The following is a 288,358-nucleotide window of genomic DNA, read 5'->3' on the forward strand; positions in this document are numbered from 1 at the left end:
TGAAATCTGAGCTTTTAACTTCTCTATCTATACTGCCTCTCTAGGAGCAGTGTGCTTTGGTAAGTGGGTGTGGGTCTCTGAGAAGTGCCAGTCTGGCCCTTGTTTTGGCTAAATTGGCTGACAGGCTGGTCTAAGCAATAGAGGTGTTCTCCGTCAGGGGATGCCTGAGGTCTTGATCATGTGGGACCACTGTGCATGGTAGCTGCTTCTGTGATCAGTGTAGCCATCTGCGTTCCCTCTCGGCCTCCCTCCCAGCTTCTCACCCACTCTTCTGGCAGTGCCAGGAAACTACTATGCAACAAAGGTAGGTTGTGTGGGAGATAGAAAGAATAGTCATGGACCCTGGGGCCACTTTACAGTTCCTCCTTGAAATAATTCTTCTTCCTGATTTTCAGGAGTCAGCCATGAATACTGCCCCCTGAGGAAGCCAAATCAGCACACTGTCCTGTACCACTTCCCTTTTGTCTTTAGGAGTTCTGTAGTGATTTTTCCTGATCAAATCATGCCTGCCTATTATAAGCTTATTACAAGTCCAGGAGGCCCAATTGACTCTCCCTGGTCCATCTTTCTCAGAGGGAATAAACAAATCATCAGGAATTTTGAACACACGTCTCTTAAACCCACGTTACCTTGCTACTTGCTATGCATGATGAAATTTCACATGATAAATCATGAGATCCTGGCAGGATTTTGCTTGTTTGCCAATGAATTTTGATTTGGCTTTAGAGCAGTAGGAAGTGCAAATACAATTAGGTTTGAAAATTATTCAAGAGTCATTTTAATGCTCCCAGAAGATTGTTCTGCTAACCCACATGGATTTCTTCTCCCTGTCAGAATTTAACCACTTCAGGGTAGTTTTTGATTAGAAAGAAGATGTAAAATCTTTTAGATTGAGACTATTTGTGAACTGATTAAAATTATTGAACAGTTGCTTACATTTGCTTAATGCTTTGGAAAGATATAAAAGGGTATTTGAGATTTTAAATTTCAAATAATGTGACATCTGAAAACTTATTTTGGTTTTCTTTATGAAAGACTTTTACCTCATTATAAAAATAATAATTAATAATAACTACCTTCTCTATTTTTGAGCCACCTCCTCTGTGTTAGACAGTTTATACAATTCCTGCCATTCCTCCCAGCCGTCTTTGCAAAGTATAGATTATAATTTTTTTTCGCATATGGTAGAAGTTTATGTGTACTGTCATAGAGGTTAAGTAACTTTCCCAGAGACACAGAGTGGGTTATCAGTAGAGCTGGAATTCGAATCCTAGACATTGTATCTCCAAACTCACATCATCTCAGACCTGCTGGTCCTCAGAAGGAAGGGGAAGGCACAGAACTGGAGTCCCACCCCTTCTCTGACATCACTAATTGTTAACTCTAAAATCGTAGCCTCAGCCTGTGATTGGCGAAGTGCAGCTAGGATCAGCCAATAATCTTAAAAGAGCCTCAAGCAAGAATTCCATAATAGGCTCCTTTCTGGATTAGTAAATAAGCAGGTCATTGGTCCATTTGAAAGGTGGGATAGAAGAGCATTACAGTTACAAGCTCAGATTCTAAGAGCTCAAGTTTGGAGTTACCCAGACTTGGTTCTAATCCCAGCCATACCAATCTGGTCAGGTTTCTTACCTACTTTGAATTTCAGTTCTTTAGTTGTAAATGGAGCATAATAATTGTATATAGTTTATGTGGATTAAACAAGAGATTGTAGGTAAAGCATTCAACATAAATGTCTGATGTGGTAGGCATCACACATGCAATACAATGTGTATTGTCATTTATTATTATTGTTCTATATAGCTCTGGGAGAAAAAGCTCACAGTTGTCAGAGGTCATCTCCATTGCTCACATTATAACTTTATTCACATCTTTTCCTTGTTTCTCCTATGCACCAAAGCCTCTTAAATAGTTAACACCAGAGAGCTGTGTACGTTTGAAGAAGAGAAAGGTGGGTTTTAGCTCATATTTGGTATTTTTACCAAATATTTTCAAATACATCATGCATATACCATTTCATGTAATTTGCACAATGATATTGGATGATCTATGAGCAGGTATCATGTTCCCATTTTCATAGATGTGGAAGCCTGGGATCAGTCCAAATCAGTCATTTAAGGCTACAGCATTAACTAATGAATCAAGACTTGATTCCAGGTCTTCAGACTCTTATTTCCAGGATTCTCTTTAGCAACAAAGTCAGGATTTGTGGAGACTTCTAGGTGTCTGGTGATACCACCAGTATAATGATAACAAACATTCATGTTTACTTACTGTACTAAGCACTTTACTCACATCCTCTGATTTAGTTCTCAGCACAGCCTAGGCAGTAGATACTGCTCTACAGGTGAGGAAACAGGCTTGGAGAGGTTAGGTAGGCTCCGGTTGTACATTACAAGACTGTGGAGCTGTCTATCTGTCTTCAATACTGAGGTCTTACTGTGCTATACCTTCTCTGTTATAATTCCTTCTGGAATCAATAAGCCTATAGATCTGGGTAAGGAATGACCACTGAAGTGGCCATGAGACCTCTGAGTCTGTCTCATGCAGGCTGTTGGGGGGTGTGGCTCCTTCCTTGGAGTAGGGACTAGCTCCCTGTCTCAAACAGGAGGACATGAAGCCCTGGGGGCATGGCCTGTGGTCTAGGGGCTCAGAGAATTACATCGAAATGTGGGGAAGCCTGTTCTTTTTATATTAAAACCAGTGTGGGAATAGTATTAAGATGCCAATTTACATGAATATTGAAGAATAAACAGGAGACTTCGACTAAATTTTGGGCCTTCTGGTTCAGTTTCTGAACCCTGTAGGGACACGATCTTACTGGCTACTGCTATCAGGGGCACTTTGGTAGAAAAGTTTTGGAAATCCTGACTCAGCCAGTGCAAAAAGTCCACTCCCTGCTCTGGCAAATGATGGACACACAGATCACTGAGCTATGACTGCTTCTGCAACTCATTGCAGCAGCAAGCTGTTGGCCACTGATTAGCAATGGGCACATTTTTCACCAAAGGCTTTGCCCTCCCCTTGCTCTGTTAATCCTGTTTGCAAGCATTTCCCTACAGAGATCGCTACTTCCTAATAATGAATAAGCTCGCACTTGTGAGTTCAAACTGGCAAATTGCCACCAGCCATTTATTAGCCCTGGATTAATGGATCAAGACTCAAACTTTCTAGTTAAAAGAAGAAGACAAGCCCTCAGGATTCAAGACTCTTTTAAAAAAAATCCCCATTCACTTGGCGTTACGATTTCTTGCAGTCTGGGGAGTTAGTTTTTTAATTTTTTCTTCTTCTCCTCCCTTGTAGAGTTTGATTTATAAGAAAAGCCATGAGGAGGACTTATTTTTCAACCATTTTGGAGCAGGACAGACTGTCAGCCCTGGAAAATGTTCACGTTGTAGTCCTGGGAATTTTGAATGGGGCCAGTGTTCTGGCAGAAGTTTCTGCTTATTGTGTAGGATACTGGAAGGTGTTAGGAGTCTAAGATGGCCATTATGTGGTGGTGGGTTTAAAGGCAGGTGGAGTCAAGGTGGTCAGCCTGGAGAAGAAAAGACTCTAGTAGCTGTGTGAGTTGTCTGAGGATTGCTGGCAGGCTTACCTGGGGGGGAGAAGGTCATTCTTATTCTTAGTGCTCCAGACAGCTGAGCAGTATGCACCGGATGGGAGGCTCTGGGAGACAGATTTTGATTGAGCAAGAGGGTGGATTTTCTAGACTAGTCAAAGAGGCTGAAAGTTAGAATGATGTCTTCAGGAAGCATGAGCTCCTTATTCCTAGAGGGAAAGGGGAGGGAAGAAGAGCTTACTTTAGCAACTCTTACTATGGGCTGGGACATCCCTAAATTATCTCTTTTCATCTTCTCGACACCACTGCAAACTTTATCACTCTCATTGTATAAAGAATGGAAAGACTCTCTAAGAGCTGTGGTGGCAATGACCAATGAGAGAGACAAGCAGGTTCACTGAGAGAGAGGGGGATGACTACATGGTGGGGTGAGGGGGAGACCATGTGACATTTTGGGCTTTTGAAAAGTACAGGTTAGTTAGTAGGGTTAAGTGATGATGTTTAGATTTGCCTATTGGTAGATTAAATGACACAGAATTGACGTTGGTTCAGATGGGAGTAATCAAATTGCTGTGAGCCAGGGTCACCTATGTGGATGCTGAAGCCATCAAGAAAGATGCAGAGAATTATGAGAACAGAGCTAGAATCATAAGGAAGAAGATACAGTCACCATCCTGAAGCTTCCAGGATGGAGAGAGAGAAGGGGATAGTGCTGGCTTTAGAAGAAGAGAAGTTACTGATATTTGGCAGAGAAACAATAATCTGGAAGCTGCCTCAGGAGTTCGGTAATAAGCTGTCTCCCTCCCACCAATATCCTAAACATTAATTGTCTGAATGTACAGAACTATTACACCTAGAGATAGTGGGGACAAAGAAGGAGCAAAGAGTATAGCTTCCATTTTCAAGGGTTCTACATTCTGATTGATTAGAAAAGACGTGTACTCACTCAGCAAAGGATTTAGAAGAGCCTTCTGTGCTTTTGAGTTTGGGCCTTGAGGGAGTTAGCCGAGGATGAGGCAGATGGGCCCTGAAGTTAAGGCTCCTCAAAGATTCCATCAGAGAGATGTTGCTTCAGTAATACCATCGAGGGGGTGATCGGCCAGATATGCTCAGAGGGTCAGCGAGTTTCCTGGAGCAGAGGGGACTGAGTTGGTGAGTAACACGCTCTGGAGGAGGCCCTTGAATCCTACTCAAATGAAGCTGAGAAGTTGAATTTAACCCTGATTCTATGGTAATTGTTCCCAAATGAGGGAGAAAAAGATGGAAAGATCTTAGTCAAAGGATAATTGCTCATTTGGGTGCAATTGAAAAGAAAATTCATCTTCTCTCAGTGTTTCAGCTACTACTTTCTGGCAGATGATGTTCAAATCTGCATTGTTAATGCCCACATTTCTCTCTCAGTCTTCACTAGCTATTCCAGTGATGCACACTTAGCAAGTCAAATGCCGACATTGTTGTTATTCTTCCCCATAAACACCCTTCTACTCTGTATTATCCTCATTGGCCCTATGGGAATCATCTGAGGTAATTCCCAAACTCCCTTCCTTCCTACTGTTGACATATAATGGTTGATTATTCTGTGTCAAGCACTGTGCTGGGGAAACCAAGTTGAATAAGTCTTGGTACCTTCCCTAGAGGAGCTCACGAGAAACACAGAAATAATGAGGAATGTACACGTGGTTATGGTGACAGGAGGCCTCTGGGGAGTAGCACCTGGCAGCCTAGGATGAGGGAGGAAGGAAAGGCCACCTAAAGGTGATACCCAGAGCTGAGGGTGAAGAGTTGAGTAGGGGCTAAAGGGGGAAGGGAGGGGAAACGTGCATACAAAACACATAGATGAGAATGGCGACTGTATTTTTGGAGCATCAGAGGAGGCAGGGAGTGTTCACAAATGAGGCCGGCCAGGTATTTCTCATCCAGTGATTCTAGCCTGATAATATCTATCTATTCTCCCAGATATTATCTTGACAGAGCTGGATTTTCTTATTACTGAGGCCTCCCAGAAACACACGTTTGACCAATTTATATGTCTATAGCTCATTCTAATCTTCAGTTCTTGCAACACCAAATAATGTCACTGAAAAGAGTCCCTTAAATTATGTTCCTCAGTATCCATGGGGGACTGGTTCCAGGACTCCATGCAGATACCAAAATCTGCAGATGCTCAAGTTCCTTATATAAAATGGCTTAGTACAGTCAACCCTCTATATCCAAGGGTTCATCTGACTGTACATGTAAATTCTCATTGTTTCAAGACCCTTTGCTGAAAATGCCCCCTTTCCCCACTCAGTGTGTTATCTAGCTGTTAGCATGATCCAGCTGGGGGGACCTCGATGGGGCCACCTTCTTGTGCCTGATAGTACACCAGCAGCATTCAGCACCCAGCTCTCACCCAGGGCATTGACTGTCTCTCCCTGAGGCAAACCTTGTCCATCGCTTCCTTCCAATCCCACAGAGGCTCCTGTCTTTCACCAACTGCTTCTGCCTAGAATTTAACTGGTACTGCTCTTGGATTTTATTTTATTGAGGATTGATTAAAAATCCAAAGGAAAGACTATTTCTGTGTTCTTTTTAAAGAAGATGTTGGGGGTAGGAGTTTATTAATTTATTTATTTTTGCTGTGTTGGGTCTTTGTTTCTGTGCGAGGGCTTTCTCTAGTTGTGGCAAGCGGGGGCCACTCTTCATCGCGGTGCACGGGCCTCTCACTATCGCGGCCTCTCTTGTTGCGGGGCACAGGCTCCAGACGAGCGCATGCTCAGTAGTTGTGGCTCACGGGCCTAGTTGCTCCGCAGCATGTGGGATCCTCCCAGACCAGGGCTCAAACCCGTGTTCCCTGCTAGCAGGCAGATTCTCAACCACTGCGCCACCAGGGAAGCCCCTATTTCTGTGTTTTTTAAATGACAAGAAAATACCGTATTATTCAGTGTTATGCAATATGCACATAGAAGACTCCTCCAGGAAAATGTTTGTATTTCTCGATCAAGTGGTATATTTTCTTTCATCAGATGATGAGAACTGTTTGTCCTTTTCCTTTTAGTTTCCTTCTGGAAGCTCAGAGCTAACTTTCATGTCTAACTATAGTAACTATATTAGCCAAAGATTTTGGTATAAATATTTACTCCCTCTATGCAACGTATTAAAAAAGGTAATCTCCCTATTTTATACTTTTTATAGTGAGATGCCTCATCTTGCTTCATTCATTCATTCATTCAAAAAATGTTTGTTCTTTCATATCTATGTCCAGGTCCTGCGGAACCACACTTGGTTTCTATACAACAGGAATAATATAATAATTGCTACCTTTTATGTTGCATTTATTTTGTAACAAACCTAATACTAGGTAATTTGCTTATGATATTTCATTAATTAAGCAAATAAGTGAGACTAAAGTATAGTTAGAAGACACGGAAAAGTGCTACTAGCCACTGGAAAAGCCTTCATTGCAAAGAAGTCATTTGGACTGAGGCTTACAGGATGAGTAGGTGTTTGTCATGGATGGAAACAGGGATGACATATGCAATGGTGTGGATTCACTCAAGGGTCTGGTATGGCACAAGGAGAAGTTCAGTGTTGTTGTGTAGAGGTTGTGTTGAGGTGACTGGCAAGAGATGGCACTGGAGAAGAAAGTTGGAGTTAGGTAGTCAAATAATTTGTAAGCCAAGCTAAAGAATTTACCTGTAAGTAGTCATTGGAAGTCTTTTATTTTTATTTTTAAATTTTTAAATTGAAGTATAGTTGATATACAATATTATATTAATGTCAGGTGTACAACATAGTGATTCAATATTTTTATAGATTATACTCCATTTAAAGTTATTACGGAATAATGGCTATATTTCTCTGTGCTGTACATTATATCTGTGTTGCTTATTTATTTTATACATAGTAGTTTTTAATCTCTTAATCCCCTACCGCTATCTTGCTCCTCCCCTCTTTCCTCTCCCCACTGGTAACCACTACTTTGTTCTTTGTATCCGTGAGTCTATTTCTGCTTTGTTATATATGTTCATTTATTTCATTGTTTAGATTCCACAAATAAGTGATAACACAGTGTCTCTGTCTGACTTATTTCACTAAGATTAATACTCTCTAGGTCCATCGATGTTGTTGCAAATGGCAGAATTTCATTCTTTTTTATTAGAAGTTTCTTAAAAGGAGATGATTATTACGTTTTTTTAGGATTACACTTCAGACAGCAATGAGGAGCAGAGGTTGGAGCAGGAGAGGATAGTGTCAGGGACTGGATGATATAGACCTGCAGAGAAATGATACTGTGGCATTGGACATGGCAAGAAGGGGACAAATTTAAATCACTGATTGAGATAAGGAGGGCAGAATTTGGTGTCTGATTAGATATAGAAGCTAAGGGAGAGGGAAAGGTTAAGGAGAACTTCAAGTTTCCCATATGCCTTGAAGGTGTTTGACTCATAATAGTGACTCAGTAGGTGCTTGTTGAATAAGCACATGAGATTGACTTCATTCACTGGGAAGAGATGTTTTGGACCAGCCAAGTTCAAGATGTCTTATAGATATCTAGTGGGGAGGTCTAGATGGTAGATATTTATGACAATGATTCCAAAAGTGGTTTGTTCTTATTAACATGTCCTTTAAATATTATCTGTATTTTCTCATTTTTTTTCTCTTTCCCTCAAAAGCAGTCACATTTCATGTGAATGGAGATCATGCTTAAATTTCTCTTCTCTCTCCCAGTGACAGCCAGGACAGTGGCTTCTTTGTATGCTAGCAAACATTTATTGAGGCTTTGATATGTTCCCAGCATTGTTCTAAGGGCTTTATATGTAGTAACTCATTTAGTCTTCCCAACAGATCTTTGCAGCAGGTGCTGTTATTATCTCCATTTTAACTGAAGAAATGGGGCCAGAGAAGTTAAATAGTTTGCCTGAATTCTCCCTTTCTTCCAAGCTGGAACTGGATTTGAAGCCAGGCAGTCTGGCTCCTGGAGTCCTTGTGCTTTTTCCACCAAGCCAAACTGCCTCTGCTACCCAGAACATGTGGACAAGTTGGTTGAGATGTCTGCTGGGGCCCATACTGAAATTCTCTTGACTGAACCTCACCGGCAAATTTCTGTGAATGCTGCCAGAGATATTTTTGCAGTGAGTCAGATGTGAAAAATAAAAGAGAGTGCCAAAATTTCAGAAGTGGGAGAATATGTAACTTCTTTTTGAAATTATGTATAGAGAGATTAAAAATAATTGCTGATTGAACTATTAAGCTGGCTGAGGATAAAGTTTATTTGCATATTATTTAGAATGATAAGGTTCTAGAGTTAGAAGACCCCTAATTGTTATAGACATCATTACCAAGTGGTTAAGAAAGAGAAGATGTGGAAAGAGGGTGTGTGAAGGAAAATATCTCTGTGAGGAAAGGAGCCCCAAATGAACTGCCTGTCTAAACAGTTTACTTGTGAGCAGAGAGAAAAGGTGTTAGCTCATTAAGTACAAGCATTGAGTTGGTTCCTGCTCCAGTGCAGACAGTGAGGGGCGCAGGTAACGTTAACCAGGTGTAAAATGGGTACAAAGCCTGGAACATACTAATATACAATAAACATCTTCTGAATCCCAAAGCATTTATGAACAAGGAGGACATAATAATTGTTTTTTTTAATTAATTAATTAATTATTTTTGTCTGCATTGGGTCTTCGTTGCTGCATGCGGGCTTTCTTTTTTCTAGTTGCAGCGAGCGGGGGCTACTCTTTCTTGTGGTGCGCAGGCCTCTCATTGCGGGGCGCAAGCTTCATTAGTTGTGGCACGTGGGCTCAGTAGTTGTGGCTCACGGGCTCTAGAGCGCAGGCTCAGTAGTTGCGGCGCACGGGCTTAGTTGCTCCGCTGCATGTGGGATCTTCCCGGAGCAGGGCTCGAACCTGTGTCCCCTGCATTGGCAGGCGGACTCTTAACCACTGCACCACCAGGGAAGCCCTAGGACAGAACAATTATTATGCTCAAAACCGGCAGGCAGATAACAGAGGTTTTAAAAAAAAGTTATTTGGAAACTTATGTGGAAGAGGACGTTTGTATTTTCCAGTGCTGAAAGAGCCAACTTTAGGATGAATGTTTGGACATAATGGGAAACTGGCTTTTTAGTCCAATATTGTATATAGAACTTAGTAACACGTGATGCAGTTCAGTAAAGAAGCAGACTACCTCAAGTAATGAACTTCCTGTCTCTAGAACTGTGCAAACTGGCTTGGAGAACCACATGTCAGAAATTTTTAATACCAACCTTTAAATTCGAATGCTTCCAATGGAAGGTCCAGAGAGGTTAAGTGACAGCTATAGTGGTAAGCAGTGGAGTGGAGATTTAAGCCCATGCAATATGGGTACACAGGCCTTTCTTTTAACTTCTGTGTCATGCTGCTTTTACAGGTGATTAAAGAAAAGGATCCAAAGTATTAATGAGATGAAAATAAAACTACAGAAAGTAATTGTGTACCTGGGTGTATATTTGAGTAAAAATTTAAAAATGTACTATAATTCCCACCTTCTATTCTGTGTAATTCATGCTGTGGATCAAGTACCAATCTTGTAAAATGCTTCCTAGGACCGTATTTAGAGTATCTATATCATAAGTGGAATGTTCTGCTTTTGCAGAAAAATGAGAAAGTCGGCTGGCTACTGTCTACAATAGTTATGAGTCAGATTCTAAAATTGGTTCATAAGTCAAGGCATGAGACTGCACTTCCCAAATTAATCATCCAATTAGCTCAGCAAATATTTATGGAGAACTTTCTATGTGCCAGACAGTGTTCCAGGCATTAGGAATATAGCAGTGAACAAAACCAACAAGTACCTTTGCCTGAATGGAGATTAGACCTCAGGGAGACAGGCAATAAATACTTGAGGGGGTGTGGGAGTTAGGTGGCCATGTGGACATCTGGGTAAGGAGCATGCCAGGCGGAAGGAACAGCCAGTGCAAAGGCCCTGGGCGGGGAGGCATGCCTCCTATGTTTAGGAAATAGCAAGGAGACCCGTGTGGCTATAGCGGAGTGAATGCATGGGGCTGTAGTAGGAGATGAAGTCAGAGGAATAACTGGGCCCAAGTCATTCAGGGTCTTGTAAACCATTTTAAAGACAGTTTTTACTCTGAGTGAAATAAGGAGTCATTAGAGGGTTTTGAGCAGACTAGTGACATGATCTCTTTCTGGTTGCTGTGTTGAGAATAGACTGTTGGGGACAAGAATAGAAGCAGTTAGAGGGTTATTACAGTAATTCAGGAAAGATGATAGTGTCCCCTAAGGTGAGGTGTTAGGAGTAACCATATTCTGGATATGCTGTGAAGCCAACAGAATTTTCTGACAAACTGGATGTGGGGTGTGAGAGAAGGAGAGGGGTCCAGCATGAAGCCAAGGAGTGAATGCAGTAGACACTGATTAAGGTGGAAGAGGACTTATCAATAATTGTTTTTAGACGATTTGATTTTGAAATATCTGTTAGCTCCAACAGGCACTGATCACTGAGTGTGGAATTCAGAGGAGGTCTGGCAGTTGTAGGCAAATAGTGTGTAAAGACGTGGGAGCTGATGATACAACAAGGAAGTGAGGGCGGATAAAGAGTAGAAAAGAACAGGGTCACTTTAGCATTACAATATTGGGGAGAACTAAAAAGGAGCCACCAGTGAGTAGGAGGAAAACCAAGAATGTAGTATTCTGGAAACCAACGGTATCGAGGGTCAAGCAAGGCTATTTTATTTAACCCTTAATGAATTTGCAATGTTATGCTACTTACAGCCATATTTCTTATGGAACATATGCTTAGCAATACAACGAACAGTATTTATTAACCATCCACTCTGTGTTCACTGTTCTGTGGAGCACTGCTGAGGGGGTTCAGGGGTTGTGTCTTATACCGCACCGTGCAATGGAGACCAAAGAGGAGGCATGACTTAGTTGTTGACAATGGAAAGCTACACTTCCATGTATCATGGAATGTGATCAGTTATCAGCGTGGAGAAGAAAAGAACTCAGCCTCAGCAGCTCCAGGTGTGAAGAGCAGTATACCCAGGAAGCTGTGGAAGCCTAAAGATGTGTTTCTCGTGTTCTTGTTATGTGCTTGTCCTTCCAGGTAGATGTGTTTGATCAGTGAGGGGACAAGCTTAATAAGTATGTGGCCTCATGGAGGTCTCCTTGGTTGTGTAAGTAAGTCACAACCAGTCTGATTCTTTTTTCCTGATGTGACTAAGTTCATGGCTAAGGGTGGAGCAGTGGTGGAGAGGCCAGAAGAAGCCAGGCTAGGACAGGGAAGCAGGGCAGAATTACAATGGATGCAGAGGCCCATGTAGTTTCTCAGTAGGAGAGATTCTAGGAGAAAGTCCAGGCAGGCATTTTAGGCCATGTCAGGAAACTCTGTTATCAGGCAAAAGCAAGTATTTCTGAAAAACTGAAGGGATAATAGTAGCACATTGAGCACTTATTATGTACCTGGCACTATACTAAGTATTTCAATCTTTTAATGTATTTATAATCACATCATTAATCCTGAGAAGTAGGTATTATTAATATTCCCCATTTTTAGATGAGAAAACTAAAGTTTCAAATGACTTGTCCAAGTTCACAGGAGTATTAGGGTAGAGTCACAATTCAAACCTAGGTGATTTGATTTCAGGTGATTGGCAGTCTTACCACCATACCATCTGCCTCCCAAGAGGCTGCCTGTGCTTTGGCCAAAATACCAACAAAATATTGCAACATTATTTAAATATTCTAACATATCTCTTTTTTGCAAAAGAGGAAATAAAGGTCAAATGGTCTCAGGTCACACACCAGCTAAGGAGGCAGAGTAGACATTTGAGCCAAAATCTGTCTAGTTCCAAAGCCTGTGAAGGACTTTGTATGACAGTGGGCTGCTGCAAGCAGGCAAAGAACTGATATTAGAATTTCAGGCAGGGACAGGCCTACAGATGGTCCTGTCTATAGAGATGGGGGGGGGGCCAGGTGTGACTGACAGACCCTTTAGAATCAGACTGACCTGTGCACGAGTCCCTGAGATGCTGCTCAACTGCCTTGGGCACTTTAACCTCACTGAGTTTCCAGGAACTCCTCTGGAAAATGAGAATAAAATATCCACATCATAAAGTTTTTGTACAGAGTAAATGAGTATAGTGAAAATGTGCAGAGTAAAAGTTTCCTGAATGATGGTGCATGTTCTTATTTTATAGACAAACTGTCATGGTATTACTGTAGAGGTTACTATATCATCCAAGTTCCAGACAATACTAGAGTTTCAGAATAAAACACACATAATTCTCTGGAACATACTTCTTTATAACTGAACTTGAGGTAGCAATCACTGCACTTTCTTCTGTTCAATAATTTCAAATTTTAAATGCTAAGAATGGAAATAAACACCACATTCTCTGAAATAGGAAGAGGGAAAAAAGCTTATTAGTTGTTTTGCTTTTTTAAAGGCCTGTTGTACATTTCAAAATACTATAGCAAATCATTTGCTGTGGGAGACTCCAAAGTGAAATTGAAATGATTACTGACTCAGTGAGTTAAACATCAATTGATTGTTTTCATAACAAGCCTCTAATTGATCAGAAATTACGGGTTTCAATATCAGAAGAGAATGTGGTCTCCCTAGCACTAAGCAGTGTTAATTTGGTCCATGTGAGAGACTAGGGAATTGATAATTCCATGGAGAAAGTCTGCTTCAGGAAGCCAAAATGTAGTTGCCCTGGAGTTAGTATGGACAAACAAGGGATTTAGGGAAGGAGATAATATTAGTTTTTTAAAGAGCAAAAGGGAAGACTGTGTTCTCCTATTGTCACAATATGTACTAGAAGATTCTGTTGTGTTGCTCTCAATACAAAATTTTGGATCAAAGCCATAGGATAAAGATTAGTAGTGGGAAAGTTTGCATGCAAGATAGCTTTATGAGCTTGGGAAAGTCACTTTACTTCTGAGAACTTCAGTTTCCTCATATGTGAAAGTGATTTCATAACACACTAATAGCCAATATCTAACAGTTGCTTATGCTGTGCCAGGAACTGTGCTAAACACTTTATATGTATTATTTGTTTAAGTCTTATAATAACCCAATGAGATAGATGCATTTTTCATCCTTATTTTAGTCGTTTCAATCCCAAATTTAATATTCTTCCATGTAGCATTTTTAACTTCAAGGAGATCTATGGGAAACAGAATTGCTTAATGCAGAAAGGATTCTAAGGACTACAAGAAATAATGTTCTCCCATTAAGAAGTGCTATACTTACTATACCTAAGTACAGAAGTTACTTTTCCATGTTTCTTGTCCCTTCTCCTGATCTTCCTCTTTGGACTTTCATAGAGACAAAGCCATGTGTTCATATAGGAAGGCTATGTGTTCTCTTGCTTTGAGTGAGGTTGTGTGACTGTATTCTGCCTGATGGAATATGGGTGTGTATGATGTGCACCATTCCCAGGCAGGGCCTCTAAAACTCCACCAGATCTCTCCCATTCTTTTTCTTTTGAATGTAGAGCATCCATCACGGAATCCTGAGGTCTAGACTGAAGGAGCCTGGATCTCTGACTAACTACATGAAGCACCCTTCCCTTACCCATCCAACTGAACTGCAATGGACTAGGCATGAAAGAGACATCATCTATTATTATTTTAAACCGTTGAAATTTGGGGATTATTACAGCAGCTACTATTACTTACTCTGATTAATACCCTTAATGTGGAATCTAGGAGCGTAGGAAGGCAAGTCTGTCCTATGATTTTGAATGAAGCTGTCTAGACCCCAACTGTGGCCAGGGTGGCTGGATATCAGCATTCTTAAGGTAGCAGTCAGCTTAACATGGCCCAGCAAAGAGCACCTGTCTTATTACCTCAGATTCCTAACTTAGGGAATGCGTGCAACTGAGGATTTTCCAAATGCCCTACCTATTGGTATAAAATTTTTCAGATAAAATAACAACAGCAGCAACAACAACAGCAGCAACAACAATAGCAACAACAACAAAAAATCTTATCAAAAGCTTCTCCCTTTTTCACCATTCTGTCCTGTCTTCCCAAATTAGATCTTTTTCTTTCCAAACTGTTTATGATGCTGGAAAATTCTCTGTGGCTTTCCTGGATGGCTCCAATATCTAAAGATGTCCCTCACCACTGGATTTATTACTGGGCCTCTCTTGAGTGGGGTCAGAGGGCATCCCAAGCTCTATATTCTGAACCTCCTTCTTCTCTTATGTGCTCCATAACTCTCCTTTGCCATTTATTGACATTTGAGACACTTGATCTATGACTGCCTTTCTTTCCCTCCCCCCTGTATCCATGCCTTGGTTTTCAGGGGCAGCCGGAATATATTATTTCAAGAGTGAAGACAGGGCCAACTTATCTAGGCTCTGTGAACATATTATGGGTAGAATTTTGCTTAAGTTGACGTTGCATTTAAGACTTAAGATTCAGTATAGCCTTAAACACATTATTTAGATTCTAGATCCAGCAACCTAAGACTGGAATCAGAAATGAGTTGAAGATCCCCATGGTGCTGTCCTCTACCTCTCAGCTTGCCTGGTCATTGTCTCAGTGGCCCTGTGAGGTAGGTCTCATCTCCATGTTAGGAGGGACCAAGAGTCAGAGACTGATTGATTACAATGGTGGCAGAATTGGAAATAAAGCCAGGGGTTCTGGCTTTTTCCCGTGCACCATGACAAGCTACTTCTTTTATTTTATTTCTAAAAAATTCGCATTTACAAAGAGCATAAATTAGGAAATGCTTTGAAAAGCAGATTGTATCTGAAATTTCTCAGTTTCTTAGAAAATCAATTGACCTTACTGTCAGGAGACTCTGTAGGCAGTACTGCTCAGGGTGGGGGTTAGGGGGACCTCTGTTGGATGCTGGCCCTGCTCCTCAGACATCACAACCCTGGTCAGCCACATGCTGGACAAGAAGGGGCTGCTGTGGGCTCGTGCACATGGAAAGCTTTGGTTTCTTTATTCTTATTTCAAATGAACCTTTAATTTTACAAAATGCTTTAGAATATTGACTTTAAAAATCCTCAGCTCCTAGGCTCTAGGGAGCTGTGTTGATACCTGGAACAGAATAGCCTAGCTCTGTGGTTGCTAAACTCTGACGTTTGGAGGGGTGTCAGTCTAAGATGGATCTTCCACTGATGCAGATAAAATGAGAAAAATAAGGACAAATAGGAGAAAAATAAAATTTAAAAAATGAGAAAAATAAAAATGAGAATAAATAAGGAATTTTCTTAATAAAGCTTCTTTCATTCCATTTAAAGGCTTGCCCTTTATTCCAAGACTACATTTTTTTTTCTATATTTTGATGGTAAAATGATTGTGAGGATAGATTTTTCTTTTAAATTCTTAATCGGTCAAATAAAAAGTTAGAAACCCTATATCCTTTCCTAAATATATATATATTTAGGAAACTACTCGTTTAGCAGGTATTTTTCCAGGCGTAGTAATCTCTGTCATGGGGGGAGGGGATGTCTGTTTGATATGTTATCAGTTTTGGGCAATCAGTCTGTATTTTATCTGAGCAAAGTAAAAAATTTATCTTCACCTTCATATCAATCAATTCATATGTGAAAGAGCTTTGGTCTCCTTTGGCTATAGGGACTAAGATTCTCTCTCTCTCTCTCTCTCTCTCTGTGTTTTGGGGGACCAGAGTTGACCTTTTAAGGCTAGGCCAGAAGAAGTGACTTAGGGCAGTTTAGGCTTTGACACTCAGGAATAAATTAATTTACTTACTGTCAGCTACATTGATATTGGATCAATTTTATTTTTATACTTAATGCAATATTTTTAGTAAAATAATTGAATAGATTATTATGAGACAAGAAAGCAGGGTTTAGTGTCTTTATTACATTTTGTAAAACGTTGATAGTTAATACTCCATTAATAAATACCCTTCATTAATAAATTATATGGAGTTAAATTATATTTACTTTTACATTATTTAAAAAATTATTATCTATTTAAAAAATTAGGACTACTTGTAAAGAATTGGTAATGTCCCAGCAAGGAAGTCACCGATATGTTCTCTATTGATTGTTGCAAATCTGAATATATAATAGAGTTAGGGAGCTGGATTCCACAATCACTAGCTGTTGTTCAAATAAAACATCACTAACATGCATTTCTTTAAGGCTCACCATGGTCCTTCTTTGTGACATACAGGGACAATCAGGAGCATTTTGGTCTTTATTTATTGCGGCTGCATAATCTAATTATCTCTCATTAGTCCAGAGCTGATTATTTCATTTATCTTTGTAAATGTGACAACAAAAGGCTCACTTTAATTAAGCAGATCAGCAATTAGCTCTTGTTTTATAGGAGTTTTAAACATCCTTGTACTAATAGCAGGCAGCATGATTATAATCAGAAGCCCAGGGAAGAATAGTGGCAGAGGACAGTTTGATTTAGAGCCCCATTTAAGTGAAAGCTATGTAGGCAAAATAGCTTTCCAACAACAAAGGTCCAGAAAAGGCTGGCCAAACCAGAGGACAGACTTGAGGGGCCCAGGCCAAGACCTTCTCACCTCCATTTATGATACAGGCAGTGACTTAATTCCGTTTTACAAAATATTTTATTCACTTGTAATAGTAATTGTTATTATTTATCAGTCACTTACTATGCCTCAGTCTTTGCATCTGTTACTTCCGTTATATTTATCCTTTTAAAACTTCAGAGTAGCCCTTAAGGTGCATATTATTAACCTATCACCATTTTACAGATGAGGCAACTGAGGCTTAGATTAAGTCACTTCTCCATGTTTACTCAGCTAAGGATTAGAACACTTATCTGATTTTGCTACTCTACAAGTTGGTTTCTTCTCCTCTGTCTCTCTCCTTGCTCCTTCTTTCTTTTTCTCTCCCCCATTCTTTCCTTTTCCCTCTCTTCTCTCACTCATTTCCTTGTGATATGCCAGGCCACTGTACACTGGGCTGGAGACAGTAGGTTGAGTAAGACTTGGCAGGACCTTTGAGAAGCTGACAGTGTAATGTAGACAGAGACATAAACTAACTATTACAATGCCTGAGACAATGCTAGGACAAAGCTAGACAGAAAGGGCTCAAACTATCATGACTGGAACTTCTGGGTTAACTTCTGGGTTAATAAATCAATATTTATTAGATTGAATTAGCATGGCCCCTTTCATTATTAAGGTTAAAATTTCTCTTCTTTCCTAAGGAGGAGCTGCTTCTAGCTGCTCAGAACTCTTCTGATTACCCATATTGATTACATGTTAATGTTTAATGTAAATAGAACTTACTTTAGGGCAGAAGTCTGGCATGGTCTGTTGTATGCTACCTTGCAGTCTCATTTAGCTTTTCTGGAATAGTTGGAGGAGGAATAAGGTAAATATGGATTTTTCAGAAGATGAGAGAAGAAAATGGGAAATGAAAGGATGCATGGAAGAAAAACGGGGAGCTCTGTCTGCTTGGTAAGGACAAGGGAAAGAGTGAAATAGAGTGACTGGAAGGTGGGTTTCTGCCTTCCTTGGGGATGGGCTGGTGACTAGCAGTACAGAGGAACAAACCAGTTAGGGCCAGGGCTGGGCCAGCTGGGTGGTCAGGCTGATGGGCTCTGGTCCCTTGCAAGATCCTTGCAAGGTCTGACCACATCTCTTTGGAGACCTGGACAGTGCTGCCACCTGTACCCCATACCTGTCACTGATAACCATGCTAAGATTATCAGAACTTCTGCAAATAATTTGTAAGTTTTTGAGTATCATTTTTGTACTAGGCGCTATGCAAAGCACTTTATATGAGTGATCTAATTTTATCTTTTAATTATATTGTGAACTAGGTATTGTTCTCTTCATTCTTCAGATGAGGAAACTGAGGTACATATAGGCAAATTAACTTAACTGGATTCCTATAGTTGTGGAGCCTAGACTTGAATTTATGATCTAACCACTATGTAAAAACTGCCACCCTTCTTTAGACTTTATGACCCACAAGGCACTGGGCCTTATAAATTATGAAAAAAATTTAATTTAGTTATTGTTTCTGAAAACCCTTCTTTATGTTCTTCATGAGCCACAGGTTGGGGACTCTTGCTGTTGGCAATGGGGAGCCATTGAAGGATCTAAACTGAGGTATGACATCATGAAAGCAGTGTTTTAAGATGTGTGGAGGGAGATTTGAAAAGAAACAACACAGAAGTTAGGAATATTGGCTAGGAGGATATGTTGGTTATGAGAGTATCTCTAGCAGAAGGTAATGCAAGCCTGATGGCAATTGGAATGGGGAAAAAAGGTCCAGGTGTGAGAAAAATTATAAAGAATGATTAATAGGTCCATAATCATAGGAGGAAAAGATGGAGGACAACTAAAAGCTTACTGTGTTTTTGAGTCTTCATGACTAACAAATACGGAAGTCCTGTGCAGTTGAGTACATGAACCACAGAAAAAAATGTTGAACATAGTGGTAGGTCTTTAGTGACCTAAGAATTATGGTTTCCATAAGGATAGAGCCGATTTGGAGGAGATTAAGGGGAGACTGGTTGGTGAGGAAGCTGATAGAGAGCATGCAGGATGATTTTCAGGCCAGGGAGACACATCTCTTTCAAGGTAGAGAGTGCTTGGGTCCCCCCTCAACCCATCCCTGCCCCAGGAAGGACCTCTGAGATAGCAACCATCACCTCTCCCATCCTGCTCAAGGGGCTCAGATGCAACGTAAAAGTAGGAACCTGATTTGTTTTTATCATCTCTGCATTCCCAGCACCTAAAACTGTGCCTTGTGTAGAGTAGGTGCTCAGCAAATAATTATGGACTGACTGAATAATGATTGAGTGAAAAACTAAGGCCAGAACTGCTGGCTCCATAATGACGTTTGGTGGCAGGAGCCAGAAGCAAGGGAGTCCAGATGATCACTTAGGGCAGATGGGGATGGGAAAAACCAGGAGACTGAGGTTAAGGGTCACAATGAGAGGGGTTGAATTTTATCGTTAAATCTTAAGGGTAAGAATTGCAAAGAGGAACCAGTAGGGATTAAAATTCTGTGCCATCACAACCTGGAAGAAATGGACAAATTCTTAGAAAAGCACAACATTGTGAGACAGAACTAGGAAGAAACAGAAAACATAAACAGACCAATCACAAGCACTGAAATTGAGACTGTGATTAAAAATCTTCCAACAAACTACAGCCCAGGACCAGATGGCTTCACAGGCAAATTCTATCAAACATTTAGAGAAGAGCTAACACCTGTCCTTCTCAAACTCTTCCAAAATATAGCAGAGGGAGGAACACTCCCAAACACATTCTACAAGGCCACCATCACCCTGATACCAAAACCAGACAAAGATGTCACAAAAAAAGAAAACTACAGGCCAATATCACTGATGAACATAGATGCAAAAATCCTCAACAAAATACTAGCAGACAGAATCCAAGAGCACATTAAAAGTATCATACACCATGATCAAGTGGGGCTTATCCCAGAAATGCAAGAACTCTTCAATATATGCAAATCAGTCAATGTGATACACCATATTAACAAACTGAAGGAGAAAAACCATATGATCATCTCAGTAGATGCAGAAAAAGTTTTCGACAAAATTCAGCACCAATTTATGATAAAAACCTCCAGAAAGTAGGCATAGAGGGAACTTACCTTGACATAATAAAGGCCATACATGATAAACCCACAGCCAACATCGTTCTAAGTGGTGAAAAACTGAAACTATTTCCTCTAAGATCAGGAACACGACAAGGTTGTCCACACTCACCACTATAATTCATCACAGTTTTGGAAGTTTTAGCCACAGCAATAAGAGAAGAAAAAGAAATAAAAGGAATCCAAATAGGAAAAGAAGAAGTAAAGCTGCCAATGTTTGCAGATGACATGACACTATACATAAAGAATCCTAAAGATGCTACCAGAAAACTACTAGAACTAATCAGTGAATCTGGTAAAGTAGCAGGATACAAAATTAATGCACAGAAATGTCTTGCATTCCTATACACAAATGATGAAAAATCTGTAAGAGAAATTAAGGAAACACTCCTATTTACCATTGCACAAAAAGAATAAAATACCTAAAAATAAACCTACCTAAGTGGGCAAAAGCCCTGTATGCAGAAAACTATAAGACACTGATGAAAGAAATTAAAGATGATACAAACAGATGGAGAGATATACCATGTTCTTGGATTGGAAGAATCAACATTGTGAAAATGACTATACTACCCAAAGCAATCTATAGATTCAACGCAATCCCTATCAAACTACCACTGGCATTTTTCACAGAACTAGAACAAATAATTTCACAATTTGTATGGAAACACAAAAGACCCTGAATAATCAAAGCAGTCTTGAAAAACAGAGCTGGAGGAATCAGGCTCCCTGACTTCAGACTATACTACAAAGCTACAGTAATCAAGACAGTATGGTACTGGCACACAAACAGAAATATAGATCAATGGAACAGGATAGAAAGCCCAGAGATAAACCCACGCACCTATGGTCACCTTATCTTTGATAAAGGAGGCAAGAATATACAATGGAGAAAAGACAGCCTCTTCAATAAGTGGTGCTGGGAAGACTGGACAGCTACATGTAAAACAATGAAATTAGAATACTTATTTACACCATACACAAAAATAAACTCAAAATGGATTAAAGACCTAAATGTAAGGCCAGGCACTATAAAACTCTTAGAGCAAAATATAGGCAGAACACTCTATGACATAAATCACAGCAAGATCCTTTTTGACCCACCTCCTAGAGAAATGGAAATAAAAACAAAACTAAACAAATGAGACCTAAAGAAACTTAAAAGTTTTGAAACTTAAAAACTTTCCTTTTGCACAGCAAAGGAAACCATGAACAAGACGAAAAGTCAAACCTCAGAATGGGAGAAAATATTTGCAAATGAAGCAATTGACAAAGGATTAATCTCCAAAATTTACAAGCAGCTCATGCAGCTCAATACCACTAAAACAAACAACCCAATCCAAAAATGGGCCGAAGTCCTAAACAGACATTTCTCCAAAGAAGATATAGAGATTGGCAACAAACACATGAAAGGATGCTCAACATCACTAATCATTAGAGAAATGCAAATCAAAACTACAATAAGGTATCACCTCACACCAGTCAGAATGGCCATCATCAAAAAATCTACAAACAATAAATGCTGGAGAGAAAAGGAGTGTGGAGAAAAGGGAACCCTCTTGCACTATTGGTGGGAATGTAAATTGATGCAGCCACTATGGAGAACAGTATGGAGGTTCCTTAAAAGACTTAAAATAGAACTACCATATGACCCAGAAAGCCCACTACAGGGCATATACCCTGAGAAAATCATAATTCAAAAAGAGTCATGTACCACAATGTTCATTGCAGCTCTGTTTACAATAGCCAGGACATGGAAGCAACCTAAGTGTCCATCAACAGATGAATGGATAAAGAAGATGTGGCACATATATACAATGGAATATTACTCAGCCATAAAAAAAAGAAATTGAGTTATTTGTAGTGAGGTGGATGGACCTAGAGTCTGTCATACAGAGAGAAGTAAGTCAGAAAGAGAAAAAGAAATACCATGTTCTAAAACATATATATGGAATTAAAAAAAATGGTTCTGAAGAACCTAGGGGCAGGACAGGAATAAAGTCGCAGATGTAGAGAATGGACTTGAGGACATGGGGAGGAGGAAGGGTAAGCTGGGGTGAGGAGAGTGGCATGGACATATATACACTACCAAATGTAAGATAGATAGCTAGTGGGAAGCAGCCACATAGCACAGGGAGATCAGCTCAGTGCTTTGTGACCATCTAGAGGAGTGGGTTAGGGAGGGTGGGAGGGAGATGCAAGAGGGAGGAGATATGGGGATATATGTATATGTATAGCTGATTCACTTTGTTATACAGCAGATACTAGCACACAATTGTAAAGCAATTATACTCCAATAAAGATGTTAAAAAAAAATTCTGTGCCATCAGTGGTATAGGAGTATTGTTAAGAAAAATGCTCCTATTATACCTGAGGCCGTTTTTAATCATACCAGGGATTTGGCATATGGATGGGGTGAACCAGAAGCAGATCTTTCTGTCTGTAACTGAGAGGCCTTTACAGAGACAGACTTGAAAGTTACAGTAAAAAATAAGCAAGTGTAATTGCTACCCATTGTTTCCTAAGAACCATGGAGAACAGGTGGTGATGGAGGTGAGGATGGTGGTGCTGGGGTGGTGGATCTTGGCCAGACTTAAGGAGTAATAGATTTAGTATTTCTCACCACTCTGTGTAGGATTTGGAGTAGGCCCTGGTCGAACAAATCTGACATTCTTTGAGTGCCCAAGGCACCTGGCCTATTCTTTGTCTACCTAAGGAAGTCAGATTACCAAAGCAAGAAAGTTTCATTCAAGGTGAATTTTGCTGTGGAGCCTCAAGCCTTGAGTGCCTCTTAAGAACACATTGGGTTTTGTTAATTTAAAGGCACCAGTTTGGGGACATCAGAGAGAAAGGAGTTAGTGAAGTGGAAGAGAATTAAGATACTGGCTGGAGGGGTCATAATTGATGTCACAAGTCCATGGAGTCATAGAAAGTTATATTTGGATGGGATCTCCTATCTTCTACTCAAACATTTGTAAAAAATTCAAGAAAAATAGTCCTGTGAGGGCTAGGAGTGAATGAATTCTCAGAACAGGCAGCAGCATTCATTCTGATCTAGAGAAGGAGTAGCTGTTTCTGAGAAAAAGTGGTGAGTGAGAAGATAGGGCTCTAGACAGAAGCTATTTTGAAGTTTAAAGGCAGATATTAGGGCTTTTATATGGAAAAGTAGACATTTTACCTCTTCCTCCTCAAATACTGTTTCTTTCTCCCCTCTTCTGCACAAGGACTTTGAGTGGCATGAGGGATACACAGACTTTCACTTGCTCCAATTCACCTGTAACACTATGCAACACATAAGAGGAGGCTTGCTGGCAACAGCTAAACCAAAGGTGCTTACCTTCTGAAACTGAAACTCTAAAGGAATGAAAATCCTAATTGTCAACAGTTTTCAATTTCTTTGTTTTTTTAATTTCTTTTTTTTATTATTGAAGTAGAGTTGATTTACAACGTTGTGCCCATCTCTGCTGCACAGCAAAGTGACTCAGTTCTACACAGAGGCATTCTTTTTTTTTAATATTCTTTTCCATTATGGTTTATCACAGGAGATTGAATACAGTTCTCTGTGCTATACAGTAGGACCTTGTTGTTTATCCATCGTACATATAATAGCTTACCTCTGCTAATCCCACACTCCCAGTCCTTCCCTCCCTCAAACACTTCTCAATTTCTTGAACAACAATTCTCTTAACCTGTTTTTCAAAAAAGGGAAAAGTATTAGCTTCCCACATAACAGTGTTTCTTCCTAAGTGCAACAATAAACAAAGGTTAAATATATATATTTATGGTACACACACAACACATAAACACTATATATAGTCAAGGTGATTTTGCCACAACACAAAAAAGTAAATGGTAGAAAGTTAAACAAATATGTATACTAATCCTGAGGTGGATTCAAAGTTTTTGCTTTATACCAAAGTGTAAAGACATAGATGGTATAAAGCAGCGATCCCCAACCTTTTTTGGTACCAGGGACTGGTTTCGTGGAAGACAGTTTTTCCACGGACTGGTGGCAGGGGCGGGGACGTTGGTTCAGGTGGTAATGAGAGCAATGGGGAGCAATGGGGAGCGGCAGATGAAGCTTCACTTGCTAAACCGCTGCTCACCTCCTGCTGTGTGGCCCGGTTCCTAACACGCCACGGACTGGTACCAGTCTGCAGCCCTGGGGTTGGGGAACTCTGGTACAAAGGACTGGTTGTTTGTCTCCGCGAAAACTCAGGAAACTAGACTTTAAAGGCTGTATAAAATGGATGGAAGTAGACATGCACACAGGGACGAAGGTCTCCCAGACCAGAAGACCAAGCTGGCAGGGTTTGCCTGGAGCTTAACTGAGGAGATTAATGTGTATAAAGGTTCCATGTGTCCATAGGGTGGGTGTGGGGTGCATCTTCAAGCTGGCAGTGTAAATGCCTACTCTGTGCCAGGAGGTAGACGTTTTAATTTAATTCTCCCAACCCTGGGAAGCCATTCAGAAATTTTAGATAAGGTTCAAAATGGTTAAGTAATTTGCCTGAGGTCCTATGGCTTCAAAACGGAGGAACAACATTTAGCACCTTGGGTTCCTGCTCCCAGAGTTCATGCTCTTTCCTCCCCACTGTGCTGGTGGATGCCTCTGACCAGGCGTGGGGTCTGATCTGCAGGCACCTAGGAACCGACACTTAAAAAATGCACACTAGGGGCTTCCCTGGTGGTGCAGTGGTTGAGAGTCCGCCTGCCGATGCAGGGGACACGGGTTCGTGTCCCGGTCCGGGAAAATCCCACATGCCGCGGAGCAGCTGGGTCCGTGAGCCATGGCCGCTGAGCCTGCTCGTCCGGAGCCTGTGCTCCAAAACGGGAGAGGCCACAACAGTGAGAGGCCCGCATACCGCAAAAAAAAAAAAAAAAAAAATGCACACTAGTGTTTCCCACTTTGTTCATTTGGTTACTTCTCCTCTTCAGATTAGTTCTCTGGCTTAATTTATTTTGGCATTGGGGCTTTTTATACAACTACTTATTCTCCCTACCTGGCTTAAATTGTATTCCATTTGGTATTTTCTGACCTTATACTTGGGTGGTATAATAATAGAGTATTTTACACAGGAATGAATTGTGGTGTCATAGGTGAATGTGTGGGAGCTCATAAATCAACAGTGATCCCTGGGGACCATGGAGGGCCTTTTGGCCCTGGCCAGTGCTCTTTAGACTTCTTTATGCTAATAAAACAGAGATTTCTCTCTGAAGGGCTCCACCTTTGCAAATGACACTCAAGCTTGGAACAGTGTTGCTGTGATAGGCTGTTTACCTGCTGGTAGTTGCTAATTTAGCCAGTGTAAAAGGGCTAATGGTCCATTTTCTCCATTTAGAGAATTAAGAGGTAGAATTTTGTCCAAGTAAACTGCATTTGCCTATGGAAGGCCCTGAAGAGAGCCATGGACAAGGAATGTTTCCCAAGAGTATCCTTGCTGAAAATACAGATGTATGAAGACATGTAGGATTATTCATTTCCTGATCTCTATGAGTTACTGAGCTTCCGTGAAGGAACTTTGTTGTCTATTTATTTGGGCATCTTGGTAAGTGGGAAATGGGGCAATTTATCAAAATGGCAAAGAATAGATTATCATGATTCCTTGTTCTACTAATTATGACTTGGAACAGTGAATGCTACTGGAAGACTAGCATGATTATTTAAAACTTGCTTATTTTAGTCTGTATAGAGTTAATAAGAATATATTGTTACAGGACTTCAGGGGGAAGGAAGGAAAAGAATGTATTTGTCTAAACTAAATGATCACAAACAGGGATTTTTTTAAAGTGATGACAGCATGTCAACATAATGAAGAATTGTGGAGATATTAAATTAACTAAGAAAATATTTAGAAATAAGGAAAATTTATGGTATGTGCATACTGAAAAAAAGCAGGACACTAAATTGTATGTGTTTTCTGATGAGATATATGTAAAGTAAACGTGTATAGGACAAATTCTGGGCAGCAATATGGAAACCTGAAAATACTTGGGAGAATATGCATTAGTAAATCTAAGACAAGGTACAAACGGCACAAGATAAATTTTGGTCAGTGGGACTCAGTGTATGCGCTATTTTGATTTACTACTAGTAAGAACAATCATATTTTTCCAATCAGACAATCTTGGTCTTAATTCATTCTAACAGTAGGATTCCTACGAGCCAGTATAATCACAGAACAGAATGTTCGGTGTTTTGAAAGCTCAGAGAGGGTTTTCCTTCTGCCTGGACTTTCTATAATGTTTTTATGGAAATAAAAGAATTCACACATGGTCCTGATATACACTGAGTTTTGTCAAGTGAAGATGGAGCAGAAGATATTTCAAATGCAGGAAGAGTACAGCTGAGGGCCTGGGGTAGGAAAGTGCCAAATATGAAAGTGCATGGAGGATAAAGTGCTTGGTTTGGCAGAAGTCTGGGCATGAAAGGGATTGGGGAGAGGTTCATAAAGAGTTAACTGGGGGCAGATTATGGATGGCCTTAAATGTTTCACTAAGTACTATACAGTCCCCCTGCTTTGCAGGTTCCCTCTTTAGTAAAGATCTATACCATATCTCAAAATGCAAATTACTGAATATCCTCATCACTTAACAAGCCAGATTCTTCCAGTGCATAAACTCTGCCCTGGCATTAAGCAAAGTACTCTGAAAACCTGCATTATCTCATTCTATTCACTTTTTGAGAACATTTGTTAACTGGAGCAGTGCATGCTATAGGGATGGTGCATAATCTAATGGCTAGAATAGGTATTAGAACATTCATATTTTTAGCTTGAATAACTAATATTTTGGTTGTCACTTACTCTGATGTTGATCTTGCTTTTACAAGTTGAGGACAGTACTCTTTTATTCCACTGAGGTGACCTTCCCTCAACTTTGCAGGTTAACTGTGTCCTGGGAATGCCTCTTTCTCTCCATCAGTCCAAACACCTCTTATCCTTTGAAGTCAAGTTCAAATTCCACCACATTCTCAAATCTTCTTGCTCCAGCCCATCTGTCTATTGTCTTCTTTGCATATTTGCACATTACTTTTTCTTTTCTTGCATGTACCACATAGTTCATAACTAAATTCTGTCTCACTTCGCCCTCCACCATTTCATGAGGGTAGGGTTTTTTTTTGACTCAGGCAGACTGGAAGCATCTCGAGTGAAGGAATCATCTCATAGATGTCTTACGTATTTTGGGCACATGGCAGGGTATATAACTTGTACATATTAAATATTGGTGAATTCAATGATTTCAAATAGTACATCGGTCTACAGACATTTTACTGGACTTTGTAATTTTTAATTTTCTTGTTATGACTAAAGGTCATGGAATGGAGTTGATTATATTACATAGAATTCATGGCATTTAACCCATGCAAGGCTCTCTTGTTTTTTATTTTATTTTATTTTATAATTTATTTCTCCTATTAATTATCCCCAATATTAAATCCCATACCATTCCACAACCACATAAACTATGTTTATTTACATACAGTATTATATATAGTACTGTTTTGTGTATAAATTTTAAGAAGTACGTAAGATCCTCTGTATTCTGCCTATTCATTTCTCTCCCTCCCACCCCCTGCTAATCCCAGCAATCATTGATCTTTTTATTGTCTCTGTAGTTTGCCTTTTCTAGAATGTCATGTAGTTGAAATCATATAGTATGTAGCCTTTTTGGACTGGCTTCTTTCACTTAGAAATATGCATTTAAGTTTCTTCCATGTGTTTTCATGGCTTGATAGCCCATTTCTTTTTAGCACTGCGTAATATTCCATTGTCTGGATGTACCACAGTTTATTTATCCATTCACTTACTGAAAGACATCTTGGTTGCTTGCAAGTTTTGGCAGTTATGAATAGTGCTGCTATAAACATCTGTGTGAGGCTGTTTGTGTGAACATAAGCTTTCAGCTTCTTAGGGTAAATACCAAGAGACATGATTGCTGGATCATATGGTAAGAGAATATTTAGTTTTGTGAAAAGCTACCAAAATGTCTTCTAAAGTGGCTGTGCCACTTTTGCATTGCCACCAGCAGTGAACGAGAGTTCTGTTGCTCTACATCCTTGTCAGCATTAGGTGTTGTCAGTGTTCTGGATTTTGGCCACTCTAATAGGTCTGTAGTGTATCTAGTTATTTTAATTTGCATTTCCCTCATAACTTGTGATGTCAAGCATATTTTCATATGCTTAGTTGCCATTTGTATATCTTCTTTGGCAAAGTGTCTTTTAAGGTCTTTTGCTCATTTTAAAATTGGGTTGTTTTCTTATTGTTGGGTTTTAAGTGTTCTTTGGATATTTTGGATAACAGTCTTTTATCAATTGCATTCTTTTGCAAATATTTTCCCCCAGTCTGTGGCTTCTCATTCTCATTGTCTTCTCATTCTCTTGACCCTGTCCTTCAAAGAATGGATATTTTAAATTTTAATGAAGTTCACCTTATCAATTATTATTTTTTGTAATTTATTATTTATTTTCTTTTTAAAACATCTTTATTTATTTATTTTTAACATCTTTATTGGAGTATAATTGCTTTACAATGGTGTGTTAGTTTCTGTTTTATAACAAAGTGAATTAGTTATACATATATGTATGTCCCTCTATCTCTAACTTCTTGCATCTCCCTCCTTCCCACCCTCCTTATCCCACCCCTCTAGGTGGTCACAAAGCCCTGAGCTGATCGCCCTGTGCTATACGGCTGCTTCCCACTAGCTATCTATTTTACTTTTGGTAGTGTATATATGTCCATGCCACTCTCTCACTTTGTCCCAGCTTACCCTTCCCCGTCCCCATGTCCTCAAGTCCATTCTCTAGTAGGTCTGCATCTTTATTCCCATCTTGCCCCTAGGTTCTTCTGACCATTTTCTTTTTCTTTTTTTTTAGATTCCATATATATGTGTTAGCATACGGTATTTGTTTTTCTCTTTCTGACTTACTTCACTCTGTATGACAGTCTCTATGTCCACCCACCTCACTACAAATAACTCAGTTTCATTCCTTTTTATGGCTGAGTAATATTCCATTGTATATATGTGCCACATCTTCTTTATCCATTCATCTGTTGATGGACACTTAGGTTGCTTCCATGTCCTGGCTATTGTAAATAGAGCTGCAATGAACATTTTGGTACATGACTCTTTTTGAGTTATAGTTTTCTCAGGGTATATACCCAGTAGTGAGATCACTGGGTCATATGGTAATTCTATTTTTAGTTTTTTAAGGAACCTCCATATTGTTCTCCATAGTGGCTGTATCAGTTTACATTCCCACCAACAGTGCAAGAGGGTTCCCTTTTCTCCACACCCTCTCCAGTATTTATTGTTTGTAGATTTTTTGATGATGGCCATTCAGACTGGTGTGAGATGATATCTCATTGTAGTTTTGATTTGCATTTCTCTAATGATTAATGATGTTGAGCATCCTTTCATGTGTTTGTTGGCAATCTGTATATCTTCTTTGGAGAAATGTCTGTTTAGGTCTTCTGCCCACTTTTGGATTGAGTTGTTTTTTTGATATTGAGCTGCATATATGTTTTGGAGATTAATCCTTTGTCAGTTGCTTTGTTTGCAAATATTTTCTCCCATTCTGAGGGTTGTCTTTTCGTCTTGTTTATGGTTTCCTTTGCTGTGCAAAAGCTTTTAAGTTTCATTAGGTCCCATTTGTTTATTTTTGTTTTTATTTCCATTTCTCTAGGAGGTGGGTCAACAAGGATCTTGCTGTGATTTATATCATAGAGTGTTCTGCCTATGTTTTCCTCTAAGAGTTTGATGGTATCTGGCCTTACATTTAGGTCTTTAATCCATTTTGAGTTTAGTTTTGTGTATACCTTATCAATTATTTATTTCATAGGTTGTGCCTATGAAACAGTTATTAATATGACCTAAACAGGGATTATTATACCCTAGTACATCTGGGTTTTCTCCTATGTTATCCTGTAGGAATTTTATAGTTTTGTGTTTTCCATTTAAATCTATGATCCATTTTGAGTTAATTTTGGTGAACAGTATAATATCTGTCTAGTTTTTTTTTTTTTTTTTTTGCTTGTGGACATCCAGTTTTTCCAGCACCATTTGAAGAGACTATCTTTGCTCCATTATTGTCTTTGTGCCTTTGTCAAAGGTCATTTGACTGTATTTATGGGGGTCCATTTCTGTGTTCTCTATTCTGTTTCATTGATCTATTTGTCTATTCTTTTGCCAGTACCACATAGTCAGTGATTACTATACTTTTATAGTAGATCTTGAAGTTGAATAATGTCAGTACTCCAACTTTGTTCTTCTTCTTCAATATTGTGTTGTCTAAACTTAGTCTTTTGCCTTTTCATATAAACTTTAGAACCAGTTTGTAGCTATCCATAAAATAACTCCTGGGACTTTGATTAGGATTACACTGAATCTATCGATTAGGTTTGGAAGAACTGATATCTTGACAATATTGAGTCTTCCTATTTATGAATTTGGAATATACTATCTCTCCATTTATTTAGTTATTCTTTGGTTTTGCCCATCAGAGTTTTGTAGTTTTTCTCATATAGGTCTTATACCTATTTTGTTAGATTTATACTATTTCAATTTTTGGATGCCAATGTAAATGATATTGTGTTTCTAATATCAAATTCCACTTGTTCATTGTTATTATATAGGAAAGTAAACAGTTTTTGTATATTAACCTTTTATTCTGCAACCTTGCTGTTAACTGCTTATTAGTTTCACGATATTTTTGTTGATTCTTTTGAATTTTCTATGTAGTTTACGTCATCTATGAATGGAGACAGTTTTATGTTTTTTTCCCAATCTGTGTGTATATATATATATATATATATATATATATATTTTTTTTTTTTTTTTTTGCGGTACGTGGGCCTCTCACTGTTGTGGCCTCTCCCATTGCGGAGCACAGGCTCCGGACGTGCAGGCTTAACAGCCATGGCTCACGGGCCCAGCCGCTCCGCAGCATGTGGGATCTTCCCGGACCAGGGCACGAACCCGTGTCCCCTGCATCGGCAGGCGGACTCTCAACCACTGTGCCACCAGGGAAGCCCTATATATTTTTAATTCATTTTCTAGCCTTACTGCATTAGCAAGGACTTCCAGTATGATGTTGTAAAGCAGTTGTGAGAGGAGACATCCTTTCCTTGGACCTGATCTTAGTGTGAAAGCTTCAAGTTTCTTGCCATTTAGTATGATAACTGTACGTTTTTGTAGATAGTTTTCATCAAATTGAGGAAGTTCCTAGTTTACTGAGAGTTTTTATCATGAATGGGTACTAGAGTTTTCAATTGACTTTTCTGCCACATTAATTTTTGTACTAGGTCTTTCATGTGTATTTTATACTTAGAGAATGTCTCAATTCAGACCAGTCACATTTCAAGTGCTCCACAGTCACCTGTATCTAGTGACTACTTTATTGGACAGTGAAGATATAGAACGTAGGCTTCTTGTCTGTCCAGTTTAGTGCTACCTTCCTAAATCCAAGAGGAAGGCTCTTCTCCTAATAGGCACTCAACCAAAACTTTTACTGATTAAATGGATGTCTCTCTCTGAGTTGTGTCTGCACCAGTTTTATATTCCCAGCAGAGTGTATGAGGCTTTCCATTTCCTATTTTCTAATGTTTGTCAGCCTAATGGGTTTAAAATGATATTTTTCTTTTAATTTGCATTTCTCTGATTATTGGTGATGTAGAACATCCTTCCGTACAACAAACATTTACTGTACCCATTTTTCTATACAGTTCCCTATTTTCTTTCAGGGGAGAGAGTCTTATTTGTTCTTGTTTGTTGTCTATTCCAAATTCTATTAATTTTTTTTTTTTTTTTTTTTTTTTTTTTTGCAGTATGTGGGCCTCTCACCATTGTGGCCTCTCCCTTTGCGGAGCACAGGCTCCGCACACGCAGGCCCAGCAGCCATGGCTCACGGGCCTAGCCGCTCCGCGGCATGTGGGATCTTCCTGGATCGGGGTACGAACCCGTGTTTCCCGCATCGGCAGGCGGACTCTCAACCACTGTGCCACCAGGGAAGCCCTATTCCAAATTTTAGACACTGTAAGATTTTTCTGTCAGTCATCTGTTAAATATATCAAAGTATGAACAAAAATCTTCAGTTTCCATGTAGTTAGTCCAGCAATTTCTCCCTTCATGGTTCTGTTCTTGTTTTGTTGGGTATTCTCCTATATTTTCTTCTACTTTACTATTTTGTCTTTATCATTTAGGGTTTCACTCCATATGGAGTTTATTTTTGTCTGTCCTCTAAAGCAGTGAACTAACTTTATATTTTTTTTAATAAAGTAAGCAGTTATTCCAATTGTTTTTACTAAAGAGTCCATCTGTTCCCCATTGTTTTTTGGTGCCCTTTCTAACAATTGCAAGTTTCCATATAGATATGGCTCTATTTCTGAGCTCTTCATTCTTTTAAGACAATTTTCTTTGTCTTCTTGCAGCAACACTATTCTGATATAATGCTAAAATTGTGCATTTGCTCTAATATCTGATTAGATCTGTTTCAGCCCCTTGCTCTTGTTTTTCAAAAATTTCTTGGTTATTTGTAGATATTTATTTTTCTATGCAAATTTCAGATACAGCTTTTCATTTCTATACCTTCTCTTTTTATTCTTTTGGAATATTGATTGCAATTACGTTAAAATTTTAAATCTAAATATTATAATGTGAAATTATCTCATTCATTACTATGGTATATCTCTTCTTTTATTCAGATTTTCTTTTGTGCATTCTCAGTTAGGTTAATTCCTGATTCGTCACTGGTAGCTTATTTTCTTTTGCATTTTCTAATTAGTTATTGCTGATGTAGAGGGAAGTTTTTGATGTTTATATATTCAACTTATATCCAGCGGTCTGGATGGACATTCTATTTTAGTAGTTTATTCTGTTGAGTTTTGGTAGTTTATTCTGTTGGGTTTCTATACAGATAATTATATCACCTGCAGGTGAAAATTTTATCTATTTCCTCCCAAGTCTTGCATCATTTCTTTCTTTCTCTTGCTATTGAATTGGCCAGGAACCAGCAGTACTTGGTTGAGCTGTAACTAATGGTGGGCATTGCTGTAAATTTTTTTTTTTTGGTTCATTAATGTAGTAAATTGATAGATTTTTGATGTTGAACCTAGAAGGAATAAATTATATTTAATTATGATATGTTACAAATAATACACTGATGATTTAATCAACTAATTTTTCTTTAGGTTTTGGCGTCTATTTGTACAAGTGAAATTGGTGTATACTTTTTCCTTTTTTTTTACATCTCTTTCTTGGTTATAGCATAAAAGCATTATTCATAAAATGAGCTATATAACTTCCTCTTTCTATTTTCTATTAAAAAAAACTTGTGTAAGGTAAAGATTATTTGCTTTGTTATAACACACTTGTAAAATCACCTGTCAGATCCTTTCTATACGGGAGGGGTGGTGGTAGAGGGAAGATCCTGATGGCTAATTTCAAGTTCTTTATTGGCAATTCCATGTGTTTTATGTCCTCCTGTCCTAATGTTGATATTTTATAATTTAATAGAAATTTATCCATCTCCTCCAGGTTGTCAAATTTTCTAGAGTGCATTTGCTAATAACATTCTTTGTTTCTGTTTAAAATATCTGTTCTTTTCTACTTCTTTCTGTCTTTCTCTTTTCTAGATCAATTTTGCCAGCATCTTATCCCTCTTATTAGTCTTTTCAGTGAACCATTTTGGGGGATTTGCTAATGACCTTTACAGTTTTATTGACAGTGTTCTTTATTTCACTGATTTTTAACCTTTTCTTTACTATTTCTATTTTTCTTGTTTTTCTGAGTTTATTCTGTTGCTTTTCTCTAGATTTTTATGTTAAATGGTTCTCATTTATTTTAATTCCTTCTAGCTTTTATGTAAATATAATTAAGACTGTAAATCTCTCTTACAGTATTACTCTAACTGCAAGCCATACAATTTTGCATTTAATGTTTTTATGTACCTCATAATTTCCCTGGTAATTTCCTCTTAATTCTAGGGATCATTTGACAATACGTATTTAGATTTCTAGACATAAAAAATTAATGTATTATTTTGTTATAAATGTTTTATTGCATTGTAGACAAAACCACATTGTATATGATGCCCATCTTCAGAATTTATTGAAGTTTTCTTTGTGACTTAATGCAGTAAGTCCCCAACATATGAAAGAGTTCTGTTCCAAGAGCGTGTTAAGTCCAATTTGTTTATAAGTCCAACAAAGGTAGCCTACGTACCCAACTAACACAATCAGCTATATAGTACTGTACTGTAATAGGTTTATAATACTTTACACACAAATAACACATAAAGAAACAAGCACAAAAAGTAAAGAACACATTTTTAATCTTACAGTACAGTACCTTGAAAAGTACAGTAGTACAGTACAACACCTGCATACAGGGGCTGGCATCGAGTGAACAGGAAAGAAGAGTTACTGACTGGAGGAGGGAGAGGAGGTGGGAGGTGGTGGAGCTGAAGGATAGTCAGCAATAGGAGACGGAAAGCATGCTGCAATTTCACTCATGCCTGACATTGATGGCACAGGTTCTGGTTCCTTGCTAGATTCAATTCTGTCTATCGTCTTGAAAAAACAGTCTGGTGATGTCTGGGTAGTAGCTCTTTTTTTCTCGTTGTAGATGACATGGTAGCACTGGATTGCATTCTGAATGGCTGCTGCAACCTTCATGTACCATTCTACGTTGGGGTCCTGTGCCTCAGAAACTAACCGTGCCTCCTCAAATAAAGAAAATCCCCTTGCTGTTTCCTGTGTTGTGAATCTCTTCAGTTCTTTAGTTACTTCCTCTTCCTCTTATCTCTCTTAGTCCTTTCTCTGGGCCTCCAATTCTATCATTATAGCTTGGCGCTTCTTAGCAGTTCCAGCTACATGACTGCTGCTTTTACACTTGCTCCCGGACATCCTGGGCTTGAAATAAAGATACTGTACTACTGTACTCTGTACAGTACTGTACAGTAAAGTACACAAAAGCACAACTACTTGTAAAGGATGCACGCACGTGACAATGTATGCCAGACACGTGAACTAACTTACGTGACTGGACGTGCGAACGCATGTTAGCATCTTTGAAAGTTCGAAACTTGAAGGTTCATATGTAGGGGACTTACTGTGCATGATCAATTTTTGTGAATTTTTATATATGCTCTTAGTGAAAGTTTATTCTATGCCCTTTGGCTATAAAGTTTATATATTTAGAACAAAATTATTTATCATTTTATTTAATCTTTGATCCATCAGTTCCTGAGAGGAGCAAGTTATCTTTTTCTCCCTGCAGTTCTATCAATTGTTTTGTCTATATTTTAAGCTATACTGGACTTGCCTGGTGGCACAGTGATTAAGAATCCGCCTGCTAATGCAGGGAACACGGGTTCGAGCCTTGGTCTGAGAAGATTCCACGTGCCGTGGAGCAACGAAGCCCGTGAGCCACAACTACTGAGCCTGCATGCCACAACTACTGAAGCCCACACGCCTAGAGCCCATGCTCCATAACAAGAGAAGCCACCTTAGTGAGAAGCCCGTGCACTGCAATGAAGAGTACCCCCACTCGCAGCAACCAGAGAAAGCCTGTGCACAGCAACGAAGACCCAACTCAGTCAAAAATAAATAAATAAATTTATGTTTTTAAAAAAGCTATATTATTGAGTATATATTTACTCATGATTGTTATACATTCTTGTTATATTATTCCTTTACCACTATATAATGAGCATCTTTGTTCCTGATGATATTTGTTCATACTAACTCTATTTGTCTGAAATGAAAAGTAGCTATTTGGGGGGCTTCCTTCCCTGGTGGCGCAGTGGTTGGGAGTCCGCCTGCTGATGCAGGGGATGTGGGTTCGTGCCCCGGTCCGGGAAGATCCCACATGCCATGGAGTGGCTGGGCCCGTGAGCCATGGCCGCTGAGCCTGCGCGTCTGGAGCCTGTGCTCCACAACTGGAGAGGCCACAACAGTGAGAGGCCTGCGTACTGGAAAAAAAAAAAAAAGTAGCTATTTTGGTCTTCTTTTGGTTTATATTTGTTTACTATATATATTTTGCTTTATTTCAACTTTCTTTGTCATATATGTTCTAAATTCCTTTTAAAGATAATATATATTGTTTAAATTTTGACTTTTGATTGGTGAGTCTAAATTATTTACATTTACAATAACCATTGTTTTTTTATTTTGGCAATGTGGTTTCATGTTTTCTATTTGCTATACTTTCTTTTGTTTTATTTTGCTTTTATTTTTCAACTTCCCCTCACATACCCATTTTCTATCAACTAGTGTATTGGTTAAATTTTATTTTGCTGGTTTAAGTTTTGCTGCCAACTCATATGTTGCATGCTCTCTCCTAGAAAGTATACATTTATATCAAAAGTTAAATTGGTTCTTTATCTTTTCTTGCTTCGTGTTTCTTATAGTCTTCTTAATCTCTCTGAGATTATTAATAATGTATATTTTAACTTCATATTCTGTTCCATGAATTTTCCTTCTTCTGATACAAGTTAATCCATCCATTTGTTGCCTTTCTTTCATAGTTCTCATGCTTCTCATATTCTTGTAATGATTCCATTGTTATCGTTTTTATCATTTTGGGATGTCTGCTAATTTGATTGATAATGCCCTCCTGGAAGAAGCACAAAAACCTAGGCCTTAGCCTGGGCTCCTTTGGGAGAGCTAAGGGCGTCCTAGGTGTGCTTTAAGGAAGAGAATCTCAAGTATTCCAATTTGGGTTAAGCCACTTCTTGTTTTTTTCCCCAGGTATTGCTCTTCTCTACCAGTAGACCACTGTGAAGGGATGAGATAGAAAAATGGAGGAAGGAGGCCACCCTGATGTTCTGGCTGATTCATCTATTTCATCATCAAAGTCCTTGAGAGAGTGAGCAGTGAACACTACAGTCCAGTGAGTACATTCATGTTCATGCAGGTGTGGCTTTTGTTGTTTTGTTTTGAACAGAGTATTTTTTTGCCAGTCTCTGAGTCTCTGAGCATTTCTTTTTTTAAAAAAAGAAATTTATTTATTTATTTTTGGCTGCGTTCGATCTTTGTTGTTGCGCATGGGCTTTCTCTAGTTTTGGTGAGCGGTGGCTACTCTTCCTTGCATTGCGCGGGCTTCTCATTGCTGTGGTTTCTCTTGTTGCAGAGCATGGGCTCTAGGCGCACAGGCTTCAGTAGTTGTGGCATGCGGGTTCAGTAGTTGTGGCTTGTGGGCCCTAGAGCGCAGGCTCAGTAGTTGTGGCGCATGGGCTTAGTTGCTCCGCAGCATGTGGGATCTTGCAGGACCAGGCATCGAACCCGTGTCCCCTGCATTGTCAGGCAGATTCTTAACTACTGTGCCACCAGGGACGTCCCTCTGAGCATTTCTTTTTATGCTCTGGACTTACCCAAAGCAAGATAATGGAATCGGAACACAGTACAGTAGAAAAATAATTGAACTAGGAGAGAAAAGCTGGCTTCTAGTTTTACATCTGCCATGGGCAAGCCATTTCATCTTTCTAGAGAAGCATTTCTATAGCACTTAGTCTTGGAAGATGCTAAGCAATTTTGTAGGAATGTGTGATCCTATATTTTCTTTCCTTCTCTCTACCCCAAGATTTACAATGTACATCAGCACTAATGAGCCCTGCAAGGTAGAAACTTGTTTGTTCTAAGATTTCCCAAATTTATTTGGCCTCAAAATCCTGAGGACAGCACATTAGATCCTGGGCAACTACTGTCTGAGAAAAACTTTAGAAAGTGATATTCTACAAACTCAATTTTCTCATCTATGAAAATTGGACTATATGAACTATATATTGCGCCTGTTGGTTATTCTGTGTCACTTGCCCTATGTCCATTCAGTGTTTTTCTTGCCAATTCCTTGCTCCTTCTGGTGTCCCAGTTCTTTAGGTTGTAACTGCAGATGGCTTAAGATTTTAGTCCCTCCCCCTGCCACACACCCCACTGCATTAATGGAATATTAATTGGGTGGAGTTCTGAGTATCAGAAAAATTTCAAGACCTGACTCAAAGGAGTGATTTACTAATGGTGGAATTTCAGGCTCTGTGACAAGTGCTTTGACAAAAGTTTTCTGGGTCCATGGAGCTTTCTCATTGTCCTTCTAAAGGTGTCATCTATTTAGCAATCTCTTTATAAGACTAACACTATTTTCCTCTAAGTGAAGGGGCAGGGAGTGAGCAGCCTCCAGTTACTGATCCTTTCTTTGAACCACTTAATGGATATAAAAGCTCAACTTTACAAGGGGAAGAGTTGTTATTCCCTCACCTAGATAATGATTTCTTTATCCAAAATGTCCCCTTTGTATCTTCATGACAATAAAGTAGGGAAAATGGATTTTTTTAAAAAGTAATTACACAATTGAACATGTGATAAATCCACTTAATAGGCAAGAATAATCTGCTTTGGCTGCCTTCACAGCCCACATTCACAGGGTAATTCACAACTCATTCACTGGAATTCAGCTTTATCTCCTAACATGGGGCTTGAAATTGAGACAAACTTATAACAAGCTGCATGCCTTTTCTCTTAATGATGGTCATGAGGGCTTGTCAAGTCCTGTGATTACCTAGTGTGATATACAACCTGGTGCTACAACACAAAAGTGAGATCCAGCCTCCCTGGGTATGACATCTCCAGTCCTTGGCAAGTATGTTAGGACCTGGAATTCATTGCTCTTGAGCCCTGTCATGCCAGGTAGATGGAGAGGGGATTGGTAGAAGGACCCCTTGGATCTCTTTCCTGAGTGAATTACTTAGCTCTTCCTCATCAGGCAATCAAGCTTCCATCTAAAACCAATGTCTCTTAAATATTGATTGTTTGTGTCCACCTGTTTTCCTTGGCAAAGGTAAGTTATCATTATTGTGATGAAGAAAAATTTTGTTCCTTTTGGTGAATTATCAGGAAGCAGGTGACATAGGGAAAGTAGATAGATGTTGGAGTCAGAAGGGAAACCACCTCTGAGACAGGAATATAATTTCTTGACCAAACTTATATTGTAGCTATTAGGAACACTAACTCACTGTTCTGTTCATATAACTTCATCTTCATACATTATACATGTTTACAATGACATAGTCATACTATGACATATTCTGTGAGGAATGCTAGAGCTAGTCTGGCCCTTCAGAGTTGCTGGAATTGTCTGGGTCAAGATGGTCAGACCTTTATCCTCTGTGATCAGTCAGAGGAAGCACGGTCCTAGGAAGGGATATGACCTTGAAGCAGGCAGTTCTCTGCAGCTGAGGCTGACTGCCATCAGCAGAAGGGGGATCTGGGTCATATATCACAGTGTCAACCACACCATTGTGTTTTTGTTGGGAGAATCTTCAAGCTACTAAACTCCTGGGAAACTCAGTGTGCTTGTAGTAAAATGGGGATAAAAATATCTACTAGGCTAGAATGGTTGTAAAAATGTAATTAATTCTTGTTTATTAATGAATTTAAAGTACAAATACTTAGCACAGAGTCTTTCACTTAGTAGGTACTCAAGAAATGATGATGGTGATGATGATGATGTTAAAATGTTATGCTTCTGAGTATTGGATAATAGAACTTTGTGCTTGGTTTCTCTTTTTGTCTCAGATTAATTGTTCTCTTGTCAATGTATCTATGTTTTTATATTAAGTTATCTCAAATCCTTGCTTTGGAAATGACGGGTATAAATCAGACAGTGTAAAATATTTTTAATCATAGAGGTACAGCAGAATAATACTTGATATACTGTGTTAAACTTATGTTTTCTAGTCTCAACAATTCCTGTTATTCTGTAACCCTCCTTCCACCCAAGCAGCAGCCAGAGTATTCCTGAGCTTACTGCTTCAGGGAAGGGATGATGCCGTTGACTAAATGCCAAATTCTTGTTTTTGAGTTTCAAAAGCTGAGGTCCTGGCATAAATAATAGATTTAGACTAGGTGATCAGTCAGTGTGCTTTTGTACAAACCTAGAGGAAATGAAGGGAGGAAGAGGAGAGTGGAGTTCAGGTCCTGGTGGGTCCTTGGGCAGGGCTTGTATCCTGCCATTCCCCCCATGACTTGGCTGGGGGAGGGGCAGCTAGGTAAGAGAATCCAAGAGTGGGTTTGTACAGTACCTTCCTTCTTGGGCATATCTCAGGAGGCAGTGGGATTTGCAGACTTCCCTGTGTGGCCAGCATAGTATGGTAATGGCAAAATAGAAATGGCTGTGTGCAATGTCCAGGCAGATAGTCCCAGGACAACCTCAAGAGATTCTGTACTCTCCAGTGTGTCTGGGGAGAGCAGCAGAATGTTTTCCCACGTGGCACAGTTGTGACTTACAAAACTAGTGGTCCTGAATTGGCCTTGTAGTCAGGATTGAGATGAACACAGCAGCATCTGGATGGCCTATGTATGGACACTGGACAGAACCAGTAGTATACCAGTGGATGCCACTATGGGGAGATGATACCCGAGGATCAGGCAGGTGATTGTTCGCTCTCACCCAATCAATGATCAAATGTATCCATGGGGAAAAGAAACTGGATATCCTGATTTGACCAGCTTACCCCAAGTGGACTGTAATGAACTCCACCACTAGCAGAATGGGGCTCCCATTAGACGTTAAGTTTAGTTACAGAAAAATACCGAAAGTCATATTTCCTGCACTCCAAAATTTATGGCTTTATATTTGTACACATGAATTATGTTAATCTGTGGAACAATGGCCTGTTTTCAGTTCTTTTGTCTATATTATTTGAGCATCATAACTGTCTAGAGGGCATGTACTATTATCTTTATTTTAGAAATTAAGGGTCTTAGTGATTTTCTCAAAGTCACAGAAGACAGAAAAAGTATAAACCTTATTAAATGTAAGATCTGGGATTAAAATTGTTTTTCTGCTTACAAGTGCAGATATCTGTAAAATAGTATTTACTAACATTTAATAAATATCTATTATACATTAGATACTGCTTTTTCTGCTTTAAACAGGATTAATTTACTTAATCCTCATAACAATGCTATGATACAAGGATTATATTGTCCCCATTATACAGGTGAGAAAATTGAGGCATAAAGAAGTCAAGTAACTTATTCAACATTACACAGACCATGAGAGTAGAATCAGTCTTTGAAACTCAAACAGCCTGACTCCAGTGCCTATGCTCCTAACAACTCTTCTACAGTAGCAAGCATTTCGGTTCCCCATTTCTACCTTTTCAACAGAACTTTGACTGTATTCAGGTGTCCACCCTACTGAAGCTCCATGAGTGTGGAACCTGATTATTCTAGGTCAAACACGGCACTCCCAGTCTCCTTCCTAGAGTGATTGGTTTTAGAACCCCATTCATGCATGGTATTCCCCTGGTAACTCTTATTGGCCTGAAAGTTGGCACCTGATCTAAGGTAGCCCAAGGAAAATAATGAAAAACACTTACATTCCAGGGGTGGGGGAGAGGTTGTTTCCTCTCCTTTGGATGTACACAATGAAGCAAGCTGCTGCTGGCAGCCATCTTGGAGCCATCCGTGGACAAGCCTCCATAGGCAAAAAGCCAGAGGCTATATAGAATTGCCTCTGGGAAGCAGAATTGGAGCCCACCTCTCACATGACCTTCCTGCTATAAGGGATAATACAGTTTCTCATTATAATACATTTTCTTATTATTTACACCAGTTGGAGCAAGACTTTCTGCTACTTGTAGTTATAATGACTCTGTTACAGCTCTACTGCTTTATCACATGGCTTAAGGAGGTACCTATTGTAGCAACAAGATTCACAATTTTATCCTGTAGATGGGGTAATTTAATTGCTGTTATTGGCTTTGGAAGATACCAGTATTCTGTTATTAACAATCTATTAAAGGGAGAATTCTTGTGGCAAAAATTATTCTACCACCAAGATGTAAGAAAACAAATAGACTCTTTTATGTTTCTAAGTCCATGTCTCTATACTCAGAGTTGCTCTTGTCCCTATGACTCATCATTGTAACAGCCCTAAATTTTCTGCTATGTTGGTTACATAGGCTTTTCCAGAGCGTGACCCCTGGCACGTGTTAGAGGAATGTGAGGAAACGCTTCTTTTGTCTGTGTCTCAGTTTTTGTAGTGGGCACCTGTTGAATTGCCCACTGCCCAGTACCCCTTTCTCTAGGAACTGTTCTTCTCACCTCATCGACATATTTGCAGCAGGTGGTATCCTGTCCTCACAGTATGACTCCTCCACCAGTCCTCAGTTGGTCTGCTCAGTTTGTCTCTTCTTTAGGAATTTTGGTACTGGTATTGAGGAAGAGGGAGAGGGAGACAAAGAGGGATGGAGGGATGGAGGAGAGACAAGGGGGAAGAGAGAGAGAGAGAATAAGAGAGAGGAGAAAAGAAACCAGACTTTCAGGGAGGAACACAAACAAGAAATGTAATATACTGATGCTTCCTTTAATTTTTTTCATTTTAAAGTATTTTTAGATTTATACAAGAGTTTCAAAGATGGTATATAGTGTTCACATATACCCTTCACCCAGCTTCCTCTAATATTAACATCTTATATAACTATGGTACATTTGTCTAAAACTAAGAAATTACAGTATTAACTAAACTGCAGACTTTATCCAGATTTTGCTTATCCGATAATGTTCTTTGCTGTTCTAGGATCCAATGTAGGATACTACATTGCATTTTGTCATTTCTCCTCAGTCACCTCTAATCTGTGACAGATTTTTGGTTTTCTCTTTTCTTTTGAGATTTTGATACCTTTAAGAGTATTGGCCAGATATTTTGTAAACTGCCTTATGATTTGGGTTTGTCTGAGTTTTTTCTCCTGATTTGACTGGGGTATGGTTTTAAGGAGGAATTCCACAGAGGTGAAGTGCCCATCTCATTACATCATGTCAGAGGTATTAATGTGACTATTAATACCTCTGCTATTAATGTGACTTTTCAGTGGTAAGGATGGGCTTTTTATATGCATGCACCCATCTGAAACTTGCACTAATCTGTGAAATATCAATCTTGGATATTTATGCCTACTTTGCAAATGAGGAAACTGAGGCACAAAGAAGCCAAATGACCCATCTAAGTTCTCAGAATTAGTATCTGGTAGAGCAGAGAATGGAATCTAGGTCATCTGGTGATAATCCTGTGTTTTTCTCAAAGCATCATCCTGCCTCCAGATCTTATGTACATTATTCTGTATAGCTGTGTCTGAGCCAATTACTGTCTACAAGACATACACTTTCAGACTACATGACCATCACTCTCAAAAGTGATGGGATCAAAGCCCAAGGTCTAAGGTGGTACAGAGAAAAGGAACCTTAGATTTTATCTTTATGAAATAATACCAGACATTTGCCCTAATATGTACATATTATTTCCTAAAATGCATCATGAGTATAGCCCTAGCATGAAAGGATTCCTTGAGGATCACAGGCACATTGACATATTAAAGTCTCTGAGAAAATCTGCAGCTACTCAGCTCATTTCATTATGTGTAACCCAGTTCTTCCCAAACTTCTTTTGAATAAAACCCTGTGACTATGTCCATACCGTAGGAAGTGTTGGTATAGAATAGAAATAGAAATTGTATATAAAACATCACCCAAGTTGAATTTCTCTTCCAAGCAATGTGAATTTATAACATCCTAAAAATTGTTTAGTCTAGATCTTTGAAACCACCCCCTGCCACTTTGGCAAGAGACAGGAGTGGTGAAGGATCTATTTGGGTAAATCTACTGCCCAAGTTCACTGGATAGGAGCCAGCTCTAGACTTGACTTTGGTCTAGGTAGACCTGTCTCTAACATAATAACTCCTAAATTGTAGAGTGATTTAGAGGTAGATTAGGTTTCTTTTATCCCATGACTTGTTGTTTCACCCTTGACCCAGTAAAATTGCCCTTTTTTAGGAGGAATTGATAATGAAATCAGTGGCATCACTCAATTGCATATCCTTCAAAAGGCCAAGGAAAAAAATAAATAGGAGAGCTTTTATGAGAGAAATTCCAGTGTAATATTTTTTAGCTGTAGCAAGCCAAGGAATTGGACCATTTTGTAAAAATCACCATAAAAAACAGGGACTCAGAAGAGCCTGTGAAACTTTTCTTACTCCAAATTTCAACAACAATACTACAAATAGCTTAGAGAATTCCATTTTGAGATGTAATGGGTCTTTTATAAGATTATGTCAAAGAACTAGAGAATGACTCCTGGAAACATGCCTACCAGTTCCTAGACCTTCTCTCAGCTATCACAGTTGCTCTGCATGGTTGTTCAGGGGCCAGTGCAAATGAATATGGGGTTCTTGTGCGTGTGTAACATTTCTTTGAAAAGCATTCAAAAATTTTTTCTCAGAAACTTTAAAAAAAGATTCTTAATCAATGGCTTTCAACCAGAAAGGATTTTGCTCACTAGGGGACATTTGGTAATATCTGGAAACATTTTTGATTTTCACTACTTGATGGGGAGGGAGTGTTTCTGATCTAATGGGCAGAGACCAGAGATTCTGTTAAACATCCTTTAGCACACAGGACAGCCCACAACAAAGAATTATCCAGCCCCAAATACCAATAGTTGAGAAACCCTGCTCTAAATCATACCTTGCTTAAATTAGTATCTCTTAAAACATGTACTAGGTCTGAGAACTTATCTGCTAATTAAAACAACTGTCTTTTGATTTAAAATGTATGAGAATAAGGGACTTGGAATTTTGTATCAAGCAGTTCTGGAAATGTAACCATGTGAAAATAAGCATAAATATCACACAACTGCACCCTATTAGTTCTTCAGACATGGAAATTATACTCTCAGAAGCATATAAATTAAAAGTCTAGTGTTGTCTGATGTAGTTTGTGATGTGCTCATTATGCTCATCACTACTACTGACTAAATGAAACTAAGTGATGTTCTCAATGCATGGAAATGAATAATTTTAGTCTTTGTTTCCCCCATAAAATTAATGTCTAGTAGCAGTTCCAAGGAAACCACATACAAGCAGGTGAACATGTGCTTGCACACGTGCACATATACAATCACCCATATTGACAGTGCAGTTCATGCTGTGCCTAAATTGTTTGCAAAGTATGGAAGCAATTACAGAACAAATTCCGGTTCTCAATCTGCTTCTGTAAGAGGTCTGGCTCAGAGGCGCTCTGGAGTTATTTACGGCAGGAGCAAACAGAATGGCTTAACTATGCAGATAAACTTCTCATTCTTTTATGTGAGGCAGCAAAATAAACACCTTAACAATTCATGGTTCCCAGAGTGCATTAGTTAATTGGTCCAATATCATTCTAATTCTCCTCGTAGCTCATTGAATTGGAGCCTGTGAGCAGACAAAATATGTCTTTAGCTACTATGTACTTATTCCAGTGGCCCTATGGTTGATGGATGACTTTCTGATTTTTTGAAACAATGCCAGCCGAGGGCCTCATGGCGGCTGCACAGTGCCCGAGATCTCTTGTTGTGCTTTGGGGCACAGGGAGAGAGGGAGGGGGCTCTGCAGTACGAGGTCTGGCTCAGTCATTTTCAAAATCAATACTTGCTCTCCAAGCCTTGGATAATTTAGAGAACATAATTCAGAATTCTCCCTTTCAGCATGTATCCTCCATCAAAGGGGTGTTTTCATCCAGAGTCAGCACAATGCTTCTGTGACCCAGGAATGCACAGATAAGGTTAAAAAGGAAGAAAGAAGAAGTGCATTTATTCTCTCCTTCTCTGTCTTTCCAAGCATGTTTTGGACCCAGCATACGTGTGTTTGTATGCCTCATTGTGAATATTTCTATTTAGAACAGAGAACCTAAATTATGGTGTCTCATGGTATTACTTCATATTTAAGGCTTTTGGGGGGTGTTTTCCATTATAAACCCTTAGTCTAAGGGATGTCAGCCTCAGATAATTTATTCCCAGCAGGTCAGATATAGGATACAAAAATTTCAGCCCAAAGGCTGTTAAACTCTGCTTTTCACCTCATTTTAGAAAGTGCCATCAAAGTAGTGTTTTGTTGCAGTGATAAAATTTTGTGTTCCTGTGCACAGAAACAATAGATTTCATTTGCTTAAAAACCAGCATGACACCAATTATTTAATCCTTCAGACTCTATTCACTAGGTTGCTCTAAAAAAGGAGCCTCAGTGGAAAACATCTTGGTCATTTAAGTACAAAGAGCTTGAGATTTTATAGCAATTTTCCAATACTAATTACATTTCACACTATCTATCATATGCATGGCTTGCAAAACCCTATTGATTTTAATGGATACTAGTGCATTGGGAACAGGTTATTTTATGACATGTTATGTTATAGAACCTTTGTGAAATACCTGGATCTTAAAATGTGGGCATAGATATACTCTCAATTATCCACAAGTGGATTATCCACTTGGTCTATTACCCACAACATATTTAAAATTAAAGCTGCTGTCATTAGGTGACTCAGTAGCCCAAGGCCAATTTCTATCATCAATTTTCTGTGCTTCTAGAATGCAAACTTATTTCAAAAGCCTTTGCTAACATGATTAGTAGGGATGTACTTTTGAAATTGTTGCCAAAGATGTAAAAATAAAAGACTCGTGAATTATGTCTTATTTTGAATTATCTTTGTTACAAATGCCTTCCTTTAGCAGGAAAAATCAAGAGACCAATTACAAACATAGGCTCATAGACATGTTGTAAATGTAAAGTATCCTGAGAAATAAGCATAGTCTTGTACTGTCTGTAAATGATTGTTTAAAATAGTTCAGGCTGAAATGCCACCTGCTCTGTGGAGCCTTCCTGCATTTTGCCCTTCAGAATTGTTCACCTCTCCCTCTGGGGCAGCCTTGAGTAGACAAACGAGAGCATAGGCTTTGAAATTAGAAAGAGCCTGAATTCTGATTCTATAACTTATTAGCTGAGTGATCTGGAAAGAGTACTTAACCTTACTGAATCTCTCTTTCCTTATATTTAAAAATGGCCTTAATGATCTCTACCATAATAACAAAATATATGTTAATTCCATAGCATGTTGTTTGGCAAATAGCATGAACTCAATATATGGTTGTTCCTTTCCTGTTCCATATCTATTTTTCATTAGATTCTGAGTTCCTTGGAAGCAGCGGTCATATTTAATTCATGTTTGAACCCCACAGTGTTTAGTAAATTATCTTATATGTAGGACTTAATAATATTTGCTCAATTAAAGTGTGAATTAAAATTGTCTTTTGGTTTTATATCTGAAATAAGTTACATTTTCAAATTTCCACAAATGTGTTAAAGTTATTTTGCTATTAATTTCATAGAAAGAATGAACGCTAGATCAATATTTTCATATATAAATATCAGCAATCAGGCATAAGTTTTCTCTTAAGTAAAAAATTTATCCTAAGAATATCATTAACATATGTACATGACTGTATTATATATGTGTATATAATACACACATATATGCATAATGTGTGTATTATATATGTATGAAGACCAAATACCAGCTAACATTAACAACAGGAAAGACTCCTTAGCAAATTCACAAATTGTTTTATTGCTTTTAGAGCTATTCTCAAGGCTACATGTTGAAACAAGAGTTTTTCCATAATTAAAATAGCATATATTTTAAATTTATTATGTTTTTCATTTTTCAGTTGGGAGCACAATACAACAAAGCTTCCATAGACTTATAATCTTAGTGAAAGCAAATGTCCTCAGTGTAATAAACAATTAATTAATCCTGAAAAATCAGAGATTTTTTTCATTGTGTTACTTAGCCATGAACTTCAGCTTTCTCTTTTCATATGTGTCCAACTGAAGTAAGCACCGCAGTCATTCCTTAGATGTTTATTTTGCACCTTCTCTGTCCATGGTACTGAGTGGTTCCTGTGCCGTGGATCAAATATTACAGTGAAGTCAAGCTGGGATAATTATGCTTACATCACTGAGTGCTGGGCTTGGGTGACTGGAAATGTAACAGCAACATCATTCTTTTCAATGTATTTATTTGTTTACTTTTGAACTACATGCTCATTTTATTTAAAAACTATAATTATAGAACTAATATAAACTTATAAATATTGTAGAAATATATAATCTAGAAAGTTCGTCATTTATTTCAGCAACCATACTTTTATTTAGGGTTCATTGATGCTAAAAGCAAAATGGACTGAGAGAACTCTTGGATATAGGTTATGTTTCAAATTTGTAACTATATTGTGCAAATATTTGTATGTGAATCTTTGTAAAGAAGCATTCATATTTGCATCTCTTTCCAACATCTGTGCATTTACATCAGCAACAAAACACCAGAGGAATTTGGGCTTTCCCTACTAAAATGTTTCTTAGTTACCTTGACATTTTGGGTAATTAGATTGAAGAAGATGTTCCACTTTATTTCAGTAATGAGAGATATTACCTGAAAATTGTTACTTTCTTTCTCACCAACACAGTTCTAATGAAAAGGACAAATAACTGGGACTCTCTTCATTGCCTGCATGCAACAGCTTAAATACATAAGTGCATAGCAACAATATGTGAATAACATATCAAAATAAATATATTCAAGTGCAGTTGATTGAGTGGGTTGTGTGGGGTCAGTGTCATGAATGGGGGTTAATTTCTGTTCAGTCAGGTGAGGTACAAATGGATCAACTTTGCTGGAAAATGGTTCTAATCGTGGCTGAATGGTCTAGTTTCCTGTGGGATACAAGCAGCCTATTATTTCATGTTTTTTTTTTTTTTCTTTTTGCGGTATGCGGGCCTCTCACTGCTGTGGCCTCTCCCGTTGCGGGGCACAGGCTCCAGACGCGCAGGCTCAGCGGCCATGGCTCACCGGCCTAGCCGCTCCGCAGCATGTGGGATCCTCCCGGACCGGGGCACGAACCCGTGTCCCCTGCATCGGCAGGCGGACTCTCAACCACTGCACCACCAGGGAAGCCCTATTTCATGTTTTAAAATGCTTGTTCAGGTTGGACCATTTGTATGGGAATCAATACAACAGAGGATGGGGGAAATCATCAAAGACCACACCAGGTGTACCACTGAGGCCAGGTCCATGTGCCCATAATTTCTCCAGTAATCCAGGAGACACAATCTGTTTTTGTCTGGCATCACCAGGAGCTAAATGGTCCAGTTCAATACTGTAGGCTTCACTTCATTACTGATAAGATGATTCAAGGTGGGAACAAGAGCTAGCAGCCCTTTGGCTATCTGACTCTTCGTAAGCCATGATTGAAGTGAATCAGTCAGGAGGAAACCAAGTCATTCCTCAGTGAATTTGGGCCAACCAGAATAGCTGTCTGGAAAAGGCAAGCTGCTACATGTGTCTTTGTAAGTGATCTAGATTCCCCTGCTTAAATTAGTCAGAAATGTGCAGGATCCTCTGGCTGTGTGTTGGAGTTATAAAGGAATGAGGCAGATTTACCACCGTAGGTTGTGAAAATAACTTCTTGCTCACCTATTTGCAAATTTGCTTATAATGAGTTATTTTAGTCTTAGGGGCATTTGTATAAAATTATGATACGTACAAAATAGGATTCTTTTTTCAGACACCTAAGAAAGAGCCCCAAATCACAGGTATTGAATTACTGGGATTTCACTAGGCTTATGTCTGAATCATTTGAGTCCAAAGATAGGTTTACAGTGGTCAAGTTTTCTATGAATGAAATATATAAGCCATGATATTTTTTCAAATATAGTTAAGTTTTGCAAAAGCCAAATAAAATTTAGTAACACCCTAACTGGTACAGTTTTCTCATACCCTGATTTCGCTAGGTAATGGCCTCTTTCTCCACTGTATGTGGCTTGGGATCTCACTTACATTTTCAGTACAGTAAAATCTACCAAACCTATCGGACTTCAATAAAAGTTGATTCTAATAGAAGTTCTAGGTCCCCTGGCTGGAATGGTCTTTTTTGTTCCGTGAAGTAGCATGGAGCTGCACAGCAAAGTAACCTCTTACAAATCAATCCTCCAATTTTTCTCCAGACGTGTGTACTGGAATGAGTTTTGATGCGGTTGGACTTTCTGTCCAAACAGTGAGTATTACCTTTGAGCTGCAGACCTATAGAAAGATGACCTAGGGAAAATGAGTTAATGTTCCTGATCCAGTTTTCAGTATCCATCACACACATACCTTATGGCTATTAGTAACTGCAAAAGAGAAATCCTAGCCATTTGGCTCCAAACTTATCTGAACATGAATCCAGTGTAGGGACTACATCTGAGGGCAGTGACAGGAAGGAAGGCCACAGACCATACATTCCTAACAATTCTGCTCTGCAGATTCTTAGAGGCACCTTTTTGGTGAAGTCACTCACTACTGAAGATTTATTATCAAAAATTTTCAAAAAGAAAGAATAAAAAAGCAGCCTGTTAAGCATTTGCTTGTGTTCTGAGATTATTTATGAGATAGAGAGGCAAGACATGAAAAACCTGATCTGTGTCTATGGAAGAAGTAATCAGTTTTGTGAGAAACTCTATGAAAAGTTAGGAAGTAAATAAGTGCTAAGTTAAAAAGAGATAATTTATTAAATTTTGTTGAATTGTCTAAAACATCGCTTAGATAGGACTGTATAGGACAAATTGAGTTAAGCTGGCTTTTAAAAAAATCTAGAGGTATTAATTTTTTATGTCTATTGTAATTTGATAGCATTTAAATTTCTACCTTTATCAAAATTCATCTACAATGATCGTATAAGTGTATAACAAAATTATTTTAAGGAACTGGACACATTCATTTTTTTCTCTTAGAGATTACTTTGTATTTTATACATCTCCATTATTTTTCCTTAAATGAATCTGCAATTCTTATGTTCAAGTAGGAAACTGCTTCTAAGCCTCTCCATTTTGTGCTATAAGAAAAACTGAAATACATTCTGGTGTCCACCCCACCTGCCCCACAGCCCAAGTTACTTCGTGGGCCTCATATCTCTTAAACCACCTGCTAATCATAACAATTGCTAATTTGAGCCCTTTTTAGTCACTTCTGGTGACTGACAATGCCATCGAGTTTGCAATGGCCATGTGGTCAGTCCCTCAACCATCCTAGCAGGCTGCTGCTGCTGTGCCTTTAGCTGGGGTCTCCATTGTTCTCCCAGCCTCTGCTGACCATAAGCAATTCCTTCTTCCCTAATCTCGGGGGATCTGCTTCTTTCACAATGGGGGTAGGGCCGTTTGCTTTGTGTGCAAGATAATCTTCCTTAGAATTGTTCACATATGCAAACATACACATAACAAAACCTGACTCTGGATGTAGAAGGATATATGTATTTGTATATGGGTACACACATATACACACATACATTTTAATATTAGCTACAATAATCACTTGTCAATCCTGTCTAATTATTTTTAAGTCACTCAGTAATATCTATTAATTTCAATTATTTGGGTTTCTCCTTGCCTTGATTTTAAATTGATTTTTTTTTTCTTCTTACACATGGCAATGGAGATTTTAAACATTACTAAGTTCTCCTTCATTTTAAGTTTCTTGAAGCCCCTGTATACCCTGCCTATGCCTCAGGAACATATTTTGGGAATGAATTGGAGATGGAGGTAGATGCATGTCCCTGGCTGGGATGAATGATTAGGAATTGAGGAATTGATCATTTAAACTCAGCAGGCCTGATTTCTACTAGGGAGCATCCCTTGGTTGAATAGCAGATAAAATTTACTGGATTTCCATGTCTGAACCCTTGCAATAGCACTGTGTACTCCACTTTGATGGATTTAAAGCTGGTCATTATGTTACAGGGCAAGTTGTAGCAGGAATAAAAGCAGGTCATTTAAACTAGCCATTTTAATCAGGAGACGACGTTACTCTGTTATCATTAAAGCTTGCCATATGCCATAGAAAGGGATAGAAACATACTCTTGATTTTTAGGGCAGATTAAAAAAACCCTCATTTTGTAAGGAGACAAAGTAAGTAATCCAATAATATATATATTTGAAATATTTCTCTGCCTCAGTAAGCAAGGCGGACTTTGTACACTCCCTTTGGGATTGTGTCCCTCCTTTCCTCTAAAACGCTGAAGTAAATTAAAAAGCGAAAAACCCCTGTTGTGTCATTTTGGTGGTTCTGCTGGGCGCAGTAATGCTCCCAGGCTGCCGAGCACATCGAGAGCGCCCCCTAGGCGTTGACACATGACACGGCAGGAGGAAGCGGCGGCTGATGGATAACTGGCTGCGTGTATCCGTGTCCAAATAAATGCACAAGCAACGCCGGGTCAGCAGCTCATAAAGTGACTGCTCTCTGTGCCCATTGTCTGAGGGTGGGCTTGCAAGTGTCTCCACTTTCTACAGCAGTTTCAGATCAAGGCAGCTGATCAGGGTGCCTTTCTTTGTGTCCTTAGCACAAAATTGCTGTGGAGAATGATGTTGAAATTAAAATGAAACATGTTGGCTTCCAGTGGTCCAGGTTGGCCGTACTAAGGCTTTAGGCACATGTTCTGTGGTTCATCCTGTGCCTCCTTGTGCTCTGTAATTTTACTGGCCCTGGCGTCATCTGGACGGGAGGGTCCCACTCTGGACATCTTCCTGCTGGGCAAGGTTGTCTGCCCTGCAAAAAGCATGAATGCCTCTTTAAACTTGTGGTCTAAGACCCGAGAAAGCTACCTACGAGTAAGGAGAAGGTTGCTGGACTCAGAAACCAAAGGTTCCAGTGTTACTTCTGGCTCTGTTGTTTGTGAGCTGTGTGACTCTGGGCAAATCACTTCACCTCTCTGAGCTTCAGGCTTGTTCCTCTATAAAAGAAAGGGATTTGATCAGATATTCTCTATGTTTAAATCCAGTTATAAAGTCTGTTTTTGACCTCAATACTGAAAATTTTTGTTTTAAACTTTGCCAAACAAGTCAATATAACACTTTACAGAATTCTTGAAAGATACAAATTGGTCAAAAGAACAGAGTGTATTTGTTTTGGGGGGTCAGATCTACTGTCTGCAATGAACAAAAAGTCAATTAGATCAACTACGTGGCATCTTCATAACCAACCTGAATTGCCATTTGATGTTGGTCACTCCTCAAAGGTGGACCAGTTGTCCAAATTGAGCAACTTGCCCCCATTCTGGCTGTAACTTTCTGCCCATATTTATCAGCTGCTGCGTTGATCCAAATGGTGGTGCTTTCAGCCCTTCTTTCATCCCTGTTGGCCAGTTGCCTGATCACTGATGGACAAGTGGTCCTCCATTCATGGAGTCACTTGTGGGCAGCTTCTGTAGGTTGGTAGCTCCTGGAGTCAGTTTTCTTTGCGGTCAGCTCATCAGTCGGTACTTGTTTATACAGCTGTCTGTGAAAGACTTGTTTTTGTTTGTGGAAGCTGCTCTGATGCAATCAATTGAAGGAGAGGGGCCTGTATACCTGTCTGGGTGGGGATAACAGAGAACTCACCCAGGGGTTGTTTTTGGTGGGGCTGGGGATGCAGGCCAAGGTAAGAACAGAGGTGGTGAGTGCCTAATGCCTCAACAATATGACCAGTTTGCGATTTTGGAAAAGCCACACAGCCACCTTCCTATTCAAGGGCGGTAATTTGTCTTTCTAGTGATAATAATGATAATAGTTATTAATATTTTATTAATAATAATAGAAGTCACTCTCCCTTTCTCAGTTAAAACTCCACCCTTATCTCTCAAGCCTCTGTTGTTTTGCCCAACTGGTCCTTTTCCCTGAAACATGTGAACTTGTCTTGCTGGCAAGGTCGCAGATCAAAGCTATTCTGAACAGGTATTCTGAACACTTTCAGCAGCCTCTGACATTGCAATGATATTTTTGTTATTTAATCAGGACTGATAGTAAGATGATAGACATTGGCATGGCTATACAGTTGTTAAAATATTGAACTATTTATGTTCTGGTTGGTAAACAGCTGCATCATGGGCCCTCAGATTGCCCCCCATTGCCCTGTACCACCCTTCCTCAAGCCTCCCCAGGTTTCAGCAATCAGCACTTAAGACTTGCCTATCAAGGGTGGGAATCACTGGCACCCAAAAGTCATGGCCAGCCTTTGCTAAGTGGCTGGTGCCTGAATCTTATAGGCTGTTGATTATTTGTAATATTACTTAAGTTGTATTTATTCTCATATTTGTTTCTGCCATTAGACTGTGCGTCTTATTTCCAGTGCCAAAACCATGTGGCACTTGGAACTAAAGTGGTTAATGAAGTGGGTTTTTTGAGTGTTCTTTTATGTACCACACTCTGGGCTAGGTGATTTACATACATGACAAAAAGTTGTTAATAGTATTAATTTCTATTTTATTCACATTATTCTATAAGACTCAAGGAAGGATACCACAGTCTTGTGTTGTAGATGTCAAGACTTTTCTTGCCGGTGAAGTTAAATTGTCCTAGAAGAGGATGAGCTCTGAGAAATGGAGGGAAAGAAATGGTTTAACTGGGTATGTGTGGTGGGGTGGGGGGGTGGTGAGCAGCAAGGAGTCATGCGTTACTCCCATGCAGCATCCCAAGTGGGGCAAGCTTTCCCATGTGTGCTACCTTGATGTTGGGAGGTAGGCAGAATATGGTGATTATTGAACTCTGAGAGCATGGCGTTTTGTGGTGGGTAATCTGGGTACCCTCACTGGCACAGAAGAAGCCAAGCTTACTGTTGTTAAATATCCTACATGGTCCTGGACAATGAAACCTCAGGAATGATAATCATGGGCTGGGGTTAGAAGATCTGCCCCTGTTCTCTGGTGCCACAAAAGCCCCACATTCTTCTCTAATCCCAGAGGGGAATTGAAAACAGAACACCAGTGATGACTGAGGTTGAATTTCTCTGCACTGTAGAGAGTAGGGGCTTAGAGCCCAATTTGAGATTTGATTTAGAAAAATAAAGTAATATGACATTTCTTTTATCAATATGGCAAATTCATACCAGTAACATATATTATTTCAAGAAATAAGTAATTAGGTTTGAATCTACAGCTCACTTGCTACTATTGGGCCTTTGGGATATAAGCTTCCCCCTTTTATGGCAAGGACTTTTGGTTAACTGGTCCTTTGGGGGTAAATTTTAGGTGCATGTGGTCAATACTTGTAAAGTTGTCATGTGGTTCTATATTTTTCTGTTTTTCTTTTTAAATCTTTAGGAAAATTATTGTAAATCCCTTAAATAACCTCAGTTGTTAAAAATGTCACATGGATATCAGATCCCAAACCTAATATTTGACTATGAAACTTGATTTAAAAGCTGCAATTTCTTGGCCATTTCTACAGAATTGCATGTTTAGTGAAAAATTATTTAAGCTCAATATATCATAGAATCAAAATAATTCTTTCCAGGACCCTGTGTCTGTCAAGTAGATGATCCTTTTTTTTTTTGCGGTACGCGGGCCTCTCACTGTTGTGGCCTCTCCTGTTGTGGTGCACAGGCTCTGGACGCACAGGCTCAGCGGCCATGGCTCACGGGCCCAGATGCTCCGCGGCATGTGGGATCATCCCGGACCGGGGCACAAACCTGTGTCCGCTGCATCGGCAGGCAGACTCTCAACCACTGCGCCACCAGGGAAGCCCTAGATGATCCTTTTGGTTACATGTAGCTTTTGTTTGGCTCAATTTGACTCATAATATGAGCATGGATATATCATTTGGGGAAGTGTGTGTGGCTGTATCATGTTCTTGTTATGATTTTTTTTTGAAATTGACAATATCCAGGAATTAAAGTGATCAATTTGGGACAACTATAGAAAGCAGTCTCTACTTCAAGTCACAATAATACCTTATATAAAAACTCCTTTACTGTTACTAAGAACCTTCACACTAATTCTGAGAAATAATCATGGCAGGTAATATTATACCCATTTCTCAGACAAATAAACCCAAAACTCAGGTAGGTTAAGTGATTTTGGATAATGATACAGAACTAAAGAAAGTAGTAGAGTTAGGCTGGGAGAAGACTTGGTTTTCTTATTCTTTCTCTGGTTCATGTCACTATAATGAACAGGTTATAGGGAATATCGGGGTCATATTGTCTTGGCAAGGAGGTAAGTGACATTGGGGCCCATATAAGGTCCATGCAAGTCATTGAGCACCTATTCCAGGCACAGACTTAGGAGGGCAGCAGTGTGGGAGATTGCAAGTCCTGGAACTCATTTGGAACATGGGCAGAGCAGTGCGCAGACATGGATTGGCCCAGCATGATGTAATGAAGTAAACCATACCCTTTTCCAAACAGGCTCTGTTGCTTCCAGGGAATGTCTCATTTCTGTTGTTCACGTGTTTCTCCATTTTCCCTTGGGCTTTAGCTGTTTCTTCAGTCTCTTCACAAAGGGGATTCTACAGAAGAAAGAATGGCTCATGTGCAACCTTTGTACAGTGTAGAAGACACAGAGAAGAAACATGGCACAGTTAGAGTACAGGGTCAAGGATGGAGGGCTGCTAGAAATGCATGTAGAGGTAGCTTCCTGTTTCTCCTTTGTACTCACTCTTCACAGGCTCTTTGTGTCAAAGAGGACACAAGTGCAACTTTAGGAGTCAACCTCAAATATCAGCACCAATGGCTCTGAAGGAAAACCTAGGACTCATTGTGCAGAGATAATGTGGCCAAATATGGCCACAGCTTTCCTGGTAGGTTACCTGGCACTTTGGGTTGCAGTTTTACCAACATAGAAACATAGCTTCATAATGGTAGAGTGAGAATCCTGGACATAGTGTAGTATGGTGAATGAGAGCACAGATTTTTTATTCATGTTGGCCTGGATTTAAATTCCTTCTCTGGCATATAGTAGCTCTATGGTCTTAGGAAGTTTTCTTAACCGCTTTTTTTTTTTTTTTTTTTTGGTACGTGGGTCTCTCACTGTTGTGGCCTCTCCCGTTGCGGAACACAGGCTCCAGACGTGCAGGCTCAGCGGCTATGGCTCATGGGCCTAGTCGCTCCGCGTCATGTGGGATCTTCCCGGACCGGGGCACGAACCCGTGTCCCCTGCATCGGCAGGTGGGCTCTCAACCACTGCACCACCAGGGAAGCCCTCTTAACCTCTTTCTGTCTCATTTGCCTCATCTGTAAAGTGGGGATAATAGTGACTACCTCACAGAGCTGTTGGGAGGAATAAATGAGAGGATGTACGTAATGTACTTGGCATTGTGCTTGACGTGTAAATGCCCATCATCACCGCTGTAAGAGTTCAGGTTTACCTCATTGGAACTGAGACTAGGAGAATAGGCTACATTTAAAGCACCCCTGGTTACAGTTATAGTGATTACAGGAAAAAAACGAAAGGACCAGAGGACAAAAGAGGAAAGGGGGAAAGGAATAAAGAGCCACAAGCTATTCTCTAATCCTGCATTCACTTTTCCAGTACATATACATGTCTATAATGGTGAGTTGAGCCTGTCCCCTTTACACAAGCTGATAAGCTTTAAACCTTTATGGTTCCCACTAGGAAAGATGATGTTGGGAATGATTCTGTGATTCTTTTTGACTTGGACATGAGTTAGGATTTGCTGCGAGGACACTTCTGCCTTTACCACGACATTAGTCAAGCCATATATACAAAAACATCCCTCAAAGACCATATATATGATCTTTCCAGATTTACAAATCTCCTTTAAAATTCAAAAATATCCCCAAGAAATAAGCAGAGGAAGCATCATTATCTCCATTTTATGCATGGAAAACTTATGTGTAAAGAGAATAAAGCATGGGAAGTTGCCTAGCATGTAGTAGATGCTGATTTCCTTTGCCATCAATCTACTGAGAAATGGCAGAGCCATTTTCCGAGGAGTGGCAGCTCAAGGACTAACAGGACACTTGGCTTCTGGTCTGTGCTCTCTCACAGATGTCTTAATTTTGGATTAGGAGGACACTTTTTTTTGAATGGTAGATCATTGAGACACAGATCCCTTCTGGTGGTCTGGGGTGTTCATACCCCTCTTCAGGCCCTTTTCTTATTCTAGCCCAAGTTCCTGTGGAATATGGGGTCCCTGGTCTCAGATAGAGCACTGGTGTCTTTAATATTACACAGTGTATTACAGATGCTTTTTTCTGAGTTTGAAATGGCATCAGACTTGCATGAGATTTCTCACTCAATTGCTAGGTGGTTCATGAGCTTACAGCCCAGAAACTTCTTGGAAGTACCTTTAATATGAGTGCTGTAATGTGTGGGCAGTCATATAGACTGATATGAGCTGGAAGTTAACCAAAGTGAGTAAATGAGCTGGATCACTCTGACTTGGCCGTGTATAGGACAGGACGTAGAGGTTTCTCCCAGCAGAGAAGGCTCTTATTTATTGTCATTAATTTTTCTCCTTCACCCCCATGAATACATTGGATACAGGATTAAGCATTTTCCTGCTTACACTGAGAGTTTTATCTGCAAAAGAGAAAACATCATGAAATGGCATAAACCTTAGAAATCTATATTTTGTTTGAAGAATTCTAAGTACTTCCCTGAACTTGGAGGTCTGATGCTAAAAGAAAGGGTTGCCTAAAAATAGATTTGTCTGGCAAACTGACTTGAAAGTTCTGTACTGCTTCCTTTTGCACAGGTCAGATTTCCACAGCCAGGCAATTTTCCAGACAAGGCTGACCTCATGCTCTTCCTCACCCTGTGTTTTCTGTGGCCTTGTTATCCAGATAACTGCTTCTTTTCTCCACTTCCCTCTGGCCTCAGGCTTCCACATTATCTCAGGGAGAAGCTCTCATTTGGCTGGCAAGCCTTTGAGAATAAATTGATGAAGAAGAGGAGGTGGAGGTTTCCACAGGACCTCCATGGAGTCTTGAATAGTGCTGGGGGCTGATTCTACCTTGATTCCAAAAGCCACTGCTTCCTCCTTTGGCTTTTGAAAGAGTGATGGAACTTCCATTTATTTTTCTTTCTGTAACATAAAATATTCATTTATTTAATCATTAGTCCATACGTTTTATATATATATATTTATATATATATACATATATATATTTATATATATGTATACTTTTATATATATGTTGAGCAGCTACTTTGTGCCAGGCTCTGATGACACAAAGTTTACTGAGGCTAAATTTCTGTGTTCTAGGAGCTCATTATCCAGTGTATTGTAGAACTCACTGTTCCCTTCATTGTAGGGAGTGACCTCTTTTCCTGTTCCTAGGCTTTGATCCTCTCACTACCAGCTCTCTCCCTGTCTCACATGGCCAGGTCATATACAGCCTCCAAGATTAAGCTCTTAGTTGCTCTTCTTCCAGGAAGCTTTTCATGGTCACTCCTACTCCGCACCCTCCTCTGAAGACATGTAATATGTTTCTTTGCACGGCTTTTAGTTCTACGTGTATCACATAGTTATTTATGTATATGCCAATAATCCTAAACTATAATCCGGTTTATATGTAATAGGTGCTCAATTAATGTTTGTTGAATGTTGGACAAATATTTCTGTCTTCCGTTTCTCTAAAAGCTGCCTTCAGCTGAAGTGAGGTTGAATGGCTGCCAGAAAAAGACAAATTAGGTTAGTCCAAGGTTAGTGAAATGAAAATTTTAGGAGTGACAGCATCACACCCCTTTATGGCTGTGCTGCCAATCCTATGAATAATAGTAACAGTGGTATGTTGTATCATGGCGTCTGAAAGGGGAAAGAGGTAATATGTAAAATGGCTTGCCCATATCCCCTGGAGAAATGAACCAGGTCCATATATACAATACAATTCCAGTTAACCAAGCAGAAAGATATAGTCTTCTGGTAAACTGTTAAGCAAAAAATCCCTTCTTGTTTCATTTCTTGTTGGAAATTTTGCCAAAATGTCCACTTCTGTGGCTCATGAAATACATTAGAGGGGCAATGCTGCTAACTGAGGTCTTGCATTACATTTGGCTCATCATTTTAAACTTTAGTTACGATTGTGCTATATCATGGCCATAGATATAAAAGGTATAGGAGATTGGGTTGCATTTATATTGATGCAGGCTAAATCTTTTCAGATTTTATTTCTTTAATGAAAATTTCTGGTATCTTGTTCTGTGTGAGACTTGCTAAAGGAATACTGGTATTAGAGAGAATTATGTCTGAGTCTCACTTCTTTCCTTTCTTTGGGAACTTGGATGTGTCTAAGAGTCACTTTCCTCATCTATAAATGGGAGCAATAATAGCCTCATTTTCTCTGTAGGTTATTATATGGATTAAATGAGATACTATACAAAATGCACAGCCTGGCACAGAGGGCCCAGTGAATATTACCTTTGATAATGACAGTAATAATGAGGATATAGTCTGTATGAGTTTCCTAGGGCTTCTGTAACAAGTTGCTGTGCACTAGGTAGCTTAAAATAAAAAAAAAAATCTTTCACAGTTCAGGAAGTCACAAGTCTGACTTGTGACTTCAGGTTCAAAGTGTCAGCAAGGTTGGTTCCTTTTGGAAGCTCTGAGAGAGAAACCGTCCCATGTTTCTGTCCTAGCTTGTGGTGGTTTCCAGCAATCCTTGGTGTTCCTTGGCTTGTAGATGCATCCCTTTAATCTCTGCTTCTGTTTTCACATGGCATTTTCCTCTCCATGTGTCTCTCTCTGTCTTCTCTTCTTATAAGGTCACCAGTCTCTAGATTTAGGGCCTACCCTAATCCAGTATGACCTTGTCTTAATTACATCTTCAAAGACTCTACTTCCATAAGGTCACATTTGAACACTATGGGTAGACAGGAATTTGGGGGGATACTATTCAACCCACTACATAATCATAAAAACAAAATGAGGATATAGTCATAAAAACAAAGTTTTAAAACATTTGGCTGGCAAAGGGCTCTAATTAGATGGGTCATGGCCAATATAAGTTCATTTAGAGTAGCTATTGGGACTTTCCATGGATTATATTTTATTGACAAGGTCCAGTTCTCAACTTTTCTGTTGTTAGGTAGGTCTGTACGGCCTTAGAAAAATGGATAATTCATGAGGAAAATGGTGTTTTCCTGATTTACTCAGGTTATGATTTAGCCTTCTTCCTCATTTCAGTTGGCTTGTGCTGTATCATCAGAGAAATGGAAGTTTTTGGCTAATGAGAGCCTCTAGTTAATGGGCAGTATTCAGGCATCTCACTTGTGACCAATTCAGGAAGAATTTTAAGCACAGTGAAATTCATGATACATGACACACTGATGAATGTAATATTGGTCCTGTACAGTGACTCAAAAGGGTTCCAGGGTTATGCTTTAGGATAGTAATTTTGAGCAACAGTTATAACTATAGTAGAAATATGTGGATGATGGCTAATAGAAAATTCCCAGTAACTGGTTGCCAGACTAGAAGGGAATAGCTGTTTTTATCTTCACTTATAAGTTAATAATAAGTGAATTGGCATAAATTAGGCTCACCCTTTTTGCTTTATACTTCTATATCTCTGTTTGTGCCTTGGCTTCTGGGCAGGGGTTGTGGATGCTATATCAGAAACCAGGGGAGGATTCTCCCATGACTTGAGGACAAGCACAGCCCTGAGAATTCCTTCTCTCTGTCCATGTGATCTCCAAAGATGATTCACTCATTCCAGAGGAAAAAACATTATCTTCTCTAAAAGTATAAGATTTAATGCTTTAATGCTTATGCAATGGTTGAGGTGCTTAGATGAAATGCAATATAGAAATGCAAAACAATACTCATTGGGATTTCAAATTTTAATTTCTTTACTAAATTATATTTATTGGCCAAGTCCTGCCAGGACCATTAGAATTAAGATTGTATTGTGTTTATATTTAAATCTCTATTTTCAAGTGCTTTTGACATACAGTGTATGTTTTCACTCCAGAGGGGATTTTATTTTAAACGAAATGTGAGGGAGAAAAAAAAAAAACCCAATTGCACATCTTTTACTTAAGGGAACCAAATAAAAGAAGTTAGTGTTTTCAGAGCATATTTTGTACCTATGTAACTTAAAAATGAGATTTTTTTTAAAAACAGGATTTTTTGTTGTTTTTCACATTATTACAACTTTATATTAGGATTTGGGATATGAAAGCAAGGGAGGGATTAGTTATTCAGAGGGGGAAACAAAGTCAACAGAAATGACCAGTCTGGAATAATTAATGTTGTCACAGATATATTATGCTGCAAATATCTTTGTTGATTCCTAGTATGAGTGTGGTTTAGTTCCATAGGTTCTTGCTCTATAGATTTCCTTGTGGCTCTTTCAAATCTCTTCATTTTAGCTTCTTATCATTGAGGATGCTGGCCTAAGATCAATAACTTTAGCATAAGTCCAGTGATCTGGGAAATTTTAGTTTGAATTTAACCCACCCCAAAGGAAGGGTAGAATGTTCTCTGAATATATTCTTCACACATTTAAGTTCAATGTTTTCCTTTTAAAACTACACAGAAAATAGAAAATAAGTCTGTTAGACTCCAAAGACAAGATTTCGTCTAAAAATGTCTGGATTCTCCATCCTTTGAGGGCTTTTAAATTCAGATACAAGGCTTATGTGAAAAGGAAGGTTGCAAACCCAGGCTAGTTATAATTTGTCTCTGTTTCTAACACCTTTGCCCTAAATAATCCCACAGAGCTGAACTTACATACCCTTCAAATATAGGAGAAATGAGCTCATTAAACTTTAATTGTCAACATGCTGCATCTAATTATAATGTGTCTTGTCTTAACTCATGCCTGCTGTGTAATAAACTCAATTACTTTGGTTTTCTTTTCTATTTATATAAACTTGTTTCTAGGGAAAGCAGAGTTGCAAACTCCCATAAACAAGGGAAATGAGTAACACTTAATTTCCAAATCATGACCTCACTAGAGCATATGTGTACATGTGTGTGTGCATGTGTGTGTAAAATTTGTTATTCTAAGGAGAAAGGCAACACCTGTATAATTAGACCACCCTCCCTTGGGCCCCAAGGGTGTCCCAATAAAGAAAATTTCATACATTGATGTGCTTCCCATCTCTTCATTTCTTTGTTCTATCACCCTGTTGTTAATAACACCCTGCAGCAAAAAAATGTTTGTGAAGCTAAGAGCTGTCCAGATAAGAGAAAAGGTCATGATCCCCCTCCTGCGTGTTCATCAGCAAACGAACACCAATCTGAAAGTAAGAGGATGCCTGTCAATATGGAGTGGGCAGGCGGCAGCATACCATCAAATTGAAGGTAGTGGAATGCTCACACAGTTGTACTGAGCTCCAACCTTAACCCCAAATCAATAATCACCAAAGTATTACAATATGAAGTGACTGAATCATAGCGGGCAGGGGTGAAGGGAGTAGACATATGTGTGAAGATTTATAAATGCTAAAAGTGAGGAACGTAGTATTTCTCATCATCTTCAGATTTCTAAGATGAGTGTATTACAGACAGTTAAGGGTATAAAACGGATTTGGAGAGCCTAAGGCATCCCCGTTTTATTAATGTATAGTGTGGCAGGTTTCTTAAATAAACTTCCACCTCAATATAATGGTGAAAATCTGCCTGCTTGATTTCAGGCCCGAAATTTGACTGCAATGAGTAATATTAACTCATGTATATTTTATTATTATTGCCTTTGGTAATTGTATAAAGAGTGTATGTGTCATAGGACAAATGTCTTTCTTATGATGGAGAAGAAAAATCCTTATAAACTAGATTTTTTAAAGAACTGAGTGAAGAGTCATTGCTTTTTTCCAGATTGGTTTAAACAAATTGCCTTTCCTTTCGCCCCTGGAATTCTTTGCTTTGAGGTGTTTTGTGAGAAAACCCCCCTCTTCCAGGAAGACTTCTGAGATCCAGTGGAGATAAGAGAAGGATTTTCCCATCTGCTGGCCTAAATACTGTCTGCCCTCGGGGAACAGGGATTAATCTAATAGAAGAATTGAATAATATACAATAAAAATATAAGATTTCAAAGAAAAATGATACAAAACATACATGTTTATAGACTGCTTCCTATAGGTATATTTGTCACCCCACTGTTTATTAATTCCTGAATAATAGTTCTTTTGGGAGATGGTGAAATACAGCAACAAAACTATAAAACGTATAGTTAGAGTAAATGTATTTGATAATAATGAGAGTTTTACCTTTTGCACTTTCCTTTTAAAAGTGGGAATATTTTACCCTTTCTAGTAATCCACTTGATATCATTATTTTCTGTTTTGTCTATTTGTCTTTCTATGTGTGTATTTATGTACCTATGTATGTATGTGTCTATCTATATATGAACGTATGTATCTATCCATGTATGTATGCATGTATGTATATATCTAAAGTATCTATGTATTTATGTACATATGTGTGTATGTATCGTCCATGTAAATATGTATATGTGTATGTATATATGTATCTATCCATCTCTGATTTCATATACTTGTGCTGCTAGTGGCCTAAGAATTCCAGCATCGGGGACTTTTCTGCCAGCCATCTTATAAGCAAACATCTAGGCTCTCGCTCCTCCCAACATTCAGCCTTAGATAAAAATTTAAGAACATTGGATGAAATTAAACATTCATGTTCTATAGGTTTCTGTCAGATAGCTTAGCTAGACCTTAAAAACAGAACTGAGAGAAGGCTCTTTGCCTGTCTTGATGTTTTGATGTGCCTGACCATTCATAGAGTTTAGTTAGTTGATGGAAAATCCCACCTTGAAATTCTCTCTTAATTATTACTTCTCTTACATCTCCAGATATCTTGTGCTTCCTCCAAATATCCTGGTGATACTTCCTCCCCATATAGGTACCCACAAGCACACACTCATGGACAACAAAAATACCTCCAAACACCTTTATCTAGAGCACACTTATGGATTAAATTTAAAAAATCAAGAATAAGGAGTCTACCTGCTGGAAATGACTGTTCTGATTTCTCCCCTTAATTTCCAAAAGAAATTCAGAGGAAGAACTGATGATTAATTGTAAATAATGTGATTTGCAATAAAGGAGAATGTTAAGTAGGGAAGAGAAGACTAACCAAAGTAAAACACCTACTGGCCAGGGAGCACTTGGGCACCTTTCTGGGTTGCTGGCTAGTACTCTTTGAAGTGTATATGCTGCATTAATGCTTGGGTGCCTGGAGCCAGCTAGAATGCCAAATCCTTTCTTTCTTCCTCTCTAATAACATGAGAGACCTATTGCAGAGACAGAAGCACAGGAAAAAATCATTGCAGCTCTCATACTGTGTACCAAAATGTTTATTAGAAATTTTGCTACAATTTGTAAGGAGAATTAAGAATACAGTATAGGAACACTGGATGCCATGTAATACTCAAGTTTAGGGTTAATAAATTTGAAAACACACTACGTGAGAAAATAATGAAAGCTCTATTTTTGTTGTACAATACACAGGTTTTCTTTATACTGTAGAGCATAGTTCTCATAACCTGCGCTTCAGAATCAAGAGTCTTGAGCCTGGGGACAGCCTAAGTGGTGAGTGCACCAAAAATGGTCTGCAGCATCCTGGGGACACACCTGTGTGCGCCAATGAAGTTGCAGGAGTGAAGGTGCTGGGTATGGAGTTCTCTTGTTCGATTAACAGCTGCTTAAGCAGCCATCTGGAGAAAGCTTTTACAGAAAAATTCAGGTCAACCTCTACCAGGTCAACTTCTATGCCTTGAAGAATACGAATACAGCATTCCCATTCAGCACATAATACAGTGCTCTTCACACAGAAATAAATCAATAAATGCTGTTGACTGGTGACTGACTTTACTTAATGTCTACCCTTTACGTGTCTCAAACTGCTTTGACAGTATTCATTCACTGATACTTTTTTTTCTTTTTGGCAACCACTTTAAAGTACAAAATCTCTTTCCCTCCCCCATAATGAAGCAAATAAAGCAGAGTTAGGAGACTGGGTTTTTTCCTAGGCTTCTCTCCATCACTGACATTGGCCAAGTCAGATCACTTTTATGGACCACAGTTGTTGCAGAAAATATCCCTCTGCAATGTTATTGTAGTGCCACCAGCATCATTACAAATTCAACAAATTGACTGTACTTGGCACTTTACATACACAGTTTCATTTGAATTCTCACACTAAGCGTATGAGGTAGGTGCTATTACTATCTCCATTTTATAGATGAAGAAACAGGCAGAGAGAAGCTAAGGAACTTGCCCAAGGTCACACAGCTATGAGTGGTGGGACCATCAGTTATTGCATGTTCAATTAGATTGTAAGATCTTTTAAGAGTTATTTTCTCTCTCCTTTGTATCTTCTTACAGCCCCACTTTTCTCACACCAAGACACACACACACGTGCATGTGCACACACATGGCCACACCACATCACACCACCTTGCCCATGGGAGAGCGTTGATGCATTTCAAGCACTTGTACCCATAAAACTCTAAAACTAAAATCAAACCCAACCTGCTAATTTAATGGAATGGCAAATCCAATTAACCTCAGTGTTATCTTGAAATATAACTGTAACAAAATTTTTCTTTTTTTCCCCTCAAAGTGTCCTAATTTATATAAGTGACAAGGTCCCAAATTATATAAGTGACTGGAATGATATAAATGACAAGGTTGATTTTCATGTGTGACAAGTGCAATCAGTATCATTACTTTATAGTCACACCTCACGTTTTCCTAAATTATTGAACCAGGAGAAAATGAGAACATCAAATTATTCTCTGAAGGGAATCTCATCTGAGTCGATATTTTATTTTGTTGGAGTCTCTGATAAGTATTGACTCATGGATTGATGAACTGATTTGAATCTGAGCCTATATCAGACTTGTTAGAACACACTTCTTAATTAAAGTTTTGGGGGAGCAGAGGAGATTCTTTTTTGAATTAATATTAATAATTGCTTGTCAACAAAGAAGACTCTCAGAAGCAGGACTTTTTTTTGGATTCAGACATGAATTTATGTGTTACTTTGCCCACAACACTGCTCTATTAAAAATATAAGTAAAAGGGTCCCAGTGTATTTGCTATTTATTACTAATCCCAAAGACCATATCAGTTGCCTTTTTATTCATGTTTACATCAGGGCTAAGTCTTCTGGCTTCACCTGTTCAGATCAATATTCAATGTGGCATCAGCAGTGTGGATGGAATTGACCTTCCCTGACCTCTTTTCCTTAACATAAACCTATAAAAATGAAAATCGGAAGAACACTCAATGGGCCATTCAGGCTTTCAGTAATCACGCGAGGCTAAAAGCCTCTGGCTTGCTCCTGCTTGAGGAAATTCCACTCCAAAATGATGTGGCCACACTGTCATAAACACTGATGTCTTAGGGAGAAATTTGGATAATCAACAACCTCCTGGGTGCCTGAGAGCTACAGCCTGAAGCAAAGAAGAAGTTGGAGAGAATAAGAAGCAGAGGATCCCAAGATCAATTCTCCCTCAGAAATATAACATATATGATCATGGCCAATGAGGGCAGGTCTTTTTCTACTATTTTCTCAAATAGGGGATGGGAGGTAGGTGGGCTCCAAGGAGGCATAGGAAATGGAACACATACCTTTCTGAGTCCCCATCAATTGTCAAAGCCCTATTTTTTTCCTATCCTTCTAAGTATAATACATTTTCTTATCCTGCTAAGAAGGCTTACCTGGCACAGATGACTTCTAAAAAACTACATCATCAGCAAGTCAGCAAGCTTATTACCTTGTTAATTAGGGTCACTGCTCACTAATAATTTAGCCAATAACATGATATTTTTTAACAAGGCATTTACTGCATTTATTATTTCTCTTGGCTAGCACTATAATAAGTACAGTGAAATTTATTAATTTATGAAGCTTTTATCTAATACAAACGCATTTGCCATGGTCTTAAATTTTCGCCACGTCATCATATTCATATTCTATTGCTGTTGTGTTTTTCTAGCTCTGAGATGCAAGTTTTCTCTGCCCCAGGTAGCTTCATCTGTAGCAATACTTATCTTACAAGACCTTTTAAGGATTAAAGGATATAATATATAGGAAGCTGACCTGAGTACATATAAGAATTTAGCAATGGGGAAAAATATTTAACACATGGTGCTGAAACAATTGGATAGTCATCTGGAGAAAAATTAAATCATATTTCTACCTCACTTAAACTTACATAAATTTCAGATGGTTTAAATATTTAATTATATATTAAAATATTTAATTATATATGTACAAAAATGAAACCATAAAATACTAGAAGAAAATATAGGTGCCATTTCGAGTAAGGCTGACCTTCATAAGCATAATGCAAACACCACAACAAAAAGAAGATTGATAGCTATTGACTACAGTAAGTTAAAAAGAAATATCTACCTGGAAAACAAGACACCATAAAAAAAAGTTAAAAGAAAAACTGGGGAAAATGTCTATAAGTTACATTACAAAGGGCTTATTTTCTTATTAGATGAACGTCTCCTATGAATCAGTAAGATAAAGTTAAATAATGCCCCAAATAAAGATAGGCAAATAATATGAATAGGAAAGGAATTACAAATGGCTCATAACCTGTCCAGCCTTGTTCTTAAAGAGAAAATTGCAAATTAAAACTTTATAAGAATTGCAAATATAAACTATCATTAGTTAGTAGTTTTGCAATGTTTACGATTACGTTTAATGATTGTTTCCATTGTGCTATGTCTGTTTGATAGATAGACGAGCTATATAGATATATAAATGTGATTTATATAGATTCATAGAGATATATATATGACACAGGATCCTACAAAAGATGCATTGCATTTAGTTGTCATGTCTCTTTATTCTCCTTTAATACAGAAAAATTCCTCTCTCTTTTTTTTTTTAATCTTTCTTGGCATTTTGGAAGAGTCAAGCCTCGTTTTCTTTTAGAATGTTACAACAAAAAAATCAAACCTGTATAAGAAGATACACTCGGAGAGCTGTCCTTCCCATCCCTATCCCTTTTACTATATTCCCACTTGTCCGTATAGGTACTATTTTCATTATTTTCTGATGCATTCTTCCGGTGTTTCTTTTAGCAAAAAGAAGAACAAATAGATATACATAGATGATTGATAGACATAGATATATTTCATCTTTTTCATATACAGAAGGCATTGTACTATGTATACACTCTTTTGCACTTCACTTTTTAATTTACCAGTATATCCATATAAGTTCATAGGAATATTCCTCATCCTTTTGGATAGCTGTGTAGAAGAAACATAATTTATTCAACTAGAATCTAGTGATAGACATACAGTTTAATTCTAATATTTTCCCATTCTAATAATGCTGTAATGAATAACTTTATGCTTATGTTGTTGAAAAAGTAGATCTTCAAGCAAACTATCAATTTTTGAGACATGTTAGTAATATGTTTCCATCAAGATGTCATTTGTATGTATCATCATGCTTTTTATAAGCTCCAGATACTATTGGCAACAAGCATACCTAAACGGCAGAAGCAATGATCCATCACAATGTGCCAGACAATATGCTAAGGTCTTTATATGATCCCTTAAAATATTATATGTTATTTTATTAGGCCACACAAGCACAAGTAAAGGGTATGCATTGTTGTTCTCCTTTCAGCTTTTCTGTTAGCTTGATATTTGTCAAAAAACAAAGGGACATTTAGTGGTTTTAATATGCTTAAAAACAAGTGATGGCCAGTCTTTAGAAATAATGAACAACCCAGGTCAACTCAAACATTAGTATTTTTGTTAAAGAGAAATCCAAGGACTTTGACTCAGTGCAGAAATGTAATATCAAATCATCCACTGAATATTTCCCTAAAATCTGTAGAGATGCTTTATATTTTCTGCAGTTTTACGGGAAGCCAGAATGCTAGAAACACTTTGAAGTCACCTTGCCCTCTTTAAAATCATCTTTCTTTGTTTGTAAGTGGTTGGTTCAAAAACACTAGAAGCAACAAATTCAACATGAATTCCATTGAGTTTTGAAAAATTGTGTTTGTATCAAGGGCTTGTTTTGGGAATATTGTTGGTGTTCCACATCTGTCTATTTTCTAAGGATCCAGAGAGGAACAGATGGAGTAGTGGCATGAAGCACCATTGGCCTGCCCTGCCACTAACCCTGTTTTCTATCTTGCCCTTTCTAAGACTCCAAGGGAAAGAGTAGTGTCTTGTTCACTCTTAAGGGTAGCGTCTTCTGTGGAGCAGGGGGCGATGGTTGCCAGCAAAGGACTTGGGAGGGGAGCCGTTGGAGCTCCGGCAGCAAGCTGGAAGAAAATGCTGCCATCTACATGGCAGTCTCTGGATGCTGACTCCACTCCCATCTACATGGTCACAAAAACTTCTCTAATTTGTTCTGTCCTCTGTCCTCTCCCCTCCTGCTAGTCTCGAGGAAGAACAAAAGCTTAGCTCTTATCTCATATTCTCTTAAATTTCTGAATTCTTATTGTTTCCTAAGACCTAGGCTTTTGAATTTCAAATGCCAAAAATCTGCCTTACCTTATGCTGTGGCATCCCTCCCTGGAGGCAAAGCATTCAGACTACCTGACTGATGGGCAAAAGGATAAAGGAAAATCATATCTGTTGATATTTCTGTTAATATTAAACATTTCTTCATGCCCTAGTGCCCCAACTCTCTTGTCTCACTCTCCTCACTTGCTTCCCTTCCAAATTCTATAAGAAAAACATCATCTGCCAAAAGAGATTCATAAATGATCTTACTTTCAACTTTATTATTTATTAGAGGGCTGTGGAGTAGCGGGAGCTTTATTTAAGTGTTTTCTAAGCCTCTCATGTCCATCATCCATCTCTTCTTGGTCATTCTTCATCTCAAAGGCAAAAGCTTAGTCTTTGGAGACAAAAGAGCTGCACTAAATCCTGGTTCTGCAAGGTAGGTAAGAACGCATGCTCGCTTTCAACATCTGTAAAATGGGGATATCAATACCTACTTGATAGATTTATAATTAGGATTCAATAAAATATATTTACAGTGCCTAGCATGGTGTAGGTGATCAGTACCTTCTTACTTTTGACTTCTTGCCTCTTTTCTCTTTCCAAATAGATATTTATTGCTCAAATATTATAATTAACAATAAAAAAGGAAATAAAAATAGAATCAAATATACCACGGCACAATCTCATAACCATTTTATTATTTTCGATTTCCAGGTTTCATTTCTGTCTAGCCCTGGAGGATCTCTGTAGTCTTTAGTGAAAAAGATACACTCTTTGAATGAACTTTCATATTAAAGAATTCAATACTCTTTCAGAGTGGCTGGAAGAATATTCTGTTTTCAATTTTAAGTCTGTATTTTTTAAGTCTTGAGATGTGAGCATTTGGGGTGGGGCCATTGTGGAATATGAGCAGAGAGAGAAGAAGAGGAAAAAGGATGAATTGAGGTGATGGGGATAAGGAGAAGAGAGTTATAAGGATAAAGGCATGAGGATTCTGGGTTGTCTTGTAAAATAGAACTGATGAACCATGCTCTTCAAGATAACTTTCTCCTTTTCTTACCCTCTGTGCTAAGACAAATTTTCTGTTCAGCTTATGATTATGGATTAATTTATGACTTTCCTTAATTGTCTGAGCAATGCAGTGTTAATGTCCTGGTAAGGACAAGTTCTCTTTTACTTTATGAGAACAATCACTTAACGAAAATTAGGCTATTACTTTTTATCTCCCTCTCCTTGCCAATGCCTGATACCACAGAACACTTCTGCAAATTTTCCTTCCCTTGTGTTGTGTTAAGGAATAGATCTCTATTTGGCTTTGACACTTTGAATATTTCCTGATAGTTGATAACAAGATTGAACTCCAGAAATATCATCTGATAAATCAGGTTGGAACAGTATATCTTCCCAGGGCTGTGAAGGTTCTTTGTTGAGTGGCTGTTGATTCTAGAAGCTACTACTAAGAGGGAATTTGGCACCAGAAGAGACCCAAGGGGTATGGCATCAACTTCTGTTTCCCAAAGCATTGAACTAGAGAACTAGCCGGGAGAAATATAGTATTGCCAAAAAGTACCTTATGGGGCTATAGATGGGTTTGGGGTTGTCTCTAGCCTCTCCCGAGTACTAGCTGTGTGAGTTAGAGCAAATACTTACTCTTAATTTTAGTTTTCTCATCTGTGGAATGGAGATAAATATACCTATGTTGTTGGATCCTGTCACTAGTGATTGATTAATTTTACAATCATTCACTGGATTCTACTCCCTATTGGATGCTTTACTAGTTTTCAGGAAATGTGTAGTAAGGTCGGGCTTACCAGAAGCAGACCCTGAGACAAGGATTTGCATGGACGTGATTTATAAAGGAATGCTTCCAGAAGAAACCTATACAGAGTGGTGGAAATGCCAAAGGGGAGGGTGCCAAGCAAGATGTGATTTAAGAGGGTAGTGTCTGCCTGATACTGCAGGGGAACCTGTACTCCAGTATTTGTTCCAACTTACAGCAAAAAGAGCCTGAGCAACCCATGGCATATATTAAAAAAAAAAAAAAAGAGCATACTCTAGCACCAATCAGTCAGCAGCTAAGGGCTGTCCCATGGATGAGGGGTGAATGTAAACTCCAGACCCCTCCAGGTCTTCGTCTGTGCAGGCAAAACGGCTCCCTTTGCTTAAGTCTAGTCTTCCAAAGAGGGTTGCAGATGCATGCTATTAGAAAGAGAAACATACAGAATGCAGAGAAGGGAAACCCAGAGATAGTTAAGGGGATTCCAGTGTCCTTATAAGCAGGATACAGTGGTGAACAACAAAAAGTGATATCTGACCTCATAGGTTTTATACTTCTAACAGGAGATACAGAACAATAAATAGGCAATACAGTGCAATGAGTGCTATTATAGAGGCTGGTCAAAGTGTTATAGGACCACAAAAAGGGGCACTGGGAAAGGATCAAGGAAGTCTCCCCAAAGGAAGTGATGTCTACTTGATGAGTAGGTGGGGATGGGTGGGGGTCTTCCAGGAAGCAGGTCGGCGTATGTGTGGTTCAGAACCAAGAGACTGTGGACTATTTGAGGGACTGAAGGAAATACAGTCTTGGCTGGAATGTACAGTGGATGGTGGGAAAGTGGAGGTGTTGAGAAATGATGCTGTGGCAGCAAGCAGGTACAGAGCTTGTAGGGAAGTTATGTGCTCAGTCTAGTAGATATGCTCTAAATAGTAACTAATGTGAGAAATAATAGTTCATGGTAGAAGTAGTAATTATTATAAGTATTAATACTACTTCTACTACCTGAAACTGTTATTACTCCCTTAAAACTATCACTATTAACTTGGAACCAAAATAAAGGCCTGGTGGTGTTAGACTGTTTATTTACTTATTGTCTGTCTCTTTGATCAGTCTGTAAGTTCCACGAGGGTAGAGACTGTGCTTTATCCAAAAATTTAGCATTATACATTTGTCAAGCAAATAAACAAACGTTTTTGAGCATCTACTACATGTAGACTGTTTAAAACACCATGAGGGGTCCAAAGATGAACAAAACACAGTCTCTATTCTCAGAAGCACATTCATTCATTTACTCAGTGGTTATTCACTGAACACATTCAGTAGTATGTACTAAACCTTTGCTAGGCTCTAGGAGTATAGTTATGAGGAAGTTACGGGAACATAAAATCCCTGCCCTCATGGAACTTACCATCTAGCGTCATTGTTCTCAACTCAGTAGGCACAGTTCTGTCCAGTAGGCAGCATATGAAAATTTGTGGAGATGTTTTGACTTGTCAAAATGCTGGTGGATGTTGTTGGCATTGGGTGAGAGAAGTTAGGTGTCCTACAATGTGCAGGAGAGGCCCACACAATGAAGAATTGTTCTTTACCTCATGTGACTTTCAAGCATTTTGAAGGACAACATACACGTAGGTGAAAAAAGCTCTTTTCATTGAGTCTAGAACTCAACTCTTTTACATATAAAACTAAATGTTTCTGTAGTATTTTATTATATATCTTTTTTTTTATTGTTGTAAAAATGTATAACATAAAATTAACCATCTTAATAATTTCTACGTTTATAGTCTGGTAATGTTAAGTATATTCACGTTGTGGAACAGATCTTCAGAACCTTTTCATCTTGGAAAACTGAAACTCTATGCCCATTAAACAACCACTCCCCATTTCTCCTCCCCCAGCCTCTGGCAGCTACCATTCTACTTTCTATTTCTATGAATTTGACTACTCTAGATCATTTATGTAAGTAGAATCATACAGTTTTTGTCTTTTTGTGATACCTTATTTCACTAAGCATAATGTTCTCAAGGTTCATCCATGATATAGTATGTGTCAGAATCTCCTTCCTCTTTATGGCTGAATAATATTCCATTGTATGTATATACCACATTTTGTTTATGCATTCACCTGTTGATGAACGCTTGCGTTGTTTTCACCTCTTAGCTATTGTGAAAAGTGCTGCTATGAACGTAGGTGTGCAAATATCTCTTTGAGAGCCTGTTCTCAATTATTTTGTATATATAGAAGTGGAATTGCTGGATCACATGGTAACTGTATTTTTAGTTTTATACTGATTTTTTTCTTCCAAAAATACAATTGTAAATCAAGGAAAGATTGCATTTCATTTTGCTTGCTATTTTACCAAGAGTTGTTCACAGTTTAAGAAAAATCATGTTGCCAATGGAAATGTTGCTCATGGTATCTGAGTCAGCAGTTCAACACACCTAGAATAGTTTGCATGTTGCAATTCTATGTATAACACAAACTTCAGACCTTTTGGTTGTGTTTTCTAGTACAGTCATGCCTAGGCTTTTATGTGATAATATGCATTATTTTGTTACATATTACTTTCCTTTTATGTCTCCTTTGTATTATACTATGCTTACTGCATTATATTGATTTTTGGAAATATATGTGTGGTATATATATAATCTATGAATTTGTTATCAGGATAGTGAAGTGAAGCTACAAAATATTATATTAAAAAGGAGTCATTGGTTCTGAATGGCTTAACTGTTCTAAACTTTTTAAGTGAACAAAATTCTAATGAGAAAGAACTTAAGATACAATGTTTATTATACATATCAATGACAAAAGCTTGAAAACTGCTCTGGTTTTGTAGGTCAGGCTGGCTAGAGGCTGACAGGTACTTTAATATACATCTAAAACACTGGGCATGGTGGGAATAATTAAGATATATTCTCTTAACAAACTTGATGTTTATAACACAATATTGTTGTCTATAATCACTATACAGTGCATTAGATCTCCAGGACTTATTTATCTACTAGTTGTAAATTTGTAACCTTAAAAAACATCTGTTCCTGCACCCCTCAGCCCCTGGTAACCACCATTTTACTTTCTGTTTTTATGCATTTGGCAATGGAGGTGCTAGCTAATGCTACAATGGCAATTATCTTGCAATATATGAATATATTAAATCACCATGATATACACTTTAAACTTACACTATGTTATAAGTCAAATATATTTCAATAAAAGTAATAAATTTTTAAAAGTGGGGCACGTATAGGCCTATATCAAGTAAACTCTTTTCCCATGTCTTCAGTTTCTGTAGCTCATCCAAGTGGCTGAAAATGATGGATCTGCCTTGGTTTTATGCTTTCAAGCATCTGTCAGCATTAATTTTTCTTGTTTCCTCTCTTGATTGGTTAATCACCATTGAACTTTAATAAGAAGTGATCACCATTTTGGAAACTTGCATGATGACAACTGCTCGTTGTATCTGGATCTTTAAAACAATGTCAGTATTAGTCTGCATTGGTAGCATCACATTCATGGGCAATTCTACCTACAGGTGCAAGCTCCTGACTGCTTCATCAGGTGTCCTAGTATAGTCATCTCAGAGCAGTCATATATTGAAATGTGTACTACTTTATTATAAATTACTTTCTTTTTATTTCTTTTTATATTAAAATTAGGACATTTATTGATTTTTAAAAATATGTGTTTAGGCAGGTTATATTATCTATGAATTTCATTTCAGGCTAGTAAAAGATGGTGCTAGAAAATATTTGTCATACAATGGAGATTTGGACCTGGTAGGTTTGAGAACCACAGGTTTCGCAAATAATTATACCTATAACTAAACAATTACATTGCAATATATATTATACAGGAAAATCACAGAGTGACCTGAGTTTACAGTCCAGTTTGGGATTCATGACATGCACCCTGAAATAACAATTTCAGTAAGTACTCCGATCAGCTACTTGCCACATGACTAGCACCAGATCAAAAAGAGTTTGTCACTTGTATAAAGAGTGCTGGTGAAGAAAGAGTGTGACATTGATTTGGAGGGCTAGGTAGGAATCTGGCTGTAGTATTTGAGGTGACAGGGCCTAGATGAGTATGGCACTGTGTTGTGTGCAGGACCATGAAACGTAACTCTTGGACTTGTGATCTACGTGGAGAAAGAAGACATCCTGTCCTCAGGACGACTTCATTTATTTATTCATGTAACAAATATCTATGAAGTTCCTTCTGTGCGCCCAGTGCTTCTTAACTTGTTGTTAAGGAAAGCCAGGCAGTAAACAAATAAACAAGTAAGTATATAGTATGTCAAATGGTGATAAAGGCTACAGAGAAAGATAAGCCAACATCAACGGGATAAGGAGGCTGGCCTGGGATGAGAGGGCTAGTTTATATTAGGTGGTCAGGAAAGGCATCTTAGATACAATGGCATTTGAGCAAAAGTGTAGAATACTTCGCACACAAAGCAGGAGCAAGCCAGGCCATGGGACTCTCACGTAAGTTTCCTCTCAGTCTCCTCCAACCCTCTGCCATTCTTCCTGCTACACCCTGGCTCTGACTGTAGCATCTCATCCCAGACAAGAACAACTGGCATCATCCTTTGTTTCCCTGTTTTTTCACCACTGATTCCTCCTTACACATAATTGCTGCTCATTCCTGCCAGATTGTCCTTCTGAAATCTGGTTCCAAATGTGTGCCTCCTCACAAACCTTCATGCAACCTTAGTTTTCACAGAATAAGGTGTAGACTCTTGAGTGTGGCATTCAAAGTCTTTCAGGATCAAGACCTCACTAACCTTTTCAGCTTTCTCTCTTTCAGCTTTCTCTCTTGCTGCTGCCCCTCCCTACCTTCTCGAGTGAAAGCAAACTCCTGTTTACCAAGTCTGGCTGTCTTTTTCCATCTCACCTGGTGGACCTTTCCTTTTCCTCTCCTTCTCTTTGGAACATTCTTTGCCAAGATTCTCCTTCCAAAATCCTAGCCTTTATGACTCATGTCATCCGTATCCAGGAAGACTTCCTCATCCCCTTGAGAATTTCTGCACATGTCTTTTCCATTTTATATTACAGTTTCTTCCCTACTAGATTGTAAGCATGAGCCAAACTATAGGCTATTGGAGTGAGTAGCAGGTGAGCAAGCTCAAGTGCAGTTAGGAGCCATGCAGGTAGCATAAGGGAGTGTCCTAGTGTGTGAATAGAGGGCAATAGGGAGGGATGGGGCCTGTAGAGAACTAGAAAGTTCATGTCTTCACTAGAGTCACTCACATCCTTATTTATTTATTCTTTTTGAAGAAAATATCATGCCAGCTAAACAAAGCTCATTTACTTAGTCCCTGGACCACATATCTAACTTCTGGAATAAGGGATATGGAATCATATTGCTTGATTTTTGTTTCTTCATTTGTATCTTGGTAATGATGTTACCCTCCAGGCATTAATGAGAGATATATAAAGTGCTTGGCAAATAGTAGGTGTTTAAATACTGTCTTCCTCCATGCCCTCCACGAGGACAAGCATAGGTGCTAATCACACAGTAGTTCTTGACAACTGTTTGCTGAATTAGACTGTTCTATATAAGAGTGTAGAGGGTCCAGAGTCAATGGAGAGTATGTCCCAGTCACAACTGATGAGAGCATTGAGAGGGAAAATTGAATGTGGGCTGAGGTATCAAGAGAGGCTTTGTGAAGGTGGTCAGGCTGGTACTGGGCTCTAAAACTGGGTAGGATTTAAATGAGCAACTGGGAGGGAGATGGTGGAAGAGCATGAACGAAGGCTGAGATAAGTGAGTGAGGGAGAGACCTTCCTGGTACCTTTGATGAACAGTTTATTGAAAACATTATTACTTCTGCTGTGTCGGGTTGGATTAAGCCAGTTAACAGAATCCCATCGTCTTTAGCCCGAGGGCCAGGTACTCTACCCTGGGGCATTCAGTCATGAAATCCAGTGTGGACCCAAGCTTTGCTCTGTGTGTGTGTGTGTGTGTGTGTGTGTGTGTGTGTGTGTGTGTGTGTGTGTGTGTGTGTGTGTGTGTGTGTCGTATTTATCTATCCGCATGTAGGCTGTTTCCTTAAGTAGCATTTGATGAAGTTGGTATTTTCCAGGCTTGCTGGTATAAGGACATAGTTGGGAGAATAATGAGTCATGATTATTGAATACCTGTGTAATTAATCTAAGAAAATCATGTACTGATGTACTATATCACTGAGCAGAGAGAATAGTGAGAGTCTCATGCCCTAGGGGAGCTCAGACTTCTTTCAAAACATTTTTAAAATGCAGATTTCCTTTGCTCAGTTCTGGATTGCTCATTTTTCATCTGTCTGATTCAGATGAGAACAATGTTCTTCATTTCACTCCAACAAATAAATAGACATTTAATGATGGTAGGTAAAGAGGATAATTGCATATATACACAAATGTGTTTGTGTATGTATATATATTTATATATATATTTATATAGCGCATGTTTATATATATTTGTATATATGTGTGTATATATACACATGTGTGTTTCCTATGAAAAGTGAAGTGGAAAACAAACACATATTTTTCAGACAAATCAAGTGATTTAATGCATTCATCATATTTTTATATACATACATATATCTATGTTATATATGTATATAAATGTGTACAAATTTCAAATGAATACAATACTCCAGGATGATTTCCTTATAAGTATTGCTGTTTTAAAGTGTGCCAGGCAGAATTTCAAACTTTTTGACGTACATTATCTCACTTAGTCTTCATAGCAATACTGTGAGGTTGGTACTACTCTTTAGCTTATTTTACAGGCGAAGAAACTGAAACGCAGAAAAATTAACAAAGTTGTAAGTAACTGTAGTTTGCCTCCAGATCATATACTTTTAATTCAATCCTTTAGTTTTAGGAAAAAATACTTGGCTAAATGAGACTAGAATTACACTGATTCTCAAAGAGGTATGTGTACTGTATTTGCCTACAAGAAGTGAAGCAGAGAGCTAAGGCAGCTTTGGTTGATAATTCAAGTACTTGAATATATTCATCTTAAATAATTGGAACATGAAGGCAGAAGTTAACGAATGAACCTGGATAGCTTTTGAATTAAAAAAGAATTCTTAAGCTGCTTTTCAAATGTCATTAAAAATTCATCCTGCATTTTCAAAGAGAGCAATAATCTGAGGAAGAAATAATATCTATGGACTATTACCTAAAAGCTGAAAGATATTATAAAGATAAAACAAAAACAGCGTATAAAATATTTAAAAGTGTAGAGCACCTGGCTGTTGTAGGAATGGTTTGCATAAATGGATAGAGTTTAGGATGACTCATATTTGTGGGAAGTGTAACGTCAGCAATATATTATAAAAACAGTGGGCTAGCCTATCTTAGAAGTTTCAAATGAGACTTGAAATGCTCAATTACATAAATTGGGATTTTTTTTGTTACATGACAAAACTTACTGAGTTAAAACCAGTTGGTTATCATATTAGCTTACCATTTGAAATCTTTCTGATACATAAATCTTTATACCCTTATGCTCCAAATGACATTTTATTGATACTTTATTGATATTTCCATTTATATTGAAACCTCTTTAAAATAGTTTCTGTGAAGTAATATTAGGACAGATATTGTTTTGACTGAATTTTCAAGGAGTCTCTTTTAAAACTCCTGATTGTTTCTTACGACTTCAATAGATGTAACATAGTTGTCTCATTGCTAATATTTAATTTTTAAAAATCTTTCAAAATTAGCATAAGAACTTGACACATGATTTTATAGTCCAAACATTCAATATACTTGTTGGATTCTGTGATACCATTTGTAGTGTTTTTCACTCACAGATATCAGCTATTACTCAGAAAACAATTCCATTGTGGAAAATAAGACTTGAAAAGCAGTTTTTAAAAGTTACACTTTAGTATAGAACTAAACATATTGTTCTGTGTTAAGTTGTATAATAGTACAGCTTAAAGCAGTTCATGAAAAGCATGAAAATACAAACCAAGGAAAGGTAAACACTAATTTCTAGAAGTCTTTTCCTTTGGCATTTGGAAGTAGTCATCTTAACTATTGCTAGAAAATGTTTTCTCAGCCCAGTGAAAATTTGTGATTACATTATCTCCTGCAAATTTTGTCACCCTCAGAAAGATCTGGATGTTGTGGTTCAGCTTCTTGCTTGGGTTCCAGAGCAGCCATCTCCTCGTGCAGAAATAGCTTTAAGCCAGGACTATTTTCTCTTCTGTAGTCATGAAAAGTATTTTTTGAGCCTTCAGATTTCTGTATTGTACTTTTACAGACTGAATAACAGCAGACAATGAAAATGTTCACCACTTTCTAAACAGAACATGAGCTATAATTGCCAGAAAGATTTTTCCCATTACACCTTGAGGTCTATTGAGCTCATTCAAGATGTAATTGGAAAACAAATACAGCAACACACTCATTAGGGCAGACTCAAGTGCTTGTCTTGGGAATGGGGTGTTATATAATGTTATAGACTTTATTCCCATTGACACTTCTCATTCTTATCTAGTAAAGTACAATGCTACCTTGGCAACCCTATCACCATAATTAAAGTGCACACACTGCCTTCCCACAAGATTCTAAGGAACATTTTAACAACAATTAAGTGCAAAAATGATACCAGTTCTGGGAAACAGGTCCTGCTTATTACCATAATTGTGGGCTAATCTGTTTCATTCAGGAACTAGCCTGAAGCAACAATAAAAGCAGGGCATCTGAATTCTGAGTTTTCCCCCCTATAGTAAAACAGACCTTTCACAGGAGATTCTTCCCACACTGTTCTCCTTAGTGCTCATTAAACAAAAAGAAAATTAAAACCAAAACCAAAAAACCCTCACTAATCTGTAGTGCGGCATTACTAAAAGGAGAAAATCCTTTTGGAGTTAGGGAAGTCTCATTTAGACAGGATTTTAGGACAAACCAGCCTTCTCTGTAAGCGGCAGAGTGGAATTGTTGGGCTTTGATATTGGAAAGTACTTGGCTTGAATGTCAGCTATATCTTGGCCAAGTTGCTCTCTGCACTGCATTTTCCTCTTCAGTGAAATGGGGCTCCTAAGGCCTCCTTCACAGGCTTGTTGCAAGATCAGCTGAGATATTGCATAACAAGTGCTAACCATACATCATCATCTGCACATACCTGTGTTTGAGAACTACCTGTGTAGGATGTCAGGATCCCGCACAACTGAGGGAAGCACTGGCTTTGTTCTTGCCACCAGGGCAACTTGTCTACTGACAAGCTGTATCTTTTGTGTTCCAGCATTCTTTTATTGTGCATCAGTATTGCAGCAAAGTACCACGTGAGACAGTAGAAAGATAGCCAAATGGGAGAATTCATCTTAGCAACTAAATCACAGGTGACCTGGGAGCACTCAGTGCTTTTCCAGGGTATCCAATTCCTTCCACAAGTGTGGATTAGGTGTCTACTATGCACCAGTGTACCAGATAGGAGCTAGGTGAGAGCAGGGGATGGTAGATCTGGCTAAGATATGATCTGTCTTCTCCCCAGGAAAATGGGGGAGACTGATGTGAGTAAGTAAAGACAATCTGGTGTGACAAAAAAGGTCATTAAGCTTTGTGTTACATGTTGGAGGCACAGGCTCTGTCTTGGCATTGGAGAAGACTTAATGAGGGGGTCAACATTTGATTTGGTGCTGAAAAATGAACAGAATTCAAGAAAAAGGGCATGTGCATAAGCTGGAGGTGCAAAAGAGCATTATGTGGGAACTTTTGATTGAACATAGACGACATGGTGGGGATTGAACACAGAAAATACGGTGGGGTGTCTGTGAGTCCTGATTATAAAGGGTTCCCTTTGTCCTTCATCTAGTACATAATGTGTGCAAGGCTTTGTGGCAGTGGCGCTGGTGGTGGAGGGCACAGGGCACTCCCTCAAGAGGCTTTAAGGACTAGTCAAGCAAGAGAATGAAGGCTCACAGCAAGACAGAGGCCAGTAGTATTTGCTGTAGGGAGTGAAGAAGAGAGAGAGAATTCAAGGATGAACCTGAGATTTCTAGCTTGAGCTATGAGCTGACAACCTTGCCACTCATTAACCTGGCTGACTAACTGTCTGTATCCTCAGGTTTTGAGGTTTTGCTACCTGCTTGAGTATTCCTCCTGTTTCCCAAACAACTCAGCCTAGGCTCCTTCAGTGTCATCAAAAGGAGAAAATTACAGTAGAATGACTGATCATTCTCAGGGAGGGTTCCGTGTCACCCAGGCTAGTGTTCCTCAGTGTGGTTCACTGAGCCCTGTGGGTTGCCAAGACTTTATCGGGGACCCACCAGCTGAAAGCTATTTTCATAATAGCACTAAGATGTTATTTGCTGCTTTCACTCTCATTGTCTCACAGGTATTCAGATATGTGACATCATTGCTCTGATGAATATGTGCTTGCATATTTTTGTGTTCTGTAGAATTTTAAGGTAGTAGGTTTAGGGTAAAAATATGAACATTTTTAGAAATTTACTCAGTACATTTTTAATAGTTCTACTGTACCCTTAGTAGAAGGTTACACCTATATCTGAAACCTAGTTATCATCCACTAAATCATTATTTTGAAGTTTTTCTTCTGCCTGTGTGAAAACACAATGAGAAGTATACTTTATTGTCTTGTTTTGCAATAGTTTAAAGACATATAAAAATATTTTAAATACACACAAAATATATTTTGACTTTTACATTTTATCTAAAATATTTTAGAATTTAATAATATTTTATTCTAAAATAATATATATATATATATATTATTTTATGTTTAAGGATGGATTGTTGGCCTAGAAAATGGGAGATTAGAAGAATAACTTTTTCAATCCACAGCCAAACTGTCTCCATCTAAAGATAATGAAAAAGATGAAACTGATTGTAGAGAGTTCTCTGACCTATGGAAGGGAGGAATCTGGGTGCACCTGTAAATAAGAAACAAAAGTATGATGAAAGTTATCTTTCTCTTGGCTTTGGTGATGTTAATAATTAACCTTATTGTGTCGAGTGCAATAGAACGTTTTTGAATAGCATTATGACATCATTTTGAGACCGATCTTTCAGAGTTTAAAGAAGAAGGAATTGAACATCTTAATGTATATATGATATCTTTAAAAATTAAAATGTTAGTTTTTAAAACTGGGAATCAAAAAGCCACAGAAGCATCTAATAGGTAAATTATTTTATTGCACTGGCTGGAAATGCACACACAATAGCTGAGACTAATCAAGCTATGTGTATTTGAAAATCAAATTACTGTCTCATCTGAAGATTTCTGCTTTTGCTGTACAAAACAGTGAGTCTATGTTTGTATCCATCTGACATCAGCAACAACAAAACATCAAAGAAGATTTTCTTTTATGTGAAACCTTGGCAACAAACACAAGTGGTACTGAAATATTCAAAAGTATTGAGTAACTTTTTTAAAATCTCATGGTTTATCTTGAAACAACTAACTGTGTTGACATTTACAATAATGGTGCAAAGCAATGGTGAGTAAAACTCCAGGTGTCTTTCCACACATGAAAGCAGTACCACCAAAGTGTCCTGCTAGTCATTGTAATCCCTAACATGCGTTTGCAATTTTCAAAAAGCTAGTCACTTAAAAATGTCCTTGGCAAAGTTGTAAAATTATTAATTTTATTAATCTTAGCCCTTCAATATGTATCTTCATAATATGCTGTATGATATAATTGGAAGTATGCATAAAGCCTTTCTGCTTCATTCTCAAGTATGACCATTGCCTCAAGGAAAAGCACTTGTATGGTTATTTGAGTTGGGAACTCATCTAGGCATCTTTTTATGGAGCATAATTTTTACTTGAAAAAATGACTGGGCAGACAAACTATGAGGATTCAGACTTCAGTGTTTGACAGATATTTTCTCTAAAATGAATGAAGTGGACCTGTCACATCAAGGAAGAGTATGACAAAAGGTTTCCTTCACTTGGCTTTAGCAGTGTTAATAATTTACCTTATTGTGTCATATGCAACAGAACATTTTTAATAGTATTATGATACAAAGTGTGGTGTCATTTTGAGACCCATCTTTCAGAATTTAAAGGAAAAGGAATTGAATACTTTAAATGTAGATGTGTTAAGCTGACAGTATTTGTCACCAATGAGATAAAATTCAAGTTTTCAAGCACAGATTAGAATTTTGGAAAGTTTAGGTCTATCACCATGAGCTTGAGGACTTCCTAGTCCTTATAGACTAGTGAGAAATGTGATTATTTAAAAGTCTAGCTTATTGAGGCATAATTTACATATAGCAAAATTTATTCCTTTAGGTATGTAGTTCTTTAAGTTTTGAGAAATATATAGTCATGTATTTACTACCACAAATAGGATATAGAATATTTCCAGCAATCCAAAAAGTCTCTAGGTATTCCTTTAGAGTCAATTCTCTCCTCCCACCCCCAGCCCCGATCTAATTTTTGTCCCTATAGTTTTTGCCTTTTCCAGAATATCATACAATACATAGCCTTTTGTGTCTGACTTTGTTTATTTAGCATAGTATTTTTGAGACAAATGTGATTTTTTGATTTTATATAATAAAATGTGTTAACATTTGATCTGCATAGATTGGTGAAGCAATATTTTCCAAATAACCAATCATGCGTAGGTAACACATCCGCTCCATGTGCAAGATAAACGTGGATTTTAATGTATTGAGTATAAAAAATTCATTGATAAGGTTTCAGATCCCACACTGCACGGTTACTTGTTGAGTGTGAGTATACTATCAGAAAACAGTATTCCTGATTATCTGAAAATGCTATTCAAATATTACAGTCTTCAATGACATGCATATCTGTGTGAGGCCAGATATTCTTCATATCCTTCAATCAGAATAACATAATCACCTAGATTGAATGAAGAAGCTGATATGAGAATCCAACTCTCTTCTAGTAAGCCAGACATTAATGTTTGCAATGCCACACACCTTGCTAATTTTTTTTGTTTTGGAAAATATTTATTTTTATAGACATGTCATTTACGTTGATAGGTAGTAGGGTCATCATTGTTATTTTAAATAAGTTGATAAATATTTTTATGTTTTCTTCTTCCTTTCTAATACAGTAAATATTAAAAGGTATAATCTCTATAAACAAATGATCTTTGGGTCCTTGATAATTTTCAAGAGAGTAAAAGGTCGTGAGACCAGAAAGTTTGAGAGTTGCTGACCTAGGTGGACTGACAGGTACCACTGGAGAATGAGAATAGCTGGAGAGAGTAGAAGTAAGGAAACAAATTTTACCTCTGATTCCCTGTCTCATTGTAAGATCTAAACATATGATTGTGGAATAAATGAAAGTTAGGTCATAAGCCAATGTAGTCAGACTAATCAATTCAAGAGAATGAAGTCTCTGAGATGAACGGATTATTTTATCAAGGACCTATCATCCTGTCTCAGAGGGACATCTGGGTTGGTCCTGCTGCTAACACAGCTGCTCTAGTAGAGACTGGGTGTGAGCTGATGGTTGTTGCTGACAATTAGGTTGAGAGTCTAAGCAAACCCTTCAGATACAATAAAATGTCAAATGCCAATGGAGGAGCAGAGCTCAGGGTCTGTGCCAGAAGTGGCCAGATTCAAGGGAGTCAACTGGAAAGGAAGGAAGGAGTTTGTGTGACGGAAGGACCAGAATGACTTGGCCAACTAGTTCGAGAATGAGCATATCTGGATTGGATCTGGGTCAAATCGAGGCTTCTTCTGATGCTGACATGGTCCTGGATCAGGTCCTACAGTGATAAAATCTCAGTGGGATCCCACGAGGAGCAGAGAGATGGCAAATAGAGGTTGGTGGTGGTTCTATTGAGGGAGAGAGTGGGCAGTGCTGGTAGGATTTTTCTCCTCATATTTCCTCTCTCACTATACCTTTGGTCTGACTCTAGAGACTTTGTTTTACTTAGTCTTTGATCTTTATCAGAGGCCAAGAGTCAGATTTGGTTGTGGTGGGCATTGGTGGGATGGGACTGGATAGAGTTTCTCAGCAAAAATAAGCTGATCTGTGTCCCAGCCTCCTGACTTGATCTCACACACTATACACTTATTGTTCAGTTATTATCCTAGGAGACACCTGATTTATTCTGAATCAGAGAATTTAAAAATGTATGCCCAGTGCTGCTGTCAAAATCATATAGATATCTTTTTGTCTTAAAAATGCAATAAACTTTCCTCCAGGTTTGGCAAAGTCAGAGCTTTTTAATGTGCTTTGTTAAAGGGTTAGCTTTAAAAAGATTAAGCACAGGTTAACCTAGATTCTTTATTAATATTGTATTTGTGGTGACAGTGCATTACACATAATTCTATAGGAATTCTATTCTAATTTAGTAATAATTCACATCCATGTATCCAATATGACAGCATTATTAATTATGTCTCAATGAGTATGGAAAACATATATACTGTTAATGCTAAGCGTTATTAGAAGTTATGTCAAATTTTGCATGTTACATAGAATAAGTAGTAGTAGCAACACCTCATCTTTAATAAACCCAGGGAGTATCTTAACCTGACAATTTTTTCTTACAGTGTGTGTTGATAAATATAAGACAATATTTACTATAGGAAATGCAAAGTATAGAATTTGTCCAGAAGAATTTAGCCTTCTTAGCAGGAGCATGATTATTTGGTTACCTTCTGCTCTCTGCTTCCTGCTTGCAAAGTGTGATCTTTTTCCCCCTCCTTCTTCCTAATATCCTGTGAAGGTGCCAATTACCCTGCTGCTTATCAGTTGAAAACTATGCCTGGTGCAAAGGGAGCATCAATTATTTGTGAGCAGAGAGCTAAGGCTGCTGGAATCATAATAAAGGAAGCTGGAGCTTCCAGCTAATAGAATATATCAAAAGGTGATGTGTAGACCAAAGAGAGCACGTTTTAGAAGTCTAGGCCTCAAAGATAAAATTAGGCCAGATTTGCAGACTTTAATGCTATGTAAGTTACGTAAGAATGTACTAATGTTAATGAAGAAAACTGGTAGGGTATTTTCCTTTAATCTACATGGTTTTTAACACACACTGTGGATTTATTAATACTCTTGACTTTTTCTTCCTGAATCTGGTGTGTATGTGTGTTTGCTTTGCTTCCAAATGGTAGCCAAACATCAGGGATGTTAAAGCCCAGCCTCCTCAGACCCCTGTCTGAGCCTTTAGAGGTGTGTTTGTTAACTTTCCGTGATTGTTATTGCCTTGTAGTTTCAGCTTGGACTTTTTAACTTTCCTTCTTTTCTTTTTTTTTTTTTTTTTTTTGCGGTATGCGGGCCTCTCACTGTTGTGGCCTCTCCCATTGCGGAGCACAGGCTCCGGACGCCCAGGCTCAGCGGCCATGGTTCACGGGCCCAGCCGCTCTGCGGCATGTGGGATCCTCCCGGACCGGGGCACGAACCCGTGTCCCCTGCATCGGCAGGCGGACTCTCAACCACTGTGCCACCAGGGAAGCCCTTAACTTTCATTTTTAAAGAGGCAGTTAAAGAGATTGGGTGGGTGTGGAAATGTCAACCATTAGTTAACCTGGTTTGGGGAATTTATTTCCAATTCTATGAATAGAGTTTCCAACTGCCTAGGAAAGCTCACACATCTCTCTCTCCTGATATTCATATAAAATAATTCAACTGGCCACTTTAACGTTCTGATTAACGTTATACGGATGCTCACACAAAATTACAAGGATTAGAATATTACTTTTAGAAATGAAGAAGATGCCTTTACAGGCAGAATGAAATCTCAAATTTGCCACTAACCCATTCTCACTAAGGTAGATGAGGATTACCCATTGATTTGTTTTTAAAATAAAGTTTTATTTTAGAATAGTTTGTGCAGAAAAGTTTCCAACATAGTACAGAGAGTCCCCGTACCCACTGCAGCCTGCTGCCCTGTTGTTAACATCTAACATTGCCATTAGAACGTTTGTCACAGCTGAGGAACCAATGCTGACACATTATTACCTATTGATTTTTAATTTCCTTTGAGTATTTATTATTTGTAGGACAATGCTTCGATATTAGAAATTTCTTCAGTGTTCACTTATTATATTAATTTTTTCCAAGTCAATTTTGTTTATATGTCAGCTTATTGCCTTCCAAATGGATTGCTTGTTTGCTCTTGATGGTACTTTACCTTTTAGATCCTGTGTGTAACCAAGTCTCTGTGCTTCTCTCAGCCCCTGAGACCTTCAAGGATGAAGGTCAGATGCACTGAGTGATGTTTTAACTTCAGTACAAGGAGACTGCTAATCAGCAAAGGCACTTTAAAAATCATCCCACTTAATTCAGATACTTCACAGAGGAGGAAACAGAGGCCTGTCTAGGCAAGGTGACTCACCCAAGGTCACACGCCACTGGTGGCAGGGTCTGGACTGAAGCCCAGCCTCTTAACTCCTCCACATTTATGACCTCTGATAAAATTTTCACAGTGACGCTTTTATTCTATTTATTATTTATACCCTGCCTACTTTAAAAAAGAATTGGAGCCAGCTGCCCTGTGATTTACTTTGCTTTGAATGCAGTATAGATCATTGGATCCTGCATGATTGAAGTGGATTTTTAAGAAGTGAATAATGCTTTTATCTGTTTAATAAACTATTTAATAAATAGTTCCTGTTACCTAATCGCCATGCTATTGATGCCTTGCACATAGTAGGCACTCAATAAATACAGATAAAATGAACAAATGAATAATGCTAACTTGGGACTGATGAACAAAAGTTCACAGCACAAGCAGGTGAATGCGGCATTGACTTCGTGGAAAGAAATATGATTTTTTATTCTTGGCTCTGGAAAAGGCAGGGCTGGGTAAAAGATACTGTGGCATGAATTATGATGATTTTGGCTTGTGATTCCCTTATGCAATTAGATGAGCTTCAAAGGTGAACACACATCCATGGGGGTTTGAATGGTGGAAAGTGTTCCAGGTCCCAAGTGTGATGTTGGGCAAGTTGCTTGGCTTCTCTGAGCCTTGGGTCCCTCACCTGTCAGAGTCTCTTGGGGCTGTTGTCACTGTTAAATGGGAGAGCGACGGGAAAGTGTTTTGTAGTCGCTAAAATCTGACATAAGTGTTACTTTTTTATCTGCAAGTTGCTTAAGCATAGTGAAAATGTTAGAAAAATGAATATTGGGAATTGAAAAGGGAAATAAATAGATGTCAGGACAAAATGGTTTTGTAACTCAACCATATGACAGAGGAAACTCAGTCAAAAATGTCAGGCACTGGGACTTAACACCTGCCTGATAGGAGAAGGGAGCTGACCAGGCCAGAGTACCCTGCTGGCAATTTCTGCCCTTCTCTGCCTCAGGTTTATCACTCTGTTATTAGGGAGGGAGTGGAGAAACCTTGGTACACATGGAAGTACTCTTTAGGTAAGCTGCGGTGTATATTAATAGAAACCTTTTCCAATCAAAATACTCAAAGTGACTTTGCACTTCTATGCCACGACTTCTGACTTCTGGGGGTCAGATAAAGCCAGGGCCAATTGAGACCCAACAGCAGTTGCATAAAATGGCTGCCAGAATATGATATTGCAAATTGCCCTATGAGAGATCTTCACTCTTACTAACTGGGACTTGCTTCATTCATTGCTGAGCTGCCCCAGGCAAGACTGAGAAGTAACCTTAGTTTTGCCTTCCTGCTTGTAATTTCCCTCAATATACCCCAGTTTTAAACATCTAGGGCCTCTGCTGTACTGTCTGGGCTAGCTCAACCCTCCACATAAAAGGAGCTGTGAAGTCCATCTCTTCTTCTCTGTTCTTTCATTTGTTGTTCCCATCCTATTTAAACATGGCCTGGCTGATAACTTAGGGCCATCTCCATGTTCCAAACCGTAAACACTCAACCCATATCCATACTGAAAGGAGGTAATGGACCACCATCTTGTGTAGCAGGATGTTCAGAGAATTGATGTGGGAAAAATCAGAGTTTGGTTTTAGACATGTTGGTATATGTAGGATATCCATGTGGATCTGTTCCTTAGATATAGACTGATCATCAGGAAACAGGCTAGGATAAGTGATGTAAATTTTGCCATGATTTAGTAGAAGAGTGATTAGACTGTGTGGCTTGGTGGGTAGAAGAGAGTGTTAACTTAAGGGAACAACACATAACATAAGAGTTATGAGTTTCAGTTTTATTCAGGGTCTTACTGAGGCCTAAAGCCTGGGAGGCAGCCACTCAGTTAGCTCCAAGGAAACTTCTCTGAAGAGGTAGGGGAGAGGCTGTATATATCTGGCATATATTCCCTAGCCAGATTTGTGTCTAGGGAATATGTGCGGTCAAGCATACATCTTGGTAAAAGATTACTGCTGATCACAAAGAACAGATATTCAGTTTAAGGATTTTAGTACTTTTCTGTGTATGGGAAGGTGCAATAATCTGGGGCCTGTTTATCCAAAGCACAGAGGGCCTCATCCTGTTTCTCATCCTGTTTGCCTCTCAAGTTGCACTTTTGGTGGGCAACTGCAATGGGCTATGACTTAACCCTTGTAGAATTGGGTAGTGAGCAACGCTTTTTGTTCCTCTTTGTTCACAAAAGTACTGCGGCAATCCATGAGATCTTTGGCAGGACAAGTAACGTTCCTGCTTCCCTATTGGTCCCACAGTTTGATTGATAAAATGCGTTTAATTTTTAAAAATTGCTTTTTATTCGAAGACCTAAAAGGACATACGTTATGAGTTTTAAAATCTCTCAACATTTTCTTCTAAACTGGCTGAAAGGAAATATCCTTCTTGGCTAACCACTTCTGCTTTTGCATATTCATTCACTTTTCCATTCAACCAACAAATATTTACTGTGTGTTCACTATTTGCCAGACACTGTTCTAGGAAGTGGAGATAAAACAACAAACCAGATAAAGTCACTGATTTCATGGAACTTACAGTAATCAGAGGAGAGAATCAGCGGACAGTACAATAAAAGAGTAAATGTATTTCAGAAGGTGATAAGTGCCCTGGAGAACAATAAAGTGGTATAAGAGAAATAGGTGGTCTGGGAGTGGAGGTAATAATTTACATAGGTGGTCAGGAACGAACTCTCCTAAGGTGATATTTATTAAGGTTCTGAATGAAATTAGAGTTATAACTTTATAGTCTCCTATTTTCCATTAGCCAGCCCGCTGAGGGCATCTTTATCAGGGCTTATGCCGCATGAGATCTGAGATACAAAGTCTAAGACCTGGGCTCCATCCCTTGATTGGTACCTAAACTATCCTGCTGCTCAGCATTGCTCATTGTCTCCCCACTGGAGAAAGGTGGAGACTCCATTACTTTGGAGGCAACTGGAGTCAGGATGAACCTGCTCCTTCATTTTTAGGAAGAGAATAACATTTAGTAATGCTTTATTGTTCTGCTACATTTATGGAATAAACGATTCCATAGAAGGAATATCTGTCATTGCAAAAGATTTTTCCAAATAGTTTATCTCTTTATTTCCTGGATTTAACTTAATAAAATATTTGGAATAAAATCTTCAAGACCATATTGCACATATATCAGACTGCAGAAAGTTTGTTGGGCAATTTAATTTGTTTACACTGGTACTTCTTTACCAAAGCATTTGAGTTAGCTTATGTCATATAATAAAATATCAAAATATAAATGAGAAATGTAAAATTCAGGACAAAAATAATGTAAATCTAGAATAGAAAGTCATGATCCAAGAAAAGATACTAGAATGAAAAGGTCTCTAAGGCTCTAAGGCTGAACATTTGGTTCTAAACTTCCTGGTGGTCAAAGTGACAGGGAAAAAAGGTCAGGCCCATCATTTTTATTTGCCAGAAAGGGAAAAAAATATACTACATCTCTAAGGAAAGTAAAACCTTTCCTAGTGTTTACTCTACAAGATGTTTCTCATGGAGATAAGTTGAATATAATTTAAGTCCTGTGTATTAAGTTTACTACTTTGAATGGCAGCTGCTTATTAATATTTTGAGTAACTATTAAAATGTTGTCTACTATTTTTCCTGAAATGAAAGAGACTCAGAGTGATGTATTTTTGAATTTTTATTTGTTACTTTCCTTGCCTTTTTGTCTTTTCTCTCACTTTCAACCTCTTGGCCATGGCTTTGCCCTGCTGTCAGTGCCCATGCTTCTAGGAGAACATTCTCCTACTTGACTAATTTTTGGCTTCTGATATACCACGCGTGGACAGCTTGATTATCATGCTTACAGAGTTGTATTTAGAGTAATAAATAACAATAATGATAAAACAATATCATTTACAAACACAATATATAGTGAGCAGTGTTCTAAACATTTGGCATATATGATCTTATTTAATCCTGTTTACAATCTGTGAGGGAAAAAATGACCATTTCCATTTTACAGATGGAACGTTAAGGCTCAGAAGGGTCACCCAACTTGCCTGCTGTCTCACATGTGTAGGTGGGCTGAGAACCCAGGCAGCAGACTACAGGGCTAGGCTGTTAGAAGCTCTCACAGTGGGATAACTTTATGTCACCTGTTTTTGTTCTTCAAAGCCCTTCCACTATCCGACACTTGCTTCTTGTGTTCTGGATGGTTGCAGTCCCCAACACACAGGCTCCTGATAAGTGACGTGTGTGACTGAACTGTTTAGTGCTTATGGGATAAAGGATTTCCTCTGGTAAGAGAAGATGCTGTCTGAGAGGTACTGAACTTCTAAAGCCTGGCCCTACCTCTCTGAATCACAATATCTGAATTCTAACCTCCAATCTTCTTTTTATTCACTTCTTCAAAGTAAGTATATCTATCTCTAGATCATGGTTCCTTCAGCTATAAACATTTAAGATTGTAGAGTCTTGTGCAAGTTGAAATGAGAAAGAAATATGAAAACATTTAAAGCACCTAAAGTCCCCTCTTTTTCCATTATGAATAAGGAATTACCATATGTTCTTTGCAGAGGCTTCTATAAATGGAACCTCATAGAGTTCCAATTGACTAAATAAAGCTATTTATTTTTAAATGTTATTCTTGCCATTTCATATATTTTCTGTTACATAAAACATCTTTTGTGTATTAATATTTCTCAACCATGATTCTAGTATCCTTTCTATATTGCACCCTATCTGCCCATGCAGAATTGACCAGCAATTCAAGTGCATAAAAGAATCCTCCACCTAAATTTAGAAACTGGTAAATAAAACAAAGATAGGAGCCTCCAAGTCTGCAGTAGTACAGCTGATAATCTTTTTGGCTTTTAAACAAACGTAAATACTCTAAAACTTGCTCTCAGCAAGTAACTTCATAATTAGGTTAATGTAATAGCACTTTGTCCTTTTGTATCACATTTCAGCTGAAGACCTAGAAGGGATTTTAACAAATGCAAGTGCTTTTTACCTTGGTTCCTGTAGAAAAGGAGGCTTGGATGATTATGCTCATGTGATGGTCAGTCAAATCAAGACCATTAGGGCTGGTGAGCAGGCCATGAATTACCACCACAGTCCAATCTCACCTAGACTTAGCACAACAAATCTTCTTGCACTTTCTGGTCAGTCCCAGTTTTTGTTTTTAACCTAGTGTTACATTTTACCTAAAAGTAACCTATGGAATGTGCCAGTATATGGAGGTTAATCTTCATACTTCTGAAAGGCTTCTCATCCATACAGCTGGAATTTTGCAAATGCCTGTTTTGAGGATTCAGGCATGTCCATGAATATTGGATGAGCTAGTAAAAGAAATAATTCAAGCATTCAGTCAGTAAGGTGATAGAGAGGAAAGGGGCTGTATGGTGAAGAAGGAAGAGGGAAATGAGAATGGGCATGGGGTCTGTCTTATGTTGATCTACTCTCTGGCCTTAGGTCTCTGAGCCTTGTGACAAACAAACTATGGGAATTCAAGAAGCTATTTTCAAGGCAAGATGGTCAGAGGTAGGGGCATCAAGACATATGGACACTAATATGTATAAAATAGATAACTAATGAGAACCTGCTATATAGCACAGGGAACTCTACCTCACTTGGTGGTACAGTAGAAACTAACACAACATTGTAAAACAATTATACCCCAATAAAATAAGAATGTTCTTTGATACTGGTGATAATGTGGGACTCAGAGTGGAAAGAAGGTCAGTCTCATCACTGCTACACAACATACACCTGGCACCTCAAATGTTGTTACCTCTGAAAGCATAGGAGCACCTTGGCACAGGTGGCAGTGACAGTGACGAAACCCACTCAAGGGACTTTCCACCATGGACATTGGTGATGGATCAGGGCAGAAAGAGATGCTGGTAGATGTTCTGACTAATTCTTAAACACCTGTGAGGCACCTCTGGGGTCTTTTAGACATAGTAGGGTGAGACTTTACAGGTGGCTGAAGTATCGCATGAGCAACTTCTAGAAGCAAGAGCTAGAGAAACTTGGCTTCCTACTATTATCTTCATCATATTATCTGAATTCATGGGTTGGTGAGGTCTAGAGAAACTCAGGCTGCATATAGTAAAATTAATAAATCAGAAAAAATATCTGGTTATGCTTGACTCAGGCTTTTGGTTATAAATATAGCAAAGCAAGCCTGCTGTTAAAAGAGAAGTGACTGAATGTGTCGGATTTACTAGAACAGAGGAGAACCAGATTTCTCTTTCTGTACTGGTGGCAGTCTGCCCAGTTCCTTGCAAGAAGCAGCTCAATAGGGGCTAGGTAAAGCAAAGAAGTAGATGGCAAATCCCACTCTTGCTTGTTCTACATGCAGTTACTAAATGAAGACCAGTTCTCAAGGTTCTGGATTGGCAGTAGTGAGTTGGGACATTTACTCTCTAGGAAGTAGATTATAACACACCAGAGGGTTTTATAAAAGCCTGGTCCAGTGTAATCATAGCTCCTTGTGCCTCTAGGTGACTTGCTTGTCAGATTTTCCACTGACACCCAGGCAAAGGAGAGTGAATTTGAGCCTCAGGGATCTAACAAAAGCTTCCCAGGAAAAGTCTTTCAAGTTTCTACTTTTATCTTAAAAATGCTTGTAAAATTTTTATTCTACTCCATGGTATGTTTGTTTTACTTTTGAGTAAAATAGATGTTCCAGAAAAATGTTTATTCAGTGACTTAGCAGAGCACTCAGCACATTCTCATGTACTTCTGGTGATACATTTTATATCTCTCTCTATAGGTATACATAGATATACATAATTTATTTATTTTTATTTTATATACCTATGTAAAGTATATGTACACATATGTTAAAAATATGTATGTGTCTATTTTTTTTAGTACAGATGTTTCAGCAACAGCTCATTTTTTGATTAAGGGGGGAGGTGCTGTAGGAAGCTTATGGTGGGGCTGTTGCTGAGAGCATAAGTGCTTCATTGGTGAGGAGGGGAAGATGCTTCTAGGGATCCTGGTGAAGGGCCCTGGGGATGAAGAAGGTTGATGGGAACAGTCCTAGCTTCCCCTGACAGTAGGATGTGTTGGCCCTGGCGTCTGGCCAGGCTACGGTCCACATGGGAAGATGTGAGTCAGTCACAAGTTTCTGGAAGACCAGCTACTTGGTTAACAGCTCTTCTTATGATTGACCTTCCAGTGTGGATAGAAGTGTGCACCCAGGAAGCAGGAGCAAACAAAAGAAAACAAGCAAGATAAAGAGCAGCCAAAACTTTCTCACTTGACTAAAAAGGAAGACTCTCAGTTATTCTTTGCCTGACAAAAGAGCTAGACTCTGACAACATGAATTAGATCTTAATGTCTTTGTTTTTATTTTTGGTTTTTTTGGTGATGGGGGAGGTGCTGTAGGAAGGTCTTGGGGGCCTTGGTGAGACAGTATATCAAAGATTATATTCTACATTAATATTTAAAGTATTTTATTTATTGCTCCAAGAACATTGAAATGGCAATAAAAGGAGAATCTACACCCATGTGATGCCTGTGTTCATTTTTCTGTTTTTTTTTCACATGTATATGATAGTTACTCTTTTTACTAGGAGCATAGTAACCATCTGGAATTCAGCTTTTCTCAGCTAGTTGTATGTCATCCATGTTTATCTCTTTACTGCTAATCCGAGTTTTTAAATGCAAAAGGTGGGACCATGTCTCCTGAGATTAGGCCACCTAGGAATAAATGCAGAGTGATGGAGGGTATGGTGAGGGGACTCTGGAAAAGGAGGACAAGCAGGTGAAAAGAGCAGAGGGGTGGGGAGAGTAGGAGGAAGACTGGGTCTGTATGTTGCTCTCCAGATGCTCCCTACATTTCATATTTTAATTTAAAATGAATAGTGATACTGATGCATTTCATGTGGCAATTTACAGTTTACTGGGTGCTTGCACATCTGTTTGATCTTCATGGGTCCTTGGGGACACTAAAGGCAGCCATTTCTTTGCAGGTAAATTAAAAGAGGATTGTATTATCTGACATCAATTAATGATTTATCCCATTAATGAGATTTTTAAAAATAAATTTCTGAATCCATTTATAAGATTTATCTGCTTTAGTGACTTAGGATTAATATAGTCAAGAATGTTAATAAAACTGAATTTGTTGATCTTTATTCTCATGTGATGTGAGCTGTGAACTTCTGAACTGACTGTCAATTCCTAGGTTTCCTTTTCTTTATAAATCTTTCAGTGGATTCCTACTTGAATATCAGTGTAAAAGAGGGAAGAGTGCTATTCCTACACATTTAAAAGCACAACCATGTGTGGGTCCTCTGACTCGTAAAATCAGCCCTGTTCCCATTCTCATTCAACCTGGATTAGGTTGGAAGGGAGAAATTTACCTTGTTTTTCTCTCTGCCATTTAGTTTACAAAGGGAGAAAAAATACCCTCAGAGCTAGATTCCAAAGCTGAAAAAGTGAAGTAGAGGAATCTTAAGTTATTATCATACCCTGTCACACCAAACAGACATACATGCATACACAACACATCATCCTTTGGCATAGGTGGACCAGGCAAATTTGGATAAGAGTCTCTGTTCTATCAATCGCTACTATTAACATGTAGTGATAGGTAGGAGTCTTCTGGTCCTGTTTTCTTATTTTTACAATTGGGAATAAATCATTAGGTTGTTGTATTCATGATGTCAAACGATGTGCCTACCACATTCTCAACTCTGGCTGTGCAACCCCACACATTTGCAGAACTTTAAAATAGCAAAAACAGCTGTCTGACCCTTCCCAGACTGAGTTACATAATTGCGGGTGGGCTGAGGTCTCAATATTTTGACAAAGCTCTCCAGAAAGTTCTGATGCTCAGCCAGGGTTGAGAGTCACTGACCTGTAGGACAATGCCTCAGCATTGGATTTCACCCTTTTTCCACCCTCTCTGTAGACCTTCCCCGAGTTGTGACAACCAAAATTGTCTACCGATATTGCTAAATGTTCCCAGGGAGACAAAATTTCCCTTAGTTGAGAACCAGTGGTCTAAAACATTGGCATTCAAATTTGGGTGCTTTGGGCTGAACTTTGTCCCACCAAAATTCCTGTGTTGAAGCTCTAACCCCCACAGTGTGACTGTATTTGGAGACAGTTCTTTTAGGAGGTAATTAAGGTGTATAAGGTCACAAGGGTGGGATCCTAATCCAATAGGATTGGTGGCCCTTTAAGAAGAAGAAAGAGAGTTCATTCTTTTTTGCTCTCTCTTTCTATGTGCAAGCATTGAGGAAAGGCCATGTGAGGACACAGCCAGAGGTGGCCATCTGCAAGCCAGGAAGAGAGTTCTCACCAGAAACAAAACCCTGTCAGCACCTTGATCTTAGACTTCTTGGTTTCCAAACTGGGGAAAAAACTTTCAGTTGTTTAAGCCCCCTAGTCCATGGTATTTTGTTATGACAGCTCAATCAGACTAATACACAGGGTAAGTATCAGAATCAACAGAGGAGCTAATAAGATCACAGAGTTTTAGGATCACTGAAATAGCATAGGGTCTGGGCTTTTGTATTTTTACCCAGTTCCCCAGGTGACTCTGATACTAACCAAAGCTAGAAGGCCATTGGCCCATAACAGCTCATGGAAGAATCCAAAAGAGAGATGGAGAGAGGTGGCATGAGGAGAAGGAGAGCCAGGCAACAATGCAAGAGTCTGGGGAGGCTGTGCTGAAGGTGCTGAAGGAGAGACTCTGCAGAGCAACTATCACAGATGGGTTAAGATGGGAGATGGGTTAAGAGCCTGAGCATTTTGTTCTGTTGGCAACAAGTATGTGTGCCTCTTTAAGAGACTTCACTAGGGTTTAAATTCCTTTTTGTTGTTTTGGGGTAATGTTGGATTTATGTTTCTTTTTAATAAGACAACAAACTGAGAGGAACCTTCAAGCTGTTGGAGGAGTAAGACATGGAGATCAGCTTTCTCCCCACAAATATAACAAAAATACATTTACATGTGGAACAACTCCTACAGAACACCTACTGAACGCTGGCAGAAGACCTCAGACTTCCCAAAAGACAAGAAATTCCCCACATACCTGGGTAGGGCAAAAGAAAAAACACAGACAAAAGAATAGGGACGGGGCCTGCACCTCTGGGAGGGAGCTGTGAAGGAGGAAAGGTTTCTACACACTGGGAAGCCCCTTCACTGGCGAAGATGCGGGGTGGCAGGGGGGAAGCTTTGGAGACACTGAGGAGAGCGCAGAAACAGGGGTGCAGAGGGCAAAGCAGAGAGATTCCTGCACAGAAGATGGGTGCCAACCAGCACTCACCAGCCCGAAAGGCTTGTCTGCTCGCCCGCCGGGGTGGGCGCGGCTGGGAGCTGAGGCTCGGGCTTCAGAGGTCAGATCCCAGAGAGAGGACTGGGGTTGGCTGCGTGAACACAGCCTGAAGGGGGCTAGTGTGCCATAGCTAGCCGGCAGGGAGTCCGGGACAACGTCCGGACCTGCCTAAGAGGCAAGAGACCGTTGTTTCAGGGTGCGCGAGGAGAGGGGATTCAGAGCACTGCCTAAACGAGCTCCAGAGACAGGCGCGAGCTGTGGCTATCAACTTGGACACCAGAGGTGGGCATGAAATGCTAATGCTGCTGCTGCAGCCACCAAGAAGCCTGTGTGCAAACACAGGTCACTATCCACAGCTCCCCTCCCAGGATCCTGTGCAGCCCGCCACTGCCAGGGTCCCGAGATCAAGGGACAACTATCCCCGGAGAACACACGGCAAGCCTCAGGCTCTTGCAATGTCATGCCGGCCTCTACTGCCGCAGGCTCACCCCACATTCCAGTTATAACTACCGTACCCCTCCCTCCTCCCAGCCTGAGTGAGCCAGATCACCCTAATCAGTGCTGCTTTAACCCCACCCTGTCTGGGTGGGAACAGAAGCCTGAGGGTAACCTACACACAGAGGCGGGGCCGGATCCAAAGCTGAACGCCAGGAGCTGTGCGAACAAAGAAGAGAAAGGGAAATTTCTCCATGCAGCCTCAGGAGCAGTAGATTAAATCCCCAAAATCAACTTGAGGTACCCTGCATCTGTGGAATACCTGAATAGACAATGAATCATCCCAAAATTGAGGCAGTGGACTTTGGAAGCAACTGTAGACTTGGGGTTTGCTGTCTGGGACTGACTTGTTTTTGATTTTTATATTTATATTAGTATAGTTTTTAGCACTTGTTTTCATTGGTGTCATTTGTTTATTGGTTTGGTTGCTCTCTTCTTTTTTTTAATTACTTAAAAATTTTTTTATCTTAATAATTTAAAATTTATTTTCATTTTATTATTTTATTTTATTTTTTTAAATTTTTCTTTCTTTTTTTTCTCCCTTTTATTCTGAGCCATGTGGTTGACAGGGTCTTGGTGCTCCGGCCTGGTGTCAGGCCTGAGCCTCTCAGGTGGGATGAGCTGAGTTCAGGACATTGGAACACGAGAGACCTCCTGGCACTACATAATATCAATCAGTGAGAGCTCTCCCAGAGATCTCTGTCTCAATGCTAAAACCCAGCTCCACCCAATGACCAGCAAGCTCCAGTGCTGGATGCCCCATGCCAAACAACAAGCAATACAGGAGCACAAGCCCACCCATTAGCAGAGAGGTTGCCTACAATCATAATAAGGTCACAGACACCCCAAAACACACCACCGGACGCAGCCCTGCCCACCAGAAAGACAAGATCCAGACCCACCCACCAGAACATAGGCACCAGTCCCCTGCACCAGGAAGCCTACACAAGCCACTGAACCAATTTCACCAACTGGGAGCAGACACCAAAAACAACGAGAGCTGCAAACCTGCAGCATGTGAAAAGAAGACCCCAAACACAGTGAGTTAAGCAAAATGAGAAGACAGAGAAATATGGAGCAGATGAAGGAGCAAGCTAAAAACCCACCAGACCAAACAAATGAAGAGGAAATAGGCAGTCTACCTGAAAAAGAATTCAGAGTAATGATAGTAAAGATGATCCAAAATCTTGGAAATAGAATGGAGAAAATACAAGAAACATTTAACAAGGACCTAGAAGAACTAAAGAGCAAACAAACAATGATGAACAACACAATAAATGAAATTAAAAATTCTCTAGAAGGAATCAATAGTAGAATAACTGAGGCAGAAGAACGGATAAGTGAGCTGGAAGATAAAATAGTGGAAATAACTACTGCAGAGCAGAATAAAGAAAAAAGAATGAAAAGAATTGACCACAGCCACAGCAACTTCTGGGACAACATTAAACGCACGAACATTCGAATTATAGGGGTCCCAGAAGAAAAAGAGAAAAAGAAAGTTTCTAAGAAAATATTTGAAGAGACTATAGAGGAAAACTTCCCAAATATAGTAAATGAAATAGTCAGTAATGTCCAGGAAGCACAGAGAGTCCCATACAGGATAAATCCAAGGAAAAACACGCCAAGACACATATTAATCAAACTGTCAAAAATTAAATACAAAGAAAAAAAAAATAAAAGCAGCGAGGGAAAAGCAACAAATAACATGCCAGGGAATCCGCATAAGGTTAACAGCTGATCTTTCAGCAGAAACTCTGCAAGCCAGAAGGGAGTGACAGGACACATTTAAAGTGATGAAAAGGAAAAAACTACAACCAAAATTACTTTACCAGCAAAGATCTCATTCAGATTCAATGGAGAAATTAAAACCTTTACAGAGAAGCAAAAGTTAAGAGAATTTAGCACCACCATACCAACTTTAGAACAAATGCTAAGTGTCTATTGACAGTTGAATGGATAAAGAAGATGTGGCCACATATATATAGTGGGATATTACTCTGCTATAATAAAGAAACAGAATTGAATTATTTGTAGTGAGGTGGATGGAGCTAGAGACTGTCATACAGAGTGAAGTAAGTCAGAAAGAGAAAAACAAATAGTGTATGCTAACACATATATGGAATGTAAAAAAAAATGGTTCTGATGAATTATGGGCAGGACAGGAATAAAGACGCAGATGTAAAGAATGGACTACAGGATACGGGAGAGGGAAGGGTAAGCTGGGATGAAGTGAGAGAGTAGTATTGACATACATACATTACCAAATGTAAAATAGATAGCTATTGGGAAGTAGCTGCATAGCACAGGGAGATCAGCTCAGTGCTTTGTGACCACGTAGAGGGGTGGGATAGGGAGGGTGGGAGGGAGATGCAAGAGGTAGGCAATATGGGGATATATGTATATGTAAAGCTGATTCACTTTGTTATACAGCAGAAACTAACATAACATTGTAAAGCAATTATACTCCAATAATGATGATTAAAAAAATAAACAACAAACTGAGACTGCATATGAGATGTGTTATGGACTGAATATTTGTGTCTCCCCCAAATTCACATGTTGGAGTCCTAACCCTTCATGTGGCTGTATTTGGAGATGAGGGGTCTCTAAGGAAATTATTAAAGTTAAATGAGGTCATAAGAATGGAGCCCAGATGTGATAGGATTAATGTTCTTACAAGAAGAGACACCATAGAACTTACTTTCTCTCTTCCCCTATGCACACACATGATGAATGACCCTGTAAGGACATATATAGCCATATATAGCAATTTTGTAGCCATCTACAAACCAGGAAGAGAGTCCTCACCAGAAATAGAATTCTGGCACCTTGATCATGTACTTCTAGCTTCCAGAAATGTGAGAAAATAAATGTCTGTTGTTTTAGCCACTCAATATATGGTACCTTGTTATGGCAGCTCAGTCAGATAAATACGCAGTACACAACTATTTTGGGGTTACACTAAATTTTTTCAATTTGTTCTTATTTAACCTCCTTTGTTTAGGTTTGTATCTAGCTCTCCAACGTCAGTGTTTACTGTGCAGTGGTTTTTACCTTTCACTGCCCAAAGTCTGGAAGATCATTTTAGATCCCTTTGCTTCCATCCGTACTCCAGGCTGCTTCCTCTCTCTATCTGTGCTCCTCACACGGTACATGTAGAGCCTTGTCAAAGGCAGAGGTAACTTTATTTTTAATTGGTCTAATAACAAATTCTTGGTTGTCCAACACTCTCTCATGCCAAACTGGGTAACATTTGTCTAAGTTCCTCTGGCTCTTTAAACAGCGTGCTCTTCCAGTCTCTAGTAACTGATACACTTAAGGAATTCTCTCTTGTTCTAAATTCTTTTTGCTCTCTTGCCCTCTGTCCTTTCTTGTTAGCCATCTCTGATGGAAGCCTTCATCAATCAGTTTGTAGGGTTGGCTCTGGCACCTTTAAGGGCACTTGACAAAGATAGCATGGAAAGCAACATCATGACCACAAAAAGAGATATCATATACAGACACTTTCTTTTTTGTATGTAATCGTTGGGAATGAGGTCTTATTTCAGAATTTCAGCCAGAGTAATATTTCTGTGATTCTTGGTGTCAATGCCATAAATGGGTAAAGACTGACTTTTCCAGCAGAGAACCATGTTATCATGAAGGTGAGAGAAGATTAAAAGAAAAATCAACACTACAGTCCTGCCACTCAAGTGTTTGTTGCTAGGGCCATCAAAGATTCCTGCTGCCAATTCTACTTAAGCAGTCTCCACAGCTTGGCTCCCTTCCCTCCCTGAAGCAGACCTTTTCCTTTGCCATGGCTGCCTTTGATACAGGCTTGATTCCTGTCATTTGGCTGCCAGTGGGGGGAAGCACCTTCAGCTGTCTGGAGTTGCCAAGAGTTTGCTTCCTCAGAGAGATCCCCAGCCTTCCTGCCCTGGAAGTAAGGAGGCAAGGCCTACTACTGAACGCATCTTAGAAATGGCACATGTAGGGCTTTGGATCTTCATGCCAGATTGAGGGTGGGGGGACTGTGACTTAAACTATCATTGTGGCCTGGATCACAGCATTCATTGAAGGAAGCTGGCCTCAAGTAACAGCTAGGTGAGTGACCATGCCATGCCATGGAGCAAAAGGCAGAATGTCTTGTCTGTCCTACAGAGGCTGTATTAACTTCCAAGACAGACCTGGGGCCTTAAAGACTGTAAAAGACCTTGTCTTCGCCTTCTCAGATGAGAGCTGTGTCTTCTACAAAAAGTCAATTCCCTTTAAGATCAGAGAGATCCCAACAACCCCGTGAGGTAAGCATCATCCCAAGTTTACTGAGAAAACAGATTTAGGCAGGTTTTTTTTACTTGCTCAAGTATCCAGAACTAGTAAATAGTGCGGCTAGCATTGGAAGTCAATTCTGTCAGACTCCCAAATCCATGCACTTGTCGTTAAAAAAGATGGAACAGGTATTTTCAATAGAAATCTAAAATATTAATGTGATCGCTTCCTCTTTTCTCTGGACCACATCAGCTTTGGGATGGATATTACAGCTATAACTATAACCATAGTACAAACATTACTCTAAACCTTGACTTAGGCTCCCCCTTTAGAGTCCCCCTTACCGTCTTCTACAAATTATTTCTAGGAATCCTTAGGAAGGATTGCAAACACAGTCTTCTTGATTCCCTTTAGAATCCACCATTTTCTATTCTCACGCTTGAGTGGTGATGAAAGAATTCCAGGTCTTTGATTGACAGATGGCCATTGTGAGGGTGTTACACATCTATCACTGACCTGGTGCATCAATACCACCAATACCTGCTGAAGATGCTGTCTTCTTCTTCAGTCCAAACAGGGCTAATCCCACTTGATGTTCAGGCTGTTGGGTCTTTTCAGATCTCCAGGGAGTTTGAAGAGACATTCCGTAGGGATGGTGCCTGGTATCCACCTACTGATAGTGCATGATGCAAGAAAAACTAGAAGGAGTCATGTGCTTCCAATATTTGATGTATATGCAAGTGCCTCTTTTAGATTTTTTTTTTTGTTCCCTTCTATCTCTAACCATCTCTTCCTAAAATTAAGTCGTGAGACCATGGATTCAGGGTCAAAGATCAAGGTTATATGGTACCTTTGGGCATTATAAAAAGATAACCTCTACTTCTGTTGGTTATAATATATTGTTCTAATAAACACATATTGGAGGAATGAGACATTTCACTGACATATACCAGAAGATTGTTGTAAGACTTATACAAATTTATGGTTTCTATACTGTTACCAGTGTCCTGTATTTAGCTTACATGCATGCAAAATGGATTGAGTATGTTAAAAACAAAATACAACCATGGGATCAGTGACACATAGTGTTGTAGCATGGAACTAGCCATAAAACAAATCTTTGTTCTAAGCCTAGCTTTGTTACGCACAAGCTGAGCACCGTTGGGATAGGTCATTTAATCCCTTGGGTCCGTAATTTGATCACCTGTAAAACAGCAGTAATAGTATCCACCCTACCTTTCAGAATTTTATGTGGATCAGATGAGATGAAAGATGATTTTAAAAAGTTGGACATGTGATAAGAGCATCAAACGACAGCTAAATCAACCACAAATGCTGGACTTGGGCACAGTGTGTGATCATGAATGAAAATTATCCTTGCAATTAAAAGCTTCTAGGTTTACTCAGGTTTAGGAATATGCTGGAGAGGGAGCTCTCTGTATCCACTATTTGACAGCCATGAGAATTTTCACTTCTAATTTAAGAAAGGCCAAGTTTAAATATATGTGAATGCTGGGAATGATCAGAAACCTAATATGTGAGAAGTTAAACTACGGGGAATAGATTGCAGTTTGCTTTCCCTCTAGGCCAAAACTCAGGGTTTTAACTTCTCAGAATATGGATAATATCAAGCTCTCCCTTTCCAAATAATGTGTGACTTATGTTCACCAGTGATTCCCTAACTCTCTTCGTCTTTGTTTTGGCTTGAGTTTTAGATGCATTTTCCTCCTTTTGAAATACTCCTTGGAATATATTTTTCTTTTTTTGAATTAAGGTGAACTAACAATTCTTCGCTTTTAAAAAGCATTTTGAGATGATTCCTTGAGATAATTGAAGGTGCCTCAGGGTGACACAACCCCAGGCCTTGAAATGACTGTAGTAAAACAATGTCACTGACAATCAGCAGATGCCAGGTGGTGCTTCAAATGAAGAGAGACAAAGGGAGAATCAGGAAGAACACAGCCACAAATGCTGGTTTTCCATCCTGTCCACATCTGCTTGACCACTGGCTTCCCCAGGCTGGGTCTGCTGACTTACTGTGGAACAAATAAAAGAGTTCAGCATCACAGGACCAGGATACTGCCCTTTAGTGAAAAAGTTTCAATGGCTTCTGGGTCTTGGGTGTTGGAGCAGGATATTACTGAAGTGATATTACTCTTCTCTGGCAGAAAAGGTACTCCTTACACAGGACTGTGGTTTGATGTGTTATTGTTCAGATCCAGTGTTTTGTTTTGTTAATAGCTGCTGAAGTATCCCTAAATACTTGGACACAGTTGCCTGTGCTTTAAGTGTCACACCAGGCAGTCTGGGATTCAAATCCTGGCTGAGACTCCTGAGTGACTTTAGACATATCCCAAAATTGCCATGAGTTTCATTTCCTCATCCGTTAAAAAAAAAAAAAAAAAAAAAAAAAGGGTTCATGCAAACCACCTTGCTGTTGTGAATTTTAAATGAGATGATCTATGCAAAGTGTCTTGCGTAGTGCTTGACTCAATAGCCATTTGAAGAATGGGAGTGATGATTAGGGGAAGAATAAAGATCTTAGAGACAGGAAATGTGGGATCTATGTCTGGTTCAACCTCTAATGAGTTTTGTGAGTTTAGGCAAGTCATTTAGCTGCTCTGTGCTTCAATTTACCCATCTATCAAATTGTCAACTGGTATTTGATGGTTTACCTATCATGCTTGAAAATGAAATTGCCTTGCAAATATTAGGAGCTTACCATATGTTTGTCAAAGGGTCAAGTAGATACAGAGTGTTTTGAAAATTTAAAATGACTATACAAATACACAATTAAGCACATTAAAAAAATAATAATGTGACTACATCCTCAAAAACTTCCAAATTCCAAAGGTAATTAAGAACATACATACATTTTACATAATTTTTTTTAATTTGGAAAATAGTCCATTTTGATTATGGTAGCATATTAAAATTGATAGATTTCTTGGGCAAAAAACACACGAAAACTTTATGGAGTTTGTGGACAGCCCCTAGTGCCTTCCACTAAGGACACTAAGATGAATGCCAAGGAGGATTTTTTTTTAAACCTTTCCTTCTTCCCCTTCCTCCACTCTGAAACAATCATCAATTACCCTTATCCACCAGCACCATCTCATCTAAGTTCATTTTCAAGATGAAGTTTCCTCGTTGGATGGTGGCTGTCCAATCCTCCTTCTGTCCATCACTGACTGCCTCAGCACTGTCCCCAGATTGACAGTTTGAGAGTGAATCAATAATAATTATCTGGCTGCAGCCATGGCGAGCTGTGTAATTCTGCCACGGGACAGCATTGTGCAAACAGAGCTGCATCTCTGGCTGTAGGTTTAAATATGCAGGCTGGGGCTGTCCATTTAGGTGCCCTGATCATGTGATTACCAGGAGGTTGTGCTTCTTCCCCCGCTGCATTAAAACCCTTTCAAATGATACACTCACCTTCTGGGACTGCTGAAGAGAATTGCACTATGTAAAATACTGCTTTCAGGGCCTAAATCATAAATCAGTGATTTAAAGGCACAGCCTTAGGAGAGGAGATACACTTTGCTTCAGTTCTTTACATAGACTTTAGGAAGAACCACTGATGGGGAATGTATAAGCACAAATAAAAGAATGGGATCTCAGATAAGTTTGGGTCAGTATTTATTTTACCTTGTCGAAGGCAAAGAAGATAAAGATCAGAGTTAATTCAGTATTAAAATTTTGTGGATTTGAGAGGTACAGGTTCATCATTTCCTGTGTGAACAAGAAAAGGTTGGCTTTATTGAGCTGAATATAACTAATTTTCTTTAAAGCAACTTTAGCATACCTTTGTTGAAAATGTTGCTGGTTGCTGTTGTGGTTACGCTTATGAATAGGCAGCTACATTTTATTGGTCATATTTATGAGTATTTGGATATTGAAGGCAGTGGAGTTTTGTTGGTGTTATTTTCTGGGAATCTGTTTCTGTTAAGAAATTAGGAGATGGGAAGGTCTTGGGGGGCATAATCAATTCTTTAACAGAACTCAGTGAGAACTGGGCATGCAACCAAAATGGGGCAGTCATAAATTCCTGGGGGTAGGGATATCACATTTGGAACAGAAAATGATCTGTATGTCATTAGCAAATGATGTGAAACAAATAAAAACGGTGTGTCCCATAATCATATGATCTATGCTATTTTAATTCTTTTTAATATATTCATATGCATACAAATATATATCTATAGTTGGTTTTTTTTTTGTTTGTTTGTTTGTTTTGCGGTACGCGGGCCTCTCACTGCTGTGGGCTCTCCCGTTGCAGAGCACAGGCTCCAGACACGCAGGCTCAGCGGCCATGGCTCACAGGCCTAGCCGCTCCACAGCATGTGGGATCTTCCCGGACTGGGGCATGAACCCATGTCCCCTGCATTGGCAGGCGGACTCTCTACCACTGCGCCACCAGGGAAGCCCTATCTATAGTTTTTGAAGTAAAATAACAAAATATAAAAATTTGTTTTACATCTATTTGGTGGGATCTTTCAATTATTCTCTTTTTTCTTTAATGTAAAATATATAAAAAATAAAAACGTTCAGAAAAAAATGGAATGGGGTTCATTGGTAAGTTCCTTATCATTGGATGTAATCAAACTGAAACAGTTACTACTCAGCAAAGACTTTTTTTATGTAGGTTATTTAAACATTGACTAAAAAATTACCAGGAAATAGGTACAATTTCTCCTGACTCTAAGATTGCAGGATTATTCTCTAGGTTTGTAGGTGGCTGGAGCATCTGGTGGAAGAGAAATTGTGGAAGGCATGGGTCATTGGAGGGAAAATCACAGCAAAAACTTAACATCTTAGTTGTATTGAGCTTTGTCTATTTACTGAGTTAGGCACCATTAACCATTCTTTAGCTCATCATTGCTTTATTTCTCCAGTGATTCTTGTTGGCTTCCTAGTTTCTTAGTAGTAAAAGGGTTTTAGTTTTTGGAAAAAAAAAAAAAGCAGGCATAAAATTGAGCACAGGGAGCTTAGCTACAAATATATATTAGAATTGCTGAAAGGATCAATGACCAGTAGAGAATGGAGACTCAGATAAAATAGAAAAATTCCCTTCTTTTCTTCCTTCTTTCCTCCCTCCCTCCCTCCCCTCCTTCCTTTCTTCCTTCCTTTTTTCCTTCCTTCTTGCATTTAATCAGCTAACCAATCAACCAGATAGTTTACCAAACCACCTACCTTTATTAACTACCTGCTACTTGCAGGGCACATACGTGAACCAGATCAGAATCTTGTCTTCGGAGAATATGCAGACTAGTAAGGGAGATAAGACATGGGGATACTAATTATAACCCTATAATGCAGGGGGAAATTACTGATTGCCAAACAAAAGTACAGAGAAAGTGGCAAAGGGTGTCAGAACCTGGACATAAGATTTCCAGCTGGGGCTCATATTTGTAGCTAAACCATCCTGTGATCAAAGTGTATACCTGCTATTTTGCAATGACTTAATTACCTGTTAAGACACCAGGGGACCAATTAAAAGACAGGAAAAATAAAGCAGTGATGAGTTTAAAAATACATAGAATTATAAATTTTGAGCATAGTGAGAACAATTTTAAATGATCTGGAAAAAGACTATAAAAATAGAAATCACAATAAAATCTGGGTTTTGGAAGGCAATAAAGAAAATGATGTAATTCCTTACAGATAAATAATCTTTGAGATTTGCAGGCTGTCTACTATTGACTTGAATGACAGATCTATTATTCTATTTAATTTGTGCAAATAAGACTTTTTTTTTTTTTTTTTTTTTTGCGGTACGCGGGCCTCTCACCGCTGCGGCCCCTCCCGTCGCGGAGCACAGGCTCCGGACGCACAGGCTCCAGACGCACAGGCTCAGCGGCCATCGCTCACGGGCCCAGCCGCCCCGTGGTATGTGGGATCCTCCCGGACCGGGGCTCAAACCCGCGTCCCCTGCATCGGCAGGCGGACTCCCAGCCACTGCACCACCAGGGAAGCCTGCAGATTAGACTTTTAATTCTCATCTCGTCCATGAAGACTTTCAGATTTCTTAATCTCACGGTGCAGGCTTCCTCAGAGCTCTTTTAGCCTCTACTGTTCTTATCGTTCATTTGGCTACTATCACTTGCTGCCTTACATGACACAGAAGGTCCTTTCAGGTGAGAAAGATGCATTGCTTTACATCTGGAAAAGCATGAAAACAGACATGCCTGCTAGAACCAACCTCCTCAGGAAGATTAATGTATATTTAGAATTCACCTTGGTTTATATACTTCCAAAGAAAATTGAGAAAGCCTTTAACTGAGGTGGACTGCTTTGTGGAATCCATAGCATCTTGGCCAATTATCAGGAAATTTCATGCAAAATAACTTATACTGTGGTAAAAAAGTACCAAAGTCAGTTGTGACCACTAGAGTAGTGATAGTAAGATTTAACTTGTCTGTGGCTCTTGCTGCTAGCTTCCCCTGACCCCCACTCCCACTTCTCCTGGGTGAGGGGAAGAGAGGGGCAAGGGGCCTGCAAGTGGGCACAGGAACAGCTACTGGAGTTAGCTACTGAGTGCTTGAAACTACCAGCCAAGGTGACCTATTCAATTCACTGTGAAGAGGAGAAAGGAATACGGAAAACAGTTAATTGGAGAAGTTGGGACATGGGCTCACTAGGAGGCAGAAGGAGCAGGTGCAGCCTGTAGGAACCACTGAGGTAGGCAGCTGGCCCAGGAAGTGGGGCACCTGGAGGGTGGTCAAAGTATTTGACATAGATGCAGAACCAGCATTGGTACAGAGCACAGAAATTGACCCGATACCAGCGCTAGCCTTATGTGCATGTGACCCAAGCAGTAAGGGCCCCTTGCTTGATTTAATGAGCTGCTGTCTTAGAATTCTTAGTGATTTCTAAACAAGGGCCAACAGTTTCATTTTGTATTGGACCCTGAAAATTATGTAGCCAGTCCTACTTGATATGAAAGGTAAGACTGGCAGTCTAGACCAACAGTATTTGAAACCCATGTCCTCTGGGTTTAATCTCTCTTACAGAATTAAATACTTTAAAGAGCAGAGCCAGCTCCTGAATTATTGCCGTAATTTCCACAGTATGCATCCTGATGCCTGATGCAAAGTGGAGTGAATATGTTGATTATTGATCAAAGAACCAAATGGAAATTGGTTTATTAATATTATATTGCCATTAGAATTATAGAGCATTGCTATTCTTTATCTGGTTTTGTGAATATATGATAAACTCAATGAGATTTACATGCTTTAAATATTTTGCATGAGAGAAAGGAATGAATGCAAGAAGAGCACAAGGAAAACCACATTAAAAGGTGGCAATGCAGAGAAATAATTTTTTACTGTCAACTTCCAACAGAGTTTACCCAAAATGTTCCATATCCTCTTAGCATCTTTAGATGACAGAAATCTATACACGCACATCCAAAGTGAGTTAATCTTCACATCTTGATGTTTACATATATCAGAGGATCACTCTGAGCTTTCGGGGCAAAACTTTGGGATCTTGTGTTCCTGAGAGGACAATGGAATAGACTCCTGGGGCCAATGGACAGTCTCTGTGGCCCATTTGGTGGCTAAAAGTGTTCACCTTGATGTCTGATAACCTGGTTTGAAGCCCAGCCAGGCTGTTAACACACTGTATAAACTTGAGTATATTATTAACCTCTCTATGTCATAGAGTCCTCATCTGTAGATTGGGAATAATCATTGTAACTATCTCACAGAGCTGCTGTAAAGATTAATAAGATGATGCATGTTTTTAAGCTTAGTAGAGTACCCAAGACATCAAAATTACTCAATAAATATTCATAATGTTGACAATTCTCAGGGAACATAAGGGGAACAAAGGGTTTTCTAGCTACTGAATCATTTCCCCAGGTGGATAGGCAGTTCATGTGAGGAAAGAGTGGAGATGTTTGGAATTAACCTCAAGGCACTGCTCAGGGTCAGGGGGATTCTTTCTCAAATGTCCTCTAGTTCTCGTCCCGTGTTCCTCGAAGGAGGGTCCCATAAAACTGAGAAGAGCAATTTTGCTTTTTGGAGGCCAAAAGGTGAACCTGGGCTTTGACAGCCCTGTGGCAGCATCATCAGGAGCCATGGTGATGGTGGCTGAATTAGTGGTAGCAGCAGGGAGCTGGCGGTGACTAGCTGCAGTAGGAATGGCATGCACAATGTGACTAGACATGGGACCTCGGGAAACTTAATCCAACTTTTTATGCATAACTTTTCTTATCTGTAAAATAGAAATAATAACAGTGCCTACCTAATAGAAGTGTTGGGAGGATTAACTAAGTTGGGATGATTAAATGAGATTGTATATGTCAAGCAGTGAGCACAGTGCCTTGGGTTCAGTGAACAGCAGCTGTTACTGTCCTTAGCATTTCTGTAGACAGTAGTAGGACCAGTGGTGTGGAGAGCTTGGGAGAGTAACAATGGCAGCATTAACCCCAAAACACTGGCCATCTGTTTGACCCTGCTTGGAGTCTTAGGGTCCATGACCAAGTTCTGGCCCAGAATTCTGGTTTGATAACACCTTCTACAATCTGAGCAACCATTTTATCATGAGGTTAAAAAACCCCCAAATCCTGAAGTATAGCTAAGTCTTCTGTTCACGGGAGGAGCAAGAGTCAGAATTCAGAGAAAATCTTCGATCAGTCACTGTGTCACTGTAAGCAACTTATTGAACATCTGTGAATTGTGTTTATTTTCTTCGATATATAAAATGAAGGTCAAAGGTACCTACAGTACAGGGTTGTCATGAAGATTAAAGGAGGGAATGTAAAGCAAAGGCTCTTTCTAAGTTCCAAGTAATATAAACATTTTTCTACAGTTCATGCTAATTACCATTTTGGAGATTATTGGACAGGTATTGTTTCCCATAATTTATAAACGAGGAACTGAGGCTGGAGGCATTAAGTAATTTGCTCAAAATCAATGACTAGTGAAGGACATAGTGAGGACTTGGAATCCTTTTTTCTGAGACCAAACCTCTATTCTCTTCTTATTTTTAAAGCTGTGAAACCCTTTCTCCGTATTAAATTGTCACCCAAATCCAACACATAAAACATATCAGGAAGAAGCTATTTCCCTGCCTCCCCCCAACCCTGTCATTAGCCCTCCCAGGTCTGAGGAGCACAATTTGCAAATCTTTGCCTTCTGCAGGGAGACTTCCTAGGAAGCTGAATACTCCACTCTGCTACCCTCACTCATCCCAGCCCCTGAGGTCAGATATCAACTGTGTCTGGCAGGAGGTTGAACAAGGAGACTCTAAGGGCCTCTGATTCTGGTCCCTTGCTTCTGAGATCAAGACAACACACACACATGTCACATTGGGACTATGGAAATACATGGCTGAGATCTCAGCCCACACAGGTGATGCTATCTGTGGCTCTGGAAAGCCTCTGATACTACTTTGCATTGGTACCACTTGTGCCTCTTGACTTTCTGGTGGGTTGTGATTCTTTGTTTCTAGGGCAAATGAAGAACCTGGAGAATTATTGCCTGGTAAGCAATCAGAAAAGAAACCATGTTCAGAAATAGCTTAGTGCTTCCAAGGATGGTGGAAAAAAATATCCCAGCCGGCAAATAGCTCAAGGTCAGGATGTGGGCATCTAGCATTTCTTGCTGCAGGTGGGAGGCCTGTAGAATCAGGAAGGTTTTGCATGCTCAGTGGTGGCTTTAGTGATGGCAATGGTGTGAAAGCTCAGACCTTGACTATAGGTTTATAAAACAGATAAAGCTCTGTTATATAGTCAATCTGTTTATAAAGCAGATTTCTTGGCTTCTGAAACCACATCTGCTTGTGGAAACTAATTAGGCATAGGCAAAAGCATTGCTAAGATCAGCAACCTTCTTCCAGAACACAATGCAGAGAGAGTTCTGGGCAGAGCCTGAGATATGTCCCCTAAAGTTTGCTGGTTTTCTCCTAGAGCCCAGTGCAGAGCATTGGGAAGGTGAGAGGCTCACTTGAGGAGTCCACATCAGCAAGTCAGAAAGAGACTGTTTTTTAGGGAGCTTGTTAAGAAAAAGGGGGCCACCTATGCCCCATTAGGTTCTTTGTAGCCCTTGGTGGGGACACAGAGAATGCAATCGTTCCTGAGGCTCCACATGCAGAAAGATGGAGTTGGAGGCAGGAGTCAAAGGGTTGCCCAGGTGACGGGACACCCAGCCAGGGTGTATAATTGAAACATGGGGATCCAGATGAACAGCTGCTCCTCTAGAGGTCCTCAGGAAAGACAGTGCCCCAGGGAAAGCCAGACTCTGCCTGTAGACAGTCATGTGCACCTCATAAATGGAGACCAGCATAGAGCAGAGGCCGTAGCCTCAGATGGCAACAGGCTAAGCAGGGTTGGGATTAGGGTGAGGCAAGGGAGGTGCCTAGGGTACAAGTTTAACGAGGCCCTCCATCTCAAGGTTGGGCAAGTGCAGGGTTGGTGCCTCCCTTGCCTCACCTGAGTCCAGACCCTGTGAGCCAGAGTAGACAGGAGACAGAGATTTCTGTCTCTCCTACTCTGTCCTCGTCCAATGCAGGGCTGGAGCCTCAGGGAGGGAAAATGGGCCTTGAAAACAAACGCACTTCCCTACTCCTGGAGTCGTAGTTCTAAACTATTAGGCTAAGAGGTATCAAAGAAGCCACTGTCAAATAAAGAATGTGTGATATCACACAACTGAAATGTTGACATTAAAGAAAGAAACTTTTTATAACAAGTTACTGACACTCTTCAAGAGAGTGCTTGCATAAGCCAGTGCCTCTGAAGAGGAAGGAAAGGGAAGGCAGAATGGAAAAGAGGTTGAGGAGGGAGACTCGAAATCATCCACTCTTTAAAGTTAGTGGTCCTGCGGAGGGATTGGATGACCAACAGGCCTAGGTGTGAATCTTGGCTCCATCATCTATAGCTGTGGGGTTTGGGCAAAGCACTCAAGTTTTCGTTTCATGACCTGTGAACGGGAATAAGAATACCGGTTCTTACTCCACAGTACTGTCATGGGGATAAAGTGACAGGGTACATAAAGCACCTGGAATTATGCTTAGCGCTTAGAAGGATCAATAAGTGTTAGCTGTTTCCCTTGGCCTTGCCTCTGTTTCACTGAAGGATGAAACTTTCACAGGTACACATACGAGTGTTTGTGTGTGCTGGAGAGCAAACTGACTGAGAGGTAATTCTGGAAAATGCAGGACTGGGTGAGGAGGAACTTTAAAGATATAAACAACATCGGTATGCTGCCAGTCTGTATAGAAATATAATCTAAGTTTATAAAGTCAAGAAGCATTTGAACTGAGTGCTGAAATATAAGTGTTGCTGAAACTGTGGCAGACTTGTGAAACCTTAAGAGGTTATGTTGGGCACATAAAAGGATGTGTTACTCACTTTGGTGGTAGTAAATCTGTAGATCTAAAGATGATGCATAGACAAAACTAATAAGTAGTTTAAGATGATTGGACATAACTATGGAGGTTAGAAATGGAACTAGTTCTTATGGAAATATCTGATGCACAGAGCAGGAATCATACCTTTGTAAGCTGCTCTTATGAAAATCAACCTTATTCTCCTATCAGGTTGCTGTCAGGGAGACTGTCAAGGGCAAATTCCTGGGCCTAGTGTCCTTCAGGAATGGCTCCTTATGGTATTTTCAAAATGTTCATGTGTCTAACAAGATTCTAGATTTTCTGTGTGCTTTTCCAGATTTCTGGAAGAAAATATCTCCTGCATTTAAACAATTGTGTTTGCTCTTTGTAACTAAAGGGAAAAAATGAAAAGAAACTAGCCAGAGGCATTGTAATGCTACTGAGAATGTTAGAAGGAGGAATGACCACATATACAGAGGTGAATGATATATAAAATGAAACACATTTTTACTTGACATACGTTACAAAAGACAAATTATTTTGTTTACATTAATAAATAAATTAATTTCTTTTTCTGAAGTTTAGATTTGGAATTATCCCATATTTTTCTCTCCGAACATTTTTTTTGGCGGGGGGTGCGGAAGATAGTTACTATATTCGTCTTTTTTGGAAATCTAATACTTTTCTCATTATCATAAAAATGGCATTTATGCTGTGGTCTCAGTAGCTGTTTTTTTCCAGTGGAGATTTCATTTTAAAGCTCTTTGTTCAGACATTTTAAATCCAGCCATAAATATTTCTTTGAAACGGGGCATGGGAGGTTTGAATTTTAGTCCTTTGGAAAAAAAAAAGTTTTGAAGTTCTCTACAGTCATATTGGAACACTGAAATGAGAGTTTATTAAAATGTATTTGAAGAAAAAAGTTAATATTCACATCAAGTAAGGTTTGTTGGTAATTTTTTTAAGTAAGGAAATGTAAGATAGACACATTGCTTCAGATTTAGCTGGAAAGTGGATCATGCCTGTTTTATCCAGTGTACGATTCCCCTATTTCATTGAAATTAATGATTTTATGGTTTAATCTATCTAGTATTTTCTAAATTACCAACAATTGCATTATAATGAGAGAAGCTGTGCCTATTTTATGTAGGTATAGTATATGTACAGTGAATTAACACCAAACTCAAAATCAAATGAGAGAAACAGAGGATGTAATGAATGCATGAGTGACATTGAAAGCTCTCTGTATACTATTTCTTTCCTCAAATATGATTGGCAGTGGGACATCGTGGCTTAGTACACAAACAGAAGAGATGTGGAGGAGAAGTACTGGCATTTTACACAGTTTATCTTCCATTATTGTATTTAATTTTTAAAAGGACATCAGAATCCTTTGGGAATTCTATCACAGCCTGAAGTTCTGCTACCAATTTCACATTTTTTTTCAAGTTGATATAGTGATAAAGTTTAACATGCCTTAAAATAAAATAGTATTGAAAACTTACAAGGACAGACATTCCTTGATAAACGGAAGAGATACATTCCAGAAAGAGAATGTCTATATGTTTAACTCTTTAAAAACACCATTATTTTAGTAACTAGATGTAATTTCTGTGACACATTTCCACAGACCAGGGATGGAGGGCAGCTTATAGGGTTCGTAGGCGTATGCATGGGGGAGAGGTCATGGTTGTTGGGTTGGGGGAAGGAAACTGGTATAGGTGGGGATTGAGGGGGGAGAAGAGACTCTTCTAGTAGGTGCCTCAGTCTTAATAGTTTGGAGCCATTGTGGTCTTCCACATTCCTCCTGCTCAGCAAACATCTTCCTCCAATTCATATGTTAATTCACGCCTTGTGGCTCCAATGTTGTGTACTCCTGGGAAAAAGAGTAACATGGAAAGAAACGTTTGCAAACATTTATTCATTTACATAGCTCGGTCTAGTTAAGGGGGGAGAATACCTCAGGCACCAACTGCCAATGAAAACTTAATCCCAGAGAAGACCAAAACACCGCAGTGTTTCTGACTTGGATTGCTCAGTTGTTCTTTGTTTTTTGTTTTTAATCCACTTCTTAGAAACTTTCTCCCTAAGGTCCAAATGCATTTCTTTTCCTTTTTTTAAAGTTGAGCTGAAAAGTTTCCTGCTTTCTCTTCAAACTCTAATTCCTTGTTTTTCAAATCCCGACACTATCAGTTGTCAGAAAACTGATGGGCATAAACATATAGGTTGATGCTAGTGTTTAAACAACACACTTGCAAATAAGAAGAGGCCTTTTTGTATGCCATGTCTTAAAATAGGCACTGACATCTTGACTCTGGCTTTTGTACTTCTAGATTTTGGCTTGACAAAATTTATCAAATAAATAAATTTTAAATAAATAATATTAAATAAATAATAAATTATTAAAACATCGGCTAGATCAACTAGAAAGTATATAGATGAACTATAGAAGACAACACTCAAGAATTTATGACATTTCAGTCCTATTACAACTTTCTTGTTACTTCAAGCACTTGGTTGTGAGATGCTCTGGGCTGTTATAATCAATGAATGAAGGCAGGCAGGTTAGCAGTCTTAGCTGCTTGTGGCATAATCATCAAAGATGTTGTAGAAGCTCTACTGGCCTACAGAAGGCCTATTTCCCACATCCCACATCTCTTGGTATAAATGTCTCATATTTTGCAGACTGTAGTCTTATGGCCAGAACTCATTCAATGAGTCTTTCAAGCTGAATATACTTCAGGGGAAGGACTTCTTCCTAACAGGGTAATTTAAAACTTATTCAACTACTGGGCTCCGATCTCTTTTGAGATGCTCATGGCAATGAAATCTTCAGGAACCAAATACCCTGGGTCATATGAAGGTGTGTTTTACCTATATAAGGAAAAATTTGTCTTCCACTCACTCTTAACAGAAGGCATATTAATTTGCTGGACATTTCTATCAAAACTTCATGCTAACTCTCCTTTCAATGCATTAAAATTACTATTTGTTCCTTTTTATCTTGTGGACAAGCTACACAAAATTGTCACTTTGGTAGATTTTGCATTGGGCACTAACTTCAGAATGAGCTGTGTAAACTCTAACAGATGCCTAGCTATCGATGATCATACAGATTCATGCTTTGAAACCTCTATCAGAATCAGTGCCTGCAGGAATGACCTTTTGAAAGACTATTAATAATCCGAAGTTCTGTAAAGCGTAGTTGCATTTTAGCTGCTATCCTTTTAAATCTATATTTAATGATGATTTACTTCTCACCTTAATAAACAGAATTTACAGTTCACGTTAGCATAGTACAGGCTCTTAAAAGTCCTGCAGTAAAGAAACCTATTAAATTCTAATTATCCGAGCACTTCCCAATGTTATAGACTATGGAAGACTTTCAGTTCTTTTGACTCATATTTATATTTATATTCCAGGGAGATGGTTGTCTCACAAAACGCAATGAGGAAAATACCAATGCAAAGTGATAAGTAATTTTTTAAAATTGAACATGTCTGTTTTCCATCTGAATGACATGATACCACTTTTAGCTGAAGTTGACATCTTAATGAATAGTATAGGATATTTGTACTAAAAATCCTCAAAAGAATATTCTAACTCTTTGAAATTTGCTTCCTATAAAAAAACACAGAAGAAATTATTTTTAGGTAAGACATATCTCTAAGTATTCTGGTTTATATTAGATTGGGTACTTACATCATTGTGCTATATTTATTTTATAAATGCATAGATAGTTATGAACCAAGCAAATCTAATCACTCTATAAGTATCAATTACTTAATCCTCATAACAACACTTTGAGGTAGCTATTATCCCATTTCAGAGATGAGCAATCAAAACACAGAGAGGTTAAGTAACTCACCCAAGAAAACACAGTAGTTGATAAAGCTGGGTTTTGACCACATGCAGCTAACAAATAGTCAGTGTTCCTCCCCAGTAAACGGGTGCTGGTGCTCTTGGTCTTTCCCGCAGATTAATAAAGTTTCCACACAGCTTTTTCTCTTTCCCACATCTACATTAATCTGGGTCTCTGAGATTGGGAGGAGCGAGTCATCTGTCTTCCAGCATAACAAGAAGGAAGCCAGTGAGTGGAACTCAGCACAGGCTTCACATCTCTCACCTTGATGGAGCTTTTTTATTTTCCTTTTTTTTTTTTTTTTTTGCGGTACGCGGGCCTCTCACTGTTGTGGCCTCTCCCGTTGCGGAGCACAGGCTCCAGACGCACAGCTCAGCGGCCATGGCTCACGGGCCCAGCCGCTCTGCGGCATGTGGGATCTTCCCGGACCGGGGCACGAACCCGTGTCCCCTGCATCGGCAGGCGGACTCTCGACCACTGCGCCACCAGGGAAGCCCGAGCTTTTCTTTCTTATCCTATTTTTCCCCTTGGAGCTTAAATATGGATTATGTTCAGCCTCTTGATATTCAATTAGCCAGAGAGGCAGGGAGGCTGAGTGTTTGGGAATAAGACTCACTTATTCCCAAATAAGATCTGCCACTAAGAAGTGGATGACCTAAGACAAGCCACTTTTCCTCCCTGAAGCTCAGTTCACTCATCTTTAAAATAAGAGAATTGAGCTAAGAGACTTCCAAGTCCCTGCCCAATCCTATTATTTTATGCATTGAATTTAGTTTTGAATTGCTTTTTTCATTAAAGATGGTGAGAACTAGGAGACTGGAGTCACTGAACCATGCATCTTGTCCTATGTGTTTATACTTATTTTCCTTGGAGTGGATTGAAGAAGTCCATGATTAAGGAAATGCCCTGAATGGAGACACTGTGATGAGATGACTCTGAAGGTCCTTGCTCCCTGATTTCTTACACATAAGCTTCTCCACAGCTTTGTATCTATTCAAGATTAGTACAAATCTGGAATCATTCAAGATAAATCCTAGTCTAGGGTCTCCTGCAAGTTGTGAGCCCATGAACAAAGGGCTGTTTTATTCATCAGTATATGGCCTATTAATAGTACTTTGCACAGAGTGCTGCATACAGTAGGAATATAACAATAATGGTCAAATTAAATTAAAATCAACTTGGGAGGTTTGCTTGATTAAGCATTTGTTTATTTGGGAATATTTATTGGAAATCTAACAGCATGCGTAGTGAGAGGTGATGTAAAAGAGAGGGTCCTGACTGCTAACATCGGTAGAGTTTGGTGGCCAATTTAGTGAAGAGGGTATATATGTCTGGTGCAATATCTCCTGAACATGTGGTTTGTTCTCATCCTCATAAAAAAATCCACCAAAAAAGAAATAAAAATCTTAGTAAGATTTGTTGGGCTAAAGGAAAGACTATATATCCAAATATGAGATTAGAGTGTCAGGGTGGAGTAACTAAATGTACCCATGTGATAGAGGTCTCAGGACTCTCAGTGTATGACAGAGTGACAGGATCAAGTCCCAGAATATTCCTACTTTTCAAGACAAACAACCCCAAATGGTGTACTTCCTCCACCATCATATATTAATGAGATGGACAGGAATATGACCTCTTAGTAGGCTCTCATGGTAATTGATGAAAAAAACTGGACACCATTCATGGAGGAATAAAATTTTCACATCTTGGGCATAGTTCAACAGAAAATTTATCTTAGTTAAAACCTCTGTAAATAGAAAATGAGATTAGACAATTTTGAAAATGGTGCAAGTATCTCTTTCAAATGAAAAGGAATTTACAGGATTACTGTAAATCTGTATTTTCTTGGTGAAAATTAGAGTTTATTAGTAAAATTCATCCAATTAGGAAGCAAAGTTGACTAGGGTTATTTGATTGAGACTGCATTGATTAAGGACTTGGAAAAAGCTATAAATCTAACCAAGAAAAACATCCCTCCACGTGGGAAAAGTACTGGGTTGACATTTAGAAGACAGTTCCTTTTTGTAGCAACTCTTATTTAATATCCAGAATTATGAAGATTTACTAATCTTTGACTTAGCATTACTCTTGGGAAATATATAACAAAGTATGAATAAAGGTGCTAGTAGTTTCCTAGGAAAACAGAAATAGCAAGATCTGCCTCCTTTTAGGTAAAGAACAATAATCTTGGACACTTGCTCCAGTTAGGCATTTAATCTGAACAATTCAGGCAAGAATCATCCCACTGTGATCTCAATAATGCTTTGGTTCTTCCTACTTTAAGCACCTCCCCATGTGCACAGGGCTTGGATAAGTATTTAAACTTCTTTCTTCATTTCTATGTGTGCAGATATAGGCTTTATGGATGAACAACGATGAAGCATTTGTTTTTAGAAAATACAATGCTGGCCTTTCACTCAAAACATTTTCCCCTGGAGAGCTTCTACAGATCAAACATATTCTTTTTCACAATTGAACCAATCCTTGCAAAAGCTGTGAGCACAGTTTTTGATTTATTTTGGCCTGTGATGAAAGGCAAGCGCTTTCAAAACAGTCCCACCAATGGCTCTCACTAGGGAGAGCACCCCAGGTGGAAATGCAGAAAACATTTTGAAGGATGGAAAGGTGCAAATAAGTTCTGTGTTAAAATGCACTTTTTGTTAAGATTCTACCATTTGAAAATATTTGCCAATCTCTTGCAGGATTTTAAAATATTTACAGCCATTATGTGCCTAGCCATATTATATAGTCAGTTACTTTCCAGAGCTTTGAAATCTGCTTAGAGTTATATCTTCTGATTCAGGCTGGAAATTTTTCTCACTAAGGGAGAGACTCCTGACCAACACCCATATAGCTATCATGGGCCGTCAGTAGTGCTGTCTAAATATATTCTGTATGACTACTTCTGCTTCTACCTTAGCCCAAGATAATATCATCTCAGCATGAACAACTGCAAAGGGTCTCCCTACTTTTACACTAACCTTCCTATAAAGTTTAACCTTCCCGTGGCAGCCAGCTTTTAAAATTTAAATAATTTCTCATTATCCTCCAGTGGTTTCCCATCTCACTTGGAATAAAATTTGAAGTCCTTATAAATCCTACATGATCTTGCCTCTGCCTATTCTGCTTTAGTTTAGTTCAAAGCGCATACCACTACTTGACATATAATATATTCATTTGTTTTATTGTTTATCTTCTAAACTAGGATAATAGCCCCTTGAGGGCAGGGACTTTATCTGTTTTGTTCATTACTACGTTCACTTCACATTGTAGGGTCTGAAAAAATGTTTTCAATAAATGAATTAATAAATCTAACTCTAACTTCCTCAAAGCCTGTATTAGTTTGCTAGTGCTGCCATAACAAAATATCACAAACTGGGTGGCTTAAACAAGAGAAATATATTATCTCACAGTTCTGAAAGCTAGAAGTCCAAGATCAAAGTGTCAGCAGGGTTGGTTCTGTGGGCTATGAGGATAAATCTGTTCCATGAACCTTCCCTAGCTTCTGGTGGTTTATTGGCAATCTTTAGCATTCCTTGGCTTGTAGAAGCATCACCCTGATTTCTCCCTTCATCTTCATGTTGCGTTGTCCCTGTGCACATGACCAATCTCTCCATTTTATAAGGACACCAGTCAGATTAGAGCCCACCCTCCTCCAGTAGGACCTCATCTTAACTTTACTAATTACATCTGCAGTAGCCATATTTCCAAATAAGGCCACATTTTGAGGTACCAGGGCTTAGAACTTCAGCATATGAGTTTGGGGAGGCCACAATTTAACCCCTAGCAATGCCCCTCCCTAGTACTGTGGTCTGACCTGCTAATCTAACCATCTGATAATTAACCTTTGCTTTGAAAATAAACTTTGAAGGTAAAAGTTGTGGGTGAGTTAGGGATTGTGCTTGTACTTCAGGTTCTTTAGCACTTCAGCTATCAGAGAAGAGGACTGGTTCCTCTTCTGACAACAGTTGTTTACCATCCATGGGATTTGGGCCTCTCCCAGTGGATTATGGCTATGCTCTGTATGAGGAAATGTTCTGGGTAGGATGACAGAACTTGTGCATTCTTGCAGTGTCAGCTTATCCCTTCCTGCACACTCACACCACTGAGGGTACTCTTTTTGGTTTCTTACACAGCCTCCAATCTTGTGAGTACTCAGTGGAGGAGAGAAGAGCCTTTGAACATAAATCCCCTTTTGCTCTGGGGCTCCCAAGAGTTCTACATTGTCACGTTATCCCACACTTGACCTTTAGAACTTGCTAAAATTTTAGCTGGTTTCTTCTTACTTGCTTTTATGAAGATCTTTTTCTCATGCTGAGCTAGTCTGTGTGGCCCGTCTCTTCTTGAGGAATCTATCTCATGGTTGTGTCATGACATCAGAACTCACAGTGGTTCAAAAAAACTTATGATGTTATAGTCTATCTGGCATTTCTTTGTTAGAGTTGTTAGCAACACCCCTTCTAGCTGTCTATATCCGAAGCAGAAACAGAACTCTTCTAGATTCTTAATTTTATAGAAGCATAGCACAATCATGGAGCTCAGTCAATGTTACCATTCATAAATGACAAAACAAAAACTAGAACCCACGTCTTCCTCCACGGTAAGAACTCCTGCAATTATTCCAATGTGCCTGGGGCCTTTGCCTCCCTCCCCTTTGAGATCTCTTTTTCTGATTTACATCCCGCCTTTCAAAATCAAATTTCCTCCAAGGTCATACCCTTGGCCTTCTGTTTTTCTGCCTTTTCTCCCTGGGTCAGTTTAGTCATTCTTAAGACCTCAGCTGTCATCTCTATGCTTGTTGCTTAAAACGTCCATTTTAATTTTTATTTCTAATCCAGATACCATCTTTTTATCTGCTAATTAAATTGCTCTAGGTGCATGTAACTTCATCCTCTCAAATTTATCAAGGGTTGGACCACATATTAAACCTAATTTCCTTGCCCTTTCTCCCACTCCTCCCTATTTTCTAAATCAGTGCTCTTTGCTGTCTCCCATTTTCCTGCTGGTGGTAAATTCCTTTTCCTTGTTCTCTCGTATCACAATTTAGGATTAATTTTCTATAACCATCAGTTTATCTATACCTGCCAGTCTTCACACAATCACGTTTTCCCTCTGATCTGCCTTTCTTATCCTTTCTCTCCATTTTGTGGTTTAGGTCATGTCTTAATCTGTTTGGGCTGCCATACCACCATAGACTGGGTGGTATATAAACAACAGAAATTTATTTCTCATGGTTCTGGAGGCTGAGGAATCTAAGATCAAGGTGCCAGCAGATTTGCTGTCTTATAAGGGCTTGCTTCCTGATTCACAGACGACTGTCTTCTCGCTGTGTTCTCACATGGTGGAAAGGTAAATGAGCTCTTTAAGGTTGCTTTTATAAGGGCAGTAATCCCATTCATGAGGGCACAACCCTCATCACCTAACCACGCCCCAAAGCTCCCACTCCTAATATCATCATATTGGGAATTAGGTTTCAACATATGAATTTTTGGGGGGACACAAGCATTCAGTCTATAGCAGGCCCTTTTTGCCTTATTGTGGATTATTGCTATAATTATCATCCTAAGCATGTTCTTGGCCTCCATTCTCTTTTCCATCCAACTCCTGTACCCTTATCCTTCCCTCTCTCCACCCAGTTGCCAAGCACCCACAATAGATCCAGATCTTCCTGAATTACAGTTTTGATTTCATCACTTTTCAGCTTAAGAATCTACAATAATTCAATGTCACTTTGTGGTTAAAATCCAAATAACTCTTATTCTAGAATTCAGGGCCTTCTATCAATTCAGTGTCACTTCTGTCAACCCAGTGTCACTTTTTACTATGCTGAATAGAGTCACTTTAAAGTCTACTTCTGTGAGCTCTCTTCTTCCCCCAATGCCCCATCTCAAACACACACATTATATGTGGGCACACAAGGGCTTAAAGAACATCATTAACTTAATTACTGAAAACAAACATCTTCAATTATCCAAGTTACATGTATGTGGAGACATAGGTTTAATGAAGTTTTCTATTGTTGGACTGGCACAGTGCTGACAATATGATTCTTTGTTATATAAAAAGAGTAGTTAGAATTTAAAAAAAATAGATGCCATTAAAAAAAAACTTCTTGCCTTTAAATAAGGAATAATAAGCTTGGTGATTAGATTTAGATTTTGATTCCTACATGTATTTGATGGCTGATTTAGGAAACCCTCTTTTAAACACAGCAATGTGCTGTTTAAATAAAAAATAGATGAAGGAAATGATTCCCAAATGGAAGAGTCTCTTTAAATTTTTATTTTTGGTCATTTGAATGAAGATTGTGCACCAAGAAGCTGATGTCAAAGATTATTTGGAACCTGTCAAAAAAAATTACTGGCTGTTTGAGACTTTCGTTTCCTGGATGACTTAGAGAGAGGGCATAAGACCTGGTGGTAAATCTTGGCTTGTTTGATAACTTGATTCTTTATATATTATTCCAGATGTCTACTCATCTGAATTATTTTATATGGGGGGGGGGATGGAGAGAAAAAGCAGTGATGAAACTAGATGGAATTGTTTAGATAGAAAGAATTCCATTTAAGTGTAATTCCCCTGATAACATTAATTTGGTAAAAAACCCTGTACATGACCTGCTCCTAACCTTATATTGAGCAGTCAAAGATAGCTTTTTAAAAAGAGCATTGTCAATTCTGAGTTACAATAGCTGTAGTTTGCCACTAACAATGGTACCCCGTATCCTGTGTGCAAAGTAACTAATAAGGGCCTGACTGAAGTTTTGACTTCTATTACTCCAGTCATGGTGGAGTCCCTTGAGGATGAGTAGGAAATGTCACTAGACCCTAGATGGTCTGTGCCTGATTCCTGAATTCCGAGCCATTCCACCCTTAGAGAGGCTATTGCTGCTCGGATTCTAATAATGTTTGTGTATGTCAGTGCTTGTCTTCAATAATTCTCAGGCATTACCCAGAAATGGCATGTGGAAGTTCCCATTAATCATTGCAGGACTGTGCTAGCAAATATTGGTAATTCATTTATTTTCTTCTCCTTTAATTTCCTCCCTCCCTCCCTTCCTTCCTTCCTTCCTTTTTCTTATCCTTTCACCTATTTAAAGAGGAGATATTAAAAAAAGGTACCTCCTGCCTTAAATCAGCTATTCCACCTATGATTAAAAGTAGGTTATTTTCCCTCTTTCTGTCTTTATTCTTTCCTCTTTTAAAGCTTCTTTGAAAGAGAGTATAGGATGGTCAGATGAAGAAGAAATGGGAAAACAGAGGAAGAACGAATCGAGGGAATGCAGATGGTAACACAAATGTTAATCGACAGGAATAACAGCCAAATACAAGAAGGGAAAAGTTAATTAAGGTTGTAAAGAAAGAAATAGAAATGATAAATGAGTGAAAGAGTTCATCCAGTGATTTATGGTAAGACCTCTTAATATCCTGAGATTTCAGTTTGGTTTTCTATAAAATGGGAATGCTATTCCTTCTTGGTAAAATACTCTTTGAAATCTTTGTATTATAGTTAATCGTTACCAGCAAATCATTAAGCTTTCTTTAGAAAAACAGATTTCTAGTGAATGCCAGTATCAGTTATTTTTCTCTGTTTTAAAGCTGTAGCATATATTGGAAAATATTGATTACTCAAAAATCACCTTGGGCCTTTCTGGCCAATTCTAGATAATACATTTCCCTCTTTTACCTCTTAGGATATAAATTTAATAAGTAGACAGTTCTTAACAATTGTGCCCTTTGCCGTTTAACTTTAGGATGCATGTATATGCTCCAACGGTATATAAAAAACATTTTAGAATTTATTTGACTTCTAGAAAATCATTATGATATTGTTAAAAATCAGTCATTTTATTTCCCTTTATAAGCCAACCTGAAAGACAATGTTTGGCCCATCTACCTGTAGGTCAGCCTTCTGATCTTGTAAATGGATTTCTTCATTGTGTCTTTCCAGCTGTAGCCCAATCCTGTCTCACTAAATTTGCTAAGAAGATAATTTTTAAAAGTTCTGTAAAGAACTCATTTCGTGGCCCAGCTCTAGAATTTTGCTTCTCCTTCTTATTGTCTTATATTAGGTATAGAAAGATTCTGAAAGAGGAATGAATTATTCTTGTAAAGCTGCTTCGCTGTTAATATATTCCATAGTCAACCTCTTGGCCTATACATTACTGCATTTTACATTATTTCATTACTGTACATTGTGTTATTGATTTTGATTAAATCCATTTGGAAGTCAATATTCGCAACAGTAAACACAGAGGGTATGTTCAACTATTATATACAGTACATTTATCCTCCTCTATCATACACTTGAATGTGCATTAAAGATCTGGGCGTCTCTTCTGCCTCTTTGGTAAATTTCATCATGAGGTGCTTCCAAAGCAAGAAATCATATCTAGCTCATTACTTATTGGGACATTCCAAGTATGTAGAGCTGGAAGATATTCAGTGCTTACAAAGTTCTAGCAGCCTCCCCTGCCCGTAAACCATCCCTGTCACCAGTCCTGTCACCAGCCAATCCTGTCACCACTGGCTGAGTTTCAGTTTATTATTTACCATATGCTGGAAGTGCTCTGTGTTTATGATTAAAGCCTTTTACTGGCCTTGCTGTTCGTTAGGCAGAGGGAGGCATCAGTAGTCACAGGGAAAGCAACACCTTTGCTATTAACATCGGCTTCCGGAGGGAAGAGGTACAGGGCCAAAAGATGCAGCCAGCTGAGATCAGTCAGCTGTGATAAAGACAGAGTAACTCACCAATAGTGAACATAGCCAGTCAGCTGGAAACGGGCTTCCAAAGCTTTCAAAACACCATCAGTTGCCAGCTGAGCATTGACCACTCACCATCTATTGTTGCTGAAGAGAACAAAGATCAAGTGCTTGCAAGTGTTCTTAAAAAGCTGCAAATGATAACTGTCCTCCCCCACCCCCCGCCCCGACTTCCTGTTTCTGGTGCTACCTCTGGCCATTCTATCTATAATAGATAACTGTGTGAGTAATAATTTCTCGAATGTGGAGAACAAATATCCCTTCTAAAGGTAAAATACTGTCTTTATTTAAAAATTGGGTATCTGGTTCATCTTGGAATTTTGCCCTAATTTTAATTTTATTTTTTTTATAGATCTTTATTGGAGTATAATTGCTTCACAATACTGTGTTAGTTTCTGTTGTACAACAAAGCGAATCAGCCATATGCATACATGTGTCCCCATATCCCTGCCCTCTTGAGCCTCCCTCCCACCCTCCCTATCCCACCCCTCTAGGTCATCGCAAAGCACTGAGCTGATCTCCCTGAGCTATGCTGCTGCTTCCCACCAGCCAACTATTTTACATTTGGTAGTGTATATATATCGATGCTACTCTCACTTCGCCCCAGCTTCGCCCTCCCACCCCATGTCCTCAAGTCCATTTTCTAGGTCTACCTCTTTATTCCTGCCCTGCAACTAGGTTCATCAGTACCTTTTTTTTTAGATTCCATATGTATGAGTTAGCATATGGTATTTGTTTTTCTCTTTCTGACTAACTTCACTCTGTATGACAGACTCTATGTCCATCCACCTCACTACAAATAACTCAATTTCATTTCTTTTTTTTTTTTTAACTTTTATTGAAGTATAGTTGATTTACAATGTTGTGTTAGTTTCAGGTGCACAGCAAAGGGAAACAATTATACATATATCTATTTTTTTTCAGATTCTTTTCCCATATAGGTTATTACAGAATATTGAGTAGATATCCCTGTGCTATACAGTAGGTCCTTATTATCTGTTTAAAAAATTTTTATTTTATATTGGAGCATAGTTGATTAACAATGTTGTGTTGGTTTCAGGTGTACAGCAAAATGATTCAGTTATACATGTATCTATTCTTTTTCAAATGCTTTTCTCATTTAGGTTATTACAGAATATTGAGCAGCATTCCCTGTGCTATATAGTAGGTCCTTGTTGGTTATCTATTTTATTTTATTTTATTATTATTATTTTTTAACATCTTTATTGGAGTATAATTGCTTTACAATGGTGTGTTAGTTTCTGCTGTATAACAAAGTGAATCAGCTATACGTATACATATATCCCCATATCTCCTCCCTCTTGCATCTCCCTCCCACCCTCCCTATCCCACCCCCTAGGTGGTCACAAAGCACCCAGCTGATCTCCCTCTGCTATGCAGCTGCTTCCCACTACCTATTTTACATTTGGTAGTATATATATGTCAATGCCCTCTCTCACTTCGTCCCAGCTTACCCTTCCCCCTCCCCATGTCCTCAAGTCCATTCTCTACATCTGCGTCTTTATTTCTGCTCTTTCACTAGGTTCTTCAGAACCTTTTTTTTTTTTTAGATTCCATATATATGTGTTAGCGTACAGTATTTGTTTTTCTCTTTCTGACTTACTTCACTCTGTATGACAGTCTCTAGCTCCATCCATCTCACTACAAATAATTCAATTTCGTTTCTTTTTATGGCTGAGTGATATTCCATTGTATATATGTGCCACATCTTCTTTATCCATTCATGTGTCAATGGACACTTCAGTTGCTTCCATGTCCTGGCTACTGTAAATAGTGCTGCAGTGAATATTGTGGTACATGTCTCTTTTTGAATTATGGTTTTCTCAGGGTATATGCCCAGTAGTGGGATTGCTGGGTCATATGGTATTTCTATTTTTAGTTTTTTAAGGAACTTCTGTACTGCTTTCCATAGTGGTTGTATCAATTTACATTCCCACCAATAGTGCAGGAGGGTTCCCTTTTCACTACACCCTTTCCAGCATTTATTGTTTCTAGATTTTTTTGATAATGGCCATTCTGACCGGTGTGAGGTGATACTTCATTGTAGTTTTGATTTGCATTTCTCTAATAATTAGTGTTGTTGAACATCTTTTCATGTGCCTCTTGTCCATCTGTATGTCTTCCTTCGTGAAATGTCTATTTAGGTCTTCTGCCCATTTTTTAACTGGATTGTTTGTTTTTCTGATATTGAGCTCCATGAGTTGTTTGTATATTTTGGAGATTAATCCTTTGTCTGTTGTTTCATTTGCAAATATTTTCTCCCATTCTGAGGGTTGTCTTTTTGTCTCCTTTATGGTTTCCTTTGCTGTGCAAAGCTTTTAAGTTTAATTATGTCCCATTTGTTTATTTTTGTTTTTATTTCCATTACTCTAGGAGGCGGGTCAAAAAGGATCTTGCTGTGGTTTATGTCAAAGCATGTTTTTCCTGTGTTTTCCTCTAAGAGTTTTATAGTATCTGGTCTTACATTTAGGTCTTTAATCCATTTGGAGTTTATTTTTGTGTATGGTGTCAGGAAGTGTTCTAATTTCATTCTTTTACATGTAGCTGTCCGGTTTTCCCAGCACCACTTATTGAAGAGGCTGTCTTTTCTCCATTGTATGTTCTTGCCTCCTTTGTTGTAAATTAGGTGCCCATATGTGTGTGGGTTTATCTCTGGGCATTCTATCTTGTACCATTGGTCTATATTTCTGTTTTTGTGCCAGTACTATACTGTCTTGATTACTGTAGCTTTGTGGTATAATTTGAAGTCAGGGAACCTGATTCCTCCAACTCTGTTTTTCTCTCTCAAGATTGCTTTCGCTATTCAGGGTCTTTTGTGTTTCCATATGAATTGTAAAATTTTTTGTTCTAATTCTGTGAAGAATGACATTGGTAGTTTGATACGGATTACACTGAATCTATAGATTGCTTTGGGTAGTACAGTCATTCTCACAATAGTTGATTCTTCCAATCCAAGAACATGGTATATTTCTCCATCTGTTTATGTCATCTTTGATTTCTTTTATCAGTGTTTTATAGTTTTCTGAGTACAAGTCTTTCACCTCCTTAGGCAGGTTTATTCCTAGGTATTTTATTCTTTTTGTTGCAATAGTAAATAGGAGTGTTTCCTTAATTTCTCTTTCTGAATTTTTCATTGTTGGTGTACAGGAATGCCAGAGATTTCTGTGCACTAATTTTGTATCCTGCAGCCTTACCAAATTCATTGATTAGTTCTAGTAGTTGTCTGGTGGCATCTTTAGGATTCTCTCTGTATAGTATCATGTCATTGGCAAACAGTGACAGTTTTACTTCTTCTTTTCCAATTTGTATTCCTTTTCTTTCTTTTTCTTCTCTGATTGCTGTGGCTAGGGCTTCCAAAACTATGTTGAATAAGAGTGGCAAGAGTGGACATCCTTGTTTTGTTCCTGATCTTAGTGGAAACACTTTCAGTTTTTTACCATTGAGTATGATGCTTGCTGTGGGTTTGTCATATATGGCCTTTATTATGTTGAAGTAGGTTCCCTCTATGCCCATTTTCTGGAGAGTTTTTATCATAAATGGGTGTTGAATTTTGTCAAAAACTTTTTCTGCATCTATTGAGATGATCCTATGGTTTTTATTCCTTAATTTGTTAATGTGGTGTATCACATTGATTGATTTGCATATATTAAAGAATCCTTGCATCCCTAGGCTAAATCCCACTTGACCATGGTGTATGATCCTTTTAATGTGCTGTTGAATTCTGCTTGCTAGTATTTCGTTCAGGAATTTTGCATCTATGTTCATCAGTGATATTGGTCTATAATTTTTTTGTGTGTGATATCTTTTTCTGGTTTTGGTATAAGAAATGAATTTGGCTTTGTAGAATGAATTTGGGAGTGTTTCTCCATCTGCAGTTTTTTGGAAGAGTTTGAGAAGGATCGGTATTAGCTCTTCTCTAAATGGTTGGTAGAATTCACCTGTGAAGCCATCTGGTTCTGGACTTTTGTTTGTTGGAAGATTTTTAATTACAGTTTCAATTTCATTACTTGTGATAGGTCTGTTTATATTTTCTGATTCTTCCTGGTTCAGTCTTGGAAAATTGTACCTTTCCAAGAATTTAATCATTTCTTCATCATTGTCCATTTTACTGGCATATAGTCATTTGTAGTAGTCTCTTATAATCCTTTGTATTTCTGCACTGTCACTTGTGATTTCTCCTTTTTCATTTCTAATTTTATTGATTTGCATCCTCTCCCTTTTTTTCTTGATGAGTCTGGCTAAGGGTTTGTCAATTTTGTTTATCTTCTCAAAGAACTAGCTTTTAGTTTTACTGTTCTTTGCTTTGCTTTGATTGCTTTATTGATTGTTTTCTTCATTTCTATTTCATTTATTTCTGCTCTAATCTTTATGATTTCTTTCCTTCTACTGATTTTGGGTTTTCTTTGTTCTTCTTTCTCTAGTTGCTTTAAGTGTAGGGTTAGATTGTTTATTTGAGATTTTTCTTGTTTCTTGAGGTAGGATTGTATTGCTATAAACTTCCCTCTTTGAACTGCTTTTGCTGTATCCCATAGGTTTTGGGTTGTCATGTTTTCGTTGTCATATGTTTCTATGTATTTTTTTATTTCTTCTTTGATTTCTTCAGTGATCTCTTGGTTATTTAGTAGTGTACTGTTTAGCCTCCATGCATTTGTGTTTTCCACAGTTTTTTTTCCTGCAGTTGATTTCCAATCTCATAGAGTTTTGGTCAGAAAAGATGCTTGATATGGTTTCAATTTTCTTAAATTTTCCAAGGCTTGATTTGTGATGCAAGATGTGATCTATCCTGGAGAATGTTCCATGTGCACTTGAGAAGAAAGTTTATTCTGCCAGATTTGGGTGGCATGTTCTTAAATATAAATTAGATCTATCTGGTCTATTGTGTCATTTAAAGCTTGTGTTTCCTTATTTATTTTCTGTTTGGATGATCTGTCCATTGGTGTAAGTGGGGTGTTAAAGTCCCCTACTATTATTGTGTTACTGTCAGTTTCTCCTTTCATGGTTATTAGCATTTGCCTTATGTATTGAGGTGCTCCTATGTTTGGTGCATAAACATTTACAATTGTTATATCTTCTTCTTGGATTGATCCGTTGATCATTATGTAGTGTCCTTCTTTGTCTCTTGTAATAGTCTTTATTTTAAAGTCTATTTTGTCTGATAGGAGAATTGCTACTCCAGCTTTCTTTTGATTTCCATTTGCTTGGAATATCTTTTTCCACCCCATCACTTTCAGTCTGTATGTGTCCCTAGGTCTGAAGTGGGTCTCTTGTAGACAGCATATATATAGGACTTGTTTTTGCATCCATTCAGCCAGTCTGTGTCTTTTGGTTGGGTCATTTAATCCAGCTACATTCAAGGTTATTATCAATATGTATTTTCCTATTACCATTTTCTTAATTGTTTTGGGTTTGCTTTTGTGGGTCTTCTTCTCTTCTGTTTCCTGCTTAGAGAAGTTTCTTTAGCATTTGTTGTAAAGCTGGTTTGGTGGTGCTGGATTCTCTTAGCTTTTGCTTGTCTGAAAAGCTTTTGACTTCTCCATCGAATCTGAATGAGATCCTTGCTGGTTAGAGTAATCTTGGTTGTAGTTTTTTCTCTTTCATCACTTTAAGTATATCCTGCTACTCCCTTCTGGCCTGCAGAGTTTCTGCTGAAAAATCAGCTGATAACCTTATGGGGATTCCCTTTTATGTTATTTTTTGTTTTTCCCTTGTTGCTTTTAATATTTTATCTTTGATTTTAATTTTTGTTAGTTTGATTAATATGTGTCTTGGTGTGTTTTTCTTAGGGTTTATCCTGTATGGGACTCTCTGTGCTTTCTGGGCTTGGGTGACTATTTCCATTCCCATGTTAGGGAAGTTTTCAACTATAATCTCTTCAAATATTTTCTCAGACCTTTTCTTTTTCTCTTCTGCTGGGACCTCTATAATTAGAATGTTGTTGCATTTAGTGTTGTCCCAGAGGTCTCTGAGGTTGTCTTCCATTCTTTTCATTCTTTTTTCTTTATTCTGTTCCTCGGCAGTTATTTCCACCATTTTGTCTTCCAGCTCACTCATTCATTCTTCTGCCTCAGTTATCTGTTATTGATTCCTTCTAATGTATTTTTCATTACAGTTATTATGCTGTTCATCTCTCTTTGTTTGTTCTTTAGTTCTTCTGGATCTTTGTTAAACATTTCTTGTATTTTCTCAATCTGTGCCTCCATTCTATTTCCAAGATTCTGGATCGTCTTTACTATCATTACTCTGAATTCTTTTTCAGGTAGAGTGCCTATTTCCTCTTCATTTATTTGGTCTTGTAGGTTTTTACCTTGCTCCTTCATCTGTGAGATATTTTTTTGCTGTATCATTTTTTGTTGTTGTTGTTAATGAGTGGGATTATGTTCCTTTCTTACTGGTTGTTTGGCCTGAGGCTTCCAGCACTGGGGTTTGTAGGCTATTGGGTAGAGCTGGGTCTTGGTGCTGAGATGAGAAACTCCGGGAGACCTCACTCCAATGAATATTCCTTGGGGTCTGAGGTTCTCTGTTAGTCCAGTAGTTTGGACTTGGAGCTCCCACCGCAGGAGCTTTGGCCTGATGCCGGGTTCATGAACCAACATCCCACAAGCCACCTGGGGCAGAAAAAAAAAAAGAAGAAACAATAACAAGGTAAAAAATAAAATTAGACTAGGAAACTAACAGATCTGTTAGGAAGAATATAAAAAAATATATATAGATGAATCAACAACCTGAAGGTACATCAGTACCACAATAGTAAAAAAGAGGAGGAGGGAAAAGAAAAAAAAAAAAAGCAAAAGGGGGAAAAGGCCTTGGGTATGGAGAGTGGGGCCTAAGTACAGGCGAGGTTTGGGTGGTGGGTGGAGCCAGTGCTCAGGACCCACAGGGCTAGAAAAGGCCCTGGGGGCTGTGGGGGGTGGGGATTAGGCTCAAGGAACAGAAGGGGCCCAGGTGTGCCCCCCACCCCTGGTCTCAGAGGGCAGGGGCCCTCCTGGGAGCCCAGCAGGCTTCCTGGGCTCAAGTGGGTGGGGAAAATGCCCTGTGCTCCTCTCTTGCTCCTCCAGTCTGGGAGGGCCCCTCCCACCTGCCTCTCCTGATCTCCTTGGCCTCCCTCCTATGCCCCCAAGGACCTACACAGCCTGGAAGGGGCTCTGGAGGATAGAGGACTGGCCTGGGAGCTCAGGAGGCTCCCCGGACCCGAGTGGGCAGGGCAATTGCCCTTTGCTCCTCTCCTGCTCCTCCTGGAGGGCCCCTCCCAACTGCCTCTCCTGGAAGTTGGCTAGGCTGAGTAAGTGGGAGTCAATCAACATGCATTTTGCTTGACTACACGTGGGAGGAAGAATGGTGATTGCTGTCTTCATTCAGAGCCAAGCCTGGCTTTCTCTACAGTGTACGCTGGGTTTGGAGAAAGGTTAGCCCAGTTTACAGAGGGCAGAACTGGGTGGAAGAAAGAACATCGGAGTTTCAGTTTTCAGACAAGAAGAGAGGCTTTGAGCCCTCAAAGATGAGAGATCATGAAATAGAGCAAATGAAGGAGAGGTAGAGGAGAACAAAGGTCATCACTATGGGAAGTAGCTGCATAATAATAATTATAACACTCAATAAATACCTTATACTTGCAGAACACTATTGACACTTTATCATTAAAAAATGATTTCACACTTGAGGGTCAATTTCACAGATGCTGAACCTGATTTTGATCTGATAGCTGGAATGGAAAGAGAAAGGAGATTGAGCAGGCAATTGGTGGAGGGCTTTCTTTGAGAAGACAAAAGAAGCCTGATGATTAATGATGAAAGCATGGAGTTGAGGAGGTGCCCCAAATTACTAAAATTAAACTGGGGCCATGTAATTTATTGAGTTGTTCCTTTATTTCATTAAGGAAAGACCTGGGTAGGTCAGGGGACACTAATCCTAGAGCCAAGAAATTTTAGCATCAGAAAAAACCTTTGATCATCTCTTCCAAACTCCTTTCCTAGGCCTATAGCACATTATGTCTCTTTCTACGGTTATGTTTCAGTGCATATTCATAGCAAATATAAGCATTGCATTTGCCTTTTAATTCCTTGGAGTATTTTAAAAACCTGGGTGATGCAGTCCTGCTTAAAATCGACAGTTATAGATGGTTTCATCTTTAGTCCACGTCTTACATGACCTCAATTACTGCATTAAAATATTGTTAGCAAATTAAGATTCAAATAGCATTTATTATACAAGGTCAAGTTCACTTTACAAGTAATTTACATATTGTCACAATGACTCTGTGCCAGTTGCGTACAATTTTGACATTGTTTGTGGGAGAGCGGCCAGCCCTAATGCACAGGATTGAGATGTAATTTATTATGAGACTCTCTTTCTCTGCTATGGGATATTTAGGGAAATAGTGCAACATAACAGAAGTCAGTGCACATAATCAATGGGGCTCTTTGGGTGATCCTATTTAGGATATGTCAATGCAGTAATGGTTCTACCTGTTTGAATTCTGGAGCAGAAAGAGTCCAGTACCAAGATGAACTCAGGGGCACAAGAAATAAGATAAGTGGATTTCCAGTTGGTAATCTGAACCATTCTCATAAATCATCCATCTGTCTTTTATCTCCATCCATCTTTCTTAATTTTGTCTCCCTATGCAATGCTCCTGATAGTATAGTCTTTAAGAAGAAATGTGTTGAGCAGGATTTCCTGGGTTCAATTCCTGACTGCTGCATTTTAGCTGTGTGACCTTGGGCAACTCATTTAACCATTCTGTGCCTCAATTTCCTCATATATCAAATGAGACTAGTCATACTACTTACCTCATAGATTGTTGTGAGGATTAAACAAGTTAATGGAACAGTGCCTTACTTACAGTAAGCACCACAAATGCATTGGCTATTTATCAGTAATCTTTCTGTTATGTGTTTCTATACCTTTTTCTTTCTATTATAGCACTAATGTTAGATCACTTTTTTTTCTTGACATTCCTGCCAATTTCCTTAATTTTAAGTTCCTCTAGGAAAGAAATTGCACTTGCTTCTCTTTGTTTCAAACCCAGCATATATGTTGCTTATATTGTTGCACAATATTAGGGATGAGTGCACATTCAATGCATGTAATTTCCAAAGTGGTTCATTCTTTTTCGAATAGAATAAGAACTCAGGTGGTTGGGGGTCTTGAGAATTCCTACCTTGTCACTGCTTCTCAGCCCATCTGGTAGCTGCTCAGGGTTTCTCCATTGGTAACCACTGGCAAATCTGAAATGATTTCATTCTTTCCCCATGTAGGGATGGCAAGTGAGAGTACTCCATTCCTATATATCCAAGCCCCAGGAAGCCCTAGGAGATAGCCACACTCAAGAACCCATAAATATGTCTTTTCTTCCTGCCATCATTCTCATTATAGCAGAAGCAATTACTCAAAAGCAGTGGTTTTCTAAGTGTGGCTGGGGGACCAGCAGCAGCAGCAGCATCTGGGAACTTGTTAGAAATGCACATTCTCGGCCCCACACCAGACCTAATGAATCAGATGCTCTGGTGGTGGATACCAGCGATCTGTGTTTTAACAAGCCCTCTAGGGTATTCTGTTATATGCTAAAGTTTGAGAAACACTGCAAAAAGGGGGCATGGTTCTCTAGCGGTACTGTACATCATTAATAGCAACGACCACCCAAGAAAGAGGGAAGAAAGACTTAGGCAGCCATCAAGGCCAATTGAGAGCAATCAAAATAAACCATCATGGAGTAGTTAGTGTCGGCCAGCCATGGTGGTGCTTTCAGATGTATTAGGATATTTAATTATGATAACAGTCTGTTAAAAAATGATGTTACCCTGTGTTGCCAGGTGGGAAACCGAGGCACAAATCTTTACCCAAGGTCACTGAGCAGGTAAGTTATAGAGCCAGAAATCAAACTCTGGTCTGGGTGATCTCCCAACTCATGATTCTTCCGCTATTCCACTTGGCTGCTCAAACCTTTAAAATGCACATCTTCATTCTTTGTGCTAAGTTTAAATGATTCCTGTTTCAGGGAAATATTCTTTCTCAGTTTTTCAGAATGCCATGTATTTGTGTGTATCTGTATGTGAGTACTGTATTGATAGCTAAATTCTGTACCTCTATAATGTAGGTTAGCTTTTTCATTTCAGCAAACATCTGTTGAGGAACTACTGTGTGCCAAGTATTATAAAAGTATATACAGAAGTGCTCATGCTGGCATCTGATCTCCAAATGATCACTAAAAGAATTGACTGGGATTTAAAATTATATGGAAAAAAATAGGTTAAAATATCCCAGATATTTAATATAAATAGATCTTAAATATATACGATTTATGATACTAAGATAATGACAAACTCTCAATAAGTAATCATAGCAGTCAATGTTGACATTCATCAGCATTGCTGATTACTTTTTATTTTAGCTAGCGTAAGTCTTGGTCTGGGGCAAGGAACAATCAGGAGTAAGTTTAGAACATAGAGTTTCATCCACACGTTTATAACACTATCCATTCTCTCCACAGCATTTACTGAGGGTTTGCTTTGTGTCCTGCACTTTACAAGGTGCTGCATGTGTTAAGAAAGAACTAGAAAATAGTCTCTGCTCTCAAGGAGCTAGCAAGGGACTTTGTCCTTTGACTTGCCTTGCTGTTATCAAGATCAATCCCTTGTTTTAAAATAAAATGTTCTACTCTGCTTAAGGCTATTAACATTCATCCTCATATAAAAATGATTTGATTTCTCACCAGCATCTTTGAATTTCATTTAATATCCAAGGGTCCCAGCTCAGCTAACCTTTTCTTCTTTTCAAATCGAATTTGTAGTCAAAGCATAAAGTCTTCACTAATGTAAAAATGCTTGACTTTTACTCATTCGGCAAATTGATGAGTGCTATGGGATACAAAGATGAAAAAGAAAGTCTCTGCACTCAGCAGAGTCATAGGCATGCAAACAAGTTATTACAATGAAAACAGATGCATACTACCACAGGTGTGTGCAAATAATTGATGGTCATCAAGAACAGAGGAATAAATCTTTGTGGTGAACTGCTTCATAGAGGCAGTGATAACTGAGTCATGAGTTATGATTAGACATTCTCTGGGCAGACATAAGGGAAAGGAATTCTGAGCATAAGGAACAACATTTACAAAGGTGCGAGTACATGAACCACCATGACATATTGAGGAAACCATGGTTAGAGTCTGGATATATTTAAGGAGAAGAGAATTGAATTTAGGCGAAAGAAAAGTTTTGAATGCCATGTTCAGGAACTTGGAGCTCATTTGATGAGCAATGAGGACCCACTGCAGGATGTTAAACAAGGCCAGATGATCCTTTAAGCAAGAGAATGAGAAGTTCAGCTCTTTGCATTAAGTTCTATATGGCTACAATGTGAAGAATGATTAGAATTATTATGGAGATAGAGTGGATATTGAGGAGTAGACAAAGAAAGACTTGGGAGTACAATTGACAGGACTTAAGTAACTGGATGTGTAAGGTAAAGAGTATTTAGCCCTGAATGTACAAATTTGCTCCACTTTTTTCATATTTGTTAGTCTGTGTTTGACTGTTATCTGTTAGAAAATGATAGTATTTGCACTAAAAGTGAGTGTGACCACAAAGACCAATGGGTGGCCTGTCCTTTCAAAGAAAGAACTTGGAAAGACTTTCCCTTATTTTGTGGGCCCACTTTTCCACAAGAGTTTTGAAGAGTATGATTACAACTTAGACTTTGAGGCTCAGTCTATAATATTGCCCAGAGCCACCAGTTCCACATTGATCATGAAGCAAGAAGTCAAGCACCAAATGATTAATCTAATTCTGCAGGCTTGTTGCTCATACACACTAAATGTTCAGCTATTGCTAGGGTGGAGGCAGAAACAACTGATATACACCCAGATCATACACACCCATCTAGATGTGGCCTTGGACCCAAATCATCCCTGATTCCCACCTTACCCTACCACCCATTATAAGTCTTCTCCTCCTTTAATCTCCTGAAATTCTCTGCTGCTAAATCTCTTGTCATTTCTACCACAATTTGTGTATATGCCTAGACTGTAAACTCCAGGAAGGCATGATCTTTGTCATAATCATCTTTCTGCTAACCTCATTGTTCTACATAGGATGTGGAACATACTTATGATGGCTCAAATTTTTATTACCACAGTTTTGCAGTCTTTCTTATCATAGATAAGATACTTACTGCCACCCCAACAACCTCATCCCTACCACAGTGACCAGAACATGTAACCTAGGAGCTCTGGTGATGCCCGCAAACTGACTGGTTCAGTGATGGGTCAGCTGGGGCCAGGTCAATGCAATCAGCAGAGATAAGGCTGGTTTATTCTTTTTTTCTTTTTTTTAAAGAAAAAGATTTTTATAATGTAATCATAAAACACATCATGTTTAAAAATTGGTTAGAACAAAATCCTGAATTTTCAAAAGATTTCAAAAATGTGTTTATATAATTCCCCAACCCTTGTTGTTTAATAGCTATTTCAATCTCCCATTTACTTGAGCCTTTGAAAAGGAGTCAAAGGGAATAGAAGGCTCTTGCAGCATCTTCCACGGTGACCAAGGTGTGAATAACTGTAAAAGAAGGGTGTACAATTGAAGGAAGAGAGCAGACAGTGTGGTCAAACATAAGGAGCAAATGAGAAGTACCCTTTTGGGGAACTGCTGCATTAAAAGCCCAGACTGGGGCTTCCCTGGTGGTGCAGTGGTTGAGAGTCCACATGTGATGCAGGGGACACGCGTTCGTGCCCCGGTCCAGGAAGATCCCACATGCTGCAGAGCGGCTGGGCCCGTGAGCCATGGCCACTGAGCCTGCGCGTCCGGAGCCTGTGCTCTGCAACAGGAGAGGCCACAACAGTGAGAGGCCCGCGTACCTCACAAAAACCAAAACCAAAACCAAACAAACAAACAAAAAGCCCAGACTTCTTGCCTGAGATGTTTAATCTAGACTGGGGTTGTCTTGTCCCCTCCCATCAGTTGCTTAAGCCTGTCTTTTAATTGTCCATTAGAACACTCAACCACACTTGCAGCTTGGGGCTGATATAGAGCATGGATATTGCATAGTATGCCTCATGATTGGGTCCACCAATATGTAGCTTGGGCCATGAATTCAGGCTGTTATCTGATGCAATATGCTCAGGAAATCTGAACAGGAGACCAATGTGGTCTCATAGGGCCTGGATAGTGTGGTCTGAGTCAATGGAACACTTGGAGATAGAAAGGCCAAACCTGGTGAAATTATCAACTGCAGAAAAACCATCTGGATGGGATGAGAGGCCCAATATGATCTACCTACCAAGAAAGTCCTGGTCTGTTGGGCTGGGAATCTATCCTGGGGTGGTATTTCAAGCTTTGGCCAGGCTCTGGCAGACAGGATAGCTATTCATGCTGCTTTGGCAACTTCTTTTTTTTTTTTTTTTTATGTTAGTCCATTTTCTATTTTTTTTAACATTTTTATTGGAGTATAATTGCTTTACAATGGTGTGTTAGTTTCTGCTTTATAACAAAGTGAATTAGTTATACACATACACATGTTCCCATATCTCTTCCCTCTTGCGTCTCCCTCCTTCCCACCCTCCCTATCCCACCCTCTAGGTGGTCACAAAGCACCAAGCTGATCTCCCTGTGCTTTGCGGCTGCTTCCCACTAGCTATCTATTTTACATTTGGTAGTGTATATATGTCCATGCCACTGTCTCACCTTGTCCCAGCTTACCCTTCCCCCGCCCCATATCCTCAAGTCCATTCTCTAGTAGGTCTGTGTCTTTATTCCATTCTTACCCCTAGGTTCTTCATGACATTTTTTTTTCTTAGATTCCATATATATGTGTTAGCATATGGTATTTGTCTTTCTCTTTCTGACTTACTTCACTCTGTATGACAGACTCTAGCTCTATCCACCTCACTACAAATAACTCAATTTCGTTTCTTTGTATGGCTGAGTAATATTCCATTGTATATATGTGCCACATCTTCTTTATCCATTCATCCGATTATGGACACTTAGGTTGCTTCCATCTCCTGGCTATTGTAAATAGAGCTGCAATGAGCATTTTGGTACATGACTCTTTTTGAATTATGGTTTTCTCAGGGTATATGCCCAGTAGTGGGATTGCTAGGTCATATGGTAGTTCTACTTGTAGTTTTTTTTTTTTTTTTTTTTTTTGCGGTACGCGGGCCTCTCACTGTTGTGGCCTCTCCCGTTGCGGAGCACAGGCTCCGGACGCACAGGCTCAGCAGCCATGGCTCACGGGCCCAGGTGCTCCGCAGCATGTGGGATCTTCCCGCACCGGGGCACAAACCCGTGTCCCCTGCATAGGCAGGCGGACTCTCAACCACTGCGCCACCAGGGAAGCCCTACTTGTAGTTTTTTAAGGAACCTCCATATTGTTCTCCATAGTGGCTGTACCAATTCACATTCCCACCAGCAGTGCAAGAGTGTTCCCTTTTCTCCACACCCTCTCCACCATTTATTGTTTGTAGATTTTTTGATGATGGCCATTCTGACTGGTGTGAGGTGATACCTCATTGTGGTTTTGATTTGCATTTCTCTTAATGATTAATGATGTTGAGCATTCTTTCATGTGCTGGTTTATTCTTTTTTTTTTTTTTTTCTTTTTTTTGTGGTACAAAGGCCTCTCACTGTTGTGGCCTCTCCTGTTGCGGAGCACAGGCTCCGGACGCGCAGGCTCAGCGGCATGGCTCACGAGCCTAGCTGCTCCACGGCATGTGGGATCTTCCCGGACCGGGGCACGAACCTGTGTCCCCTGCATAGGCAGGTGGACTCTCAACCACTGCGCCACCAGGGAAGCCCGGTTTATTCTTAAGATTGAAAATCTACCAGAGGTAATGAAATTTTGTGCCTCCAGAACTTGTTTTAAGTAAATGCACCATTTTTTTCCAAAATATAATTATGGTGTAGTGGAATACAAAGTAAGATATTTTAAGCACAATAAAGGGACAGTTAATACCTTCAGGAAGAGTACTGATTGGCATATCATCAGAGAGAGGTTGGGGCAAAGCTATACATGTCCTACAGAGGACTTTGACCTAACATGGTGGAATTTTCAGCTCCTTCTGAAACATATTAGAAAATAATTTTCCGTAAGCACTACAGAATATAAATTACTTATATGTTATCAAAGCAAGAGAAGTATTGAAACAGGAGTTTGGAAGCCTTTGTCACATCCCATTCCTACACTAATTAGCTGGCTCTCCTTGTGCAAACGATTTCCTTTTGCTGGGCCTCAGTTTCTTTGTTGACTGGGTTGGATCAGAAGATCCTAACACTTTCCAGCTCGTACTCAATGACTCTACGATGCTGTGAAAAATTGTCTATATATCTCCTATGGAGCACTGTCCCTGGTTAGATAGTTTTAAAAAATCTTGAAAAAAATCATTTTAATGATTTCTTAAATCATAAATTTTATAATTTTGAATGAGTGATAAGTCTATGAATTTTATTAACTAACATGACTAAACAGAAAAAAAAATGACTGAAGAAGATACCTACTAACATTTCGAGACAACATTTTTGTTCACCCCAGTTGTACCACACTGGGTTATGTTTCTCTTTAGGAAAGTGATATGAGATACATATCCCAGGACTGGTCTTGCATTTGGAAAGGAGACAGTTTTCTGAGTCAGTTTAAGGTTTGAAAGAAAGGCAGAAAAATCAGTTATTTATAGAGGGATGTGATTGGAAGGGGTGATCCTCAGCTTCTGAGAGTTCTTCCAGTTTGGGAAGCAGACATAAATCCATGCTGGTTTGATGTTCTTGCTATCAAAAAAAAGTGTTTCTTGTACATTTTTATTTTATTCTAAATGAAAAACCCATTAGAAGTTGGATGTTGGTAAATAACACGGTAAAAACATGGCTTAGGTCCTCAGATCATTCATAATCTAGATAAGATAAAATAGACTAAGAAACAACCAAGGTAGTAAACATATCCAAATTACAGATACTTCAAGGTTTAAATATATTTAAAGTCAACAGCATAAAACAATAACATACTACAAAGTAAGAAAAAGAACCACCACTGACGGTGAAATGCTTTCCTTTTCTTACTCACATGATTGGCTCTGATTTTGGATTCCATAGTTAGAACTCCGTGAATGGAAGATCAGGAAGTCCAAAAGAGATATTAGGGAAGTAGAATGGGAAAAGCCCAGGGCCAGGAAATAAGAGACCCCGGTGCTAATTCTAGTTCTACCACTAACTGAGTGGCCTTTAGAAAGTCATGTCCCTTGTTTGGATCTCAGTTTCCTCATCCCTAAGGTGAGTAAATTGGGCTTGACCAGTGTTTCTCCATCTTGAGAATTTATAGACCTCTGTGAACATTTCCATGGACCCCATTTTGAGGAATACTGCCTTAAAGTTAAACTTGATTTCTTTGCACAGTGCTTATACATACAAGCCCAAATGCTGGTGCTGAAACCCTGAGACTGCTCTCCATTATATGGTGGTTATACAGTTGACTCAAAATTTGCTTATCTTAATTATTCCACTGAATAAATAAGTACTTACTTTGTGCTGGAAGTGTTCTAGGCATTTGGAATATATCTAAGAAGATAACAGACAAGATCATTGCCCCCATGGAGCTCACATTCTAGGAGGGAGAAACAGATTATAAACAATAGAGATCATAAATAAGAAAATTAACTTTGAATAAAAAGTTAAAAACATGTTCATAGGTAATTCAAGGATCCCTGCAGGTATATCCATAGACTGTAGTTTGAGAAGCATGTGACTGGAGGAGCCCTTGGTGTCTGTGGTTCAGTGATTTGTGGTCACCCCTTTCAGATCCAGCAGCAGTCAGAGAGCTTCTCCACCAAGCAGTCTAACCAAACAGAAATGGCTTTAGTAGAAGTCTCACCAGATTCTAGAAGCAGCAAAGGATTTTCCTTGCTATTAGTCTGGTTTTTTCCCCTGTTCTGAAACATGGAGGTGTTTCTAGGCACAGGGCCAAAACTTCATTGAGGGACTCAGAGAGAGCACAACTCTCGAGAAAAATCATTAAATTAGGCAAAGATCCAATAAACTTAAATTTTTTTGTTTTTGATTACTTGCTGTGAGGAACACTATGACTTGATTTAAAATGATGACTTAATGTAGCAAGAGGAGAGGGACTCTAAAAACCAAATAGTGCAGTCATACAGTTCTAATAAAATTAGTCTATTATGTGCAGATTGATTGCTGCTGCCTCGATTTACATGATGTTTATGATATCAGAATATCTGCCAAAAATTGATGTCAATATTTATGCCTCTATAAATTACTCACACAGCACTATTATGATGGCTTCTAATTAAAATGGAACCAAACTAATTGACCTTTAAATCCAAAGGACTTTGTAAACCAGAACTCATACACACTGGGATGGCAGGCTGCACTAGCATGGGAAGAAAGAGGGCTTTTGGGGTGATACTATGTCTTGCTATGAAAAAATAATTATGTATTCTGCAAGAGCTCATTCCACTAAAAGATGGATTTTAGATTTGATTTAACCTGCATTAAACTGCTGCTGTGTAGGTTCATGACAATCTATGTCTTACACGTAGGGTGATTGAAAGATTTTTCCCTTTTTTTCTGCTGATAAATATAACTGCTGTCTTCTTTTGAGTAGGTCAAATGAGACAATTGATCCAATTAAAGATTCTTTTTGTTTTTTTTTAACATTTTATTTTGGAATCATTTTATATTTGTAGAAAAGTTAGAGAGTAAATTTTGTGCTCCTTGAGGGATTATATTTTATTCATTTTTTAAAATCCCCTTTAACACCTAACACAGGGCCTCACAAAAAGCAGGAGTGCAATAGGATTTGATTTGTTTTTAGGAAGAAGTCAAAAAGAATGAAAACAAGCAAAGCCTCTGGTATTTTATTAACATAAAATGTGCCGTCATTATTCCTGACAAAATTTGGTCTTGGCTTTCCTTCTCCTCCTTCTAATAGATAGCCAATTATGTTTTGATTAATTAATTTATTTAAAATAAATCCAAATATTATTCTTTGCATACATATTAGTAGAAACACACAAAAAATAATACAAATAATTCATTTGGGGAGTTAAGTAATCATAGGTTAAGAAACCTGGTTGTTAGTCTGGAGTCAAAATATCTGGATTCTTATTTTATTTCTAATACAAACTTGCTTTGTCTTGAGCAGCTAACTCTTGTTGAGCATCTTGCTTCCTCAACTGTAAAATGAGGAAGGTGAATTCTGTTCTTTCGGGTCCTTTGCAGCTTGAAAATTCTATTGCTTCTGATACAAGTCTGGGACTGTGTATTTCCACTGGGCTGCACTTTCTTTTACTCTCTCTGCCCTCGTTTCACAATGCAAGTGTGAAGAGGCAAAATGATGAAATGCAGTTTTTACACTACTGTGTTTTTTGACTAATGTATTTAACTAAATATTGTTGCATGTTTAAAGTTCATCAGTCATGGTTTTCACTCGTGTGTGTTGCCAGTGTTCTATTACAAATCCTTCTTGTCTTTGTGCTGAAAAGACTTCTATCTGCATTTCAGAGACAGCTTTTCAGTTTTGTTATAAAGCCTCATTACTTTTTTATTACAGACTTAGTGGAGCCTTCTCTGTTGAATTGAATCATATGATTCAGTAGTAGCTGGACATTTAATACTATATCGTCTTTATATTGTTCAGTATTCTTCTCAGTTCTTTTTTTTTCTTACATCTTTATTGGGATATAATCTTCTCAGTTCTTTTACTTGTACTTTGGAAATGTCTCAGACGAAAAAAATTGAAAGATAATATTTCTTTGAAATAATTCACCCCTGTCCTAGGAAGGCAGTATTTTAAAGATAATTATTCAAACAAAATATACTACATTTTCTGATTCTTACTAATTTAAGCTCCCTACAATAGAGAATAGGGATCCAGAAAGTAATGTATTTTTTCACAAAATAAAACTATTTTCTTCAAAAAGAAAATCCTTCAAGATCATCAGCTCATGTCACATATTTTGTGAAATTTTTCTAAATTCCCTAGGTGTTCACCTCATTGCATTATTAAGGTCTCTTCTACAGTCCCCTAAGGACAGGGCATTCTCTCAGTCAGCTATTAGGCACCCATGTTTGTTGACTGAAGTAAAAGACCCCCAGTACATTTATACAGTTATCTAACAAAACTGTTGGGAGGTAGATGTGACATGGCTAAACATTATTTTTAGGTTTAATTTGCTTTTAGAAATGTATGCCTTATCTACTTCAGAGTTTCTGTGTTTTAGTAGCTACTTCACAATTTAGATGGCCTGGTTTCCTATTGCTGGGTAATACACTACCCCTAAACTTAGTAGCTGAAAGCAACAATCATTTTATTTTGCTCATGGTTTTCTGAATAAGGAATTTGGGAAGGGCTCAACCCAATAGTTTATCATCACTGATCTAGTGACATCAGCTGGGACAGTGGCTGGAGGACCCACTTTCAAAATGGTTCTATCACTTACATGTCTGGTGCCTTGGTACTTTTTGGCTTCTCTCTCTCAATTTCTCTACAGATGGTGCCTCTTCATCCAGGATCTTTCCACGTGAGTTGGGCTTCTTACAGCATGGCAGTCTCAGGGTGATCAGACTTCTTACACAGTAGCTTTCTTCTCCCAGAGTGATCATTTCAGGAGGCTGAGAGAAATTGCAAGGCTTCTTATGACCTAGCTGCAGTAGTCCCAGAATTGCTTTCATCCCACTCTATTGGCCAAGCAAACCACTCAGGCTGGCCCAAGAGGAGGTTCAAGCAGAGGGGAGAAATAGATTCTACCTTTCAATGGGGGAATGACATGGGCAGACAAGGAGGGAAGAAATTGGTGGTGGCCAACTTAGAGACAAGCTACCACAGTAGGAAAAATATTCTATTTGAAAAAGCCATGAGACAATATAATTCAGCTCCCTTTTTCTGTGGTCAGATAATAGTCATCTAACATTTATTGTTCATTTTGACTTCTCCATTTGTCTATTGAAAACCTTTGGCTGGGGTTGAGTGTCTTTAGTGGCAATAATAAATAGGCCCATCATTCAGAATAACATGCTGCCATCTTTGCTAGAAGCCCCCACACGTTCACCAAAACTATCAGAAATATGGACTTGAAGACTTCTTACATTTGAAGGTTTCTCCCTTGTGGCAAAATCCACTAGGGCACAATCCATCCATGAGCCAAAGTTGATTCTAGAAAACATCAAGTTTCTTTACAGTGACCTTAACCATGTTAGCAGAAGAACCAAGAAATTCTCCACCTCCAAGATTCAGAAGATCTCATTCATTTCCCAAATGAAGAATATTTTCTTTTTTTTTTTTTAAACATCTCTATTGGAGTATGATTGCTTGACAGTGCTGTGTTAGTTTCTGCTGTATAACAAAGTGAATCAGCTATATGCATACGTATATCCCCATATACCCTCCCTCTTGACTCTCCCTCCAACCCTCCTTATCCCAACCCTCTAGGTGGTCACAAAGAACAGAGCTGATCTCCCTGTGCTATGCGGCTGCTTCTCACTACCTATCTGTGTTACATTTGGTAGTGTATATATGTCAATGCTACTCACTTACTTTGTCCCAGCTTACCCTTCCCCCTCCCTGTTTCCTCAAGTCCATTCTCTATGTCTGTGTCCTTATTCCTGTCCTGCCCCTAGATTTTTCAGAACCTTTTTTTTTTTTTTTAGATTCCATATATATGTGTTAGCTTACGGTATTTGTTTTTCTCTTTCTGACTTACTTCACTCTGTATGACAGTCTCTAGCTCCATCCACCTCACTGCAGATAACTCAGTTTTGTTTCTTTTTATGGCTGAGTAATATTCCATTGTATATATGTGCCGCACCTTCTTTATCCATTCATCTGTCGATGGACACTTCGGTTGCTTCCATGTCCTGGCTACTGTAAATAGTGCTGCAATGAACATTGTGGTACCTGACCCTTTTTGAATTATGGACTTCTTAGGGTATATGCCCAGTAGTGGGATTGCTGGGTCATATGGTAGTTCTACTTTTAGTTTTTTAAGGAAGCTCCATACTGTTCTCCATAATGGTTGTATCAATTTACATTCCCACCAACAGTGCAAGAGGGTTCCCTTTTCTCCACACCCTCTCCAGCATTTATTGTTTGTAGATTTTTTGATTATGGCCATTCTGAATGGTGTGAGGTGATACCTCCTTGTAGTTTTGATTTGCATTTCTCTAATGATTAATGGTGTTGAACATTCTTTCATGTGTTTGTTGGCAATCTGTATATCTTCTTTGGAGAAATGTCTATTTAGGTCTTCTGCCCATTTTTCGATTGGGTTGTTTGTTTTTTTGATATAGAGCTGCGTGAGCTGCTTGTATATTTTGGGGCTTAATCCTTTGCCAGTTGCTTCGTTTGCAAATATTTTCTCCCATTCTGAGGGTTGTCTTTCATCTTGTTTATGGTTTCCTTTGCTGTGCAAAAGCTTTTAAGTTTCATTAGGTCCCATTTGTTTATTTTTGGTTTTATTTACATTTCTCTAGGAGGTGGGTCAGAAAGGATCTTGCTGTGATTTATGTCAAAGAGTGTTCTTCCTATGTTTTCCTCTAAGAGTTTTATAGTGTCTGGTCTTACATTTAGGCGTTTAATCCATTTTGAGTTTATTTTTATGTATTGTGTTAGGAAGTGTTCTAATTTCATTCTTTTACATTTAGCTGTCCAGTTTTCCCAGCAAAACTTATTGAAGAGGCTGTCTTTTCTCCATTGTATTCTCTTGCCTCCTTTATCAAAGGTAAAGTGACCGTATGTGTGTGGGTTTATCTCTGGGCTTTCTATCCTGTTACACTGATGTATATTTCTGTTTTTGTGCCAGTACTATACTGTCTTGATTACTGTAGCTTGGTAGTATAGTCTGAAGTTCGGGTGCCTGATTCCTCCAGCTGTGTGTTTCTTTCTCAAGATTGTTTTGGCTATTCGGTGTCTTTTGTGTTTCCATACAAATTGTGCAATTTTTTGTTCTAGTTCTGTGAAAAATGCCATTGGTAGTTAAATAGGGATTGCATTGAATCTGTAGATTGCTTTGGGTAGTATAGTCATTTCCACAGTGTTGATTCTTCCAATCCAAGAACATGGTATATCTCTCCATCTGTTTGTATCATCTTTAATTTCTTTCATCAGTGTCTTACAGTTTTTTGAATACAGTTCTTTTGTCTCCTTAGGTAGATTTATTCCTAGGTATTTTATTCTTTTTGTTGCAGTGGTAAATGGGAGTGTTTCCTTAATTTTTCTTTCAGATTTTTCGTCATTAGTGTATAGGAATGCAAGAGATTTCAGTGCATTAATTTTGTATCCTGCTACTCTACCAAATTCATTGATTAGCTCTAGTGGTTTTCTGGTAGCATCTTTAGGATTCTTTATGTATAGTATCATGTCATCTGCAAACAGCGACAGTTTTACTTCTTCTTTCTTATTTGGAATCCTTTTATTTCTTTTACTTCTCTGACAGCTGTGGCTAAAACGTCCAGAACTATGTTAAATAATAGTGGTGAGAGTGGGCAAACTTGTCTTGTTCCTGATCTTAGAGGAAATGGTTTCAGTTTTTCACCATTGAGATTGATGTTGGCTGTGGGTTTTTCATATATAGCTTTTATTATGTTGAGGTAAGTTCCCTCTATACCTACTTTCTGGAGAGTTTTTATCATAATGGGTGTTCAATTTTATCAAAAGTGTTTTCTTCTTCTATTGAGATTATCATATGGTTTTATTCTTCAATTTGTTAATATGGTCTATCACATTGATGGGTTTGTGTATATTGAAGAATCCTTGCATTGCTGGGATAAACCCTACGTGATCATAGTGTATGATCCTTTTAATGTGCCATTGGATATTGTTTGCTAGTATTTTGTTGAGGATTTTTGTATCTATGTTCATCAGAGATATTGACCTGTAGTTTTCTTTTTTGTGTGACATCTTTGTGTGGTTTTGGTATCAGGGTGTTGGTGGCTTTGTAGAATGAGTTTGGGAGTGTTCCTTCCTCTGCTATATTTTGGAAGAGTTTGAGAAGGATAGGTCTTAGCTCTTCTCTAAATGTTTGATAGAATTTGCCTGTCAAGCCATCTGGTCCTGAGCTTTTGTTTGTTGGAAGATTTTTAATACAGTTTCAATTTCAGTGCTTGTGATTGGTCTGTTTATATTTTCTATTTCTTCTTGGTTCAGTCTTGGAAAATTGTACCTTTCCAATTATTTAATCATTTCTTCGTGGTTGTCCATTTTATTGGCATATAGGTGCTTGTACTAATCTCTCATGATCCTTTGTATTTTTGCAGTGTCAGCTGTTAATTTTCCTTTTTCATTTCTAACTGTGTTGATTTGAGTCTTCTCACTTTTTTTCTTGATGAGACTGGCTAATGGTTTATCAATTTTGTTTATCTTCTCAATGAACCAGCTTTTAGATTTATTGGTCATTGCTATTGTTTCTCTCATCACTTTTTCATTTATTTCTGATCTGATCGTTCTGATTTCTTTCCTTCTGCTAACTTTGGGGGTTTTTTTGTTCTTCTTTATCTAATTGCGTTAGGTGTAAGTTTAGGTTGTTTGTTTGAGATTTTTATTGTTTCTTGAGGTAGGATTATATGGCTATAAACTTCCCTCTTAGAACTGCTTTTACTGCACCCCATAGGTTTTGGGTCATCGTGTTTTCTTTGTCATTTGTTTCTTGGTATTTTTTGATTTCCTCTTTGATTTCTTCAGTGATCTTTTGGTTATTTACTAGCATATTGTTTAGCCTCCATGGGTTTGTATTTTTTACAGTTTTTTTCCTGTAATCGATATCTAGTCTCAAAGTATTGTGGTTGGAAACATACTTGATATGATTTTAATTTTCTTAAATTTACCAAGGCTTGATTTGTGACCCAAGATATGATCTATCCTGGAGAATGTTCAATGAGCAGTTTAGAAGAAAGTGTATTGTGTTGTTTTGGGATGGAATGTCCTATAAATATCAATTAAGTCCATCTTTTTAAAAGTGTCATTTAAAGCTTGTGTTTTCTTATTTATTTTCATTTTGGATTATCTGTCCATTGATGAAAGTGGGGTGTTAAAGTCCCCTACTATTTTTGTGTTACTGTTGATTTCCCCTTCTATGGCTATTAGCATTTTCCTTACATGTTGAGGTGCTCCTACTTTAGGTGTATAAATATTTACAATTGTTATATCTTCTTCTTGGATTGATCCATTGATCATTATGTAGTATCCTTCTTTGTCTCTTATAATAGTCTTTATTTTAAAGTCTGTTTTTTCTGATATGAAAATTGCTACTCCAGCTTTCTTTTTTTTTCCATTTGCATAGAATATCTTTTTACACCCCTTCACTTTCAGTCTGTATGTGTCCCTAGGTCTGATGTGGGTCTCTTGTAGACAGCATGTTTATGGGTCTTGTTTTTGTATCCATTCAGCCAGGCTATGTCTTTTGGTTGGAGCATTTAATTCATTTAGATTTAAGGCAGTTATTGATATGTATGTTCCTATTCCCATTTTCTTAATTGTTTTGGGTGTGCTTTTGTAGGTCTTTTCCTTCTTTTGTGTTTCCTACCTAGAGAAGTTCCTTTAGCATCTGTTTTAAAGCTGGTTTGGTGGTGCTGAATTCTCTTAACTTTTGCTTCTCTGTAAAGGTTTAATTTCTCTGTCAAATCTAAATGAGATCCTTGCTGGGTAGAGTAATCTTGGTTGTGGTTTTTCCCTTTCATCACTTTAAATATGTCTTCCCACTCCCTTCTGGCTTGCAGAGTTTCTGCTGAAAAATTAGCTGTTAACCTTATGGGGATTCCCCTGTATGATTTTTTTGCTTTTCCCTTGCTTTTAATATTTCTTTTTGAATTTAATTTTTGAATATTTGATTAATATGTGTCTTGGCATGTTTCTCTTTGGGTTTATCCTTTACGGTATACTCTGTGCTTCCTGAACTTGATTATTTCCTTTCCCATGTTAGGGAAGTTTTTGACTATAATCTCTTCAAATATTTTCTCAGACACTTTCTTTTTCTCTTCTTCTTCTGGGACCCCTATGATTCAAATGTTGTTGCATTTAATGTTGCCCCAGAGGTCTGTGAGACTGTCCTCAATTCTTTTCATTGTTTTTTCTTTATTCTGCTCCCTGGCAGTTATTTCCACCATTTTATCTTCCAGCTCACTTATCCGTTCTTCTGCCTTAGTTATTTTGATTCCTTCTAGAGTGTTTTTAATTTCAGTAATTGTGTTGTTCATCACTGTTTTTTTGTTCTTTAGTTCTTAGAACCTTGTTAAATATTTCTTGTATTTTCTTCATTCTGTTTCTTAGATTTTGGATCATGTTTACTGTCATTACTCTGAATTCTTTTTCAGGTAGGTTGCCTATTTCCTGTTCATTTATTTGGTCTTGTAGGTTTTTACCTTGCTCCTTCATCTGTAACAAATGTTTTTTCATTTCATTTTTTATTTTTTTGATGGGTGGTGCTGTATTCCTGTCTTACTGGTTGTTTGGTCTGAGACGTCCAGCACTGGAGTTTGGAGACAGTTGAATAGAGCTGGGACTTGGTGCTGAGATTAGGACCTCTGGGAGACCTCACTTCAAGTGATATTCCCTGGGGTCTGAAGTTCTTTGTTATTCCAGTAGTTTGGACTCACTGCTCCCACCATAGAAGCTTGGCCCTGACCTCCAACCTTGGAACCAAGATACCACAAGCTTTGTGGAACGGTTAAAAAAAAAAAGGAAAAACGGAAGAAAGAAAGAAAAAAAGGAGTAGTACAATATCAAAGAATAAAAACTAAATAAAATTAGAAAGATAAAAAATATTAGGAAAAATAAAGCTATATTCGAAACAACTGCAACAAGGTAAAATAAAACCACCACAGAAAAAAGGAAAAGTAAATAAATAAAAAACAAAAAGGTGGGGGGAACAAGCCAAAAGGAGAGATCACTAACAAAGTATAAAGAATAAAATAAAATTAGAAAATAAAAGATTTATTAGGAAAATTAAAAAGATAAAAGAATTAATAACAATGAATCAACAAGGTAAAACAGGACCCCAATCTAAAAGAGGAAAAAAGAAGAAAAAAAAAAGCCTTTGCTATGGGGGCGGAGTTTATATGGGGTGGAACTTAGGCAGGGGTGGGGTTTTGAGTGGGGCGGGGCCTAGGCAGGTGGGGGTGGTGACGTTTGAGCTTGGGGTGGGGCCTAGGCCGGGCAACATTTAAGCGTGGGGAGGGGTGTCCACCCATGACCAGGCAGAAGGGGAGAGGCAGCACGTGGAAAGGAGGGCCTCCGGAGTGTGGAGTTCCAGAGCCCGGAGGTAGGCGCCTCCAAACTCCGGAACTCCAGACTCCAGAGGCCTCCCTCCCGACCCCCACCACCACCCAGCACCACCCCTCCCCCTCTCTTCAGGCCCCAAGCAAAGGCCCCAGCTCCAATATCACCCCCTGAAGACTATTTTCTTAAGATCTTATACTTTGTATATTGCACAAACACATCCTGAGCTCTTCCCCAAACTGTAGCTACTTAGCCTAATTGTAGTTTACTTAATTTGCATGTGACTTTTCTCATTAGAATATGATTAAGATAAAAAAAAGAACTGTACCTAATGAAGCTAGGAATATGTCATTTGCCTTCAGTCTTGGCTCAAGCTTCTGTTGCGTTGAATTTCTAAGCTGTGATCTTGGTTCTCACATTACGAGAATTTAAGCAATCTGCCATCATTTCCTCTTCATTTTGTCCACTTATTCCAATATCAGGGACTTGGTTCTTACCGAACTTCATAAGACTAGAGACTTATTTTTTTATTTTTTTTTATTTTTTTGCGGTACGCGGGCCTCTCACTGTTGTGGCCTCTCCCGTTGCGGAGCACAGGCTCCGGACGCTCAGGCTTAGTGGCCATGGCTCACGGGCCCAGCCGCTCCGCGTCATGTGGGATCCTCCCGGACCGGGGCACGAACCTGTGTCCCTTGCATCGGCAGGCGGACTCTCAACCACTGCGCCACCAGGGAAGCCCTAGAGACTTATTTTTATGTATGTCCCTGCTCAAATGCCAGCTCATCAGAGAAGGTTGACCTGACCATCCCATCTAATATTACATCCCTACCATTCTCTATAATAAACTTCTGTCCTCTTTAGCAATCTCTATTTGAAATTACTTTTTGCATTTGTTTACTTGTTTATCATCTCTAATTTCCACTTTTGTGTGTCCAGGTTCAAATATTTGGTACTAAGTATCTGGGTAGCAACTATTTGTTGAATAAACTAAATAACTACATGAATAACTGAAAACATATTTGCCATTAACTGATTGGTACTGTAGTGACAGAGTCAAAGTGTTTTTTATTTGTCAAAATAACACAAATAACATTAAAGTAAAACCAACTTCTTCAGGGAAGAAAAGACTTTCTATTGTGGAACTAAAATAACCAAACTGCATGTTTATAATCTACAGTACAGTATAGAGTTGCAGGAGGACACTCACAAGTAAGAACTGAAACATTTAATAGCATTTTGAGGTGGTAATATTTCAAATTGAATAGGCCTTCTCAATCACCATTGGTGATAGTATACATTTGGGAAAGCACTTTACTAATACGTATCAAGAACATTAAAAAGAGTCCCTTTTTATACGCAATAATTCTATTTCTGAGATTCCTCATAAGGAAAATATGTAATGGAGAAAAATAGTATGCATAATGATGTTCACTGAAGTATTGGATATACACCTCTGTGTCTAACAATTGTGGAACGATTCTGTAAAATATGACATACCTATGTAATAAGAAATTAACTTCTCTATAAATTCACATTTACCAAGGGTGACTTAACATCTTATACAGTTTCCAAGTGTAAAAAGGCAGGGTACAAAATTTTATGTATAGTTTCATTTCAACTATGCCAAAAGTAACTGTAGAGAAAAAAATCTGAAATGAAATATACCAGGAAGTTTATATTAGCTATCAGTGGATTGTGAAACAGAGGTTAAGTTCTTTTTTCCTTCTTTATATTTTTTATGTATTTTTCAAATCTCTTACAATGAGCATTTATTATTTTTATAAGCAGAAAAGTAAACTATCTAAAATTTAAAAGGTTTATAATAGATCAGTGCAATATTATTAAGCAGGACTCTTTCAGTAATAGTGTGACTTGTTAGGTAATTTCATTATCTAAAAGACCTAAATTAGCTTAGACTATAAGACATAACAAATGAATGAGGGGAAATAATACTAGTGGCTGATGTTTCAGCCTATGAAGATCATTCTTTTTTTGTTTGTTCTTTTTGTGCGTGTGTGTGTGTGTGTGTGTGTGTGTTCAAGGCAGTTAGTAATCCTTTATTTCATTTAAATATGTTCTGTACAGTTGAAGAAAACAATGAATTCTTTTCATTCGTTTTTTCAATAGATAATAGGTAGAACGTATGAAATTGCCAAAATTTTGGCTTTTCTGATGTACAAAAAAATGGCATTTTTATGCATTTGACTTACTTTCTGTACCAAATATTGAGGTAATAACAATGCCTAGTGATTTTTGTAATGCCATATACTGGCACCTCTCTTTTTGCAACTAATGTTCACACAGGTCTTCAAATAAATGGCTGTTCACATCCAGACTCATTTGGCAGAATCAGTAAGTTTTCATGCCAATTCAGAGAGGGAAGAGGGGTTCAGGAAGACAAAAGGGTTGAGAGAGACATTTTATGATATATCAAATATGAGTAATGATATCTCAGCTTGTACTTTAAAAAGTACTGGTGATACTTAATCCTTCAATAACACTTTATAGTACAAAGCATGTTCTCATTCATTATTTGATTTACTCAAAACCTAAGAGGAAGATAATTTTATCCTCATTTTACTGTTTCTGAGTGACTGTGATTTACAAGGTTAGGCAGCTAGAAAGTGGAAGAGCTAAGACTTGAACCTGGATTAGCAATCTATGTGACAGAAAAAATTTGCTGGTTAATTTGTGCATGAAAAGACATCTTCATTTTGTAGAAATGAATTATAGCCAGTAATTAAAGCTTAGAAATCTATTCATTTCTAGAGATAATTGTTGTCAAAATGTTGCTTTGTATTTCTCTTAAATTATACCCATATTCTTCACAATTAGCTAAATTTGTTCAGTTTTTTTTTTTTTTTTTTTTTTGCAGTACTCGGGCCTCTCACTGCTGCTGCCTCTCCCGTTGCGGAGCACAGGCTCCGGACGCGCAGGCTCAGCGGCTATGGCTCACGGGCCTAGCCGCTCCGCGGCATGTGGGATCTTCCCGGACCGGTGCACTAACCCGTGTCCCCTGCATCGGCAGGCGGACTCCCAACCACTGCGCCACCAGGGAAGCCCTGTTCAGTTTTTAAAACTAATGTTTTAAATGTTCTGTGATTATAAGTTTCATATATATATACACACACACATATACACTTGAATTAACAGGAAAAATGAATCTATTTTTAGGACCAGTGTTTTTGGCAAAGGTAGGAATTGCTTTGAAATTGAAACACAATTGAAAATCCATATGGCAGTCTGTGAAGTATGGATTTTCAAAAAGACTGTTTTCCAAAATGTATATTAATATTTGAGTGAAGAGGTAGGGAATCTTCTATTCTTAGAATTCTTTGGAAGAGATCCACTTTGAGAATTATTTCCTTTTTTTGAATCTAGCAAATAATGTCATTTTAAATAAAATAACAACTCAAGGTAACAGAGAAGGTGTTATGTAGCTTTTGTAGGCAGATCAACCCTGGGAATCATGTTGAATAATTTGCTTCGTGGCTAGAGACAGAGGCATTTGTAAGCAGAGTATGAAGAACAGAGCCTAATTCCAATGGGGCTTTTCTGTTTGTCCTGTCAGTGAAGTCCCCCTTCGCCTGATAAATAAAGCACTGCATTCATCCTGGTTGGGGATTTAAGAAAAATCCCATTAGTCCTGCCCACTTCACATTTATGGAATGATTACTTGCCATTTTCCTATGTGTTTGGGGCCATGTGAATCACAAAATAAATAACAGCAACCCTGTCTTACAATGCAGAGAACTGCACCACAGATAAGGGGCATTAAACTTACACTTACATTGGATTTTTCTATGTACAATTTTATTAAGGATCACAAGCCCTTAAGAAAATTTAAAAAAAATCTTTCATCCTCATTTCTTGGTCTCATAAATGTGTTTACTGAAGGAAAATTTTATACTAGGAAATAATTTGCTCCTTTCTCTCTAAAGTAGCCTGCTTTAATGATCTACCTAGGTTACTCAGTGCTTCTCCTAAAACTACTGGGGAAAATACCCTTTATAAATCAGTATTTAAAGGAAATGTTTGAGAATGTTTCTGGGTCAACAGTAGATGCATACATCATCCACTTATGACTGCAATTTCGAGTGATCTGCTTAACCTTTAAATTTAGAAAACTCCTATTCGTTGTTCCATATGTTAGTTTTTAGACATATATTCATTCTCATGTGGAAGATCTCTGTCCTTGTGAATGTTCTTTTTAAAAACAGACACTTAACAGTGTCCTGGTTTCATGTGTGGCTAAAGCAAACTCTATCTGCAAGCTGGAATGCATTTGACATTGTTTTCAGTAGGTCAATAAAATGACGGATGGATTTGAGCCAAATTGTAGCAGAGGACACACATCCTCTGTTGAAATAGCTGAAAAGACAAATTAATATTGAAGTGTGGAATACTGAATTGGACTGTCTTCCAGTGCACAGAAATAGACTAAAGTAGATTACCAAAATGAGGCATGTGCACTTCAGGCAACTAAAACAGACTTACTATGCAAACACGAGGGGAGTAGAGGAAGACTTGGATGTGGTATTCTGAAGGTGGTAACAGTTTGGCCTCCATAATATGCAGTAGGGGATAATAGAAACACCTTGAATTTTAGGACCTTTCAACACTTTGAAATTTAGATAGTTCTATATTTGCAACTTTCAGCTAAGAACCATCTTTGTCATTTTTATTCTAAGGGTATGTATTTTTTGACAAGCATACATTCTAAGAGTATGCCCTTTTTAAAGGATATTTTTCAAAATATTTAGGGTAGGGGGAGAGTTTCAGTCTCACTTAACACTTTATTAATGCAGGAGAAAAAAACACAATAAAATAACACAAACTTTAAATATTGAGTCAAAACCTTCATGATATTCATTGCCCACACAAAAAGTTCAAATTTCTTTCATAATTTAACGCCTAAAGTAATTCATGATCAGGCTTATATTTCCTATAATATCTTTTATGGACCAAATTCTGTGAGAGAATTGCATCTTTGTTTTCACTAATCTTTAAGTGAAGTTTAGCATTTCCTTTGATAATGAATGTAGGAAACCAATCACAGTGGCATTAGCAGTGTTGTGACTTTGTCACTAGTAGAAATTGCAGATATTTCCATATCACATTACAGTTGTTGCAGTCTCTGCAACAATACAGTACAAACAATCCAACAAATGTATTGTTTATATCTCACTGTGACTTTAAAATTATAATTGTTATTAGCCCCACACATCTATTTTTACAACACAACGCAAATTATATTTCTGAATATTTTTATAACTGTATTTCACTATACTTGGTTTCCTTTGTAATTCTAATTTCATTTTGTGCATTAAAAACAAATTTGGAGAGGTTGTCCATTGGCATCACCAGACTGCCAAAGAGGCCTTTAGCAAAAGAAAGGTTAACAATCTTTAGAAAAACTGACTTAATGATCATTCCCAAAGTGCTGGGCATTCAATTTTAATCCTGTGCCTTTGCCTGGAAGGCTGTTACTCCTGTGCTCCATCCTCATCCTTCAAGGTGCAGCCTAGGTGTTACCACATCCATTTGATTGATCCTGATCCTTCTAGTCACAATCAATTGATCTTCCTTTATAATCCCCTCAGAATTGTTTTCTGCATTTCTATTAGAACTTATCCTGCCTTTTGTATGAATTAGTTGCTTCTTCTATGTCTGTGCTTTTAGAGTGTAAACTTCTTGGGGGCAGGAATATTGTCTTATTTAGTTACCATTCCATAATTGAATCTAACTTAGTCTAATTATGGTTGAAGAATGTGGCCTCTATATTGATACTTTGGACTTTATTGAGACTTCCTTTACTGCTTGGAACATGACCAATTTATGTAAATGTTCCGTTTACGCTTGGAAACATGGTGAGATCCGAAGCAGCTGTGTGCAGGTTTTTAATTGCAGGATTCAAATCTATACCCCCTACTGTTTCTTTTATTCCTTGCTCGATTTATCAATTATTTACAGAGGTATGTTAAAGTCTCCTGTTATGATAGTAGAGATGTTAATTTCTTATTTTAACAGTTCTGTCACTTAACTTTACATATTTTGAATCAATATTATTAAGTACATAAAATTTAGAATTGTTATATCTTCCTGATGAACTGGACCTTTAATCAATATGCAATGATTTTTATCTCTAGTAATGCTTATTTTTGCATAGTAATAAATTTTCTCTGATGTTGATAGAAGCCAGCTGTGTGTTGCGTTAGAATTTTACTATCCTTTTACATTCCTTCGCTTTCAACTTTGCTGTGCCATAATGCTTTAATTGTGTCTTTTGAAAATAACATAATGCAGGATTTTATATACTTTAAAAAATTTGTTCTGTGAATCCTTGTCTTTTGCCTGAATAGTTTCATCATTTTATAATGTTTATAATTACAGATATATTTTATTCATTTCTAACATATTTTACACTATATCTTTGCCCTGACTTTTCTAGCGTTTTATTCCCCTTTTTTTTTTTTAAGTTCTTCAAATTGAGATATTTTCTCTCTCACTACATTTTTTCTCTATTAATTTGAAAGCCTTAATTCTATCTGTATTATTATTTTAGTCATTTCCTAGAAAGTTTAATATTCATATTTAAAAGCCTAACATGTATCATGTCTTTACCTTTCTCCCAAATAATGTAAGGAATGTGAACGAGGTTAGCCCACTCTTCTCTTGCTATTAGCTGTTGTCCTTTTTAGCCTCACAAATTTCCACATATTTATCAATTTATTTACTCATCACTCCTTTTTCTCAAACTTTTATATCATCTTACTTTTGCTTTTAGAATTTCCAATACTTACATTTGGGGAGAGGTAAAAATTCTGTTTTTGTTGATCTAGGAATTTTTTTTTTTAATTTTACTCCTCCCTCATTTTAAACAGTTTTTCTGGTTATAGAATTATAAGTTGAAAGCAATTTTCTCTAAGCTCTTTGAATATATGATACTACTGAATTTGGATTTCTATATTACTAAGTCAGTTGTTAATCTGTCTTTCTTTGTAGATAATCTGCCCCTAATCCTTTTTGCCCCAAGCTGAAGCTGGTTTTTATCTTCAGTATTCTGTAGTTTCACCACACACTGTGTTTAGATATGGATTATTTTTTATTTATTCTGCTTTGGATATAATAAGATCCTTAAATTTGAGGGTTTGGTAACTTTCATCATATCTGGACAATTTTCTTTGGTAACTTTCATCATATCTGGACAATTTTCAGTCATTATCTCATTGAATATTTTATTGCCCCTTTCTCATTCTCTCTATTGTCTTATTCTGGGTCTTCAATTAGACATATATTGGACCATCTCTCTCTATCCCCTATGTCTCAACTTTTCTCTCATGTTTTTCATCTATGTTGTACTGGGCTATATAATTTCTAGGTAATTTCTTCATGTCTGTCTTCCAGGACACCAATTATTTTCTTTAGCTATGTCTGATCTGTTTAGCACATATATTAAGTTTCCAATTTCAGTTATTATACTTTTTACATTAGAAATTCTGTTTTTTTAAATCTGCCTTATATATTTTACCATTATTTTATTGTACTTTTAATTCTTTCTTTTATTTCTTCAAATGTATTAATTAATCTTATTTAATATTCTGCATCTTTCAATCTCAATATCTGCTATATTTGCAGATATAATTCTGTAGTATGTTGTTTTTGTAGATTCTTTCTCATTAGAGTTTATTTCCTTGTATGGTTAGTGGTTTTTTTAAAAATTGTGAGCTCATATTCCTTGGACTTTCCTGTTATTGCTGTAACAAATTACAATAAACTTGGTGACTTAAAACAACACACTTTTATTCTCCTATAGTTTTGGAGGTCAGAAGTCCAAAAAGGATTTCATTGGGCAGAGCCTCTAGAGGCTCTGGAAGATAAAATATTTCTTTGCTTTTTCCAGCTTCTAGAGCTACATTGCTTGCATTTCTTGATTCATGACCCCTTCCTCCATCTTCAACTTGCAGTGTAGTATCTTCAAATCTCTCTCTGCAATTTCTTAACATCATGTTCTCCTCTGTGTCAAATCTCCCTCTCTCTCCCTCTTATAAGTATGCTTGTGATTACATTTAAGGCCCACTCAGCTAATTTAGGATAATCTCCCCACAAGACTCTTAGCTTAATCACATCTGCAAAGTCTCTTTTGCTGTATTAGGTAACATTCACAAACTCCAGGGATTAGAATATGGACATTTTGAGGGGTAATTGTTCAGCGTACTACACACTTTATCTGTGGAAATTGCTTGGTATTTAAGTGTGTTCTTCCATAGAAGACTTGTACTTCTCCCAGGTTTTACTGATACTACCAACCCAGAACTAGTTTAAAGTAAAATTTTATATTTTTTGGTCCAGATGGTTGGTACACCTTTCAGCCTAGAGCAGCACAAGTGCAGCTTACAAAGGAAACTTTCTTTTTTTCCCAATCATCCAGAGTCAAGACTAAGACAATCATATATCCCAACCATATTGCTTTCTGTGGTGATTTTTTTTTTCTTCTGTTTTCCTCACTGAAGGTATTATCCCTTGAAGATCCTGGCTTCAGTTGAGGCTTCAATACAAGTTCTTTATTCAGGCCCTAAGCTTTGTCTTCTGTTCCCTGTAGCAGTCTATTAAAACTCAGATTATAGACTGCCAGAATGGAGATTTTTCTCTAGGGCAAATACTGGTTCCAACACTCACCCCAGTGGATTAGCACTTTCGATATTTTCCTTTCTGATCTACAAGAAATTCTCTTACTTTTCCATCAGCACAGCCATATTTTACTTAAAAAAATATTTTCTTCAATATTTTTAAATGTGTCATATCAGCAGGGGATTCTCTTAATTTAGGTTGCAATATTGCCAGAAACAGAAGTCAGATATTGAAAGAGTGTCTAATTTATCCCTCTCCTCAGCACCTAAATCGATGACATCCAAACTGTGACTAATGAATGTTAAATTAAATAAAAACATAGCAAACTGGAACTTGGACGGACATTAAAATTGATTAGTAACAGAGACCATATGGCCTGGGAAGTCTGAAGTATTTACTATCTGGCCTGTTATGGAAAGAGTTTGCCTTGTCTAGAGAGTTTATTTTGACCCCTCCACGAGACCAGAATGGGCATAGTGGTAAGTACTTCTCAGAAGTCTTAGTTTATTCTGGGGATGGTGTCCTTTATCTTGGTGATAGAGAACCACCTGGCCTCAGAAGTGCCTCTGAACTTCATGAACCCCAGGGCTCACCTACCATGTCTATTTTCTCTTCATTCTCCTATGCAGCTAATGTACAATGAGTCAGCATGTGGGGTATCTTTAACTGAGACTCTTACCCCTTTCTGTGTGTCAACCTGTCTCATGAATTGCTGAGGTGATAACTTAAGGGTTCACGTTGATTTATAGACTTAATATGCTTGAAGGAGAAGAAAGAGGATTCTGGGGTGGCATCTTGGCTCTGCTACCAATTAGCCAGTTCTCCATGTTGTGGAGAAGCCACATCGTGTCTCTGAGTCCCATTGTCCTTATCTATAGAAAGAAAGGTAAATTCAGTGAACTGTAAGTTTCCCTGTACTCCAATGTTCTTTGATTCTGAAGTCAGAATAAAAAGTTTTATCTCTTTTCTCCAAGGTATAGTCCCTTCCTCCTTTATGAAGATTAGATGAGTAAATGCATGTAAAGTCCTGAGGACACAGCTGGGCACAAAATACATCCTCAATGAACATTAGTTATTATATTGTTGTCACTAATATTACCAAAAGCCTCTTAGACAGGGTAAAAGCCCACAATAATTAATCCTTTTTTATGGATAGTAGTCCCTCATGTTCCCTTGTGAGAATTTTTTGAGCATAAGTAGCACTGGAAAGAGATTCTAATCAGTATAAAATATCATCCCAATGTTCTCTCTGCCTTCAGAGGGATTGATTAACCTCCCCACTGCTGCTGACTGCATCACCAACAAGGGAACCACAAACCACAAAGCATTGACCAAAATCTGCGTCTGCAGAAAAAGAAGGGGAACTAAAGAAAAAACTCTCAACTTTGCAACCACAGGGCTTGGCTAGGTTTCCCTGGTGGTGTCTACAGGCTGAATTAGTGGAAGGGAAAGTTACTGTGATGGGTAGGTTAGGAGAGAAGCATGCTCATTGCAGATGTGGGGATGACTCTCAGCCACACTTGCTCTAGCTTGAAATATGATGACCCACATGTATTCTGTATCATTGTTTGTTCTAAAAGGAAATAATTTACCCCAAATAGTTGAAGTGAAGAAACATTAATATATGGAGGAAGCAAGGGTAAGGTAAGGTTAAAAGACGTTCCAGACAGTAGAAATGGTGGAAACTATTATCACCACTAGGACTAAAGGGTCAAGGGAAGGAAGGAGTGTGACTAGAGCCCAGAGAGAGCTGGGGCCAAGGAAGAGGGCTGTCTGGCAAAGGGCAGTTATGGAGGGATGCAGCTATTTCTGGGGAAGGAACAAGGAAGAGACTCTATCTCCTGATTCTCCTGCCCTCTGATTGCTTGTGGTGCTTCCCATTGGTTACAGCCTGTTGGAAGTCAGCCAGCCAGGGAGCCCAAGAAATGTTTCCATAGAACAAGGCAGAGCAGAGAGGGGCCAGAGAATGGATGAGAGGTTTCAGGGAGAATAGAGAAAAAGTACCCTTTTCCTCTGGAGCTTTTGCTCTGATTCCTCTTTGACTGGATATTTTTCTAGTTCCTTTGACATGCAATGTATTGTTTTGTGGATGAGCATGTGTGAGTGAGGGCAAATGTGTGTTGTTTTTGCCTAGTCTGTGGGTTGTAATGAAAAAGTACCCAGTTTGAACCAAGATACCTGAATTCTGGACTGTTAAAGAAAAAATTATTCATGACACTTGTTAAAATGTTAAGGCAGATTTTATTCAAGACTACTGCAATAGGATTTTGTAGTAGGGGAGGGAGAGTGAGCTCAGCTCTGAATACAGCAAGAAACAGTGGGCATTTATAGCCAAGGAGCAGGGTGAGAGGGTTGATGGATGGATAATTACTGAGAGGAAACCTCAGGGGTGTGAGGGAATTCTGGCTAAACTGACCTAACAGGATTCTTGCTGAAGGCAGGGCAGGGTGATAAGACATCGCTCGGGGTGGTGGAGGATGAGGAATTAGGTTGGATATTGAGGGTAGGGGATTCTGGCTACACTGTGCTTGCTAAACAGGACTCTTGAGGACATGCCCAAGAATGAGGTCTGGTCAGGCTCAGAGAAGTCTGTCTGAGCTTAGTCAAGGAAAGAGTCTTTGTCAGGTCTCAGCTCTGCCAAAAACTTGGGTAAACGTAGGCAAGTCATTTAATCTCTCGAAGTCTGGTATTTTATCTGTAAAATTGAGTCAGTAACATTTGTCCAATCTTTCTCATCAGGGTTTAAGCTTCAAAATCAATGTGAGGAGAGAAGCTCTGAGGCTAGAGAGGAAGCTAAAGGGACTGTTTACCGGAGATTGTGATTCTTGGTGCACAAGTGGTGTGGCTTGGGGATCTGGGTAACAACACATAGAAGAACGTGGCAGAGATTGCTGTTTAGCCACCAATTCCATTCCTCCATTTTTTCATAGCATTCGAATTATAATTTGGCATATGGCTATCCAGAGACACTATTTCCCAGCCTCCCTTGCAGGGTGTGGACATGTGAGCTGAGTACATTCTCTCCAGAGGAATGTGAGCAGAAGTGGTGTGTGCCACTTTCAGGTTGTCCCATGAACTCCCTCACATTCATTCTTCTGTGCTCTTCCCTTCTCCCTGGAAGGGAGACCAACAGAGTGGTCTAGAAGCTACTCATTGAAGATGACAGAGCCACCACCAGCTTGGGTCCCTGAAAGACTGTGAAGATCTGAGCCTCCTACCCCCAAATTTTTCACACTGAACTGGACATTCATTTTGACTATTATGTATGAGAGAAATAAGCTTCTTTATTCTTTTAAGTCACTGAATGGTGGAGTCTCTTTGGTGCAGTAGCTTAGCCTACTCTAAAACAGGGAGCAGAACATTTCCCACATTTCTGCTCAGAACACAACATGGTTTTGTTATATGGTGATTGGGCAGGGGAGAGTATTAGAGGTGGCATTCAAGATGGCCAAGTAGCTTCTTCACAGAAGTCATTGGCAGGCATCTCCATCCAGTCATGGCAGGATCTCCAGACATCAGGACTTGCTGGCAGCACACATCAACAAAGAGGCTGGAACAGAAAAATATGAGCCTACATGCTTTTAGCACAGATGAGACTCTCTTGGAGACTCTTAGAAATAGATGGGGAATAATTAAGGGTGCAGGGAGAACAGTTTGTTCCTACATAAGCAGCCTAAGTCTATTAGCTACAAAATTCTCAATATTAATATTTCTTAATGACACCTAGTTTTCACTTTGTATCAGAATGCTTTGAGCTGCAAGAAGCCGTCAGCTTGAGTTAAATTTGCCTAAACAATATGTGCAGTTTGTTATTATTATTATTTTATATAAGAAACCACTAAAGTGGGATGGGCTCCAGGTCATGTATGATCAAGGCTCTATCTCTCTCTTCTCTGTGATTCTCTCAGCTCTGTCATTCTCCATGTGGATGCTTTTTTTCTCAGGTTGGCTTTTCTAATCATCACAAGTTGGCTCTCAGCAGCAAGTGTTGCAATATGCTTACTTGTTCATCTCCAGTAAGGGGAAGGAAAGGGAGGAAGGGAAAGAGGATGAGAGAAAGCAAAAGCAAGAAAACTGTTCTCCTAACCATAGAATCATGTTCTTCTCTTTGGTCTTATTGGGTCGCCTCAACTCATGTACCCACTCCCAGACCAATACCTGTCCTTAGGGAAATGCTGTGTTCTATGGGCTGAAGCCAAGACTTCTGACCATCATTGGTGAAGAGCATGTGATTGTCATGATGGCCTAAACCAAGGGCATGCAAAACTTTGCCCTGCAGGCCAAATCCAGCCAGCCACCTTTTAATTGTGACCTAGGAAATAAGGATGGTTTTTACCTTTTTAAATGGTTATATAAGAATTTCAGTAAAACCTTTGATTTTGCCCCTTGGCCTACAAAGTCAAAAATATTTACTATCTGGTCCTGTAAGAAAAAGTTTGCCAACTCCTAGTCTAGACTAATCAGAATCTGTCTCTGCAGATGAGGATGACGGGCCACCTTTCCTTGAGGCACGTGCATGGTACTGGGAGAATTCCCCAAATGCTAGAGAAAGTTGCTTGGAGATAGGATAGGAACATCTAATGTGGCAATGTCAAATACTCATAAACTTTGGTTAACTGCATCACAGTTCCCTCCATGAGTGTATATAAATATTACTAATCAGTATTTATTGTGTCTATTATTTTGTGCTGAACTCTGTTCTAGGCACAATGGTAATAATCAGAACTTGCCTATGAACAATTTCTTATCCTTAATCTTGCCCAAACACTTAAGATTCCCCCCACCCCCACCCTGGCCTTTTGTTTTAGTGTGGCGTAGGGGGTGAGGGAAGGCAGGGTCTCAAGTAATACATATGTAAAGTGGACTGTTTAGTTCCTAGGGCACCACATCAAATGGCATACAGCATTAGAAGTAATAACACCTTCTCAGTGCAGACTGGTGTCACCCATAAATGCTGTTCACTTTAGCTCTCCAACAGGCTTAAATAATCATATAAAACTTGGTCCCGTGTTTTGACTGTAGTTAGAGGAACATGCAGTTTAGGTTTTAAAAATCAATGTAAATTAGTCTTAATCTGAATTTACTTTAAAAGAAAGATAATAGTCTAGGAGATAGTATAATGATTAGGAATCAATTTTTACTGGTTTTATTTTTTTAATGTCTAATGTATTTGTATCTGAGATCAGCTCTATAACAAGGTTAGAAATAAGGTAGAACACCAATAAGTTATGGTTGGGTGATTGGCCACTGTCTGTTTACTTAAGAGGCTTTGAGGTTGTGGTTGAGTTTAGGATTTACTGGGCAAGGTTGATACTTGGATGGAAGTCCAGTGGTACAAACTGTAATCCTTGCCCAACTATCTAGGGACACAATTAACCAAGGGACAAAGACGGATTATTTGTGAAATTGCTTGTGCTCTACGGTGAGGGCTGCTGGCTTGAAATATAGTCTTATCTGAGGTGTTGATTTAAATCACTGCTTAAAATGTGACTTGAGGCAATGTTGGTGAAATTTACGGTTTGTAAATTGCAGAGTCCAATGCAACCATTAGGCATTATAGTTATTCTTCTGTTTTACTCTTCCATGTCTGTTCCTTCATCTATCCCTCATTGCTTTTAAAGTAAATATCTGGGCCAATTCCTGTCAAGAAAAGAAGACCACACCCAAAAGCATGGCCATTCTAGGTCCAAGAGGGGAATGTCTAAGTGTGTGTGTGTGCATTCATCTGAGCTTCTATGTCATGAATCACACAGATTAGCCATTGATCCGATAGAATGGTAAGAACCGAAATACTAGCCTACAATTTATTGAGAGCCTACCATGAGCCAGGCACCATACAAGGCTTTTTGCATATATTATTTCTCATCCACATAAATATACTTGGGGTTATATTATGTCCCTGGCCTATAGATGAGGAAATCAGGCTGGGAGAGATTTGAAATCCTGCCAAACTCACAAAAGTGGTGAGGAGCAGAGCCTGGATTCAGAGCTTGGGCACAAAAGCCCAAGTTCTTCCCCTAGGGGCTGCCTCTCCTGTGGGACAGTTGTGTCCTGAAATGATCTGTCTACTACCAGCCAGGGAAAACAGCTGAGTTAACTTCTTGTGGCTCTCTATGCTTTCTCTGGAGGTGCAACATCTTTCAGAAATTAGAATACTTTTATTTTGGAAACCTGGGGCTGAGATGGGCTCTGTGCAATAAAATAAGAACAACAGCAACAACAGCAATAATAGTTGTAGTTAACATTTACTGATAGATTACCATGTATTACCTGGCATATAAGTTCTATTATTATTATCCCTATTTTGGTTCCTACCCGAGTTGAATCAGAGAAAAGATGAGAAATTTGCCAAGGTCACATGGATGCTAGAGGCAGATCCAGGATTCACATCCAGATCATCCAAAGGGCATGCTCTCAGCAAGTTCCCTGGGCAAGGCTATCAGGGTGGAGCCCCACCTCTGCAGACAACTGGCCAGCATGGCCAAACAGCATGGCCCCCTGAAGCTCCTGAGCCTCGGCTGGAGTCCCACCTATACAACAGGAATGAATTCTATCTTGGTGGTACTCCCCTCTGACTCTCCCTGGGGAAGGGGGGAGCACAAAGATTGATAAAAGTGAGAAGAGAGATTCTTCTACCCTTGCAATTTTTCTTTGGGGGATGGTTTTTCTTCTGGCTCTCTTCAGTCTGTGAATACCTCTGGCTAAAGCCTAGAAGACAGAAAACTAGGAGTTCTCCATTTAGAGCCCACCCAAGATTTAAAAAAAAGAGAAGAGAAAAAAGTTTTCTCTGTTTGCTTCTATATCTCAGTGAGCCACATGTGACCTCCTGAACTTTGCAATCGTTTCCTATGCAGTTTTTCATATTGGAGGGAGGTTTAGTTGGTGGATCTGGTAGGGTATTTTCCCAGAGAAACCACTATGCTTGTATTTTGGAATCATTTGCTCCCAGGAGTCCTCCCACCTGGAGAGCCAAGTCAAAACAAGCTCAGACAAGACCTACTTGGACTCAGGCTTTCAGGTACCAAGACCCTCCTCAGTAGACCCCAACATGGAACATCCACAAGCACCCAGATAGCAGCTGCTCCAGAAACCCATCAGCTTTATCACTGTTTGAGGCTATGCAAGTTGTGCCAGATTTTCTCACCCCAAAAGGAAAGCAGCCACTATGACCACAAAACAGGGAAGCTCAGATGGCAGAGCATCTGATGTTTTTCATAGCTGTGCCACTGGCACCTGGTATGGGGTCTGACTAACAGTAAAAACTTGTGGAAGTTGCTAACTCACTCTGTCTCTATGGGCATTTCACGTCTCTCAGAGACATTTCCAATATATAAAAGATAGTAATAACACCTCATGAGATCATTTCAAGTACAAAATGAGACAATACTTATAAATAAGCTTGTTAAACTTCAAAGCATTATATAAATGTGAAAGATATAAGAAAGCTCCTTTTTTATCACCACCTCTCAAAGATACCCAGATAGTTAAATTATCCTGCTTCCATGGCAGTCAGGGTACAAGGCCATGAAGGAATGGGAATCCTACTTCACAGGGCATTTTGGAGGAGTGAATAATATGCTGAGAAATGTACAGTGTTTGGTTAAGGAGGAATTTGTAATAGTAGCCCCCAACTCACATAATCCCCGTGGTTTCTGCACTGGTTTCTAGACAGTCCAAGAAATTTCCTCAGTCAGTGAACCTATTGTGGTTGTCACTTTGGCTATTCACCAAATGTTTCCGTTTCTCCCCTTCAGGGCATACAAGAGAATTGCATTTCCCTGCTCCTCTTTGAAGATGGGGTGCCTGTGTGTGCTGGGAATTCTCTGTTTGCCCATTAGGTATTTTCCCTACCTTTTTCTGCTCTGCTCCATGCTCCAGAGGGTTGATCCCTGTGAACTGCATGTTCCAGGTGCCTTAACGATTTTGTCACCATTTACCCTACAAATTAGAGTGAGCTGTCCCCTCTTTTAAGATTTAATGATGAAATTGACCTAATCCCCAGCTTCATGGATTGTCTGTCTTGCTGTTCAGTATGGGCCGTCATTATTTCATATTTTTTCTCCCAGATATGGGAGTTATCCATTCCATTTATCTATGCCCATTCCCAAACCCACCATCATAAGGCCTTGGGGTGTGTAACAGACTTTACTAAATATTTGGAGAAGAAGGAGACAGTTTATGTCACAGACAAACAATTTAGAATTAAATAGCACATATTCAAGTTATTGTCCTTTGTTCTTTCTACCGATTCAGGCTTTAGTCCTTCATAAACTTGCTCATCCTTTTCTTTCCTCTGCCCCTCCTTCCAAACCCAGCTCTGGGCCTCTCTGTATAATCAAAGATTGTTAATGGCTGTGTTAGATGGGGCGACAAATTCTCTGTGCCTTCACTTCTCCTCCTCTACCTGTCTCGGCAGTGGAAAGGGAGCTGATGTTCCACATAAACATGGCTTAAGTCAGCTCACCCCCATACCCTTTTCTAAAGCCCCATCCATCACTAGGCACCTTCAGAATACAAAAGCAGGTATAGCCAATTTGAGTTTTAAATGCCTGCCCTCTTCCACATGCACTTGCTTTGGAGTTTGTATTGCCTTTCTTTGCTTCTTCTCACCATAAGTATGGAAAATCTTGAAGGTGCTGACCAAGAGGAAAAGGGGCCAAGGAGCCTGGCTCTCATAAAGACCATAGACCACCAGGGCTAATGTATAGTTGCTGTACAAAGGCTTCGCATTGGAGTAGGGGAACCAGAGCTGGCTTGATACCAAACTTGGTCAGTTTGGCTGGACTTATTCTCCTTATTCTCTGGGCATGGACACCCTAGGGACTTAAACAGTGGTGTTCACAGTTTGGAGAGTTCTGGATCCTGGCCATCTCTCCATTTCTTTCTACCATGAAACATGAACTATCAAGACAAATCCCTCTTTATTATTAGGAAATCAACACAAAGCCTATGACACACCATTTCTAATTCAGAATTGTTCCTCTTTTTCCATCCTTCTCACCAATGTCCTGTTTGAGGTCCTCACATCCCTTGCCTGGGCTGTGCTGTCTCCCAATGGTCCACATGCCTTCCTCTCTTCCTCCACCCTGCCTGCTTGTGAGCTTCCTAAAATCAGATGCAATTGGGTCAAGCTCTTTTCTGTAATTTAAAAAATATTTTCTTTGTGTATTTTATCTTTAATAATAGAGGTTGTACCTGCTCATTGTAAAAATACAGACAATAAATATTTAGAGAGAAAAAGTGAAAGTCCTTGTGACCTGGCTCCAATCATTCCCTAGAGGTAACCACAGTTAATAGTTTATTTTGTGTCCTTCCATACATTTTCCTATGTATGTACAAACACATGCACACACATATGTATATATACATGCACACCTTGGTACACAGTTTACTGCAACTTGACCTTTTCACTTAAAAATATATGGAGAGATCTTTCTATGTCAATACCTACCCTTTATTTTCAAAGGCTGTGATATAGTCCATTTATTTTATGGATTTACTGATATTTATTTAACCAATCCCCTATTGATGAACATTTAAGTGGTTAATAGTTTTCCCTGTTACAGATTTTGTTCTTCAGTGAATAGTATTATATCTATCTATGTATTTTTTAGATTTTTAAATGCCTTCTTACCCTTGCTTTCAGACCCATAGTATTTTCAAAAATTAAAATTATTTTCTGCCATAAGTGTACAGTTTAAAGTATCAAATAGCGCTATGAGATTTATAACAAAAGAGAGCAGTCCCTTGCCCCTCCCCAGTCTACGGTCCCAATTTCAACTCCCCATATGCAATTTCCTTCAAATCCTTTACCTGTACTATGATCGTGTTTCTTTTCTCATGCAATTTATTATTTTCTCTGAATTATTACCTTGCTTTTTCATTTACTTAATTTTCCATGTATATATCACTTATTCACCCCAAATATATCAACAGAAGTGAAAATCTTATTTCTATATTTTCAAACTCTTTGGACATCCCAATAATATATTATTTTTTAATGAAATATTATTTCATTATTCATCCATCTTTGGACACTTAGCTTGTTTCACCAACAGTTTAGTTTAATTTTATTTTTCTTGGAGGTCTTTTTCTACAGATTTCTGCCTTTTCTCCTAATCAGGGATCATTTTTTTTCTAGAACTGCTGCACAGCTGTCAGTTGTTATCTTGGGACTTGCATTCACATCAACCTGGTACTCCCACTGTTTCTTGTGCTGAATTTCCTGTTTCTTCAGGAATAGATGTTCCTTTTCCTTGTGGACCACTGTATCCAGAGCACCTAGACCAATACCTCCACCGAGGAAGCATTCAAATCTTCGTTGACTGACAGAATGAATAAAGGCGTGAATGAATAATGTCTTATTGCTAGGCTAGACCACTGCTTGAGACTCCAAAAAAATAGCATATCTCTATATTTGCTAAGGATTCAGTGAAATCTCCAGAGAGTAAACTTGAGGTAACAAGTAAACACACGTGTGTGAGCTGCATCGTCCAGCTTAGTGGTGGAATCCACAGCAGTGGAAAAGTATAAATCTAGCTGGTCTGTGCAGGAATTCAGCCTCCCGGGCCTCATTAATGCCCTACTCTATCCAACAGAGCCAACCAGCCATAGGCAAGCAGCTTGTGAAACAGCCTGGTAAGCTGGCCTCCATATCATAGTCCCCGGCTTCCTGGCCCTAATGAGGATTGCTATTGTCCTTGAATTTAGCCCAATTCCTCCCAGCAGGCTTCCCTTTAAGGATGCTGTCTTATCAGCAGCCCCTGGCCCAACAAGGTGAGGAGGGTTTCCTTCTCTCATAATGACTCTCTATGTGTTTTGTCCAGACCAATTTACCACTGCAACCCACCTTCACTCAGCAGAGCTTTGCTCTAAGCTCCAGAGGTTAAGGTCAAGCTTTCTTCAAATGTCTTTCTTCCAAAACCTTAAATCATTTATTTGTTTGCCTTCCACTGTACTTTTTCAAGCACAGTCGGCACTACCCTTTCTTTGCCCACAGTTCAGAATTGCAGGGCGCTCGGTGAACACAGACTGTTGATGCCTTGCAGACCCTCTTTGACTCTCAGATTTTCACAAGAGCAGACAGACCCCACGTAAAAGCCATTCTCTTCTGGCTGCCACTGAGTATTTCAGAATTTTGGGTTGTCAGAGCCTGTTGCTTTCATCTGATTGCACAGACATGGAAACTATCCAGTGAGCAGGTAAAGGTGAGAGGGCACCTTTAAAAAGGGGATTAAGGGCAGGTGTAAGGAGGCAGGAGGCTAACCAGAGTGGGGGGCTGCTTGAGGTAGTCTTCTCTCCCAATTACCAAGGTGGGAGACTTATCCACCAAAGATAATGTTGATTCATCCCTACCAAGTACGTACTCTGTGCTGATAATACAAATGTATCATCTCATTGAATCTTTCCAGTAATTTCACAAGATGGGAAACAGGTTTCAGAGGTTGACTTGCCCAAGGCCACATAACTAATGAACAGTTATGGGGTCCCTGAATGTGGGATCTTATAGTGCTGAAAAAGGGAAAGTCTTGTGCAGGCCAGGACAAACTGATCACCCTATGACAACACTGATGGACAATATTGACTCCAGAGTTCCCTACTGGGTTGGCCAAGGCTTTATCTGACCTCTGACCTGCATCGTGGTTCTATTTTTCCAACTGTCCAATCTGTTTCTTCCCCTACCTTCCATAGGTGTTGATCTCTGATAAGCATCTTGCACATCAGATTCTTAGCCTTTGCTCCTGGAGACCCCCCTGCAAACTCCTACAGCCACAGAGCATCAGTGCCTTGGAGGAATACAAAAGAACCCCAGCTAGCCAAAGCCCCAGACACAAATGGGTACCATATGTGGGAGGGCATTGAAGTAGAGGATCTGACATTTCCACTCTCAGACACAGAGACTATCCAATTGCAAAAGTCAAAGTACACAGGTCCAGGCTGATGATATTCTGACTTGCTCAGCTTTCATTGGTTAGGAGAGAGGAGGAAACAGCCTGCAGGTAACCAGAGACATCTGGAAGAGTGTAAGGGGTGATGGGCAACACCAATTTGCTCAAACATTTATACAACTATTCCTCCTTCCCTTTGCAGACATGTTCTTATTACTGTCTGGCCTCAGCTGCCTGTTTAATTGTGGTTGCATTTTACTGTGGATGTTTTTTAACTGACTGAAGGGCTTTCTAGGTGCAGGTTTCTTAATTTAAAAATTGATTTTGGTTTGGATGTACTTTTTCATTCCTACTCCTAGAAGCGATCTTTGTCTTCCTAACTATAAGTCAGAGATGATTGATGCCTTTCCTCTAGGAAAAACCACCCCCATGTCCCAATGTATTCATATATGTTCACCCTACTCAGGTGTGCCTCAAGATGGGACATGCTTCTTTGCACATGTCCTGAGGCCCCTGAAGTTGCCCAGACAGGATGGTTTGGGACAGGTGTTTGGACAGGAAGATAGACAGTAGTTGAGGAGTCATTTCCTCTGATAGTGAAAGTCCTCTCTATGTGACAGCTCTGCCACATCCACATCCCATACTTCTTTACACTTCATCACACCTGTTCACACTTAGGGGCATTGACAAATCAATTAACAGCATCCTCTTGGTGCTCAAACATCACTTTGCATCAAGCTGGCCATTCTTTTGACAAGGGCTGACGTTTACCTTCCTTGTTGGAAACTTTCCAAAGAATGAATCAAAATACAACCAAACTTGATTGCAAAATCATTGAGAGGATTAGTAAGAGCCACAGACATTTCACGTTGTAAGTGGGAGTGAAATCTCTGTTATTTTAATGTGATAGCCGTTGCAATGTGTGGAGTGCCAACTGCCACTTGCTATGCATTTGACCTTGGGGAAAGAGGATTCCCTCTGAACTGAATCGTTAATTAGGAAAATGCAGATAATAATACCTATCATGATTTTCACCTCATAGGGTTGTTGAGGTTCTGATGAAATACTTACTGTGTGTAAAAGCACTCTTGGCAAACAGCAAATAGCATATGCTGATATGCTACAAAAACATAAATTATAAAACAGTCAATTAAACAATAGTAGATTGATGAAGAAACTCATCAAAAGACTGGCAAATAAGCAAGCAAATAAACGAAACAGTGGTAATGGCCATTATGGGTAGCACAGCCAGAGAGAATTAAGTCATATAAAGAGATCATTCTGTTGAAGATATTTTTTACTTGGTTTGGTACAATTCAGACACCAAAACTGTGATTAAAACAGTCATGCAGGAAGTTGTTCCTAAAGACTGGTCTGAAAAAGGCACAGAGAGATTAAGTGACTTATCTGAAGTCACACAATACCCAAACTGCCTCTGTGTGAGAGAAGGAAAGAAGGTGAAAGTAAGGTGGGTGATTGACAGGCTCTGAGTGGGGCAAGGAGAAAAAAAGTATTTTGTGCAGAAGGTACTGTGATATGAAGCTCTGAGCACTGTGGCAGGAAGCTGTGGAAGGGGAGACCAGGGCAGCTGCCAGTCCAATTTGGCAGGCAGCAGAGTGAAGAAGTGCAGCTTATTTTTAGCAAGAACAGCTCAGCAGCAGCACAGACAGCCTGAGAAATGCTAAAGTTGATCCTCAGACATGAGATCTACGCACAGTTGGTGGAGTGACAGGCTGAGATCATGGGTGTCTGGAAGTAAGAGGGCCTCTGGGCAAGTTTCAGATTTTCAAGACACAGTTTCACACACATAACAGCAATGACCACAGCAGCATCACCAAATTGGAGACACCAGTAATCTTGCACTGGTATTCCTGTGTAAAATCCTAAGACTTTCTAGAGAGCTCTGAGCAAGCCCTGAGTCCTCACCAAGGCAAATGTGTGCCACAAAGACCATAGAGGATAAAAGCCACTAGTGTGCAAAATGCACGTCACCCCTTGACAGTACAATGCCTGCCCCAGGTACCCACACAGGGGGTAAAGCCTTCTCCTGTATTCAGTGTCCATGTTTTAATTGAATCTAATCCTTTGCCTGAATTTGAGGGAAACATACAAATGGATCCTTCATTCTGTTGCTGCTTTGGGGTTTCCCTGCCAATCTTTTCTCCCATCCAAGGGAATTGGCATGGGAGTTGGACTGTAGACTGACTATCATTCTATCCCAAGAATGGATTTCTGGGATAAGAAGGATTTCTCATCCCTTAATATAAGGCCTTACTCTTCTCCTGAATTAGGGATTCTGCTAGGCCCACTGGACAGGAAATTGGTTAGCTTTCTAACATCCTGCAAAAACACCATGAAGGGGTCCCTGTTCTCCCTGGTGGATGAAGTTTTGAATAGTTGGATGAGCTACTGTGGTTCTTTTCTTTTCTTTTGCCACCAGCCTTTTCATTCCTTAATCCCTGTACTTTGCCTTTATCCAGCCGCAGGAAGAGGTTGCCTCAAGATCACTGGCGACCTCCCAATCCATCTTCCTCCCCTTAATCCACATGCCTCACAATATCCAGGCTGCATTCACCACAGTTCCCCACCAGCTCTTCCTTAAACTGTCTTCCCCCTTGGCATCCGTGATTCCACTTGGTCAAGGTTTTTCTCTTTTGTCCTTGGCCGTGGCTGCTCTCCCTTCCCTATGCCCTTCTCCTTACCACACACAAGGCCTAGCTCTCAGGTGAGCGCTGGGCCCTGCTTTGAAGCACTGAGCAAAATAGGCTGCTTCAAGGAGGGTTTCTCAGTATCTGGAGCAGAGAATTGGGGAAGGGGCCTCCTAACCAGAAATACAGGGACATGCAGAATAATTTTGGCCTCTAGCAGAATTTTACTTTTAATTGGGGGATCAGCCTCATTGAAGAACAATTTTACTTTTGCTTTTTTTTTCCGAAAGAAACTGCATGTTCTGACAGTTTGATACAGTGTATGAAATCGCTGATTTTTCTTGTTGTGAGAACAGATCTGGCAGCAAAAGGCCTACGGTGCTTATTTTTATAAATATAAATATATCAGTCAAGTCACTTTAAAGCACTGGTGTCAAGGGACAAAAAGCCTCCATCCTTATTGGTGACCCCTTTATATGAAGTTATGTTTTAAGAGATGGTGCTGCCTTATGGTAAATCTGAATCAACATAATAACGGGGCATGTTATAACACTGTTCTTCAGCTGGATAATAAAATACGGTATGTTCAGTTTAAGATACACCAGGGTGATTTTAAGTATCATTTTCTCCATGAATGCTGTTAACGTTAACTATTACCATCCCTCTCCATCTCTCCTATGAGGTTTCCCACAGTTGCATCAAGAATGAAAGCAACTGAAATTTGTGTTAAGACTCAGTAACCTTTTGATTAGCTTGAATTAAGGATTTCTCAATTAGAGGCAAAAGCCAGATCTAGGAAATGAAATGTGTGAGTATTTACTTTCTGTTTAAAGACTTTTTGGATTAAAAGATATAAACAGATAACACTACAAAATTAGTTTTTTCTGTGATGACAAGGTAAAGACTTCTGCTGTTGCTAGGGTATACCTCCCTATCACAGCTGATCTTGAAGGTGAAAATTGGTGCCTTAATTTCCCAGTGGTCCGTGCTACTTCTGACTTAGGCCTCATTCTGGTTAATCACGCTGTCATTCTCACTGCAGATTGCCTTTTGACATCTTCATCTGCACAAGGGTCCTGTAGCCAAGTCTCAGTGTGTAGAGTCAATTCTGCAATCTTTGGTGGTCAAGGCCTGGTCTCTGGGACCTAGTACAGATGAGGGAGGAAAGGGGGAAGAACAAATGTGTGCCATTGCTGGAAGCAAGGTTGGAAGGAAAACAGTATTTCTCTTTGTGTACATGCAGCTATAATGGGGAGCCATATGCAAATGAAATTATGGAGAGAATCTTAATGTGCAAAGTTTAAGTCTGCAAAAATTAGACCCAGTAATTTCTAGCGATATAATAGTAATAAAACAAAATCTATCATTTACATTTTAGAATCCAAGGAAGATGGGAAAATCAGGTTTATTGTATTTGAAGATCTATCTCTTATCAACCCCTTTTAATGTCTTTAACCAGTTAGTACGTAAATAAAAAACTTTGAGCCAGGACCTCATTTCCATGTCTATCAATACATGGCTTATCCAAAGTATTTCCATGTTGCCAGTTATGTCAATATTCAAAAATGTCAGTGATAGATATTTTTCATTAGAATGTTATCCCAGTAGAAAGCCCCAACTTAAATTATCACTGGCATTTATTTAGCATCCAATTTTAGGTCCAGTGTGTACCAGATAGACCTCTAAAACTCACGCAAGTCTATAAGGAAAGTATGGAGGAACTAAAGCTTGGTGATGTTAAGTCATTTGCCTGAGGACTCAGAGCTGGTAAGGGCAGAACCAATTTGAATCCTTGTCTCTTAGGTCCCCAAGCCCATAGTCTTTTCATTACAATACATTAAACTGCCTCCTTACCACATTGGAAGTTGTGTCATACATTTCTGGAACCATATGTCTTACAAATTATGTTATAAATAGTAATTATGGTAAAAATAGACTCAGGGTGTATTTTTGCCTGTGTTTCCATTGCAATTTTTATGTATACGATTATGTTATAGAGAGAATCCTGGGCTGGGGCCTCCTATAGAACCCATACCCTGTTAGTAAGAGGTTGCAAGTAGGGAGGGGCAATAGGAGGTAATTGTGCAATTTTGTCATCACCAAGAGTAGGGCTGTAAATGACATCCCTCCTTCTGATACACAACTCCCACATGGATATTGCTTGCTGAAGAATTTTTTTCTTCTAGAATACTCACTGTTGTGTGGACATTCTGCTGGGGAAAGGAAATCCAATACTTAGAGTTGACCAGGGTTTCTATGGGTGACCCACAGAGCTCTTATGCACAGGGAACTCGGGGTATGTGGCAGAGAGTGTCATTCTGATTGAACCCCACAGTCACTTCACTGGATGTAAAGGCAACAGAGATCACTGTGGGACAAGCCAGGGAATCCTGAGGCTGCAGCCTGGCCAAAGGATAAACTGCAGGGACCTGAATAAGGAACATAAGCTTGAGTGTTAGGGGAGAATTCTAATAGGTTCTTGGTCATATTTCTCAAATGAGGAACCACAGACTATATACTTTCTCTTTAAGATATTTGAATATTCCTGTACTTGCTTGAAATACCATGTAATTCCTTCTTAATATTTATATACTTTTTTGTAAAGAGTTCTGGAAAATTACCTAGAGTGAAAGAGAGATAGGATTCAATCCACTAACTCAACGTGTGACCTTGGACAAGTCACTTAACCTCCCTTAGAGTTTCCATAAAATGAGTAGGTGAGGCTGTGTGTGCTCTACAGTTCTGTTCCCGTCAAAAATTATGTGATGAAAACACTGGAGATTCACCATGGTGATATTTAGCTCTTCACATACTGGCATGTCATTTCCATCCAGCTCCTGATTATACTTCACTCTTCATGAAGAGGGAAGCCTCACAACTCAGGAAATGGTGCTTCCTCAAAGAAAGTGCAGATACATACACTAATATGACAGAGCCTATCCGTTCTCATAGAGTGGCCCGTTTCCTTTCCCCTAACTTATAGCAGCTCAGGTTCCATACAATAACACTAACAAGAGCTCACATTTTTGAGCACTTACTCTCTGTGTCTGTGTTTAATGTGAATGGTCCTTTGTCATTCTCCCAACACGCTCTATGAGTCTGTTCTCATCCCAATGTGCAGATGAGGAAACTGAAGGACAGAGAAGCAAAGGGACTGTACAATTTGGGAGAGCTAGTAAGAGGCAAAGGCCAGGCTGGAACCCCAATCTGCCTGACTCCTGATCTGTGACTTCGCCCTCCACAGCACTGCCTCCTGCTAGAGGGCTGCTGTACACCAGTTCTGATTTCAGTAACACCAGATGTTAATCTGATGTGTTCATTTTACTCTGCAGATGCTAGCATGAAAATACTCACTGTTCTTTTTAATGGAGAGCTAATTTGAAAAACAAACTGCTGGTTTTCCTCTCCGGAGTACTAATGAGTCACACCTCTGGGATGGAGTGTGCATAGGGCCCTGGCTGTGACTAGACCTCACCGTATAGTGGGGCCCTCCCAGCTACTTGTCCTCCTTCCTTATTGCCCTATTGATTGGACTCTTTCATTTACAAAGAAGGTGGCGCTTGAAGAACAAGATAAATGGCTGTGAATGTCTGCCCTGATCCCTTCCTTCTTTCTAATGAGGGGAAAAAACCTGAAATACTGGGTTTTGGGACCAGTGGGTAGACACACCTTCCAATACACAGAAGTGAGGAGTCAAAATCAACAGAGAAGAAGCAAAAGCAAACCTGAAGCAGCTGCCTCCTCTTCCTTTGCCTTCAGTTAAGGAAACACCTCCTTATGGTCTTATCACTTTATAGGCTAAATGGATTTCTCAGTTATAGAGAAAGGTAGAGATATATGTTGCTTGCCCAACTTTTTTGTTAAAGTTAGCAGATTGGCAAGTCAAAAGAGTACTACAGGGCGTATTTTTTTGTTGAATTAAAGAAAATATTCCCCTAGAACAGACCATCTCGATCTTCTTTATTAACCTTCTCTTTCTGAAAATGTCTGTTAGGTCCTTAGAATATACAAGGGGAATTGACCTCTTTCCGCTGCAGGGCCATGTGCAGCATTTAGCATGTGCAGCTCAGAGATAAAGGTTAACTCATCTGCAATAACCCCTAAAATAACATACACGATGTGCTGATGAGGGCTAACATACAGCGAAGAGACCCTTTTAAAGGATGATGGGAATTAGTCCCTTCACAAACAGTATGTAGGGTGGAAACAGCTGAGATCATTAAAGAAATTTCAGAAGAGGATGCAAGCTGGTCCTCATCCCAGGCAGTCAGTCCACTTTCCTTTGTGTGTTGAGTTTGTCTTTGCTTGGACACCTTGACTAAATATCCCACCACCAAAATAAATCTGTTTTTCACTGACACACGTTTTATAAGCCAGATCCAGTCCCTTCTGGGTGTGGCAAATTCAGAGGCTGCTTCCAGCTAACCTCGTGTTACCATGGTCAGTGCCAATCAGGTGGACAGAATCCATTTTTCCACTACAGCCCACCCATGTGCGCTCCAGTTTTTAATCCATGGATCCCCACAGAACAAGCTCCTTTAACTGTTTACAAACCACACACTCTGAATAGATGTAAAAATCAGCATTGATTTTTTTATTTGATGCTTAGAGAGGGTTCACTTGCTCTTTCTGAAGTGGATGCTGCCAATAATTATACTTGTGGCAGAACCGTGCCAAGTATTCCAGATCAACCAAGGCATCTCAAATAGCAGGAATTATCTAAAATGGAAATGAGCAGTTTATTTTTCCCTTACTCTTTAGTACAGATTTCAACATTTATATTCACCTTTCTACACCTTTATAGTAATGTATGTAGCATAGAGATTTTCTTCTGTGCCTTTCTTTCCTTTATAAAATATTTGACTATAGTACCAATACTAATGACCTCTTATATAGCACTTTCCGGCACATAAATTACATAGGATTTTTTAAATAATCTTGAGAGATAGAGATTTATTCTTTTTTCCCTACTTGCAAAAAGGAAAACTGAGGCCCAGAGAGGTTGAATGATTTACCCAAGGCTACACAGATAGTAAAGGGCAGACCTAAAACATGAAATCAGGCCACTTAATTTCAGAGTCAGGGCTTTTTCCAGTTTTCTATGCTGCCTCCTGAGAATGCCTTCCTGGAAGGAATTTTTGCCTCTAAAATCCTTTCCAACATTCTGAAGTCCGAGTCAGAGGATCTGGGGGCATATACTACCCAGGCCACGTCCACAAAAAGCAGACAGTCACAGAGGGATGCAGAGCATACAAATGGCTGCTCTAAAGCCCAGCCATCAATATGGATTACTGCACAGCTTATGGCATCCAAGGAGAGCCGCATCAAGTTAGCAACGGGCAGTGATGAACAGTGTGAGCTCTGCCGCTGTCCATTTTGCACATGCCTAGAGATGGGCAAACCTGCCATTTGAAAAACAGCGGGGTACACAACCCAGGCAGCTCCCCAACAGCACACAGAATCCTCTGTTCTGGTCTGTTCTATTGTGGCTCTGTGAGAGGGTCTGGATGAGGCTCAGATCATTATTGCCTCCCTTTGGAAGGGGATATGCCTCAGCAGACCCGGCTCAGCAAGGGCCAGCCTCTATTTACGAGTTCTGAACCTTCCTGCCCTCTCTGTCCTTCGCCTTCCCATCCCCCACAGCTGCCGTGGTGCTGACAATAAAAAAACGATGCCCGAGGCTGTCCTGTTTTTATTATTAGTTATATGGCATCATAAATGTACATAGAGATGTTCAGTAAATGAAATTGTGCCAAACACCAACCAGGGCCACTGCCCCAAAGATCTGTTGGCCTTAGGGCAATGGCAGAACAATCTAAGAGGAACAAAGGGAGCTGAGAGCCAGATGAGGTGGGGTTTTAGTACTGTTTGGCTTTTCAGAGCGGGAGGAACAGGCAGTCAGGCAGGCTGATGGAGAGGTACAGCGTGCAAAATGCATCGCAGCCGCAAAGGGACTTTGAGGCCAGCAGCCCATGCTCCCAGGAATGTGCTGGGGATGATATCAGAAAGTCAAGGGAATCAGGCCCTTCTGTTATTTAATAAGATAAATACAAGAGGAGGAGAAAAGGTGCGATTATTTGCTTTTGATCATGAGCAATCTGACTTTGTTAGGAGAGGCATAAGCTGTGGGCTCGCCCTCTTTGTAAGTACCCCTTCGGATTCCACACAGTATTAAATTGCACAGACTTCTCCGGCAGATGCGATGTGTAAATATAGGACAATAACTGGAAATTTATGAGGTTAAATACTGAGGAACTGCTGAGTAGTAAAATGAAGAGACATAAATTACAGGAAATGCTGTCCTTCAATGAATGTATTTTACATAATACTGAAACTTTTAAAAGGCAACAGTAACTGAATATCAGAAGAGGGTCTGAAAGGAGGAAAGCCAAGTAAAAAACTAGGACTAGGACAGTCCAAAGTCAGAGCTGCTTTATCACTGTTAAATGGTCATATCAGTTGCCTTAGATTTCTGTGGCTCTTTATCCTCTTTATGTATAGTGAAAAGAGTACAGGTAGTGAGGTCTGAAGAGATACTGTTCCTCATTACCTGTATGATCTTGGCCAAGTTAATTAATCTATATGATCCTCAGTTTTCCCATCTGTAAAAACCCATTTTATAGAATTACTATGAAAATTAAAAAGGACAAACATATAAACCACTTAGTTCAGCATATAGTGATGTTTTAAAAAATGAGTTCCTTCTATGACCTCTATCAAATAATAACCAAAGTGTTAGCAAAATACAGAGGAGGAAGATGAGTTCTGTCCAGAGAGCTTGGGAAAGACTTCTTAGGTGGGGAAGCATTTGAAAACTAGGTTAGGTTTTGATGAAGAGAGACGGAAAGGGAATGCATCAAGGCAAGGGAGAGAGAAAAGACAAGGAGGATTGTGGGACTGGAAGGCAGGTGGAATGGAGGGGAGTAAGCAAGATGGGCACAGGACTCAAATCCCAGAGCGTCCTGACTGGCGTGCTAAGTCATCTGGCCATTGTTCTGAGGGCACTGAGGATATATTAGAAATATCAGAACAGGGAGTGACATGAGCAGAGAGGTATTTCAGGAAGATGGTCTGGCACAGTGTGAAAACTATGTTGGAGTGGGGAAAGACCAGAAGCAGGGAGGCCAACTGGTAGACATGGCAGTGGTCCAGGCAAGCACTAATGAGGACCTGAGTTAGGACAGTGGCAGTGGGGATGGAAACAAGGGGCCAAATGTGGGACACTAAGGAGGCCAATGTGGCAGGGTTTGGCTTTTGATGGATTGTGGAGTAAAGGACAGCAAGGAGCATAAAAAAGTTCTGAGGTTCCAAGTATAGGGGACTAGGGATTTAATTATGTCATTACCAAAAATGAGGATGGAGGAAATCAGTAAAAGTGAGTTAGTTTTAGATTTCTTGAGTCTGGGGTACCCACAGCACTTCCAAGATAGTTTTAGATTTCTTGAGTCTGGGGTACGCACAGCATTTCCAAGAAGAACTGGAAATGATAAAGCTTCTGGCAGCGCTGGCCTCTGGCTTGGGTGTGGACTAATACCCAGAGTTAGGATCATTGACACTGTAGTCCAAGTTGAAGTCATAGCAGTGATTGGGTCCACCAAGGGAGAGAGAAAGGGGAGGAGAGGTCAGAGCAAGTGCTAGAAAATGTATCTGTTTCGGGGCAGGACAAGGAGGCTGCAAAGGAGTTGGAGACAGAGAGATGAGAGAGACAGGGCCGAGGAGGGCGTCTCTGGGTGACAGAACTAAGAGCCTCAGAAATCAGAGAAGAGCTGAGGTGGGTAAGAGCTAAGAAGCCATAGGTCTTGGTGACCTTAGTAACTAGGATTTCTTCCCTGCCTTCTTTCAAAAGGCATTTGAAGAAACTTAAAACATTAGGACACACTTCAAACAGTACAAATGAAATAGGTATTTTAAGAAGACAACTCAAAAGCCAACCAGAAGGAGGCACTAGGGGTGCGGTAAGTACTGAAGCTGCACACATATAATAATAATAAACAAATAATAATAATATAACAAATTTAGCACAGAACTCCTTGGCACGTATGTAGATTTTGAGGTCATGGTATGCCTTTAAGAGCTGGGTTTCATCACAGGTAGGAGACACACCTGGGTAGGTAGACTGCAAAGGGGTGTGCGGCAAGGTGGGGAGGAAGGAGGTGGAAGAGCAAGTCCATTCACCCTCCCAGAGTGGTTTTGTGGTGCAGAGGAGGGGAGAGGAGAACAGTATTGAAGTCTAAAACCAAAACAGTTATTGTTAGTGCTTTCTTTCAACTGGAGCCCCTGGTCATTTTTTCTTTTTTAAAGAAAAAGGGGTTATAGGAAACTGAGGGATAACAGAAATGACCATATTTAGAATACCTTCTATGTGTTGGGCACTTTGCCGCTATTAATATTTTTCAATCTTCAAACAATCCTTGAAGGTAGGGTAAGTATGAGGCTCAGGAAAGTTAAGTGACTTGCTCCAAATCCAGCAGTAGGGTCAGGAATGGAGTCCAGGAACATCTGACTTGAGAATCTATCTTCCTTCCATGATATCACACTCACTCTCACAGCAGAAGACATCTCGTCAGGGTTGGAGACGTGAATTGGGCTTCTTCACCCTTAAGTTCCCAAAATGGTTCCTGCTGTGGTTCCAAGTGCCCTTCAGCTTACCTATGCCTCAAACAAACTGTATATGTGTATCTCCAGTGGGAATTCTTGTCACCCAAAAAAGTGTTACATAGAAGAGGGGGTCGACTTGTTCTGAGCTATTCAACAGGTAGACCTTGGATTAATGGATGGCATTGAAAGGGGACAGATTGTAGAGGAACACAGGATGAGCTTGCTGACAGAGTAGCCCATTATATGTGAAGGCATGAAAGAAAAAAAATCACATAAAATGTGTCCAGAAATGAGGTAAACAATAATAGGTAATATTATACTCCCATTATACAGATGAGGAAACTGAGCAATGGTGCTAAAGTAACTTGCCGAAGATGGAGCAGGGATTTTTCCCAGTTTGTCTAAAGGTCCTTGCAGGTGATAGAAATAGGGCAAGTGAGATGGGGCAGAGGATTGTTGCACATCAGTCAGTTTTGCACATCTGTTGCACATCAGTCAGTTTTCTTCCATCCCATACTTGAATTCTAACTTGCAAACAAAATGGTTGACTGGGGCAAAAGACAAATGGGCAAGGATAACTTTCTCTACTTTTTCACAGTAGTCTTTTCACCAAGAAATTGAATGAAGTACCTTTGAACCATTACCTAATTTATTTCACCTGGCTATTTCTTCATGACAATTTAGTTACCTAATTACTCGTCTGACAAACATTTATTGAGTATCTCAGGTTCTAAAAATGATGCTAAACCCTGGAGATACAGTGATGATTAAGACATGGTTCCTGCCCTCAAAGGGCTCGCACTTCTCCCAAGAGGAAGCTGGTCAGACCCACACGTAATTATCACAAATCAGAATGTGATGAAATACCCTCAGAGAGGCAGGCACAAGCAAAGTGTTATGGGATTTGAAGAGGGGAAGAAGAGAGAATTTTTAATGGAGGTGGGGGATCTAAAAAGACTTCATGAAAATAAAACCACCAAAAACCTGATCTGAAAAATAGATCAAATTTCAACAGAGACAGGAAGGAAAGATCTAAACCAAGGTCTTAATAATTAAAAAGCAAAAGGTGTGCTGGAAAGCTGAGAGTAAAGATATTCCAATAGGGATGGAGAGAGGTGAGGATGAGAAGTCATGCTGGAATTGAAATCTTAAGTATGGTGGACTCTTGACTTGGAGGATAGCTGGAGGTATTTGCAAACGAGACCCCTCAGGCTAAGAGAGTTATAGACTGATAAACGGCATACAGATGAAAAGCATGGAAAGAAGGACAGTCAGGAGGCCACGGTACCGGGAGCAGCGTGAACATTTAAGCGGGCTTGGGAGTCAGCCAGACCCCACTCTGAATCTTGACCTTCCCTGCTAGTTCTGCAGCTGTGAGCAAGTTATTTCTTCTCTCTGGCCCTCAATTTTTACACTTGTAAAATGGAAAACAATTACACCTCCCTTTAAGTTTGTTGGGAGGACAGAATGAAATACTATGTATACATCTCTTAGTAGATAATAAGCATCAATTAATGGTAGCAAAACCAAACTTAGGAACAGCCCATTGAATTGATATGTCTGACTCACTCGTCAGTTTCTCTGGAAAACCTGTTATCTGTTTTGTGCCTGGGTTTTTATAATCTTCCACGTTTGGCATACTCTGAGGAAAACCACCATCACATCAGAAGATTTTGCTTCTGTTTTGCCATGGTGAGCATCAGGGTATTGTGTGTTCTCTGCGGTAAGCTTTCTCTTCGGGCTCTCTGAACTTTTACCCAGGAACAACCATACCACACAGCCCGGATGATTACACAGGACTGATCCCAAGGCCTCACCCAAGACCCAAAACAAACTCTGGGGGAGAGGAAAAGCAATTAACTGCTTTGTGTCTACAGGGCAAAAATAATGGGAAGAAAGCCATCTCAAGTGACTGTCCATGAGTTGGCCTGAGACACACTGACCAAGGTGCCATGCCTTCATGAGAGAGTGATACTTCTGTGAAGTTATGCCTTTTTCAGATTTGATATGGCTTATAAATGCACAGCACAGCCTGTGCTTTCCTTCATATGCTGTGATTGTGTGTTCAGTAAATAGCATGGAGACTATGAAGACTTTGTTGTGAAATGAAGCAACATTAACTCATTAAGTCAATAATTCATGGACTCTTTTATCTAAAGTGGCAACATCACACCATCAGTTCACAAAACAGTCACTTCTCAGAAGTGTATGTGATGATAATAATGGATTTTTTAACAATACCCTCTCAAAGCAAGGTCACTGCGCCCAGATGCTGTGGACATGCCAATCTGACCTAGGTCAGCAAAACAAGCTTTATTATTGAACCTAATTATGAACTATCAACATAATGGTCTAGACTAAACTGTTTCCTAGGGGATTATTTAGAAACTAGTAAGCCATTTTAGTTTTAAATCGACTGTACTTGGCAGTACCTGTGATCACACAAGGAATGCGTTTGCTTTGTAGAATGGACTACAACTGGTGCAAATACTTTGGAATCTTAGGAATATTAGTGACATTATACAATGTTATATTGTACTTGTACATAATTTGCAGGTTACTGTCTATACTGTTATATACCCATCCTACAAACAAATAGCTGTATAGGTATAGCTCAGATAATCAAAGCTCATAATGAAGTATGCAATTCTGAGTATTTGTAATCCATTCTGTGACACATAGGGACACGTAGTTTGCTGTGGCAGCTTTTGTATCTTAACTTGGAAACTGCTTGTAAGGATATTTATTTCTGATATTTACTGAGAGGTTTTCTCCTGCCCTCAGATTGGTGATTAATATATATGTTTTATTCAGATTCACAGACTACACTTCATGATTGTCTGACACTGGCTTACTTTGCCATAAGAGTTAACATTGGGGATGACATTCTGGCAGCAGGAGCCAAAGAACACAATATTTCCTGGATTGCAAACTTACCAGTAGGTTTTTAACAGCTTTTGAAGGAAAATTCCAATTAACAGTAGGCAGTGATTATAAGATAAGCCACCAAATCAGAAATGTTAAATTGAGGAAAAAAATGCATCTTAGAATTGAGGAAATAAGATATGTCCTATTTGACTGGCGACATCCTGCTAAGACTATTCATCTCACATGAATGAAGACTGCATTTTCAAGTATAACAATAATACCATGACCAATGAAACCAGTGTTTTGTGATTTCAGCCCAACATCTTCATCTCCTCACCAATTCTTTAAAATACTTCAAGGTCATTCCAGGTCATCTTTGGTGATGTACAAAGAGTATGTCTTTTTTTTTTTTTTTTTTTTTTTTGCCTTTTTGGCATTTTAGACGCAAGTCTGAGACGTTACCTGAGAAAATGTTTTCACACATTACTACATACAACTAAGAGCCATATCAACCTATAGAATTTCTACTTCATAATTTTTGCATGGAATTTTGCAGTAATCTTTGAATGTCTAAAACTAGGAAAGAGGCAAGCAGTGTGGTACTTGATAATACAGTGCCTTTAATTAAAGTGATGAGTTTGTATTCTGCCTTTCCCACTTTCTAGAAGTGATTTGTGGACAAATTGCCTTAGCATCTATAAGCCTGTGTATTCTCAGCTTTAAAATGGTGAGAATAAGAGTCCCTATATTATAGGCTGGTTGGGAAGATAAAATAAATATCCATAAAGTGCCTGACACTTAGTAAGTACCACAAAATATAAATTATCATTATTCAATATAAATTGCCTGAAATGACCATTTATAGGATTTTTCCCTTGGGTTGTTTCAAAATTTTTCTTTCTTCATCTAGATCAAGGAGCAGGATTCCCACTACACTTATTTTTTCCTTTCAGTCTTAGCAGCTTAAACCTTAGGAAGCTGGACTTTGATCAGACTGCAATGATTTGTTTTACCTTGCTTTTTGCGTTTTGCTTCTCTGTATTTCCAACACTTTTTACGGTAAACATGTTATTGAATAATGGATAATTGGGGCAGGGGTTAGAAAGTAAACTTCTCATGCATACATACATGCAAACACACACAGACACACCCCAAATTTAGAGCTATTTCAATGACTATGAGTCTTCTGAATTTGGTCAATAAATTTGCCCAAAATAAATAAATAGATTAAAAACTGGCCAGTGGACACATGTAGAAACAGACGATAGACATTGTTAAAATATTCGCTTGCCAGGCATATTATTTTTTCCTGTCTCATGGCACTTGTTTCTTCATTTCGTTTGATTTTGAAATTTAACAGTAGTAAATTTGGTACAGGAAAAAAATTGTAATGGAACTTTCACAAGAACTCAAACAATGACCCCACCTAAAGTCTTGGCCCCTGTTCAGGTCATAATGAAATGGTTTTGCATAACTAGGACATTTACTATAGATGTTGTCACCACAAAGGTAGTTAAATTATATTAAATATGTTGAGATAGGAAAAATATCATATTTAAGTAAAACTATTTCATTTATTTTCTATTCTAATTTTAAAAGGATAAAAGTAATATCTGAAACTTTGTTAGTAGAAATATGCCTCTGTTTCTAATGTAAAATAATTTTGCTATATTCTTTTTATTCCCTTTGTCTGAGTTTTCAACAGTAATGATAAAAATAACAACTGCTGTTGAAAAATGTCAATTTGCTTAATGGTTGGGAATTCTTTATTTAACTTCAAGTAATCTTCTTATGATTCAATTAGTGTAAAAAGACCCAGGATCAAGAGAATTCTTAATAAATGGGCTTCCCCCAAATAAACAGATGTTTCTGTGTTAAGAACTAATCAACCCTATGGGAGTTAATCACCAAATTCCAAAATAGTGCCAGACCATAATTAGCCACTTGCTTCTGTGAGAGACCCATTATGGTGAGGGTGCAGGGTTTGATTAGCACCACTTCACTCAGAAGGTAGCTTCCAGGCTGCATTTAAACAACTAATCTGCACCATCGCTCTTGGCTTTGGTGGCAGTTGACCACATGTAAGGGCTTCAGGACGGAGAAGATTAATTACTCTGACACGTAATTCACAAGAGCGCAGGCCCCTGCAGCCTTGATAACAGGGCGGTGTGAGATTGATTAGTGGTGGCTCTGGCAGAGAGGTCTGGGCGTTGATAGTACCATTGTCAAAATGGCATGATGGGGTGGAGCCAAGGAGAGTTTTGAAAACCACATGGCTGCAGAAGACCACAGACCCACAGGCACAAATTCCTTCAGTGAGAATTTCCTAGTTTTCACCTCGTGTGCTCTGGACATTTTTTCTTCTATGACTTGTGGATCACTTTGAGTTTACCTTTCTCATCAGCCAAAGTAGGTGGAGACCAGTTAGAATATTAATAATAATTATCCCTTATAGCTGGTGCTTAAAAGCACCAAAAGTGAATGAATGAATGAATGAATAAGTGAACAAATTAATGGATTAAATGTATCAAATGCTTGTAATTTACAGAATTTACATATATTAACTTAGATGAGACTTTTAGCTGATGAGTTTGGTATCAGTATCTTCACTTTTAAAGGTAAATTCCTATTTCTTCTACTCTCAACACTTCTGACACCAAATGTATGGGTTATCCACACTAAGCAATTCTGACACTAGCTACATGGAGTTAATGCAAATCCCACAGTTTAAGGACTCAGTCCCACAAGACTGCCCCACTTCAGATGCCAATTTCAAGTCCCAGGCTATCCCCGGCATTTCTGACAAACCAGCTATAAATCAGGGGTTCCCATGCCCCCTTCCTTAATAACTTGTTAGAATGATGGCTCAGGAAAGCTCTTTACTTACAATTACTTTTTTATGGTGAAAGATACAACTTGGGAGCAGCCAAATGGAAGAGATGCATAGGGCAAGGTATGTGGGAAGGCTCTCAGAACTTCCAGGCCCTCTTCAAGCATACCACTCTTTCAGCACCTTGATGTGTTCACCAACCTGAATGCTCTCCGAACCCCATCATTTAGGGGTTTTAATGGAGGCTTTATTACACAGGTGTGATTGATTAAATCACTGACTGTTGGTGAACAATGTCAATTTCAGCTCCTCTCTCCTCAGAGGTCTGGTGGTGGGACTGAAAATTTTAACTCTTCTCAATGGTTGGTTTCTCTGGCAACCAGCCTCCATCCTCCAAGTGTCACTTAATTAACAAAAACTCAAGTATGGTGAAAGGGGCTCATGATGAATATCGACGATGCTTTTCTCACTCTTACCACTGAGGAAGTTACAAGGGTTTTAGAACTCTGTGCGAGGATCAGGGACAAAGACCAAATATCACAACTTCGAATGTGGGAAAACTAAAATTCCAAGCGGTACAATGACTTGCTCAGACAGGTGTTGATTGGATTTAGCAAATCCAAGTCAAGAACCCAGAAATTCTAAATACTAATCTGGTGCTCTTTCTAGTCTACCAGACCAGGGTGGCTGGGGAGAGAAGACATGGATTGGGGACAGCAGAGGAGGTTAAAATGAGGAAAAAGGAGAAGGTCAGAGGAAAATTAGATGAGGAACTGGGTGAGGTGTTTCTCTGTTTGACTCAGTATATAATGCGTAATGAAACTATAATAAGGCAGATTTTAAAGCAAACACTGGAAAGTTCACTTGCAGATGTGTGGGGGATTCCCTTCCAAATTTCATCCTGGAAGGGGAGAAGATCATGGTTGAACCTGCAATTCAGAGAAGGAAGGCAGCCTGTGATCTCCAAGAGAGTTTGGCCATGCCCTCTGACTGCCAGTCTGCTGTGGCTTCTAAGGCACTGCTGAGTTGCTAGGGGGAGCCTTCTTAGGGCTAAGGCATTCTGTCACTTTTATGACACAACTGCAATAACTCTTTTTGAATTTGTGGTGTACATTTTTGACAGTCTTTCTGATCAGACAAAACATTGCAATAAAACACTACTTCTTTTAATGCTTGAATAGTCCTGTGAAGTATGTACATATTATTTTTATTCTCGCTTTATAGGTCATAAAATAAGGTTCAGAGAAGCTGTATAACTTATCCAAGATCACACAGCTAATAACAGACAGGGTGATGATTTAATTGATTGATTCATTTATTCAATACATAAATATGTACAGTATTGAATACCTTCTGTACACCAGACTCTATTTTAGGGGATATAGTGGTAAACAAGACCAACAAATTCTCTGCCCCCATGGAGCTTACATTTCAAACTTTTGATGATAAATCCAGTGTTTTTCCCAAAAGCCACAACTGTCTAAGAGTTCTAGGAATTCATTCCAGAGCATAAATTCTCTCTATGCTGTATCTTCCTTCAGATGTGTTCTCTTCCTTCATTCCTCTTTCCCTTGGAAGGAAGGCTTTCTTCCCTCTGTGTTCATGGGATGTGGGAACTGCTCCCATCCCTCTTGCATTGGTCCCTGACCAAAGACTTAGCAGCTGCCCATAGTAGAAGCCTGAGGCCCATCTCCCTGGGTACAGATGTTGGCGCTAAGTGTACCTTCCATCTAGGCCAGGTGTGACCCTGAATGATAACCTAACCACAACACTGTTTCTCAGGTACTGACAATATCCCAGCACTGTGCTCAGCATGTGGATTAATGCATTTACTCCTCACAACAACTTTATGAGGCAGGCACTGCATTTTCCACTTGAGATATCTGAGTTGCCAAATATCTATCCCAAGTCACAGAGTAGGATTGAAAACCAGTTCTTTGACTTTGGAGCTAGGCCTCAACCATCATCTCTGGAATGTGGAGCTGCCACACTACCTAGGCCTCACTGCAACCTGATTGGCTAGACTAAAAGTGGTTTTTCTGCTGTCAGACATGTCTCTCGAGTTACATGAGGAGATATAGCACTCTACAAATGATCGTCGATAAATATTCATTAAAGCAGTTTTGTAACACACAAGTTTCCCAATTAACTATCTATTATTAAGGCATAAATGTAATTATTTCAGAACTTACAATTTTTTGCTTTGGGACTTTTAAGGAATACCAGATTACACAACTTTGACTCAGCAGAGAATTTGCATTCTCTTATGTGTAATAGTAATGTCTTCTTGACATAGAAAGACTACAGATTCCTTGAGAACATCATTCCCTCGGATGCAAGGGAGAACTGAGTACAGGGTAATGGAGGGTCAAAGCAAATTTGTGGAGAATTTTACTATAATGATGCTCATTTTCTGGATAGGAAAAATGAATGAGTCCTTTGGGTGGCAGTGAGAAATCTTTCAGTGATACAGTGAATTGAAGGATTCTGGGTATTCAGTGGCATTATTTCTTTAGATTCTTTTCAAAGAATTTAAATTTCAGAACAGAACAATACACTTATAAAAAGTATAGCTTTTGTTGGATTTTTTTTCCTTTGGAATATTTGTTGTTCTTAATGTGATTCAGTTCTCCAAAGAATTTTATATAACTTTACACAACATGGACATATTCAGGCAACGGGATGGTGTATACCAATCTTCCTGAGGTATGTACAAGGATGCATGAAGGCAAAAGTTACAGGATTTGAGTATATTTCAGTTGATTTGAAGGGAGGGAGGAAACTAATGGCACCACCAGTTTATCTAAATCTCATCTGTTACGAAGAAATGGATACATTTGAACCAATCATATTAATTTTATCTCTGACTTAGCTTGCCTAGCATGATCTGCCGTACCTGGTTCACTATCTTGGCTTCTTTTCTAGAAATGGGGGAAGAGGGGAATCCACAAGAAAATCTCAGAGCCTCTTTTATAGACAGGGACAATTATGATCATTTCCTGACAACAGAGAACAGTGAAATATGTATTTTTTTCAGTTGTTAAGAAAAACTATCTATCAACCTTTCCCCTTGTTTACCTTCAGTATTTCAACCATCACCTCTAGGTGCTCAAATGATAAAGCCTCTAAAGACCCAGGATCTATAGAAGGAAAGGGCTGGAAGGGCATGGAAATATCAGCTAAAGGAAAGCATAAGTCAAGTCTCCAATCTGAAGGGTTTGAAAATGAGATGACCCTTTCTGAGTAGCAATGGCATCTATGCCCAGGTGCTCCTCTGGACCTCTGCTCCCCACTATCGTCAGACAGGTTGGACTTCAGGGCGTTCACTGTGTTGCATGTGCTTCTGGAACTTCAAGGCTGTTACTCTCTATGCGTGGCATCCAGTCATTGTAGAGACTGAGTAGTTGATTTAGATTTAGGTATTTCTACAACAGTGGTAACACTTACTGAGAACTCATGATGTTCCTGTTACTTAATACGCACCATGTCATTGATTCCAACAATAACCCTATAAGGTTGATACTACTGTCATCATAATTCTTCAGATAATTAAGTTGAAGTACAGAAAGATTAGTAGTTTACTCACTAACATACAAAAAGTAAATGATCAGGCCAGGACTCAAACGCAGATATTCTAATGCCTAAATCTGTGTTTATAACCACTACAGTTTACAGTCCTATGACAGATGTTATCTGAATGATGTTTTAAAATGTGAGTTTAGAAGCAAAGATATTATTTAGAAAAACACTCAGAATACCAAGGATAAATATTGAACAGATTTTCCGAGATTTTTACGGTAAGCATTTCAGCTAATTACAGATATTTAATGAAAGTTTCATTTTGTGGTCATGATTTTTGCAATTATATTCATTGTTCGCTAACTTCTTCTAGTTATATTAATAATTTTCTAGTCACATGTGTGGCTCTATTTCTGTTCCTTTATATATAAGTTTGCTGTTTACTTCTGTTTACTTCTTTACTCTCATATATATGTTCTGAGGGATTTACAGATTCTGTCTGCACTTTCTTAATACCCCATAATTACATTTAGGGTTCTCACTACCCTATCTATAAATACTCTGATAGGGTATTTACATCTGTTAATGCATCTGTTAGCCTATTTTTCTTATTTGTTCATTTTTAGTCTTTGAATTTAACCTCTCTGTGTGTAATATCACACTGCATCAGGCAAATCTTCTTACATGGTTCTTTCTCAGGCTGAGTTGTCTGCTTATTTGCTCTTAGGATATCCTTGGTTCTGACCACTTATTCTCAGTATCATAATGCAATAAGCTACAAGAAATAGAAAATCTAACTAGCTAAAGCTTAAAAAGGGGGTGGGGTGTTCTCTTACATGCCACAAGTCCAAAGGTAGTAACTGTTAATATTGGTCCAGCAGGCCATGAATGTCAGGATAGATTTTTCTGCCATTCTTTTGTCCTTTCCTCATGGACATACAGCTTCAACTCTCACATCTGCATTCCAGGCAAGAAGAATTAGGAAAGGCAGCACTAGCTGTACCTATCTTACTTTATCAGTGAAATAAAAGCTTTATCTAAAACCTCCAGACAACTTCTGTTTTTGTTCTTCTTGGCCCAAACTATGCCATATGGCATCTCCTAACTACAGTGGAAGCTGCAAAACAAGCATCAGCTGGTCACATTGCTTCTTTAAACAATATCAGGCTTCTATTAACTACAAAGGGGGAATGCAGAATGGGCAAACAGTTTGGGTATGTAGAAAGCTATTTCACAGTATCTGTTCTTGCTGTCTGCCATGGTAATAGAATATTACTTGGGCATATGGCCACCCAATAAGAGACTATATTTTCCAGCTTCTCTTGCATCTAGGTGTGGCCATGTGACTAAGTTCAGGCTGGTGGTGTTTGGGTAGAAATGATGTGTGCTTTGTTCAGGTCTTGCTCATAAAATGATTGGCTGTGCTCTTACCTAGATCCACACCAGGTCTCATTCCATTGCATGCCCTGAGAAATTCTACCCTGGCCACTTGCTCAGGTCATGATCTCTTTGCTCATGCTGTTCACCATGGCTTCTGTGGCCAGTGATTACGCTGGACCCAACAGATAACCACCTCTCTAGTCTTACACATGGGTTTCTTTCAGTCTGGCCAGTTTAAGGGAAAATGTACTTTCTTGGTTTGGGGAAGAGAAAAATAGTCACTAGGAGCCATTGTTCCTCCCACCCCCTGCCCCAACCTCCAACCTGAGTGCAGGAAACAAGGAGACAAGCCTTCTAAGAGATTTCTTGTTTCCTACTTTCAAAACTATCCTTTATTGAGAAGAAAGAGGAGGGAACAAAAGATAGTGCTTCAACAGCTACCAACTCAGTCAAAGGGCTGTCATCCTGATGAACAATCTTTTGGCACTTGTAACCTTCAGACTCTTTCCTGTTGTTCATCTCAAGTCACTTTTGTCTTTCTTAGTCCTAAATTTTATTGAGTTTTATCTTTTGACTTGATATTTGCCTTTTTTTTCTTTTGAACTATTCCAGGCATCAGTTTAGGAGAAAATGATATGATTTGATATATATGAGTGATGTGAATTTTTAAAATGTGGTTTACATCCATCTTTTCCATACATATATTCCACAAAATTAGTTTATGGTCAGGGTTGATCTTGTAAAACTGAACAGTCAATAAACTTTTTCTCCTGCCTTTTTATTTTCTTACATTTTTCTGCCCTTTCAAACTTTCTTCATCTTCTTTCTCTCCAGAAGATTTCTGGTTTCATTGCTTCCCTGTTCTCTCTTGCTGTTAAAAAGCACCTTCCTCAAAACTATCAAGGTCATCAAAAACAAGGAAAGTCTGAGAAATTGTTGCAGGCCAGAGGAAACTAAAGAGACATGATGACTAAATGGTATCCTAGATGTGATATAGGAAAAGGACATTAAGGAAAAACTAGTGAAGTCCAAAAAATGTGTGGAGTTGAGTTAATAGTAATGAATTAGTATTGGTTTCTTAGAGGTGACAAATGTATCACAGGAATGTATGATGTTACCAATAGGAGAAACTGGTTGTGGGCTCTAGGAGAACTCTGTAATATCTTTGTAATTTTTTAAAAAAATTAATCTCCAAAACTTACAAGCAGCTCATGTAGCTCAATATCAAAAAAGCAAACAAGCCAATCCAAAATGGGCAGAAGACCTAAATAGACATTTCTCCAAAGAAGATATACAGACTGCCAACAAACACATGAAAGAATGCTCAACATCACTAATCATTAGAGAAATGCAAATCAAAACTACAATGAGATATCATCTTACACCAGTCAGAATGGCCATCATCAAAAAATCTACAAACAATAAATGCTGGAGAGGATGTGGAGAAAAGGGAACCCTTTTGCACTGTTGGTGGGAATGTAAATTGATACAGCCACTATGGAGAACAGTATGGAGGTTCCTTAAGAAACTAAAAATAGAATTACCATATGACCCAGCAATCCCACTACTGGGCATATACCCCGAGAAAACCATAATTCAAAAAGAGTCATGTACCACAATGTTCATTGCAGCTCTATTTACAATAGCCAGGACATGGAAGCAACCTAAGTGTCCATCAACAGATGAATGGATAAAGAAGATGTGGTACATATATACAATGGAATATTACTCAGCCATAAAAAGAAATGAAATTGAGTTATTTGTAATGAGGTAGATGGACCTAGAGTCTGTCATACAGAGAGAAGTAAGTCAGAAAGAGAAAAACAAATACTGTATGCTAACACATATATATGGAATTAAAAAAAATTGGTTATGAATAACCTAGGAGCAGGACAGGAATAAAGACACGGACATAGAGAATGGATGGACTTGAGGACATGCGGAGGGGGAAGGGTACGCTGGGGTGAAGTGAGAGAGTGGCATGGACTTGTATATACTACCAAATGTAAAATAGATAGCTAGTGGGAAGCAGCCGCATAGCACAGGGAGATTAGCTCGGTGCTTTGTGACCACCTAGAGGGTTGGGATAGGGAGGGTGGGAGGGGCACACAAGAAGGAGGAGATATGGGGACATATGTATATGTATAGCTGATTCACTTTGTTATAAAGCAGACACTAACACACCATTGTAAAGCAATTATACTCCAATAAAGATGTTAAAAAAAACTATTCTGAAATGAAAAGTTAATTAAAGAAACTTTAAAAGCTAAAAAATATGTGTGGAAAGCACTTTGCAAACTGCTTCACAGTAAGGATTTGGGGACACGATGTGAAGCCATCCCTGGAGTGTTCCCTAAGTCAGCATTTCCCAAAGGATGTTGTCAGAATATAATCCACTAGTAGCTTCATGACCAAATGGTCAGTGGTGAAATGTTTGGTTAACATTATTCCTCCCTTAGAAATTCCTAATATATATACACATAATTCGTGGTACATAATTAACTCAGAAATGTCCTGATGTCAAGAGACTTCATCTAGTAGAGGATTTCCCACATTTATTTGGCCATGTGAACTTTTTTTCTCAAATAATATATCACTTCCTATGGAAATAATATTGCACAAATACACCCTGGGAAAGCTGGCTCAGAGAAAGCAATCCTTAGCTTGGAAGCTTGAATGGTAGAAATTTAGGGATGGCATTAAACCTCAGGGGGCAGTAACTTCATGGTACTGTGTTGCTCATGTCATCCTACACTACTCGACCAAGCTGTAAATGTGACTCCTCAGGGAATGATCAAGCTACAGGAAAATCATTAAGGTTTTATTATAGATACAAAGGATGCAAATTATACTTAGAAACACACAATGTCAGTCTCCTGACTCTGATAATTGACTCCAACTTTAATGGTGCTAGGCTCATTACTCCCCTTTTAGCAGTGTCCAGCATCAGCATTCGGGAGCCTTTGAAACCATATGCATCTTGAATAGGTTGCAGTTTGATCACCTAAAGCAGCAAAGATCAATTGTCCAGGCTCTAGCTATATGGGGTTGGCAAACCAAACTGCAGGATGGCTCATCCTCTTACTTCAGCTGCCGTCCAATTGATACTGATGGCTGCATCCACATCTATCATTCAGTGATCCACATCTATTAAAGCCTCTCAAAGGTACAGAGAGAAGTTGCTTTCTCCAACTTCACATCAGAAATATAGGAGCAGCTAAACCGGGAAAAGGTTTTTGTGTGACTTTCAACAGAATATGAAGTATGCTGATCCATCATCTGTCAATTCACTATGAAGAGGATTCTAATGAGCTGCTTTCTGACTTACTAGGAAAAGGAGTGGATTTTTGCTACTTGGTCCCCATTCCTCACTCTTTCCTCCTTGGGCTGCATTATGGTGAGTGGCTGTACTTAGTCATACCTCATTTGACATAAATGAGTTTATTAAGCAGTATTTGATTTAAATAATACTGATTGAGTACACTTACTCTTTGTCAGCACTATGCTATGATATATCAGTGAAGGAGATATGCTCTCTGCCCTCAAGGAATTCTGGGACTGGCAGCAAAGATAAACAAGAAAATAGATTACATTATAAAATGTGGGAGCTTTGATAAGGGGAGGTTCTAGGTGCTTCAGTAACACTGAGGAGGAACTGTGACCTGCCTTGGAGCAGGGTAAGGGTTGAGGGGTGCTCAGGGAGGACTTCCTGAGAGAGGTGACATCTGATTTAACAAAATATGGGGAGAGGTTATATACCATTAGGACACCTACTGAGCCATGGACTTCCTACATGAAACAAAAGTTATACACCATGGGGAAACTCTTGAATTTTATTTTTTTTAACTATCACATGGTCTTTAACCTATTTGACAAACATTTGTATGTCATCTCAAGCCAGAGTCTCACATACATGTGTGACAATATGTTGAACAGCATAATTCCTGATGTAATCAAAAGATTACTGCTTTCTTTTCCCACTGTATCACGTATACTTAACTCAATGTGAGGAGCCAGTCCCTGCCCCCATAAGAAACCCAGGCAGTGTCTAAATTTTGAAGCTCAGTCTAAAGTAATAGAGAGACCCAGAGTCCCTTCAAGTCACAAACACTGCCTCAATTCAGAAAATCAGATGTCCAGAACCATGTAGTAATAATATCTCCTAATGCAAGTTATGGTCCCTGCACAGGGGTCAGCTGCAGCCTGAACACCTGAAGTGGGTGAGGAGAGAGTGGGCTCCCCACTCTGCTCACTTTGTTCCTAGCTCTAGCTGGTCATATTTTGTACCCTGTCTGTGTGGACAGAGGGGATGGGCAGGGAGAAGAACTGGGTGGGAGAGTTTGTACAAGGCTAGATGACTTCTCACCTTCTGGGCCGGGGAGGTGATTGAAGCTGACTCTCTTTGGCAAGAGTGATGGTAGGCTCTTGAAGATGCCCTGTTTACTCTCTCACAGTTTCTGACTCTGGTAGATGCAGCTCTGTTCCAGGCTGGTGGCTCCTTTCTCAGCCCCTGGGAATCTGGTGCTATTTTCTCCTTTTCCTACTGAAGCCAACTCACCTCATGTAGGTGACTTTCTTTAGTGAGAATTAGTTCACCCCACATTTGCACCTTAGGAAACACTCTCATACACCATGCCCTAGTGAATTCTGGGAAAGCAGTTCCAAGTATTTCCATGGAAACTTCTTCACGGGGCAAGAGGTGAAAGGACAGTCCCCTCCTCACCTCCCACACACATAAACATTCATTCCTAGGATGGGGGCAGGGTAGATGGGGCTTATTGCCATAAAGGGCCAGATAGTAAATATTTTAGGTTTGTGGGCCATATGGTACTGTTACAACTATTCAACTCTGCCATTGTAGCACAAAAACAGCCATAGACAATAAGTATACAAATGATTATAGTTGTATTCCAGTAGAATTTTATTTACAAAAACAAGCAGCAGATAACCTAGTTAAAAAGTAGGTGAAGGGGCTTCCCTGGTGGTGCAGTGGTTGAGAGTCCGCCTGCTGATGCAGGGGACATGGGTTCGTGCCCCGGTCCGGGAGGATCCCACATGCCACGGAGCAGCTGGGCCCGTGAGCCATGGCCGCTGAGCCTGCATGTCTGGAGCCTGTGCTCCGCAACGGGAGAGGCCACAACAGTGAGAGGCCCGCGTACTGCCAAAAAAATAAAAAATAAAAAAAAGTAGATGAAGGATTTAAATAGACGTATCTCCAAAGAAGACATACAAATGGCTAATAAGCACATAAACTGATGATCAACATCATTAGTCATTAGGAAAATCAAAACCAAAACCACAATGAGATATCACTTCACACTCACTAGAATGGCTGTAATAAAAAAGACAGACAATAACAAGTGTTGTCAAGGAAGTGGAGAAATTAGAATCTTCATGTCTTGCTGGTGGGAATGTAAAATTATGCAGCCAATTTGAAAAATAGTCTGGAAATTCCTCAAAATGTTAAACATAGAATTACCATATGAACCAGCATTTCTACTCCAAGGTATCTACCCAAGAGAAATAAAAACATATGTCCATGAAATTGGTACAGCTTCTATGGAAAACAGTATGGAGGTTCCTCAAAAATTTTAAATAAAACTACTATATGATCCAGCAATCCACTTCTGGATATATACATCCAAGGGAAATGAAAACAGGATCTCAAAGAAATACCTGTATTCCCATATTCATTGCAGCATTATTAAAAATGCCCAAGATATGGAAACAACAAATGAAATGTCCATCAAATGTTCATCAACAAATGAAATGTCCATATCTTCAATGGATAAAGGAGTTGTGGTATATGTATACAATGGGATATTATTCAGCCATGAGAAAGAAAGATCCTGCCATTTGAGGGCATTATGCTAAGTGAAATAAGTGTGGCAGAGAAAGAGAAAAACTATATCATACCACTTACATGTGTAATCTAAAAAAGCCAAAATTGTAGAAACAACAAGTAGAATGGTAGCTATCAAGGGCTGGGGGTAGGGAAAATCTGGCTTTGTCTTATAACTTCCATGTATACAACAAATAAGTTACGGGGATCTAATGTACAGCATGATGAGTATAGTTAATAATGCTGTATTATACTCTTGAAAGTTGCTAAGAGAGTAGATCTTGAATATTCTCACCACAAAAAAGAAATGATAATTATGTGATGTGATGGAGGTGTTGGCTAACACTACTGTGATAATAATTTTGCAATATATTTGTATTCAATCAACATATTGTACACCTTAAACTTACCCAATATTATACATCAATTATATCTAAATAAAGCTAGGGAAAAAAGGAAAGAACACATATGTCCGTGCAAAAACTTGAGCACAACTGTTCATAGCATCATTATTTCTATCCAAAAAGTGGAAATAACCTAAATGCCCATCAACTGGTGAATAGATAAACAAAAGGTGATATATTCATGCAAAGGAATATTATTCAGCCATAAAAAGAAATAAAATACTTATATATGCTGCAACATGGATGAAAGACCACGTAATGCATCATCTAATTTATATAAAATGTTCAGAATAAGCAAATCCATAGAGACAGAAAGTAGATTAGTGGTTGCCTTGGGCTGGGGGCAGATGAGGAGGCAGTGAAGAGTGACAGCTAATGGGTGCAACTCTCTTTCTAGTGTGATGAAAATGCTCTAAAATTACATTATGGTTATGGCTACACAGCTCTGTAAATATGCTAAAAATTTTACACTTTAAATAGGTGAATTTTACAGTATGTAAATTATACCACAATAAAGTTAACAAAAAGCACCGAGCTGGATTTGTTTTGAGAGTCCAATTTGCTGACCCCTGGTCTACAATGTCTGTGCTCTACCCACATCCCTTCGAATGCAGTTTTTACCTTTGTTTCTGGCTTTGCTCCCCTTGAGTGTGTGAGCAGTGTACTTGCAGCTTACTTTGGAGGCCTGTCCTTGGGCTATGGAGCTGCCTTGCCCTGGGCACAGTTTAGAGCCAAAAGTGCCTGCAAGTTTTCATCCCAGGGGAATGGTTAACCAATAACTGTCAAGTTGGGGATTATGAAAGGCCAGACTTCTTGCCTCAGGATGGAAGTCTGAGATAAAACTTACACTGAGTTCCCCTGGGGGAATCAACCCTCCTCAGGACCTTTTGCCTGAGATGACAGCTTTGCTTGGTTTACTCCCATCTCTGTTCCAACTCCCTCACTCCCTTTATAAATAATTTTCTGAATAATTGCTTGCATATCCTTGTCTTAGCGTCAGCTGCTGAAGACTTAGTCAAGGAAGCTCTCTCTGAAGAGGTGAATTTAAGCTAACATGTGAAAGATGAGAAGGAGCTAGTCATGAGAAAAGATAGTAAGCAAAACAAATCCTTGTTGCATTTATTTCTTAAATGTTCTTTTCCAAACTTAGGAAGATATTAGTCATATATTATAAATTCTGAGTTCAGACTTGCATAGGTGTGTGTAAGACATCCCTGTTTGTTGGAAGTTGTCCCATACCAGGCTTATTAACTCAAACCCACCAATCCCACCCTCCACTCCAGACCCCTGCCAGATTTTCCCTCTTGCCATATTCTCAATTGCAGTTAGTGGTATGACCATCCATCATTGTGTTCAAGTCAGAAATCTAGGATGTTTCTATTGTTCCTCACCACCCCTAACCACATTTTACCCCACCCACCATGTTCAAAAATTACCCAGCTCTGTCAACTGTATCTCCTAAATATTCCATTAGTCTTTCTATTTCAATTCATTCTAGGTACTACTGCCATATTCTGGGCCTTAGTCATATGACAAAAGCCTCCTGGTCTTCCAGCCTAGATTCCTGCTGCTCTCCAATCCATCCTCTTCCTAGTGGCCAGAACAGGGAAATCTACATAAAATGCCAATTTGTATGTGTCACTGCAATGCTCATGACTTTTTGAGGACGTCCTAACAACTATAGAATTAGTGTCCAGTTTTATCATAACAAATGCTTTGCACTTGTTTTTGTTCCTATTTATTCCTTTGGTCTCAACTCACCGTTTCCTTTTCTGCTCCACCAACATAAAATGAGGTAAAGTGCACCACCCATATCATATTTTTTCATAGTTGCATGCCTTCTCTGCCCAAATAGTTTTTCTCCTCTTTTCAATCAATAACACCTACAGTCTGTTCTGCTATTACATGACATGTGTATTCCTAAAAATCACCATGCTGTGCAAAAGTGCACAATAACCCCTCCCCTTCACTTCCACCAAAATAGGGTTAGGAGCACAGCACTCCAAAACTTTGTTAGTGACACATGTAAAAACAAGATAGGACCCTGATAAAAACAGAGGCACAGTTTTATGTACCTTAAATGGCAAATGCTGCAATAAATATGGCACTTCATCTTGAAAAAGACCTGAAACTTGCTTGTGGAAGTGGGCAGCAGCAGGACTGCAGCCTGTGAATTATTGTGAAGTGGTGGAAGGAGGGTTACATGAAATCAGAAGGAAAGTTGTAACACCATAAGTGGATGGATGTGTTTTTTAACACCCTCAGTGAACTGAGGAAAATGTTAGATGTTTGAGGTATTTGCACCGGTTCATTTTGTTAGTTTTATGTAGCTCATGTTAGTAGAGTTAGATTTGTATGTTTCCTTAGTGGTTCTCATGCATACATAAGTACTAAATTGGTGTCATGCTCAAATTATTCCCAAATATATCAGTCATGCTGAAACAAATTCATGTTTTCAAAGTAAGCCTTATAGCAGAACTGACTATACTTATCTTTCGAAAGATAGAAGAGTGAAAGGAAATATACAAAATGAGCCTTGGAGCATCTTGGAGTTTTAGAAAATAAGAAAGTGCTCAAAAAATAAAATATTCCACAATGATGAGATTACGTTAAGGGGACATAGGAGCCAATTGAAAGAGTTCCCAATGACCAAAGCTGGAACAATTTGAGCAAGAAAATACAGAAAATAGAATTAGATTAAAACCCAAAGTATACAATAAATATTCATGAGTTCATACTGATATAAATAAATGATGGAATAACTAAATATGGAAGAGAAGGGATAAATCTCCTGTGCAGAAAAATTTCAAATAATTGTAGATACTGCACCCTTAAGAAGGGGAACATAATTCTGTGTTCCTTAAGCACAATCAGTGCAAAGTAACTTCCTTTCAAAGAGCACAGCATGGAAAGGGGCTGGGAGTTGGGGGGCACTTTACACTGGAGAAACCTGACAAACAGTACCTCAGCCAGGTGATCAAAGTCAGCATTAACAGTGATACATTATGTTGATTGTAAGACATTTGGTATGATGTGGTAAAAATGGCATTTTAACTCAGTGGTCCTTCTTTCAAAAATCCGTAACAGCAGCCTAATAGTAAGAAAAACATTAAACAAATCCCAATAGAGGGACATTTTATAAATGACCAATACATCTGGAAACGTTCAAGACCATCAAAAGCAAGGAAAGTCTAAGAAACTCAGAGGAAAGAGTAGCCGAAGGAACAGAACCAGAAATACAACTCTAGAAATAAGTCAATGCCCATTTGTCTTTACCAATCCCAAAATGTCACCTATTCCTCTGAAATACTTGTAGATATTTTAAAAATCAGGATATTGGAGCAAAAGTGTTCCGTACTTAAGAAGAAACAAAATTTAAATAATAATAGCCCTAAGACTTATGATAATAGACAAATGTACTCCAAAACTCCTAGGACAAATTTTTTTCTCTGTCCCTTAAAGTTATGAATCTTATCATGTCTTTGAAATGTAAATACAGCCTACACAATCACCTGAGACTGAGCCTGGATTAACTCAGTCACCAGAATCTGAAACTAAAAAAAAGAGGAAAAGAGGGCTTTTTAAACACAGACTGCTAGAAGAACTCTCTTGCCCAAACTGTAAATTGCAGCCTCCTTAATAATTGCTTGTCAAGGGCCAATACAGGTCTTAAAGCTCTTCTTCACAAGTAATAAAAGACTTTAGCCATCTGAACGAATAAACTTAGTTTATTCCAACTGTTATTGATACACTAGTGAGTTTTGTATTGTACCTGATTTGAGACTTAAGTTTTAAAATGAACACTATGAGATCTCTGGTTGTGTCTATTTATATGTTTATATGTGTACATTATAGATATGCTATTTTCTACCTTCAGACGGTATTGCTAAATTTAATTTGTATAAAAGCTGTATTTAAAGCAGAAACAGAGTCACAGATATAGAAAACAAACTTATGGCTACCAAGGGGGGAAGCAGGAGATAGGATGAAGTGGTAGATTGGGATTGACATATATATACTACTATATATAAAATAGATAACTAATGAGAAACTGCTGTATAGCACAGGGAACTCTACTCAACGCTCCGTGATGACCTAAATGGGAAGGAAATCTAAAAAAGAGTGGATATATGTATGTATATAACTGAGTTACTTTGCTGTACAGCAGAAACTAACACAACATTGTAAAGCAACTATACTCCAATAAAAATTAATTTTAAAAAGCTCTATTACCGGGCTTCCCTGGTGGCGCAGTGCTTGAGAGTCCGCCTGCCGATACAGGGGACACGGGTTCGTGCCATGGCCGCTGGGCCTGCGCGTCTGGAGCCTGTGCTCCGCAACGGGAGAGGCCACAACAGTGAGAGGCCCGCGTACCGCAAAAAAAAGTAAAAAAAAAAAAAAAAAAAAGCTCTATTACCACTTAAACACATATAAAAATTTTCAAAAGGTAATAAAAATTAACCCCAATTTTTTTTTTTTTTAAAAAGAGTAACCTAAGGAGATACAACAACTAAATGTAATGCTGTATCCTAGATGGAATCTTGGAAGAGTAAAAGGTTGTTTGGAAAAACTATGAAAATCTTAATAAATTATAGACCTTACTTACTAATAATATATCAATATTAGATCACTGACTGTAACAAATATACCATGCAATGTAAGATGTTAATAATAATGGATACTAGGTACAAGATGTGTGAGAACTCTCTGTCCTATGCTTGCATTTTCTTTTCTGTGAATCTAAAACTGTTCTAAAGAATAAGGTTTATTTTTTTAAAAGTTGAAGGAGGAAGACGCACATCACATCTTCCATAAACCCCTTCTCAGATCCCATCCAAGCTAAGTCAGTTAGCTTCTGGATTGGCAGACCACCTGGGTCTTAATCCAGCTCTCTCCTGTATTCTATCGTGGTATAATCATCTGTTTCTTCCCCCACTGGACCACCATCTCCTTCAAGAATGGAATCAGGCTATATTTATTTTTATCTCCAGTACTTTTATCTCCAGTACTCAGCACTGCTTCTGTTAATAAAAATTGCTCAATATGTGTATATTATATTGAAACATACTGTTCAATATTAGTTGATGTAAATACTTTATGTAACTTATAGTTTCCCTTGTTAGTATTCCAAAGAATCAGATACATGTTAAATATGGTTACATCATCCTCTTTTTGATTCTTCAGAGTACTTTCTTTTGTTGGGACCTAAGAAAAAAGAGAGAGCAAGAGAGTAAGCAATATTTCCCCATCCTAAAACCCTCTGTCTTTTTTTATCTCCCACTGAGCAATAGGTTTCTGATTTTAACACTTTCATCTGCCTTTTCATCTGCATTCGTGTCTGTCTTCTGTAATAGCATGTCAATCTAAGAAATCAAAGTGGTTCTAAATAATCCGTATGCCCAACATCTAAGTACTTCTTCCTTGAACTGATGTTTTCCATTTCCAAGGTCTCTTAGGTGACCCTTCAGGCAGGGAGTTCTAGTAGTGTGCTGTTTGCAAATGATCACTTTAGCTCCTCTCTGGACACAAGACTTGTCTTCTGGTTTATCTGTATTGCTTATCCCTAATCCAAACTTCCCTCAGGACATAATAAGTTGACCAGACTGCCTGACTGATGGAGGTCAGTGCAGGTTCAAACATCAGTGCTCACTTTCTCATCAAAAGCAGTTAATTTCAGGGAGAAAATATTGGCAGCGGGACACTTTTCATTTTAGAACAGCTGCCAAAACCAGGAAACCATATGAAGACAGGTAGCTGGAAAGAAACTGTGATTCCTCTCTCATTTAAGAAGAGAGGGGGAAAAAAAAAAAAAGAAGAGAGGGAAACTTCACAATGATGTCATTTGGAAAAAAAGAGAGTTTGAATCTTTGTTAGGTTTTATGTTCAGTTGAAATATCAGATCTCAATGATGATTTTCCATAAGTATACATAAATAATCTCCAAATGACCTAATAGGCTGACGTAACACAGAGGATTCAAGCATAAGATGAGAAGTTGGACCCAGTGGTCTTTAAAATAGGTCTCTTCCAACAAGAGCAGACCTGATTCTAAGATTCTGTATATAGTCAGGATATGATAGAGTATATCTGAATCAAAATTTGAGGCAAGATTGGTAGAAGGTAATATTTTGAAACTAGTAAAATATATACACATAGGTAAGAAAATCAGGAGTCAACAGAGGTGACCTTCATTGGAAGACTGTAGCTATGATCCTAATGGAACCAGAAACCAACATGTATCCAATCACTGCCCTGAAACTTGCAAAGGAATTGTGTATGTGACACAGAAATGTGTGTCCTGGTCAATAGATAATGTGTTCTTAGATAGACTGTATCTTGGATAAAATACAACAGCTTTAATTTAATAGACATTTATTCATATTGGACAAGGCACTGTAGGGATTAAAATAACTTTGTGCCATCCAATTATACTTGCCCTGATTCCATAATGTAGAAACAGTGTTCCTGTTAATTGTTCGGTCAGTAGAGTACTTTAACACAGAAAATAGGACACTGTTCCAGTTCCCCACACTGGAAAGATGTTCCACATTGTAAGCAACTTGACATTTTGGTTTACAAACCAACCTCTTATGAGTTTGGTTAACATGAGTCAGGCATTGAGCATATGGTCATTCCTAATGGAACAAATTAAAACAAGTCTTTGAACCTGACAAGCTTAGGTGAGACCTTGAACCCATGGTGATCCTATGAAGGATATAGGCACATCCAAAGCTCACTTTAGAGTAGGAAAGTCACCTCACGCTTTAATATCACTGTGGTACAGCATAATCAGCTTCATCTTCAGTGGTGTCATTACCACAAAACACACACTCTCTCTCAAATATATCTGTATTTGACTTTGGAACATAATAACATTCTGGGGAGTTCACTTTTCATCGTGGTTTAAATTTATAATGAAATTATTTTTCCATAATGACTATTATTTCATTAGTAATCAGAGAGAATGAGGAAACAAAATAGGAAATGGTAGAACAGGGGACATTGTATTAAAATAAAAATTCATTCCAGAAAATCTACAAACCTAGTAACACTCACAGTGAGGGACAGTGGGTACCTGTGTGTATGTATTGTCTATTGTGCCTGAGTGTACTTTATTTAAGCACATTTCTTTTAGACTTCATAGACTTCAAATTATAGTTCAGAGTCTCCTAGATCAATAACTAAAGCAAAAGAGTCAAGAGGCAGATATTATTTGGATAAAGGGATGTATGCTTCCTATCTTTCAGATCAGAGCCCACAACTCTTGAGTTCTTAACCTCATGACAGTATTCAACATACTACAGAGAAGAAGAATAAATCCTAGACCTATGTGACATCACTCCTTCCAGTTGCTCTCTTCATCTTTCTGTACCTACATTATTTATCAAGGGAAAGGCTCTCTGAGGATTCAATGCAAGTTTTTTTTGTATGTGTGATGATCTGGACACTGGTTCAGGAAAGAAAAATAAGTTCCTTGTTGATTCAATCTGGGATGGATGAGTCGCTTTGAAATATGTCTGTCTCTGACTACTAGTCATTTTCTTCAAAGATCCTCACCATCAATCAGAATTACAACCTCTGAAGTGCTTTTCCCTAATGAAAAAGTATTTTCATTTTGATAATGTAACGTGATTAGAAAGACTCTTTAATTGACTTACTTTCTGGAGGTTTTGAAATGGTTCTGAAATTTTTCTCAGAGAGGAAAATTTCATTCATCAAAATAAAAGCTGGGTTGACCCTTCCTGTGCAGGTTCAAGCAGTTAAGCCAGTCACCAGTGGCTTCCTTTTGTTGTTCTTTTGGGCAGAACCCCTTTGGGCAGCTGCCCTGAAAACAGCCTGTGAGTGGGGTTACACTGCAGATTGCAGGCAATTATATTAGCTCTCAATCCCTGAGTATTTATTATGCTCCAGGTGTTCTGTAAGCACTTCATATGAATTATCTACCTCAGTTATTGCCCCAACCCTATGAATATTATCCCTGTTTTATAGGAAAGGAAATTGAGTCTCAGAGAGGTTCAATGATTTGTCCAAAGCCCATAGCTGACTAATGATAGGGCCAGGATTTGAAATGAGATGAATTAGAATCTAAAACATATACCTTCAGCCAATGTGCTGTACTTTCTTCTAGTATACTGCAATGTGATAGGAGCATTATGAAACCTAGAAAACTTGTTTTTCTTCTCTAAGAAGTTTCATTTTTCCTTCTCTGACCCTGTGTATTTTCCCCTTGAAACTGACCAAAGCAGGAAGCTACTGTTCTGTAAAAGTTGAGCCTTTTCTAAAAACAAAGTGTCCTTGGCAAAGACAAGAACCTGACAAGCAGGGGCTAATACTTATGTGAATTATTGTATTTCATCAAACTAAGAAGCATCGATTTTGTGATGTACCATTATTTCATTCACACTAGGAAGGAGAAAAGGCTGCCAATTAAACTGACACTATGTTTTCTTATCTCTTAGAATTTTAATTTTAAACTTATTGAAAAAGCTTATTTAAACGCCACTGAACATTATTTTTATAGTTTATCGTCCATATGTATACATGGAAAGAAAAACACTGTAAAATCTCGATATGCCTCAAACTTGCTTACAGTTAAGAGTCTTACTCTCCTAAATTTCTTTTTTTTACTCAGTCAGCTATGACTATGCTTTTCCATACAACATCATACTCTGTGCCATCAAGTACATTGATGATATAGCATTTCTGAAGGAAATCCATAAATAAAATAAAAGCTATTTGTTAAGGGCTTCTAGGCTGGCTTTGCAATTATGTAGAGCTAGCTTAGCTTTGGAAATGCTCCTAAACATGTCTGATGTATCCTCTTTCCCACCACACAACCATTTGGGTTTTAGGGTGCTTATTATTGTCCCCTGGATTTTCTTCCAAGCTCTGATACCTGTTCTATAGGTTTGGTGTTAGTGCTTTTATGTTCTTTCAACCATGCAAGCCGGTGTTCTAAAACCTGAGTGTGCATTGGAATCACCTGGAGGGCTTATTCAAACACAGATTCCTGAATCAAATTTTCTGCTGCAGTTAAATCTGAGGTGGGGCCTATGAATTTGCATTTCTAACAGGTTCCCAGGTGATGCTGATGTTGCTGGTGGGACACACTTTTAGAACCGTTGGTATAAGCAATGTCAACCAAACCACTGCCATGCTGACAGTTATTGTAAGACTTTGTTGATTTTAAGAAGCAGTCTGATTTCAGAGATAATAAAGTTTGAAAAAAATACACATATTTAAATTGATAAAATATGGTAAATTCCTTTTTCCCTTTAACTTGAGCTATAATATCATTTTCATTCTAATTTATTGTCAATTGAGTTATGTTTAATATATTCCACTTTTTCATAATATTTTCCACTTGTTCCAAAGATGAATTGAAATGGCTTTTATGATTTTAGCTAAAGTTTTTTCCTCCTAACCTTCTAGGTAAGAAATGGTCTGTAAATATCTATATCATCTGTATATTAGGTGTGTTTATATATAGTTATATGATATATATGTTTATATGTATTATGTATGTTTATACATGTATAAATAAACATATATAGAAGAGCTCACGCTGTGTGCCAAACCCTACAGGCTGACATGAACTGTCTCTGATGGGGAACTCACTGCTTCATAATGGAGTCCTCTTTATTTCTTATTACTAGCAAGTACCCTTTATATGTATGACCTAAAGGGCCAAGTAATCAACCCACATTATGAGATGATTTAATAAAGAGTCCCATGAGATACATGACTATACCTGGTCATCATATACTTCTCTCATTTTGAGAAAACACACGCGAAATACTTCTGTTCAGTCTTAGTATTAGGAACATTTGTGTTTGTCCTAAATAACTTTTTTTGGTCCTTATAAGTAAATTATTAATTGATGTTTCCCTTTTTCCTTTTGCTCCCTGGTAGCTTAGAGTCAAGTTTCTTGCCAGCTTTTAGCAACTAGCTGGACTGTGCTCTCCCTCTGTTCCTGGACCACTATGACCACTCAGCTCTTTACTCTACCCTCTGATCAGGATGGTCACTAGTGAATAGATGTCAGTTCCTCTGAGTGAGGCTGAGCCTTTCTTGCTGGAACTCAGTCAGGTCCTCGAAGAAAGACTGAAGTTACTTTATCCCACTGATCCTGAGCCCTTCTTAGAGTACAATATTTGCAATCTGCATATGACTCCTGGGATGCCTGGATGCCCACTGTCCACCAAAGATGTGGTGACTGCACTGATTCTGTTGGCGACCTTGAGCTGGTTGCACCCACTATGTTCCACATTTCTGAATAACAGGTAGCTACCCTGAGCACAGGTCTTCTGGTTACCCATCTTCTCCAGCACCTTCCATGTTTCATCTGTATCCAATCTTCTTCCATCTCAATCTTTTCACTGTGATTTCAGGAACCTTGTTCTCTGATTAAGAAGTTCCTTTGCCGTCTTCACTGAACATTTCTTTCACCTCCTTTCCCATCAAAACCCTGGCTTCTCCTTGAGAACTTGGCTCCCATCAGCCTCTCAAGGAGAGGCTGCTTTTTCTCCCACTCCAAGAGCCTCAGAATTAGGAGGTAGGCTCAGCATCCTCCTGGTAAAAACCCCTGCTCATTGTTATGTGTATTATCAGCTTAACCACTCTCTATGTCTCCCATTACTATCACCTACCAATATTCCATTACTCCTTATTTACTGAAAATAGGGGCACCTAACTTACAGACTTCTTCCCCCCTCCCTTTCCTGCTGTTTTTCTGGGTGACTTCAATTTGATATTGATGTTGTACTCAACACATTTGCTGCCTAATATTCTGACTGGACAGAATGAATTAGTAGAGACTGGATTTACTCTTCTACATGAAAAAATTAAAGATAGTCGTTTTCAACACATTAGCCCATAGGCAGCAAAGGACAGGGATCCATGAAGGATGGAAAACAAATGAGGTAAGCTGTATGATTTCCCCTGCTAACTTCCTGGAGAATGTTTCCAGGCTGTAGTTCAGGGAGAAGGGACCTAGGTGGAGCCCAGTAATCTCTCTGAGTTGAGAAGGTGTAGCTGGGAATCCAAGTAGGCCAAGGTAGCTAGAGGTCATAAGACAGAATACCAAAGGGGAGGGAGTTTTACAGAGAAAGAGTTCTGGAGATCTAAAGGGGGCCCCCATCAAATCTTTAGCTGAGTACTAATTAGCATGTGCAGATCACAAAACTACCTGAGGCTTGGAAAAGAACCAGCTGGAAGGACTAGAAGAAATAATCTTCAGAGTGCATATGGGGTAGCAATAGTTTCTGATTCCATTCCCATGAGCCAGAAAAGAAAATTTCACAACTCATGAGGCATTAGTGAGAATGCTCAGAAGGAAAAATTAGTCTTAGACTAAACTCTACTCTGGTTCTGCTTGACAAAGTTTAAAAGCAAGATCTCAAAGGATCAAACTGTTTACAAGAAACTGCACTGTATCCCAGAATAAATTTCAAATATATTTATAGCAACATAAAAATATCTAGCACTTAAAAATGTAAAATTCATAATGTTTGCATTCTGATCAAACATTAACAGGTATGCAAATGAAAAGGAAAATATAACCCATAGTGAGGAGAGGAAATCAATAAAAAAATCCTAGAAATAACTTAGATGATGAAATTATATTCAAGGACATGAAGATAGTTACCAGAACTGTATTTCATATGATCAAGTAACTAGAGGAAAGATGGAACATGTTAAGTACAGACATGAAAGATGTAAAAAAGATCCATATAGAATGTTGAAAGATAAAACCCCCAATGCCTGATTTCAAAAAAAGGCACTGGAGGAAATTAACAAGCAGATAACTCATGAGAAAAGGGAAACTTTATGAACTTTAAAACAGCAGTAGAAACTATCCAAAATACAGAGAAGATTTCAACATAACTTTTTGGGGGACACAATTCAACACATAACACAAGATCACAGGATATAAGGACAATACACAATACTCAAATATATTTCTATATACTAGTAATAGAAATTAGAAATTGAAATAATAAATACATTTACAACAGCATCAAAAATATGAAATAGGTATAATTGTAACAAAATATGTATAAGACCTCTACACTGAAAACTTCAGAATACTGCTGAGAGAAATTAAGGAAAACCTAAATAAATGGCAAGATATACCCTATTCATGGATTAGAAAGCTAATTATTGTAAAAATGTCAATTCTCCCCAAATTGATCTGCAGAGTCTATATCCCACTTCTTTCCTTTTCCTCGACACTCACATCCAATTGATCAACAATTTCTGTCAATTCTACCTTCCACTCTAGCGTACTCTCCTTTTCCTCACCTTCACTGCTACTCTCCTAGTTTAGACAACCATTGCCTACCTTCTGGATCAACCCCAACAGATTTCCAACTGGTTTCCTTACCTTGAACCTTTCCCTTTTTCTAATTCAGCCTGGTTTCTGAAAAATTATAGATTAAGATCAGGGCACTTATCCCTGAGTGTTACTTACCAACTCCCTAAACATCACTGACCTTGGGACTTCATTATTTCCACTTATGAAAGTGAGAACTTGAAGATCATAATCACTAGGAACGTGAAATGTACTAAAAATAATTAATAATAAAAAAATAATATTAACTCTTCCTTTCTATAGAATATTAAACTTTAGAATGCATTGTCACCTACATATTTAATCCTCAAAGATGTTCTTATCCACATTTCGTAGATGAAGGAACTGAGGCTCAGAGACCTTGAATCACATTTGATGTTCCTGTAGTAGTAAGGAGATCAGGGATTTAAATTCTTTTATTTCCCAATCCAATGTTCTTTCCTGGGCTCCAAGCTATACCACAACAGAGATTGTGTTTTACATTCAAAATGCCAGTGACTCAGTTCTTAAATGGAGAAAACCATAGAAGCAATCAGAATCTGTCCTGCACAAAACTGCACATGTGTCCATTGGAATGAATGGAGTAGAGGAGCCTTTCTCTGATGGATTGGCCACTTAGATAAATGTGATGGGAGTGTTAATGCAGCACCAGGAATGCAGTTTCACACATGGGAAAACCAGAACATCAGTTATGCCTATCACAACAATATTTAGAAAAAACAATAGTGGCCATCTTTGCTTCTTAGCATTTTTTTCTCATTTTCTTTGAGTGTTAAGGAAAAAAAAATCAACGAGATCTATCTCATTCGTTTGAGAGAGAAGTTGCTTTATTTTTGAAGTTGCAATCCATAATCTTGAAAATAGAAACAATACTCGTAAGTGACTAACACATCACATTTTTTTATACAGGTAAAGAAATCCAATGAATGCACTCGAAGTTTAGTCAAGAGTGATATTAATGTATCCCTTTATTTGAGAGGCCTGGACTGTACCACTACCCGAGGTACATTATGAAGCTGGAATGGAAAGATTGTCTGTGCTTAATTGAGGGAGAAAAAGTAACCTATACCCTGATCTGCTATAGGTGACATTTGCCCTGTTCACTAGGGAACAGCTCTTTAAAGCATTTCAAGAAATAGCCGCCAACAGCCTTAATTTAATATCTGTGCTGAACTACTAGGGAGCAACCAGATGCAGAGCCATCTGTGGGAAATAAAATCTAGCCAGTGAAGGAAGCTAATAGTTACCCTTTGGGCCCAAGATTCCTGGGCTTAGAGAACTCAGTGTGTCCTCTTGTCTTTGTTTAGGGAGGTTATCCTCCTACTTACTCATACACAGGCCAGCAGATGTTTTCCCAATTGGGTCATCTTATACTACATTGTCTCCTTCAAAATGCAGTTATTTGTCATATTATAGAAAATATTGAGAGGCAGGAGTGTTTGTAGGTGTAAACTTAAACCTCATGTAACACTGAAGCTTGGTAATGAGATGAACGGCATTTTGTTTCAATATTCTCTTTCTTTCTCTCTGTTCTTCCTCACTTCAGCTATTACCTTCACCATAGTGAAGGTAATAGCTGGATTCTAATTATACAGACTTATATTATTTTCCTAGAGCATCTAAAAACCAGTTTAGCTATTAAAATAACTCTATGCCCTAAGCCATATTTTCCTCCCCTGCAATAGCTTCAATACCAGAGTAAATAATCAATGAGTAAACACAAAGTGGTGGCAACTATCTCTGTGCACTTTGCTGGTGTGCATTGAATCTCAGAGAAAGGCTGAATTCCCCCACCAACTGAAATGATCCTGATGTACTTCAGACTTCCCCTTCAGAGCTACCAATTGTATTAATTGTCCAATTTGAAATTCAAAGGCAGTACTGCTCTGCCTAGAAATTCAAGGCAAACTCAGGGAATAACTAAGCAAAATATACATCGTGTTTTTTGCATAAAACATGAGTGTTTTAAAGTGTGTTTTCTTCTGCAACTACATAAAGAAACTAAACCTCTCACTCCAGATCGGAAGCAAATTTTCAGAGATACTTTCAGATTTGCCAGCATGGGTTATACTTTCTCATGTTTGTCTAACAGACTCTGAACCATAAAATGATTATTTCAATGCACATTACTTTCTGCAAACAAGTTGCTGGGACAAGACTTGGGAAGGGTGGGAGGGATTTAAGAGAAAAATAAATGTAACCATGTTGTGAGAGGCAAATACAGAGGTCTGAGGACCTGGAGAAATGGACTCCAGTCCTAGCTCTATCACTAACATTGAGGCAGTTTGCTTCACCTCTCCAGGTCTCAGTTTCTCCATTTCCTAAATGAAGGGTTTGGACCAGATGAGCGGTCAGGTCCTACCGGCTATGACATTCTACATTTTTGTGGGAAATGATCAATCCTATAAAAGCAGGTAATGATTACAACCAAGCATTCCCTCAAACACAAGTCTGTTTTTATGAGTGAAACTAGGAGAACAAGTAGCTAACCCCAGAGAGTGTCAGAGCCTGAGGAAGTGACCATCTCCTTAGACAGGCAACTGGACTCTAGGGAATCATCATTGCCTTCAGACAAGCAGTGGAACTCTGGGGAGGAGATCTAATCAGAAGAGGCAGCTCAGGCAGCTGTGAGCAAGTCATGGCCAAGGAGGTGACAAGTCTGTACAAGGGACAGACACACACACATATACACACAGGCCCACACACACAGAGAGCAAGATTTCAAGCAGGCTCCTTTTTATGTAGCTCAAGCTTGGAAATCAAACTTATTGTTCACCAGAACAGATTATTTTTCTCTCCTTCAATAATTAGGAAAGCAGTTTGCGAGTCTATACTGCTTATTTCTTTACTACACCCCACTTACAGCCTGAAATTATTAAATGGCAGTTATGACTGGTAAGAAATCACACCCAGTGAGTTTCTAATTAGCATAGACACCCATTGTTGGGTTAGAGAGGAGATGTTCAGGAAAAAAACTGCACAGTAAAATTCTGTGTCCACCCTCACTTATTTTCTTGGGTGGAAGGCTCACTGGAGAATCATTTTCATTTGCTCTCATCAAACTTCCATGTACCATATTTGTCCCAGTCTCTCTTTCTCCACTATTTTAAAAAGCTTATTCACAATATTTTCCTTGAAAGATTCTTCTCCTTTCTCCACCTGTTCAAATCCAGGAACATTTATTTCTTTTTTCTTTTAATTTTTTGAAAATAGCAGCAACAGTTACAACATCTTTTTCAGGAGTTTTATGCACAAGTGGTCATGCATGTTTGTCTTTTCAAAAGTTGAGTTTAAAAATATTTATTGAGGGATAATTGACATATGACATTATATTGGTTTCAGTTATACAACACAATGATTAGATATTTGTATTCATTGCAAAATTTTCACCACAGTAAGTCTGTTGTGAACATTACCATCCATCCCCATATAAAGTTAGCTTTTAGGATTTATTCTCTGGGCAACTTTCAAGTATGTTCTACAAAAACTAACTGTAGTCATCATGCTGTACATACCATCCATCCCCATATAAAGTTAGCTTTTAGGATTTATTCTCTGGGCAACTTACAAGTATGTTCTACATACTTGTATGTTCTACATACTTTCAAGTATGTTCTACAAAAACTGACTGTAGTCATCATGCTGTACATTACATCCCTGTGACTTATTTTATAACTGTAAGTTTGTACCTCTTGACCCCATTCACCCATTTTGTCCACTCCCCAATCCCCCTCCCTTTTGGCCACCACCATTTTGTTCTCTGTATCTATGATTTTTGTTTTGTTTTGTTTGTTTGTTTTTTAGATTCCACATATAAGTGAAGTCATACAGTATTTGTCTTTCTTTATATGATTTATTTTGCTTAGCATAATTCCCTCAAGGTCCATCCATGTTGTTACAAATGACAAAATTTCATTCATTTTTAACACCTGAATAGTATTCCATTGTGCATATATACTACATCTTCTTTAAGCATTCATCCATCAGTGCACACTTAGGTTGTTTCCTTATCTTGGCTATTATAAATAGTGGTGCTATGAACATAAGGGTGCATATATATTTTCAAATTAGTGTTTTCCTTTCCTTGGATAAAAACCAGAAGGAGAATTGCTGGATCATATTGTAGCTTTATTTTTAATTTTTTGAGGAATCTCCTTACTGTTTTCCATAGTACCTGTACCAATTTACATTCCCAGTCATGAGGGTCCCCTACAAAAGTCAGGTTAAATTAAATAGTCAGATATTTGCTTCTGTTTGGTTTGTGCAGTGAGGTGAGTGATCAGTACTCTCAGCTGTCTGCTTCATGAATTCCCTTTCCCTCCTCCCTGTCCTTCCTCAAGTCCCCTAACCCTCAACATTTCTTGAACAGGCACTTCATAAAAACAGTTATCTATATCGATAATTTACAAATGCAAATGGATAAACTTTATTATTTATAAGAGAAATATAAACTAAAATCATAATGAGATAACTATCACTAATTAGAATGGCTAAAATCAAAGAATTGACAATAGCAAGTGTTAGCAAGTTAGCAAGTTGATGGAGAACAAGGGGACTCTCATATAATGCTAGAGGGAGTGTAAAGTGATAAAAATTACTTTGAAAAACTGCTTGGTAGTATCTGCATATATATATATGTGTGTGTATGTATATATATACGAATTAAGTACAGCTACATGCAACAATATGAATGAATCTCACAGACAACATTGAATGGAAGAAGCTAGGTGAAAAAGAGTACATATTGTTAATTCATTCATATAAATTACAGACATATCTAATCTATGGTGATGAGTCAGAATAGTGGTTATCTTTCTAGGGGTGGGGTGGTTACTGACTGTGAAGGAATATAAGAAGGCCTTCTACAATCTTGGAAATATTCTCCATCTTGATTAGGGTCATAGTTACATGTGTATATTCATATGTAAAAGTTCATCCAGTTACACACTTAAGGATAGTGCATTCTACTGTCTATTGCCAATTATAGAAAAAGGCAAAAACAATAGTTTGCCCTAGGCAGTGAATGCAGAAGAACCTGATCATTTTACTTATCATGTATCATGCTGTCTAAATCAAGGGTTTCATAATTGTCTCAACAGCAATGTTTTAAATGCTCTAGGTGTTACCTTTTGATAACTCTACTTCTTCTGATGTCTTGTGGATTATGTTTAGAAGATCATAATACACTGTAAAGAAAATCTAGGAATAGCTGCTCTACACATTAAGATATGCCCTTAGCTTGAGGACTCAACTAGGTACCTAAGAGAATCTTTCCAAAGGGTTTGACAGCAGGCTGGCACCTACTCCCTAACTGTGAGCACACTGGTTCCACTTACAAAATGAAAGAAAAATTAATAAAGAGGGTCAGATGGTGAACATCAATTCAGTCAAATCAACTACTTTTACAGTAGGCAGTGGTTGTAGGAGTTAAGTAATTCAGAGATGAATAGGACACACTCCTGTTCTCAACGTGCTTACACTTGTTGGTCATGGGAAACAGGTGTGCACAGGACTCAGTATCATTTAAGGAAGAGAGGGTAAGAGCTAGGAGAGAAGCATAAAATATTACAGGGGCATAACTGAAGATGGGGGAAGCCTTTCAGGATGGGTAGCTTTCTTCCTGAGCCTTGAAGGATGGGAAGTGAGACCCTGACACTGACGTAAGTGAGAAGATGGATGGGGAGAAAGACACATTGCTATAGAAGGAAAACGAAGCCAAGTTTGATAGGACTACCCTTCAGCTACTCTCAGTTTGAAGGTCTCCATCTCATGTATTGAAATGTTTGAGCTGACAAGTGTTCTAGTCTGAACCTGGTAGCTGCCTTTCCAGCAGAAACATCTGACCTCACTGCTTCTGCTCCAGATGTTGATATACGAGAGTCTGTGACATGGGCAGTGATGGGTGCTCTGTAATGCCACTTCAATACCTACAACAGATTAGCGAAAAGGAGACCTTTGAACATGGACCCCTGGCACCTCTGCAGCACTTAAGAGCCCTCACTCTTCTGACTCGGAGATAACTTACCAAAAGGCCAAGCATGGGATTAATTTATTGCCGTACTGGTTTAAAAGTGAGAGCGAAAACAGACTTTAGCATTTGTTTTTTCTAATTTGCCATGAGGTTGAAGTCCATCTCTTGCAATAAGAAATCACTCTTATGGACAACTGGGGTGAGAGTTGCATCCTGTGTCAGATTTTATGGGCTCAAAAGCATGAAGATAAGAGTAGGTCTTTCACCTTATCTTACTTGACTGAAAAGACATTTGATCTTTTATCAATCTCAAAGCAAAGACTCTGCATTTCTTATTTTCCTTTTTTCAAAAAGGATCATGAAAATTCACATGGATAAAGTTTCCCCTGAGTTATACAGGGCGATTGTTTATCCCTGAGACAGCGATACTTTTGATAAGAGTGTTGGGTGCTCAGTTTGGATGAGATGTCAGGACATAGGCATAATACAGGATGCCAGGATATATAGGCATCCTAATTACTATAAAGAGAAAAAAATTGAGGAAATGAAGTAAAATTTCAAATTGCGCCTTAAAATAAACAATAGATTTGGGAATCACCATTGAACATCACTACTGCTGTTAGGCATGGTATTTCTGTACAGTCATGCAAGAGGAGGGAGCAAGTTTCATCTCTCACACTATAGTTTGTTAGAGAATTAGAATCTTATTTCCTATCCTTGGCATATTTTAGTATCTTTGTGACAGTGAAATATGGGTGAAGCTCTGAAATTGTGATTTCTGCTGCTTTCCCTTTGCACCCTGAAAAAGATCTCCTATTAGTCAGATGCTTCTCATCACCAGAAGTTTTGGTTGGGAGGTGAAAAATACAGGGCATCACACATAAAAGATTTTCCTAGTACCAGATTCATTATTTAGAAATTTGGAATCATGAATGCTTGACTAAATATAATGTTATCTACTAACGATGTGTTTGATGCTTTATACTCTTCTTATTTTAAAAAAAATGCACTCTACATGTGGATGCATTCACCAGCTGACAACACATACTAGCTCATACACACACACACACACACACACACACACATGTCATTTGTTGTAAAGAGCATGTGGGTCACTGTGGATCACTGTAGATCACTCTGTATCCACAGTAGTATGAACTTGAGCCCAGACTTCATGGATCATCTGACCTCCATAAGCCCCTACTTTGACTGGTGTCCTATAGACGGGCATTTTGAGTCTTCAGGAATTAGTGTCAGTTCAGAGCTATTTTCCGGTAATCCCCTTGCTCAATGCACAGTCACTCTGATAAGTGGCCACAGCCCCTTTGGAGAAGACTGAAGGGGAAGAAACACAGTATAAATTGTTATGGTTTAATAGGGTCCTTCCTCCAGGGGATCAAGCTCTCATCATACAAGGGGCTTTGTATTTGTGAACTGCCCCAGTCCTGGGAATTCATGATTCTCTATTTGTATCTAGATTAATTTGTATTATTTTTTAGATTCCATATAGAAGTGATATTGTATAATATTTATCTTTCTCTGTCTGACTCACTTCACGTAGTATGATAAACTCTAGGTCATCCATGTTGCTGCAAATGGCAATATTTCATTCTTTTTTATGGCTGAGAAATATTCCATTGTATATATACATCTTCTTAAACAAATCTTTTTTTAAATTAGAATGTCTATATACCTGAACTCTGACTACAGTAATTGGGTAGAGTGTCTTAGTCCGTTCAGCCTGCTATAACAAAATACCATAGACTGGATATGAACAACAACAGAAATTTATTGCTCACAGTTCTGGAAACTAAAGTCCAAGATCAAGGCACTGGCAGATTCAGTGTCAAGTCGGGGCTTGCTTCCTGGTTTATATATGGTGGTCTTATTGTGTATTCATGTGGCAGAAGGGGTGAAGAAACTCTCTTGGGCCTTTATTTAAAAGGTACTAATCCCATTCATGAGGGATCCACCCACATGACCTATCAAATCCTAATCACCTATCAAAATCCTCACCTCCAAACAGCATCACATTGGGGATTAGGTCTCAACATATGAATTTTGAGGGGGCACAAATATTCAGTCTCTTTCATAGACTTTCCAGTTCAGGTAGCTATATATAGCTATATGTGAAAGAAGTCTTTAGCTTGAGGTTTCTGAACTTGAAAATAAGCTAAGTTGGAAATAGCTGACATCATACTCTGCAGATCAATTCCATAACAATTAAGAACATTGGCTCTGAAGTCAGAAATATCTGATGTCAAACCCCGGGGTTAACATTTATCCATTTCATTTATTGTGTGACCGTAAGTCACTTCACCTCTCCGAGCCTCACTTTACTGATCTTTAAAATGGACATACCCATATTTAACTCCTAGACTGGATGGCAGAATTAAATGAACATCACATAGTGAACATTGAGTAAAGGCTACTCCTATAATTAATGTTACCTATAATAAGAACCATATATGCTTTGTTCTGCATGGTTATATACAATCTTGTCCATGATGCCTTGTGTCTTAGATATCACTTTTGCATTTGCTCAGACTTTAGGTGAGAAATTCTTCTTTCTTTCTATAGAAGGCCATGTTTCCTTTCAGTACACCCTGAAAAATGCCAGGCGTTCAGCCTCCTTCACCTGAGAGTCTCTGTCCATGTGGATTGGTCACTGGGTCCTCTCAAATATAATCACTCTTTTGTACAACATTGTGATAGAAAAGAGCTAAAGGACTTTCTTCTTGGATTCCACACTGAAGATGTGTTATGCACCACTGTTCAGGAACAGGACAGTTCTTACTTAACATTTAACAATCCTGTGAGGTACCTGCAGAAGTAATCTTACTCTCATTTAACAAATGAAAAAATTGAGGTGCAGAGAAATTAAGTTGTGTACTTGGGCCCTTAGATTTAAAAACTTTACCTCCTTCTGGCCCTCATGTGTTGTTGAGGGAACATCTCCGGTTTAAGTCAGAATCTCCCTTTTCCCCTGAAGTTTCCAGCTGTATTTCCCGTACTTTGGCTTTGCAACTATAATGGATTTGCTGAAAATTGGATGCCTGGAGAGAGGGGCGTTTGGACAGTATATGAGGTGTATGCAAATCTCTAAGTGCACAAATGTTGATTGATGGAAACTGTTCTAATATGTGAATTAGCTGTGAATTTATTTTTGTGATTACTGGATCACATGGTAGTTCTATTTCTATTTTTTTGAGGAAACTCCATACTCATCTGTACGGTGGCCGCACCATTTTGCATTCTCGCCAACAGTGTACAATGGTTCTAATTTCTCCACAGCTTCATCAACACTTGTTGTCTTTTGTTTTTTTGATAACAGCCATCTTGACAGGTGTGAGGTGATATCTCTTTGTGGTTTAAATTTGCATTTCCCTGATGATAAGTAAGTGGCATTTGTGGAATTGTGGTGAGCAGAGCTGTTTTCCAATCAAATTTTATCAGTACAAGATAACCAGGCTTACCACACTGACTTGCTATCATTCCAACCAAAAACAAAAAATACTTGAATTGTAGTTAGCCTTTGTAGCCTTATTAATATTTTCCGTTCAGCTCTTTTATATTGGAATCTTTACTTGTAAGTTGCAATTACTGATTTTTGTTTTTTTCTCTTTAAGGAGTCCATCTGGACCAGGGAAAAAAATCTTCAAGCTAGAGAGATAAAACTAAAAAGGGAAAATCAGGTAGTTGCTCAGGAAAGATCTGTAGGGATATTTGAACTTCTTGGGCACCTGAAATACTTTTTATAAAATTAGACCTTCAGTTAGACTGTGAGCTAGAAATAAAAGATCATTTAAGAAAAATTTAATAGAACAAATTTCAGGAAGATCATTGGACATCATAATGTTGTCAGTGGCATCTCCAGCACAGTCATAGTTAAGACAAAAGCCAGATAAATGAAAAAGTGATTAAAGAGGGTGCTAATAAATAGAGATTCTGTTCAATTGGTAGGGTGAGATATGCATCAAGTAAATCTAATATGCATTCAGGCAGCATTGCAAACCACTGCTTGTAATCTCAAACTGTAATTTAGGAATAGAGATTCTCAAATTTTACTGTGCACCAGAATCACCTGAAGGGCTTGCTAAACTAAAAATTGCCCTACTCCAGAGATTCTGACTCAGCAAGGCAGGGTAAGGGCTATCTTTGCATTTTTAGCAGGCTACCAGGTAATGTTGATGCTGCTGGTCTGGGAACTACACGTTGAGAACCTAAATAAGGTTCTAGACTTGCAGACTAGACTGGCACATACCAAATGCTTAAAAGATGTGGTGTTGTAGACTAGTACATTAAATTTCTGACACAAATCACCATTATGTGAGTTTGAGGATGACAAACCACAAGTTCCAAAACTCAGTTATTCCCATCATGGTCCCAGCATGAAGTTTCTAGATCTGCATTTCAGACCCTGAGCCACCGTCATGTCATAAGCTTTCCAGGCTGAATCTCGTGGCTCAAGGATTCAGCCTGAAAACCTAAAAGCTCATCTCTTTTCATCAACTGCACTATACTCTCCATTTTTAAGACAGCAAATATACCTCTCCTGGCACTAATTTTTGTTTGATAAACACTTATTTCAGGCAAATTATTTATCTCTTAGATTTTTATTAATTATTGGAAAATGATGTTTTACATTTTTTGATCTGTGGATGGAAAAAAATTATCCTGATCTAAAAAATAAAATTATGCTGTCTAATGGATATCGTAAACATTTCTGCTTTCCTCTTTACCAGGTTCAGTAAACACATTTTTGGGAGATAACTGAAATCTTTCTCCATTTGGCAAAGCATTACTGGCCATGCAGCATCTGTGTCCTACATTCACGGTACACATGGATGAGCAAGATCCAGCCCTGGCCCTCCAGAGGCCCACAGGCCACTGAGCCTAAGGCAGCGCGGTGAGGGCTGGAGGTGGTTATCAATCCCCTGTGTGCTCCCAGGCAAGTTGAAGGGAGACCTGTGGTCCTGGCCAGGAGAGAGCTGGGTGGGGAAGGAGGAGGGGGAGCCAGCCCTTAGCGAAGAGACATTTTTAACCTTCACTTGGTGAATCCTTCTGAGGCTGCTTTTAATAAAGAAAAAAAAAGGGGGCTTCTTAGGACACAAGTGATGAGCAAGTTCCATTTCAGAGATATAGGGAACAAACAGGTTTCCTTCGTAAAATTTAACTATTGTTATAACAGGGTAAAAGCTGAGACTCTGGGATCCTCAGGATTTTGCTTGGTTGGTTGGTGCCTGTATCCCCCCCAACTCAAACCATCACACAAAGCAACCCCTATTCCCCATGCACACATATGTGCAAACACTCTTCTAATCTTCTCCTGTAATTTTTTCAAGTGGATCCTTTGTTTGCTCTGCTATATGTTCCAGCGTCAGCCTCTCTGACTCCCTGGCAGACATTAAGGATAAGGAAGCAATTACACTCTTGAAAAAGCACATTTATGGACACTTTACATGTCTATTCAAACCCTTTCTCCTAGCAAGTTTTGCTTTTGGCTGCCTCTAGATAGGGAGGCCATTTTAAAGCCATTATGTGTATATGTGTGTGTGTGTGTGTGTGTGTGTGTGTGTGTGTGTGTGGTGTAAAATTGTAGCTTCAAAATCCTTTAAAATCGTTTAAAATCCTTTCTTACATTTGCCCTCCATTAAAACAAACAAGGATTATGATACTTGATCTTTAAGTGTGGGACATTACTTTTGAAAAAAAGATTCCTCAAACCCCCCAAATATAACTCCTTGGGTTTTCATGGTTTGCAGAGGATACATTCTCTTATAAAACAAGTTTTTTTTAAAAAAGCTCATTGATTTTTAGATGGGCTTGTGGTTATGGTGTGCACATTGATTTCTATTCCGGAATACCTCTGGAGTTCTCTTTAGATGGGCCAGTGTGTGTGTCTTACCACAGAACTATGATGAGATGATTTTAATCTGAACAGGATATTTTTTCTTTACTCTTGAATATGTTTTATATTTTGTTTTTCTCAATTATTTTTCATCTTAAATGAAAGGAAAATGTGCATTTCTACTACTCTTTTCTTGCTTTCCTGGCTGAATATTTTATTTTGCACATCTTTTTTTTTTTTCCATAAGAAACTATACTTGAGAAAAAGTACATTTTTTCTTGCTTCTCTGTGTTTTGGAACTTTCCTATCTTTTCTTTACATTTGTAGTATCTTTGTAGAGGCCTGACTTAAGCTTGGCTTTCATCTCAAAAAGCATTCCACTTTAAAGTAACCATTCATTTACCCCATCAACAAAAACATGGAATAGCAATATGCATAGCTTAAAATGTTAACTCAAGAAGAATAAGATGTAAGAAGAGATAAAAAAGAGACACAAGATGAACAGAGACATTGTCTCACATATTTTGTTTGGAGCAGTACAATTTAGGATAATTGTATCTCTGTCCAAGGGTTGTTGTGAGGATTAAATTAATTAATAAACATAAAGCAATTATGAGTGCCCTACCCTGTAAGCACTCAATAATGGTTAGTGTTATTATTATCTGAAAAAAATAAAATATATAACTTAAAATAGCACTTATACTCAGTGTTTTGTGGTGAAGAATCTGTTCAAGGATTATAACTATACAATTTTAAGTTTATTTTAAATGCCCCACTCCCTTACTTTTTAAGTTTCCATCATTCTAGATAAAAGTCAATATATTTTCCACGTGGGAAATAAAACAGCCTCTCCTCCTGACTGCCCACCCTATTAAAGAGATGGTGGTGTCTAAGGCACACACAAAACAAATAATAATAAAAATAACAACAACAACAGTTTGTTGTTGACTGGTCACTGGTTCATTGGTCAGAGGGTCCTGGGTTTGGGGCTCCATAAGCAGCTCTCTCTCCAACAGTATGACTCTCCACTAATGGGAATGAGAAGTTAATCTCTCTCCAACTGAACCCAGCTGAGTCTCTGAAACCAATGATGTGTTTAAAAGCTCTGTGGCAGTCCAGGGCATGTGGCACTAACCGGATTTAGCTCATTAGCAAATCCGTAAGGCCCTGCTGACACTACACCCAGAATAAAATACATGAGGCTAGCCTGTGCCCTGTGGGCACCTACAGCATGACTACATAATAAAAAGGCGTTTATTAATAATTTCATTGGTCACATAGTACAAAGGAAGGCAACAAGAAGTCAAACGCTGTCATTTGTCGTGACTAGAGAGGCATAATTAAAATAAGTGTCATGTGATTAACCTTTGAAAAATTAATCTGGAATGAAAAAAGGCTCAAAAACAAGGAAGATAGGCTCTTAACATGAATTTAATACAATAGACAGCTGTTTTATGCACTTGGATCAAATTCCACATGCTTGTGAAACATTAGTGCCATTGATAGCAAAGAGCAATTAGCAAAATTTAGCAAGTGAGGTGTGTATTATTAAAAATAACAGCAGACCACAGAGAGGCAGGGTTCATAGTGGTAAAGACTATAGAATTTTGGTGTCATCCATCTGGGTTTGAGTTTAGTTTCGTCCATTTACCACCTGTGTGTCCCTGGGCAATTTTCGCAACTTCTTAGTAACTCAATTCCACATCTGTAAAATGGAGATATTCATACATCTTACGTGATTCTTGTGATGACCAAATAAAATCATATACGTACAGCTCTTAGCACAGAGTGAGGCACATTGGAGGCACATTGTAGCTCAAAAAGTCTTCGTGTTAATAAAAGGGATTTGTTAGCTTAAGTCCTGGATGTGGAAAAAGAAGTTTGTCCTGCGTGGAAAACACGTGAAGTGCACACTCACATGTGATCTGTGATGCTTCAACAGTAGTCAATGGAATTTTCCCGAGCGTCTTGCTGGCAGTGATCTTATCTTGTGATTTAATGTCAAGGGTGGCACATCAGTAATTCTGAGGGAATGTTATAGGCTATGGCACAACCAGAAGGTTCGAGAATAACATTTGTACATTTTGTCTAGCTCCAGAATGCTCAACTCACATCCTGCAGGGCCAGGCAGTAATGAACTGTCCAGGCAGTGGTGGGGGCTGTAGAACGCTTACTCCCCACTGGAGGCAGCTGCCACTCAGATAAAGCCACTTTTTGTCATCAGGAAATGCAAGTCCAATGTTGCCAATTTTTACAAGGGATGCTAGAAATACTGATTTTCATGGGAAATATCCCATTAAAAAACACTCTGCTGGACACCCCCAACCCTTCATCCAGGGCTGGGACTAGGGTGAGATAAGTGAGGCGTTCATCTCAGGTACAAACTTTAAGGGAGCACCCCCAAATTTAAAAGAAACCAAGATGATAATACCTTAGCACAATATTTTCTTTTCTTTTCTTTTCTTTTTTTGCGGTACGCGGGCCTCTCACTGTTGTGACCTCTCCCGTTGCGGAGCACAGGCTCTGGACGCGCAGGCTCAGCGGCCATGGCTCACGGGCCCAGCTGCTCCGCGGAACGTGGGATCTTCCCGGACCGGGGCACGAACCCGTGTCCTCTGCATCGGCAGGTGGACTCCCAACCACTGCGCCACCAGGGAAGCCCCCCTTAGCACAATATTTTAAAAATCAGAATTAAAGCAAAAAAAAAAATTGTAATGAAGAAAATATCAAAATCTTAAATTAAGACAGGATCCATATTACTGATTTTTCCTTTTGCCTCAGTCTCTGACATAGCTCTACATGGCACTGCATTGCCTCTGTCTGAACTCTAAATGTCACTGCCACCCGACTGCCAGGCAGTTGCCAGTTTACATTGGATCAATTCATGAAACAACCAAAATATTGCCCAAAATAAAACATTTGGATAAATTATCAATTAGTTAAAGATCTATTCAACTCCATCTTTATTCAACAAAATTTCATTAACATCAACTAAGGAGGAATTAGTGAAAAGTCAGAATTAGTCTATTTGTAAATAACAGTCTATGCTGCTTTTGAATACAGTTATCTAAAAAAATACTCTAACAAAATGGCTTCAGGTGGATGACCTGCTTTTATGAACAGAAAAGAAGAGATTTACAAATAGGCAGTAGGAGAGGCATTCTTGAGTCAAAAATTCTCCTTGAAATCATATACAACATTTCGTTTCTCACCTTTCATCAGATTCTTATAAGGCCCAGGACACCCACAAAGACCAGGAATTATTGCAGTAAAGCATGACAATGAGAACATGGGCTTTGAAACCAGCAAGGCCTGGGTATGAATTTTTACTCTTTCTTGGCCTTGATACCTTGGACCAGTCATATAATCTCTCTTAGTTCTCTTATCTGTAAAAGAGACCATCTCATTGACTTTCTGTAGAGACCAAAGTGGATAATACATCATGTTATCACTTGATTCTTGGTCTGGCAAGAGGTTCTGGGTATATAGCTGTCGTTGTTATCATTTATCATATTTACCGCAAACCATCCCCTGCCAACATCCTTAAATATATGTGATTATACTTAAGTAAATTAAATATGTCCTTTATTTATGCCATGAATTTTCTTGGTTCATCTTTTCTCTAAAAACAGAGCAAAATTTAGCTTCAGTTTGGGTGGAATTACACAAATCCTGAATTTAACAGGGCCTAAATTAAAAAAAACTTTAGCTATACTTGATACAGCAATCTTTTTCCCTTTGAATTAAAAAGAAAAAAACCCCATAGCATTAAAACAACAAACTACATGTAAACTAAACTAAAAATAAACTAAAAGTAAAAATAAATGGTGGTAGCCTTATTGAACATTCTGTGAGGAGAATGACTACTGACCAGTTAGCAGTGCAGCCTAGTAGACCATCGGGTGCTATGGGATGTGGCCCAGTAGAATTATGGTGGAATTCAACCTTAGCAGCCAGGTTTTCTGGTGTTAAGTTTTGATCATGTTCCTGACATCTCTGAATAATATGGATGCTCCCAAGATGAGCAACAGTGTTGTCACTCAGTGGCTCTGGGTTCAGATCCCATTCCCGCCACAGATTTGCAGAGTGACTTAGTGTAGGTTCAATTAACTTATTCGAGCCTTAGTTTCACCCACTGTAAATTATTTCCCCCGAGGGCTTTCCACGGGAGCCCTGTCATGTTCATTTAAGAAAAATTGCATAGCTTTGCTATCTTCTGCAATACATCTTTATTTTACATTCCATTTCCTCCCAACTGTTCTCCTAAGAAGCAGCTAGAATTTCTCATTTAATCAGGAAGCCATTTTTTATCATCAAGGAAAGTGTAAAACCGCTATCAGTTAGAATTGGATATTTATGTCAGGTTCATCTGATTGGAACTTAACTCTATTTCATTAACACGGAGAAACGTCACCCTTTTAAGTAATGAAATGCATCCATAAGAGAGCTATATTTTTAAAGGTATATCATCAGAAATAGCCATATGCAAAATGCCTTTCAGGGCACATGCAAGCTTTTCAACAGGAGTCTCTCTTCTCTCTTGTGTGCATCTCTGACCCAACTGAAAATTCCTTTCGACTGGAAGAGGCAATGTTTCATTGTGGAGAAAACCGATTTCCATTGCTTCCCCATCTGAGGAAAATGTTCCTGTATTAGCCTCTCACCTAAGGTATATTTTAAGGACAGTATAAACCCTTTTATTTAAAACATTCAATGCCACAGATGGCAACTGTGACTATGCCCTGGAGAAGAGCTGAGGATTTGTAAAAACATTTGAAGCCAGTTAATTTTGAAGCTGTTCGGCTCCCTACTAGCAGTTTTTTATGCTTCTCTCCTTCATCACACTACCAAGTGTGTGATTGGAAGCAACCATAGGGTTTTAAAACATCACCCCAAGTCTGGTTAGGAAGGCTTATCCCTTCTTCCTCTTGGTAGCATCTTCAAGAAGACTTTGTAGAAGCCAAGAGTAGAGTCTTCCGAAGAAATCACTGAACACATAGTATCTCTGGTGCTACACTCTTAGCTTCACAATACAGAGCTGGCTAGTTTAGCAATGTAACACTGAAGTGTGAGCACAGGACAGCAGACTCCATGGGAGAGGTTGGTTTTTCATTTTCTCTTCTCTGTCTTTCTGTCCTTCCCTCTTTCCCTTCACTCCTCTCTGGCCCCCTTCCTCCCTTGCTTCCTTTACTTCTTTCCCTACCCATGTACTTATTCAAAAAGTATTTAGTTAGGGTCTGGTATTCCAAGTACAGCATTAGGCTCTGGAAATAAAAAATGAATCCCCTTGGGGAACCTCCAATTCAGTGACAGGAGGTCTTCATGAATTAAATAACCCCAACAATGGAGTGCTCTGTAATAGAGCTCAAAGGTGAAGGGGATCACCTCTGCTTACCTGGATGAGGGAAGAGGAGACAATTTGGAAGTGGCTTGTGAAAGAGCAATCATGAGCTCGCCAGGCCAATGTGGAGGGAGAAGGGTATTGCAGGCAGAGGAGGAAATAGGGGCAAGGGTGTGTTGCATGGCAGTACCCAGGTGCCGTGGTGTACTTGGACTGCTTAAGTGTGTGGTATACAGGAACCTAGGTGTTGGGGCAGGAGGGGTTAAAGCTGGACAGGTAAACCAGAGAGGACACTGGTGCCAGAACAAGGAAAACTACCCATACAGATTTTAGAGATATCTTTGGAGCCCCTACTGTGGGTCAGACACTGTTCTTTGTGCTTCGGATGCTCCCCACACTCTGAGGAAGCTTATAGTATTTGACGAAAAGATAGACAGTAAAGAAGTAAACAAACTCTAACCTGTCAGATCCTGATAAGTGCTATTAAGAAAATAAAACAGGGTAATAGGCTTTAATAGGACACAGCATTGGGGGCATTCTCCTTCAGATAGGACAGATAGGGAAGGCCTCTCTAAGGAGGTGACATGTACTTTTCAGATTTAATACTTTTGAGATGAGATCTTCCTAAGCATGTATACATATTGGGCACCTGTGGTTTTAAAAAGCATCCCAAGACCCTGATGCATGGCTGGGGTGGTACAGACTTACCCCAGGCGGAAGGCCACTGGAATATTTTACATGGGAAGGGTGGCCCGACTGGGTGTGTGTCCTGGAGAGTGAGCTCATAGTCAGGAGCACTGGCAGCTGCAGGGGATGCAGCTTGGAGCTTTAGACTGGAGGCAGGGAAGCCTGTTGGGAACCCACTGGGTAGTGACGAGGCGCTGGCAGGTGGAATTGTATCTATTGGCTTCTGCCTGCATGGGTAGAAAAGACCTGGGTTGAACTGCCATCAAATGATCTCAAAAGTTAGGATCAGAAGAGGTGGAGAACCACAACTAGCTGTGCCTACATACTCTAGGCCAGGCATCCCCTTGGATGGCTTTCCTAGAAAACCCTCCCCAGGGAGGTGGAATTCATTTTAGCTTTGCATAAAACTAAAATGCTCAAATCCAGCGTTCAGAAAACTTCTCCTGTAAAAGAGCAGATAGTAAATATTTTAGATTTTGCAAGTCATACAGACTCTATCACAACTGTTCAACTCTGCCGTTGTAGCTCAAGAGCAGCCGTAGACAGTATGTAAATGAATGGGCATTGCTCTGTTTTAATAAGACTTTATTTACAAAAATAAGCTGCTGGTTGGTTTGGCCCATGGGTGGTAGTTTCTCACCTTCTGCTCTAATCTGTCTAGCAGATTCTTTGTATTGTTGTCCTAAGCTCTAAAGGAAGGAGGTCAATGAGCATCTTCTTAGGTATGTATACATATTGTAAAGAATTTTATTTTTTTATTTTTATTAAGCAGCAAGTTTAGATTTTATTTCCAGCTCTGCGGGTCCTGGTTTTATTCTTTCTTGGCTACTGGAATTTTCATATCCCATAATCATACTGGCAGCAATATAGCACGTTGTGAGAGCACCCACAAGGATCAGGAGGCCTGGGTTTAAAGTTCGTCTACTTTCCAGTGTGGCTTTACTTCTGAGAACCTCAGTTTCCTCTTTAATAAATTGAGAGAGTTGGACTGGATGACTTTTAACACCCTGTCTGGCACTAATACTCTAATTCTGGGTGCTTTGTACGTGAGCTGGAATGCTAGTGATGTTTGACAAATAGAGGCCCAAAGAGAAGAGGCAGAAGTCAACCAGATAAGAAATTGACCTGGGACCAGATGAGGGGTTTGGCAGCATTGATGGAGACGACAGCACGCAGATGACAGATGCTCGTAATATGATGCCAACACACTATTAACATTAAATGAATGAGCAAGGTTGTCAGTGTGAATGACAATTGGATGGATGTGGATATCATGACTTAGGAAAGAGTAGAAGATGATCCTGAAATCTTGAGTCTGAAGGGCAAAGGCTTGGATGAAGGATGGGGAGTTGATGGATGCAGACCCCAAAATGATGACTTGGAATCAAGTTGTAAAAGTCAGGGCTAAAGGAGTCTGGCTGAAGATCTTTGAAATGTGGGCACATTCACTACTTGTAGTTGGCCTCTACTTCCCCACCCAATTCTATCTGGTGTATGACTTCCAGTTAAATATTCCCCAGTGCATAGCTTTTATCTTGTTATTTGACAGCTCAGGCTCCCCCTCATCTGTCTCCTTGAACCAGCATTCTAGATCATTTATAATCTGGTCACCTGAACTTTTAAGTACTATGGTTTCCTTAAACCTCTTCACAGATCCTACACCCTGCAATGCACCCTGGCATCTTACTGACCCCTGAGCATAGCCAGGCTTTTTAACCTCCATGTCTACCTTGAATTACATGCTTTCCTTACCTGCAGAGTACTTCTCCCTTTCCTTTATGTGTCTGAAACCGCTGTCTCCTTCAAACTTCACATATATATGGAATCTCACTATTATTTTGAACTTTTTATGCTACCAAGTCCATAGTGTCTTTGTTCTTCCCCAAACTCCCCAACACCTAATGCTTGTGGCCACTTATTTGGTATCTTCCACCTGCTGCCTGATGCAGGAACCTCAGTCCTGCAGCACATCTCTTCTTTACATAAATGCATAGCCTGTGTGGAATTACATAGCCTTTGGGTGACTCTGACAATTTCAGTCTCAATTCCCATTTGGGATGACTGAAGCTCACAGGGTGGGTACCAGATGACTGGAGAGAGGAGTTAGGACAGGAAAGAACTAGCTTTGACTGAGCACCTACCATGCATCAAGTGCTATTTTGATACCTTAGAAACATTATTTCATTTTATTTTGCAACAACTCTGCAAAGTAAGTTATATAATCCCCATTTTTACAGGTGAGAAAACTGGTTGAGAAAAATTAGGTAACATGTCCAAGATTGCCAGGCAACTAAGTGTTGGATCTGGAGTTAGTAGGGATGTATAAGTCACACATGGTTGTGACTAGAGGAAGCACAGCACAGCCTAGAGTTTTAAAGCCAGGGGGCCCTACATTATTCTAGAGATCAAATGTCAAGATGTCTAACCATGCCTGGCACAGTGTAGGTGTTTAATAAATTGTGGTTATTATTAAGTTGTATTTAGAGGATATAGTATTTTTATTTCCTCTTTGAATTTCTCATATTACTTACCAAGAATACTATATATATATATATATATATATATATATATATATATATATTTTTTTTTTTTTTGGGCTGCGTTGGGTCCTCATTGCTGCATGCGGGCTTTCTCTAGTTGCGGCAAGCGGGGGCTACTCTTCGTTGCAGTGCATCGGCTTTTCATTGCGGTGGCTTCTCTTGCTGCAGAGCATGGGCTCTAGGCACACAGGCTTCAGTAGTTGTGGCTCGCGGGCTCTAGAGCACAGGCTCAGTAGTTGTGGTGCATGGGCTTAGTTGCTCCGTGGCATGTGGGATCTTCCCGACCAGGGCTCAAACCCGTGTCCCCTGCATTGGCAGGTGGATTCTTAACCCCGTGCCACCAGGGAAGTTAATATTTGAAATATAATTGATATAAGAGCTATTTATCATCTACTTTTTGTCAAACAATTGATTTGATTATTTTCTTTTTCTAATTTGGATGGGTGTGCTGTCACCATGTCTTCACACAAAAGAAGACCAAATTCAAATGTCCTACAATATGTGGTGTCACAGGTAGTCTATAATAAGTGCTCTGAGTAAGGGCTGTGTTTATTTTCATCACTGTGTTTATTTTCATCATTATTTTAGCACATGGTAGGTGTTTAATAAAAATATATATTCCATGATGCTGTTGAGTGATTTAACATGGTTAGGAAGGGCCGTCAGGCATCCTAGCATCACTTTGAGCACCTTTATTCCTATTCTGATGATTTTACTGAATGGGTCTAGATTCCATTCCAGTTTTTCTGGCTGATCATCAGAACTTCTTGTTTGCTATTTGTTAAATCACAGATTCTTGGGATATATCCCAGGAGAATCTGATTAATTGGCTCTGGAAGTTTAAGAAGTGCCCCAGGAAGTTTTGCTCACCAGCCAGGTTGGAGATACTACATATCTAGGTGGTGTTGACCTCCTCCCAGCCCCACACCTGCCACATACACTCCCTCTTCAGCTGATGAGGCACTCAGTGCCATGAGTCAAATTTCCTCAAGGCTGACCAATCACGAGTGGCAACATTACCCTTCCTTCCACCGCATGCTGATCACAAACTTCCTGAAGACAGTGCCCACCGGAAAGGAGGTGCCACTATTATTCAGGTCTACTTGATGATAGAAGAGCAAAGGAAAGAGGAGGCAGAGGAAAAGATGAGGGGCCTTGGGTCCCAAAGGCCACCCTGCCAAAGAAGACCTTTGATACTGTTGAGTGTTCATCACAAAGGCACCCTGATACTGCACTGTCTGGTCTCAGGCTGGAAATGCTCTTCTTGGACACAGACAGAGCTTCCAACATGCCATGAGGTCACCTTTCACCCCTCTTACCAAACTTTCCATCCTCTACCCCTTGGCCTTAACATTTCAGGTATTGAAAGTTCTCTTCGACCTTCTAATATCCCTCACATGGCCTGATGTCAGGCTTAAGGGCAGCTCTCAGACAGGTCAGGGTGACAAAAGCCACTTTTTGTGAGACAGTCAGTATGTCAAAGGGGAAGCAGGCAGGGTACATGAAATGGGAACTCCACAGCTATGTATTGGAGCCAGCCAGCCCTTTGCCTGTGTCATTATCTAGGTCTGCAGCTCTGCCCTTTTCTTCCTGAGCCCATTGCCATGCTTTCCCAGACAGACACCAACAGACCATCAGCAAAGCACCACCCCAAATTCAGCTTCTCTTCCAGATTGTGGGAAATATAAACCTAGATGAGTCACAGAGAAAATATGATCCAAAGTGTGCTTTGAAAACATTAACTTGCTAAAAAAAACCCAATCAAAATAATTGTAAAAATCCTTTTGAGAACAGTTTAGTTCTTGGGAATGAGAATAAGATATGAAAGAGTCCTAGCAATATCAGTAAAAATTTAGGTGGATATTACCATTACTTGACACAAAAATATTCTAATTAAAAATTTAACAGCATTAAATTGTAACATTAATAAAAATAAATAACACATATTGCTCTACATAGTTTAGAAATTTCCACAGCAGTAGCAATTTTGTTTTTATGTTTGTTTGTTTGTTTGAAGTTTTTCTTAAGTTTTTTGTTTTGGCATTATGACATTAGGATAATGGACAAATTATTTTTATTGTTGCAAAATATACATAAAATATACTGTATAATCATTTTTAAGTGTACAGTTCATTGGTATTGAAAAGATTTTTTTCTTTTTTGTGTGCATTCTCTTGCCTATAATACTCTTGTTAGTTTTTATTTACTTTAAATAGGTATTTAAAGATATTCAGATGTTTTGATGTCATGTAGATACTCACCTTTGACTAAACTCCAAAACGTGTGCCAGTTAATGTATCAAGCATTTCACATGTTTTGTCTCATTTATTCCTTGTAGCAACCCTGTGAGGAAGGCACTATTTATAAGTCCCATTTTACAGATGAGGAAAATGAGGGTTAGAGAGGTTGTATTGTTTGTTCAAAGTCACTTGGCTAGCAAGAGGAGATGCTGGCAGGAGTTTTATCTATTGTGGAGGCTGGATACTAAAACAACAATATCTACTGCCTCTGTGAGTCTGGATACCACAGATTCGTCACTTCGCTGAAGACAAAATTAATGCACATCCTAAATCCAGGCTTATGCCTCTTAGATTCTACTGCTGTTAAAAAAAAAAAAATCCTGAATAAATAGAACAGAGACTGACTCTGTTTTATAATTTGTTTTCAGCTTCCCTGATAGCTCTGAATAACCGTCACAATCCAGTATACCCAGTGATGAGATAGAACTGTCCTTACTTAACCCAAAAATGGAACCATAAACTTATTTATATACAAAAGAAGGGATGAGCACACCACATCCATTATGATGTGGCATTGTAGCTAGAACTCAAACACTATAGTCAGACTGAGTGCAGATCCTGACTCACACCTTGTTAGCTACTACTTCATCTCTCAAAGCCTTAGTTTTTAAATCTGTGCAATGCGGATGAGGGTAATACCTACCTCTTCAGATTGTGATGATTAACTAAAGTGCCTGATATATTGCTAAATTCTAAATAGAGTCTAGCTCTGATTAGTCACTCATTCGGGAAACATTTATTGAATTTGTCTTGTGTGACAGGCACGGGGCTGAGTTTCACAGATGATTAAAGCCTGGCCCTAGCCCTTCATACTCTCAAAAGCGTAGACCTAGATGAGCAACGCATTCTATTATGGAGAATAGCATAGTGATCTCTACAGAGTGGAAGAACAGAGGAGAAGAGAGGGAGTGGGTGGGAGCAGGGGAAAGAGAAGGCTTCGGGGAGGAGGTGGCTTATACTTGCCTAACATCTACTACATTTCTATACTATGCAAAACAAACTGTGCTAATATTTTGTCCAAAAACTACTTTTAATATAAAAATATTTAATGCATAAATTTAAAAAAATACCTTCATCCTCCTCAGCTAAATTGTAAAAAACTAACAATAACCACTAGGAAAGGAGAGTACACAGAGCTTTTTGATGGTTAAGCAGAACCCTCCTTGCCATTGGTAGTGTTCGGTGCTGTGGAGAACTCAGGATTATCTCTGGGTCCTGGAAAGCAGTTTGGTATGAACTGAATCTGACATTCTGAGCTAGTTTTGTAAGTCAATATCACCATTGAAAGGAAGGCTTGATCAACCAAGTGAAGCTACTGAAAATGGGTTCCAGTCTGGGAAAAATTCACTGGGAAGCTGTAAATGTGCTTGGCCTGTCTTGGCCAGGCTGGGTTCTTTGTGATTCAACTGGGTAAGAACTGAGGTCTGCTGGCTAGACAAACCCCTAGTAAAGATAACCTGGCTCACCAGGCTCCACATCCCCATTACCCACTTGGGGCAAAATGAAGGGGCAGGAAGGAGAAGCAGGCCTCACTGGAGTAGACTGGCCTGAGATGGAGTCTTCTGGGACTCAGTGGCCCTTAACGTACTCTGGCTAATTTCAGCTTCCCCAAAGCATGACTCTATAATGGGGGGTTGGTGGTGGCGTTGCCATGTCTCTGCCGTCCTTTCTTGCTTAGTGGCTCATCACACATTGATGGAGATGAACAATGGGGGGAGGAGCTAGAAGGCCAGTAGGTTAGACAAAGAATGAAACTGTTCCTTGGCCAGATCCACGCCAGTTATGTCTGAATAAACAAATCCACAGTACAAGCCAAAGAGCCTTCCTTCCCCCACTCTCCCAACCCATTTTTGAATTTTTATCTTGGTCTGAAAAGTTGGACATATTCCCCGTACTGTCCTGGTACCCAGATGGCCTGTTTGCGTAAGCAGTGGGGAAGAAGGTCAATAATACATCAGCATGCACAGCCTCCACTAAGGTCAGTCCTGCATAAAATATACCGTGACAACCTGAGGGCAAGTTTTAAATGGTGCTCCACAATGGAGTGGGGTGTGTGTGAGGGAGATACAGATGCTGCCTTCTCACACTGGCTGAGAAATTGACTTCTACCCCCAAAAAAGTATATTTTACTGGCTTTGTGTAGTGGTCCTTTAGGAAAAGTTTTCTTCACACATGAGAGTACTCATGATCCAAGTGAGGAAGATTTTAAGAGGGTCTGTCTTCATCTATAAATACCTGTCATGGTAGGGGCTTTTTAAAAAATAATCAGATCCAGTTGCCCCAAACAGGAACACAATGTTTACTGCAATGTCTCAAATTCTAACCTACTGAATCAGCTCCGTATTTTCTTTTTTTTTAACTCCAGATATGTTTGAATAAGATTCGAGTACTGAACTAGACAGTGCCTATGAGTTTTTAGCTAAGATTCATGTTCTTGAGTGACGTTTCTCAAATATATTTGGTTGTGACTATTTAACTAATAAAGATAAAAGCAGATAAATGTGCATAGAGTCTCTCGGGATTTTATAAGGGTTCTGCTTCTCTCTTCCTTTTTTAAGATTGGAGGGAAATCCAACAGTACCCTTTGAATGGAAAAAATAGAAGACAAGTCCATTTTAGTTAGCTTATTTATTCAAATTGGAGGTGAATACTGACACATATATTGTTGAAGATTGATCCAGGTTGAAGCATGGTGCACATGGGTTTACTGTTCAACTTGCAAGTAATTTGTAAAGCCAGAGTCAGTCTTGACTATGAAACATTGTATCACTGTGATTGGAATCAATAGTTCTTGCACTGTCATTTGTCACATATTTACAAGCTTGAAAAATAGTTCATTTTGTCCTCATCCCATAACTCAAAAGATTGAATCAGAGCCCTGGAGGGATCTGCCAACAGGACACATTCATTACTGATCACCATTCTTGGTGAGGCTATAATCACAACCACACCAAAAATAGAATATAAATAAAAATTAAAGCACTACTCATTTGGTACACTCTTAAATATTTTCAGCTTCAAATATTTAAAAGTCTGCTGGGAGACTTCAATCACCTTGGTGACCTACCTCAGTGACCACAAACAGAAAATTCATTGAGGCTGATTTTCCCATCATACTCTCAAAACATTCAAAGATATCATTTTTTTTAAATGAAGAAAAATCAAAATCTAGAATTAATGGTCCAAAAACTTCATAAAGTATACTTCTCTCAGTCACCTCGCATATAATTCATAAATGACCTTCTATTCCCATGAAAGATTTGTAGAAGACATATAAAGGTAATGCTTTCAATTTTAAGATAGAAGATTTATGAATGATAGAACTTGTGTCTATGAAATCACTAATCCCAACTCTCTAATATTTCAGATGGAGAGCTTCATAAAATGAAAAGACTGCCCATAAAGTTGTACTACACCTGCTGTCAGAGACAATCAGTAATAGAATTGCAAAGTGAATATTGAAAAGGATGTGAGACATGCAATTTAGGTTATAATAATGTATTTTAAGTTACCTTCACTCAATACAATACCTTGTATTGATAAAGTATTCATGGTTGAGGTGTTGAGGGGTCAATTCAAATTCTTTAAACAAGTCCCCAGATATTAACAGGTGAACACATTGTTTATTAAATTTAGCTGTTAAAATAACCCCAAATCCTAAGATTGCAGCTCATTGCTTCAGGCATTTTCCTGACTAAATTCAACCTATGGGAGATCAACCCATTTCTCATGTCTCAGCTTGAGCTAATCTAAAAATCTCTAGGTTGCCCTCCAAACCTGCAGCTGAGTGCTTCCATATAGCTGTGGCCTGACATTCCTTTTACAAAATAAGACTGAAAATTGGTGTCATATGTCAGTCATTTCCTCACTAAATCTCTCTTCATCAACTCTAACCTTGGAGTCAATGAAATCTAGTCTTGTATTCTGATTCTGCCACAAGTCAAGGTCACAAGGCTGTGTGACCTTGAACAAGTTGCATAATATCTCTGAGTCTCAATTGTATTTGTAAACTTGTGATAAAAAATAATAACTTTCCTTACTGAGAGGTGGAGATTAAATAAGATAATGTGTGCATAAATATTTATGTCGTTTTCTGAGACCAAATGAAGGGTTTAGTGTCTTTATCATTGAAGCTTATTTCCCTGTCAAAAATCTACTGAGAAACTCATCACACATGCTATTTAAATATTTTTTAATATAGGGAAACTCAAAGAATTTAGTAAGAATCCTCTCTGGCTCACAAGTCATTTCTGAGAGCTGGTTTGGAGACAAATGTTAATACATGCATTTTAATGATGAAGAAGCAGTTTCTCAGGATAAATGAAACTCAAAATCCAGTAGCAGTGACATAGTACTTGAAAACAAAGCTACAGGGAATTTGGGGACTATGCCATATCCACTCAAGTTTACTAAGAGTACCTGTGATTGTTGCAAATCATGACCCCTTATTTAATTGTGTGGCTGTGAGATCTGATAAAGTATTGGTTTATTGTTTTTCATTTTGGCAGAAAGCTAAACGTTCAAGCAATAAACTTCTCATGAGGATATCCTTATATGGTTTTATTATGCAATTTCAAAACTGCATTCACGCTTATCTACTTAAAAAAGGAATTAGGCTGTGATCATTACTAATACTTTAAGCTTATCATGACCATTTCTGATATTAATCTATGTATGTGCTAATTCCTCATCTGTCACTCAGCAGTTGAATCCCTCATTAAGACCTTACCCACTTCATTTGTGAAGACAGGTGGAAGATAATTGCTGAATGTATGTTTTTTTATCCTCTGTATCCTAAATTTCATTGTCATGCTTAAAGATCCAAATTGCCCTTGACATTTAGCTCTCTGCACATGAGAACATTTTTATTAACAGCTGAAATTATACATATATATATATATATGTATGTATGTATAAGGAGATGCTTTTCTGCCTTTCTACCTTGCTGCAGCCTCTTCCTATAATCTGAATAATTTTTCTGGGACAAAAAGTCATGGAGAATTAATAAGAACAGAATTCAAAGAAATACAAACTAAAGAAGGAAATAGTCTTATCTTGATTCACATTTCTCTGATTTCTATTAAGGTTAGATACCATATATACAACTTAGCTATTTGTGTGTGTGTGTGTGAACATTGCTTATCCTTGTATTTTGCTCATTTTTCTACTGTAGTGGAACAATATTTTTTAACATTAATTATGAAATCTACAGCTTTTCCACATTGGCCCATATTAAAAAATTCAATATAGAAGGCCTAGAAACACAGGGGTCTTTATTTTCAAAAGAAATGAAAAGTACAAACACACATTTGCTCAGTAAAAGAGCATCACATTAGTCATTTGATAGTAACAGTGTATTTCCTAAGAAGTATTGAATTCTAACATCAAATATCTACCTCAATTCAGTCTTTTATGTTTAGCACAGTATCAGCTATTCTAAATCTTGATGGCAAGGTCATAGCAACACTGAAACAGCAGGGAGATGACACCAGTACTATCTGGAATGAGATTAAAGAACAGCTCATGTAAGTGGAGAGCACCTGAGATAGGGAAGCTTCAAGGATGCTGTAGTGAAGCCCCTGAGCCACCATACTCCTCAAACATTCCAGACATGCTGGGGGGTTTGTGTGTTGCCAGATATGCCTATCAACTGCCACGGCAGAAAAGACTCCATCTCTTTCTAAGTGCAGCATTTTGCCAGTTTGGGAGCAGTAGCAGTGAAACCTATTTGTGCTGGTCCCATGTGGCTCTGTGTCTGGTATAGATTGTTCAAATCTCTCAGTCCCACCAGAAGAACTATAAGCCTGATGCTAAGTTGTCTCCTGTGTGCCATTTTGGCTCATATCGTTTTGCTCAACCTGTCATCCTTCTCTTTCTGTCCTTAGAGGAATATATAAAAAGGCCCTCGTGAAGGACACAACACTCCCTATATAGCCCAGCAACATCAAAATCTTGCCATAAAAAGCATTACCCTTTATCCATATTCCTCCTCTCTAACTATATTGAAGAGAGGAGCAATAATCCATGCCTGGAAGCTCACAAGTTTCTGTTCTGTCAGAACCATATAGGAAGAAAACTTTGGAGCTGAAATCATCCTCCTTTGCTTCTCCTACTACTGTATTTCTTCTCTTCTATGTGTGTCTCATCCATCTCAGGCCCAAAGTCCTGTCACTAAAGGGACGCTTGTCTTCATCTCTACAGCTAGGGTTCCCTGGGATATGGCAGTGGAGGCTGCCCTCACTTTCTGGAAATGATATTCAGACTTTCCTCCAAATTGCACATTTCCAAATTTGACTAGATTTGTGTGTGGATTTTCCAAATAGAAACTGACATAAGATGCACTGAAAATTTTTAAAATTCTGCTAGCAGCAGATAACTAACAGGGTTTTTTGATGCCTTTAATAAACTGGATCTGAGAGGTTTTTTTTTTTAATGTGGGCCAAGGAGTCACATCTCACACAATTTCATCCCAGAATTTAGACAGTGAATGAATGTTTGTTTGTAAATACATTTTTTCATATATGCATTAGAAGTATAAACATATTTAGGGTAAATATTATAAATATGATCAATTTTTTCAAAATAATAGATACACATTATGCATAAAATATATGTAAGATATCAATATCTTGGAATAAGAAGTATACCAATATGTGCTTATTTAATGTTTAATTTATTTAACGAATTAATAAAGCCAACACAAAAGCAGGTTTTTTAGCTTCTTATTCAATATAGTTAATGTCTATCCCCCCCACCCAATCTGACTACTTTTTCCCTGAGACAGTAAAGCTCTTTAGGGTTTTACTTGTCATCATTTCAAGACGCTACAGGCATCTGTTCCAAAGCTATTATTAAAATTGCTGAAGATGTCTTCTAGCATCCTCTTGCAGATTCAAAGGCTCATTTCCCTTTCCTGTAGACTCGTATTCCTTATTTGGAAGCACTCAATAATAAACAAAGCAGGAAGCGGCAAATTCAGGCCCCCTCTGAAATGGCTGAGCCGCATTCAATTTGTAAGCAAAAAAATAAAATAAAATTATGCTGGTGATGAGACATCACTTACATATACACTCAGGAAGCAAAGAAAGGCCGTCCACTCTGGGACTTTATAATAAGGCACATATAATGTGTCATTCCATTTAAAAGGAAGGGGTAACCCCACTTAACAAGTAGACTTGAAATAGGGAGCCACGGCCTGAAGAGCATCATGCATGGTTCCACGTGAAGGTTGAATGTCTTCGTGGTGACTGGGGCTATGGGGTGAGTCTTTTAAATATCACAACAGTGAGGCCCGGAAGATTCTCTCTGAGACTCATAGCTGGTGTCTATACCAGACTCCTCCCCTCATCTCTGCCACTGGTCTGGACTCACCTTCTCAGTCCTTCTGGAGAGGTCCTCTTGCTTCTTCTTCAACATTTCTAGCTCAGAAAGTGTAAACCTTTTTTACCCTTGTGGTGTGTGCCTGGCACCATCAGTCTCCATGTCTGCCCCAAACTGATGAGTCTCTATCCTGTTTCTAAAGAGTGGCTTCCACAGGAATATAAGGGGGAAATGGATAATATTCACATTAGCTATGTCTGAACAATGGAATTATGAGAGGTTTATTTTTATTTTTCCTTATTTTAATATTTTACTTATTTTTCTTTTTTATTTTTCTGTAAAGGTTCAAACAGTAAATATTATTTTAGGCTTTCCAGGACATATAGTTGCAACTATTCAACTCTACTCAACTAATAGTATGAAAGAAGCCACAGATAATACTAAACAAATGGGTGTGACTGTGTTCCAATAAAACTTTATTCACAAATATAGGTGGAGGACCAAATTTGACCTGCAGGTTATAGTCTTTCAATTCCTGCTCTAATGTTTCTATACTGAAAGTCTTTGATTTGCATGATTAAGAAATATAAATGTTTATAAAAATGGAAAAATTGAGGCACACTGGTAATCTTAATTAAGACTTAATGGTTAGCTCTTTTGGGATAAAATGAGCCTCTCCTTATCTATGGTTTCCTAAAGGAGCTGGTTTACTTCTAGGCAGGGAAGTCTTAGAGTCTAGATTGGTCTACCCCTTCCCCATGAGATGCCTCTATACTGGCTCCCTGACCCTGCCAAGATTAATAGCTGCTACAGTGTCGCACTTTATAATCTAGAATGAAAATGCACATCCTAAAAGAAATTAATTGATCCCAGCCCTCTAGTAGCAATAGAATAACTTTGAGAATCTTGGGGAAACCTGATAAATTCAACATGGTATCACTGAATGACCATGACTTGATTTTCCTCTTCACTGGATTTAGGCTCTCCTGGTTTGTTTCTGCTGACATGGCTGGGACCTTTTAGGAGAATGGGATGGAGCTGAGGAGCTCCAGAGAATTCTACCTTCTGCCCAGCAAACTCTGAGGAATCCCCACCACAGTTCAGATTTCATTGGGAGAAAAAGACCGACCAAATTTCCAAAATGCTGCTTAGGTTCTGGCTACATTCACAGGCCCCAACTGTCTCTTCTAAAGTATGTCTCTCTAATTAGCAGATCTGCTGTGAAGGAAACACCAAGTGTGGCAGAAATTGTCTTCCTATTGAAGAACAGTGGGAGAGCAGGTGCTTGAATGTGGGAATGTCAGAGCTCAGAGTGAAGGCAATTATTCTCCCCCATGTAGCTCAGCATGGAAGAGAAATTAGCAAGGAAAAGGCAGGCAGCTGCTCTCCCCCGGGTGTCATGGGCAGCTGCAATGAGAGGGCGCCTCATACACCTGGGCACATGCAGCCTGAGCAGGCCCTGCAGGCCTCATGGGCCAGTACCCAGGATTCTGAGATGCACTGCAGTGGTCCATGCCAGGAAGGAGCTGGAAGGAGACGAATCACTTCCACACTCTTTGCAGAAGCTGGAAGTGAAACCAGGAAGATGATAGTTAGGCATCTTCCTCAGCAGGGACATTTTTCAAAATCAAGATTAACTCAGGAATAACACTATACCCCCCCAACCCTTGACACTCATCCATGCAGGTTCAAATTTTACCCAAATCAAGTGACAAAACTGATGGTGGTCTATTCCATTTTCTATTAGCTAAGCCCAAAGATGGGGCCCCGAACAGCTTGTCTAGTGAGAATGGGAAGGGTTTTAACAGGACAACTTTTACCCAGGTTTCCCTCAAGGCAAGGCAGGCAATTAATTCAAACTGCCCAGGAGCACATACGGTCAAACCCAGCTGGACCCTGGTGATCAGGAAGGTTCGGGTTCCTCTTGGAGCACTCCCGTGTGAGCATTCCCCACCCTCCTCTGCCCTTTGCACTATGTGGCATAGGAAGAGTTAAAAGATTCTAGCAGAGGCCTGAGAAGAGGGGCACTGTGTTGGCCAAAGGAAATGGGGATTTTTAAAATAGGCAAGTGTCATTTCTATTTGACTGGGCAGTCCTATACTGGATGTGAGTTTTCAAGAACTCATTTGTTTCAAAGTCAAAAATGAGAACTCCACTGGGGCCTACCAGGGTTCAGGTCCTAATTATGTTAGTGACTGTATTAGCTCAGTGCTATAGCAAACAAATCCCCAAGTCTCAGAGGTTTAGAACAATATAAATCTTTCTCATACATGCAAAAGTCCAGTGCAGATGTACATGTCTGGCAGGTAGCTTTACTCTACATGGTCATTCAAGGACCCAGGCTCCTTCTACCTTGTGGCCCCTGCTTCTTCAAAGTCTTCTCCAGTCACTGACAGATGGAGAACAAAGAAAGGGGAAGACATATCTGCTTCTTATCCACTCAGACCCAAAAAGGGCACTCATCACTTCTGACCACATTCCATTCATGAATATTAATTGTACAGTCACACCTAGATGGCAGATATCTGTGACATCAGTGCTGACTTGGCAGCCACTTCCCAGCAATAAGCTGACACTGTGAGGAGGGAGCATGGGTCTGGGGCGGTCAGCTGGCTGTGGACGCACTCACAGTCTTTCAGCCCCTCCCAGAACTGCCTGTTAATGCTGTGGCTCACATCCAGGATGACTGTCCCTGAGATACTGCTCCATTTTTCCCTGTCACTGTCCCTATCTTCTTAGATGTCCCTCAGGTAGCATTTCTGCAAATGCTTCATTCAGTGCTAAAGGCAGATGTGGAGCTGGGGTAGCAGGATTCCTGGTAGGAAGTCCAACCTGACTGCTTCAACTGAAGTCGATGGGGCCTGCAGTAAGGCCAGGTTTGCTTGGCGCTGGGGAAGTGACGAGGGAGAGTTAATGGTCACCTGCATGAGCAGTGAGTCTCGACAACCTGAGAGATGTGACTGTCAGCTGGGAGGCAGTCTGAGATGGCTTGGTGAACAGAGTTCTGGTCAAAGTCATTGCTCTGAGCAAGACTACCAGAGTTTCAGATTCTTTACACCAAACACGCATGATAAGGTGAACATTTAAAAAAGAAAACTCTGTAATAATCCAGATTTCATTGGGCCAGACTAATTCCCAGTTTCTTCTGATTCATTTTAACACAACTCTTCTGAAAATTTTATCTTTTATGCTTTTTCTTCTTCAAGGCATTATCCAGAGTCTTTACATTTCTAGAGCATTAAAAATTATTTCCAAGTCTTTTACAATCTGTTCTCTCCTTGTCCCTCAGATAACTCCTGTAGGCTAGGAAGTGTACAGAAAGCTTGAATGACACAGGGTATCTGATGTCACACTCCGGTGTTCTAAATGTCCCAAATGTTCCCAGATGCTCCAAATGTTCTGACTCTCAGGATCTAAATTTTACTGGACTGGGCTACCTTTCTCATTCTTCCAAAATTCATCTCACCCAAAGGACCCTCTGGACACCAAGCAATGAGTCATTTACCTCTCTCTTATCCCATCCCCTCCCTACAAACCCTTTCACAGCAGCGGGTCTTAATTTTCTTCAAACCAATGTGATTAGAAATACTCACAGCTTAGATTTGCACACCTGTGTTGTTGTAGAAAGAGAAAGGAGTTCTCACAAATCATCATACTCACCATCCCCATCTCCAAATCAGTAAAGACACCTCAGCATCTCATTATGGATGGGGGCATTGAGCACATGCTAAGAGTACCATGTCTATTAATGGAAAAGAATTACCGCTGTCTATTCAAAAGCTAATGTTTCACTACATGCTTTCCGAAGGGGGAGAGGAAGAGTTTCTGCTCCTAACATTCTTTTCAGTGGCTTTCGTTGTTTTGCTTCTCTAGACTCAAGTGAGTGAGAGGCAGTATAACTGAATATGCAGAATATGGACTCTGAAGCCAACTGGTGTGTTCAAAATCTGTTCTCTGCCACGCACTAGCTATGTAGCTCATCTGTAAAATGGGGATGATAACGCATCTAATAGGGTTGTTGTGAGGATTGAATGTATTGATAATATAAAGCACTTTTAATCATGCCTGGCACATAATTAGTACAACATAAGCAACATTTGCTATTTTGAAGTGCACAGTATTTGCCAGTTCTGATACACCAACTAGTGGTGGAAAATCAGCCAGACTGTCCTCAGCCTTACATGCTTCCTGAAATCAATATCCTTGGTTGGGCTCACTTAGGTTTAGATCTCTCCAGGGGAAGAGGAGTAACAGGAAGTAGAAACTGTGCTAGCAGGTTACTTCTGTACCTACTGAATGGCTGGCTTGCTCCAATACTGATCCTTTGGTTTCCATAGAACTTATTGTTCAAACAAACAAGGCTACATTTGAGAGTCCAAATGTGTTAAACAAAATGAGACACTATGTCAAGAATGATAAACCAGGAGTGTCCTGGACAAACCAGGACATACATAGACGGTCACCTGAATTACTGCTGATTTGAGGTTGGGCTGCTTGGCCTGCTACAGCACTATGGCAAGAATTCTGACATTTAGTACAGCACTTCACAGTGTGTTAGGCATTTATTCATATTTTTGACTCCTTTCAACATCCTTGTAAAGTAGATTTTATTATTTTCCCCATTTTACAAATGAGGCAATGCAGGTTTATTGATGTGCTAAAATTACACCAACGGTAAACAGCACACTTTTTCTACTCTACCAGGTTGCAGTTCCCCTTATTCTCAGACACCTCCCAGTTTCTGAACATCTTAAACAACTTTGGGTAACCATTTGGCTCAACTGTCTGGTCCACATGCTTTCAAGATTCTGTTGCATATCTGGTCTCTGACTAGGTTTGTGCCTATGACAAGCCATAAACTTTTTTTAATTGAAAAAAAAAATTCTTAAAATTCTACAGTGCTTTACTTTTCAAAAGTTTCACATATGTGATTTCATATAATTCAATAATAACCCCTTATTTTAATCCCCTACCCCTGTATTGCCCCCACCTTCCCTCTCCCCAAACTAGTGGTTACTAGCAAACCACTAGTTTGCTCTCTATATCTGTTAGTCTGCTTCTTTTTTGTTTTATTCACTAGTTTGTTGTATTTTTTAGATTCCACATAGAAGTGATATCATACAGTATTTGTCTTTCTCTGTCTGACTTATTTCACTTAGCATAATGCCCTCCAATGCCATCCATATTGTTGCAAATAGCAAAATTTTATTCTTTTTTATGGCCGAGTAGTATTCCATTGTATTTATATACCACATTCTCTTTACCCATTCATCTGTTGATGGACACTTAAGTTGCTTCCATATCTTGGCAGTTGTAAATAACGCTGCTATGAATATTGGGGTGCATGTATCTTTTCAAATTAGTGCTTTGGTTTTTTTGGTTATATATCCAAGTGTGAAATTTCTAGGTCATATGGTAGTTCTATCTTTAGTTATTTGAGAAATCTCCATACTGTTTTCCACAGTGGCTGCACCAATTTACCTTCTCACCAACAATGTAGAAGGGTTCCTTTTCCTCCACATCTTTGCCAACATTTTTTTCTTTAATAAATTTATTTATTTTATTATTTATTTATTTAGGCTGTGTTGGGTCTTTTGTTGCTGTGCACGGGCTTTCTCTAGTTGCGGTGAGCGGGGGCTACTCTTTGTTGCAGTGCACGGGCTTCTCATTGCCATGGCTTCTCTTGTTGCGGAGCACGGGCTCTAGGCACATGGGCTTTAGTAGCTGTGGCACACAGGCTCTAGAGCACAGGCTCAGTAGTTGTGGTGTACGGGCTTAGCTGCTCCACAGCATGTGGGATCTTCCCAGACCAGGGCTTGAACCCGTGTCCCCTGCATTGGCAGGTGGATTCTTAACCACTGCACCACCAGGGAAGCCCTTTGCCAACATTTTTTATTTGTGTTCTTCTTTGATAGCCATTCTGACAGATGTGAGGTGATATCTCATGGTGGTTTTGATTTGCATTTCCCTGATGATTAGCTATGTTGAACATCTTTTCATGTACCTGTTGGCCATCTGCATTTACTCTTTGGAAAAATGTCTATTCAGTTCTTCTGTCCATTTTTTAATCAGATTGTTTTTCAAGCCATAAAATTAATTTTAAAAATTATTAAAATAGATGTGTGAGTTTATATTTTCTCTGGGTAATATTATAGGGAAAAATGGGTTTTGGGAGAAGAGGAAAGATTAAACTCTGGTTCTGTCAATCATTAGCTATGAGATCTAGCTCAAGTCTCCTACATTCTTTATACCACAGATCCTACACCTGTATGTGCTCCTGAAATTATGAGCATTTCCTCTCTGTAAACTGGGAATAATAACACTTGCCTATTTTAAGGATTAAATGAGATACTGTAGGGAAAGAGCTTAGCAAATAGTAAGTGCTAAAATTGCAATGATTGTTATTACAATTTGAATTATTACCATAGACCTAGAAGAATAATCTTTGAGACAGATCAACAACAGGATAAGCAAATAATCAGCAACCAGGAGGACCTAAAAGAAAATGTTCTATGCCTTCCTGTCAAAAAATGAACACTACGCTTGCACAAGTATGCAAGTGTGCAAAGATGCATACACAAGATTTTCAACATTTCATTATTTCATTATTTGTAAATGCAGAACACAGAGTATCTTTGACTTTGACTGATTGGTCATGGTGTCTCAAGCACTGAATGAGATGAGCAGTCTACTTACTTTGTATAAGAGGAAACACTCTGGGTGTGGCAACCAAAATTCAGATTGAATCACCACAATAGAATGATTCAGCCCCACTAAGCCCTGTACTTGAGCCAGAGTGCAGACCCAGAGACCCTGGAATGGAGAGAAGTTTGGATCCCCTAGAGGAATAGCTTGCTACACTGCCAAAATTGTATACTATAAAGCCCCTTCTGGACTTCTCTGTGGTAAAAGTTAATGGGACACTATGACAACTCACTAGAGGCAGGACTGCTAATGGCCGAGTCTCTTCAGAAATGAAGATTTAGGTCACTCCACCAGACAAGGAACACCTCTAGCCAAGGAACAACTCTAGCCAAGATGCTTGCCAAGAGCAAAGAAATATGGAATGGGTAATAGGAGAAGGTAGCTATAAATACTAAGTGTAACCATGTGATAAATTGCGGAAACAAAAAAAGTAATCATTCTGAGCATTTCTACCATATTTTGATCTAAATATATTTGCATATATATTAGCCAATTTTGTCTTCCCCTTTCCCATTTCTCTGACATAAAATGTGTTAATCTCATCACAAGAAAAAAAAGTGTGACTATGCGAGGTGATGGATGTTGACTAAAGTTATTGTGGTGATCGTTTTGCAATATATACATATCTCGAGTTACCACGTTGTATACCTAGAACTAATACAACGTTATATGTGAATTATATCTCAGTAAAACTGGAAGAAAAAGATATGTAAATAGCAGTTAAACTTATAGCCCAGTATGTAAATTACAGGCCATCAAAAAGGGAGTGTTACTCAGAAGAAGAATGAACATCAGCCAAATATGAATAAAATGACTTTATATCATTTTTTTGTGGAGAAGGTTAGCGTTTTTTGTTTAGATGAAGAATAGTTACATCGTGTTAGGTATAAGCAAGATTTTGCTATTGTCTTTATCTGGAAGTTCTGTGCAGGTAAAGAAATGTGTGTGGAAGCTGTGTGGACAGGGGGTGGACCGTGGTGGCTTTATATTTTGTCTGCTTTGCTAAGTTGGAACTGTGTGTCCCAGAATTCTCTTTCCTGTGTGATTTTCAGTTAGAGTTGGCCACAAGAGATATTTACATGAGATGTTGGAGGTGAAGGTAAGCAGCACCCTTTTACATGCTCTGAAGGTGGCTGTCCAGCACTGTGACAGCTCATGCATCCTGTTGCTGAGCTGCTGACTCGCCTTGTCAGCGTGGGGCAGCACTCAGGACCGCAGCTCCTCCAGCTCCCACCAGGTCTCTTCTCTCACCTTCCTGGGCAAGTGTAAGTTCAGCTTCATGAAGGAACATGCCAGCTTCTGCAGGTCACCCACCTCATCAAGACTAGAGTAACTGAGAGACGTTCACACTTTCGAGTTTGCCCTTGCTGTCTCTTACTTCACGTCCTGTTGTTTTTTATCCCACCTGCTATTCCAGCTGACCTGCTGCGAATTCTGCCCAACACCAGGGGCAACAACCTTACAGAGACTTCTTCACCATGTCTCACAATTGTGTTAAATCTAATCCCTGTTAAAGATCGTGTATTCATACCACTTAGAGCGGCTCTGCTTCTGTGATCAAATTCTGACTGAGGAATTAGGAATTTTCTTTTTGTTTAAGACATGATCATCTTGATATTTGGCTTTCCATGACAGAAAATTTTAGTATGCTGACCCCAGACTTCCCATGGCCACACTTAGCTGAAAGTGAGTGGCTGTTCCCCGGGATGATGCAGGCACCGTGCAGCTTGCTGCAGGCCTCATCTGGCCCTCTTCGCTCATCTGTATTTCATGCCTGCTCCCCCAAAGCATTTGGGTTTGTGACTCTTAGACTGGAGGCATTCTTAAAAGGTCTGGTCTGATTTCTATTCACTGGACATGAAGGCTTTATGATTTCCTGACACAGACCAAACAACGTTTTCTGATTGGCTGAGTGGCATGTAACAAAAGTTTCACTACCTCCTGAAAATACTTATTTATTCTTTATTAAATTTATTATACCATCCTCAGTACGCATAGCATGACATTCACGTGTTACTGAATTTTATACATTTCAGTCAATAGCATGATAGGATGTATGCTTTTCACTAGCTTTGGAGTTGGAAGAAACTTGAGACAATACCCAGTTGAACTGTTATTCAAACCCAGGTCCCAAATTTTGTTCCACCATCATCCATGTTCCTCTGAGATTCCCTGGGCTTAGAGATGGGTCTGTGATCTCCACTCCATTCAACAAGAGAAGCTTCAAGTTACTTGTTTCACACTGAGTTTCTGCTTAACTCTCTTTTGCTATAAAATAGGGAACTTATCTCACCCTCTCATTTCACAGATGAGAAAATTCAGGGTTAAAGAGGCCCAAAGCTAACAGCTAGTTACTCAACGAAGTGCAATAAGATCTCAGGACTCCAGACTTCCATCCAAGGATTTGGCCTATACACCCACTGTCTCAACAGGCAATTATCTTGCTTGAACCAAGAGAAGTCAGATCATACCCCAGGACCAAACAGATGTAGGCAGACCGGCTTCATGACCAACCCAGAAGGGGCTGAACCTAGAATGCCGCTGGTTCCCTCCCAGCTGTGCAGAGGAGACATAAAACCCTTATTATTAGTCCTTCGAAGTTTCCAAACCAGGACTTGAATGAATAAGAAACAGAGAAACATTCAGAAGTTATTTATTTCCCTATTTAACTGAGGCAGCTTGTTTTTTTTTTTTTTTCCTTAAAGAAGAGGCATCTTGTTCCCTTTAAATCCACTTAGACAAAAACTAGATGTTATTGACAGAAGGCCTGTGATATGCATCTCAGGTTTTATATGGGGATTTTCATTTTGTCACATCCAGTTTAAGCCACCAGCCTAATTTAATTACAATTAATGAATCACCATTTACCCTGAGGCAAAACCAAGTTTTCTTGCTGAAGAGGTGTTCAGTGCGTAGCATTCAAATTCATGACCTAGACCTCAAATTAACGGGCTGTCCATTAAGAATGGATGAGTGGCTTTGAAGACTGCATTTATCAGTTGTCGACAGTCGTCTCTTGCAGTCCCCAGCGGTCCCTCTGGAAGAGACAATCAGAATGGGAAGATACTACAAAGGGAACATCCAGGGCTACCTAGTGCCAAATGAGGTTTCATTAAAGCACCAGCTTTGCCCTTGTGGGGGTGGAGTCTATGAAGTGGTAGTCAGAAAGAAATCAGCCCGCTGAGAAATGGGATCCTTCCCACAGCAGGGGATGCTTCCATCCTGTGCCCAGCCCCTAAGGTCTTATGGTTTAAAAGAAAGCTAATGGAACCCAAATGGTTCAGTGAGGATTTGGTGAGTACCTACTACGTGCCTAAACCTCAAGATATTTAGATAACAATGCCAAGAATGGCAGTATGGTGTAAATATGAGGGATCCAGATCATCTTGCGCTGGGATAGGAAAGAGGTTCGTCTTGGAGTTGTCAGTCGTGCCATGTTTGCCAGGGTTGATTATTCAGCTGGTCTAATTGGCTGGCTTGGTGGCCCTTTCTTCCTTCCATTGCTCCGCTGTCCAAAGAGGTCACCATTCCATGAGAGAAAAAGGTCATTCTTAGAGGCTATAGTTGCTGTGCTTCCCTGCTATAACTCCGATGGTACAGGATTCAGAGACTGAGATGAGCTGGCTGTTGAGAAAAAGCAGAGAAGAGGTGTCTCAGGAGGTCAAAGACTGCCCGGGAAGGTGAGAGGCCTGAGGGTAGACGTTCCTGGCACTGACTTCAGGCTGTACGAAGGCAGTTGCAGTCAGACCCAAGGATGAGCAGGGCCTGCTCTGCCTGGAGGCATGGGACCCTGCTGGTGGTGAGCAGGAATGACTGCTGGTCAGCCTCCCCCACGTTCGCACTTCCCATCTGCAGCCTTTGCTGAGTGGATGCTATGGCCGTGGCTGCTTTGAGAGGAACACTGCTCTCCTTTTATCCCTGTTCGGTGCTTAGTGACTCCCTGCAGTTGTGTGCCCTTAAGGCCCCAGTTGTAGGTTCCACAATGGTCTTCTTCAGCTTCCCTCCTGACTCTGGGATCCCTGGCCTATTCCCATCTCTCCCAAGAAGCTCAAAGCTGAGTTTCAACATATCCTTTTCCAATTTCTAACTCTGCTGCTTTCCTATAGTCACTCCCTGATTTGAGCAACTTCCCTTTTCAGGTAGGCAAACCACCCTGCTGCCTCTCTCTCAAATTCTCTGTGGAAGTCCTAACTAGCACATGAGGCTGAAAAGTGGGAATGATGAGCTATGTAGCTAGGAGGAAATGCTCTAACTCTGAGAAATGAAGTTTGTGAAGACTGAACTTGATCTCCTTCCTGATAGCCTCCCTATTTCCTCTGAGCAGCATCTCTGTTTTCTCTTTCTTATAGCCCATGGCACATTATGAGCTAAGTCTGAATGTTCTGTATGACACACAGTCGTTTGTTTAGAGGTGTCACAGAGCAGGGACTGTGAGATCATATGGAAGCAAACCACCTGCTTCTTGTCCTCAAAGAACTGATCATCTTATTGAGGAAACATCATCATCATTGTCCCCAACACAACAACACATGCAAATGCTCATATTCACTTAAATAGCAAGACAAAAATGACAGGATACAAAAAATATCAAATGAGTGTTCTCAACCTTAAGTGTGGTATGAGTTGGGTGGAGGTAGAGTGTCTGGTTTGTATGGTCAGGACACACTTTATAAAAGTGATTTAAGCTCGTCCACAGAGAGTGTGAGAATTTGATAAGCTGCTTTCAAGTTTGCCATGATACTATAACATATTCTCCACTTATTTAATGTCTCTCTGGGTTGCTTCCTCAGCCAGACTGCAAGTCTTTGTGTGCAGGAGCACTGCCCCATGTTCCATCTGGGTCCTTCTCTCCTATGTCAGCCTCACAGTGAAAAACACAATGTTTTCTTGGATTGTATGCCAGAAACATGCACTGATTTGAATCAGACTAAGCACACCCTGAGACATTCCTGCTGGACTTGTCCACATAGGAGAGAACTTGAGGTCTGAGGCCAGCCTGAGTGAAAAGGATCTTCAGGCAGCAAAGGTCACCTAGACCAGTGGTCCCCAACCTTTTTGGCACCAGGAACTGGTTTTGTGGAAGGCAAATTTTTCCACGGAATGCGGGGGGCGATGCTTCAGGCGGTAATGCGAGCGATGGGCAGCAATGGGGAGCAGCAGATGAAGGTTCGCTCGCTAGCCTGCCACTCACCTCCTGCTGTTCAGCCTGGTTCCTAACAGGCTGTGGACCGGGACCAGTCCATGGCCCAGGGGTTGGGGACCCCTTACCTAGACCCTCGCAGGAACCGCATAGTTTCCTTTCTCTGAGCAACTGCGGCATACTCAGAAATTCTTCCTTCTAGCTTGTACCCTTCTAGTAAGACCAAAAGAGTTTGTGCTAACACTTCTTATAATAATCATCTGATTACCCATTTTCTCAAGGTAAAATTGTCATGAAACAAGATTTATGGACTCTCACTTGCACAGACACCTTTTAAAACCTTGTACACAATAAATTTTAAACTCCTTTTCTTAAAGAGAGCCCTCCAATTGTATTAGCTTCAGCCCCCAGAAAATTTGGATCTGCCCATGCAATTTATCATTCATTAACTAAATGCTATTCTCATGGAAGTCTCACAACAGTCTACATAATTTGGACTTTATCAAGGGTCCCAGAGAGGTTAACTGACTTGCTCAAGATCACACAGCAAGTTAATAAAGATATAACTTGTATAAATGAGTTTAGAGCAGAGATGAGATATTCTTATAAATTATCCAAGACTGAACATTGGAGTCTTTTCATTTCCTCTCCCAAACAGTGAAAATGAGAACATATCTCTGAGTAACATTATGTCTTTCCAAAGCTACCTTTTGCCTATAACGTGAGAGGCCTGGGGTTGCCATCCTAGGCTGGCAGGACTCACGGAAGCAGACATTAAATGGAATTTGTGGTTGTGTTTTTGTGCTTAAAGTCTCCCACATTCTCCACTTCGAACTATAGCAGTAAAGGGATAGAAAATAGTGTTGGAGAAGGTGACCTTATTTAAAGACATATCTGGGACATCCAAACTGTTTATAGTTTCTGAATTTCATTTTGTTTTCTGTCTTTTTCTTTCCTGCAGGGAAGTTACTCATGTTCCATAAAATGGTTCTTTCATACAGGAAGGAAGTGTGCCAACCTCTAGTCGTTCATGAATGGTTACTCATGCACACATCACATATTCAGTAAGCATGTACTGTGATCCATGAATTATGCGAGGGGCTGGCCACAGCCTAGTCATGAGTGGTGCAGAGTCGCAGGCTATCCAGGCAACTGTGTCTCTTTCTGCAAACCCTTAGTCCTCAGATCCCTTAAACTGAGGCCCCTCAGAGGGCCAGGAACTGGCAGACAGGGCCTGCATGAGGAGGCCATGTGGTTAAGGCCTCCAAATGTAGATTTCTGACCTTTTTTTAAGTGATATTTTAGAGATATCATAATAAGACTGAACAAAGATATTCATAATACATTTTGAAACATGTGTCCCATTTTAGACCACGCAACCTACTAGTCATGGACTTGAATGCTGCCTTTAACCACTATGATCTTTTGCTTCACTCTCTTCTGACACAGATAACAACAGAAATAATAATAATTAATTAATATGGCTATACTTCTTGAATACTATGTAGTTACTGCTGTGCTAACCATTTATAAAAATTATCTTGTTTATTTCTACCAAACACTTGTGAAATAGGAACTATCGTTTGTCTCCATTTTATAGATGGGGAAACTGAGGCTTACAAAGAACTAGCCACTTATAAACTGTTTAGATAATGTTGAGTATCTAAGGGACAGTCGCATTAAATCCGCGTAATAATTTTCCTTTTCCAGATTCAAATTATAAAGCAAACAGGCCTATGTAAATAATATTCAGAGAAACAGTTTCACACCAGAAGCTTTCTCAGAGGCTGGTATCTTACAAATGAGAGCCCCTCTGTTTCTGGGGGCTTTTGTCTTATTTCCAATAATTATTTTTCATTTCCGTCTGCTGAGCAAGCCAATAATTGGTGACTTCTCATCTCACTTCCTTGGATGACAAATTACATTACTCTGAATTCCCCATCTCTTTCTAACTCTCTCCGAGGCTGGTGGTCGAAAACAACAAATGAAACTTTGATCACCTGTGTTCATGACAGGAAAACTGGGCTTCTGAGGACCCCTGCTTGCTGGTGACAAGCCCATGGCTTCTGGAGGTCCCAGCTCCCTGGGATTTCTGTGGGGACACAGAGCAGGCAGAAACAAACCTTGAAGGTGTGAGGCTGCATTTGTTTACTGTGGCTGCCATAGCATAAACCGCCAAATTAGTTTTTGTGGCTTAACATAATAGAAATTTATTTTTGCACAGTTCTGGAAATTGATTCTCTCATAGAAGTCCAAGAATAAGGTGTCGGCAGGGCTATGCTCCCTCTGGAGGCTTTATTGGAGAATCCTGTCTTGCTTCTTCCTGCTTCTGGTGGCACCAGGTGTTCCTTGGCTCTGACTGCATCACTCCAATCTCTGCCTGTCTTCACATGGACTTCTCTTCTGTCTCTTTTAAGGACATCATTGGATGTCCTTTTTATCATTGGATTTTTATCCTTTTTATCATTGGATTTAGAGGCCACCCAGGTAATCATCATCTCAAGATTATTAATGATGTCTGGAAAGACCTTTTCCCAAATAAGAGCACATTCACAGGTACTGGGGTAAGGACTTGGGGATCATCATTCAACCCACTACATTCAACCCACTACAAGGTCTATGCAAAGTTCTCTCTGCAAGCTCCAGTGTTTAGCATAGGGGTGGCAAGAGGCTAATATATATCATTAAAGTTGCACAGATACCCTGCTTTTAAATAACTTGGCTATTACTTCCCAGCTTCTATTTTAGCAACAATCATTGAACACCTCATGTGCTAAGCACTGGGAGCTCAGAGCTAACTTGAACTGCAAGCCTGTCCTCTGCTTCTCAGAATCCAGTCAGACAGACTGACAAGGGCACAAATACTTAGGATCCAATGTGGGTTGTTCTCTAAAAGAGGTGTGTACAAAAGGTTCATGTACTGTTTCCAGGGAACATGTAAGAAGGCAGGGCAGGCAGTCTATGTTCTCTTATAATCCAGGCACCTAAGTACTGGTGAGACTGAATGGTCAGGGATCCCACAGCCGAGATACGTTAGAACTAAGGCTTGAACCCAGAACTTCTGACACTTGCTCAGAGGCCACATGCTTCTGTTTTCAACTGAAAAAAAAAAAAGAGTTTGTCCTCTCAGAAGGCAGATCCCTCATGTTCTTAGTGACTTTCCTTTGGATTTTAGAAACTTTTATTAGATCTGTAGAGCCACTGTGGGGGAAGGTTATATAGATGGGTGGTTATCTAACTTTTCTTTTCTTTTACTTCTTTAACTCTTCCTATTCTTTTTTGAGTCAGGAAATGCACTGGGTATGGAAACCCAGACTATCTCTTGATGTTTTCAAATAGCAATGAGGCAGAAGAGCAAAGTCTTAGGCCAAGAAATAGTATAAACTGTAATTTTACCGTAAACATGTTGCAAATTGACTTTCTTCTCAGCCTTTCCCTCTAGAAGAAGCTCTGTGAAGCCTTTGAGGTGAGCCTTGCTTCAGTCTGCTCCTCTGTCTGCTGTCTCTTATTTGCTCTATTCCTTCATTCAGAGGCTCCATTTGGGAGGAGGCATAGGGATAGACACACAGTGAATTAGCCATGAGTACATAGGGGGTCTTCAGGATTGCGCTCACCCAAGACAGTTCTATTCTGCTCAACAGATTTACTGAGCACCTACCAAGAGTCAGTAATTGTGCTTGGCAATGGGATGCAAAGACAACTAAGGTAGAGGCTCTGCCTTTAAAGAGCTTATTGTTTGATGGACTCACAGGACAGAGACACTTGATGTGCAGAAGGAGCAAGTACACTGGAGAAAAACCCTCTGCCAACGTTCCTACCAGTAGGCCTAAGGGATAGATGGATAAGCCATGACAGGTAGATGGGCTGCAGATGGGTCATATTTGCAGTGAGACATGGAGACTGAGGGAGAGCACATTTCTATACTGCTTATAGAATAATGGGTTGGATTGAACCTGCATATGGCAAAGTTGGGGCCGGGTAATGGCAAAACAATCCCTGACTTCTAAATTCTTTACCAAGCCAGATGATATGGATCAATTTTGCTGCCTCAGAGAATTTTGACATTGAAAACAACCACCCACACCTCCTTTAATAGGAGAGTGTTACAAGAATAAAGGTAGATAATAAACTATTATCCACATTTATTATGCTGCTGATTAAGCTGGGTGAGTCTACTCCTCCAGGCTTGCTGCTTGGCATTTTCTGCCCTGAGACAAATGCCAAAGTGATCCTGTCATGGAGTTTCTCTTGGCCTTGGTCACTTCTTTCTGGGGGTACAGTCTGGTCAATGAGTTGTAGGGAAACTCTACTTTTTAAAAAATGCACATGATTATTTAGAAATTCCAAAAGGAGTTATCACTAAGATCAGTTCTAAGCTGCAGCTTCTTCCTTGTCAAAAGCTATTGTAGCTATTTTTCAGACCCCATAGATTGTGTCACAGAGAGAAGAGACTTTGCTCTTTGTTGTTCAAATACCAGAGAAAGCATTAAAAGTAGAAGATGTTTGTGAAGGGGAAAGGGATAGATGAAACATGCAAGGTGTCCTGGTTGGATAGGACTCCTCAGAAGCCCACTGAGGATATTACAGGGGCTCAGGACAGCATAAGCCCACCTACAGTTGTAGGGCCCTGAGATAGATGTAGACTTCTTCCTTACAACTAGGACTTCTCCTATCTGATTTTAATTTCTGCTGTAGTGCAAAACAGTTTCTTGAACATAGGATGCCCTTCTACTCAGTGGAGAATGAAGGTCAAATGTTGACATTTAACAGGCAGCCAGGAAAGAGACAGTATGTTGATCCTGGGATAAGTGACTGTTCTGAAGCTCTCTTATGCACTTCAAGTCCTCTTAGCCTTGCCTGTCTCTTGTGCCAGCTACTGCTGCAGACACAGTTGTCTGCAGGCTCCCACCAGCTTTGCACAAGTGTGCCCTGGGAGCATCATGCTGAGGCTTGTGCTGCACATGTTGTTCCTGCCCTGGCTCTGCTGTCTTGGGCCACAGGAGCTCACAGGGGCTCAATGAGATGGCCCAACCTATAACTCTCTGTCTTGTAGACTGTCAGAGACTGCAGGGGTTAATGGTGTTGGTGGAGGTTTTGAGAAGACCCAGGAATGAAGAGATAACCTTTCCACTAAGCTCTAGACTTATATATCCTAATTGATTTCTTATATAGCCTAATTGATTTCTCCATCAATTTCTCCACTTGGATATCCAGCAAATATTTCAAATTTTTTTAAAAATGGCCAAATAAAATTTTTAACTTTTCCTTTTAAACCTGTTCTTTGGTGAATTTTTTTATCTCCATAAATGTCACCACCATAAATATACTCACCTCCTCAGGTCAAAAACTTTAATTCATCTTTTGTCTTCACCCATTACATCTCATTTATCTACAAGTCCTGTTGATTCCACCTGCAAAATACATCTCAAGTCTGCCCCAGGTTCTTCATTTTCACTGCAGCTACGCTTGTTCAAGACATCACCATCTCTCATTTGGATAACAGGAATAGCCTCTGGACACTGATCTCTCTGGTTCCCACTCTTGCTCCCCAACAGTGCTTTCTCTATACAGTAGCCAAAGGAATATTTTAAAACTATAAATCAAATCATGTCACACTTAAAATTGTTCCCCATCTGGAGCACTGAAAATACCAAATGCTGGAAAGGATGTGGATCAACAGAAACTCATTCGCTGTTAGTGGGAATGCAAAATGGTACAGCAAAAGACAGTCTGGCAGTTTCTTACAAAACTAAATATACTCTTACCATGTAATTCAGGAATCAAGCTCCTTGGTATTTACCCAAAGGAGTTGAAAGGTTATGTCTACACAAAAACCTGCATATGAATGCTTATAGCAGCCTTATTCATAATGGCCAAAACTTGGAAACAACCAAGATATTCTTCAGTAGGTGAATGGATAAATACAATGTAGTATGTCAATCCAATTAAATGTAATTCAGCCTTAAAAAGGAATGAGCTATCAAACCATGAAAAGAGTGGAGGAAATCACTAAGTAAAAGAAGCCAATCTGAAAAGGCTATATACTGTATGATTACAACTATATGACATTCTGGAAGAGGCAAAACCATGGAGACAGTAAAAAGATCAGTGGGTATCAAGAGTTCAGGAAACTGAGGGAGAAAGGAAGGGATTAATAGGTGAAGCATGGGATTTTTAGGGTGGTGAAACTATTCTGAATGATACTGTAATGGTGGCCATTGTACATTTGTCCAAACTCATACAATGTACAACACCAAGAATGAACCCTAATGTAAACTGTGGACTCTTGCTGTCTGATCACACTGACCTTTAGTGTCTCCGGAGCACATGCTCATTTTTTACCTCAGGGCCTTTGCACATATTGTAACCTTCTGGTGGGGAACATTCTGCCCCAGATAGTGCCTGATTGACTCCTTGTTGTTGCGCAGGTCTCTGCTTTTTGTCACCTCCTTAAAGAGGCTGTCCCTGATGACCATCCAAACTAGGATATCCCCTTATTCCTGCCCTGCCGCTGCTATTGGTTCACTATGTTTTGTTGTCTTCTTAGCATGCATTCCAATTCAAAAGTATCTTATTTATTCATGTTTGCTTCATCCCTGCCGTAAACCCTGGCATATCATGGAACCTCAATATGTATTTGTTGAACTTGTGGCATAGGAAATAAAATAAAGTTTTAGATAAGATTTACCCTAAGGAATCATTCAGAAAATTGCACAAGTACTTATTTTATTTATGTCTCTATCTCTGTCATATCAAATGGCTCTGATCCATAACATCATGGTGAGGGAAGAGACCAAATTAGTATCATTCATTCAAAATATAGCCCAGTGTCCAGCATTGTGCTTGGTGCACAGTAAGTGCTCGGTAATTATCTGATGAAAGAGTAGATAAATGAATAAATAAATGAAGGAAAAACACACAAAATAATAACATCTATTTTCACCTATGATTTCACTAAAGTTAGTTTTTTATGTCATATTTCAAATAAAAGGATGACAACTCAGTTGCATTTTTCAACATTTGACTTAACAGAGATACACTCAGAAATTTTATAATTAATAGATAGACCATTTCCTCTCCTTTGTACCCTCAGTCCAATCAGTCACCACTTCTGGTAGCTTCTACCTCCTGGATATCCCTGTGCACTGCTCTTGACTCCCATAATCTCTACCTTTGCTTAAGCCTTAGGGCTTCTTGCCTGGGTGATTGGTCTCCCTGCTGCCAGTCTTTTTGCTCTCTGATCCCTCCTCTCACAGCTGCACAGAAACACCTTTCCAAATCACAAATCTGATCGTGTCACTCTCCTGATTAAAACACTTCTAGGATGTGTTAGCTTCATCCTTAGCTTCTAGGATGAGGCTCAAACTTCTCCATCTCCCTTTAGCCCCATCTTCTGTCATACCTCCAGTCACAGTGACCTTTAGTTCCCCAAACAGCACACAGGTTCACGCCTCTGTGTGACATTGCTTTGGTTTCCTCAGTGTAGAATTCCTTTCCTTCCCTGCCCATTCTTCCAAACTCTCCATTCAAACTTCTTCCCACAAGTCCTCCCCAGTGTTCCCTGATCTCCCCATCCCTGTCTTACTGAGATCCCCACTTCTGTCACACACACTGTCTTACACAGAGCAACTTACTCGCTAAGTGGTCTTGTGCAAGTGACTTAATTGCTCCCTCTCTGCCTCAGTTTCTTTATCTGTAAACCGGGAATAATAAAAAGGGCATTGTGAATGACATGTAAAGTGTTTTTTAAAAAAAGACTGGACCTTATATATGTAGCACTTTTCATATTGTATATAATTATAAATTTACATTGCCCTCTTCTTCTCTGGAGTCACCCTTTCTACTCCCTGCCTACCAAAACAAATGAGCTTCAAGTTTCTGTATCCTGGTGGTTAGGGTCTTCTCTCGGCCCAAGGAGAATAAATACAGGTTTGCTTTGCAAAGTCTTAGCTTATAGAGGAAATAAGTAAAGCTAGATTTTTCAGGAGAGATAGACAGTATCCCTAAGACAAGGGATGTCATGTGTCTGTAAAGGAGTTGGAGGGGGGGCTTTGTCTCATTCCCACCTCGAGGAGGTTGGATGGGGAATGGTGCTGGCTACCTGGCCACCAAGCTGTGGGTGGGAACCATGGTGAAAGAGCCGCTGGCCCACTATTGATGCTACGTGAATAGAGTTGCTAACCTGTCTTAGTGATGTGACCCAAGACCAGCGGTCATTCTCCCAGGGGGCAATACTATAACTGCCTCAAATTCTTGTATAACCCTAAGGAGGTGAAGGGATCTCCCTAACATGACTGAAATTTAAAACATCACAAATCTTTGAATAAATGCTCAGAGCCATACTTGATTTCATTTAGAACATATAAAGCTTAATTGAAGTCATTTTTTTCACCTGAGTTATCTGGAACAAATTTATACTCCTCCCATTTATGTGCAGTGTAACTCTCTGTATGTGCATGTGTGTATTTATTAGTCTGTATGTCATAGTATATGTGATATGAGAAGAAATGGCAGGTATTAAGAGTTGCAATATTTATCAAATAAAAATACCAGATGTACATTTACATTTAAATTCCATATACATATGAATAATTTTTTAGAATAAGAATATCTCATGCAATATTTGGGATGTACTTATATAAAAATTTATTCATTGTTTATCTGAGTTCAAACATAGCTGGGTTCCTGTATTTCATTTGGCAACCCTAGCAGGTATGTGTGTCTATGTGTGCATGTGTATATATGTGTGTGTGCATGTGCATGCATGCAGCTGCATGTATGGGGGCTGGGAGACTCTGCTTGCAGTATTAGATTAGAAACTTAATTTACTTTTTCTCTTGTTTAACATGGCTAAAAATTAAAGACCTTATAGAAACATACACAGGGAACAGTGCCTGACATAGTACAATAACTGTGAATGTTTTCAGATTCCCTGAGCTCTCTTCAAGCATACTGAGCCAAGTCAAGCATATAAAAACTTATTTGGCCAACTTCTGTGTCCCATCTCCTTCCCATTTTTTTCTCCTTCTCAACGGGGTCACCTTTACTTTGATTCACAATTTCACGAGGACAACAGCACTTAACAATGGTATCTGTTATTTTGTATTATCAAGCATAGATAGATGCATCTAGAAAAAATGAAGCTCATGCAAGGACAACAAGTGTAAGTCAAAACTGCTCCACATAAACCGGTCGACCCAGTCTTACCAGGACTTCAGTTTTAAGACCTTCCCTGCATCTGCTTACGTTCCTGACCTTTTCAGGTTGGGTGTCATTATCCCTGACATAACCCATAGAAAGACAGCTTTGCTGGATTCAAAGGTGCATTTCAATAAAAGGAATAGCCTGTCTCTCTGGATAACTATGATACTCAAGTCAGCTTATATAGAGGAGTCCATTCCTGTAATCTAGGGCTATTGTTCAAATTCCTCCTCCTCCTGGGCAGTTTGGTAGCATTCTGGGGATGGTATCTGTAGTGTGTCCCAACTTTTCCAGCTTAAATAGCTCAGTCCCCACAGCTGGCCCTACCAGTTGCTTCTGCAGTAGGACAAGGCTTGGACCTGGGCATTTAGCAAGGTTTCTTCCACAGACTTGGGCTGATCACTGCTTCATTGATCTGTCTCATCCCTGCATTATTCTTTCTCTTGACTACCATGCTACTGGAAGAATATTAAAATATCCATGGATTAATTAGTTCTGCCCTCATAAGCCAATCATTGAATGATTTCAACTGCATATTTGCAAAAGCTAGCGGTCTCTTTGACTTGAATCTCTGTGTTAGGGCCTCTTGTTGTGGTCATAATCCCTCTAGGTTTATGCCGTTGCTACTTCAAAGGGCCAATCATCTTGGATGATTCCACAGTAAAGACTTAAAGTTTGTCTGCAAGGCCAGATGGAAAGAGCTCTTTTCCAGCTGACTTGGTTTTATCAGCCACAATAACAGCCAGTCAATGAGCTATCTATGGACTCATGCATGGATGATCCAATTCAGTTGTTAAGGTGCCTGAAATAACATCATCTCATTGATTGCTTCACCATTAATGACAATCAGCTCTTATGATGCCCCAAAATAGCTATTAGATTGGGAACTTTTCAATAGAGTCATAATCATGGCAGGTACGTAGATATGGCCCAGATGGGTCCCACGGGATGCTTCCTTGCCTTAATTCCAAAAGATGAGCTTTCCTGATTGTGATTATAATAAGGGAATGCATTGTGTGTGAAGGGCTGGGAAGATGGAGGGTGTCAGCCACTTTAGGATGAACAATCCTTTTCTCAGTGAGCACAGGTGAGGTTCTTCCTTTGGTCAGTGATCACAGCCAAGGGGACTCTCACTATTTCTAATTTTCATAATTACCATGAACTTATAGTAGTCACTTCATTTCTCACAGAGACCTACTTGTTCTCTCAAATCCAGATAAACTGGCGATGGCAGCTGAAATAATCCATAATTTTAACAACTGTATTGAATCAACCACAAAGGAGCTGAGTCAATGAAAAGTGATTGCCCACAATCTGCTCTTTTTTTCCCATTTTGTTTCAAATGGAAGCAAACATGTATATATATTGTTTGTATTTATCTGATTTATGATCATTTGTTTCTTGTTTGAATAGAAATGAGCAAGTCTGGTCCATTTACTCATTCAGGAAAAGAAAGTGTTTTACACTCAGAGGTCCAAAATGTACTTCATATTATTTTTAGAAGTGGGTAGAAAATAAATTACACATTTTTTAAGAATAAAAGGAGTTTCAAACCCTGAAATTACATTGAAACATTAAATTTATAGAAAAATATAGGAGAACGTATCCAAAAAGCCATTTTGTATGAGAAAAGAAAATCTTTGTATAATGAGTGCAGAATAAGTACAGAAAGCATGAAAATGGAAACATACAAAGTAAAAACATTTAAAAGCATTGAAGTGCAAATACATAAATTATTTTTCCACTTGGAAAACAAAAACTAATGTATTATATTGGTTACATATATATCTATAGATAGATAGATACACACACATATATATATATATACACATATATATATATATCTTCAGGCAAAAATATGATTTTCCAATTTGGGCCTTTTGGTTATAGGGAAATTTGATCAGATTCTGGAGGGTGAAGAAACAGAAGCAAAGGAGCTAAATTCTCCCATAGGTAGTTTGTAGTTAGTCTCTCCTGCTAAAGGACATAGCCCTGATAAATGCAGGCTCAGAGCTACTTTTTACTATTCCTGGTAGGCTCTGTGCATTTCTCTTGACTCTCCACTTCTCAGTGTACCTACTGAGTTAAACTTGACTACAGAAATCAACTTCATATACTTGAAGAAATGATAACATTTTATTTTACCATAGATGTCACAAATGTTGGTACTGTCATCAGATAACATTCTCATAGGGGGAAAACTGCTTTGTTTGACCAGACAACAAATTTTCTTTTGAAAATTCAAAGTATATTAAGGAGCAACTGGTATTTATAGTCTTCGGATTATAGAATATTTTTCTTTTAACTAAAAGAAGGACTCACTGTGCTCTGAAATTGCAAAAACCAACAGGCTCTGGGACAGTTTATGCTGTCCAGAGGAATACTTGTTAAAGGAATACTTGAGCTGCAAGGTGAGTGGTCCTCATGCAGAACAAGACACACCTCAGAGGCTTGATTCAAGACAGACTTGTTCCAGTAGCTATGCTTTTGCTTCAACTAACATCCCAAATCCTCTATTCTTGTTCTTTCTTTCCATTCAGCACTAACTTTGTTACTCACTGGCTGTATGATCCTGGGGGGAGGAATTTATTTCCTCTGGGACTTAGTTTTTCCATCTGGAAAACAAGGATTTGAGGCTTGCTCAGTGGTTCACAACCATTCATTTTGATGGCATCACCTTAACGGATACTGTTCATATGGGTACTCACCTTGGTGACCCCAGATGTAACAAAGCTCAGGGTACTACAACAATTTGTCAGTTGCTCTGTGATGGTGAACCAATGTGTTGTTGGCTGTGGAAAAGGTAAGGTGTCAGCTGCAACAACCATTTTTTCCCATTTCACTGTGCAAATGACTAAGAATGAAGTTCCTATAGGTATAACATAGAATGATCTCTAATTTAAGTAAAATTTTTAAGGAAATAATGTCCAACTTTCGTACTCTATCTTACTTAACAAACTACTTCTCACATTCCTCCCAACTCTTTAGAAGACATTTGTGTTTGGTGATTTTATAAAGAGGAAATATAGTGCAGTATCTCAGCAATGAGGTTAATAAATTGCTGTTACAACAAGTAAGGGATCTCACAAACATAGTACTGAGAAGGGTAAACCAGGTACAAAAGATAAATATGGCATGATTCCTTCTACATAGAGTTAAAAACAGACAAAGTTAGACAGAGACATTGGACTAGTAGTTAGTTATGTTAATGAAGAGTTATGACTGGAGAGGTAGGAGGTGGTTTCTGGAGTTCTGGGAAAGTTCTATTTGTTTATCTGGGTAGGGGTATGTGTTTGCTTTGTGAAAATTCATCACACTCTACACTTAAGATTTGAGCACTTTCCACATAGATATATTTAGTTAAAATGATTCCTTAAATAAAAGGTACACAGGGCTAGATATCCTAAAAGGGAAAGACAGCAGAGAAAAATAACATTATCTGTTGAGTGTTTACCATGTGCCAGGCACTGGTGAAATGTTTGTGGATACATTATCTCATTTAATTCTCATGACACTATTCAAATGCTATTATCCCCAGTTTACTGATGAGAAAACCACAGTACAGTAAGTTCCCTACATACAAACCTGCAAGTTGTGAACTTTCAAAGATGCAAACGTGCGTTCACATGTCTAATCACATGTCCGTTCACATGTCTGGCGTACATTGTCACGTGCGTGCAACCTCTACAAATGGTTGTGCTTTTGTGTACTTTACTGTACAGTACTCTTGCTGTGCAACACAAGGAGCTTACTAATGAAGACCTGATGGAGTTGGAGGCCCAGAGAAAGGATGGAGAGAGACAAGAGGAAGAAGAAGTAACTGAAGAACCCAAGAGATTCACGACACGGGAAACGGCAAGGGGATTTTCTTTATTTGAGGTGGCACCGTTAGTTTTTGAGGCACAGGACCTGAATGTAGAACAGTATACAAAGGTTGCAGAAGCCCTTCAGAATGCAATCCAGTGCTACCGTGTTATCTATGACACGAAAAAAAGAACTACTACCCAGACATCACTGAATCGTTTTATCAAGAGGGTAGATAGAAATGAGTCCAGCAAGAAACCAGAACCTGTGCCATCAACGTCAGGCATGAGTGAAATTGCAGCTTGCCCTCTGTCTCCTATTGCTGACGATCCTTCAGCTCTACCATCTCCCACCTCTTCTCCCTCCTCCAGTCAGTAACTCTTCTTGCCTGTTCACTTGATGCCAGCCCCTGTATGCCAGCTGTTGTACTGTACTACTGTACTTTTCAAGGTACTGTACTGTAAGATTAAAAATATTTTCCTTATTTTTTCATGTTTGTTTTTTATGTATTATTTGTGTGAAAAGTATTATAAACCTATTACAGTACAGTACTATATAGCCAATTATGTTAGCTGGGTACCTAGGCTAATTTTGTTGGACTTAAGAACAAATTGGACTTAACAAACACGCTCTCGGAATGTAACTCGTTTGTATGTAGGGGACTTACTGTACAGAGAGATAAATTAATATGTCCAAGGTCCATGCAGATAGAGACAGGTGACAAACCTCAGACTTTTGGATGCAGGGCGATTGCTCTGACCACCGCAGTGCAGGAAACGATGCACTCATTGTGTCATGGGCCCCAGTGTGTGTGTTGGCGAGGGAGGTCATTTACTGTCCTGGAACCTCAGTTTCCTCCACTGCCTCTTTTAGCTCCCACATTCTAGCTTCATCTTGATTTGCTAACAGATTCACTTGTCTCTCCACTTCCCCTTTTGACCTTGGTCACCTCCCTCCAAAAAACCCTCCAGTTACAGCCCAGTGATTTATTAGCATACAAATAGAACTTTAGCCTAAAAGTACAACTGCAGAATCATTTTTTTCCCTTTGTAGGCCTATGGAGTGCTGCATATGTAGGGATTGCCTGAATGTGTTCTGCTGGAATGTTGTTGTTATCATTTAACACAATTCTGTCAACCTTTTTTTTTTTTAACATCTTTATTAGAGTATAATTGCTTTTCAATGGTGTGTTAGTTTCTGCTTTATAACAAAGTGAATCAGTTATACATATACATATGTTCCCATATCTCTTCCCTCTTGTGTCTCCCTCCCTCCCACCCTCCCTATCCCACCCCTCTAGGTGGTCACAAACCACCTAGCTCATCTCCCTGTGCTATGCGGCTGCTTCCCACTAGCTATCTATTTTACGTTTGGTAGTATATATATGTCCATGCCACTCTCTCACTTTGTCACAGCTTACCCTTCCCCCTCCCCGTGTCCTCAAGTCTATGCTCTAGTAGGTTTGTGTCTTTATTCCCGTCTTACCCCTAGGTTCTTCATGACCTTTTTTTTTTTTTCTTAGATTCCATATATATGTGTTAAAATACGGTATTTGTTTTTCTCTTTCTGACTTACTTCACTCTGTATGACAGACTCTAGGTCCATCCACCTCACTACCAATCAATCAATTTCGTTTCTTTGTATGGCTGAGTAATACTCCATTGTATATATGTGCCACATCTTCTTTATCCATTCATCTGTCAATGGACACTTAGGTTGCTTCCATGTCCTGGCTATTGTAAATAGAGCTGCAATGAACATTTTGGTACATGACTCTTTTTGAATTATGGTTTTCTCAGGGTATATGCCCAGTAGTGGGATTGCTGGGTCGTATGGTAGTTTTATTTGTAGTTTTTTAAGGAACCTCCATACTGTTCTCCATAGTGGCTGTACCAATTCACATTCCCAGCAGCAGTGCAAGAGTGTTCCCTTTTCTCTACACCCTCTCCAGCATTTATTGTTTGTAGATTTTTTGATGATGGCCATTCTGACCGGTGTGAGATGATATCTCATTGTAGTTTTGATTTGCATTTCTCTAATGATTAATGCTGTTGAGCATTCTTTCATGTGTTTGTTGGCAATCTGTATATCTTCTTTGGAGAAATGTCTATTTAGGTCTTCTGCCCATTTTTGGATTGGGTTGTTTGTTTTTTTGTTATTGAGCTGCATGAGCTGCTTGTAAATTTTGGAGATTTATCCTTTGTCAGTTGCTTCATTTGCAAATATTTTCTCCCATTCTGAGGGTTGTCTTTTGGTCTTGTTTATGGTTTCCTTTGCTGTGCAAAGGCTTTTAAGTTTCATTAGGTCCCATTTGTTTATTTTTGTTTTTATTTCCATTTCTCTAGGAGGTGGGTCAAAAAGGATCTTGCTGTGATTTATGTCATAGAGCCTTCTGCCTATGTTTTCCTCTAAGAGTTTGTGTCTGGTCTTACACTTGGGTCTTTAATCCATTTTGAGTTTATTTTTGTGTATGGTGTTAGGGAGTGTTCTAATTTCATACTTTTACATGTACCTGTCCAGTTTTCCCAGCACCGCTTTGCTGCGTTCTTGCCACCACCCAAACAGGGGCTGGGTTCCCTAAACAAGGCGCTGCTGGGCTGCATCCTGTTCATTAGATAATGCCTTTTGAGGAATGCATCCCAGCACTTGAGGCAGCTCCCAGCAGAACAACCTGCCATTTGTGATGCCTTCTTCAGGTTAAACATTTTAGATTAATCAATAAGTAAATGGCAAATAAATGGCATGAGCCCTGTGTCCAATATAAATGAGATCAAGGGAAGAAGCAGAAAAGGGCAGTTTCGGCATTGTCCAATACGCCTTGAGCAGCGCTCCCTTCTGCTCTGTCTACTTGAGGTGAAACATCCAGATGAAAAGTGAACAATGCAGTGCATCATCCAGATGTTTTAGAGCATCAGGGTGTCTGGCGTCCTTTACCTTAACACACTGACTTCATTTTGAGGTGCCAAAGGTGCTATTGTTCTGAATCTCTGTCACCCAGAAGAAAGGTCGTGACTCTGGTGAGACATTCTCCTTCCTACAATATAAATCTAACCAGCTAGCCTGGGGAATAGAGGGACGAAAATTCGAGGCCAGCACAGAAGCATCTTAGCTTTGAGAATTTGCCAAACACTGCCAAATACACGTTTCATAAGGAATTCCCTTCATTTCTCCCAATTCCTTCTGCTAATTTACCTCAGTTACACTTTTCAGATGTGTATAACATATTTTTGAGGAAAAATATGTCATAGCCAAAAGAGCTGACCTTCGTGCATTTTCAGACTCTGTGCTGTGTCCCTGACAAATGAGACACCAAGGCCTTTCCGTATTCTGTTTGGGGGTCTATTGGCTGAGGAATCCTTGTTCATCCCACCTGCCTGGCATCTAGGATCATGATGAATTGTGTCCAACTCTAGCCTCAGATTGTTTTTTAACATTTAATTTAGTTTCTTCCTGTGCTTGGGTGAACATGGCCATGTTATGGATTTCTGCTCTAATATACACCAGCAGGCTGGAAGAACAAGCCTCAGCAAGCTGTGGAAATTAGAGAGGCTGGATCAATAGGCAAGGTCACGACCCCCCGGCTCCGATTCTGTACACTGTCCTGAAATTCTCTCCCTTGAAAATCCTCCTGCTGCTTCTAATGTGAAGCCATGTGTATTCCCAGAGAGGAATTCATGTAAACAGCCTACCCCAGCCTCTCACATCTCAGGGATCACAAACACTGAAAAATTTGTGTAAACAACAGCCTAGGAATATAAACATCTGGGCATTCGCTTTATGTGCCGTTTGTTAACTCCATTGTCCAAAGACCCTTTCAGAGGGAGCACAAATAGATGAGGACAAAGAGAAAGCAGACCTGCCAATTCGGGAGCAAACCTCTAAGAAATTAGCTTTTATCATATACCTACCTCAAACAAAAGGCACAATCTTCCGTGCCTATGCCTTGACAGTTTTATAGAACACAGAATGGTAAAAAATCAAACTGATTTAAACTCTCAGGAATATCCCTGGTCTCAATGAAATATAGATTGAGGATAAAATACTTGAAAATATTTTAAAAGATAGCAGATGCCAATAATACTGCAAATTTAGATCTTGTCAATATAAAGGACCTGCCTTTTCAAATACAAAGCAATATTCCTAAAAGACTAGTTTTCCATCTGGAGATGTAGAAGTTTATGTTGTTCAGACTTATAATTTTCCTGGATGGAAATAACTAATGCATCAAAACTTCAAACCTGCAAAAGCAAACCTGCTACTGGTAATTTATCATATTCACTAATCACTGGTTCCAAAATGACCTGACATCAGAATGATCAATTTAAGGGAAAAAAAATCTTAAAGGTCTGTCTTTTGAGGAGAAGGTTAAGGGTGTGAAAAAAAATGGGAGAAGAAGGGAGGTTCAGGTCAGGAAGAAGGAAATGCAGTCCCAAGAGCCCCTTTTCCTCTGAAATGTGGGTGCCACTTTCACTTTGTAACTCTGAAGCTGCGTAGCCCAGAGAAGGGGGATCTCTTTTATTTGGAGAGTAAATTCAGTATGTGATAAGGCACATCCTTATCTAAACCCCTATGCAGGAACAACAGCAGAAGCACTTTCTGTACAGCCCAGTAATTCTATAGTGTTTGGTAGTTTTGCTTCAGAATTTAGAAAAAGGTTTGTATTCAGAAGAGGTATCCTTCTGTTTCATTTTTGAGAAACCACTTAGTCAATCTCCTGTCTTTCTATTATATCAGAGATCTTAGACAAAATAACATCACACTTTAAATGTTCGGATGGAAAATTAGTTTATTGAGATATTGCTTTGTACTTGAGAATGTATATCCTTGCTGCCAAAGGATATTATTTGCAAGAACTTGAGAAAATTAGGAGGTTTTCTTTGCAGCACAAGGATTAAATGCAAAACGGAGTGAATTTGCATTTTGCTAGCACTTGATTTTAAAGGGGAAATATACACATATATCTTACTTTCTATGGAAGTGCTAAAAGAATCACATTTGTTCCTATCCTATAGGAATAGCCTCAATTAAAGATCTATATATGAACGGGGATTGGGTGACGATTGTTGAAGGAGTGATTTAGAAGACACAGAAAGGCAAGAGATGAGGATTTACTACTACTGCTACTATGTTTTCTACTCCATTTCTAAGTGGAGGCTTTCAGTTTGAAAATAAAGTTCAAGTTTGATGACAACGGCAGGTCACAAAGAGTATTTTGGATGAATAAGTGGCAATGTAGAATAATAAAGTCTATAGCAGGATCCAGACTAACCTCAAAAGTATCTTCTCTTAGGCGAAATAGTTACCATGTCAGTTTTTCAGATGATGCACCTAAGATCTTGAGACATTTAGATGTCTGGTCCAAAGTCTTCCAGTGAGGGGTACAGAATAGACTAGAATTTTGTGTTTCTGCTTCTTGATATAGGGCTTAACCTTCATATAAGGCTGTGTCCCATTTCAGGGATCTACAGGATTCTACCCCCTAAGGCACATTTAGAACTCTACCACAATAAAGGGTTCTGTCCCAGTACAGGGCTCGATTCATAATATAGGGCTATACCCTCCTGTACAGGGATTTGCCTCTGTTCTGGCAATTTAACACTGCATAACAATTTACCCCTAAAATCAGTGGCTCAAAACATAAACAGGATTTATTTGTTCATGAATCTATGATTCAGACAAAGCTTAATGTATATAGCTTGGCTCTGTCTCACGTGGCATCATCTGGGGCATATTGTATCATCTGGAGCTTCTTCAGTCAAACTGGCTGTTGGCCGCAGCCTCAGTTCCTTTCCATACGTCCTTTCCACCTGGGCTAATCTGGGCTTTCTCACAGCATGATGGCAGGCCTTGTCAGAGTGGAGTTGGCAGGCGTCACCCAAAGATCTAGCCTTGGAAGCCACATAGCATCCCTTCTGCCTTAAGCTATTGGTTGAAGCAAACAGAAGCCCCTGCCCAAATCTGAGAGAAGAGAACACAGACCTCACTTCTCAGTGGGAGGAGCCTCAATATCACATTGTAAGGTGAGCAAATGGAATGGGTGATATTGTTGCTTGTAGGAAAATACAATCTGTCACAATCTGCCTTCTGGCCACAACAATTCAAATCCCACACATGCAAAATTTTCTCATGCCCTCTCTCTGAGCCCCCAAATCTCAACCTATTAAGGCCTCAGCTTTAAGTCCAGGATCTCTTTGTCTAAATTAGGTCCTGATGAGCAGGAGGCTTTTCCAGTGTGGTTACTCACTCTGCTCCTAGAGCACTGGTCCTCTTGATATTAAGCCCTGTGAAGTTATGAAGAGACATAACTCTGCGTGGAAGGATAGCTCATTTCTGCTCCACTTGGCCTCAAATAGGGTGGCTCTAAGGCTGGGGACTGGAATCATCTGAAGTGTCATTCACTCACATGCCCAATAAGTGGATATTGGCAGGAGGCCCTCAGTTTCTCTCCAGATGAGCCTTTCCATGTGGTTTCTTTGCGTGGTGAGCTTGGGCTTCCTCACGGCTTGACGGCTGGCTTTCCCAGAGCAAACATCCCAGAGTGAGCTAGCTGGAAGCTATCATCTTTTTGTGAGCTGGCCTCAGAAGTCACGGAGCATCACTCTGCTGCACTCTATTGGTTGGAGCAGCCTCAAGTTCTGTCCAGATTCAAGTGGAAGAGCCCTAGGCTCCAGTCTCAGTGGGAGAAGCCTCAAAATTACATTGTAAGAAGAGCAGGGGGGATGGGAGGCATCGTTGTTGTCATTTAGGGAAATGCAGTCTGCTGGAATGGGCTGCCTTGCAGATCAGTGAACTCCTTTTCACTGGGGCCATTCACACTGAGACTGAATGACCAGCAGCCAGCAGTGATGTAGAGGGGATTCTGTTATGGGTAGAAGGTTTGACTATATGACCTCTGATGTCTCTTCCAAATCTCAAATTATATGATGCTGTGAAAAAGTCAATTGAACCCAGGTAATTTAAAGATCTCAGGGAATGGAATTGTATAGCCCTGTGACATAAGAAAAGGGACAGGGGAAATGGATGTATAGATAAATAGAACGGGCCAAGAATGCAGTTCTAAGACAGTCTGTGTCCAAATATTAGGACCGTGTCTACTAAAAAGAACAAAATGCCATGACCTCAGCCAGAGTTCAGGGGGATACTGTCCAGGCTGGTGAGGAAGGTGGCAGCTCATCTAGGAGTTTACATTAAGGACTAAAACCAGAATGAACCTGAAAGCACGCAGAGAAAAGGAATGTACCTTCTGCTGGTCTGGAAGGCAGACACATGCAAAAAGTTGTAAGCCTTTTAGATCAATAAGAGTTAAATGTGATTGTGTGTGTGAAAGGACTTTATAAACTGTAAAGTGATGTATCAATTTGTTTATTGTGTTTGGGACTTTCATTCATACAGCAGAGACTTTTGTATCATTCATACAGCAGAGACTTTTGTAAACAAAGCTGAACCCTCTCTTGCTCTCTATCCCACGCATGGATTGCTTACCTTCGGTCAGATCATCTTTCCATGAAGTGGTTTGTCTGTGTGCTTCCTGTGAGATCCTTTCTTAATATTCTCAGTCAATCAATCAGTTTGGTTAAAATATTGGCTCCTAACCAATGGCAGGGGTTGTGTCAGTGGGCACAGCCTCAGAGGATATTGCTCTGGGTCTGCTTGTTGTCTCTTATCGCATCCTCTTCTCATCAGTTTTTCAAAACCAGGCACTTTTTCTGCTGCTCTTCACTGGGCTGGCTTCCAACAGTACCTTGCTCTGGGGCAGAACTGTAAGGGCAAATGCATAATTCAGTGGTTTGTACTTTGCATCTATTAACCATGGGACCACATGCAGGAATGACACAATGGTGAGGCTTTTGCTTAGATAGTGTTTTTTCTGAGTGAGGCTTAACATTCAAACCAATTTATAGTTCCTTTGCATAGTAGATAAGTATCATAATAGTCTTTTAATAGATGACTCAACGGAAACACATACATTATAAGGTCGATGTCACTGCAAATTATTACAACAGGTCCAATTCAAGGGTCCTAACTCTCTATATCTAAATTTTACTACTAGATTATACATAGTACATAGTAGGTATTTAAAAATATCCATTGAACTTTATTATATTATCAATAGGCAATTAAATAAAATGCAACTTCAAGGGTTTTTTAAAATCCAAGACTGACTTGAAACAGACCCATTCAACTGGTTTGAAAATCTGGCAGAATGATAACCATTATGTTTCCATTGGATAAATGATGGCAGTTAGATAAGGTCTCAACTTTATGCTAGGTTTGAAAGTAGAGATAGAGCTAAACCTTTATTTAGCTTTATTGTGCTAAACCTTTATTTCTTTTCTATACCTTACACTTAAATATCTTTTACAAAGTACAAATATTCATGATTTTATTAATTCAGAGAACAAGCCTTGATGATCGGTTGGCATAAATATCATTCCCATTTAAAAGATGGGAGTCAAAAGCCTAGAAGTGATTCACTGGGAATTAGAGCCTAGACCCATACTTTGGTTCAGTTTTTTTTCCATTGCACTGCGATGTTAGCTAATAAAATAATAATAATAATAACAACAACTATTCATTGAATGTTTATTGTGTTCCAGGCCCTGTGCTAAGCATTTCACCCACATTATCTCATGTAATCTTCACAAGAACTCTTAAAGGAGACATTATCATTAGTGTCATTTTACAGATGAATAAACTCAGGTTCAGAGAGTTTGGGTAACTTGTGACAAAGTCTAAAGCTAGCAAGTGAAAAAGATGGGTTTTGAAACTATGCAAAAGTGTTTAACCACACACAGTGCTGTATAATTTCTTGTACCAGATTCCACAGAGAAAACTGGAGATGGTGGTAAAGAGTGTTGGTGAAAGAAATGGATAGGTATTTATTTAGAATAATTTAAATTTTAAAATTAAGACTCGGTTTTATATGAATAAAAACCCTTGCTCCTGAAAAGTTGAAGCTTCCTCCCTCTCCTCCAATTACTCTGTCACAGACCAGTTGATGCTCAAGTAGGAAGGAATGTTCTCTGGAGTGGATTTATATTTTATAAGACGGAATAGGCCATTTTCATGCCCCATTCACTCAGGCCTGTTCTCTATCTGTATCCTGGTAACACCTAAGCGTCTGTCCACTCAAGGATATCATCTACCTTGGACAGGCCAGCCTGTGTAAACCACACTTTCCAGTTGCCTGGTTATCATTACTAATGTATCAGAATGCTTTCTGTGCATCTTTCAACCCAGTGAGCCGCAATTTTCTTATTCAACATGTTGTCTCTAGAAATTAGACTTCTTGTTTAATGTGATCCTTCTCCTCTGCCTCAGGCTAGCTCTTCAGGGCCTCCATCTCAGGCTGCACATCAGCCACTCTCACTGATGTTAAAGGCAGTGATGGGAGGATTTAGATTAAGGAAGTTTCCTTAAGAGCTCCTTTATCCTGATCTTCTACAATAAGCTAAAATCTAGGGAAATATCAAATGAGTCCAGGAACTTAACTCAGTCTGACCTTGAGGTATCAGGTTACATGTAAGATATCTTGATGTGGGTGTCAAGTTGGGTCAAGCAAGGCCAGGTTCCTGAGTTCCACTGCTATGATTCTCTGCCCTACTCAACTTCCCATCACAGTGCTGAGGCTCACACAATGACTGATTTCCTAAGCAAGAGACTCAACAATATGTTGGGATCAACATTGCTGCCGGTTTGCACTCAAAAAAAAACCTATGGCCAAAATATCCTTCCACTTTTCCTCTCTGAACCTAAAACTATGACCTGGGTTCAGATACTTCCAATTTTTTCCCTTCTTATTATATCATTAAAATGCATCCCCTCTTCAAGTGCTCATTCTGCCTAATGGGAAAATAGGTTGAAAATTCCCCTAGATTGCTTCTTACGTAAACACGAAGCTCCATGACTTCCAGTCACTTGTCATTTCATGTCATGTGTAATTACATCACACAAATAACTTTATTTAAGAATGTGGACCACGCTGAACTGAGGTTGCTATGGCCTGACTGTTTGGGTCCCCCATAAGTCATATGTTGAATTTTAACCGCCCAAAGATGATGTATTAGGAGGTGGGCCTTTGGGAGGTGCTTAGGTCATGAGGGTGGAACCTTCATGAATGAGATTAGTGTTCTTATAAAAGAGTCCCCACAGAGATCCTTTACCCCTTCCACCATCTGAGGACAACATGAAAAGTCTGCGACCCAGAAGAGGGCTCTCACCTGACCATGGTGGTGCTTAATCTTGGACTTCCAGCCTCCAGAACTGTGAAAGATAAATTTCTGTTGTTTATAAGTTACTCAGCCTGCGGTATTATATTATAGTTGCTTGAACTAAATCCAGGTATGTTTATATAATACCAGCACTTTCAAGGAACCTAAAGTTTTCTATTACCTGTGGTCCTCAATTACCTGCCATAGTAAATTTTTTCAAGGTATAATGGTCTCCTTGCTAAATCCAAGGAATGTCATTTGGCCTTTAGTCTCTTTCTCTTCTCTTTTCATCTTTTAAACACTGGTGACAATTCATTTGAATCTTGTGACAAAAATTTACCTAACAAATGGTGTCCCCATGTTTCTCTCTCCTGGTTCTCTCCCACCTCTCTGATTCTTTTCTCCTCATGTAGGGGCCTCAGTTCTTGATTATCAGCCCTTATTCTTCCCAAATCTCACCGTGAGAGTAGTTACTCAGTCTTGGATTTCAGTACTATCACTGTGTAGATGAGTTTTAAATCTGCCTCGCCAACCTAATCCTATATCCCTTATCCTGCCATTTTCTTAACATCACCAAATACCAAATCTAACCCATCATCTCTCCCCCTGAAATAGTTTTGTCCTGATTTTTCCACTTCTTTGAAAAATTAAGATGTGAAGATTAGGCAGATGTGGACTGATGTGGTAGCAGGCAACTTGAGAAGAAAAGAATACACTTGCAAGAATTTTCTAAGGGATAAACATAGGATTTAATGACTGGTAAGATGTAAGGAATGATTCAAAGATAAAGAAGCTATTATTAGTCGAAGCACCTCCTTGGTGTCCTGGCAACAGGCTCTATGTCTCTTTGACTCCCTTCTTTGTTCATGACTTACCTCCTTTCCCCAGCTAGCCAAAGCACTTTTTTTAAACTACTTTTTCTTATTTTCCTCCTCTACCCATAGGTATAGGCTAAATAGATATTTGTTAAAATAATGAATAAATGCAATGAACATATCTCATTTTCAGCCTTTTCTAAGGAAATTGATGTGATCTTCCAGTGGTTGCCAGAAGCTTTGAATGCTCACCCACCCTCTCAGTTCAGTTCTCTGCTGACAACTTTTGGAGGCCATTGTTGTTTTCAGTTTGTGGTAGGAATCTGAAATCCACATGATTCTTTCATCAACCACCTGATCTATATCAAAACTCTCTTATAAGCACAGTCATTCCAGGTCTTGGTTAATCCCTGAGGAGAGGCCTGATCCTCTTCTGCCATTTCCAGCTCTACTCATCCTCTTACCAGGGCACTTTGTGGCTCTTGTGGTCGGCAGAATCACGGCTCCTCAAAGATGACAACATCCTCATTCCGGTAACCGGTGAATATGTTGGTTATGTGGAAAAAGGACTTCGCAAATGTGATTAACAATTTGAGATGGGGAATATCCTAGATTAGCTGGGCACACCTAATGTAAGCACAAGCGTTTTTCTAAGGGAAAGAGGAAGGCAGAAGCGTCAGAGGAGGAGATGTGATGATGGAAGCAGAGGGTGAAGTGAAATTGCTGGAAGGGGACCACAAGCCAAGGAATGAGGGCAAGCTTCTAGAATCTGGAAAAGGCAAGGGATGGATGCTCCCCTGGAGCTTCCAGAAGAAATGCCTTCTGACACATCGATTTTAACCCTGTCAGTCCCATTTTTGGGACTGTAAGATAATACATTTATGTTGTTTTAAGCCTCTAAGTTTGTGGTAATTTGTTATAGAATCTACTAATGCCCTAAACCAAACATTCATCACCATTCCATTATCCTGGTCATTGCCTAAGACTCCCGTTTTTGTTCATCCGTTTTACCCCAGACTCTCATTCCCAGATGGCTCTGTGCTTCCTCCGTGGACCTAGCCTTCCACTGATCTTCTTTTCCAATTTTCCACTGAGTTCTCAGGGTTTTCTGTTATGTTGCACATAAATTCCCCTGTGTTCTCAATCTTCCTACCAAATGCATCCCCTAACTGCTGACTTTAACTGAAATGCTCTTTCCTGAGGATACCAACATCCTTGAAATTTCCTCAAGAAGATGCCTTTACTTTTCTTATATCCCAAGTATATCACTCCCAAAAGCAACAGGCTTGCCAAACATTACGCTTCTACCTTTGTATCCCTCTTGACTTCTTGTCACTCTCATCTTCTAGTGGCATGGTAACTTCCCCCCTCATTTATTGTAGATTTTAAACTTGGACTGCTTAATTGGATCTCTGCAGCAAGCTCTGTTGTCATCTTGGGGGATTTGAGAATTGTTAGGAACAATCTGTTCTAGCCAATCCATCTCTTAATCTCTTCTACTCTAGTAAACTTCACCTCCACTCCTGCCATTCGTTACCAAGGGTACACTCTAGGGCTTCTCATCAGTTGGAATTTCTCCTCTGAAATCCTGCATTCAAATATACTCTAAGCAATTGAGTTGAAAATTAAAGATAAAAAATACCAGAACGTATTGCATAGCCCCACCATACCCCATCTTTTTTTCTTGCGGTACGCGGGCCTCTCACTGTTGTGGCCTCTCCCGTTGCGGAGCACAGGCTCTGGACGCGCAGGCTCAGCGGCCATGGCTCACGGGCCCAGCCGCTCCACCGCATGTGGGATCTTCCCGGACCGGGGCACGACCCCGCGTCCCCTGCATCAGCAGGCGGACTCTCAACCACTGCGCCACCAAGGAAGCCCTCATACCCCATCTTGAAGGAGACACCTGCTCTTCCTCTCATGATGCCTCACTCAGTAAACGGCAGTGCCATCCACGCATGAACCCAAGAAAGGTACTCGGGTCCCATCTTTAATTCTACTTCTGCAACGACATTTCTGCATCCAATATATCTATCTCTGAAATTGTCCTTTCTCTCCAACCCCACCATCACTACCCTAAGTAATCCTCCCTCTGAATTACTGCTAATTTCAAATTGTTCTCTCCAGCCGATTCCCTTATACCTATCAAACTCAATTCTTTTCAGGTTTAGGTTGGTCTTTCTTAAATATGTTTTGATCAAGTTATTTCTCTGCTTAAAATCCTTCAAGAGTTTCCCATTGCCTTTGTAATAAAGTTCATCTTATCATATTCTTAATGATTGCTGCCTACCCTAGTAGCTTCACCTGGTTTCCCTGCCACATGCCATCTCTCCTCTCCTACCAACCTATACACACTCAGCCTAAGGTTGTCCTGAACTGCTTTCAGTTTTCCAAACTAATTTGGCTGTCAGTGTCACCTCCAAGCTTTTCTACCTGCTGTTCTCTCTGGCAATAACTCTGCTTCACTCCTTTACTTATCTGATGACACCACACATCCTTCAGATTTTAGCAGGCCTATTACTTTTTCTGAAAAGCCTTGCTTTATTTCCCATTCTGCCCCCTCATCTCATCATTGAGAAAGTCTCCTTTTCCATGGAGCAACCTGTACTTACATCTATTCTAGCACTTGTCACACTCTACTACAAATGTTTCTTTAGTTGTCTCTCTGACCAGTTCATAAACTTGAGGAAGTGGCTGTCCTTTTTAGTCTAGAAGCCTCAATGCATGACACAGCCGATCAGTAATTTTTACTGAAGTGACAAACTAACTAAATATAGATTTGTGTTCCTAAATATTCTTTCTCCCTTTTATTATCTTTATTAATTTGAGGCGTATATCTATCCTCAATGGAGCTAAACTTTCACATCTAGATTAAATCATGTCTTTATGCGTATTTGCTAGGTGGTTCATTTTGTCTATCACATTAGCAAATATGCTTCTTTTCATGACCTGTATTTGACCCACACTGTCTTATGGACATGGTGTTCTAATTCATCTATCCATCTGTCATTGGTCCTGTCTTAAACCACATCCAACCACCCAAGAATTTCCTATGTATCCTGCTCTGGTGCAAGCATCTGGACACAGGTGTCTGTGTGGTTCCTGAAATACCCCAACTCCACCACCATCAACAACCCTATTTACCATCACAGAAGCCAGGAACTAACTCACAATTTGTTCCTTGGTCAGACTGAAACCCCAATCTGCCTGCAGATCGGCTAGAAATCACCTCTACAGACCACTATGCTCTCAGCTGTTCTAAAAAACACTGATTCAAAGACTTTTTGTCCAATCACAAAGAGAATGGAGATAACCGAGAAACCTGAAGGAAACCATTCTCATTACATAATAATAAGACTAATGTCAGTCTCCTTGTACATAGAATGAAGAGGCTCTAAACCTTTCCAAGTAAGGAAGAGAACTCCCTTTTCCCTGCAAAAATATCATAAGACTCCCACATGATAGGTGTTGTGCTGTTGGTTGGTAGATGACAAAGAAGCTCTTATGAATTTACTAGAACTTTAAAGTAAAATAATTCATTATTAAGCACAGAATCAATTTACACGTTTTTGAAAAATTATAGTATATACATGTGTAAGATGTGTGAGCACATGAATGTGCAATAACTATAAAGTCTCTCAGGCCTGAGAATTGCCCATAGCTTGAGAGTTTTTTTAGTTAGAAAACCATTAAGACCCATTCTACTGCTAACTCTCTGATTCTATTAGTTGCAGTAATTTCTGCTCACTCGTTAGACAAGAGATTCTCACTTTCTTTAATTCAGCATTTCCTAAGTTTTGTACCATGGAAGTCTAATTGTTGATTGAAAGAAGTATTTCAGGACAAACAGTTTTGGGAAATGCACATAATATTGTCTTTTTACAGATGCTTTATGTATGTAGCCATATTAAAGGCTCTGAGAAATAGTACAGGTTTTTTTTACATTACTTAACCCAGAATTTCCCAAACTTATTTTTCCATGGGGCAGTTTTATTCCCCATGGAACACCTATTAACATATCATGGAGCACTGATTTGAGAAAACACGGTTTGTAAACACTTCAGTGGTGGGCAGGGTACTGTCAACGAAGGGAACAGAAGATCCAAGAATGCCGTGTCCTGGTAGTTAATGCAGGCATTATGTATTCATCCTGAGGTGGGTGCTAAGGCTGAGTAGATGTGCATGACAGTCGGAAAGATTTTGATCCAGAGACGTGGGCAACCATGCAAATCACATACTCACTGAACCAAATTCAGGGCATTGTAGAGATCCTGAAAAATCCCCCTGGCTTCCCAGATTACAGTGTAGTTTCAAATATTTCTGTCCTAAAGACATAACCATACTCTGCAGTTTCTCAGATGCTGACCCTTAAGAAGTGCAATTCGAGTAAGGAGGCTGATTCCACACCAGCGAGGGAAAGCACCACTATTCTAAGAATGGGTGTTTTTGGTGGGTGTGATGAATTTTCTGCACAAACACCAGCATCTTCCTTGGCATTCCAGCATGCACTAATCCACTGCTTTTGCCAGAATAAATACAAAGGGTCTCAGTCACATTCCTGGTTCGGCACAGACACACTTAGTATACGAGGCAGGCTGGAGAGGAGATGAGAAAACTCTTCTGGGCATTGTAAGGTCAACAAATTGGAAGAAGCCACAACTCACCCTTGGGAAGGATTAAATTCGTTGACATCCTCCAAATTGATTTACCTAGATCAGACCACATGTTAATGAGGCAGGCAAGTTACTCTAATTCATTGTTACTATTCTAAATGTAGAGACCTTTTCACATTCAAGAGGTGGGACCATGGATTCCAAATGAGCATTACTTATTTATGGCTTGTCACTCATCCTGCCTGGGCCAGTGTCCTCAGAGCCATTTATAATTATCATCTAAACCACACCAAAAAGAACTGGACATTCAAAGAGCACGGCTCTCAGGAAATGAAGTGAGTTTTCTTTATCTATTACCTATACCTCTGAATAGAAGTGCATAAATGCTCTTAGCCAGCAAAGTGTAAGAACTTCGATTTCTTCTGGGTGCAGACTTTTCTAAGTACTCTAAAAATTTCTTTTATTTGAAGGATCCCCTAAAAATGTCACACTCGCTTTTCAAGATTGACTCCTCAGTAACAGTGAAACATTATTTATACCACAGATGTAAGATCTGTAGACCTCAACCCTGTCCAAATTGTGAGTTGGGAAGGAAAGATTTCACAATGGCTTCACACCTATCAAGCTTTATCTGTATCAAAAAATAAAGTTTATGCCTATATCAAAGAAATATTTTTTGGTATGTTTATATGATAACTCATACACAGTGCTTTGGAATAATCATCTAATAAGTTTCCCCAATAGGTAAAGGAATGCATAGTTTGGAGGGCCAGATGTAAATACTTTAGGCTTTGGAGGCCATATGGTCTGTTGCAACTTTTTTTTTTTTTTAACATCTTTATTGGAGTGTAATTGCTTTACCATGGTGTGTTAGTTTCTGCTGTATAACAAAGTGAATCAGCTATACATATACATATATTCCCATATCTCTTCCCTCTTTGTTGCAACTTTTCAGCTCTGCCATTGTAGTGTGAAAGCAGCCAGAGACTATGGGTAAATGAATGTGTGTGACTGTATTCTGATAAATTTTTATTTATGGTCAACACTGAAATTTGAATTTCATATGATCTTTATGTCACAAAATATTATTCTTTTAAAATATGTTTTTCAACAATTAAAAAATGTAAAAACCATTCCTTGCAGGTAGGGTCATATTGAAACAGGTGACAGCAGCATTTGGCCCCGGCCCAGTGCTTACTGACCCCAGCTTTTACCCATAACTTTGAAAATAAGACATACAACCTCTTTGCTGACATTTCATTTTCAAGTTCTTTATCAACATGAACTCATCCCACCTGATTTGATGAGAAGATCAGTGGAACCATGAAAGCACATGCAGAGCAAATATTGCAGAATGTAAATCCTAGGAATTTCAGATTTTACTTTTATAAAGTTAGAAGAATGTCTGGAAGAACAAATCAAGAGACATCAAGACTATTTTCCTTATGATACATACTTTGAGAAAGATTGCTGTGACTTTTATTGTACTTTTGCTCCTCTTAGAGTTAATTTTTTTTCCAGAAGAATGTGCTCCTAGATTTACAATGGATTGTGAATTTTGCTAACAAATAAATATTCATTATTCACAGTTATAGAAAATCCCATAATGAAAATACTTTTTCTGATTAAAAAAGCTCTTTATTTTAGACTACATGGGAAATGCATAAGAGGGCAGAATTCTTCTAGTTCAAGAAAGGTTGCTGTTTAAAACCAAGAGATTTTTGAAATCTCATATGTTGATAGCCATTATATAAAAATCTTTCTGTTGGCAAATCAAATGTCAAATAAAGCACTTGGCTATTTAGCTGGAGAGCTTACAGTTTAACCCTGCGTGTAGATTCGGGGTGAAGCAAAGGTCTCTAATTCTAAATATTTGTTGGTAGATGTTGCTTCATCAGCTACTTGGAAATCAGTTTCCATCAGATTGGGTAAAGCATGCTAAGCAAACAAAGCAGCAATCAGGACACTAGTCAGAAAACAGCCTCTGTTTTTATTCTTTCTATGCTTATGCTGCATCAATTTGTCCCTGGCCTCAAGCCTCCCACCCTCTGCCTTCCTCAGTATAAAATGTCTTTGGCTTGCAAAACAACATTGGTGAGTTTATTAATACATCTTGTGACAGGCTCATTCTGAACTGCAGGCCACACAGGTGTTCATTCTTTGAGAAGGTCCCATCTGTGTGACTGTGGCTTCTTTTAGTCCCCTTACTTGTTGGCACATAGCTCAAAGCAGCACCCCTGTAGCTTCCCTTTAATGGGAATATGAACACTTAGAGTGAAGCCGTAGACTTACAGGGCTTTCTTAAAGCAAATTAAGCTCTTTAAAAAAATAACAACAATTCTTTGCCTTCAAATCCCTCTCCCCAGGCCAACCCACACCCCCAAATCAGACAGGCCAGATGTTTATGAAAACTGCAGTTTCCGCAATCAAAAGTACAACATTTACCATAGCTTTTATCAAAGATTTCAATTCCCCTCATCTTAAGGAAAATGACCCTTTTATTTTGTTGTGGACATAAAATTGTGGCCCTGGGAAAATTGGAAGCATTTCTGTTGAGGGAAATCAATTTTCTCACTGCCATATATGATCAACATGTCACAGCCATCACCCAGATAATAATAGTAAAGTACAAGTAAAATGGCTGGAAATACTGGCTTTAAAGGTAGAAAAAGATAGAAGCAAGATAACACACCCCCCTTTTTTTTTAAAGCATGTTTGCAAAAAGAATAAAAAGAAGAAGAAAAAACTCTAAGGGTTATTTTTGTTCTTTCGTTTTCTTCCTTCCCACCTTGTTTTCTTCCTTTTGCTGCTGTGCTTTCTGGCGTATAAGTATTTTATTTTGTGTACTGATCGGCCAAAGCATTAACGAAACTGTAGAGATATGTGTTCTTCCTGGAAAAGAGTAAGCACTTTACGTGTAAACCACTCTGGCTCCTTTTCAATCATCCTGTTAATGGGTGGCTAATTGTCAAAAGATGTGACCAGAGTGAGATGACCCAAGAGTGTGTTTAGGTGGGAGGCAACAGGGAAAGTACAGAAGGAGCTTCTTAATTTGGATCCTGCAAACAAAAGGAAACATCAAATGTGACCTCGCTGCTGGACTGTTAATGGCTTTCTCCCCATCGCCCCCTGCCACTTAGCATCTTTTGTGCCCCACCCTGGGAAGCTTCCCGGCAGAAGTGTGCATTAGCAGAACTCTACAGTTACAATATGCTGCTTACTACAGACGAGGGCGAAAAACCTTCAGAGTGATTAAATGTTCTTTGGACAAACACATCCACATCCATAAACGAGCCATTTTTATTTCAGGCAGGCCTCTCAGTGATGTCCCTGCTGTGGCCACCAGCACAAAGGAGTGTTGTACCTAGAATGTCACTGAGGATCTTCAAAGTAGATCCAAACACTATCC

Source organism: Leucopleurus acutus (genome assembly GCF_964270905.1).
Source record: "Leucopleurus acutus genome assembly, chromosome: 1".
Lineage (NCBI taxonomy): Eukaryota > Metazoa > Chordata > Mammalia > Artiodactyla > Delphinidae > Leucopleurus > Leucopleurus acutus.